Here is a 288,358-nt window from a genome sequence, read left to right on the forward strand (position 1 = left end):
CTCCATAACCCCCTCTACTGGTCCTATAGGGGCCATGGGAGAGTTAAAATGTGAGGAGCCACACAGCAGCCTTCCGCCTCATCTTCATCCTCTGGAGGAATCCAGCCAGGGAGCAACCCTAGTTCTCTCTTCATTCACCAGCATGTTCTACCTGTAGGGGGAAAGCTGTTACATTTTCTCCACGAGGGGTAGTTAATTACATCAGACTCTTGGGTGCTGAGCACAGTGAGAAAAGGTTATGCGCTTCTCTTTCGGGAGTTTCTTCCCCCCTTCACTCCCCACCATTTACACAGAAGATCATCTCCAGTTGCTTCAGCAGGAGGTGCATACCCTTTTGTTAAAAGGTGCAGTGGACTTGGTTCCGGAGCAGGAAAGGGGTCAGGGATGTTATTCAAGGTATTTCCCGATTCCCAAGAAGAATGGACGTTTGAGGCCTATCCTTAATGTGAGAATTTTTAATTGGTTCCTCAAGCAGGAAAAGTTCAAAATGCTGACCTTAGCACAGGTGCTTCTTGCATTGAACAAGGAAGACTGGATGGTGTTTATCGACTTACAGGATGCTTATTTTCATATCCCTATTCTGAAGTTGCACAGGAAGTCTCTCCGGTTCGTAGTAGGATCATCACACTACCAGTTTGCGGTCCTTCCTTTTGGTCTTACTTCCACACCTCGAGTCTTCACGATAGCGATGGCAGTGGTTGCCCGATCTCAGAAGGAAGGGAGTATCAGTATTCCCTTACCTGGATGATTGGCTGATCAAAGCCAGGTCCCCTGAGCTCATGCTGCACCATCTGCAAGTGACGACCCAGTTGTTGTTCAAACTAGGCCTTACGGTAAATGTGCCCAAGTCTCACCTGGAGCCCTCTCAGTGCCTCCTATTCATAGAGGCAGTACTGGACATGACATTGAATTGAGCCTACCCTTCTCCACAGAGGATTCAGGACATTCAATGATTTCAATGTTTCAAAAGGGAGCTGCTATTCCAGTCCTCAAGGTCCTATGTCTGCTCGGTCTGTTTGCTTCTTGCATTCTGTTGGTCACTCACGCACGCTGCCACATGAGGGCTCTCAAGTGGTGCCTCCGCAAGCAGTGCTTTCAAAACAAAGGGGATCTCAAAGAGTCGATAATGATCTCCAGAGACGCTGCAGTGAATTTGCAATGGTGGGCTGTGTACAGCACCCTCTCTCACGGAATGCCGTTTTGTCTTCCACCTCCGGTGACTACAGTCATAATGGAGGCTTCCACTCTGGGGGTAGGGAGCTCATCTGGGGGACCTGGAGATCAAGGGCCTTTGGTCTCCAGTAGAACAGATGTTTCACATCAGTCTGTTAGAACTGCGGGCAGTACGTCTGGCTACATAAAAAAACAGGGAGGAGTAGGGTCGTACTTTCTCTGCAGAGAGGCTCTACCGATCCGTTCCTGGGCACAGGACCATCAAATTTGCAGAAGTAGCAAATCATCTGGCCGGAGTTCTCAATGTGCACGCGGACAGTCTCAGTCGGCAGTTCTGGACGGATTATGAGTGGCGTCTCCATCTGGACGTGATTCTTCACGTCTTCCGGAAATGGGGAGCACCTCAGATAGACCTGTTTGACGCTCATGAGAACGCGGACTGCCCGTCGTTCTGCAGCCTCCAGTATCCGATGCAGGAGGAGTTGGGGGATGCATTTCAGCTGTCCTGGAGTGGTCAACTGCTTTACGCATTTCCTCTCATACCCTTGCTTCCTTGAGATCTGAGGAAGATTCACCAAGATCGGGCCCAAGTCATATTAATAGCCCCGGATTGGCCAAGAAGGGTGTAGTACACAGACCTCCTTCAACTCTCACTGTGCCCTCTGCTCCGTCTCCCTCACAGGGTAGACATCCTCTTGCAGTTGCAGGGCAGGTTGTACACCCCACAGCCTCACTTACATGCCTGGACATTGATCAGGGCAATCTGAGTTCTTTTTCTCTCCCTCCAGAAGTGGTGGATGTTATCTTATCGGTCAGGTGACACTCCACCAAGACTGTTTATGCCGGTAGATGGGCGAAATGTGTTACTTGATGAGGAGAAAGACAAACTGATCCCCTAAAGGACCATTTATCTGTTATTTTGCAGTTTGCGCTTTCCTTGGCACAAAAAGATTGCGCTGTTGCAACAGTGAAAGACTATTTATTGGTGCTGTCGGCTTTTCCTTGCCTTCCTTGTCAGTCTTCCTTATTTAAGGGTTACCTAGAAAGTTTCCTCCCACTCCGTTTGTAATGCCTCAGAGGAATTTTAATTTAGTTTTGACTTTCTTGATGGGTTCACTGTTTGAGCCTATGCATACTTGCCAATTGAGGCTTTCAGTTTTTAAGACAGTTTTTGTTACGGCCATCACATCAGCTAGGTGTGTGAGTGAGCTTCAGGCTCTAAGTGTGAAACCACCTTTCACTACTTTTCATGCTGACAAAGTGGTGCTGAGAACCAGGGCAGCTTTCATTCCTCAGGTAGTCACTTCCTTCCATCTGGGACAATCTATAACTCTCCCGTCCTTTTACCCGCCTCCTCATACATCAAAGAAGGAGGAAAGGCTGCATCGCTTGGATCCAAGAAGGCCCCTGAGCTTCTACATAGAAAGGACAAAATACTTCAGAACAGATGATCAGATCTTCATTGGATATGTGGGCAAATTGAAGGGCAAAGCTGTTCCCAAGAGGACTCTTTCAAGGTGGGTCATTTTTTGCATAATGATTTGTTATTCGCTAGCAAACAAGGTTTCCCCTGACGGCATCAAGACCTATTACACCAGGGCCAAGTCTGCCACTTTGGGTTAGGCTAGAGGTTTGCCGGTTGCTGATATTTGTAAGGCAGAAACTTTGGCTTCCCTCCACACTTTCACAAAGCATTACTGTTTAGGCTTGGAAGTTAGGAGGGATGGCCATTTTGCCCGTTCTGTTTTGCCAGACTTCTTCTGCAGGGCACCCACCTTCGAGTGCGGGACTGCTTTGGAAATCTATTCATAAGGTGATGAATCCATAGGTAGTTGTATCCATCAGAAGGACAAGTTACTTACCTTCGGTAACGCATTTTCTGTTGGATACAGTAGCTACCTGTGGATTCCTCACAGTAACACCCGCCTCCCCGTTGCCTGTCTTGTCATACCAAGAGTGCTGTTAATGTTATCGATAGTATATATATTGTAAATGTATAATTATTTTTATATAAATATTTATTTTTGTATAAAGAATTATATATATATATATATATATATATATATATATATATATATATGTTTACTGAGTTGGCATGTGTTGTGCTTGTGATGTCGGTATTCATCTGTTTTGCCTCGAAGGCACGGTAAAAATTGGTGAAACTGACGTCAGCATGCCGACGAGAACTTCTTATGGCTCTGATGACATCAGACGGAGTCGCATGCAGAGCCGTGCATTTGTGACGTCCTCGTCGACGTGGAGAGCTAGGAAAAATTTCCTGCGAGTGTTCGCGCATTTGGGAGAATTCATAAGGTGAGAAATCAAAAGGTAGCTACTGTATCCACCAGAAAAAGCAATACCCGAAGGTAAGTAACTTGTTCTTTTTGCAGAAAACCTCATATGAATGTGTGCGTTACATGTTTGCGTGACACTGCACCAACATTAGTTCCAGCCAGATGCTGTCATTCTGCATGCTTACACATTTGTGAGACACTACATTGTGAGGTTATTCTCTGGTATGGAATTTATTGGGGTGTGTTCAACACTTCACTGAGCGCTATCTGCTGTACACCTTGCTGCTGCACAACACAGCAAGGCTGCTAGTTTTGCAGCTCTGCACTTCTTAGGTGCAAGGTAAGAGTGATGATCAATTTAAAATTTGTGATGTTGCATGGCTGGCCTATCCCTTAAATGCAGTCACTGCTTCACATAACATCTCTTTAAATGTGCAATTGATAGATGTGAGACATGGCCCCATGTTGCTCAACAGGTCTGATGACATGATTGTTACTTTTTGAGGCCTACTTCTAGTAGACGAGTTGTGGGTTAGTTGATTTTTCTTGGGACTGTGACATAAACAAAAACAAATGGAAGATTAAGGCGGTCATTATGAACATGGCGGTAAAGACCGCCGACCGCCGTGGCAGCGGTGAACAGAATCCCGGCGGTGATTGGAAACCCCCCATATAATGAACAAAAAACCCAGTTGGTGGGAATCCCAGCCCGCCCCACCCCGCCACCACCAAGTAAACCTTCAACCCGCCCTCCAAATAATGATGCACAAAACACCTCAGCGGACAGTGGAGGACGGACGACAATTGGCGGCTGCGACCGCCACGGGTGGCAAGTGGGCCCAACAGCAACCAGTGCACACATTGGCTAGGCTTAGCACCCACACACCTGACACACATCCTGAACACCATAAAACACCCCCAGACACACCCCACAATCCCTTGCAAGGAAACCACTACCAGAAGACGGAGAGCACCAGAGCCAGACAGAGAACGCCAGCAGACAGAACACGCATAGCGACCCACACAGGAGCACCCGAACCCCGTACCCATTCCCAACGCCATCCACCACCCTCACCCTGTCCCCCAAAAAAATCCACGCATCACCGAAAGGGAGCTAAGGACCATGGTGGACGAGATCCTAAAAGTGGAGCCACAAATATTCGGCTCCGAGGTGCAGCACACCCCCATCGCCTGGAAATTTGAGCTGTGGCAGACCATTGTCAACAGGGTGAATGTAGTGGGACACCATCCACGCACCAGGAACAACACCTGGAAGAGATGGAACGACCTGCGGGGGAAGGTCCGGGCCATGGCATCCAGGCACCACATCGTAGTGCAGTAGACTGGGGGAGGACCGCCACCCACACCACCCGACCACACAGAAGGTACTCGCCATCCTACACCCAGAGGGACTCACTTGACTCACTGGAGGGATGGACTCGGGTAAGTCGTCTACATTTACCCCATATACACCATACCTGTAATGCATGCACCACCCCACCATACCCACACCCACCTAGACCCACACCCCACCCAGCCATTACCCACCACATCCACCACCCTGCATCCCCCACAACTCACTACCAGGCCCACATCACTCCTGCTGTGCACATCCACCCACCCCTGCACGTACCCACAATGGAATAATAACCCCCACCACAATGTAACCCCACCACTGTCACTAAGTGCAATGCCCAACTCACAAAGGCACCCTCGAAGCCCACTGAAAGGCACACCAGCACAAAATAGCACAGTTCTGTACACCTCAAACCCTCATGCCTATGTAACATACATTTCTATGTCCCCCAACAGGCACCTCCACCCATGCAACCCTAATGGAGGGGACAAGGAGTGCCACAGGACTCCAGAGAGACAGAGGCACATCACAGGACACTGGTGAAAGATACCTGGACACTGATGAGCAGGCAGGCCCCTCACACAGCACTGGATGCTCACCAAGAAGCAGCCCCACCTAGAAAAACACTGTCACCCCTCACACCCAGTTAAGAACAGCAGGCCAGGGGATGCGTACCCACACCAGTGGACCAAGGGCACAAACAGGGATGACACAGCAACAGAGGCCACAGTCTCCCACCCCCAACATGCAGGAAGACGAGGGCCCCAGTACTAGTGGAACGTCAAGACCTGCGCAGGGGACACAGGCACAGGGGGCCAGGGCAAGGTCAAGTGCCCCAGTGGGTCAGGGGGCAGGGCACCGGATAGATGCAGCAGCCCAGGACGTCATTGCAGAGGTATTGGGGGCATACCAACATACCCAAGACAGGTTGGCACAGATTGTAATCACTCTGGAGCAAAGTCAGAGGATGCTGCTGGAACAACACCAACAGGCCATGGAGCAGTGGAAAGAACACAATGCCACACTGGCCACCATTGTTCTGAGCACTGCTGCAGTTGGTCATCAAACCCCCAGACACCCACACCGGACAAGAGGCCCCCACAATAGCCCTGGACAACCAGCAACAGATGACCCAAGCAGCAGAAACTGCACAGGAAATACCCTCCCAGGAATCACAAGGCCCGACCATGCCACCCTGAGAAGCTCCACAGCAGGCGCCCAAACAGAGTCTCAGGCCAAGATATGGTGCTGGAAATCCAGCAAAGAACAAGCCCCCCTCCAACAATTGACACTGCTACCACTGCCAAGCAACCATCCCACCCATTCACCAACTGCGCTTAGTTGAGGGATCAATAAAGTAGTAAACTACAAATAGGACCCACCTATGAAAACAACCAGGGCTGCCACCAAGTCGGTTTTGAGGACACCCAACCATTACAAATTCCATCACTGTACATAGCACATTCCACTATATTCCACCAATAAACAACTTATCTCACCTGTAACACTGTCCCCTGTCTTCAATGTTGAATAAAGAGGAGCAAGGATGCAACAGGCAGGGATCAACTTTATTGTCAAATTGTGCATGGTGGTGGTAAAGTGTATTTCAAAATAGTCAAGAAGGAAAAGCATGTATTGGCTGTCTGTACCATGCTGAAGAGGTCCTTGTCTCGCATGTCATGACCAATTCCCCTTAGATGACATGGCACACTCACAGTATCATTCACTAACCACATAGACAGACTGAAGTCCCACACAGTTATTGGAAGTAGAGTTGTATCAGTTGGTTTCTGGAATTTACATCTTCCCCTTCCTCATAATCACCATCACTCTCCTCACCTCTCTGAGGTAACTGATCAGGACCTATAGCACCCTCCACCTCCAAAAGGGGGATTGAATGTCTCACTGCCACGTTGTGCAGCATGCAGCAGGCCACCACTATTCTACACACCTTATCAGGACCATAGGCCAGGGAACCCCCAGAGATATGTAGGCACCGGAATCTAGCCTTCAGGAGACATATAGTATGCTCTATCACCCTCCTAGTACGTCCATGGGCCTCATTGTATTTCCTCTCTGCATCCGTCCTGGGATTCCTCACTGGTGTCAGGAGCCAACGCAAGTTTGAAGAGCCAGAATCACCTAGAGAATGGTCAATACAGAGTCGTCATTGGAATGTCCTTAGTCAGGCAGGCTGGTTTTCTGCAATGTGTCAGTTAGTGACAGGAACACTTACCTATGATCCACCCTCTGTCCTCTTGTAGTTGTTCCATCTTTTGTGGCACATTACTGTTCCTCAACACAAATGAATCATGGACAGAACACGGAAACATGGCATTCACATGGGATATGTACTGGTCTGCAGTGCATACCAATTGGATGTTCATGGAGGGAAGTTTCTGTACACCTGTTAACTCACTCTTGGGGGGATGATGGGAATGTGGGTTCCATCTATGGCACCAATAACATGGGGATTGTTTGCAAGGGCATAGAAGTCAGACTTGATGGCAGGGAGGTCAGCACTTTGGGGGAATTGCACATAGGATTGCAGATGTTGTACAAATGTATTCAGAAATCTGGTCAGTACCTGGCTGAACATTGGCTGTGAGAAACCAGCACCCATGCCCACTGTCACTTGAAAAGAGCCTGTGGCCAGGAAATGGAGTGTGGAGAGCACCTGCACCTCAGTTGGAATGGCATGCTGATTACGATTTCCTGCAGTCAGTGCAGGATCCAGTAATGCACATAGGTCCTGAATAGTTGCACGTGTGAGTCTGTAGGTGATTATAGTCTGACACTCCACCATAGTCCCCATATCCACAAGTAGTCTGTACACAGACTTCCTCGCCACAAGGGTCGGTACCTGTGAGGGCTAAGAAAAAGGAGTCATGTGCACACATACACTGGCATATTTGCTGAAAACATTCCCTGCATTCTTCATAGTAGTGTCTGTAAAAAAACTGCAACCTGACAGATGTACATTTACATCACTACGAGGTAACGTAGTAAATCATGTGTGATTTTTTACTCTATGGATAGAGCCATAGGTGCTTCATAGTATGCCCAGCATTGTGAGTAAAAAGATTTTCAAGATGAGTAGGTGATGGCAAAATGTCTGCCCAATGTAGTTCTGCCCCTTTGTTGTGGAAGTGACCTAAGACCGCTAGCGGTTGACGTCACAGCGTACGGCGGTGTTGACCACTGTTCGCACCCTCATTGGATAACATGGATGCCAATGGGGAATCCTGGCGTATCATGATTGTTGCCAGCGGTGACGGTGCATACCGCTGTGGAACGTATGCGCGTTCGTCATCGTTTGATCACTTGACTTCCTGATCCTGTGCAGACAAGTACTCCACTGTGTACTGCTGTGGCCTACCTCTGGCTATGGATGTTCCACGTGGTGCAGGGGGAAAGGGCCCTGGCCTTCACCCAGGAAGAACTGGAGAAACTGATGGAAATGGGCCTGCCTCTGTACAGCAGACTCTACGGCCGGCCAAAGGTACAGGTGAGTCTGGGTTTGGGGGGCACTGTGTGTGTAATGGATGTAGTGGATTGCTCAGATGTGTGTCCCTGTGAGCCAGGATGGGGCTTGGTGCATGGAATGTTGCGTGCCACTGTCCAGCCTACTGTCCGTCCCATGTCTGACAATCTCCCAGCTGTTGCCATTGTGCAGGTGCCTGACCTCTATGTTTAATTTCTGTGTCTCCCTTCTAGATCAGCGCCCACCAGAAGAGGGCACATTGGCATTCCATCGCCAAGGAGGTACGGACCCTGGGGTCTACAACTGGTGGAGCACCCACTGTCGTAAGAGGTGGGAGGACCTGCGGAGCTGGGCGCGGAAGATCAGTGAGGCCCAGCTGGGGAAGTCCTCCCAACGTGGAAGGGGTGCCCGTCGGGCACTGACGCCCATCATGCGAAGGATCCTGGCGGTGGTGTACCCAGATCTGGATGGGCGCTTGAAGGCTGTACAGCAGTCACAAGGGGGAGAGAATTCACAGGCCATACTTCAGCCTGGAAGGATGAGTGTGTGTGCGATAGGGCTCATGGTGCTTAGAGCAGGGTTTTTGACTGGTGTCCAGCTACTGTCTGCTCCCCAGACGGTGTAGGGGTGTCCCTGTCAGGTTTCACCTACCTCAGCTCAAATACAATTTCAGGATAGGGGTGTGGGTCAGTACACTGCTCAGTAGTCAGGGCCATGGTCATGGGCCTAGTGCACGGTGCTGCCTGTTGTGTGTGTCTGCTGGGTAGGTGTATGTCTGGCCATTGTGTATCAGCATTCAGCTATTTACAAGTGTCTCTCCTGTTTTGTTTCCCCATCCCTGTTCTCTTGTGTTTGTCTGGTACAGCATCAACATCAGGCGAGGGAGCTGAGGCACCGCCAAGTGGGGAGGCAGGGGACCACGGATCCTCTGAGGCAGAGACTGCGGACGCCCAGGGGACCAGTGGGTGGGAGAGCGAGGGGACTTCCACGGGGGAGGCTACTACCACAGGGGGTCATGAGTCTGAAACCTCCTCCGATGGGGGTCCTCCGGCGGTGGCGGGCACTAGTGGACAAACCACGACCATGAGATCTTCCGCTACCCCCATACCATCAGCGCCCTCCTTTCTGCTCCCCACCGAGTTGCCCGTGCCTGCCCACCCCGGAAGGTGGGCATCTCCTTCGCCCCAGGCACCTCCTCCCGTGCCCCAGTCAGCCCTGCTGCCCTCACAGAGGAGGCTATTGACCTCCTGAGAACCATCTCTGTAGGGCAGACAACCATTGTCAATGCCATCCAGGGGCTAGCATCAGAGGTGCAGCAGGCTAATGCCTAACTGAATGGCATTCACGGTGCCATGTCTGGCCTACAGAGATCTTTTCAGGCTCTGGCCTCCTCTTTGATGGCAGCCAGTTTCCCTGGCCATTCCGCCCCCCTCCAACCTCCTCTACCCCTTCCAGCACCCCACTCCCTTCACCCGTCCAAGGCACACATTCCGACATGCAGTCAAGCACATCAACACAAAAGAAACACACTTCCAAACACAAGCACCACACATCCCACTGCAAGCATTCACACAGCCAACAGACACCTGCACACACAACAACGTCCACTTCCCCCAGTGTGCCTGCCTCTTCCGCCTCCCTGTTTGTCCCCTCTACATGCACACCCTCATCCACTGCACCCTCACTCACTTTTACTGCTCCTCTTCCTGCACTCACCACAATAGCAGACAGCCATACATGCACCCCATACACCACACCTGCACTCACCACCTCCACTGTAGTTGACGCATGCAGCACACTCACCCGACTTGCAGACACCCACACAACATACATCCACACTAGCTGTCTGTCTTCTCCCACTGTGTCCACCTCCCACCTCCGAAAACACTCAAACACAGCAATACATCCATCCATCAGACATCCAACACACCACAGCATACTGAGCAGTCACCGGCACCCACTACACGCACACCTACATCCCATACATCAACTCCCTCTGCCTCCACTCCCACGCCCTCATCCACGTCCACCCCAATTGCTCCCCAAAAATGTTTCCTCTCCCGTGCAGACCTATTTGAACCCACTGGTCCACCCCGTCTTGTCCCGAAATGTGCCCACCTCCTTGCCCTTTCCGCACCTTTCACATCGCAGCTCTCCCCGGTCCAGCCTTCCCATTCCTGTGCCCCTTCTCCAGTGAAGAAGAAGGCCCGCACGGAGCCTAAGGCATCCAGCTTCATCGGAACCAAAAAGCCCCCAACCCCTTCAAAGGAGAAGCCCACCCCCCTCCAACCTCCTCCTGCAAGTCTAAGTCCCACCCCGTCGTAAATCCCCCCCTACCCCGCTGCCCCAATTCGCGGAGGTGCCTGGATCCCCCTATGGTGCCCCGTTTTGTGGAGTACCCAGCATTTGTGGGAGTCAGGTGTGGCCAGTTGTGGCCAAGGACAATTGAATCTTGTTGGACTGGCCATTGGCCCTGTTTGCTTCATCTAGCTCACTGAGCGAGTTAATAAAGTTTTGATGTGGCCTGTGTTTGAGCTGCACTCAGTTCCACCCTGGTGTTTGTTTAAAATGATTTATGTGTATGGGGCTACTGTATGTCCTATGGCCACGTTGCAGTGGCCTCCGGTCGGGTACGTCCCTCTTGGTGTTGGGTGTCTGAATAGTGCTGCTGGGAATGGTTGGGGGGGGCGTTGCAGAGTGGGTGGAGTGGGTGGATATGTAAGTTTGCCCTTTCCTCCCTTGTGTGGTAGGTTGCAGTAATTACCGTCGTCTTCGTCGTGTAGATATATGACAAGGTGCCAGGCGGGCATGATCTGCAGCTCTCTGTCCATGGCTGCCGCTGCACATTTTATGGTACTCTGGTGAATGTTTCCTTCTATTTGTTTCATTTCCGCCTGGCTTTGTGTGGCGGTAGTTCCCACCCTGGAACTGGCGGCGGAATGGTGGTTCATAATTTGATGGACCGGTTGGGCCTTTCCGACGGCCTGTGGGCGGACTCTGCCATCGTCAGCGGGACTCCTTTCCTGGCGCTGGGTGGTGTGCGGGATGCAAGAGTTTCGTTTGGTTCATTATTTGGTGGTCCGAACTGCTCCTCTGTTGGTGGTTTCTACTGCCACCGCCGGCGGTGCAGAACGGACCTCCATGTTCATAATGAGGGCCAAAGACATTTATTTGCATGTCAAACCTTCCAATTATGTATGGACATGCTCCATCACAGTACATGTGCTTCAGGAGAAGAAATTGCACAATGTGTGTCTGTCGCCCATTCGCAGCCACTGTATGGTGGATTTCGCCACCATCCCCATACTCCATTGGGTCCTGTTCTTGATGGTCCCTGTCCCACAGGACATTTGCCTGGACACACAGATATTGTGAAGAATGGCACAGACAAATATTATCTTGCAGACGAGAGGGGGCGAGTAGAGCACTGTCCCCCCGACAAGCGAACAAGGACTTGATTACACCGGAAGGTCCTCTCAACAATGTTTTGTGTCTTGATCATTGCCTGATTGTAGTTTCTCTCCTGCTCAGTCTTGGGATATGGTATTGCAGCCATGTCCCATGTCTGGAGACCACATCCTTGGTCAGCTGAAAGTGAAAAAAAATTACAACGGTCTTCTTTTGATCTCAGTTACAGCCACATTCATGTGCAAGTGTGTTATGTGCACTGAAATAATCATACACAGTTCTTACAGTATTTCACAATATGTATTACTTATGCAGTTGGCCATAGGTTTACACAGGTCTCTTCAATTTTTCTGTGTAACAGTAAATGCTGAGCATGGGCTGATACATTGTACTGATCAGCATCCTGACTTTCATGGTGATTCAGTAGTTTTCTGAAAAAGCTAAGTGGAAATGTGCCTGAACGCTCTATGTTATGTGCACCCACTACATGTGTGAAGGACAGATTGGTGATCAGATATTTGGATCGTTGGTCCTCCCTAGGTAGGTAGTTACATTGCCAAAATGTATTCTACTTGCACATGCATAGGTCCATGATAAACCCCAGATGTCATTGTTGGCCTCCATGACATTGCCACAGACGTTTCATAGTCCACTTACTTGTTCATGTGATTTAGTGGCATACATGTGGTTCAGATCATGTTTCACAAGGATTATTATGTTGTTCATTGTTGATCTTAAACAATCATTTTTGGCAGAAAAGTTGTAACGGTGCACTTTGATTAACACATGTATTGCAGTGTGGGCCATCTTCATGTGAAACACACTGATGTTACATGGAGCTGGGTGCTATAAACGTAGACACATTACATTGATTGTTCACATATATCTGTATGTCTCTAACTTGTAGGGGATTGTGTACTTGATTTTTTTCATCTTTGCTATGGCAAATTAATGTTGAACTGGCAGCTTGAGGATACTGTGTGCCTTGTCCAGGTTAGTTATTAATCTATGTTGATCACTGATGTATGGTATGTTTGCCAGCATTGTGTATGACTTTGTGAGTTATACATTGCTGGATTCATATGCTTTTCATTTGGGCAAATTACAACAAAGAACAGGTGAACGATCACATTGGTTACATCCGTGGATACATCTGTCTGCCTACATGTATGAGTGTACATAGACTGTCAGTACTGCAGAGGAGACATATGTGTGTTTTGTATTGTATTAGTGTCGTTATGTTATCCAGGATTGAAATTTACATTTGTATGGGGTCTTCATTGACATGTCATGCCACACATCTGGCTTACGCATACTTCTTCCAGTGTTTCTCCTACAACTTAGGTCAACTTACAAGTAAACTGTCATGTGTAACACACTTGCTGATTTCCTTAGTACTTTTTTAAACACCACTGAGCTTGTAGACCTGTGACTGATACCAAGAGTTGGTACACTATTGAGAGGCCACTCACTTCAGACTTTTATCAGGTGTTGCATTTGTGCCCATTATTAGATTGTCTATTATGCCACACGATTCAATTGATGATTCGTTACCCAGTGCACTTGATTTGGTTCCATCCTTCCAAACAGAGTGAAATGACACATTGCAACACACTGACAATCAACCACTATTTCAATTGACAGATTAGTAAGTGCATGTCTATGTGGCACATCACTGTGTACACATTGTAGTGCATGCACAATCATCTGTCTCCTCTGCACTGCGGCTCAGAGAAAGGACAGTAGCATACAGTATTTAGGCCATACAGCACATCCTTCACCTCTCCACGTACAGTGGCATGCAGAAGGGCATATTTATGAGAGGCTTGCCCCCGTAGTGTCACTTTTCTTTGGGCTTTGGTAGTGCAAGCCTATCAACCATATCTACTACAGAGTGCAAATTGTTGCGTTGCTTTACTCTGCACCAGGGAGGTGTTCCATGGACGTTGCAGTGGGTTTTCACACGTGTCATCCATGGATTCAGACGCAGACCCAGATTTAATTTATCACATAAACCTGGGGCAGTGGCCAAAACTTCCACCTCTCTACAGCAGGTGTTCTGAGGAGAAATATTTTTTATTTTCCTTTTTTTTCATCTTTCCATGTGTGCTGCATGCTGCAGCACACATAGCTATTGGAATATGCCTCAGGGGATTGTTTTTGTGCCGAAAGGTGTCTCTTTGTGCACAAAAACAATCCTCTTGTAATGCAGGCACCCTTGCGCCATGGTGCAAGAGTGCCTCTGTTGGCACTAGGCACCCAATTGTATGCCAGCACAGGAGAAAAGGAGAGGAATTTCCTGTATTTAAGAAATAAGGTGCATTCCTGCCCTTTTACATTGGTGTAGGACAGCGCAGCAAGAAGTCTTGCTGTACTGCCCTACACCAATTCCCCATTTTTTTGGACTACTGTCTTGCCTAGCACAGACACAGACACACTTGCAAAACTGTACTTGGATGACTGCATGGCATGCAGGATTGTCTTTGTGCTGGAAGGGCACCTTCCTGCACATGATGTGCTGGTAGAGCCATGATCCTCTATGTATATTTGCCACCAGTTGCAGTACGCATAGACAGTGTTAGTTACTTGGTTGACTTCTGTTATTTTCCTTGTTACACATCACCCGAGGGACCCAACCGATTTGTCACATTCCAAAGTTTACCTACTGTGGGATACATGACATGCCTCATGAACCATGAGTTCCATGGAGACACTCCCAGAACTGCCATGGAATCCCTCTCTTGCACACAGTGGTGCTACACGTATTTTGGGCAGTGTTGCATTGCTCTGTACATTTACACCATGCAAAGGCACAGAAAGTGGCTTTGCAAGTCTTGGCCTGTGTGACTTGGGGTTTTCATTATACATGTACCATGAACCATGGTGCATGTATGACACACACCTGTCAGACATATGGCCCTGTCTTCAACATGCACACAGATAGCTAATATGTAATACATTTGTTACTGCCAGTTGATCTGTAATGTACTTCAGTTTTGCTTACCAACAAGTAGGTCATTCCCATATTGCCCATTCTGTAACCGGTCATTTATGATGGAGTGCTGGAAGATATATGCATCATGCGCACTCCGAGGGTATCTTGCCAGCACATTTGTGAAGATCCTGGATGGTTCATACTGGCCTGCACATTGATTGAGAATGTGTGCTTCTGGTTCCTACACAAATGTGATGTTGCAGCAGGGGGGAATCAGCTGCACATGTGTGGAGTCCATAGCTCTCAAGATGTGTGGAAACCCAACAATGCCATGGAATCCTTGTTTAATGACCAGCTTTTGTTGTGTAGTGAATCCTAGTTTGTTTTAATGAGAAACAGGACTTAGCTTGGCCTTCGGCTTGCAGACTCATGCCCCCGTCCCCTAGTGACTTTTACCCTATTTAGCTTGCTCTGTTTTAGCACATTTATTTAATTATATCTCTTAAGATGGCTGCCTTGTTTTTAGTTAGGCCCATATTTTAGTTTCAAGTTATCAGTGCCACCGCACTATGGCGTCAATATCAAACGACAAAGTTAAACAATCTGTAGGTGATCACATTATGTACTTTCCCTCTTCACATCTTCGAGGGAATTGTTTATATAAATTACAGTCCCAAGCATGTCTTGTTATCTATTGTTTGGGAACAGACCTCTGTCAGGGGTCCGAGCAGATCTGTATAAATTCTCCTCACTTAGACAGATAGTCAGAGGGATTCCGACCAGATGCCATGGCTGCTATCGATGTTGAATGTCGCCTTGACGCAGACCCAGTCTTCGTGTTCCTACGAAGTCTGAGCTAGAGACCTCATTCCAAAGTAACAAGGGTTAGGGGGGCTCTTCTCATGGGCCTGGCATTGGCACATTAGGTTTAACACGCCTATCTCTCTTTTAGGTTAGAGGTTAGGTTGAACTCAATAGGGTTTAAGGATATATATTACGCTTCATGTCATTTCATGTCATTGCAAGATGGTGGTGGTCTTTGTTTTAGTGACTCTTGTCTTTACCATTCTGTTTCTTGCACTGTTCATTATCCTAATCATTGCAGCCCACGCAACTTATCATAGACTGCAGTTCTGTTACAATAAAACCTATTGAAACCTTACTTCATCCCTTTCATTGCCTGTGTTTGAGATATGTTGTTAATATGAAAAAGGGGTAATCTCCGTTTAACCATGACACTCCCTGGGATGTCACACTCTTGAGTCCATGCGTAAAAGCTGCCACAAATCACCTTTTACTGTTTTGTGTTTTCGGTGAGGTGCTGCTTGTGAACCGGGAGGGTCGGGATGACAGTTGCGACCTGGCGTAGGAGGATTGGCATAGTCCCCACAAACATAAGTACTGTCATCCTTAAGCCAGCAGTCTTGCCTAGAGTAAGAGTCCAACTATGACATGGTGCCACCAACGATGGTGTTTAGGCACTAATTTACGGATACCCTGACTATCACTGTCTCACATAGAATAGGCACCCTAAGTACCGTTATATGGAGATGTCCATGGTCTTGGGGAGGATCCTTCTCAGCTTAACAGGGACCACCTAATTAGGCTGTAGGTTGTTCGAGCTCGAACTCATTAAAAGGACTTTTCTCCCTATGTGGTATTCCATCTCTTTACCGATTATACAACATGCCTAGCGCCCTAGAGATTCCTAAGAATGCTACACAAGCATTAACATTACACCTAGTAGTGCATGGCTTAACAGAAGTGGGCAGGGATGTTACATTCATAGTGGAAGCTAGAGAAGCTTACCAAGCAGAAACATTCTATTCCTGGGTACACTTTCCTAGGGAAGACACTACTACATTCACATTCCACATATATAGAATTGCAAATGTACCTATTCGGTACCAAGCATACTAGTATCATGAAATACTGCTCACTTATCAGGAGCATCAGAACTGATATGAAGGCGCCCTACCACATGTAATACAACTAGTTGGATTAGGTCCCTTAGGTAATGACGGACCAATGTGGCCTATGTTTGCCATATATAGACCTCATCCAGGTATACAAAAAATGCAGGCTGCAGACGTGTGCAACTTATACATTGAGCTAGTAACACTTTACTTACAACTTGTTCAGTTTGTGATGCAAACCATAAACACCACAAGAGCGCATCCGGCACTATCAGCACCTGCTGGATACCAATTGGCTACTGAGATGAATCCACAAACAGTACATACTATTACAGGTAAGGTTCCCACAGAATGAGAGTAAATACTGTTCTGGATAGCCCAGAAAACAAATCAGCTGTCTTTCCCCATACGGGACCACAGGAGAAACATAGACTTCTCACAATCTGCTTTCCCTTCGGGATGGTTCCCTCAGTGGATGACTGCGCCACATGGGTTACGGTCTTCGCTGTGATTTATACTACCACACATGGTACCCCGACACTTACCAATTTACTGGAAGTGTTAACCCCTTCACTGCCTGGCCTTTTCCCCTTCAGGTTCCAAGCCTATTTTGGCAATTTGGGGCAGTTCCCGCTTAGGCCCTCACAACTTTCTGTCCACATAAGCTACCCACGCCAAATTTGGGTCCTTTTTTTCCAACATCCTAGGGATTCTAGAGGTACCCAGACTTTGTGGGTTCCCTTGAAGGAGATTTTAAAAATGGGGAAAAAGAGCTGCAGAAGAAGGCTTGTGTTTTTTCCTTGAAAATGGCATCAACAAAGGATTTGCGGTGCTAAAATCATCATCTTCCCAGCTTTCAGGAACAGGCAGACTTGAATCAGAAACCCCAATTTTTCAACACAATTTTGGCATTTTACTGGGACATACCCATTTGTCGTTCAATGGGCCCTACTCCAAGAGCCATGCCTCCCAGCTGGCTCTAACTAATAACAGACGCAACCTAAAATGGGAATCTATTAGTTCTTCCCCTAAATACCTGGCACCTATTTACAACCTGCTTGCCAACCAGATGGAGTGCATGATCCGGCTAAATGAGAATGGGGAGGATGACAGAGTCTTAGCAGCCCACACTGACCTGTTCCAATCTTTAAAGCATCTCTTTACAAAAAAAATTCTTAATAATCCTAACAAAAAGCACTGCGCTCCTTGGTTTGACAGTTGTTGCAGAGAAGCACAACTGTCTCTCCTGGAAGCAATAAAAGATGGCCATGTTGGGATGTTAAGAACAGCTAGAAAAGTTTATAAGAAGGAATGTTCTAAGGCATGCAGAAGTTGGGAAGAGGCCAGATGGGTTATTATTTTGGAGACTGCTAAATCCAATGACACATCTAGGTTCTGGAAACTAATAACTGATGACTGTAGCAATTCCCCTGCCGCCCCTGGTTCTTCAATCCCCTCAGCATCATGGGTAGAGCACTTTGGGCAACTATACGAAGGGCCATCTGAAGCATCTCTGTGGGCCCCCGATGCCTCAATAAACCAAGAGACCACCCCGATCTCATTCTCTCTAACCGAAACAAGAGCAGCAATTGACTCATTGAAATGGGGAAAGGCCCCTGGCCCAGACAAGATTCCAGGTGATCTATACAAATCAAGACCAGACATATGGGCACCATATCTCAACCTTATCTGCAATGCTATTGCAGCAGGGGCCCCCGCTCCACCCACTTGGAAAGGGGCTGAAATAGTACCCATTTTCAAAAAAGGAAATCTGAGCATTCCTGCCAACTATCGTCCGATTAGTCTCCTTGATAACTCCCAGAAAATCTATGCAAAGCATCTTCTGTTCCATCTTGAGGAATGGATTATGGAGTCCGAAGCTCTTTCTGACCTACAAGCAGGATTTAGACCTGCAGTGAGTACAGTTGACCAAGCCCTAAGATTCATGTCAATAAAATGGAAGAACGTTGACCTGGGGAGGGGCAATCTTTACGTGGTCTTTATAGACCTCAGAGCCGCATTTGATTTAATCCCCAGGAACCTGCTGTGGTCAACATTATCTAACATGGGAGTGCCATCTGGTCTCCTGAAACTCATTGCTCAACTGCATGAAGATACCTTCGCTCAAATTAGATGTGGCCAGGGGGGCGAGTTGACTGACCCCGTAGCTATTAAAAAAGGAGTTAGACAGGGATGTGTTCTGGCACCCACTCTTTTTCTGCTATATATCAATAATTGCATCCACTACTTAGAGAACTGCATAAATGATTCACCTAAATTGGTTAGGAAAAAAATCCTGTGTCTGCTATATGCAGATGACACAATTTTGATATCTAAATCGCCAATGGGAATCCAAAACCTGATCAATCAATTTTGTGTTTTTTGTAGTGACTATGGTCTGGACATAAACATTAAGAAAACAAAACTCATGATATATAGTACCTCCAAGAAACGATCACGTGCTAGCATAGAAATGAACTCGATCCCATTGGAGAAAGTAGAAGAGTTCGACTACTTGGGTTTCAGACTATCGACCACAGGCAAATGGAATGCAGCCCTTGACAAAGGGGCTCTCATTATAAGCCAGAGAGGTGGGGCCCTTGTCCGTAGATCGAGAAAGGCTCCGAGCCCTCCCTTGAACATACTTGCAGAGATTTACAATGTCCAAATCAGAGCAGCGGCCCTTTATGGAGCGGAACTCTGGGGGTCCCACAAAAACCTTGATACTCTGCAAACCAAGGAAAACCATTTTCTTAGACAGATCGCCCGCCTAGGTATGGGCTCACCAATGACCCCTCTAAGGCTAGACCTAGGTTTAAACAGTATTAAAACCACAGCAGCCCTAAGGCCTCTTTCCTATTGGATTTGTTTATGGAAATCTGTTGAACTTGAACCATACAGGCTGGCCATAAGAGAGCTCATAGCCACCCCCCAAGCACTGGAGAAAATCCCATGGTTGAAGGAAATGAAATCTGCCTGGGTCAAAATAGGTTTTCCTTCCTACTGGAAATATCCGGAGCAAATCCCCGCTAATGCAAGGAAACTTGTCACAAAAAGATATTGGGAGAAAGTCAATGAAGACTCCCTGCATCATAAAGGGGCGGGCAGGCTAACAATGGAATTTCTCCTACTTAAGCACGAGCCCTGGCCTGAGAACTTCTTGAACCTTCCCATGCCTCCGTACGCCCGTGCTTTATATCTCAACTAAGATATGGTACACTGCCTATCAATGGTTTTACGGCTCACTGGTCATCTAACATCGTTTCAAATGATAGATGTACCTCTTGCCAAAATTGTAAAGAAACAATAGAGCACATACTTTTTTTTTGCCCTTTGTATAAGAGTCCTAGAGGGAGGTGGATCATTCCCCGCTGCAAAAACATGTCATTACATGATAGAGCAAACGCCACCAGAATTTGTACATACGACACATCCTCCGTGGTAGCTATTACAGTTACCAAATTTTTAGCGGAGGCCTGGTACATCCGGCGTAGGCTTATTGTTTTAAAGGGCATGTGAGTCATCCTGACATTAGTCGACAGAAGGAGTCTCAGCTGTTATTTTTTAGCAGTATCAGTAGAAATTTTTTAGCAGGAACCTGTTGCCCCTTATATGAGGATTGATGAGGGCCAGGTCTTACGGGGAAATATTTGCACTCATTGGTATGTTAGACAGAATTTTATATCCTAGTTTTTATCCTTTCTCTCTTAACATTTTAAGCCATGTCTTATTTATTGTACTTTTTATCTATAATCCAATATTTAGTCCTGTTGATTTTATCCTAATACTGTCATGATTACTACTGTTTTTATATTGTTATTTTTTTTAATTTTTTTTCTCCAACAAACACTATTTATTATGTATGATTGTTATCTTTGTTATTTTAAATGGCCTAGATCTCTAGACCGAATGAACTTAAATAAAATAAAATACTATTTTTGTGCTTTCAGCCTCCTTCCAGTAAGTGACAGAAATGGGTGTGAAATCAATGCTGGATCCCAGAAAGCTAAACATTTCTGAACAGTAGGCAAAATTCTGAATTCAGCAAGAGGTCATTTGTGTAGATCCTACAAGGTTATCCTACGGACAATAACAGCTGAAATAAAACAAATATTGAAATTTCGGTGAAAAAAACAAAAGATGTTCTCCATGTTTTACTCTGTAACTTTTTCCTGCAATGGCAGATTTTTTAAAGCCAAATACTGTTACATCTGCTGGACTCTTCTGGTTGCAGGGATATATAGTGCTTGTGGGTTCATCAAGAACCCTAGGTACCCAGAGCCAATAAATGAGCTGCACCTTGCAATGGGTTTTCATTCTATACCCGGTATACAGAAATTAATTTGCTGAAATATAGAGTGAAAAATATTTTTCAAGAAAACCTTTGTATTTCCAAAATGGGCACACAATAAGGTGTTGAGAAGCAGTGGTTATTTGCACATCTCTGAATTCCGGGGTGCCCATACTAGCATGTGAATTACAGGGCATTTCTCAAATAGAAGTCTTTTTTTGCACACTGTTTTACATTTGGAAGGAAAAAATATAGAGAAAAACAAAGGGCAATAACACTTGTTTTGCTATTCTGTGTTCCCCCAAGTCTCCCAATAAAAATGGTACCTCACTTGCATGGGTAGGCCTAGTTCTCGCAACAGGAAACGCAACATGGACACATTACATTCTGACGTGTTTTTTGCAAAGTGCCTAGCTGTAGATTTTGGCCTCTAGCGCAGCCTGCACCTTTGGAAACCTACCAAATCTGGGCATTTGTTTAAACTAGACACGTAGGGGAATCCAGGATGGGGTGACTTGTGGGGCTCTCACCAGGTTCTGTTACCCAGAATCCTTTGCAAACCTCAAAATTTGGCCAAAAAAAACACATTTTCCTCTCATTTTGGTGACAGAAAGTTCTGGAATCTGAGAGGAGCCACAAATTTCCTTCAACCCAGTTCCCCCAAGTATTCCGATAAAAATTGCACATCCCTTGTGTGGGTAGGCATAGCACCCGCGTCAGGAAATGCCCCAAAACACAATGTGGACACATCACATTTTCCCAAAGAAAACAGAGCTTTTTTTTGGAAATTGCCTAGCTGTGGATTTTGGCCTCTAGCGTAGCCGGCACCTAAGGAAACCTACCAAACCTGTGCATTTTTTAAAAGAAGACACGTATGGAAATCCAAGATGGGGTGACTTGGGGGGTTCTCACCAGGTTCTGTTACCCAGAATCCTTTGCAAACCTCAAAATCTGGTCAAGAACACTTTTTCCTCACATTTTGGTGACAGAATGTTCTGAAATCTGAGAGGAGCCACACATTTCCTCCACCCAGCATTCCCCCAGGCCTCTTGATAAAAATGGTACCTCACTTTTGTGGGTAGGCCTAGCGCCTGCGATAGGAAATGCACCAAAACACCACATGGACACATCACATTTCCCAAAAGAAAATAGAGCTGTTTTTTGGAAAGTGCCTAGCTGTGGATTTTGGCCTCTAGCTCAGCCAGCACCAAAGGAAACCTACCAAACCTGTAGATTTTTTTAAACTAGATACCTAGGGGAATCCAAGATGGGATGACCTGTGGGGCTCTCACCAGGTTCTGTTACCCAAAATCCTTTGCAAACCTCAAAATTTGGCCAAAAAACACTTTTTTTCCTTACATTTCGGTGATGGAAGGTTCTAGAAAGTGAAAGGAGCCACAAATTTCCTTCTACCTAGCGTTCTCCCAAGTCTCTTGATGAAATTGGTACCTCACTTGTGTGGGTAGGCCTAATGGCCGCGAAAGGAAATGCCCCAAAACACTATCTTGGCACATCAAAATTATCAAATACAAAACTACCTGTTTTTGCAGAGGGTGGTCCTGTGTTTTTGGTCCTGGGCTCAGCAGCCATACAGGGAAACCTACCAAACCCAGACATTTCTGGAAACTAGACACCTGAGGGAGTCCAAGGACGTGTGACTTGAGTGAATCCCCCAGTGTTTTCTTACCCAGAATCCTCAGCAAACCTCAAATTTAGCTAAAACATCAAATTTTTCCCACATTTCTGTGTGGGATCACCGCACCAGGACAAATTTCCTACCACCCAACATTCCCCTTACTCTCCCAGTAAAAATGATACCTCACTTGTGTAGGTGGGCCAAGTGCCTGTGACAGGGAAGAGCCAAAAACAAGTCGAAATTGAGGGGGAACCAAAGCTGGTCCAAAAAACCAGTTGGAAAAAGAAACATTTTTAGGCGAACAAGTGGGGCAGAATTCTTATCGGTATAGATGAGACAATGCTGGTGGTAGGAATTTTGTGGATTCCTGCAGATTCCGGAAGGTTCCATTACAAAAATAGGGAAGAAATGTGTGATTTCCAGCAAAGTTGGAGGTTTGCAGGGCATTGTGGGTAAGAAAATGGTGAGGGGTGCATGTGAAGCACACCATCATGGACTCTCTCAGATGTTTAGATTTCAGATGTGTCTAGGTCTTGTGGATTTTTCTACATGGCAGCATCCCAAAGTCCAAAAAGTGCAGACCTCCCCAATCTAGGTGGGACGGTTTTGAGAGTTAGCCAAGCTCTAATGGCCCAAATATAAAACCAAAACCCCAAATAATCAAACGTCCTCCTGCTTACCATGAGATAAGATGTTTTAGTGTGCGGTGAGAGAGCTGAAAGACTGTTACCCCCTTCAGTTGGGGTGGGGGCATAACCAGGCCCATACTGGTTGGTAGCTACCACCCCACTATTTTTTTTTTTTATTCGCTGGCATCTAGTAGACTTTCTGCCCCTCCCGGGGTGTGGGTTGGGGGTAATTGCCCTATTGACCCACTGGTGGGCAGAACAACTTTGGCCCCATTTATTTGGGCTGGGGGTATGGCCATATCCCACCCCTCTTATTTTGGAGAAAACAAATCTTCCCTGGTCTCTGGGGGGCTTTCTGCCCCCACCTGGGGCAGATGGGCCTTCTAAAAATAGGCCAATTTGCCCCCAAGGGGAGGGCAGATATGGCCAACAGTAATGTGTCCCCATGGGGAGCGACCCTTGCCCAAGTGACTGCCCCCCTAAACAAAACACACACATACACACACACCAATCCCTGGTGCCTAAGTGGTTTCTAATAGAATAAACCCCCCCCCACCCGCGGAACAACCGTTGCCTAAGGGGTCGGTCCCTTTATCAATATAAATAAAATCCCTGGTGTCTAGTGGCTTCTGTCCCCCTGGGGGCAGATCGGCCTCATTGATATCGGCTGCTCTGCCGCCAGGGGAGGCAGAAAAGGCCTAATAAACAAATTGCCCCTCCCCCCCACCGGGGAGCGACCCTTGCCTAAGAGGTCACTCCCATTATCAATATAAATAAAAATAAAAAAACTCTGGTGTCTAGTGGCTTCTGCCCCCAGGGGGCAGATTGGCCTCATTAATATAGGTTGATCTGCCCCCAGGGGAAGAAAAGGCCTAACAAAAAAATTGCCCCCTTGGGAGCGACCCTTGCCTAAAGGGTCGCTCCCCTTATCAATATTTAAAAAAACAAAAACATCCCTGGTGCCTAATGGCTTCTGCCTCTCCTGGGGGCAGATTGGCCTTATTAACATAGGCCGGTCTTCCCCCAGGGGGGCAGAAATGGCCTTAAATAAAATGCTCCACTTATGACAATTTAAAAAAAAAAAATCCCTGGTGTCTAGTGGCTTCCTGCAGCACAATCGCTATGTGATCGTGCTGCAGGAGTACATAGAGAGACATAGAAAGCCTTTCCTTCCCTTTTCATGCCTCTCTGCCCCCCCCTGCCCCCTGTACTGAGGAGAAACTAATCAGTTTCTCCTCAGTCGCACTGGAAAGCACTGCTTCCAGTGTGATGGGAGTTGACCTCTGATGAGGTCAGCGCACGTTGGCACGCTGACATCATCAGACGTCACTGGTGGGGCCGGGGGGGTGTTGGGGTGGAAGGGGAAGCGATTCCCCTTCCAAACCTGACCTTGGCCCTCAGGGGAGCGCTTCCCCCATGGGCCAGTCCCAGGACGTAATGGTTACGTCTGTGGTGCCTGAGCGCCGTAACCACAGACGTAACCATTCCGTCCTTGGCAGGGAAGGGGTTAAAACAAATACACAATGAGCATGGGCTGCTCCAGCCCTAGATTTGGGGATGAAACTAATGCATAACTTCGATGCTGTCTCCTCAATCATACTCAGTAACATTAAAGGGGAAGCAGTGGCACTGGCTATACGCCAATGCCTCTGAGAGACTCCACATTTGGACCGGGAGAAAGAGCTACCGAAAATAATTTCTGACACCTATACTAGTATAGGACGGGATAATTTGGGAGCCAAGCCAAAGAAGCTTGAACTACAGAGTACCACCCCTAAGGAAGGTACTAAACAAGCACAGGAGAGTTCTAGGAAGCACTGGGATAAGCAAAAACAATTTAAAGATAGACAAAATCAGAGAGCTGATTCTCCACACCCGGAGAACTCCGACAGGAGATATATTCTCAGAAACAGAGCAAATATAAAAGGTCCTGACAGATATATTGATTCACGTCACTCTCATTCCTTTCAGGGTGCACCGGATAGACATAGCGAGAGAGGGGGCCATCCTGTTCGATGTCCTGAATATGTGAAACAGAAGAAAGACTCACCACAGTCTTCAGACAATAAAGAAAATAAGTCCCCACATCAAAAGCCACAGTTTAAAAAGAAAAAGTTGGCACCACTGTCAATTAAAAATGCCAGTACACTTGAGAACATTTCTGAAGAACAAGATGTGGGCAGTGACACTGTTAGACAGCACAGCGGAGGTCACAATATGTTGCCAGAGTGTGAAAGATAATCTGGATGGGACAGCAACTAGCGATTTCATTGCAGTTGAGACTGCGGACGGCCGCGTTCTCCCTCCCAACAGGGTTTCTGATTTAAATATCCAAAGTGAGGGAGACGTGGAGCTCACCATTGGTGTGGTATTTTGGGATGAACTCAGTTGTGATATCCTGTTAGCCAAAAGGAACTGTCCTCCCGAGCACGTCCGTAAGCTCCCATATAAGGAAAATGTCATTTTGCCATCTTTCTCTGATCTTGTTCCAGAAGCGGTAAAACAAGCCTGCACTGTCAGTTGGGCTTTAGCGCAGGCACCTGCGTTATACCGCAATCATGTAGGTTGGGACAAGGACTCACCTTGCCATGTAATACCTATAAGGTCTACACCGCAGCCTCAGCCACAATATCCTATTAAACATGAAGCAAAAGCTACAGTGAGGGAGATCCTCACTCAGCTCGAGTACCAGGGAGTAATTGAGCCCTGTGTCTCTGCAATGAATAACCCATTATTCCCTGTTGCAAAGCCAGAACATTCCTATAGAAGAATCTCAGATTACAGACACCTAAACAGTCATACACCTACATACGCTATACAAAATTCTCATACCACAGCACTAATTAACAACATAGTGCGTAAAAAATACAAAACAACATTGGATATTTCCAATGGGTTTTTCTGCCAGAACTTATCACATGAAAGTTGGGAGCTGAGTGCCTTCTCATTTGGCTCACAAAAACACTCCTGCCATTTGCCCAAGGCTACAAAAACAGCCCAGGGCTGTTCTCAGCCTGTGTAACATCAATATTGCATTATATTTATCCTGAGGCATTGTCTTATGTGTATGATATCTATCTCACAGATGACCTTACCATTCATCTTGTTAGGGTCGATCGGATAGTTTTAGGATTCGCAGCCCTCGGCTACAAATTTAATTTTAGGAAAACTAAAATAGCCTTTCTCAACGTATTGTTCCTGGGATATGAGCTATCAAACGAGGGGAAGAGCCTGGTCCTGCACTTTCTAGAAAAATGTGCTCAACTACACCCACTCTCAAGTAACTATAGTCTTTACTTGGTTTCTTTAATTTTGGCAGAACATACATTTCTGACTATGCACAACGTATCAAGCCACTTTATGACTTAATATGCCCCGATTTATCTAGCAGACACTGGACTGTTGAACACACACGCATCCTTAGGGAATTGCAACAGGACAAGCTAGAAGCGAAACACTTACACACATGTGACAACAAGAGAAATCTGGTCATCAGAATAATTGCTGGTGCCATTGGGTTCACTTATGTTACCTTTAATGAGGGTGACACAGTTCCCATAGCATATAAATTACATATATACTCCAATGCAGAACAACGTTTTACACCCACAGATTTTTTTTAACTGCAGTTCAGATGGCTGTCATTAAGGAGAAACCACTTGCCCAAGGGAAATGCATCATTGTCGTTACCTCGGTGCCACTCTTAGAGGCCGTCACCAAAGCAAGCGTTCCTAACGCTAAGGCATTACATCCACGTTGGATTCAGTGAGCAACCTCCCTGACTGCCACCGATGTTGATTATATCTTTGATCCAAAACTTCAGACACAATAATTTCTCCATTACGAACAGGAGAACCCCGCTCCTCTAGATATTTTGCCACTTGACAGATACCGTACTGTCATTTACATGGATGGTTCAGCGCAGCCAGCTATAGGCACCAAACATCAATACTCAGACACTTGCCCAGCCGTGAACGGAGTGATGAAGGATGGAGTTTTCCACCCTCACAATATCTACACGCAGTCCTTAGGGGACTATACAGCTCAACTGACTGAACTTAAAGCCCTTATTTTAGCGCTAGAACACAGAGAGCCAGGATTACTGACTTTGTCTGTGACTCATACTACTGCGTCCAGTCCTACAATGATTATCTTAATCATTGGAAGCTGTGTGCGTTTAGAGACTCCAAAGGGAACACCATAAAACACAGAACACTGTGGGTGAGTGTGGCTGATCTGAAGGATAAGCTACCTTGTGTTCATGTAGCACATGCATTGGGCCGCCAATGTGTAGGAGTACACATTTGTGGTAATACTTTGGCTGATAAAGCAGCCAAAGCTGCAGAAGCTACAACTTCTGTGGTTGCAGTGACTCGTTCTCAGACAAGGTTGGATAATGAAATACTGACTGCCGTGAAAGTCTCAGCTGAAGGCAAGTCTCTCCCAAAAGCATATCCTACAAAATACTCTTACCAGATCAGTGCACAGAATGTTGCCTGTGCAACACTTCCCGGGGTTGGAGATCGAGCAATCCCCAACAGAGACCAGAGATTAGGTCTAATAAAAGCAGAGCATGAGGGTTTCGCTTCTGCTCATGCTGGTATTTCGGCCACAGTAAACCCTTTTACAGAAACGCTTCTGATGGCCAGGTCTATACAAACAGACAAAACAGTACATCCTTTGTTGTGACATGTGCCAGCAAATTAAGGGTTCTAACATCAAACACCCACTGCAGACATCCCGCTTAGGATCCAGCAGGCCACTACAATGTGTGTACCTGGACCATTGCGGTCCGCTCCAACCAGATGGTGCGTACAAATACATCTTAGTCGCTGTAGATGTAGGAGGCTGGCCTGGCTTGTAGTGGGTACCTTGGGTACTTACACCTTATGCCAGGTCAATTATCTCTTATTAGTGAAATGTAGTAGTGTTCTAGCAGCTTAGGCTGATAGAAGTAGCTATAGCAGAGCACCTTAGGCTGAACTAGGAGACATCCAAATCTCATGCAATACCACTTATAGTTACACAGTACTTATACACAAGTAAAGACAATACTCAATGTTACCGAAAATAAAGGTATTTATTTTGGTGACACAGTACAAAAAATACCTTAGAGACTATATTCCTTCTGGAGGTAAGTATTATACACAATATATACACTAGACACCAAAATTAGAAAGGTAAATAGTCATAGAACAGTAGGAAATCCGATAGAATGCAATGGGAGAAAATAGGTTTAGAAGCAACACAAACCATATACTAAAAAAGTGGAATGTGAATCACGAATCCCCTTCTAGACAAGTGTAGTGTGTGCAGAATCGCTGAGAGAGTAAGAATACAGTAAAGGTAAGTAAATTAACACACTCCAGAGTCCAGAAAAGTAGGAGTAAAGTACTGCAAGCTTCCTCAGGACACTCTACACCTTGCTTTTGGGATTTTGCAGCAGCCAACCATGTCTGCAAAGAAAAACTGCTGGAGTATTGGACCTGAAGATCTGCAAAGGAAGGGGACCTAGTCCAGAAGTCAAAAGAAGTTCCAGGAAGGACAGGAGCCCCTGCCAACCCAAAAGAGGGTGCAAAAGAAGAGTCCACGATTAGTCGAAGACTGCAGAAATGCACCCTAGAAAGATGCCAGAGGGTTCCTGTGTAATGAAAAAAAGATGTCCCACAGCGTGAAGATCGTTGTAGATGAGATTTTGTGTTGGAAGATGCCTACAAGCCTTGGCTACGACAAAAGTGCATTTTTCATCAAAATGGTGCTGGATGGACCCAGGGGGGACCTGGGGGCCTCAACTCTGTGTGAGGAGGAAGAGGGGGCTCTCAGCTCTTTAGAGAGCCCTCAGGATGCAAGCCAGCATCCCCAGAAGCCTCAGGATCCGGTTCAAATGAGGTATAAAATGCGGTTGATGCAGCACAACAAAAGAAGGTCCCACGCCGCCAGAGAACACCTCAGAGTGAGCATTTCATGGAGGAGTGCTGGTGACCTGGGCCAGGCTGTGCATGAAGGAACTTTGCAAAGAGTGCACTGTGGGGAGCCCAAAACGTTATACAGATACATTTGCTTATTTTTCTGGGCACAACACAAACATCCAGAGTCATATTATTTTCAATTATCTCCTTCAAGAATTAGGAAAATATTTGCTAACTGATACAAAACTGATTTATTCAGATTCCTTTGTTTCCTGTCTTGCAGTTGAAGGTTACCAATACTGGAAGAACACTATTGACTTAAAGAGTGTATAGGGAACAAAAGATTGGGAAATACAGGGTAGGGAAGCTTTATTTAGAGCGTGCATGATTCCTGTGCAAATGATATATTTTTTAAAACAATTCAACAGACATCATGTCTGGGGTTAGCAATCCCCACTCCGGCAAAGTTTAATAATTGGTAATCCTTCCTGAATATCACCGGGGAAGAACTAGATGCAATGGTTCAGGTTGGTACCTATAATTCTTCACTTTCCAGTCCTGGAAGGTGGTTAATTTGTCCAATAGACACCAATGGATGTCAGACACATTTTGTGAATTCCTCAGGGGGTTTCTATATTAGCCAGCCTGACCCTCACTTTGTATCAGGTCAACATACAGGTATAGTTACAACATACAGTGTGGGTAAACTGTGCCAACAATGGATACAGTCAAACACATTGGCCGCAGTAAAGGAACATCTTAACACTCTTTCTGAAGATGTAGACTTGCAGGACTTTTTGCTAGGTCCTAGAAAGCCACGCTCTAAGAGATTCATAAATGCTATGTGTAATGAGATCTGGAAGCTTTCCCCGATAGAAGCTGCTGCGCGTTTAAGGCAAATAGATAAGGAAAACTTAGAAAAAGGCTTTAGCTGTAGTCCATAACGGCATGACCACCTTGTCCAACAGGATTTATTCCCTGACAAATATAGTGTCATCTGCGATAGATATCATTTAGACAGATGTGTCCGTTTTACATCATGGGCAAAGTCAGCTGTGTTTCATCATGCAGTTAGGTTGGACGTTACAGACTTTGAAAAATGGCGAGTTCCATGAAAGTACATTAACGGTAGTGAATTGTTCACTGCTTTTAATTTATCCAGGGAACAACAGTCGATGGCTAAAAGGGAAGCTAGTTTCACCATGCTTCACATAGAAAAGTTAAGAAAGTTGCCCTTCACAGTCACAGAGAGTCCTTCAACAGTGTGGCTCCTACATGGCATTATTAATTCTGCCCATTTCCACTTTTCATTCTTCAAAATGCTTGAAACATCTTGCCGTGGGCAGGTACGAGCGACTAGGCGATAGCTATATTAAAGAAGAGTGGGAGTTGCCCTTTCAATACAAATGTCTGAACGACGAAACAGAGGTCTTTCTTAGTGGAAGCGAATGCAAGACTACTGTTAGTCATTCAATGATCTGCAAGCAGGTGTCACTTCACGGCCTTTGCAATGTGGGGGTCATGAGCTTGGCCTGTTTTCTCAGGGTACTCCCGTCCCTTTGAATCAATGTACTTTCAAATGGAAGTTATATGGTACTGAGCGACCTAAGCTGTTGCAGTATTCGACCAGGAATTGCCTACGCAATTTCAGTCTCTCTGGTCATTACGTGTTGTGGACATGTTTTATTCCCCTCCACACGAGAGATAAAAGTATCAGAAACGTGGCCTCACATTGATACTGCCTATGTAAATTATGACAAGCTGAGCAGACTAAAGGGGCTACTGTTTCAAAAACAAGTCGCATTGATATCAGCTAGAGAGACGTATGCTCTTCAGATTGCAAGATCATCAGCCGAGATACAATCCCTATTAAATACCAACTTCCCCAAGCACTTTGGAGAGCTGGTATCCAGAATTTTCAACACCTCGAACACTACTGGGATTATCCACTTCTTTAAGGCTGTTGGGTCTGGATTTGTGTCCTTCTTCCAGACTGTCTTCGGAGTCCTTCCATCGGCCACCCTTGCACTCTTTTCAAGTGTGTTTGGTGGCTTTCCTATAATTTTGGCATTGCCAGGCGGAATTCTGCTATTTCTTCTGATCCACAGTAGTTGTGTCTTTCCAGCTATGTGAAGCAATGGAGTCACTGCCACCAGCTCAACTGTGCTGTGAACGCATGGTTCAGGTCTTTAATGCTCTGTTGGTGGAGGAATTGGAGCGTGATTGGTCATTCTCATTCCGACCACTCCTATGGTGTGTACAACCAGTCTTTCGCGGCATATGGTGCCTCTTCAAACACTTGCCTACAGTGGACCAAGCACTGCTGATGTACCCAATGAGGTTTCATTCACGCTCATGCCCCTTTAGACTAAGACCGATCTGTGAGGCCACTTATGAGCCGCCCTTGGTGAATGATTTGGCTCTGTAGGTGGACCCGCACAAGAATCTACTACGCACTTCTGCTCCGTAGATCCGTCTGCCCACCCTGTGATCGATCTTACGATGTGGCCTCTTTCCTGAGGTCCTTTCCATTTGATGGCTTTGAAGATGCTCTTAAAGATCATGACTATTGTTAGAAAAATTTGATGGTTGGCTTATAATACCAAATTCAAAGTGTGCATTTATTGCACTTACCTTGGCCTGCTGTGCTTGTCATGGTCGACATTATATCTCTTTGTATGTTTTTTAGTGAATTGGTTTTTAACATGTTTTTAATGTGATTGTTCACTTAGTTTTTATGCTTTTAGCTTTTAGTCCAGAGCACTTTTTAGCATTTGGGTTTATTCACCTTTGGTGGCGTCACTCCTATGGCATCATACTTGTTACGGCAATGGGGAGGGCGTAGTGAATCCTAGTTTGTTTTAATGGGAAACAGGAGTTAGCTTAGCATTCAACTTGCAGACTCGTGCCCCCGTCACTTAGTGACGTTTACCCTAATTAGCTTGCTCTTTTTTAGCACATTTATTTAATTATATCTTTTAAGATGGCTGCCTTGTTTTTAGTTAGGCCCATGTTTTAGTTTCATGTTATCAGTGCCACCGCGCTAAGGCGGCAACATCAACCAACAAAAATAACCAAACTGTGCCTGTTCACATTAGCTACTTTCCCTCTTCATGTTTGCGAGGGAATTGTTTATATAAATTACCGCCCCAAGCATGTCTTGTTATCTATTGTTTGGGAACAGACCTACATCAGGAGTCCAAGCAGATCTGTATAAATACTCCTCACTTAGACAGATAGTCAGAGGGATTTCAAACAGATGCCATTGCTGCTATTGATGCTGCACATTGCCTTGACGCTGACCCAGTCTTCGTGTTCCTACAGAGTCTGAGCTAGAGCCCTAATTTCAAGGTAACGAGGGATGGGGTGCTCTTCTCATTGACATGCAAATGGCAGATTAGGTTTAACACGCCTAGCTCTCTTTTAGATTAGAGGTTAGAATCACCTCATTAGGGTATTAGGACATATATTACACTTCATGTAATTTCATGTCATTGCAAGATGGTGGGGGTCTTTGTGTTAATGACTCTTGTCTTTACCATTCCGTTTCTTGCTCTGTTCATTATCCTAATCATTGCAGCCCGTGCAACTTATCGTAGACTGCAGTTCTGTTAAAATAAAACCTATTGAAACCTAACTGCATCTCTTTCATTGCCTGTGTTTGATTGAGACATGTTCTTAATGTGAGAAAGGGGTAATCTATGTTTCACCATGACACTCCCTGAGATGTCACACTCTTGAGTCCATGCGTAAAGGCTGCCACAAATCACCTTTTACTGTTTTGTGTTTTTGGTGAGGTGTTGCTTGTGAGCCGGGAGGGCTGGGATGACAGTGGCGACTTGTTGTAGGATTGGCATAGTCACCTACAAACATAAGTACTGTCATCCTTAAACCAGCAGTCTTGCGTAGAACAAGAGTCCAACTACGACAGTTGCTGTGTCTTGGGGAACAGGAGGCACTGGGGTATGAGGCTGATAATTGCATCCAGGACAGAGGGGAGGATTGCAGAGAAAGAAGGCTTGGATATTCCTGTTCTTTTAAATGTTCTTTATTGTGGTTACAAGTATACAAAGGATACTAAGACTGAGCATCAAAAATAGTGGAAGAACAGTAAAAATACTCCAGCAATAAGACCATAACAACTTACCCAACAACCTTCCTCCCCTTGCTCTTGTGTAGGACACCTCAGATAATAGAATAAACATTAATTCAAGAAGATGTTTTAACTACTGGCATTCAATCATCATGCCCTATCTGTCAGACATGTTCACATTTATTAGGTTCCATAAGGTGAGTTCTCACAGGAGACTCATATAAATTAGCTATTATGGTAGCCCATGCTCTCATGTCATCTTCTAGCTTATCATCATTTCGAGCATGCTTCATGCAAGATACTGATTGAAGTTCCGGATTTCCGGAGTGAATTTTGGCTATTATTGCTTCATGGACATCTAATTTGTAACAACAGTGATTTGAAATGCACACTACGAAAAGTGTGGACTGATTTCATTATATGCTTATATCAAGACGTGTGCCTTTAGTAATTATGCTTTTTGCAGACTTCCACGGATGCCCACTCAGAAACCTGTCACTCTGGCTGTTGTGGCATGGAATGAACCAGTTGCCACCTGGAGGACTACCATGAGCTTGAACTGCAGAGGGATGTTGGTGGCCCAGTCAGTTGTTGGCTGCAGCCTTGGCGCAATCTGGTTCAGCAGGTTTATATAGGACTCCCTCCTGAGTCTCTAATAGAAAGTAACCTCATCCTCCCTTAGGTCAATAGGGGAAATCCTCTGGTGGCAGATCTGCTCCCTTCTCCTGTACTGCCTTGTGTGGTGGTTGTTGTGGTCTCCTTGCTACCCTGAGCTGAAGAATTAGCAACTCCATGGTGCAGTTGAGCTTGCCAAGATGCTTTGTCTGTACCGGAGCCACTGCATCATTTCTTATTCCAGAGTTGCCGATTCACAGAACTTTTGACACATTTCATGATCGGCACACCGCTTGCAGATGATGCGTCATACTTTCCAAAACTGGTAAATATCACTGCATCAGTTTTATGTTAGAATTTATGAGAGAACACCTACCTTGCATATTTTAAAATCTGCGTGGCTCATCCAGTTCTAGCACAGGTATTTTCCGACACAGGCCTAAGAAAAGAGACGCATTGGCCAAAATGTGTTATCTTGTAAATATGGAGTAGTCATTGCATCTCTGGAGCTTCAAAAATAAAGAAGCAACAGCCGTGCAAGCCCCTTGTAAATATGTCCCTAGGTTTCTGGTTCACAGAGATAAGCAGCCTCTCCAAGAAGGAACCACAATCCTAATCAGGTAAAGTCACAAATACTCACAAGGTTAATCTGTGCTCACCCTCGGGTAACTTGGCACAGAGCAGTCAGGCTTAACTTAAGTGGTAACTTGGTCAGTATTTGTGCAACACTTCAAGCAGTAAAACAGTGAAAACACCACACAGAAAGATACCACACCTGGTTAGAGAAATATAGCTTAATTTAATAAATAAAACAAAACCAAAAGGATTAAAATCCAATAAGTAGAACTTGAGATCTGAATTTTTAAAGAATAAAGGTAAAATAGCCCAAAGAAGCAATAAGCGCTTACATGGGAGATCTGGACCGAACCGGAACAGAGTCAAGAGTTCAGGCTGACTACAATGGAGCGTGGGCCTGCTGCAGGAACCCAGTGTGGCACGCTGAAGAAAAGTACCTAAATCCTGTTTGCGTCGATGGAGATGTGGGGAGCAAAGGTGTTGATCACGCAGCAGAGGCGATGCATTGATATTTTCCCCACACGATTGAGGAGATGCACAATTTTCCCCATGCAGCAGCAGTGAAGCAGCAATAATGGTTGAGCTGTGGTTCCAAAGGCGAAGCACCAGACTCGATCCCTGCAGCAGAGGTGATGTGTCGATTTTCTCCACACAGCACTGACCATGAGGTTGCTCCAAGGTATGGCAGTTCTGCAGGCGACAGGCAGTTCAGGCCTTGCAGCAGTGGCGATGTGTCTGAGTAAATCCCTGCAGTAGGGACGATACACTGGTTCTGTCCCTCGCAACAGCGATGATATGTCTGTTCTGGCGGAGCAGCACATTATATACCCACCTCCAAGGGCCCAGGACTGGATTGGCACCAAGTGACAGGGCAAGACTCACATCTGGCAGAGTCCAGGTGCTGTAGCATGTGATTTTGAAATCTTTTGTGTCCCTGAAACTTCAGAAGTACAGGAGGCAAGCCAGCAAGCCTTTGGAGTTATTCTGGATCTGGGTTGGAGAGATGCAGGTCCACTCCTTCTCACTACCAGGCAAGGAAGGCAGTAGGTCAGCACACCAGAGCAGGAGTCATTCGGAGTCCAGCAGTGTCACAGTCCTTTCAACAGCACAGCAGTCCTTCCTTCTGGCAGAGTATCCACAGGTCCAGAAGTGTAGTAAGTTGGTGGTATCTGAGGTACAGTTCCTATACCATGGTGTGCCTTTGAAGTGGAGAAGACATCAAAGAGAGGCCTTTGAACTGCACAGAGGTCCTCCCTTTCTGCCCTGTCTCCAGACTGACTACAGGGGGGCTATGCAGCCCTTTGTATGAGGACAGGGCTCTGCCTATTCAGGTGTAAGTGTCAGCACCTCTCTCCAATCCTTCCCAGGATGACCCATCAGGCTGTGGATGTCCCATCAGTCACATCTAGCTCCCTTTGTGTGTAACTGTCTACAGGCAAAACACAAGACCAGCTGTCACCCCACCCCAGACCTGCATTGGAGCCAGGCAATAGGCACCATATGGCTAAAGTAAGGAAAATGACAACTTTCTAAAAGAGGCTTGTTCAGGACTGTAATTTGAAATCTGACTTCACCATAAGTTGTGATTTTAAATTGTGATACCAGTGACACCAAACCTGACAAATGTAGGCCTTCCTGTATTGAAAATTGACTTTGGGAGTTTTTCCCTACCAGGACATGTACAACTTAGAAGTAAATGTCCTACCTTTTCAATACATTGCACCCAGCCCTCTGGTTTCTTCAGGGCCTACGTTAGGGGTGACATATATATAAAAAGGGACATTTTGGGCCTGGAAAAAGGGTTATTTTTGCCAGGTCGACATGACGGTGTAAAACTGCACTCACAAGCTCTGCAGTGGCAGGCGTGAGACATGGTTAGAGGGCCACTCAGTGGGTGGCACAATCAGTGCTGCAGACCCACAAATAGCATTAAATGTACATACCCTGGGCACATGTCGTGCATTTTATTAGGGACTTATAGGTTAATTAAATATGACAATTAGGGTTTAGCCAATGTTACCATGATTAAGGGGTGAGAGCACAAGCACATTAGCGCTGGTTAGCAGTGGTAAAGTGCACAGAGTCCTAAAGTCAGCAAAAAAGAGGTCAGACAAGTGCAGGAGGTAGTCAAAGAGTTGGGATGACGACCACCCTAAGGTTGTAAGGTCTACCAATCATAAAAAGAAAGAGAAACTTCCACAACAAAATCCCAAAATTCAAAAAGAAAAAGATTGCGGGAATTTTGGCTAAATATGCCACACATACTGAGGACATTATTGCAGAACAGGACTTGGGCAGTGACTGCTAGACAGCACAGCAGAGGTCATGATAATTCACCAGAATCTTCAAGAGTTTCTCAATGCAAAAGCAACTAACCACTGCATAGAAATCAAAACCCCAAATCAGGGGTTAGCCATCCAGACAGACTGTATAAACTAAATATACAGATTGAGGGTGACATAATGCGAAGAATTAAAGTAATATTCCATGAAACATTAACAATGAGCTCTGACATTCTCTTGGCTGAAAAGGACTGGCAACCAGAGTTTTTTAGAACCCTCCCACAAAGTGAACACAAAGTGAAGATGTAATATTACCATCATTCTCGGTCCTTGTTCCTGAGCAAGTCAAACAAGCATACGCTGCCGAATGAGCCCTTGCGCAAGCCTCTGCACAATACCACAACCATGTGGGCTGAGATAAACATTCTCCTTATCATGTAATACCCATAAGGACCAGCCCGAAAGTGCGACCACAATACCCAATTAAACATGTAGGATAATCTCCAGTGGGAGGCATCCTCTCACAGCTTGAGTATCAAGGGATAATTGAACTCTGTGCATCTCCTATGTGAATAAACCTTTGTTCCCAGTAGCTAAGCTGGATCACTCCTATAGAAAAGTCTTAGATTAAAGATATTTAAACAGTCATCCATGCACATTCGCAATACATAGTACTAATTGCATATAAATTGCATTTAAACTCTAAGGCTGAAATGTGTTTTGAATCCATTGAAAGAAATACTGGCTGCATTTTAGATGGCTATCATAAATGAAAGACCACTGGCTCAAGGGAAACACATAATTGTCATTACTGCCGTCCCAGCCATAGAGGCTGTCACAAAGACCCACATCCAGAATGTAAAAGACACACATCCTAGATGGATACAGTGGGCCACTTCCCTGACAGCTACTCTTGCAGACTATGGTGGTCATTTTGACCCTGGCAGTCTTCCAGGGTAAATGTGGCGGTCCCACTGTGAACAGGCTGGCGGTGTAGAGCACCACATTATGAGTGTGGCGGGTTGGTCTCTGCCAACCCACCACATCGCGACTCATAACGCCATGGCGGTCTGAACTGCTGGGCCGGAGATGATTATCTCTGACCAGGTGGGCCACAGAAGACCGCCGGTGGTATAAGGGGCCGGCTTTCTGACATGGTTTCTGCAGCTGTAGCACCGCCACAAAAACCATGGCGGAAGGGCTACCGGTGACAGGGAATTCCTTGCCTGTCATTGGTAGACGGCTTCCCCCCCCCCCAGAAAGCACTAGGTTCAGGGAGAGGTCATCCGTCAGGGAACAGGATGGGGCAGTTCAACCGCCGGCAGTGCCCCACCAGGCAGGACACCACCAGGCCCAAAGTGTGGCAGAAATCCGGCAGTATCCATGATATGGCAGGCGGGAGACCGCCAGCACTGGCGGTCTCCTGGCGCCTGTGGCTTTTGCAGTCTTCAAGGAAGACCGCCAAAGTCATGAGGAGGGTCTATGTCTTAAACTCCACTTTACAAACTCAAAAATATCTCTAGTATGAACAAGAATGCCCCATGCCCATTAACACATTGCCTAGTGATCAGCATAAATATATAGTATATAATGACGGTTCAGCTCAGCTTGCCATAGGCACTAAGCACCAATACTCTGTGGCTTCCGCAGCTGTTTATGGAGTAATAAAGGATGGACTACTCCACAATCAAACCTTTATGCGGTCCTTAGGGAATTGCACTGCACAACTAGCTGAACTAAAAACTTTGATTCTGGCACTAGAACATATGGATCTAGAATTCCCCACTCTTATAGTGTGTGATTTGTAGTACTGTGACCAGTCATTTAATGAAAACTTGTAATATTGGCATATAAATCGATTCAGAGACTCAAAATGTAGTATTATAAAGCATAAAGTGCTTTGGAAAAAGGTGGCAGAACTTAAAGACAGTCTGTCACGGGCTAAAGTAATTCAAACATTGAGTCGTGATGGAATACATGTAGCAGCCAACTCTTCTGTTAAAACTGCTACAGTAACTGCGATTACTCATTCTCAGACAAGGGTAGATGAAGATATCATGTGTGTTTTTAATGCTTCTCACAACAGCACACCCTTACCTAAAGCATATCCAGCAAAATATTCCTACCACTTAAGTGCCCAAAACATTCCTTGTGCAACCATTCCAGGCATTGGTGATTGTGTGATAGCCAACCAAAACTGCAGGCTAGAATTAAAGCTGCACATGAGGGTGTAGCATCTGCCCATGCTGATGTGGAGGCCTCAGTCTCCCTGTTGCAAAAATGCTATCGGTGTCATGGTCTGTGCAAATCCTTAGTTGCGACATTTGCCAACAAATTAAAAACTCCACCATTGCTTGTCCACCGCAGACACCCAACTTAGTTTTAAACAAACCACTAAAATGTGTGTATCTAGACAATTGCAGCCCCATAAATTTGGATGGTGCATATCAATACATGCTACTTGCTGTACATTATTGCTTCAGATTCCTCTAGGTGTGGCAACCGTGCTATGCCAATGCTCGCATTCTTACTTAAGATTTTCAAGTCCTTATTGAGACATATGCAGTAGCTCCATTCCACTTGGATTAGGGCCCTGCTTCTGACTCTGTGGCTTACAGGGACACCATGAGAACCCTGGGTGTAGATGTGCATTATTCCTCTCTGTATCATCCAGAGGGAAATTCGACTGTGGAGAGAAAGAACTGAGACTTAAAGCAATCCTGAACCGCTAGAGTGTTAGGCGCAGGTCGTATTTGGATCCACCACCTGTAAGGAGTCCAGAGAGCATTAAATAATCTGCAGAGGTTATTTTTGGGTGGCCAGACCCATTTGAAAGACCTGTTCAGCACCCAGATGTATGTCCCAGCTCTTGATGTCCCAGCTTTTGACATGAATAAACATTTCTCTGTCTTACAGGAACTCTAAGACTTTGGGGATGAGCATTCCAATGTACGTTCTGCCATTGAAGGAGTGAAGGAGCAACCAGCACCGTCTGGCTTGCAGGGGCGGCTCTTCCGTTAGGGCAGAGCATGTGTGCTTGTGGTTTTGTCAATTGTAGAAGCAGGATCTGTTCTGAATTCCGTTGATACAGACAATATGGATGACATTGTGGGAGTCTCCATTAAGTTTCAAACTTGGGCCATGTTTCATCAAATTGTTTTTTATTTTTTTGTTTTTTAATTGCCATGTTTTAATGGCTTGTTTGCTTTGCTTGTTGGAGTGAACATATTATCCCTTTTTAGTTTTTAATAATGGTTTTATTAGATTAGATTTTATTAGAATCTGTTTTTTCATGGCCACGAGGAGGGTGTAGTGAGGTCTTCCTGGACCCTCTTTGGTTTTCCATTTTAGCTTCATTTTATATTTGATATTTTACACATTTTAGCTGCCATTGCTTTTAGCACTGACATTTCACACACTTAGGCTTGCACAATTTTATACCATGAATACATTGTACATATTGCTTGTTGTAGTAAGCCTGTTACTCATAATCAGTACATTCTGTCCAAGGCTGAGAACACAGTACAAGATATCCTAATGGTTGTGTTGCCCGTTCGAAGACAGCTAGTAACACCTAGACATTTCATTGCACCAGATCTGTGCCACTAACACAGTGCCACTTTGATTATATAAACAATGTGCTGGCCCAAAGAGGGGCACTCCAGCCGGTACTGTCCTGGGACAAATGCTGTGTTCAACATCCAGCTCTGCTCGCACTGATCTTCCAGCTTCCCAAAAAGATTGCCATTCACACTACAGGCGTATTCCTGACTCAGTTCTCCAGGTATGGGGGCTAAGGCACACCTCTTAGATCAGGCAAAGGCAGAAGGTACCCCCACTATGCACTCAGTATAATCTTAGGGTTATGTAGGAACCTCCAGAAATCATTTACTGTGGTTGGAGTGTTCATTCTTTTCATCATGTTCATAATGGCAGTAACTTTGCTTTGTTTCATCTGCCTATTCATTGCAGCTCACTCCATCCAAGATTACAATAGTTTCAATAAATGTATTGAAAAACTTATGTCATAACTCGCTTGTGTTTAACCTGGGCATGCATAAGTAGTACAACGAAAGGGTAAGATTTGTTTCCAAGACTTCCTTGGGAGTCAAAGTGTCATGTTTAGATTGCCATAATCACGTTCCACACTGGTAATGTTAGGGGTTTGGATGAGGCACAGTAAGCTAGCCAGGATTTGTGCAAGGACTCAGTCCCTACATTCTTAAACTCCGTCATCTTAATATGCAGTCCTATTATTTTAGTAGGAACAATATAACAATTCTACTTTGTAGGATGTTTTGACCTTTATTCCCAAAATCAGGAAATGTATTTAAAATTAGGAAAGGCGTTGGGACACTTGGACAGTTGTCCGAAAAATGGAAAAATCCCAGACATCACTTTGCCACATGTGTGCCTGGGTATCCCACTTTGGTGGGTGCCTTGTACCCTATATCAGCTACAATGAATGGTGTGGAAATTAATTCATTGTATACTATACTTAAACTCCCATATCCATGAAAGAAAACAGAGCTCCCTTTTCAACGTAGAATAGATCCATTCGCTTAAGTGAGAGACATGATAGCAGTGACATAACATACCTTAATGTTACATAACTTCCAGTGAAGTTACTTCATGTGGCGCACACTGGTTACACTAAATAGCCCTCCTACTATTTTTAGGGAGAGTGCTCCGCATGCAGGGCACAAGTCGGGGTACACTCGGGTAGACGTTTTCCACCAACAATTTCTACTAGGTAGATGCCGTCCATCCTGTCAAGAAGCTGGGCCCGCTGAACTATGCTGAACTTGCCCCAGTGTAATTTTCAGTCACCAGGAATTATTCAGCAGTGCCTACACGTTGTCTGCTTTCAATTCCCAGCAGCATTATATTTCACCTCCACCTGGGCCAAAGATAAAGGCCGAAATTAAGGGGCCTTCAAGCCTCCTTTTGTTCCAATATGATTCTGGCTGGATGTGGTCTGGAGCCTCACACTTAGATGAAAATGCATCTAAGTGAAAACAAAGGCACACAGCTAGGTATCACTTCACAGGTACTTAAGAGAACAATGCTTTGGACTTTTTTCAGTCAATTTATATAAGAGATATGCATGCACTGTAAGAATGTCAGATGTGTTGGTCTGTACCACTTTTAGACAAATAACAATTTAAATGTCACTGTTTTATTTCTTTTACAGCGCTCCTCCTCCCAATGCAGGATGTCAGAGCACTTTATGTAACATACACATTATACTTTGACAATAAGTCATGCAAGTGTGTAAATAAATGTACAAGATGTGATACATAAGACAGTGAAGGTTGTAAAGTGTAGGAGTCACATGTATCTGCTGTCACTTCCTGTGAGGCTATGTGTGATGTCACGTGCCGTGATGTCACATGCCATGATGTCCCTTGCATACTGCTTAACTTGGTTAGTTCTCTCACTTCTTTTTTTAGGACTAGTGCCCTACCCGCAGGTAAGTATTGTAGTGAATAATGTTCGGGGACATTCGGTGTCTCTGACTAACTTAAAGTAGTGGGCCATCTGGACTCAATGTGCTGTGGAAACAGTGATGCAAGCACGCACCTTATCGGCTTGGTGTTGCCAAGGTGATATAATAAAGGGGGGGTGACCCACATAATGATCAGTCCCAAAGTGTACAAGTATGTGTGGTGTCATGTAATTACACTCTTTGAGCAGCCCGTTAGCTGGGATCTAGGGCCCTTGCGCTTAGCTTCCATGCACAGCATACTGGTGATTAGGATGGAGGCCTTCACAGATGTCAGGGCTGCCGATCCATGGTCGCACACCTATCAGAACTGTTGGTTAGCCGTGGTGCAGCCCTGCCGAATGGTCAACCACACCCACTTCTCCTGGTCATCAAGGACAGCGAATGGAAAACATCCCCTGGTGGACACCTGCTCCTGAAAGTGAGAGGTAGCACGAATGCCACGAATGGGCAACCACACCCGCTTCTCCTGGTCGTCAAGGACAGCAAATGGAAAACATCCCCTGGTGGACACCTGCTCCTGAAAGTGAGAGGTAGCTCCATGTGGTGGTGGAACACCACTTAGCAGCAGCGAGCGGTACCAAACCCCTCTTCTGCCTCTAGATCACGTGGAGAAGGATTGGAGGCTTGGAGAAACAGGCCTGTTGGCGGAACTACAAGAGGGACTCTCTGTGGCCAGAAAAAGTGAGCGACACATGCAAGGTACTGGGCACATGCAGCACATGCACACAACATCAGAAGGAGAGTAGATCCCTGTAGCAGACAGGCGCTGAACATTGAGGAAACTACCCAGGGACGACAGTAAGGACACTCGATAGTCTTAAAAAAAACAAATTAAGAGAAAGACACGAAAGCAAATAATACTGAGGAAATGTAATAAGGCATAAGAAGTGCTTAAGGCATCCAAGGGGCAGGCCCGAGCCCAGTCGCGGCAGCCACACCAATGCACTCACCCATTGGTGCCCTTTAGTGAACTAGCAGTCCCAGCCACTGCTGCTCCCTGAAGGAAAGTCTTGGGGGGGCGGTTGGAAAATTGCTTCAGAGCCACAAGGGAGGACAACAGTGAGGTTAAACGGCCCCTACTACTACATTTTTGGGGAGATGAAATATACAAACTGTTTCAGCACCTCCCAGATACAGGATTTGTCAATGACTATGATGCTGCAATACTAGCCCTGAATGCACAATTTGACCCCCCAACTAAATTCCGATTTTGAATGTTTCAAACTCCACCTGGGAAGGCAGAGGGAGGGGAATCGCTGGACAGTTTTTATTTGCACCTACGGGCCCTTGGAAGCACCTGCACTAACAATGACCAACAGAAGGAGTTCCGGGCACAACTAATACAGGGGTGCAGGTCAGCAAACCTGATGAGACTCATCATAAGATAACTAGTGATAAAGCTGGAAGACCTGCTGATAGTGGGCCACACATATGATCTCTCCAGCGCCAGAGCAAAAGAGATGGAAATGGCACTCAGTGGGTCAGGGGGCGGGAGCACTCTGAAATCGTCAGTCATAAATTGGGAGGTGGTGCACACGGTCCGCAGCAGTAAATGTGGTAAATGCAGTACAAAGTTTGTGCTTACTTAGATATTAGCTGTAGATTTTCACAAGAGTTGGAACAGATAGTGCTGTACATCTCTAGACATGTGTTTCTGGATTTTATCATTTATCAGTAGAGATCAAAATGTGTCTAGTGATTTACAGAACTATCTGCACTGTGCACCTGTGTGCCAATGAGAGGTAGTGAGCCCTGAGAGGACATTGGCAGCATTGGCAGCAACCCCTGAGGAAATCTGTTTTTTATCTTGACTGATAATGGATAAAAACCAGAAACACATGTCTAGAGATGTACAGCACATCTGCACCATCTGTGGTAAAAAAAACTACAGCTAAAAGTCAAGTAAGCTCACACTTTGTACCGCATTTACCACAATGCAAAGGGAAACCTGTGCTGTGATGTTGTTCTGCTTTGCTTCAAACAGAGCGGAAACAGTGCCAAGGAATGCAGTTTTCTTGTTTTGAATAATAAATTTATTAAGGCACTTCCTAGATATCAAATAAAAGCACACGAAAATATGAAGATGAGCATTTAACTTGAATGCAGTAAAACCAGTGTAAATGCCAAAATACTCACAGCAGTTAAGCAATAACAGATGGCAACAATGAATATATGTATATGCAGTGAACAACCAAGCTAGGTAATTAAGAATAAAAATGCAACACCATGGGGGTTGACTCATCATCATCCTTGCCAACATCAAGCTGGAGAACAATGAGCGGCTGAAACAGGAGAACTCTCCCCAATTGAATCTGATCTGATTGGGCAGTGCGTCAACTCCCAAAATGAACTCCTTTTTGTCAGTGCTCAGTTCTCCCTGCTTTATATACCTTAAATGATCTCTAGAGGTACATTCTTGCAATGGACACCTCCCTTCTCTTCAAAAGCTAGGTGTACTTGGTCTAGGCCAAAAACACGCCAAAATACTGGCCGGCCCCAATGTGCATTCCCGAGACAGAACTGTACCTTTCTCTGCTGTAAACTTTCTCATCCTGGTACACTCTTATCACCTCCTCATCCCCCACGATATGTTCCCTGCTCTGATGAGAAGAGTGAAAACACATTCAGTGTGGAAAACAAGCTTGGTGTGGAAAAGACTGTGCGCCACCGATGTGACTGCACCTGAAGCTAAGCACAAAATGTAGTCGGTGGTCAAGATGGAGTCGGTGGTCAAATAAAGATAGCATTACACTCCACCCTTTCACCAGTGACTCTTGTAACATATTTGTCTAAAAGCAACCCATTTTGGTCTAAGCATTGTAATTAAGTTTAGTATGCATTGTACACAGCAACATAGCATTATGTTTAAACAAATCACCTAAAATAGTGCGTAGTTGCTCAAAATCAGTTAACCAGTTAAATAACCAAATCCCACCACTCTTTGTCTTCATCTTGCTTCACTCCCTTCACTGATTCATGTAAAGCTTCAATAGGGGACTGGAAAGAGGTGGAATGGTCTGACAGGTTGAAGCAGCACATGCCCTCAAATTCTGAGCAGCCATGGTTGTGCTTTAACAGTGAATAGTCAATGGCGGCCCTGTTTTGCGATGCAGTTTTTCTAGTATCTCGTATATCAAGCAGTAACTCAGCTAAAGCAATGGTGGTATGATTAATATGCTTGGCCACCAAACATGCTAACTTGTTAATAACTCAAGTATTATAAACAGCTAATCCTGGAACTGCTACTATAGAAATACTTAAACTCGCATATTCTGATTTAGATAATAACTGAATTTCAGAGTCACAATCTTTGCTTAGTTAAACTGTTTTCCTTATATGTCAAGTATGCCTAGAATCATGAGTCCTAACTGTTTAAAAGCACACGGTCCTCTGGTTATATTGGCAGGAAAGTCTGTAAAGGTGGTATTTTCCCAAGAGGACAACCACGCCACAGGTAGTTTAATGTGCTTACTAGAAGCAGTCACAATGTGTTGACAAGATATGCTATTATTCATGTTTTTACACATTTTATAATTTCTATGCTGACACAGTATTTGTTGTTCCCACGGGATGTCTTGAGGAGACCCGGTTGTTCCTTCAAGATGCATTTGAGCACATTTTCTGATTTTGTATGTGTTGCAAGTTAAGTTCTAGCAGACCTCACCGGTAGTAATATTGTAAGTATTCACATGTATTATGTTATCCCATTTTTCATACATTACCTCTTGCAAAACCTACAATACTCATACGGAGTAAAGTGAGTGAGTACATCAATTTCTTCTACTGCTCCATCTTTGTTGGTGGATTTAAGATTTGCAGCAAAATGCTGGTAGGAGTCGGTATGGCGCCTAAACCAGGGAGATAGCCTCAAATGTTCTTTTCATATTCGTCATGCAGAAATCCGGTCCATTGAGCACTGTGCGGGCCAAATGAATCCAAACGTTCTCATTTTGTTGCATTAATAGGGGCGGCCCCTCCATTTGAGCAGAGGAGCGTCGCCCTGCCAAACAAAATGCCCCCACTTTGTTCATTACCATTTTATTTTTCAGTGCCCCGTCCTGAATCGAGTGTCAGGACGGGGCAGGGCAATTGCTGCTGAGTGGCAGCAGGGAGCTGTGCACTTGTTTAAAGTGCGCATGTCACTTTGGCTGGCCGGCTTGCAACAGCCAGTCAGAGATGCACAGTTTAAACATTTCTAATCCAGCTGTTTTAAGACAGCTGAGTTAGCGATGGCACAGGCCTCCAGAGCTCTGGTTTGTGCTGAGAGATCCCGCTCCCACCAATCCTGATGCTGCTTTCATGCTGCTTATCAGCATGAAAGCAGCATCAGGATTGGTTAGTGGCTTTTCCTGGTCCTGTGCGTTGAAGCTTCCAGGAGCAAGACGCTACGAAGAAGACATCTCAAGGTAAGTGCCTTTTTTTCTTTTTTCTTCTTAATATTGTGTTCGCCCACCCTCTGCTCCCTCCACCCTATACATAAGACAGCCGCCGCCACTGTGTATTAAAGATATCGATCGGCACGGTCGGTCAATCACTTCAGAGCTAGGGGTTTCGGTCTCTCGCGACCCCACACAGACACGCCCAAACACCGACCATGTAGCGCACTCAGCACAAAGACACCTTGCAGTCTGATCTGTAAAAGAGACCAGTATGATCATTCTTGTAAATAACATTTACCAGCTGGTACGTGCTCCCACTTTTCCTGTCCTGGTTTCACAAGTAACAATACACTGTCCCTGCCTTTTGCTATGACTTCCGCTGGTTCAGGAGGAGGATTTGGGGATTCTTCCCACACCTTAGTACCAGGATTTTGGTCAGCTCAGCTAAAACCTCCATCCCCATGCACAGTAAGAAGGGCTGAGGCAGTCCCCTTTTTAACTATTCATCCATACATTGAAATAATGATAATCTGAGCAATTCTATCTCCAGGTTGTATAATCAAGTCAGTGTTTTCACTGTTCAACAAAATTATTTTAAGTTCTCCTTGATAGTCTGCATCGATCACTCCCCCCAGGGCCTGAATACCTTTGAGTGCCAATCTAGATCGAGGAGCAATCCATCCAAAATGCTCCTGGGGAATCTGTATTCAAACACCTGTTTCAAGAAGCATCATGTCTCGTGCTTTCAATCTGTACATTTTCAAAGCATGTAAATCAAGACCTGTAGATTCTGGTGTTGCTCGGTATGGAGCTAAAGCTCCTGGTTTCATTTCCCAATACATGATGGTGTTTGTTGCTACATGTGGTTGTATCTGTAACGCTGGGATCAACATTCATATTAAAGGGGTCTCTTCATTTGTCAAAGGTCTATTATTTAAATTCTGGAGGGCCTCATTTAGCTACTCTCTCCAGCTTCCGAAGTTTCCATCACATAATTTTCGTAATTGGGCATTTAGTAAGGTGTTCATTCGCTCAATCAGTCCTGCAGTTTGTGGATAATATGGAACGTGATAAATCCACTCAATATTGTGTTGTGAGCAATAATCTTGCACCAATTTACCTTTGAAATGTGATCCGTTATCACTCTGGACTTGGAGTGGTACTCTGTAACACAACATTAACAAGTCCAGTGTTTTTATGGTGTTGAACTGGGTAGCACATTTACATGGGAAAGCAATCAGATACCCAGAAAAAGTGTTGCCCACTGTGCAGGTGTATTTACACCTGCAACTATTCGGTAGTGGCCCAATGTAATCAATCTACCATATCTGCCCCAGCAACTTCTCTCTCCCCAACTGACCTCTGACAGTTTGTGGGACAGATCTCTATTATGTCTATTGACAAATAGGACACTGAAGAATAACAGTTTTAATCAAATTGAGGGGAATATGCATCCTTCTAATATCTGCCCACCTGTTAGTGGCCTTCTCTCCCAGGTGTCCAAATTTTTGGTGTGCCCACTTAGCCAGCCCCACCAAGTCAAAATCCTGTGTCAGCACTTCTGCCTCTGAGATTTTGGCTTTAGAGTCTGCAAGGGAATGAAACCATTGTTCTAAAGAGTTGGTAGGACAATGGGTATCTACATGAAATACAGTAACAGTACTTTGTTGTAACATTTCCTAAATTTGCTGCCACAGTTCTTTATCTCACACCTCCTTTGAATGTATTTGCCAGTTGTGTGCCTGCCAGGGGGAAGCCAGGTGGCTAACCCATTGGTGGAAGACCAAGAATCAGTATTCCCAGGCAATTCGTTTCAGTGCCTGATATACTGCATATAATTCTGCATATTGACTACTCTTCCCTTCTCCGGTAGTAGAAAGCAGCTTCTTAATTTTAGGATTATATGACACTGCCTTCCAATGTCTCTTAGCACCCACATATTTGGATGAACCATCGGTGAACTATACATGCTTCCTATCCTCAGGGGACAAGGAGTCATATGCCTCACCCTGCCTCATTGGTGACTCTTTTTTCTTGAGCACCTCTTGCCTTACTTCATCATACTGCACGTGGGCCTCTGCCACCTGTTCAGGCAGGGCCGCTGTTCCTGCTGGTCCCACTCGGGCCTTTCCTGTATGTACTACTTCTACTCAATCACACTAGCTTCCTGTGCATGTGCATTCGTTGAGTTTTAGGTGGACTCATCACCCACTACAATATTGGAATCTCAGGTTTCAGAATCACATTATGACCTAGGGTAATTTGCTTAGTATCCACTAGAGCCAGTAACACGCTAACAACTGTTTCTCAAAGGTAGTATATTGCTCTGCAGCATCTGGTAACTTTTTGGTCCAAAAGCTCAGGGCCACCCTCTTTCTACCCTGTTTTGCCACATATTCCAATTTGCATATTGCCCTTGAACGGGTACATGTAACTCAATGTCTCATTTTCGTACTGGCCATAAGTCTAATGCCTGTTAAATCACCTCCTTTGCCAACTCAAATGCACACTGCTGCTGCTCTTCCCAGTCAAACTCTTGCTTCTCTCTTGTCACTTTGTACAAAGGGATCAAAATCTGACTCAAGTGAGGGATATGCTGTCTTCAATAGCTGAAGAATCCAATGAATTGCTGAGTCTCCTTCTTATTATGGGGTGTAACAAATTCTAGTATCTTTTGTTTGACCTGTGGCAACAACTTCCTATGTCCCTGATTCCATTGAGTTGCTAGATACTTCACATTTTGAGAGGGTTCTTGCATTGTATCTGGATTGATCATCCACCCTTTGCTTTGCAAAAGTTCCACAACCCTGTCCAACTGAGTCTCCACCTGTTCTTGTGTTTCTCCCTGAATCATCACATCATCGATATAATGAGACAGCTGCGCCCCTGGAATGACAGATACTTCATACAGGTGTTCTGTCACCATCCGGTTACAGATGGTGGAGCTGTATACATACCCTATGGGGAGCCTTAACATCTTGAATTGTCTTCCACTGTGTGAAAATTTAGATTGTTCCTGATTCTCAGGGGCCAATGGTATAGGAAAGAAAGCATTGGCAATATCAATAGTTGCATACCAGGTCCCTTTATGTTGTTGTATCCTCTCAACCAAAGAGATGGTGTCAGGGACAGCAGCCATCAACTGGGGTTTATATTTGTTCCATTCGCAGTAATTGATAGTCATTCTATAACGACCAGCCATAAAGGATTCTCCCACTCAGTGGTGACTGGGGCCAACACCCCTGCCTCCATCAAATCCTGTATAGTCTTACTTATCTCCTCATGCCCTCCCGGAATTCGGTACTGTTTCAAGTGAACCACCTTGGTTGCTGGAGGCACCTTCACTGGGGGAATCTTTAGATGCCTCCACTCTTGTGACCAGCAAGGCCTGAACCTTTTGAACATTCCTCGGTTTCCAATTAATATCTAAATCAACATGGGGTCTGTTATCTTTACGAGCCCATCCTTTTACTGTAGCCTGGTCTTTTTCCTAATCTGACTTAAACCTGTCAACTTTTGCGCAGGTCAAGTATGGATATATGCTCTCATATCTACGAGGAGATTCCTCCCCTTCCCTGTTTTCAGCAGTTAACCAATCAGTGTCCAAATCTTCTTCCTCCTTTCCCAGTGCAGAAACATTATTCTCTCTTTCTTTTCCTTCCTCCTGCATTTGTGATTTGCCCTGATTCACTTGTTTGTTCTCCTACTTATTTACTTTTCTACTCCCCTTCTTTCTGTCCATCTCTCGCTTGCGGTACATCTCTCTCAGACTCTTGGTATCTATCCCATCAATCTGTTCTTTGTTGACACCATCCTCCAGTAATGCCATAAACATATCGCTCCTAGATAATCTGCTATGTGCAACCTTCCGACCTCGAGGGTCTCTCAGGTTTCATCCAGTCTCCAAACTGGACTATGCCAAATTGTTATGCTTTGCTTCAAATTGAGAGGAAGGAGTGGCAATGAATGCAGCACTTTTAATTTGAGTAATACATTTATTAAGGCACTTCCTAGATAGCGAATGAAAGTGAAAGCACATGAAAATATGAACATGTGCGTTTAACTTGAATACAGTAAAACCTGTGTAAATGCCAAAGTACTCACAGCAGTTAACGGTCACAATGAATATATGTAGTGAATATTATATATATATTATATTATATATATTATATTCACTACATATATTCATTGTGACCGTTAACTGCTGTGAGTACTTTGGCATTTACACAGGTTTTACTGTATTCAAGTTAAACGCACATGTTCATATTTTCATGTGCTTTCACTTATATGATACACACATACCCATTATATATATACACACATACCCAAGCTAGATAGTTAAGAATGAAAATACATCAACATGGGGGTAGAATCCATCATAGTCCTTGCAAAGATCAAGCTGGGGAACCCTGAGCAGCTGAGACAGGAGAACCCTCCCCAATTGGATGTGAACTCCCAAAATGAGCTCCTCTGGTCAGTGCTTAGGTCTCCCCACTTTAAATACCTTAAATGAACTCAAGATGAAGATTCTGACAATCGACCCCTCCCTTTAGTTCAAATGCTGGTGGTACTTGGTCTGTGTTGAAAGCACACAAAAGATCTGGCCAGCCTCAATGCGCATTCCCGAGACAGAGCAGTACCTTTCTCTGCTGTAAACATTCTCATCCTCATCCCTCCTCCGCATCCACCAAAATATGTTCCCTCCTCTGGAGAGAAGAGCAAAAACATGTTCAGTGTAGAAAACAAGCTGGGTGTGGAAAAAAACCAGAGCCACCCATGTGACGGCACCTGAAGCTAAACACAAAATGGAGTCAGTGGTCAAGATGGAGTCGGTGATCAAATACAGATAGCATTACAAATGTGAGGCAGTGTGCTCCCATCCCCTTTCTGTTTAAAAAAAGCCTCCTTTGAGACAACAAGCTGACAAGCTTTTGAAGATGCACCTGTGTGCCAGTGAGAGGTACTGAGACCTGAGAGGACTGTTGCAGCATTTTCAGTAACCCCTGATGAAATTTGTTTTTTGATCTCTACTGATGAAAACTAAAAGCTACTCACGTGTCTAGAGATATATAGCACTATCTGCACCAACTCTGGTGAAAAACTACAGCTAATATTCAAGTAAGCTTTCACTGTGTACTTCATTTACCACAATGCAAAGGGACGAACTGTGCTGTGATGTGAAGCAGTGTGCTCCCACCCCCATCTGTTTAAAAAGACTCCTGAAAGGATTTTGGCAGCATTTTCAGCAACCCTGATGAAATTCATTTTTTAATCTCTACTGATGAACGATAAAATTCAGAAACACGTGTCTAGAGATGTACAGCACTATCTGCACCAACTTTGGTGAAAAAACTATAGCTAATATACAAGTGAGCACAAACTTTTTGCTGCATTTACCACAATGCAAATGGGTGAACTGTGCTGTGAGCCAGTGTGCTCCCATCCCCCATATGGGTAAAGAAAGACTTGTCACAGTCTCTGTCTTCCTTCTGCTTAATGTAAAGGAGAAATTGGGGGCATAAAAGAGGCCCCTATGGTGCGTGGGGCCCCAAACGTGCACAGGCCAGAGGTGGCCCCATTAAGGACAGACCGCAAAATAAAAAGCACAAAATAACTGGTATGTTTCAGTTGTGAGTTGAGGCCTCTTTTTAATTCAGATTGGAGACTGTGAATGGGGCCCAGTGATCGGTGGGCTCACTGCTCCACATAGCAGGAAAAGATGATGAGTTGCAGATGGAAAGGACATCAGTTCTGTCTGAGGTTGCAGGTGCAGAAGGTACGGGGGTTGGAGCCTCCCTGCTTTCATTTTCATTTTAACTAAAACCTGGATAGTTTCCTCTTACTCACATAATCAACTCTTACTCAATCAGAATTGTGCTTTTCCCTCCAGTGTGAGAAAAGAGCTGCCTCTCAGAGGAGATGTGTTGGATGAAAGATGAGGTGGGAAATAGGATATAGGAAGTTTGGAAAGGGATTTTGGGAGTTATTCTGGAAGGTGCTGAAATGTGACAGGGTGTGGAAACCTGCATGTTATTTGTCTGTTTTAGGCATCTCTAAAATACCTTTAAAGTGATTTCTTTCTCTTTTTGCTGTTTTAGCTTTGCAATGAAAATATACCAGATTTAACTATTTTTCCTAACGTATTTTTTTACTAACATGGACTTAAACATATAGGCCAGGTCAGTAGAATGACCAGGTGGCAGCCCTAGCAGCACGTTCTGCTCTGAGAGCGCAGGGAGACGTGCACTGACATCCCACATTGCTCCTCTACCCTGAGCTCTTTGATGCAAAACTATCCTAGCACTGCTTCCTGCACAGAATTGTCATTCTTCACTTCTAGCTCGCCCTATCTCATTAGAAGCAATCCTAATATAAGGACGTGCACAATGCTCTCACAAGGCACCTCTTTTCTGAACTACCCCATGCAAACTATCCTACCCTGAAACCAGCACTAGGTTCTCCCAGCGCACCTCTGATTTGACCATCCCAGTGCAAAATGATCTTAACACTAAAATATCCTAAGGGCTTTGTTAACCTGCCCCATGCAAACTGATCCTAACACTGAAACTTCTTCAAGCTCTCTCAAGGTACCTCTATCCTGATCTACGCTTTGCACTCTTACCAAAGCAATTCAGAGCTATATATGCACATTTATAGTCATGTTGTAACCACAATCCAGTGTTGCAGATTTGAGCATACACTGCTGTTGTCTTACGAAAAGGTAGGCCTCAAAAGGTCTGGCTTTGCTTGTGTTCTTGTTCAAATGGGACCTGATTCGGCAGCTTTTGCTAAACGTTTCCTACTGGAGCGAAACCAAATCTGATGTGCATAAGCTTTGTCTTTGGATTGGAATGATGGGTAAAAAAGCACAAAATGATGAACTAATATGGAGCATGAGTAATTATTTGTGTCTGAGATGAATTCAAGTATTCCCACCATCACTTTTTTAAGGTCAGTACAGAATGACAATTCATGTTATAATGACATGACAGGAAAACAACTAAGTCACAAGACTTATTTGGTGTAATTATTCTTTCAATAAAAGAATTTAACTTTTTGTTTTCTGGTTCTGGACAAATACCTTTGTTTATGACTACTAAACAGAAATCTAAACGGAAACCACATATGCAAATGTTCATATATTTATATAACAGTGATGCTGGTTATTGTCACTTTTGAGGGAGGGAAGGGGCAGCATAGCTCACAAAGGACTTCTCTCGTAAGTCACGACCCTTTCACACATTCAACAATGTTGATAAATAGCACATTACATTCATCTCTAGAGATATCTGTCTTTCTCTTCCAAACTGCACATTCACACAAACACATACTGAAAAAACACTGACTTATGATTTACTCACTCATACCCAAGCAACAGAAACATTCTGGTTCTTTGCCTGAAATGGCATACAGAGGATCTTGAAGTACTTAGAACCACTCTGTCCGCCTCTCTATTGCCTCTCCCAGGCGAGGTTTTGGAAAGGGGAACCAATGTCTAGCTTTCTTCCTTCTTGGAAAGTAGTACTTTTCATGACCCTGTGCAAGTCGAATTTTGTCCTATGTATGGTACTGAGAAAATCTGGGTATCATCTCTTGACAACCTCTCTTCATTTCTAGATACCAACTATGTCATGCTATTGTTCTTTCAGATTTGTCAGCCATTTTTAAAATCGCAGATTATGTTGTGCGCATATCCAGACTGCAGGGACTAGGAATCAGGGCTGTGGTTGTGGCATTGATTATGCCAGATATTCAGAAACACTTTTAAGGCGTAGAAAGTCCTTCTTTACAATCTACTGCTTCCCAATTTCACTATAAAGACCAGTAGGGTTTTTCTCTCAGCCCTCCTCTTTATAATACTGTATGTCACACAGCTAACCTCCCTTAATCTTTCTTGTGGTTTCCCTTCTATTCCTGTGCTAAGGACACCTAGTTTATTAATCAGTTACCAACGATCAGTTCCACCTTTGCATGACCTCCAATGATACATGGATAACTAGTGACACTTTGAAGGTGAACCAGTGCTTTCAGTGGGCAGGTAGTATAATGCAATGACAATCTGCGTATGTTTCAACTGATAGAATGAGTACAAACATTTCTGTGCAGGAATGCTTTATCACTGGGAGAGTAGCAGTAGTTACAAGCACAAAGAAGGCACTCTGTATATCTCTCTCTCCAATTCAAGTTGCTGATGTTCAACACCAACCAGTGATTATTTGAGGCTGTGGTTTCTGGTGAGGGGCACCAGGACTTTTTTCTGAAGGCCAGCACTTAGTTTTCTGCCTCAAGCATTTATTGCAAGCAAAAGACACCTATGGGAAAGACAGAGGAAGAGAAAACAAAAAAGCTTCACAATGGGAGAAAGCAGAAAGCTGGAAGAGTAAGCTGAAGGGGCCAGCAGCGGCTGGTAATGGATTAAAGAGGCTCGAGATGGTCTCAGGATTAGGCTGCCTCTGTATTCCGTGCTCGCACATTTAATTGCAACAGCCGCATGTTTGAGGAGAGCTTTAGGCACCAGCACGTTTTTATTTACAAATTAAGCACTGGCATCAACAGGATTGAAGTTCTTGTCTTTGGGAAACACTACACCAGTTTGGTCATCCACTTGATGGCCTAATGATATTGGAGTCCCTTCGCCGCCTACAGCTTAACGTGGAGTCTTGATAGATAACTTGTTGCATTACAGAATTGGTTAACTATGTGGTATCCACCTATTGCTTTCCAATTATGCCTTTGTGAGTGTGAAGGTTTAAGGGCATCATGTCCTCCTGATGGATTGTGGAACCACTCCTAATCTTGTCTCCATAATTCTTTGATTGCCCAACTCTCTTTTGGCTTGAATTGCTGCACCTCCCTCTCTTCCTACCCTGCCACATTGCATTTGCTCTCAGATAAATAGCTATTCTCTATAAATCTTTGTGAATCTGTTAGCATGTCATTCAAAGCTCTAGTACTGATTTCCTGTTTAAATTACCTGTCCTATGTCCCAAAGTACACTCTTAATTCTCCATTGTTTCACTTACTTGAGGATCACATGATCTGCAGGGCCCATGATTTCTCAACCATGTATCACATCACTGAAAAAAAATTATCTTGCTCCCCAGAGTAATGTAGCCATGTTTATGAACTTTCTCAAGACAAGGATAGTTTCCATGTAATTCACCTTTTGTTCTCGCCCAGAGCTAGGACACCCTTTCTATAGCTCAAGCACTGCGGAGATTGTGGAGAACATAAACAGACTATACACAAAGATTCCCAGCTACCTGTATTTGGCCAGAGTCAAAACCCAGAATAAGGCACAAAAAGTCTTTCCAGATTGTAGAGAGGGCTACAGTGCCAAAGTAATAGCAGACATGTTCCACATGGATGCCTGTCATAGGCACAGGAGGATGGGTCACTGTCATATTTTCAGGCTAACAACTGATCATATAAACTAGTTTCACTGATATCCACTCTATAAACATTTATCGTTTGCCATTGTCCTGATATTATGACATGGATACAACCAGTGCTTAATTTGTGCTTGTTGTTTCTAGTGCTGAGCACCGGCACTTATTTTTGTGAGCCGGCGCTTATTCTTCAGCCTCAGTCATTTGCTGCGAGCAAAAGCCACGTTTGGGAAAGACGGAGAAAGAGAAAAACGAAAAAGCGGCACAATGAGGGAAAGCAGAAAACTGCAGGTGCGAGCGGAAGGGGCAGGGAGTGGCTTTAAATGGATTGAAGAGGTCCGAGATGGCTTCAGGTTTACGCTGCCGCAGTGTCCGCACATTTAATTGCAGCAGCCGCATGTTTAAGAGGAGGCCTTGGCACCCTTTTATTTACAAATTAAGCACTGTATACAACCCTTCTGCACAAATACTGGACACACCTGAGAGTGGTGAATGTTACTACTTGTTGCTTATTACACACCTACCCTTACATAATTACAGATCATTACAGGTAATTCCCAAGCATTATAAGAGTGTGCATGTGCAGTGCACAGGGTGGTGGGTGATTTGTTTATTTACATATCTACCCACTCTATGATGGTACGTGGCAGGTCAGTGGTGATGCATTTTTCAGTCCTCTGCCATGGATTGCCACGTCTCAAACTGGGCTGGGATCAGGTTGAAATCTGATTATAGGAAACAAGACTCACGTGTGTACAAAGGCTTTGCAGTGAGAAATTAATGTAGAATACTAGGTTTCTGGGTGGTGGGCGAAGTTTATGAAAACAAGACAATTACTGTCCCCTGACCTTCCCTTGCAGGGGCCTCTTGGGTTATGTTACGCCAGTGGTGAAATAGAAATTAGCATTGTTGGTTTACGTTGTTTTTTTAACCCGCTACCTCTGGGTCACTTATTAGCCGAACAGTTCTCTAATTAGCTCCTTCGTGTCGAGCGTTTTAAAGACAGATGGCGTGTACCTTCTGCAGTTCCTATCTGTAGTTATGTGTGCACTGTGCAGAAGAGTCTTGAATGGAGGGACCCCGTGTGTCAGTTGTCCCTGAGTCGGCGTGTCATTGACAGTTAGGTACGAGATTTCACTTTACTCGTTATTGCTTGACTGTCTTGTTAGCGTCAAAACCCGTCGACAAACGTGGCCATCCGCTGCCTAAGTTACAAACAAACCTTTATGACATCACGGGTGATGGTCACAATGGGCGTGGCTTAAATACCCAGCACGTCAACCTTTGGCAGAGATCCTCTCCCTCCTGCCCTCCCTTGCCCATCTGCCACACATGGCCAGGCAGCAACGCCCAGTCCGAAGGAAGGCCGCCTCTCACGACACCCAAAATGAGTTCCTCGGATAGACAGGTTTTCCCCCATGGTATCACCCTGTTACCCCGCCTTATGCGGCCCTCGGGCATTAACAACGCTGCTAGGCCGCCCGCCCCAGAGAACGGCACCCGCCTTCGGCCTGCAGAGAACGCCGCACCTTGCCCTTTGCCAACTGATACCAACACCGCTACCCCTCCTCCTTCTCCCAACGCCTCTCCCTCTGTTCCTTCCTCCAACTCCACTCCCTCTTTCCCTTCGTTTGTCCCCGACAGCACCACTCTCTCTCCTTGTTCTTGCAGGGACATCACCCATAGCCCATCTTTTGTGAAACGTTTTGAAGAAATACTTAAGAGGTTTTACGAACTGTATCCTTGGGTGAAACTCGACGACGCTACCACCTCGGATAAAGCTTCTTCCATCCGGTGCGCAAACTGTACTGTACCGACCCCCCAAGTTCCCTCCGAGCATACCAAGCCCCCGAACAATACAAACAACTCTGTGTCAGTCTCCGAGACTGCTGACACCTGCGGTGTCAGTCCAGTAGAAAGTGCTCCGACTGTGCCATCCCCGGAGAAGAAATCGGACAGTGTGCCCACCTCTTCAACATCATTAGCAGAGCCCAAAGGTTTTAGTCAACCCTTAGACAAGGATGACCCCTCTACTCTTCCCTCCAGGGAATCTGACTCCAGAACAGACATCAACCTCACCCCTGTTAAACCTGATCCGTCTCCCCTTCTGCCTGCAGTTTGTCCTCATTCAGAGCCTACTGACCTTTCGCCCACCTTTGACAAAACCACCCCATCTGTTCCTCCTTCCATCTTCTACAACCCCGCTTCCTCCCTTCCCCCTTTCATCCCTGACAACCGCACTGTCTCCCCTCTTCCTCCCATCCCTGCAAACCCACCTCCCTCACTTCGTTCGTCATTTTCAGACAATGCTATTCCCTTACTTACTTCTCGCAAGAATAACACCCGTGGTCCATCCTTTGGGGAACATCTTGAATGTTTGTTGAAGAAACTCTACCCTGTGTCTCCTCGTCCTGGGAAGAAAGACGCAGACACCACTTTTGCCCCGGGCAAAGCCAGTCCATCTCCTGTGCAGTCTGCAGCTTCATCCAGTTTAGACAGTACCACCTGTTTGCCCAAGTCTGACAACACCACCCCTTCTCTCCATGCTTCCATCCCTGGTAGCACCACTCCTCTTCGTGCTTCCATTTCCAGCAGCATCACCCCTTCTATTCGTTCTTCCATCCTTGGCAGCACCGCTCCTCTTCCTGCTTCCATTTCCAGCAGCACCACCCTTTCTCTTCGCTCTTTCCCTTCTGGCACCACTCCCTCTCTTCCTTCTTCCATCCCTAGCAGCACCCACTCTATTTGTTCTTGCAAGGACATCACCCGCGATCAATCCTTCGACAACCCCGCTTCCTCCCTTCCCTCTTTCATCCCTGACAACCACGCTGTCTCCCCTCTTCCTCCCATCCCTGCAAACCCCCCTCCCTCTCTTAGTTCGTCAATTTCCGACAACGCTATTCCCTTACTTACTCATCGCAAGAATAACACCCGTGGTCCATCATTTGCGGAACATATTGAATGTTTGTTGAAGAAGCTCTACCCTGTGTGTCCTTGTCCTGGGGAGAAAGACGCAGACACAACTTTCGCCCCGGGCAAAGCAGGTCCATCTCCCGTGCAGCCTGAAGCTTGCCTTTTAGACAGTACCACCTGTTTGCCCAAGTCTGACAACACCGCCCCTTCTCTCCATCCTTCCACCCCGTCTCCAGGGTTAACCTCTCCCAAGACTATTCCCCCGGAAGATACCAACACTTTTGGGCCTCAGTCAGACCTCCCTACCCCATCGGGAGATAATAACTCCTCGATATGCATCATCCTCCCATCTGGCAAAGCTAATCCATCTTCGGCCCCTGCCTTAGACACCAACCGTCCGCCAAATGCTTTACTGGAAACAGCCTCTAGGTCACCCCTATTTGACCTGTACCCTTACCTCGCAGTGGATCCCTCATTCTTTCCTATAGCGCCATCTGATTCAAGCTGTGCCACCAGCTCTGTCACCCGTTTAGTGGACAGCACCCCTTCTCTTCCAGCATCTCGCGATACTGATGGTACTCCTTCGGCCTCTTTGAAACCCCATATGTTGGAAAAAAGCACTTCAACATCCCTATTTGACCTGTACCCTTCCCTGGCAGTGGACCCCTCATTCTTTCCTATCGCCTCATCTGACTCAAGGGGTGCTACCTCTTCTGCCCCCCCTTTAGTGGACGGCACCCCTACTCTCCCAGAATCTTTGGATAATGACGAAGCACAATCTACCTCTTTGAAACCCCATATGTTAGAAACAGGCTCTCTTTTTCACCCATTAAAGAATATCGACTCCTCTGAATACCGTTTGAAATATCTACATCTTTGGCGCCCTTCTATTGGAAGACCAACTCCACTCCTTCACAAGTGGAGTACCTTCATCGTTATTGCCCCCGTGTCAGATACTGACCTACCTAATCTCTGGGTACCTGCCCCTTCAGTAGCAGACAGTCTTGCTTCCCCATCAGAAGATGCTTCTGTGTGCTTCTTGACAATAACAGATTCTTCTGTTCCCCCCTTACTGGATGTTACCGTCCCCGCTTCAATTGGAATTGATGGAAATCTCTTTGATCACCATCCAGGGATTTCCGATACCTTTCCCACACCTGTCGTGGATACCAATGTTTCTCCCTGTACCACCTCTTATATAGATCTTACTACACCAGCTCCAGCGGCAACAGATATTTATGTTCATTCATCGAAGATTGCCACCCTTGCGCCACTGCCATCAAGGACTACTTATCCTATAGTGGAGAGCAGTGCTTCTGCTTCTCCCCCCTCAGTGTACACTGACTTTGTTCATCCACCAGAGGCTACTACTCCCATAGTGGAGAGAGGTGCCTCCAGTTCTTGCCTTTCAGTGGACACTGACTCTGCTCGCCCACCAGAGGTTACTACTCCCATAGTGGAGAGCGGTGCCTCCTCTGAGAACTCTACAGTAAACAGTGACTGTTTTCGTCCACCAGAGGCTACTTCTCCCATAGTGGAGAGCAGTGCTTCTGCTTCTCGCCCCTCAGTGTACACTAACTTTTCTTGTCCACCAGAAGCTACTACTCCCATAGTGGAGAGCAGTGCTTCCGCTTCTCCCCCCTCAGTGTACACTGACTTTGCTCGCCCACCAGAGGCTACTTCTCCCATAGTGGAGAGCAGTGCTTCCGCTTCTCCTCCCTCAGTGTACACTAACTTTGCTCGCCCACCAGAAGCTACTACTCCCATAGTGGAGAGCGGTGCTTCCTCTTCTCCCCTTTCAGTGGACACTGACTGTACTCTTCCGTTTGGTTCCACCTTACAGGAAAGTGGCGTCTTATTGTCTCCCACAATGGATATGAACCCATCTGTTCCACCCCTAGAGAAAGTCCACTCCTGCACTGCTCCCTCCATTGAATACAAAAATATTTGCTTCCCTCTGAAGAAATACCAACATCTATGGTCGACGCTAGAGGGAATACCAACCTCCCTGCTCCCTCAAAATGCTGATATCTCTTTGCCAGGGTGTAGTGACCATTCTGCTCCACCTTTCATGAGCCCTGACCTCCCTCCTCAGCTCTTGGGTAAAAGTGATTCTCTTTTAGTTCCATCAGGGATACCTGACTACTCTTCCTCCACAACAGAAAAAGCCTACGTCTCGACATCACAGCAACATGACCTACCTGTAAAAACACACGTCTCTGACACATCTCTACTGCAAAGTAACACCCAGGATGTCTCTCCGGTAAAAAACAACTTCTCCATCGCTTCGCCAGTGAAAACTGACGTCCAGGACGTCTTTCCAGTAAATTCTGACCTCTCTGTTGCCTCTCCGATGGCAACTGACGTCCCAGTTGTCTCTCCGCAAAAAAAGAACATCCCTGTTGCCTTTGTAGAGGAATCTGACATTCAGGACATCTTTCCATTAAAAAACGACCTCTCTGTCATCACTTCAGGGGAAAATGATGTCCAGGTTGTCCGTCAAGTAAATCGCTCGGTCACATTTGACACCGATATTCTGACATTTTCCTATGAAAGGGATTCACATACTCCCTGCTCCTGTTCAGGTAACATCCAATCTGTTGTCTCTTGCGGAAATGTTTCCCCCAATGTTTCTTCCTTATGGGATGATGATGAGTCATGTAGAAGCTCCCGACGGAATTTAAACTCTTCAATATGCCCAAATTATGCTTGTACTTGTGCTGCCAGCCCCAGCGATGTTATCCCATCTGTCTTCATGCCAGGGAATACATCTCCCACTGCTTACTCTTCCAGTTGTTCCTTCTCTCATGATGTGAGTACCAATAATGTCACTTCTTTGTCTTCATCAAGGAAAATTGAGCCCCTTGCACATTCTTTACAGGATAATGATGAGAATGTTTGTTTTCGAGGGACCAGCTGTTCGGTCTGCCCCAAGAATGTTCCCCCCTCAGTTCCTTCCCTTGAAAATGACACCTGCTCTTGGTCCTCATTTAGGAAAGCTGAGCCCCTTGCTTACTCTGTAGAGGGTATAGATGAGGGTGTTTGCTTCGGGGGGACCAGCTGTTCTGTGTGCCCCAAGAATGTAGCCGCCTCAGTTTCTACCCAGAGAAAGATTGCACCCTGTTCTTTGTCCTCTTTTAGTAAAGCTGAGCCATTTGCTTATTCTTTACAGAGAAATGATGAGAATGTTTGCTTCCAGGGGACCAAATGTTCTGTCTGCCCAAATAATATTGACTGTTCAGTTTCTACCCATGGAAATAGCGATTTCTATTCTTCCTCCCTACAGAATACCGATCTCCCTATTTTTTCCTCAAGAGATGCCTCACCCTGTAGTATCTGTGACACAAACGTTGCCCCTCCTGCCTCTCCCCCAAAAAGTACTGACCCATGGGCTAACTACTTAGATGTTATGAAAAATGTGACCTCCAGTTATGGGGGTACATTGTGTCCCAAGCATGCAGCCTCGTCTGCTTCTCACTTAGGGAGCACTGATCCTTGCTCATCGTCCCTAAAGACTAGGGATTTCTCTGCTTCCTCCTCCTCCGGGGATGTCTCACGTCATTGCACCTGTAAGAGACACATTTCTCCTTCTGGTGCTTCTTCCCGAGAACAAACTGCCCTCTTTTCTTCCACTTCATTTGACAGCTGCGCCTGCATTCTACACTCCAAAAATATCAGCTCAGCGTTTTCCTCTCCAGGAAAGTCATGTCCTTCTCGGTACACCAGTACTTCTGACACCTATGCTCTCTCCACTGAGAAAACGTATAGCTCTGAATTGTGCCCCATCAGAACCTACCTTTCTTTATTCCGTAGCATGAAATATGACCCTTAGCCTTGACTTTGCCCTGCCATGTTTGCCCAAGCGTTCTCTGCCACATCATTAATACATCTGTTTAGGAATTGCTGCCTGGCCATTTTTAGTACCATCATGCCCCTATCTCATGTAGGACTTCCCTTTATCCATTCAGCTTTCAATTTTCTGTGTAGAATTCTCCCTCATACAGAGGAATGATCCTTAGTTCTTTGCCTCGCTCATGGGGCTAAGTATGCTGCTCATGGTATCTTGGAAGAAGGCGCATAACAAGGCAGAAATGGTGAGTTACCTCCCGGGTAGAGTGATGGTCGCTGCATAGAAGACCATGGGGAGGGTGGGGGTTTATGCAGAACTCATATTGCAAAGCCTTGTTTACTTTTAACTATAGAAGCAAAATATACATGAAGGTAATGGCAGGCACGCTGAGCCAACCAAGTATGTAGATTTGTCAGAGCTTCTTTATACATTATTTTGCCACAGTGCAGATCCATAAAGCGACAACCTATGAAATGCTTCCCAATTTGGTCACTATAATATATTTTTAAAAGTTGTTAGTTAAACATGTATAATTGAGGCTCAGAGGGTCCCTCGTAGCCCAGGGGTCCTGGTAACACTTAACCTGCTGCACCATTGAGAGCTACGCCTCGACAGAGAGCAGCACTTCTTCCTCTTTGACACATGAATTTCTTGAATATCTACAGTGCACCAAATGTACGTCTTTGCGTCAAAATATAGTAGCGGGTTGCCTTATTTTCTCTCTTCTCAGTTTACCCTCATCAGTCACTAGTAAGAAACTGGACATTCCACCTGTTTTTAACACTTTTCCATTTCTTGTATGCCACTGTCCATTCTGCTCAATATATCACATAATCCTAGATAGCTGCTCTGGCACCCAGGAAAATGCTTCAAAATTGAGCTTCTTTGACAGTAACGGGAATTGGGTATAGACTGGCGTTTCTTTGTCAGGGAATATCACAGGTGGGCTGGAGAAATCTATTGGAGGCTGGTTTTGAAAGCCCATGGACGCTCCTGGAGCTTCTGTCACATTCCACGGCTCCCCGAGATTAGTTGCAGCAAACACAGGAGGCTCGGAGGGAGGAGAGAGATGGAGGGAGCAAGAGATCAGAGGAGGAGGAAAGGGTGTACGGTAAGTGAGAAATGGCGCAAGTAGAGGAAGGGAGCCGGACTGGTTCAGGCAGGGCTTTAAGTGGGATGACAAAACTGGGGTGTCTCTAAAGGAGGGTGGTAAGCCTGTTCAGAGTGCGTGACCAACACAATTAGGAGAGGGGCCTAAACTACGGGTATCAAGGCAGTGTGTGTAGATTAGACAAATGTAAGGAGCCGTGAAATGTCAGGCTTACCAATTTCAAACTCCCCGGCTGTACACCACTGAGTAGATGACGAAATTAGTCTGTCCTCTCAGTATGCTCTTGGGGGCTGAGTTGGGGGCACAGTGTTCCATCTGACTTGTAGTGAATGCATAAGGAAGTTAAAATCACAGACAGCACTAGCATTTCCCACTTGGTGTCATTAGCACCCTTTCAAAAGTATGCCTGAGTTTTGTCTGTATAGACAGTATATGTTCCTATGCACCTGCACCCTCGCCTTTGTGGCATTGTTAAAAGTGAAAACAGGTGATTTTGTTTAAAGTTGTATTTCTGTATTGTGTCCAGACCTTTGCAGCAACTCAAGATGAAAACAAACAGGATAATAGGTTTCTTGCAATCTGTGTAAGCGCTCTTAGGACTAAGGAGGGAATATTGCATGTTTTGTCATTACAGCTGATGGATACAAACAACTATTAGGTTTTATGCACACAATGACTCCTTCACTGACTGTGACATTACAATAATTACAAGTCTTTTCTTGAGGAGCAATGTGCTACCACTTCATAACATGTTCCTAATTCCAGACAGCTGATAGCCCATGAAGAGCTAAAAAAACAGGGCAAGCAGATCAAGAGTTTTACAAACCGGCAGCAGGCATGCGATACCCTGACAATATTACTATAGGATTGCCGCTGTCCCTGTGTAACGTTCTAGGTTTGATCCCAGCTCAGCCTTTTGTCCTTCTGACACCCAGTGGAGTAGCAAAGGTGCTACAGCTGCTTATGCAAGCTGGGAATTATAGGTGTCCATGGGGGTAGGAGATTGGGGGGACAAAGGGGGAGTGCTTGCCAACCCCCGGGACTTAGGTACAGCCAATACAGCCGCCGTAGTGATGCCGCGGACCCTGTTAAAATGATGCCCACCTCTGAAAAAAAATCTGCGGACGCCCATAGTGGGAACGGAAGAGTAAGTGTACCCAGAGTACTGCTGAGTGACAGATTCCTTGTGTTCCACTTCCAGGCCGGAGCTGCCCCTCACTGCCCACCTTTGTGCTCCCAGAGAAGTGACAAAAGGACACCACCTCCATTCCTTTGATCTTAACACTGAGGCCTTCAGACAATGGGCCTTGTTGAATGTCTTCAACGAATCATAGTGCTGCAAAAGCACCGGCATGTGTGGTGTCCTAAGTATGTCACGGGCATAAAAACGGCCCAACAGGACCCGTTTTCATGTCCTTTTTTAGGATGAGCGCACAAACGCTCTGACGTGTTGTAATCTCTGTGGGCTTTTAACCACGCCCACTGCCATATGCCCATCATTCTCACTCTTTCATGGGCTTGCTGTTCAAAAATCCTTTGTTATCATTGGTAAATACTTTACGTTTGTCCCTCCTTGGGGCAGTTTTGTTACCGCCTTGGCCATCGACCCTGTTACATGGATAATTGCACGTTTGACTATGTTTGACTGCGCACAAACTTTTTTCCTTTTGCGTCTCTCCTTCGCGCTCACGCCCATGGTGGCTGTGGCACTTTGAATCACCTTGCTTATGTCAACTGTTTTACTTTTCATTTTCAATTTATGTGGCAAGAAAAGTCCAGTTAGGAATTTACAATGCTAAGAGCTCTAACTCAAGCAAACATGAGACCTATTGCATTGCAAATGCTTCTTTAATAACAGCCAGTGGTCATCACCGGCAGGACCCGGTCCACATAAAGCCTTGGGTTCAGGGATGGACTCTGGACTAAAAGCAGCATTGGCAAAAGGTGTTTAAACCAAGCCTGCATAGCGCCGAACCAGTGAGCATAGAGAATCCTACTGTTTCTATCCCAGCATCATGACCTTCAATTCCCCTTGTTCCCTTCCTCCACTCTTTCAATTTATCTTCAGTCTCCCCTTCTCTCCCATCTTTTCCCTCTCTCTCTCCCTCACCTCTTACCGCTGTCCCTGCTGGAATAAACTGTGGTGGGCAGGAGAGAGTGCCATAGGTGTCACTTCCACAGGCCTCCAAACACTGGGCTCCAGCCCTCAGGGAGATGGCCAGTGAGATTAATGTCCAGTCGGCCCTGGTCTGGTTTGAGCATTTTTTGCCAAGGCTGCTTTAGCCTCCCCTCCCCCAGTCCAGCCCTTCCAAACCATCAACATTCAGTCAGGAAGACCATTTGGGCTCTCTGCCCATGTCGATGGCAAGGCGTTTAGCACCTATTCACATGGCGATACTGCTTACACGAATAAAGGAGTAGTGTTGTACTCCTCGGGTCAGGCAAGGGTGTAACAGAGCTCCCCGCGCTCCCTGGGTGCAGGTTTACCCATTCAGGAGGGGAGAACCCTAGATCCTCACTGATGTGAGTGTGACTGGGGGAGGGGGTGCTTCAACATATCTCACCCTTTGTTAGGCAACAGGGGACAGACTACGTGTGCCATGACATCATAGGCATACCGTCCATAACAGAACCTAGGGCAGGACAACAACTGACGAAACTGGGGCTGGTCGAAGTCAATGACCTGTACAAATTGGAGGAGTTATATTGTTTTAACATTGCAACAATTCAAGGCCTTGGGGGCTACGCACCCCCTTGCATATAGCCTCCTTTACTGTAGACTAGCTGCTCAACGTGCATCTTTCTAGCTGCCAATCGCATCCACTCGGGCCACCAAGTTACTCAGCCCTCACCATCCTGCTGAGCCTGAGCTCTCCCAAAGCCTTAAAGGGCAGGACAGCTCAGATTCCCGTCGCTGGGACCCTCACCTAAACACTCAACTGAATGACGAATGGTGGAAATACTGCTGTATGCAGGGGGTAGATCCCATTGGTGCAGCAGGTGCAGTGGCACCGGGGCCCAGAGGCACTAGGGACCCACCGAACCCTGACTAGTGCTGTCATTTATAATTTGTAATTATTGCTGTAATTTATCATTTATAAGATACATCGTTGCGTCCTTGCACAAGGTCCCAAGACACACTAGCTACACTACTGGCTGTATGCGTGCAAAAGAAGTCTCATAGAATAGCAAACATAGACTGCTACACGATAAGCAAGGACACTGGGTTTATGCAATTCTGTGGTTGCTGCATTTTTCGTATACTTTTGGATTTGCTGCTTTTGCCACATAATCAATCCATCATCTGCTGCATAGTCTGCAGATTTGAACAAAAATGATTTTTAGCTCGAAATGATCAAAAGTAACTAAAATACAAAGACGTATTGACACCTAGTGGAAGGCACTATGCAAAGGTTGACTGGTCATCTTTCACTGTCTTGTTACTGTATTTTGATGTAAAAAAGGTGGTAATGAGGTGATCACATGTGAAAAGATTATGCAGTAATAGTATCACAAAATGTACCACATCATGCCTCATAATTTGGCTTTTCTTGCCGCACAGTTTAGTAACCCCGGCCACATAATTTAGTCCTGCTCTGCTGCATAATTCCATGGGCCATGACTATAAGCAGGGCCACTGGAATTATGCATTTTTTTGGCATAAGTATGGATTGAACACATGTGACACATTAGCCATCATCTGGTGCATAATCTACAGTTTTGATAAAAAAAAGTTTCTAACTTAAACGGATACAAAAAAAATTGCCTCGGAATGGACTGCCCTTCACATTGGTTGGCTGGTCACCTTTCTGTTGCTTATTGGTATATTTGGGAGTTAAACCAGTACTAATGAGGTGGAACTTTTACCCAGACAATGTTAAGTGTAAAAATAACAATATAATGAATTAATACAATCACAAAAAATACAGTGTTATTTCGCTTAATTTGCCTTTTTGTTGTGGCATAATTTAGTCAAACCTGCCACATGATTTGGTCCTCCCTTGCCGCATGATTTCAGTAGTCCTGACTATAAGTTCCTGCACAGGCTTTTCTACTCGCCACTGTAGCTTAAATTATTTGACTTGGTTGATATGCTTGAGGTGGCACCATCCGGAGGCAGATTTCTTACACCTGGTGTGGCAGAGTCTGTGGTTTCAGATACTGGGGTGATTGATGTATTTCACTCACTGACTGAAATGACTGTGACAGAGATAAGACCCACCTACTCAGGACATTGCAGGGAAATGGCCTTACTCTCCCTACGTCAATACGTAAATATGCAGGGATGGCGCTATTGCTAGACACTTGTAGCGACAGGATGCCTCTTACTATAAAGTATGTACGTGCAAGAAACACCTCCAGATGCCTCAAATTGTACAGGTTTACTTCATGTCTCAAACTGATGCATTCGAATTTTGTTTTGGGTAGAACTGCAATTTGTAATGTGATGAAACTGCCATATAGCCATTTAAAATGTATTCATGTCTTGATGAGATTAATGTCTGAAAAATATACCACAACCTTAAGTCGTTGGCACTCCTGATTTGCAGCTTTTCTATTCTTCTTATTTAACCGATTTGTTGTCTACTTGAGCCTCAGAATTGCAAATGTCCCTTGAATTAAGCATGCAGTACTTGCTGCACATTCTACAACTCTACCTTCCATAAATGTGCATCTTTCAGCTTTACCCACCTTCCATTATTAGATGGTCTTTGATGTGGCTTTAAGCCAGCGTCCCTAGCCCTAGTAATTATCTCACCGTATGTTCTAAAATGTTGAACTTCATATACTGGGCAATTTAAAAAAAGCGAAAGTGAGGAGGACGAAATAGAGACTAACCATAAGGACAGGTTAATCACCTTGAGTAATGTCTTTTCTAGTAGAGACTCTTATCTAACCGCAGATTCCTCACCTCAGAATATTCCCCAGGCGTCAGATTGGATCTGGAAAACTTTAAAGCAGTCACCCTGTGCCCCAGAATCTGGCGACTGCAGCTCTGCATTAATGTCGTCAAGCCGCATGTGACATGCACAGGCCTATTTAGGCGTCATCCATGCATGGTGACATCAGTTTCTTTAGTGACACTTCCGCAGACGTGGAGCCAAAATTCAATTGGTATTGGCCAGTGTGCATATCCATAGCGTGGGAAGAGTCTAGATGGCAAAACGAGTAGGAAGGGAGGGTCAGTGAGTAATATGCGGTTAGACAGAGTCGCTACCAGAAAAGGAGTTACCGAATGTCAGTTACTTGTTCTTCTGATAGAGTTAGACTCCAGATTCCTCACCTTAGAATAGATACCAGAACAGTACCTCTCTCGAGGTGGGTCTTTGAACTGGCTCAAACATAATAATTCTGCTGGACCAAACAGGCACAATGCCACTCATGCCAGACCTGGTTCTCCAATCAGTAATGCTTTGTGAACGTATGGAAGGATGACCTTGTCTAATGTGCTAATGTGCAGGGAAGGCACTCCATTTGCCAGCAGCAGCCTTTGCTCCTGTGAAATGGTCTTGCAAGCCATCGGGAGGCTGCTTCTTTGCTAAAGCATAAAAAATCATGATGCAGACACAATGGTCCACTTCTGCACTGCGCTTCCCTACCTTGCTCCAGCAAATCCACTAAAGAGCTAATTGTCCACCTGTTGTTGCCTGGTATGATCAATATAGAAGCTCAGTGCCCTCTTCTGGTCCAGGGGATGGAGATACTACTCTGCCTTAGATGGATGAGGTGAAGCTGAGAACGTAGACAGGGTGAAGGCAGGTGAAACAGCATCACCACCTTTGGTAAGAAGAAGGCATGAGTCCTGAGAACCAGCTTGTCTGAATAGGAGGTAGTATAAGGAGTGTAAATGGAGAGAGCCTGAAGCTAACTCACCCTCGAGGCTGATGTTATGGCCACCAAGAATACTATCTTAAGGGTGAGCAACCTGAGTGCACAACTATGCAAACGTTCAAATGGAGAACTAGGAAGGTCAAAAGCAAATTCAAGTCCCACTGGGGAATAACAAAAGAAGAGGGGGGAAACAAATGTTGAAGCCCTATAAGGAAATGTATCACATTTAGGGGGTCATTCTGACCCCGGCCGGCGGCGGAAGCCGCCGGCCTGGCTGGGACCGCCAGAATACCGCTGCGCGGTCAAAAGACCGCCGCGGGTATTCTGGGTTTCCCGCTGGGCTGGCGGGCGACCGCCAGAAGGCCACCCGCCAGCCCAGCGGGAAACACCCTTCCATGAGGATGCCGGCTCCGAATGGAGCCGGCGGAGTGGAAGGGGTGCGACCGGTGCAGTTGCACCTGTCGCGATTTTCAGTGTCTGCATGGCAGACACTGAAAATCTTGGTGGGGCCCTGTTGGCATCTTGGCATGGGCACTGCAGGGGCCCCCAGGGGCCCCACGACACCCCATACCGCCATCCTGTGCCTGGCGGCCAAAACCGCCAGGAACAGGATGGCGGTATGGGGGTCGGAATCCCCATGGCGGCGCAGCAAGCTGCGCCGCCATGGAGGATTCCCCAGGGCAGCGGAAAACCGGCGGTACACCGCCGGTTTTCCGTTTCTGACCGTGGCTGTACCGCCGCGGTCAGAATGCCCAAGGGAGCACCGCCAGCCTGTTGGCGGTGCTCCCGCGGTCGTTGGCCCTGGCGGATTTTACCGCGAGGGTCAGAATGACCCCCTTAGTGTTTTAAACAACAAAGGCTGGTCCAGCTACAGCAAAAAGGCCAACATAGCTGACATAACCTTTAACTGTGTCCAAAGCAAGGCCTTGCCTGGCTAAGGACAATACAAACAACAAAACCTCAAACAGCTTGGCACAATGTGGGTCAACCTGTTTGGTCGTGCACCAGGCCCCCAACTTGTCTTAACAACTGGTGTGTACAGATTTGGTAGAGTGATGCCTTGCAGTGAGAATAACAACCACAACCTTGGGAGGAAGGTCAAAAGCACTCAACTGCTGATGCTCATTTTCCAAGCATGGAGGTGGAGCGTGCACAGGCTTGGGTGGAGAACACTGCCCTGTGACAGAAGGTCTTCCCCCAGAGGCGGCCTGATCAGAGGACAGATGTTCATGCGCAGGAGTTCTAGATACAAAACTCTCCTTACCCAGTCTGAAGCCTCTAAGATGATTTGGGCCTGGTCTTTCTTGATTTTCTTTTCAGAACTCGGGCAGGAGTAGTAACAGCAGAAAGGTGTACGGGAGGCCCGAGTTCCACTGTGTGTGGAATGTATCTCTAAGTGAGACCCTCTTTGGAAAGTCCAGTTTTGAAAAAGTGCTAAAATTGCGTGTTCTCTGCTGTGTCAGACTGAGCCAGGGTTCTTCCCATTTGCAGAATAAACCCTGACCACCTTCGGGTGCTATGGCCATTCACAATCTGCTAGGCCTCAACTGCTGAGTTTTTTCTTCCTGGCTTTCAGTTATCCCACCAGATGCTGAAGGGCCACAATCCCACCCACTCTGCTTCTTGCAGTACCACATGGCAGTGGCGTTGTCTGTGAACACCTGAACTAACTTTCCTTGAATGGATGGCAGGAAGGCTTCCAATACCAAGCCGATTACTTTTAACTCCATCAGGTTGGTGTGGAGCTGAGTCTCCACTTGAGAGCAGAGGCCTCTGATCTCCACCACTCTCAGATGGCCACCGAGCAATGAAGTGATGCATTGGTCACCACTATACTCTCTGGGTGCGAAAGGGAGAATGGTCTGCTGCTGTCCAAATCGAGGGCCTATAGTCACCGTGGTAGGTCTTTTGTAGTCTCCTCCAAATTCCAGACTAGTGCAGAGAGGTAACCTTGATGTTGCTGCCCTGGAACTTAAGATCCCACTACATAACCTACATATACCATCTAGTGTGCTTGACCAGCAGGATGCTGGACTGCATCAGCCCCAGAACCTCAGAATCAACCTAACTGAGATCCAGGACAGAGGATGAAATGTTGGGATCATAGCCTGAATGTCCTGACCTTTCTGGGGAACAGGCGTGAAACCACACTGTCTAGAACGGCTCAGATGAAAGGGAGCATCTGAGAAGGGGTCGGGCAATCTGGCAATTAACCAGGGGGAGCCCTGAGCAAGGCTTAGCACAGGGAACTAAAAGGGTATCGCTCATAGCTTGTTGAAGAGCAGGATAGCCTTAGAAGCAGTTTGACCAGGTTGGAGGACATCAGACCTTCAATTCCCCTTGTTCCCTTCCTCCACTCTTTCAATTTATCTTCAGTCTCCCCTTCTCTCCCATCTTTTCCCTCTCTCTCTCCCTCACCTCTTACCGCTGTCCCTGCTGGAATAAACTGTGGTGGGCAGGAGAGAGTGCCATAGGTGTCACTTCCACAGGCCTCCAAACACTGGGCTCCAGCCCTCAGGGAGATGGCCAGTGAGATTAATGTCCAGTCGGCCCTGGTCTGGTTTGAGCATTTTTTGCCAAGGCTGCTTTAGCCTTCCCTCCCCCAGTCCAGCCCTTCCAAACCATCAACATTCAGTCAGGAAGACCATTTGGGCTCTCTGCCCATGTCGATGGCAAGGCGTTTAGCACCTATTCACATGGCGATACTGCTTACACGAATAAAGGAGTAGTGTTGTACTCCTCGGGTCAGGCAAGGGTGTAACAGAGCTCCCCGCGCTCCCTGGGTGCAGGTTTACCCATTCAGGAGGGGAGAACCCTAGATCCTCACTGATGTGAGTGTGACTGGGGGAGGGGGTGCTTCAACATATCTCACCCTTTGTTAGGCAACAGGGGACAGACTACGTGTGCCATGACATCATAGGCATACCGTCCATAACAGAACCTAGGGCAGGACAACAACTGACGAAACTGGGGCTGGTCGAAGTCAATGACCTGTACAAATTGGAGGAGTTATATTGTTTTAACATTGCAACAATTCAAGGCCTTGGGGGCTACGCACCCCCTTGCATATAGCCTCCTTTACGGTAGACTAGCTGCTCAACGTGCATCTTTCTAGCTGACAATCGCATCCACTCGGGCCACCAAGTTACTCAGAGCTCTCCCAAAGCCTTAAAGGGCAGGACAGCTCAGATTCCCGTCGCTGGGACCCTCACCTAAACACTCAACTGAATGACGAATGGTGGAAATACTGCTGTATGCAGGGGGTAGATCCCATTGGTGCAGCAGGTGCAGTGGCACCGGGGCCCAGAGGCACTAGGGACCCACCGAACCCTGACTAGTGCTGTCATTTATAATTTGTAATTATTTCTGTAATTTATCATTTATAAGATACATCGTTGCGTCCTTGCACAAGGTCCCAAGACACACTAGCTACACTACTGGCTGTATGCGTGCAAAAGAAGTCTCATAGAATAGCAAACATAGACTGCTACACGATAAGCAAGGACACTGGGTTTATGCAATTCTGTGGTTGCTGCATTTTTCGTATACTTTTGGATTTGCTGCTTTTGCCACATAATCAATCCATCATCTGCTGCATAGTCTGCAGATTTGAACAAAAATGATTTTTAGCTCGAAATGATCAAAAGTAACTAAAATACAAAGACGTATTGACACCTAGTGGAAGGCACTATGCAAAGGTTGACTGGTCATCTTTCACTGTCTTGTTACTGTATTTTGATGTAAAAAAGGTGGTAATGAGGTGATCACATGTGAAAAGATTATGCAGTAATAGTATCACAAAATGTACCACATCATGCCTCATAATTTGGCTTTTCTTGCCGCACAGTTTAGTAACCCCGGCCACATAATTTAGTCCTGCTCTGCTGCATAATTCCATGGGCCATGACTATAAGCAGGGCCACTGGAATTATGCATTTTTTTGGCATAAGTATGGATTGAACACATGTGACACATTAGCCATCATCTGGTGCATAATCTACAGTTTTGATAAAAAAAAGTTTCTAACTTAAACGGATACAAAAAAAATTGCCTCGGAATGGACTGCCCTTCACATTGGTTGGCTGGTCACCTTTCTGTTGCTTATTGGTATATTTGGGAGTTAAACCAGTACTAATGAGGTGGAACTTTTACCCAGACAATGTTAAGTGTAAAAATAACAATATAATGAATTAATACAATCACAAAAAATACAGTGTTATTTCGCTTAATTTGCCTTTTTGTTGTGGCATAATTTAGTCAAACCTGCCACATGATTTGGTCCTCCCTTGCCGCATGATTTCAGTAGTCCTGACTATAAGTTCCTGCACAGGCTTTTCTACTCGCCACTGTAGCTTAAATTATTTGACTTGGTTGATATGCTTGAGGTGGCACCATCCGGAGGCAGATTTCTTACACCTGGTGTGGCAGAGTCTGTGGTTTCAGATACTGGGGTGATTGATGTATTTCACTCACTGACTGAAATGACTGTGACAGAGATAAGACCCACCTACTCAGGACATTGCAGGGAAATGGCCTTACTCTCCCTACGTCAATACGTAAATATGCAGGGATGGCGCTATTGCTAGACACTTGTAGCGACAGGATGCCTCTTACTATAAAGTATGTACGTGCAAGAAACACCTCCAGATGCCTCAAATTGTACAGGTTTACTTCATGTCTCAAACTGATGCATTCAAATTTTGTTTTGGGTAGAACTGCAATTTGTAATGTGATGAAACTGCCATATAGCCATTTAAAATGTATTCATGTCTTGATGAGATTAATGTCTGAAAAATATACCACAACCTTAAGTCGTTGGCACTCCTGATTTGCAGCTTTTCTATTCTTCTTATTTAACCGATTTGTTGTCTACTTGAGCCTCAGAATTGCAAATGTCCCTTGAATTAAGCATGCAGTACTTGCTGCACATTCTACAACTCTACCTTCCATAAATGTGCATCTTTCAGCTTTACCCACCTTCCATTATTAGATGGTCTTTGATGTGGCTTTAAGCCAGCGTCCCTAGCCCTAGTAATTATCTCACCGTATGTTCTAAAATGTTGAACTTCATATACTGGGCAATTTAAAAAAAGCGAAAGTGAGGAGGACGAAATAGAGACTAACCATAAGGACAGGTTAATCACCTTGAGTAATGTCTTTTCTAGTAGAGACTCTTATCTAACCGCAGATTCCTCACCTCAGAATATTCCCCAGGCGTCAGATTGGATCTGGAAAACTTTAAAGCAGTCACCCTGTGCCCCAGAATCTGGCGACTGCAGCTCTGCATTAATGTCGTCAAGCCGCATGTGACATGCACAGGCCTATTTAGGCGTCATCCATGCATGGTGACATCAGTTTCTTTAGTGACACTTCCGCAGACGTGGAGCCAAAATTCAATTGGTATTGGCCAGTGTGCATATCCATAGCGTGGGAAGAGTCTAGATGGCAAAACGAGTAGGAAGGGAGGGTCAGTGAGTAATATGCGGTTAGACAGAGTCGCTACCAGAAAAGGAGTTACCGAATGTCAGTTACTTGTTCTTCTGATAGAGTTAGACTCCAGATTCCTCACCTTAGAATAGATACCAGAACAGTACCTCTCTCGAGGTGGGTCTTTGAACTGGCTCAAACATAATAATTCTGCTGGACCAAACAGGCAAAATGCCACTCATGCCAGACCTGGTTCTCCAATCAGTAATGCTTTGTGAACGTATGGAAGGATGACCTTGTCTAATGTGCTAATGTGCAGGGAAGGCACTCCATTTGCCAGCAGCAGCCTTTGCTCCTGTGAAATGGTCTTGCAAGCCATCGGGAGGCTGCTTCTTTGCTAAAGCATAAAAAATCATGATGCAGACACAATGGTCCACTTCTGCACTGCGCTTCCCTACCTTGCTCCAGCAAATCCACTAAAGAGCTAATTGTCCACCTGTTGTTGCCTGGTATGATCAATATAGAAGCTCAGTGCCCTCTTCTGGTCCAGGGGATGGAGATACTACTCTGCCTTAGATGGATGAGGTGAAGCTGAGAACGTAGACAGGGTGAAGGCAGGTGAAACAGCATCACCACCTTTGGTAAGAAGAAGGCATGAGTCCTGAGAACCAGCTTGTCTGAATAGGAGGTAGTATAAGGAGTGTAAATGGAGAGAGCCTGAAGCTAACTCACCCTCGAGGCTGATGTTATGGCCACCAAGAATACTATCTTAAGGGTGAGCAACCTGAGTGCACAACTATGCAAACGTTCAAATGGAGAACTAGGAAGGTCAAAAGCAAATTCAAGTCCCACTGGGGAATAACAAAAGAAGAGGGGGGAAACAAATGTTGAAGCCCTATAAGGAAATGTATCACATTTAGGGGGTCATTCTGACCCCGGCCGGCGGCGGAAGCCGCCGGCCTGGCTGGGACCGCCAGAATACCGCTGCGCGGTCAAAAGACCGCCGCGGGTATTCTGGGTTTCCCGCTGGGCTGGCGGGCGACCGCCAGAAGGCCACCCGCCAGCCCAGCGGGAAACACCCTTCCATGAGGATGCCGGCTCCGAATGGAGCCGGCGGAGTGGAAGGGGTGCGACCGGTGCAGTTGCACCTGTCGCGATTTTCAGTGTCTGCATGGCAGACACTGAAAATCTTGGTGGGGCCCTGTTGGCATCTTGGCATGGGCACTGCAGGGGCCCCCAGGGGCCCCACGACACCCCATACCGCCATCCTGTGCCTGGCGGCCAAAACCGCCAGGAACAGGATGGCGGTATGGGGGTCGGAATCCCCATGGCGGCGCAGCAAGCTGCGCCGCCATGGAGGATTCCCCAGGGCAGCGGAAAACCGGCGGTACACCGCCGGTTTTCCGTTTCTGACCGTGGCTGTACCGCCGCGGTCAGAATGCCCAAGGGAGCACCGCCAGCCTGTTGGCGGTGCTCCCGCGGTCGTTGGCCCTGGCGGATTTTACCGCGAGGGTCAGAATGACCCCCTTAGTGTTTTAAACAACAAAGGCTGGTCCAGCTACAGCAAAAAGGCCAACATAGCTGACATAACCTTTAACTGTGTCCAAAGCAAGGCCTTGCCTGGCTAAGGACAATACAAACAACAAAACCTCAAACAGCTTGGCACAATGTGGGTCAACCTGTTTGGTCGTGCACCAGGCCCCCAACTTGTCTTAAAAACTGGTGTGTACAGATTTGGTAGAGTGATGCCTTGCAGTGAGAATAACAACCACAACCTTGGGAGGAAGGTCAAAAGCACTCAACTGCTGATGCTCATTTTCCAAGCATGGAGGTGGAGCGTGCACAGGCTTGGGTGGAGAACACTGCCCTGTGACAGAAGGTCTTCCCCCAGAGGCGGCCTGATCAGAGGACAGATGTTCATGCGCAGGAGTTCTAGATACAAAACTCTCCTTACCCAGTCTGAAGCCTCTAAGATGATTTGGGCCTGGTCTTTCTTGATTTTCTTTTCAGAACTCGGGCAGGAGTAGTAACAGCAGAAAGGTGTACGGGAGGCCCGAGTTCCACTGTGTGTGGAATGTATCTCTAAGTGAGACCCTCTTTGGAAAGTCCAGTTTTGAAAAAGTGCTAAAATTGCGTGTTCTCTGCTGTGTCAGACTGAGCCAGGGTTCTTCCCATTTGCAGAATAAACCCTGACCACCTTCGGGTGCTATGGCCATTCACAATCTGCTAGGCCTCAACTGCTGAGTTTTTTCTTCCTGGCTTTCAGTTATCCCACCAGATGCTGAAGGGCCACAATCCCACCCACTCTGCTTCTTGCAGTACCACATGGCAGTGGCGTTGTCTGTGAACACCTGAACTAACTTTCCTTGAATGGATGGCAGGAAGGCTTCCAATACCAAGCCGATTACTTTTAACTCCATCAGGTTGGTGTGGAGCTGAGTCTCCACTTGAGAGCAGAGGCCTCTGATCTCCACCTCTCTCAGATGGCCACCGAGCAATGAAGTGATGCATTGGTCACCACTATACTCTCTGGGTGCGAAAGGGAGAATGGTCTGCTGCTGTCCAAATCGAGGGCCTATAGTCACCGTGGTAGGTCTTTTGTAGTCTCCTCCAAATTCCAGACTAGTGCAGAGAGGTAACCTTGATGTTGCTGCCCTGGAACTTAAGATCCCACTACATAACCTACATATACCATCTAGTGTGCTTGACCAGCAGGATGCTGGACTGCATCAGCCCCAGAACCTCAGAATCAACCTAACTGAGATCCAGGACAGAGGATGAAATGTTGGGATCATAGCCTGAATGTCCTGACCTTTCTGGGGAACAGGCGTGAAACCACACTGTCTAGAACGGCTCAGATGAAAGGGAGCATCTGAGAAGGGGTCGGGCAATCTGGCAATTAACCAGGGGGAGCCCTGAGCAAGGCTTAGCACAGGGAACTAAAAGGGTATCGCTCATAGCTTGTTGAAGAGCAGGATAGCCTTAGAAGCAGTTTGACCAGGTTGGAGGACATCAGACCTTCAATTCCCCTTGTTCCCTTCCTCCACTCTTTCAATTTATCTTCAGTCTCCCCTTCTCTCCCATCTTTTCCCTCTCTCTCTCCCTCACCTCTTACCACTGTCCCTGCTGGAATAAACTGTGGTGGGCAGGAGAGAGTGCCATAGGTGTCACTTCCACAGGCCTCCAAACACTGGGCTCCAGCCCTCAGGGAGATGGCCAGTGAGATTAATGTCCAGTCGGCCCTGGTCTGGTTTGAGCATTTTTTGCCAAGGCTGCTTTAGCCTCCCCTCCCCCAGTCCAGCCCTTCCAAACCATCAACATTCAGTCAGGAAGACCATTTGGGCTCTCTGCCCATGTCGATGGCAAGGCGTTTAGCACCTATTCACATGGCGATACTGCTTACACGAATAAAGGAGTAGTGTTGTACTCCTCGGGTCAGGCAAGGGTGTAACAGAGCTCCCCGCGCTCCCTGGGTGCAGGTTTACCCATTCAGGAGGGGAGAACCCTAGATCCTCACTGATGTGAGTGTGACTGGGGGAGGGGGTGCTTCAACATATCTCACCCTTTGTTAGGCAACAGGGGACAGACTACGTGTGCCATGACATCATAGGCATACCGTCCATAACAGAACCTAGGGCAGGACAACAACTGACGAAACTGGGGCTGGTCGAAGTCAATGACCTGTACAAATTGGAGGAGTTATATTGTTTTAACATTGCAACAATTCAAGGCCTTGGGGGCTACGCACCCCCTTGCATATAGCCTCCTTTACGGTAGACTAGCTGCTCAACGTGCATCTTTCTAGCTGACAATCGCATCCACTCGGGCCACCAAGTTACTCAGAGCTCTCCCAAAGCCTTAAAGGGCAGGACAGCTCAGATTCCCGTCGCTGGGACCCTCACCTAAACACTCAACTGAATGACGAATGGTGGAAATACTGCTGTATGCAGGGGGTAGATCCCATTGGTGCAGCAGGTGCAGTGGCACCGGGGCCCAGAGGCACTAGGGACCCACCGAACCCTGACTAGTGCTGTCATTTATAATTTGTAATTATTGCTGTAATTTATCATTTATAAGATACATCGTTGCGTCCTTGCACAAGGTCCCAAGACACACTAGCTACACTACTGGCTGTATGCGTGCAAAAGAAGTCTCATAGAATAGCAAACATAGACTGCTACACGATAAGCAAGGACACTGGGTTTATGCAATTCTGTGGTTGCTGCATTTTTCGTATACTTTTGGATTTGCTGCTTTTGCCACATAATCAATCCATCATCTGCTGCATAGTCTGCAGATTTGAACAAAAATGATTTTTAGCTCGAAATGATCAAAAGTAACTAAAATACAAAGACGTATTGACACCTAGTGGAAGGCACTATGCAAAGGTTGACTGGTCATCTTTCACTGTCTTGTTACTGTATTTTGATGTAAAAAAGGTGGTAATGAGGTGATCACATGTGAAAAGATTATGCAGTAATAGTATCACAAAATGTACCACATCATGCCTCATAATTTGGCTTTTCTTGCCGCACAGTTTAGTAACCCCGGCCACATAATTTAGTCCTGCTCTGCTGCATAATTCCATGGGCCATGACTATAAGCAGGGCCACTGGAATTATGCATTTTTTTGGCATAAGTATGGATTGAACACATGTGACACATTAGCCATCATCTGGTGCATAATCTACAGTTTTGATAAAAAAAAGTTTCTAACTTAAACGGATACAAAAAAAATTGCCTCGGAATGGACTGCCCTTCACATTGGTTGGCTGGTCACCTTTCTGTTGCTTATTGGTATATTTGGGAGTTAAACCAGTACTAATGAGGTGGAACTTTTACCCAGACAATGTTAAGTGTAAAAATAACAATATAATGAATTAATACAATCACAAAAAATACAGTGTTATTTCGCTTAATTTGCCTTTTTGTTGTGGCATAATTTAGTCAAACCTGCCACATGATTTGGTCCTCCCTTGCCGCATGATTTCAGTAGTCCTGACTATAAGTTCCTGCACAGGCTTTTCTACTCGCCACTGTAGCTTAAATTATTTGACTTGGTTGATATGCTTGAGGTGGCACCATCCGGAGGCAGATTTCTTACACCTGGTGTGGCAGAGTCTGTGGTTTCAGATACTGGGGTGATTGATGTATTTCACTCACTGACTGAAATGACTGTGACAGAGATAAGACCCACCTACTCAGGACATTGCAGGGAAATGGCCTTACTCTCCCTACGTCAATATGTAAATATGCAGGGATGGCGCTATTGCTAGACACTTGTAGCGACAGGATGCCTCTTACTATAAAGTATGTACGTGCAAGAAACACCTCCAGATGCCTCAAATTGTACAGGTTTACTTCATGTCTCAAACTGATGCATTCGAATTTTGTTTTGGGTAGAACTGCAATTTGTAATGTGATGAAACTGCCATATAGCCATTTAAAATGTATTCATGTCTTGATGAGATTAATGTCTGAAAAATATACCACAACCTTAAGTCGTTGGCACTCCTGATTTGCAGCTTTTCTATTCTTCTTATTTAACCGATTTGTTGTCTACTTGAGCCTCAGAATTGCAAATGTCCCTTGAATTAAGCATGCAGTACTTGCTGCACATTCTACAACTCTACCTTCCATAAATGTGCATCTTTCAGCTTTACCCACCTTCCATTATTAGATGGTCTTTGATGTGGCTTTAAGCCAGCGTCCCTAGCCCTAGTAATTATCTCACCGTATGTTCTAAAATGTTGAACTTCATATACTGGGCAATTTAAAAAAAGCGAAAGTGAGGAGGACGAAATAGAGACTAACCATAAGGACAGGTTAATCACCTTGAGTAATGTCTTTTCTAGTAGAGACTCTTATCTAACCGCAGATTCCTCACCTCAGAATATTCCCCAGGCGTCAGATTGGATCTGGAAAACTTTAAAGCAGTCACCCTGTGCCCCAGAATCTGGCGACTGCAGCTCTGCATTAATGTCGTCAAGCCGCATGTGACATGCACAGGCCTATTTAGGCGTCATCCATGCATGGTGACATCAGTTTCTTTAGTGACACTTCCGCAGACGTGGAGCCAAAATTCAATTGGTATTGGCCAGTGTGCATATCCATAGCGTGGGAAGAGTCTAGATGGCAAAACGAGTAGGAAGGGAGGGTCAGTGAGTAATATGCGGTTAGACAGAGTCGCTACCAGAAAAGGAGTTACCGAATGTCAGTTACTTGTTCTTCTGATAGAGTTAGACTCCAGATTCCTCACCTTAGAATAGATACCAGAACAGTACCTCTCTCGAGGTGGGTCTTTGAACTGGCTCAAACATAATAATTCTGCTGGACCAAACAGGCAAAATGCCACTCATGCCAGACCTGGTTCTCCAATCAGTAATGCTTTGTGAACGTATGGAAGGATGACCTTGTCTAATGTGCTAATGTGCAGGGAAGGCACTCCATTTGCCAGCAGCAGCCTTTGCTCCTGTGAAATGGTCTTGCAAGCCATCGGGAGGCTGCTTCTTTGCTAAAGCATAAAAAATCATGATGCAGACACAATGGTCCACTTCTGCACTGCGCTTCCCTACCTTGCTCCAGCAAATCCACTAAAGAGCTAATTGTCCACCTGTTGTTGCCTGGTATGATCAATATAGAAGCTCAGTGCCCTCTTCTGGTCCAGGGGATGGAGATACTACTCTGCCTTAGATGGATGAGGTGAAGCTGAGAACGTAGACAGGGTGAAGGCAGGTGAAACAGCATCACCACCTTTGGTAAGAAGAAGGCATGAGTCCTGAGAACCAGCTTGTCTGAATAGGAGGTAGTATAAGGAGTGTAAATGGAGAGAGCCTGAAGCTAACTCACCCTCGAGGCTGATGTTATGGCCACCAAGAATACTATCTTAAGGGTGAGCAACCTGAGTGCACAACTATGCAAACGTTCAAATGGAGAACTAGGAAGGTCAAAAGCAAATTCAAGTCCCACTGGGGAATAACAAAAGAAGAGGGGGGAAACAAATGTTGAAGCCCTATAAGGAAATGTATCACATTTAGGGGGTCATTCTGACCCCGGCCGGCGGCGGAAGCCGCCGGCCTGGCTGGGACCGCCAGAATACCGCTGCGCGGTCAAAAGACCGCCGCGGGTATTCTGGGTTTCCCGCTGGGCTGGCGGGCGACCGCCAGAAGGCCACCCGCCAGCCCAGCGGGAAACACCCTTCCATGAGGATGCCGGCTCCGAATGGAGCCGGCGGAGTGGAAGGGGTGCGACCGGTGCAGTTGCACCTGTCGCGATTTTCAGTGTCTGCATGGCAGACACTGAAAATCTTGGTGGGGCCCTGTTGGCATCTTGGCATGGGCACTGCAGGGGCCCCCAGGGGCCCCACGACACCCCATACCGCCATCCTGTGCCTGGCGGCCAAAACCGCCAGGAACAGGATGGCGGTATGGGGGTCGGAATCCCCATGGCGGCGCAGCAAGCTGCGCCGCCATGGAGGATTCCCCAGGGCAGCGGAAAACCGGCGGTACACCGCCGGTTTTCCGTTTCTGACCGTGGCTGTACCGCCGCGGTCAGAATGCCCAAGGGAGCACCGCCAGCCTGTTGGCGGTGCTCCCGCGGTCGTTGGCCCTGGCGGATTTTACCGCGAGGGTCAGAATGACCCCCTTAGTGTTTTAAACAACAAAGGCTGGTCCAGCTACAGCAAAAAGGCCAACATAGCTGACATAACCTTTAACTGTGTCCAAAGCAAGGCCTTGCCTGACTAAGGACAATACAAACAACAAAACCTCAAACAGCTTGGCACAATGTGGGTCAACCTGTTTGGTCGTGCACCAGGCCCCCAACTTGTCTTAACAACTGGTGTGTACAGATTTGGTAGAGTGATGCCTTGCAGTGAGAATAACAACCACAACCTTGGGAGGAAGGTCAAAAGCACTCAACTGCTGATGCTCATTTTCCAAGCATGGAGGTGGAGCGTGCACAGGCTTGGGTGGAGAACACTGCCCTGTGACAGAAGGTCTTCCCCCAGAGGCGGCCAGATCAGAGGACAGATGTTCATGCGCAGGAGTTCTAGATACAAAACTCTCCTTACCCAGTCTGAAGCCTCTAAGATGATTTGGGCCTGGTCTTTCTTGATTTTCTTTTCAGAACTCGGGCAGGAGTAGTAACAGCAGAAAGGTGTACGGGAGGCCCGAGTTCCACTGTGTGTGGAATGTATCTCTAAGTGAGACCCTCTTTGGAAAGTCCAGTTTTGAAAAAGTGCTAAAATTGCGTGTTCTCTGCTGTGTCAGACTGAGCCAGGGTTCTTCCCATTTGCAGAATAAACCCTGACCACCTTCGGGTGCTATGGCCATTCACAATCTGCTAGGCCTCAACTGCTGAGTTTTTTCTTCCTGGCTTTCAGTTATCCCACCAGATGCTGAAGGGCCACAATCCCACCCACTCTGCTTCTTGCAGTACCACATGGCAGTGGCGTTGTCTGTGAACACCTGAACTAACTTTCCTTGAATGGATGGCAGGAAGGCTTCCAATACCAAGCCGATTACTTTTAACTCCATCAGGTTGGTGTGGAGCTGAGTCTCCACTTGAGAGCAGAGGCCTCTGATCTCCACCTCTCTCAGATGGCCACCGAGCAATGAAGTGATGCATTGGTCACCACTATACTCTCTGGGTGCGAAAGGGAGAATGGTCTGCTGCTGTCCAAATCGAGGGCCTATAGTCACCGTGGTAGGTCTTTTGTAGTCTCCTCCAAATTCCAGACTAGTGCAGAGAGGTAACCTTGATGTTGCTGCCCTGGAACTTAAGATCCCACTACATAACCTACATATACCATCTAGTGTGCTTGACCAGCAGGATGCTGGACTGCATCAGCCCCAGAACCTCAGAATCAACCTAACTGAGATCCAGGACAGAGGATGAAATGTTGGGATCATAGCCTGAATGTCCTGACCTTTCTGGGGAACAGGCGTGAAACCACACTGTCTAGAACGGCTCAGATGAAAGGGAGCATCTGAGAAGGGGTCGGGCAATCTGGCAATTAACCAGGGGGAGCCCTGAGCAAGGCTTAGCACAGGGAACTAAAAGGGTATCGCTCATAGCTTGTTGAAGAGCAGGATAGCCTTAGAAGCAGTTTGACCAGGTTGGAGGACATCAGACCTTCAATTCCCCTTGTTCCCTTCCTCCACTCTTTCAATTTATCTTCAGTCTCCCCTTCTCTCCCATCTTTTCCCTCTCTCTCTCCCTCACCTCTTACCGCTGTCCCTGCTGGAATAAACTGTGGTGGGCAGGAGAGAGTGCCATAGGTGTCACTTCCACAGGCCTCCAAACACTGGGCTCCAGCCCTCAGGGAGATGGCCAGTGAGATTAATGTCCAGTCGGCCCTGGTCTGGTTTGAGCATTTTTTGCCAAGGCTGCTTTAGCCTTCCCTCCCCCAGTCCAGCCCTTCCAAACCATCAACATTCAGTCAGGAAGACCATTTGGGCTCTCTGCCCATGTCGATGGCAAGGCGTTTAGCACCTATTCACATGGCGATACTGCTTACACGAATAAAGGAGTAGTGTTGTACTCCTCGGGTCAGGCAAGGGTGTAACAGAGCTCCCCGCGCTCCCTGGGTGCAGGTTTACCCATTCAGGAGGGGAGAACCCTAGATCCTCACTGATGTGAGTGTGACTGGGGGAGGGGGTGCTTCAACATATCTCACCCTTTGTTAGGCAACAGGGGACAGACTACGTGTGCCATGACATCATAGGCATACCGTCCATAACAGAACCTAGGGCAGGACAACAACTGACGAAACTGGGGCTGGTCGAAGTCAATGACCTGTACAAATTGGAGGAGTTATATTGTTTTAACATTGCAACAATTCAAGGCCTTGGGGGCTACGCACCCCCTTGCATATAGCCTCCTTTACGGTAGACTAGCTGCTCAACGTGCATCTTTCTAGCTGACAATCGCATCCACTCGGGCCACCAAGTTACTCAGAGCTCTCCCAAAGCCTTAAAGGGCAGGACAGCTCAGATTCCCGTCGCTGGGACCCTCACCTAAACACTCAACTGAATGACGAATGGTGGAAATACTGCTGTATGCAGGGGGTAGATCCCATTGGTGCAGCAGGTGCAGTGGCACCGGGGCCCAGAGGCACTAGGGACCCACCGAACCCTGACTAGTGCTGTCATTTATAATTTGTAATTATTGCTGTAATTTATCATTTATAAGATACATCGTTGCGTCCTTACACAAGGTCCCAAGGCACACTAGCTACACTACTGGCTGTATGCGTGCAAAAGAAGTCTCATAGAATAGCAAACATAGACTGCTACACGATAAGCAAGGACACTGGGTTTATGCAATTCTGTGGTTGCTGCATTTTTCGTATACTTTTGGATTTGCTGCTTTTGCCACATAATCAATCCATCATCTGCTGCATAGTCTGCAGATTTGAACAAAAATGATTTTTAGCTCGAAATGATCAAAAGTAACTAAAATACAAAGACGTATTGACACCTAGTGGAAGGCACTATGCAAAGGTTGACTGGTCATCTTTCACTGTCTTGTTACTGTATTTTGATGTAAAAAAGGTGGTAATGAGGTGATCACATGTGAAAAGATTATGCAGTAATAGTATCACAAAATGTACCACATCATGCCTCATAATTTGGCTTTTCTTGCCGCACAGTTTAGTAACCCCGGCCACATAATTTAGTCCTGCTCTGCTGCATAATTCCATGGGCCATGACTATAAGCAGGGCCACTGGAATTATGCATTTTTTTGGCATAAGTATGGATTGAACACATGTGACACATTAGCCATCATCTGGTGCATAATCTACAGTTTTGATAAAAAAAAGTTTCTAACTTAAACGGATACAAAAAAAATTGCCTCGGAATGGACTGCCCTTCACATTGGTTGGCTGGTCACCTTTCTGTTGCTTATTGGTATATTTGGGAGTTAAACCAGTACTAATGAGGTGGAACTTTTACCCAGACAATGTTAAGTGTAAAAATAACAATATAATGAATTAATACAATCACAAAAAATACAGTGTTATTTCGCTTAATTTGCCTTTTTGTTGTGGCATAATTTAGTCAAACCTGCCACATGATTTGGTCCTCCCTTGCCGCATGATTTCAGTAGTCCTGACTATAAGTTCCTGCACAGGCTTTTCTACTCGCCACTGTAGCTTAAATTATTTGACTTGGTTGATATGCTTGAGGTGGCACCATCCGGAGGCAGATTTCTTACACCTGGTGTGGCAGAGTCTGTGGTTTCAGATACTGGGGTGATTGATGTATTTCACTCACTGACTGAAATGACTGTGACAGAGATAAGACCCACCTACTCAGGACATTGCAGGGAAATGGCCTTACTCTCCCTACGTCAATACGTAAATATGCAGGGATGGCGCTATTGCTAGACACTTGTAGCGACAGGATGCCTCTTACTATAAAGTATGTACGTGCAAGAAACACCTCCAGATGCCTCAAATTGTACAGGTTTACTTCATGTCTCAAACTGATGCATTCAAATTTTGTTTTGGGTAGAACTGCAATTTGTAATGTGATGAAACTGCCATATAGCCATTTAAAATGTATTCATGTCTTGATGAGATTAATGTCTGAAAAATATACCACAACCTTAAGTCGTTGGCACTCCTGATTTGCAGCTTTTCTATTCTTCTTATTTAACCGATTTGTTGTCTACTTGAGCCTCAGAATTGCAAATGTCCCTTGAATTAAGCATGCAGTACTTGCTGCACATTCTACAACTCTACCTTCCATAAATGTGCATCTTTCAGCTTTACCCACCTTCCATTATTAGATGGTCTTTGATGTGGCTTTAAGCCAGCGTCCCTAGCCCTAGTAATTATCTCACCGTATGTTCTAAAATGTTGAACTTCATATACTGGGCAATTTAAAAAAAGCGAAAGTGAGGAGGACGAAATAGAGACTAACCATAAGGACAGGTTAATCACCTTGAGTAATGTCTTTTCTAGTAGAGACTCTTATCTAACCGCAGATTCCTCACCTCAGAATATTCCCCAGGCGTCAGATTGGATCTGGAAAACTTTAAAGCAGTCACCCTGTGCCCCAGAATCTGGCGACTGCAGCTCTGCATTAATGTCGTCAAGCCGCATGTGACATGCACAGGCCTATTTAGGCGTCATCCATGCATGGTGACATCAGTTTCTTTAGTGACACTTCCGCAGACGTGGAGCCAAAATTCAATTGGTATTGGCCAGTGTGCATATCCATAGCGTGGGAAGAGTCTAGATGGCAAAACGAGTAGGAAGGGAGGGTCAGTGAGTAATATGCGGTTAGACAGAGTCGCTACCAGAAAAGGAGTTACCGAATGTCAGTTACTTGTTCTTCTGATAGAGTTAGACTCCAGATTCCTCACCTTAGAATAGATACCAGAACAGTACCTCTCTCGAGGTGGGTCTTTGAACTGGCTCAAACATAATAATTCTGCTGGACCAAACAGGCAAAATGCCACTCATGCCAGACCTGGTTCTCCAATCAGTAATGCTTTGTGAACGTATGGAAGGATGACCTTGTCTAATGTGCTAATGTGCAGGGAAGGCACTCCATTTGCCAGCAGCAGCCTTTGCTCCTGTGAAATGGTCTTGCAAGCCATCGGGAGGCTGCTTCTTTGCTAAAGCATAAAAAATCATGATGCAGACACAATGGTCCACTTCTGCACTGCGCTTCCCTACCTTGCTCCAGCAAATCCACTAAAGAGCTAATTGTCCACCTGTTGTTGCCTGGTATGATCAATATAGAAGCTCAGTGCCCTCTTCTGGTCCAGGGGATGGAGATACTACTCTGCCTTAGATGGATGAGGTGAAGCTGAGAACGTAGACAGGGTGAAGGCAGGTGAAACAGCATCACCACCTTTGGTAAGAAGAAGGCATGAGTCCTGAGAACCAGCTTGTCTGAATAGGAGGTAGTATAAGGAGTGTAAATGGAGAGAGCCTGAAGCTAACTCACCCTCGAGGCTGATGTTATGGCCACCAAGAATACTATCTTAAGGGTGAGCAACCTGAGTGCACAACTATGCAAACGTTCAAATGGAGAACTAGGAAGGTCAAAAGCAAATTCAAGTCCCACTGGGGAATAACAAAAGAAGAGGGGGGAAACAAATGTTGAAGCCCTATAAGGAAATGTATCACATTTAGGGGGTCATTCTGACCCCGGCCGGCGGCGGAAGCCGCCGGCCTGGCTGGGACCGCCAGAATACCGCTGCGCGGTCAAAAGACCGCCGCGGGTATTCTGGGTTTCCCGCTGGGCTGGCGGGCGACCGCCAGAAGGCCACCCGCCAGCCCAGCGGGAAACACCCTTCCATGAGGATGCCGGCTCCGAATGGAGCCGGCGGAGTGGAAGGGGTGCGACCGGTGCAGTTGCACCTGTCGCGATTTTCAGTGTCTGCATGGCAGACACTGAAAATCTTGGTGGGGCCCTGTTGGCATCTTGGCATGGGCACTGCAGGGGCCCCCAGGGGCCCCACGACACCCCATACCGCCATCCTGTGCCTGGCGGCCAAAACCGCCAGGAACAGGATGGCGGTATGGGGGTCGGAATCCCCATGGCGGCGCAGCAAGCTGCGCCGCCATGGAGGATTCCCCAGGGCAGCGGAAAACCGGCGGTACACCGCCGGTTTTCCGTTTCTGACCGTGGCTGTACCGCCGCGGTCAGAATGCCCAAGGGAGCACCGCCAGCCTGTTGGCGGTGCTCCCGCGGTCGTTGGCCCTGGCGGATTTTACCGCGAGGGTCAGAATGACCCCCTTAGTGTTTTAAACAACAAAGGCTGGTCCAGCTACAGCAAAAAGGCCAACATAGCTGACATAACCTTTAACTGTGTCCAAAGCAAGGCCTTGCCTGGCTAAGGACAATACAAACAACAAAACCTCAAACAGCTTGGCACAATGTGGGTCAACCTGTTTGGTCGTGCACCAGGCCCCCAACTTGTCTTAAAAACTGGTGTGTACAGATTTGGTAGAGTGATGCCTTGCAGTGAGAATAACAACCACAACCTTGGGAGGAAGGTCAAAAGCACTCAACTGCTGATGCTCATTTTCCAAGCATGGAGGTGGAGCGTGCACAGGCTTGGGTGGAGAACACTGCCCTGTGACAGAAGGTCTTCCCCCAGAGGCGGCCTGATCAGAGGACAGATGTTCATGCGCAGGAGTTCTAGATACAAAACTCTCCTTACCCAGTCTGAAGCCTCTAAGATGATTTGGGCCTGGTCTTTCTTGATTTTCTTTTCAGAACTCGGGCAGGAGTAGTAACAGCAGAAAGGTGTACGGGAGGCCCGAGTTCCACTGTGTGTGGAATGTATCTCTAAGTGAGACCCTCTTTGGAAAGTCCAGTTTTGAAAAAGTGCTAAAATTGCGTGTTCTCTGCTGTGTCAGACTGAGCCAGGGTTCTTCCCATTTGCAGAATAAACCCTGACCACCTTCGGGTGCTATGGCCATTCACAATCTGCTAGGCCTCAACTGCTGAGTTTTTTCTTCCTGGCTTTCAGTTATCCCACCAGATGCTGAAGGGCCACAATCCCACCCACTCTGCTTCTTGCAGTACCACATGGCAGTGGCGTTGTCTGTGAACACCTGAACTAACTTTCCTTGAATGGATGGCAGGAAGGCTTCCAATACCAAGCCGATTACTTTTAACTCCATCAGGTTGGTGTGGAGCTGAGTCTCCACTTGAGAGCAGAGGCCTCTGATCTCCACCTCTCTCAGATGGCCACCGAGCAATGAAGTGATGCATTGGTCACCACTATACTCTCTGGGTGCGAAAGGGAGAATGGTCTGCTGCTGTCCAAATCGAGGGCCTATAGTCACAGTGGTAGGTCTTTTGTAGTCTCCTCCAAATTCCAGACTAGTGCAGAGAGGTAACCTTGATGTTGCTGCCCTGGAACTTAAGATCCCACTACATAACCTACATATACCATCTAGTGTGCTTGACCAGCAGGATGCTGGACTGCATCAGCCCCAGAACCTCAGAATCAACCTAACTGAGATCCAGGACAGAGGATGAAATGTTGGGATCATAGCCTGAATGTCCTGACCTTTCTGGGGAACAGGCGTGAAACCACACTGTCTAGAACGGCTCAGATGAAAGGGAGCATCTGAGAAGGGGTCGGGCAATCTGGCAATTAACCAGGGGGAGCCCTGAGCAAGGCTTAGCACAGGGAACTAAAAGGGTATCGCTCATAGCTTGTTGAAGAGCAGGATAGCCTTAGAAGCAGTTTGACCAGGTTGGAGGACATCAGACCTTCAATTCCCCTTGTTCCCTTCCTCCACTCTTTCAATTTATCTTCAGTCTCCCCTTCTCTCCCATCTTTTCCCTCTCTCTCTCCCTCACCTCTTACCACTGTCCCTGCTGGAATAAACTGTGGTGGGCAGGAGAGAGTGCCATAGGTGTCACTTCCACAGGCCTCCAAACACTGGGCTCCAGCCCTCAGGGAGATGGCCAGTGAGATTAATGTCCAGTCGGCCCTGGTCTGGTTTGAGCATTTTTTGCCAAGGCTGCTTTAGCCTCCCCTCCCCCAGTCCAGCCCTTCCAAACCATCAACATTCAGTCAGGAAGACCATTTGGGCTCTCTGCCCATGTCGATGGCAAGGCGTTTAGCACCTATTCACATGGCGATACTGCTTACACGAATAAAGGAGTAGTGTTGTACTCCTCGGGTCAGGCAAGGGTGTAACAGAGCTCCCCGCGCTCCCTGGGTGCAGGTTTACCCATTCAGGAGGGGAGAACCCTAGATCCTCACTGATGTGAGTGTGACTGGGGGAGGGGGTGCTTCAACATATCTCACCCTTTGTTAGGCAACAGGGGACAGACTACGTGTGCCATGACATCATAGGCATACCGTCCATAACAGAACCTAGGGCAGGACAACAACTGACGAAACTGGGGCTGGTCGAAGTCAATGACCTGTACAAATTGGAGGAGTTATATTGTTTTAACATTGCAACAATTCAAGGCCTTGGGGGCTACGCACCCCCTTGCATATAGCCTCCTTTACGGTAGACTAGCTGCTCAACGTGCATCTTTCTAGCTGACAATCGCATCCACTCGGGCCACCAAGTTACTCAGAGCTCTCCCAAAGCCTTAAAGGGCAGGACAGCTCAGATTCCCGTCGCTGGGACCCTCACCTAAACACTCAACTGAATGACGAATGGTGGAAATACTGCTGTATGCAGGGGGTAGATCCCATTGGTGCAGCAGGTGCAGTGGCACCGGGGCCCAGAGGCACTAGGGACCCACCGAACCCTGACTAGTGCTGTCATTTATAATTTGTAATTATTGCTGTAATTTATCATTTATAAGATACATCGTTGCGTCCTTGCACAAGGTCCCAAGACACACTAGCTACACTACTGGCTGTATGCGTGCAAAAGAAGTCTCATAGAATAGCAAACATAGACTGCTACACGATAAGCAAGGACACTGGGTTTATGCAATTCTGTGGTTGCTGCATTTTTCGTATACTTTTGGATTTGCTGCTTTTGCCACATAATCAATCCATCATCTGCTGCATAGTCTGCAGATTTGAACAAAAATGATTTTTAGCTCGAAATGATCAAAAGTAACTAAAATACAAAGACGTATTGACACCTAGTGGAAGGCACTATGCAAAGGTTGACTGGTCATCTTTCACTGTCTTGTTACTGTATTTTGATGTAAAAAAGGTGGTAATGAGGTGATCACATGTGAAAAGATTATGCAGTAATAGTATCACAAAATGTACCACATCATGCCTCATAATTTGGCTTTTCTTGCCGCACAGTTTAGTAACCCCGGCCACATAATTTAGTCCTGCTCTGCTGCATAATTCCATGGGCCATGACTATAAGCAGGGCCACTGGAATTATGCATTTTTTTGGCATAAGTATGGATTGAACACATGTGACACATTAGCCATCATCTGGTGCATAATCTACAGTTTTGATAAAAAAAAGTTTCTAACTTAAACGGATACAAAAAAAATTGCCTCGGAATGGACTGCCCTTCACATTGGTTGGCTGGTCACCTTTCTGTTGCTTATTGGTATATTTGGGAGTTAAACCAGTACTAATGAGGTGGAACTTTTACCCAGACAATGTTAAGTGTAAAAATAACAATATAATGAATTAATACAATCACAAAAAATACAGTGTTATTTCGCTTAATTTGCCTTTTTGTTGTGGCATAATTTAGTCAAACCTGCCACATGATTTGGTCCTCCCTTGCCGCATGATTTCAGTAGTCCTGACTATAAGTTCCTGCACAGGCTTTTCTACTCGCCACTGTAGCTTAAATTATTTGACTTGGTTGATATGCTTGAGGTGGCACCATCCGGAGGCAGATTTCTTACACCTGGTGTGGCAGAGTCTGTGGTTTCAGATACTGGGGTGATTGATGTATTTCACTCACTGACTGAAATGACTGTGACAGAGATAAGACCCACCTACTCAGGACATTGCAGGGAAATGGCCTTACTCTCCCTACGTCAATACGTAAATATGCAGGGATGGCGCTATTGCTAGACACTTGTAGCGACAGGATGCCTCTTACTATAAAGTATGTACGTGCAAGAAACACCTCCAGATGCCTCAAATTGTACAGGTTTACTTCATGTCTCAAACTGATGCATTCGAATTTTGTTTTGGGTAGAACTGCAATTTGTAATGTGATGAAACTGCCATATAGCCATTTAAAATGTATTCATGTCTTGATGAGATTAATGTCTGAAAAATATACCACAACCTTAAGTCGTTGGCACTCCTGATTTGCAGCTTTTCTATTCTTCTTATTTAACCGATTTGTTGTCTACTTGAGCCTCAGAATTGCAAATGTCCCTTGAATTAAGCATGCAGTACTTGCTGCACATTCTACAACTCTACCTTCCATAAATGTGCATCTTTCAGCTTTACCCACCTTCCATTATTAGATGGTCTTTGATGTGGCTTTAAGCCAGCGTCCCTAGCCCTAGTAATTATCTCACCGTATGTTCTAAAATGTTGAACTTCATATACTGGGCAATTTAAAAAAAGCGAAAGTGAGGAGGACGAAATAGAGACTAACCATAAGGACAGGTTAATCACCTTGAGTAATGTCTTTTCTAGTAGAGACTCTTATCTAACCGCAGATTCCTCACCTCAGAATATTCCCCAGGCGTCAGATTGGATCTGGAAAACTTTAAAGCAGTCACCCTGTGCCCCAGAATCTGGCGACTGCAGCTCTGCATTAATGTCGTCAAGCCGCATGTGACATGCACAGGCCTATTTAGGCGTCATCCATGCATGGTGACATCAGTTTCTTTAGTGACACTTCCGCAGACGTGGAGCCAAAATTCAATTGGTATTGGCCAGTGTGCATATCCATAGCGTGGGAAGAGTCTAGATGGCAAAACGAGTAGGAAGGGAGGGTCAGTGAGTAATATGCGGTTAGACAGAGTCGCTACCAGAAAAGGAGTTACCGAATGTCAGTTACTTGTTCTTCTGATAGAGTTAGACTCCAGATTCCTCACCTTAGAATAGATACCAGAACAGTACCTCTCTCGAGGTGGGTCTTTGAACTGGCTCAAACATAATAATTCTGCTGGACCAAACAGGCAAAATGCCACTCATGCCAGACCTGGTTCTCCAATCAGTAATGCTTTGTGAACGTATGGAAGGATGACCTTGTCTAATGTGCTAATGTGCAGGGAAGGCACTCCATTTGCCAGCAGCAGCCTTTGCTCCTGTGAAATGGTCTTGCAAGCCATCGGGAGGCTGCTTCTTTGCTAAAGCATAAAAAATCATGATGCAGACACAATGGTCCACTTCTGCACTGCGCTTCCCTACCTTGCTCCAGCAAATCCACTAAAGAGCTAATTGTCCACCTGTTGTTGCCTGGTATGATCAATATAGAAGCTCAGTGCCCTCTTCTGGTCCAGGGGATGGAGATACTACTCTGCCTTAGATGGATGAGGTGAAGCTGAGAACGTAGACAGGGTGAAGGCAGGTGAAACAGCATCACCACCTTTGGTAAGAAGAAGGCATGAGTCCTGAGAACCAGCTTGTCTGAATAGGAGGTAGTATAAGGAGTGTAAATGGAGAGAGCCTGAAGCTAACTCACCCTCGAGGCTGATGTTATGGCCACCAAGAATACTATCTTAAGGGTGAGCAACCTGAGTGCACAACTATGCAAACGTTCAAATGGAGAACTAGGAAGGTCAAAAGCAAATTCAAGTCCCACTGGGGAATAACAAAAGAAGAGGGGGGAAACAAATGTTGAAGCCCTATAAGGAAATGTATCACATTTAGGGGGTCATTCTGACCCCGGCCGGCGGCGGAAGCCGCCGGCCTGGCTGGGACCGCCAGAATACCGCTGCGCGGTCAAAAGACCGCCGCGGGTATTCTGGGTTTCCCGCTGGGCTGGCGGGCGACCGCCAGAAGGCCACCCGCCAGCCCAGCGGGAAACACCCTTCCATGAGGATGCCGGCTCCGAATGGAGCCGGCGGAGTGGAAGGGGTGCGACCGGTGCAGTTGCACCTGTCGCGATTTTCAGTGTCTGCATGGCAGACACTGAAAATCTTGGTGGGGCCCTGTTGGCATCTTGGCATGGGCACTGCAGGGGCCCCCAGGGGCCCCACGACACCCCATACCGCCATCCTGTGCCTGGCGGCCAAAACCGCCAGGAACAGGATGGCGGTATGGGGGTCGGAATCCCCATGGCGGCGCAGCAAGCTGCGCCGCCATGGAGGATTCCCCAGGGCAGCGGAAAACCGGCGGTACACCGCCGGTTTTCCGTTTCTGACCGTGGCTGTACCGCCGCGGTCAGAATGCCCAAGGGAGCACCGCCAGCCTGTTGGCGGTGCTCCCGCGGTCGTTGGCCCTGGCGGATTTTACCGCGAGGGTCAGAATGACCCCCTTAGTGTTTTAAACAACAAAGGCTGGTCCAGCTACAGCAAAAAGGCCAACATAGCTGACATAACCTTTAACTGTGTCCAAAGCAAGGCCTTGCCTGGCTAAGGACAATACAAACAACAAAACCTCAAACAGCTTGGCACAATGTGGGTCAACCTGTTTGGTCGTGCACCAGGCCCCCAACTTGTCTTAAAAACTGGTGTGTACAGATTTGGTAGAGTGATGCCTTGCAGTGAGAATAACAACCACAACCTTGGGAGGAAGGTCAAAAGCACTCAACTGCTGATGCTCATTTTCCAAGCATGGAGGTGGAGCGTGCACAGGCTTGGGTGGAGAACACTGCCCTGTGACAGAAGGTCTTCCCCCAGAGGCGGCCTGATCAGAGGACAGATGTTCATGCGCAGGAGTTCTAGATACAAAACTCTCCTTACCCAGTCTGAAGCCTCTAAGATGATTTGGGCCTGGTCTTTCTTGATTTTCTTTTCAGAACTCGGGCAGGAGTAGTAACAGCAGAAAGGTGTACGGGAGGCCCGAGTTCCACTGTGTGTGGAATGTATCTCTAAGTGAGACCCTCTTTGGAAAGTCCAGTTTTGAAAAAGTGCTAAAATTGCGTGTTCTCTGCTGTGTCAGACTGAGCCAGGGTTCTTCCCATTTGCAGAATAAACCCTGACCACCTTCGGGTGCTATGGCCATTCACAATCTGCTAGGCCTCAACTGCTGAGTTTTTTCTTCCTGGCTTTCAGTTATCCCACCAGATGCTGAAGGGCCACAATCCCACCCACTCTGCTTCTTGCAGTACCACATGGCAGTGGCGTTGTCTGTGAACACCTGAACTAACTTTCCTTGAATGGATGGCAGGAAGGCTTCCAATACCAAGCCGATTACTTTTAACTCCATCAGGTTGGTGTGGAGCTGAGTCTCCACTTGAGAGCAGAGGCCTCTGATCTCCACCTCTCTCAGATGGCCACCGAGCAATGAAGTGATGCATTGGTCACCACTATACTCTCTGGGTGCGAAAGGGAGAATGGTCTGCTGCTGTCCAAATCGAGGGCCTATAGTCACCGTGGTAGGTCTTTTGTAGTCTCCTCCAAATTCCAGACTAGTGCAGAGAGGTAACCTTGATGTTGCTGCCCTGGAACTTAAGATCCCACTACATAACCTACATATACCATCTAGTGTGCTTGACCAGCAGGATGCTGGACTGCATCAGCCCCAGAACCTCAGAATCAACCTAACTGAGATCCAGGACAGAGGATGAAATGTTGGGATCATAGCCTGAATGTCCTGACCTTTCTGGGGAACAGGCGTGAAACCACACTGTCTAGAACGGCTCAGATGAAAGGGAGCATCTGAGAAGGGGTCGGGCAATCTGGCAATTAACCAGGGGGAGCCCTGAGCAAGGCTTAGCACAGGGAACTAAAAGGGTATCGCTCATAGCTTGTTGAAGAGCAGGATAGCCTTAGAAGCAGTTTGACCAGGTTGGAGGACATCAGACCTTCAATTCCCCTTGTTCCCTTCCTCCACTCTTTCAATTTATCTTCAGTCTCCCCTTCTCTCCCATCTTTTCCCTCTCTCTCTCCCTCACCTCTTACCGCTGTCCCTGCTGGAATAAACTGTGGTGGGCAGGAGAGAGTGCCATAGGTGTCACTTCCACAGGCCTCCAAACACTGGGCTCCAGCCCTCAGGGAGATGGCCAGTGAGATTAATGTCCAGTCGGCCCTGGTCTGGTTTGAGCATTTTTTGCCAAGGCTGCTTTAGCCTCCCCTCCCCCAGTCCAGCCCTTCCAAACCATCAACATTCAGTCAGGAAGACCATTTGGGCTCTCTGCCCATGTCGATGGCAAGGCGTTTAGCACCTATTCACATGGCGATACTGCTTACACGAATAAAGGAGTAGTGTTGTACTCCTCGGGTCAGGCAAGGGTGTAACAGAGCTCCCCGCGCTCCCTGGGTGCAGGTTTACCCATTCAGGAGGGGAGAACCCTAGATCCTCACTGATGTGAGTGTGACTGGGGGAGGGGGTGCTTCAACATATCTCACCCTTTGTTAGGCAACAGGGGACAGACTACGTGTGACATGACATCATAGGCATACCGTCCATAACAGAACCTAGGGCAGGACAACAACTGACGAAACTGGGGCTGGTCGAAGTCAATGACCTGTACAAATTGGAGGAGTTATATTGTTTTAACATTGCAACAATTCAAGGCCTTGGGGGCTACGCACCCCCTTGCATATAGCCTCCTTTACGGTAGACTAGCTGCTCAACGTGCATCTTTCTAGCTGACAATCGCATCCACTCGGGCCACCAAGTTACTCAGAGCTCTCCCAAAGCCTTAAAGGGCAGGACAGCTCAGATTCCCGTCGCTGGGACCCTCACCTAAACACTCAACTGAATGACGAATGGTGGAAATACTGCTGTATGCAGGGGGTAGATCCCATTGGTGCAGCAGGTGCAGTGGCACCGGGGCCCAGAGGCACTAGGGACCCACCGAACCCTGACTAGTGCTGTCATTTATAATTTGTAATTATTGCTGTAATTTATCATTTATAAGATACATCGTTGCGTCCTTGCACAAGGTCCCAAGACACACTAGCTACACTACTGGCTGTATGCGTGCAAAAGAAGTCTCATAGAATAGCAAACATAGACTGCTACACGATAAGCAAGGACACTGGGTTTATGCAATTCTGTGGTTGCTGCATTTTTCGTATACTTTTGGATTTGCTGCTTTTGCCACATAATCAATCCATCATCTGCTGCATAGTCTGCAGATTTGAACAAAAATGATTTTTAGCTCGAAATGATCAAAAGTAACTAAAATACAAAGACGTATTGACACCTAGTGGAAGGCACTATGCAAAGGTTGACTGGTCATCTTTCACTGTCTTGTTACTGTATTTTGATGTAAAAAAGGTGGTAATGAGGTGATCACATGTGAAAAGATTATGCAGTAATAGTATCACAAAATGTACCACATCATGCCTCATAATTTGGCTTTTCTTGCCGCACAGTTTAGTAACCCCGGCCACATAATTTAGTCCTGCTCTGCTGCATAATTCCATGGGCCATGACTATAAGCAGGGCCACTGGAATTATGCATTTTTTTGGCATAAGTATGGATTGAACACATGTGACACATTAGCCATCATCTGGTGCATAATCTACAGTTTTGATAAAAAAAAGTTTCTAACTTAAACGGATACAAAAAAAATTGCCTCGGAATGGACTGCCCTTCACATTGGTTGGCTGGTCACCTTTCTGTTGCTTATTGGTATATTTGGGAGTTAAACCAGTACTAATGAGGTGGAACTTTTACCCAGACAATGTTAAGTGTAAAAATAACAATATAATGAATTAATACAATCACAAAAAATACAGTGTTATTTCGCTTAATTTGCCTTTTTGTTGTGGCATAATTTAGTCAAACCTGCCACATGATTTGGTCCTCCCTTGCCGCATGATTTCAGTAGTCCTGACTATAAGTTCCTGCACAGGCTTTTCTACTCGCCACTGTAGCTTAAATTATTTGACTTGGTTGATATGCTTGAGGTGGCACCATCCGGAGGCAGATTTCTTACACCTGGTGTGGCAGAGTCTGTGGTTTCAGATACTGGGGTGATTGATGTATTTCACTCACTGACTGAAATGACTGTGACAGAGATAAGACCCACCTACTCAGGACATTGCAGGGAAATGGCCTTACTCTCCCTACGTCAATACGTAAATATGCAGGGATGGCGCTATTGCTAGACACTTGTAGCGACAGGATGCCTCTTACTATAAAGTATGTACGTGCAAGAAACACCTCCAGATGCCTCAAATTGTACAGGTTTACTTCATGTCTCAAACTGATGCATTCGAATTTTGTTTTGGGTAGAACTGCAATTTGTAATGTGATGAAACTGCCATATAGCCATTTAAAATGTATTCATGTCTTGATGAGATTAATGTCTGAAAAATATACCACAACCTTAAGTCGTTGGCACTCCTGATTTGCAGCTTTTCTATTCTTCTTATTTAACCGATTTGTTGTCTACTTGAGCCTCAGAATTGCAAATGTCCCTTGAATTAAGCATGCAGTACTTGCTGCACATTCTACAACTCTACCTTCCATAAATGTGCATCTTTCAGCTTTACCCACCTTCCATTATTAGATGGTCTTTGATGTGGCTTTAAGCCAGCGTCCCTAGCCCTAGTAATTATCTCACCGTATGTTCTAAAATGTTGAACTTCATATACTGGGCAATTTAAAAAAAGCGAAAGTGAGGAGGACGAAATAGAGACTAACCATAAGGACAGGTTAATCACCTTGAGTAATGTCTTTTCTAGTAGAGACTCTTATCTAACCGCAGATTCCTCACCTCAGAATATTCCCCAGGCGTCAGATTGGATCTGGAAAACTTTAAAGCAGTCACCCTGTGCCCCAGAATCTGGCGACTGCAGCTCTGCATTAATGTCGTCAAGCCGCATGTGACATGCACAGGCCTATTTAGGCGTCATCCATGCATGGTGACATCAGTTTCTTTAGTGACACTTCCGCAGACGTGGAGCCAAAATTCAATTGGTATTGGCCAGTGTGCATATCCATAGCGTGGGAAGAGTCTAGATGGCAAAACGAGTAGGAAGGGAGGGTCAGTGAGTAATATGCGGTTAGACAGAGTCGCTACCAGAAAAGGAGTTACCGAATGTCAGTTACTTGTTCTTCTGATAGAGTTAGACTCCAGATTCCTCACCTTAGAATAGATACCAGAACAGTACCTCTCTCGAGGTGGGTCTTTGAACTGGCTCAAACATAATAATTCTGCTGGACCAAACAGGCAAAATGCCACTCATGCCAGACCTGGTTCTCCAATCAGTAATGCTTTGTGAACGTATGGAAGGATGACCTTGTCTAATGTGCTAATGTGCAGGGAAGGCACTCCATTTGCCAGCAGCAGCCTTTGCTCCTGTGAAATGGTCTTGCAAGCCATCGGGAGGCTGCTTCTTTGCTAAAGCATAAAAAATCATGATGCAGACACAATGGTCCACTTCTGCACTGCGCTTCCCTACCTTGCTCCAGCAAATCCACTAAAGAGCTAATTGTCCACCTGTTGTTGCCTGGTATGATCAATATAGAAGCTCAGTGCCCTCTTCTGGTCCAGGGGATGGAGATACTACTCTGCCTTAGATGGATGAGGTGAAGCTGAGAACGTAGACAGGGTGAAGGCAGGTGAAACAGCATCACCACCTTTGGTAAGAAGAAGGCATGAGTCCTGAGAACCAGCTTGTCTGAATAGGAGGTAGTATAAGGAGTGTAAATGGAGAGAGCCTGAAGCTAACTCACCCTCGAGGCTGATGTTATGGCCACCAAGAATACTATCTTAAGGGTGAGCAACCTGAGTGCACAACTATGCAAACGTTCAAATGGAGAACTAGGAAGGTCAAAAGCAAATTCAAGTCCCACTGGGGAATAACAAAAGAAGAGGGGGGAAACAAATGTTGAAGCCCTATAAGGAAATGTATCACATTTAGGGGGTCATTCTGACCCCGGCCGGCGGCGGAAGCCGCCGGCCTGGCTGGGACCGCCAGAATACCGCTGCGCGGTCAAAAGACCGCCGCGGGTATTCTGGGTTTCCCGCTGGGCTGGCGGGCGACCGCCAGAAGGCCACCCGCCAGCCCAGCGGGAAACACCCTTCCATGAGGATGCCGGCTCCGAATGGAGCCGGCGGAGTGGAAGGGGTGCGACCGGTGCAGTTGCACCTGTCGCGATTTTCAGTGTCTGCATGGCAGACACTGAAAATCTTGGTGGGGCCCTGTTGGCATCTTGGCATGGGCACTGCAGGGGCCCCCAGGGGCCCCACGACACCCCATACCGCCATCCTGTGCCTGGCGGCCAAAACCGCCAGGAACAGGATGGCGGTCGGAATCCCCATGGCGGCGCAGCAAGCTGCGCCGCCATGGAGGATTCCCCAGGGCAGCGGAAAACCGGCGGTACACCGCCGGTTTTCCGTTTCTGACCGTGGCTGTACCGCCGCGGTCAGAATGCCCAAGGGAGCACCGCCAGCCTGTTGGCGGTGCTCCCGCGGTCGTTGGCCCTGGCGGATTTTACCGCGAGGGTCAGAATGACCCCCTTAGTGTTTTAAACAACAAAGGCTGGTCCAGCTACAGCAAAAAGGCCAACATAGCTGACATAACCTTTAACTGTGTCCAAAGCAAGGCCTTGCCTGACTAAGGACAATACAAACAACAAAACCTCAAACAGCTTGGCACAATGTGGGTCAACCTGTTTGGTCGTGCACCAGGCCCCCAACTTGTCTTAACAACTGGTGTGTACAGATTTGGTAGAGTGATGCCTTGCAGTGAGAATAACAACCACAACCTTGGGAGGAAGGTCAAAAGCACTCAACTGCTGATGCTCATTTTCCAAGCATGGAGGTGGAGCGTGCACAGGCTTGGGTGGAGAACACTGCCCTGTGACAGAAGGTCTTCCCCCAGAGGCGGCCAGATCAGAGGACAGATGTTCATGCGCAGGAGTTCTAGATACAAAACTCTCCTTACCCAGTCTGAAGCCTCTAAGATGATTTGGGCCTGGTCTTTCTTGATTTTCTTTTCAGAACTCGGGCAGGAGTAGTAACAGCAGAAAGGTGTACGGGAGGCCCGAGTTCCACTGTGTGTGGAATGTATCTCTAAGTGAGACCCTCTTTGGAAAGTCCAGTTTTGAAAAAGTGCTAAAATTGCGTGTTCTCTGCTGTGTCAGACTGAGCCAGGGTTCTTCCCATTTGCAGAATAAACCCTGACCACCTTCGGGTGCTATGGCCATTCACAATCTGCTAGGCCTCAACTGCTGAGTTTTTTCTTCCTGGCTTTCAGTTATCCCACCAGATGCTGAAGGGCCACAATCCCACCCACTCTGCTTCTTGCAGTACCACATGGCAGTGGCGTTGTCTGTGAACACCTGAACTAACTTTCCTTGAATGGATGGCAGGAAGGCTTCCAATACCAAGCCGATTACTTTTAACTCCATCAGGTTGGTGTGGAGCTGAGTCTCCACTTGAGAGCAGAGGCCTCTGATCTCCACCTCTCTCAGATGGCCACCGAGCAATGAAGTGATGCATTGGTCACCACTATACTCTCTGGGTGCGAAAGGGAGAATGGTCTGCTGCTGTCCAAATCGAGGGCCTATAGTCACCGTGGTAGGTCTTTTGTAGTCTCCTCCAAATTCCAGACTAGTGCAGAGAGGTAACCTTGATGTTGCTGCCCTGGAACTTAAGATCCCACTACATAACCTACATATACCATCTAGTGTGCTTGACCAGCAGGATGCTGGACTGCATCAGCCCCAGAACCTCAGAATCAACCTAACTGAGATCCAGGACAGAGGATGAAATGTTGGGATCATAGCCTGAATGTCCTGACCTTTCTGGGGAACAGGCGTGAAACCACACTGTCTAGAACGGCTCAGATGAAAGGGAGCATCTGAGAAGGGGTCGGGCAATCTGGCAATTAACCAGGGGGAGCCCTGAGCAAGGCTTAGCACAGGGAACTAAAAGGGTATCGCTCATAGCTTGTTGAAGAGCAGGATAGCCTTAGAAGCAGTTTGACCAGGTTGGAGGACATCAGACCTTCAATTCCCCTTGTTCCCTTCCTCCACTCTTTCAATTTATCTTCAGTCTCCCCTTCTCTCCCATCTTTTCCCTCTCTCTCTCCCTCACCTCTTACCGCTGTCCCTGCTGGAATAAACTGTGGTGGGCAGGAGAGAGTGCCATAGGTGTCACTTCCACAGGCCTCCAAACACTGGGCTCCAGCCCTCAGGGAGATGGCCAGTGAGATTAATGTCCAGTCGGCCCTGGTCTGGTTTGAGCATTTTTTGCCAAGGCTGCTTTAGCCTTCCCTCCCCCAGTCCAGCCCTTCCAAACCATCAACATTCAGTCAGGAAGACCATTTGGGCTCTCTGCCCATGTCGATGGCAAGGCGTTTAGCACCTATTCACATGGCGATACTGCTTACACGAATAAAGGAGTAGTGTTGTACTCCTCGGGTCAGGCAAGGGTGTAACAGAGCTCCCCGCGCTCCCTGGGTGCAGGTTTACCCATTCAGGAGGGGAGAACCCTAGATCCTCACTGATGTGAGTGTGACTGGGGGAGGGGGTGCTTCAACATATCTCACCCTTTGTTAGGCAACAGGGGACAGACTACGTGTGCCATGACATCATAGGCATACCGTCCATAACAGAACCTAGGGCAGGACAACAACTGACGAAACTGGGGCTGGTCGAAGTCAATGACCTGTACAAATTGGAGGAGTTATATTGTTTTAACATTGCAACAATTCAAGGCCTTGGGGGCTACGCACCCCCTTGCATATAGCCTCCTTTACGGTAGACTAGCTGCTCAACGTGCATCTTTCTAGCTGACAATCGCATCCACTCGGGCCACCAAGTTACTCAGAGCTCTCCCAAAGCCTTAAAGGGCAGGACAGCTCAGATTCCCGTCGCTGGGACCCTCACCTAAACACTCAACTGAATGACGAATGGTGGAAATACTGCTGTATGCAGGGGGTAGATCCCATTGGTGCAGCAGGTGCAGTGGCACCGGGGCCCAGAGGCACTAGGGACCCACCGAACCCTGACTAGTGCTGTCATTTATAATTTGTAATTATTGCTGTAATTTATCATTTATAAGATACATCGTTGCGTCCTTGCACAAGGTCCCAAGACACACTAGCTACACTACTGGCTGTATGCGTGCAAAAGAAGTCTCATAGAATAGCAAACATAGACTGCTACACGATAAGCAAGGACACTGGGTTTATGCAATTCTGTGGTTGCTGCATTTTTCGTATACTTTTGGATTTGCTGCTTTTGCCACATAATCAATCCATCATCTGCTGCATAGTCTGCAGATTTGAACAAAAATGATTTTTAGCTCGAAATGATCAAAAGTAACTAAAATACAAAGACGTATTGACACCTAGTGGAAGGCACTATGCAAAGGTTGACTGGTCATCTTTCACTGTCTTGTTACTGTATTTTGATGTAAAAAAGGTGGTAATGAGGTGATCACATGTGAAAAGATTATGCAGTAATAGTATCACAAAATGTACCACATCATGCCTCATAATTTGGCTTTTCTTGCCGCACAGTTTAGTAACCCCGGCCACATAATTTAGTCCTGCTCTGCTGCATAATTCCATGGGCCATGACTATAAGCAGGGCCACTGGAATTATGCATTTTTTTGGCATAAGTATGGATTGAACACATGTGACACATTAGCCATCATCTGGTGCATAATCTACAGTTTTGATAAAAAAAAGTTTCTAACTTAAACGGATACAAAAAAAATTGCCTCGGAATGGACTGCCCTTCACATTGGTTGGCTGGTCACCTTTCTGTTGCTTATTGGTATATTTGGGAGTTAAACCAGTACTAATGAGGTGGAACTTTTACCCAGACAATGTTAAGTGTAAAAATAACAATATAATGAATTAATACAATCACAAAAAATACAGTGTTATTTCGCTTAATTTGCCTTTTTGTTGTGGCATAATTTAGTCAAACCTGCCACATGATTTGGTCCTCCCTTGCCGCATGATTTCAGTAGTCCTGACTATAAGTTCCTGCACAGGCTTTTCTACTCGCCACTGTAGCTTAAATTATTTGACTTGGTTGATATGCTTGAGGTGGCACCATCCGGAGGCAGATTTCTTACACCTGGTGTGGCAGAGTCTGTGGTTTCAGATACTGGGGTGATTGATGTATTTCACTCACTGACTGAAATGACTGTGACAGAGATAAGACCCACCTACTCAGGACATTGCAGGGAAATGGCCTTACTCTCCCTACGTCAATACGTAAATATGCAGGGATGGCGCTATTGCTAGACACTTGTAGCGACAGGATGCCTCTTACTATAAAGTATGTACGTGCAAGAAACACCTCCAGATGCCTCAAATTGTACAGGTTTACTTCATGTCTCAAACTGATGCATTCAAATTTTGTTTTGGGTAGAACTGCAATTTGTAATGTGATGAAACTGCCATATAGCCATTTAAAATGTATTCATGTCTTGATGAGATTAATGTCTGAAAAATATACCACAACCTTAAGTCGTTGGCACTCCTGATTTGCAGCTTTTCTATTCTTCTTATTTAACCGATTTGTTGTCTACTTGAGCCTCAGAATTGCAAATGTCCCTTGAATTAAGCATGCAGTACTTGCTGCACATTCTACAACTCTACCTTCCATAAATGTGCATCTTTCAGCTTTACCCACCTTCCATTATTAGATGGTCTTTGATGTGGCTTTAAGCCAGCGTCCCTAGCCCTAGTAATTATCTCACCGTATGTTCTAAAATGTTGAACTTCATATACTGGGCAATTTAAAAAAAGCGAAAGTGAGGAGGACGAAATAGAGACTAACCATAAGGACAGGTTAATCACCTTGAGTAATGTCTTTTCTAGTAGAGACTCTTATCTAACCGCAGATTCCTCACCTCAGAATATTCCCCAGGCGTCAGATTGGATCTGGAAAACTTTAAAGCAGTCACCCTGTGCCCCAGAATCTGGCGACTGCAGCTCTGCATTAATGTCGTCAAGCCGCATGTGACATGCACAGGCCTATTTAGGCGTCATCCATGCATGGTGACATCAGTTTCTTTAGTGACACTTCCGCAGACGTGGAGCCAAAATTCAATTGGTATTGGCCAGTGTGCATATCCATAGCGTGGGAAGAGTCTAGATGGCAAAACGAGTAGGAAGGGAGGGTCAGTGAGTAATATGCGGTTAGACAGAGTCGCTACCAGAAAAGGAGTTACCGAATGTCAGTTACTTGTTCTTCTGATAGAGTTAGACTCCAGATTCCTCACCTTAGAATAGATACCAGAACAGTACCTCTCTCGAGGTGGGTCTTTGAACTGGCTCAAACATAATAATTCTGCTGGACCAAACAGGCAAAATGCCACTCATGCCAGACCTGGTTCTCCAATCAGTAATGCTTTGTGAACGTATGGAAGGATGACCTTGTCTAATGTGCTAATGTGCAGGGAAGGCACTCCATTTGCCAGCAGCAGCCTTTGCTCCTGTGAAATGGTCTTGCAAGCCATCGGGAGGCTGCTTCTTTGCTAAAGCATAAAAAATCATGATGCAGACACAATGGTCCACTTCTGCACTGCGCTTCCCTACCTTGCTCCAGCAAATCCACTAAAGAGCTAATTGTCCACCTGTTGTTGCCTGGTATGATCAATATAGAAGCTCAGTGCCCTCTTCTGGTCCAGGGGATGGAGATACTACTCTGCCTTAGATGGATGAGGTGAAGCTGAGAACGTAGACAGGGTGAAGGCAGGTGAAACAGCATCACCACCTTTGGTAAGAAGAAGGCATGAGTCCTGAGAACCAGCTTGTCTGAATAGGAGGTAGTATAAGGAGTGTAAATGGAGAGAGCCTGAAGCTAACTCACCCTCGAGGCTGATGTTATGGCCACCAAGAATACTATCTTAAGGGTGAGCAACCTGAGTGCACAACTATGCAAACGTTCAAATGGAGAACTAGGAAGGTCAAAAGCAAATTCAAGTCCCACTGGGGAATAACAAAAGAAGAGGGGGGAAACAAATGTTGAAGCCCTATAAGGAAATGTATCACATTTAGGGGGTCATTCTGACCCCGGCCGGCGGCGGAAGCCGCCGGCCTGGCTGGGACCGCCAGAATACCGCTGCGCGGTCAAAAGACCGCCGCGGGTATTCTGGGTTTCCCGCTGGGCTGGCGGGCGACCGCCAGAAGGCCACCCGCCAGCCCAGCGGGAAACACCCTTCCATGAGGATGCCGGCTCCGAATGGAGCCGGCGGAGTGGAAGGGGTGCGACCGGTGCAGTTGCACCTGTCGCGATTTTCAGTGTCTGCATGGCAGACACTGAAAATCTTGGTGGGGCCCTGTTGGCATCTTGGCATGGGCACTGCAGGGGCCCCCAGGGGCCCCACGACACCCCATACCGCCATCCTGTGCCTGGCGGCCAAAACCGCCAGGAACAGGATGGCGGTATGGGGGTCGGAATCCCCATGGCGGCGCAGCAAGCTGCGCCGCCATGGAGGATTCCCCAGGGCAGCGGAAAACCGGCGGTACACCGCCGGTTTTCCGTTTCTGACCGTGGCTGTACCGCCGCGGTCAGAATGCCCAAGGGAGCACCGCCAGCCTGTTGGCGGTGCTCCCGCGGTCGTTGGCCCTGGCGGATTTTACCGCGAGGGTCAGAATGACCCCCTTAGTGTTTTAAACAACAAAGGCTGGTCCAGCTACAGCAAAAAGGCCAACATAGCTGACATAACCTTTAACTGTGTCCAAAGCAAGGCCTTGCCTGGCTAAGGACAATACAAACAACAAAACCTCAAACAGCTTGGCACAATGTGGGTCAACCTGTTTGGTCGTGCACCAGGCCCCCAACTTGTCTTAAAAACTGGTGTGTACAGATTTGGTAGAGTGATGCCTTGCAGTGAGAATAACAACCACAACCTTGGGAGGAAGGTCAAAAGCACTCAACTGCTGATGCTCATTTTCCAAGCATGGAGGTGGAGCGTGCACAGGCTTGGGTGGAGAACACTGCCCTGTGACAGAAGGTCTTCCCCCAGAGGCGGCCTGATCAGAGGACAGATGTTCATGCGCAGGAGTTCTAGATACAAAACTCTCCTTACCCAGTCTGAAGCCTCTAAGATGATTTGGGCCTGGTCTTTCTTGATTTTCTTTTCAGAACTCGGGCAGGAGTAGTAACAGCAGAAAGGTGTACGGGAGGCCCGAGTTCCACTGTGTGTGGAATGTATCTCTAAGTGAGACCCTCTTTGGAAAGTCCAGTTTTGAAAAAGTGCTAAAATTGCGTGTTCTCTGCTGTGTCAGACTGAGCCAGGGTTCTTCCCATTTGCAGAATAAACCCTGACCACCTTCGGGTGCTATGGCCATTCACAATCTGCTAGGCCTCAACTGCTGAGTTTTTTCTTCCTGGCTTTCAGTTATCCCACCAGATGCTGAAGGGCCACAATCCCACCCACTCTGCTTCTTGCAGTACCACATGGCAGTGGCGTTGTCTGTGAACACCTGAACTAACTTTCCTTGAATGGATGGCAGGAAGGCTTCCAATACCAAGCCGATTACTTTTAACTCCATCAGGTTGGTGTGGAGCTGAGTCTCCACTTGAGAGCAGAGGCCTCTGATCTCCACCTCTCTCAGATGGCCACCGAGCAATGAAGTGATGCATTGGTCACCACTATACTCTCTGGGTGCGAAAGGGAGAATGGTCTGCTGCTGTCCAAATCGAGGGCCTATAGTCACCGTGGTAGGTCTTTTGTAGTCTCCTCCAAATTCCAGACTAGTGCAGAGAGGTAACCTTGATGTTGCTGCCCTGGAACTTAAGATCCCACTACATAACCTACATATACCATCTAGTGTGCTTGACCAGCAGGATGCTGGACTGCATCAGCCCCAGAACCTCAGAATCAACCTAACTGAGATCCAGGACAGAGGATGAAATGTTGGGATCATAGCCTGAATGTCCTGACCTTTCTGGGGAACAGGCGTGAAACCACACTGTCTAGAACGGCTCAGATGAAAGGGAGCATCTGAGAAGGGGTCGGGCAATCTGGCAATTAACCAGGGGGAGCCCTGAGCAAGGCTTAGCACAGGGAACTAAAAGGGTATCGCTCATAGCTTGTTGAAGAGCAGGATAGCCTTAGAAGCAGTTTGACCAGGTTGGAGGACATCAGACCTTCAATTCCCCTTGTTCCCTTCCTCCACTCTTTCAATTTATCTTCAGTCTCCCCTTCTCTCCCATCTTTTCCCTCTCTCTCTCCCTCACCTCTTACCGCTGTCCCTGCTGGAATAAACTGTGGTGGGCAGGAGAGAGTGCCATAGGTGTCACTTCCACAGGCCTCCAAACACTGGGCTCCAGCCCTCAGGGAGATGGCCAGTGAGATTAATGTCCAGTCGGCCCTGGTCTGGTTTGAGCATTTTTTGCCAAGGCTGCTTTAGCCTCCCCTCCCCCAGTCCAGCCCTTCCAAACCATCAACATTCAGTCAGGAAGACCATTTGGGCTCTCTGCCCATGTCGATGGCAAGGCGTTTAGCACCTATTCACATGGCGATACTGCTTACACGAATAAAGGAGTAGTGTTGTACTCCTCGGGTCAGGCAAGGGTGTAACAGAGCTCCCCGCGCTCCCTGGGTGCAGGTTTACCCATTCAGGAGGGGAGAACCCTAGATCCTCACTGATGTGAGTGTGACTGGGGGAGGGGGTGCTTCAACATATCTCACCCTTTGTTAGGCAACAGGGGACAGACTACGTGTGCCATGACATCATAGGCATACCGTCCATAACAGAACCTAGGGCAGGACAACAACTGACGAAACTGGGGCTGGTCGAAGTCAATGACCTGTACAAATTGGAGGAGTTATATTGTTTTAACATTGCAACAATTCAAGGCCTTGGGGGCTACGCACCCCCTTGCATATAGCCTCCTTTACGGTAGACTAGCTGCTCAACGTGCATCTTTCTAGCTGACAATCGCATCCACTCGGGCCACCAAGTTACTCAGAGCTCTCCCAAAGCCTTAAAGGGCAGGACAGCTCAGATTCCCGTCGCTGGGACCCTCACCTAAACACTCAACTGAATGACGAATGGTGGAAATACTGCTGTATGCAGGGGGTAGATCCCATTGGTGCAGCAGGTGCAGTGGCACCGGGGCCCAGAGGCACTAGGGACCCACCGAACCCTGACTAGTGCTGTCATTTATAATTTGTAATTATTGCTGTAATTTATCATTTATAAGATACATCGTTGCGTCCTTGCACAAGGTCCCAAGACACACTAGCTGCACTACTGGCTGTATGCGTGCAAAAGAAGTCTCATAGAATAGCAAACATAGACTGCTACACGATAAGCAAGGACACTGGGTTTATGCAATTCTGTGGTTGCTGCATTTTTCGTATACTTTTGGATTTGCTGCTTTTGCCACATAATCAATCCATCATCTGCTGCATAGTCTGCAGATTTGAACAAAAATGATTTTTAGCTCGAAATGATCAAAAGTAACTAAAATACAAAGACGTATTGACACCTAGTGGAAGGCACTATGCAAAGGTTGACTGGTCATCTTTCACTGTCTTGTTACTGTATTTTGATGTAAAAAAGGTGGTAATGAGGTGATCACATGTGAAAAGATTATGCAGTAATAGTATCACAAAATGTACCACATCATGCCTCATAATTTGGCTTTTCTTGCCGCACAGTTTAGTAACCCCGGCCACATAATTTAGTCCTGCTCTGCTGCATAATTCCATGGGCCATGACTATAAGCAGGGCCACTGGAATTATGCATTTTTTTGGCATAAGTATGGATTGAACACATGTGACACATTAGCCATCATCTGGTGCATAATCTACAGTTTTGATAAAAAAAAGTTTCTAACTTAAACGGATACAAAAAAAATTGCCTCGGAATGGACTGCCCTTCACATTGGTTGGCTGGTCACCTTTCTGTTGCTTATTGGTATATTTGGGAGTTAAACCAGTACTAATGAGGTGGAACTTTTACCCAGACAATGTTAAGTGTAAAAATAACAATATAATGAATTAATACAATCACAAAAAATACAGTGTTATTTCGCTTAATTTGCCTTTTTGTTGTGGCATAATTTAGTCAAACCTGCCACATGATTTGGTCCTCCCTTGCCGCATGATTTCAGTAGTCCTGACTATAAGTTCCTGCACAGGCTTTTCTACTCGCCACTGTAGCTTAAATTATTTGACTTGGTTGATATGCTTGAGGTGGCACCATCCGGAGGCAGATTTCTTACACCTGGTGTGGCAGAGTCTGTGGTTTCAGATACTGGGGTGATTGATGTATTTCACTCACTGACTGAAATGACTGTGACAGAGATAAGACCCACCTACTCAGGACATTGCAGGGAAATGGCCTTACTCTCCCTACGTCAATACGTAAATATGCAGGGATGGCGCTATTGCTAGACACTTGTAGCGACAGGATGCCTCTTACTATAAAGTATGTACGTGCAAGAAACACCTCCAGATGCCTCAAATTGTACAGGTTTACTTCATGTCTCAAACTGATGCATTCGAATTTTGTTTTGGGTAGAACTGCAATTTGTAATGTGATGAAACTGCCATATAGCCATTTAAAATGTATTCATGTCTTGATGAGATTAATGTCTGAAAAATATACCACAACCTTAAGTCGTTGGCACTCCTGATTTGCAGCTTTTCTATTCTTCTTATTTAACCGATTTGTTGTCTACTTGAGCCTCAGAATTGCAAATGTCCCTTGAATTAAGCATGCAGTACTTGCTGCACATTCTACAACTCTACCTTCCATAAATGTGCATCTTTCAGCTTTACCCACCTTCCATTATTAGATGGTCTTTGATGTGGCTTTAAGCCAGCGTCCCTAGCCTTAGTAATTATCTCACCGTATGTTCTAAAATGTTGAACTTCATATACTGGGCAATTTAAAAAAAGCGAAAGTGAGGAGGACGAAATAGAGACTAACCATAAGGACAGGTTAATCACCTTGAGTAATGTCTTTTCTAGTAGAGACTCTTATCTAACCGCAGATTCCTCACCTCAGAATATTCCCCAGGCGTCAGATTGGATCTGGAAAACTTTAAAGCAGTCACCCTGTGCCCCAGAATCTGGCGACTGCAGCTCTGCATTAATGTCGTCAAGCCGCATGTGACATGCACAGGCCTATTTAGGCGTCATCCATGCATGGTGACATCAGTTTCTTTAGTGACACTTCCGCAGACGTGGAGCCAAAATTCAATTGGTATTGGCCAGTGTGCATATCCATAGCGTGGGAAGAGTCTAGATGGCAAAACGAGTAGGAAGGGAGGGTCAGTGAGTAATATGCGGTTAGACAGAGTCGCTACCAGAAAAGGAGTTACCGAATGTCAGTTACTTGTTCTTCTGATAGAGTTAGACTCCAGATTCCTCACCTTAGAATAGATACCAGAACAGTACCTCTCTCGAGGTGGGTCTTTGAACTGGCTCAAACATAATAATTCTGCTGGACCAAACAGGCAAAATGCCACTCATGCCAGACCTGGTTCTCCAATCAGTAATGCTTTGTGAACGTATGGAAGGATGACCTTGTCTAATGTGCTAATGTGCAGGGAAGGCACTCCATTTGCCAGCAGCAGCCTTTGCTCCTGTGAAATGGTCTTGCAAGCCATCGGGAGGCTGCTTCTTTGCTAAAGCATAAAAAATCATGATGCAGACACAATGGTCCACTTCTGCACTGCGCTTCCCTACCTTGCTCCAGCAAATCCACTAAAGAGCTAATTGTCCACCTGTTGTTGCCTGGTATGATCAATATAGAAGCTCAGTGCCCTCTTCTGGTCCAGGGGATGGAGATACTACTCTGCCTTAGATGGATGAGGTGAAGCTGAGAACGTAGACAGGGTGAAGGCAGGTGAAACAGCATCACCACCTTTGGTAAGAAGAATGCATGAGTCCTGAGAACCAGCTTGTCTGAATAGGAGGTAGTATAAGGAGTGTAAATGGAGAGAGCCTGAAGCTAACTCACCCTCGAGGCTGATGTTATGGCCACCAAGAATACTATCTTAAGGGTGAGCAACCTGAGTGCACAACTATGCAAACGTTCAAATGGAGAACTAGGAAGGTCAAAAGCAAATTCAAGTCCCACTGGGGAATAACAAAAGAAGAGGGGGGAAACAAATGTTGAAGCCCTATAAGGAAATGTATCACATTTAGGGGGTCATTCTGACCCCGGCCGGCGGCGGAAGCCGCCGGCCTGGCTGGGACCGCCAGAATACCGCTGCGCGGTCAAAAGACCGCCGCGGGTATTCTGGGTTTCCCGCTGGGCTGGCGGGCGACCGCCAGAAGGCCACCCGCCAGCCCAGCGGGAAACACCCTTCCATGAGGATGCCGGCTCCGAATGGAGCCGGCGGAGTGGAAGGGGTGCGACCGGTGCAGTTGCACCTGTCGCGATTTTCAGTGTCTGCATGGCAGACACTGAAAATCTTGGTGGGGCCCTGTTGGCATCTTGGCATGGGCACTGCAGGGGCCCCCAGGGGCCCCACGACACCCCATACCGCCATCCTGTGCCTGGCGGCCAAAACCGCCAGGAACAGGATGGCGGTATGGGGGTCGGAATCCCCATGGCGGCGCAGCAAGCTGCGCCGCCATGGAGGATTCCCCAGGGCAGCGGAAAACCGGCGGTACACCGCCGGTTTTCCATTTCTGACCGTGGCTGTACCGCCGCGGTCAGAATGCCCAAGGGAGCACCGCCAGCCTGTTGGCGGTGCTCCCGCGGTCGTTGGCCCTGGCGGATTTTACCGCGAGGGTCAGAATGACCCCCTTAGTGTTTTAAACAACAAAGGCTGGTCCAGCTACAGCAAAAAGGCCAACATAGCTGACATAACCTTTAACTGTGTCCAAAGCAAGGCCTTGCCTGGCTAAGGACAATACAAACAACAAAACCTCAAACAGCTTGGCACAATGTGGGTCAACCTGTTTGGTCGTGCACCAGGCCCCCAACTTGTCTTAACAACTGGTGTGTACAGATTTGGTAGAGTGATGCCTTGCAGTGAGAATAACAACCACAACCTTGGGAGGAAGGTCAAAAGCACTCAACTGCTGATGCTCATTTTCCAAGCATGGAGGTGGAGCGTGCACAGGCTTGGGTGGAGAACACTGCCCTGTGACAGAAGGTCTTCCCCCAGAGGCGGCCTGATCAGAGGACAGATGTTCATGCGCAGGAGTTCTAGATACAAAACTCTCCTTACCCAGTCTGAAGCCTCTAAGATGATTTGGGCCTGGTCTTTCTTGATTTTCTTTTCAGAACTCGGGCAGGAGTAGTAACAGCAGAAAGGTGTACGGGAGGCCCGAGTTCCACTGTGTGTGGAATGTATCTCTAAGTGAGACCCTCTTTGGAAAGTCCAGTTTTGAAAAAGTGCTAAAATTGCGTGTTCTCTGCTGTGTCAGACTGAGCCAGGGTTCTTCCCATTTGCAGAATAAACCCTGACCACCTTCGGGTGCTATGGCCATTCACAATCTGCTAGGCCTCAACTGCTGAGTTTTTTCTTCCTGGCTTTCAGTTATCCCACCAGATGCTGAAGGGCCACAATCCCACCCACTCTGCTTCTTGCAGTACCACATGGCAGTGGCGTTGTCTGTGAACACCTGAACTAATTTTCCTTGAATGGATGGCAGGAAGGCTTCCAATACCAAGCCGATTACTTTTAACTCCATCAGGTTGGTGTGGAGCTGAGTCTCCACTTGAGAGCAGAGGCCTCTGATCTCCACCTCTCTCAGATGGCCACCGAGCAATGAAGTGATGCATTGGTCACCACTATACTCTCTGGGTGCGAAAGGGAGAATGGTCTGCTGCTGTCCAAATCGAGGGCCTATAGTCACCGTGGTAGGTCTTTTGTAGTCTCCTCCAAATTCCTGACTAGTGCAGAGAGGTAACCTTGATGTTGCTGCCCTGGAACTTAAGATCCCACTACATAACCTACATATACCATCTAGTGTGCTTGACCAGCAGGATGCTGGACTGCATCAGCCCCAGAACCTCAGAATCAACCTAACTGAGATCCAGGACAGAGGATGAAATGTTGGGATCATAGCCTGAATGTCCTGACCTTTCTGGGGAACAGGCGTGAAACCACACTGTCTAGAACGGCTCAGATGAAAGGGAGCATCTGAGAAGGGGTCGGGCAATCTGGCAATTAACCAGGGGGAGCCCTGAGCAAGGCTTAGCACAGGGAACTAAAAGGGTATCGCTCATAGCTTGTTGAAGAGCAGGATAGCCTTAGAAGCAGTTTGACCAGGTTGGAGGACATCAGACCTTCAATTCCCCTTGTTCCCTTCCTCCACTCTTTCAATTTATCTTCAGTCTCCCCTTCTCTCCCATCTTTTCCCTCTCTCTCTCCCTCACCTCTTACCGCTGTCCCTGCTGGAATAAACTGTGGTGGGCAGGAGAGAGTGCCATAGGTGTCACTTCCACAGGCCTCCAAACACTGGGCTCCAGCCCTCAGGGAGATGGCCAGTGAGATTAATGTCCAGTCGGCCCTGGTCTGGTTTGAGCATTTTTTGCCAAGGCTGCTTTAGCCTCCCCTCCCCCAGTCCAGCCCTTCCAAACCATCAACATTCAGTCAGGAAGACCATTTGGGCTCTCTGCCCATGTCGATGGCAAGGCGTTTAGCACCTATTCACATGGCGATACTGCTTACACGAATAAAGGAGTAGTGTTGTACTCCTCGGGTCAGGCAAGGGTGTAACAGAGCTCCCCGCGCTCCCTGGGTGCAGGTTTACCCATTCAGGAGGGGAGAACCCTAGATCCTCACTGATGTGAGTGTGACTGGGGGAGGGGGTGCTTCAACATATCTCACCCTTTGTTAGGCAACAGGGGACAGACTACGTGTGCCATGACATCATAGGCATACCGTCCATAACAGAACCTAGGGCAGGACAACAACTGACGAAACTGGGGCTGGTCGAAGTCAATGATCTGTACAAATTGGAGGAGTTATATTGTTTTAACATTGCAACAATTCAAGGCCTTGGGGGCTACGCACCCCCTTGCATATAGCCTCCTTTACGGTAGACTAGCTGCTCAACGTGCATCTTTCTAGCTGACAATCGCATCCACTCGGGCCACCAAGTTACTCAGCCCTCACCATCCTGCTGAGCCTGAGCTCTCCCAAAGCCTTAAAGGGCAGGACAGCTCAGATTCCCGTCGCTGGGACCCTCACCTAAACACTCAACTGAATGACGAATGGTGGAAATACTGCTGTATGCAGGGGGTAGATCCCATTGGTGCAGCAGGTGCAGTGGCACCGGGGCCCAGAGGCACTAGGGACCCACCGAACCCTGACTAGTGCTGTCATTTATAATTTGTAATTATTGCTGTAATTTATCATTTATAAGATACATCGTTGCGTCCTTGCACAAGGTCCCAAGACACACTAGCTACACTACTAGCTACACTACTGGCTGTATGCGTGCAAAAGAAGTCTCATAGAATAGCAAACATAGACTGCTACACGATAAGCAAGGACACTGGGTTTATGCAATTCTGTGGTTGCTGCATTTTTCGTATACTTTTGGATTTGCTGCTTTTGCCACATAATCAATCCATCATCTGCTGCATAGTCTGCAGATTTGAACAAAAATGATTTTTAGCTCGAAATGATCAAAAGTAACTAAAATACAAAGACGTATTGACACCTAGTGGAAGGCACTATGCAAAGGTTGACTGGTCATCTTTCACTGTCTTGTTACTGTATTTTGATGTAAAAAAGGTGGTAATGAGGTGATCACATGTGAAAAGATTATGCAGTAATAGTATCACAAAATGTACCACATCATGCCTCATAATTTGGCTTTTCTTGCCGCACAGTTTAGTAACCCCGGCCACATAATTTAGTCCTGCTCTGCTGCATAATTCCATGGGCCATGACTATAAGCAGGGCCACTGGAATTATGCATTTTTTTGGCATAAGTATGGATTGAACACATGTGACACATTAGCCATCATCTGGTGCATAATCTACAGTTTTGATAAAAAAAAGTTTCTAACTTAAACGGATACAAAAAAAATTGCCTCGGAATGGACTGCCCTTCACATTGGTTGGCTGGTCACCTTTCTGTTGCTTATTGGTATATTTGGGAGTGAAACCAGTACTAATGAGGTGGAACTTTTACCCAGACAATGTTAAGTGTAAAAATAACAATATAATGAATTAATACAATCACAAAAAATACAGTGTTATTTCGCTTAATTTGCCTTTTTGTTGTGGCATAATTTAGTCAAACCTGCCACATGATTTGGTCCTCCCTTGCCGCATGATTTCAGTAGTCCTGACTATAAGTTCCTGCACAGGCTTTTCTACTCGCCACTGTAGCTTAAATTATTTGACTTGGTTGATATGCTTGAGGTGGCACCATCCGGAGGCAGATTTCTTACACCTGGTGTGGCAGAGTCTGTGGTTTCAGATACTGGGGTGATTGATGTATTTCACTCACTGACTGAAATGACTGTGACAGAGATAAGACCCACCTACTCAGGACATTGCAGGGAAATGGCCTTACTCTCCCTACGTCAATACGTAAATATGCAGGGATGGCGCTATTGCTAGACACTTGTAGCGACAGGATGCCTCTTACTATAAAGTATGTACGTGCAAGAAACACCTCCAGATGCCTCAAATTGTACAGGTTTACTTCATGTCTCAAACTGATGCATTCGAATTTTGTTTTGGGTAGAACTGCAATTTGTAATGTGATGAAACTGCCATATAGCCATTTAAAATGTATTCATGTCTTGATGAGATTAATGTCTGAAAAATATACCACAACCTTAAGTCGTTGGCACTCCTGATTTGCAGCTTTTCTATTCTTCTTATTTAACCGATTTGTTGTCTACTTGAGCCTCAGAATTGCAAATGTCCCTTGAATTAAGCATGCAGTACTTGCTGCACATTCTACAACTCTACCTTCCATAAATGTGCATCTTTCAGCTTTACCCACCTTCCATTATTAGATGGTCTTTGATGTGGCTTTAAGCCAGCGTCCCTAGCCCTAGTAATTATCTCACCGTATGTTCTAAAATGTTGAACTTCATATACTGGGCAATTTAAAAAAAGCGAAAGTGAGGAGGACGAAATAGAGACTAACCATAAGGACAGGTTAATCACCTTGAGTAATGTTTTTTCTAGTAGAGACTCTTATCTAACCGCAGATTCCTCACCTCAGAATATTCCCCAGGCGTCAGATTGGATCTGGAAAACTTTAAAGCAGTCACCCTGTGCCCCAGAATCTGGCGACTGCAGCTCTGCATTAATGTCGTCAAGCCGCATGTGACATGCACAGGCCTATTTAGGCGTCATCCATGCATGGTGACATCAGTTTCTTTAGTGACACTTCCGCAGACGTGGAGCCAAAATTCAATTGGTATTGGCCAGTGTGCATATCCATAGCGTGGGAAGAGTCTAGATGGCAAAACGAGTAGGAAGGGAGGGTCAGTGAGTAATATGCGGTTAGACAGAGTCGCTACCAGAAAAGGAGTTACCGAATGTCAGTTACTTGTTCTTCTGATAGAGTTAGACTCCAGATTCCTCACCTTAGAATAGATACCAGAACAGTACCTCTCTCGAGGTGGGTCTTTGAACTGGCTCAAACATAATAATTCTGCTGGACCAAACAGGCAAAATGCCACTCATGCCAGACCTGGTTCTCCAATCAGTAATGCTTTGTGAACGTATGGAAGGATGACCTTGTCTAATGTGCTAATGTGCAGGGAAGGCACTCCATTTGCCAGCAGCAGCCTTTGCTCCTGTGAAATGGTCTTGCAAGCCATCGGGAGGCTGCTTCTTTGCTAAAGCATAAAAAATCATGATGCAGACACAATGGTCCACTTCTGCACTGCGCTTCCCTACCTTGCTCCAGCAAATCCACTAAAGAGCTAATTGTCCACCTGTTGTTGCCTGGTATGATCAATATAGAAGCTCAGTGCCCTCTTCTGGTCCAGGGGATGGAGATACTACTCTGCCTTAGATGGATGAGGTGAAGCTGAGAACGTAGACAGGGTGAAGGCACGTGAAACAGCATCACCACCTTTGGTAAGAAGAATGCATGAGTCCTGAGAACCAGCTTGTCTGAATAGGAGGTAGTATAAGGAGTGTAAATGGAGAGAGCCTGAAGCTAACTCACCCTCGAGGCTGATGTTATGGCCACCAAGAATACTATCTTAAGGGTGAGCAACCTGAGTGCACAACTATGCAAACGTTCAAATGGAGAACTAGGAAGGTCAAAAGCAAATTCAAGTCCCACTGGGGAATAACAAAAGAAGAGGGGGGAAACAAATGTTGAAGCCCTATAAGGAAATGTATCACATTTAGGGGGTCATTCTGACCCCGGCCGGCGGCGGAAGCCGCCGGCCTGGCTGGGATCGCCAGAATACCGCTGCGCGGTCAAAAGACCGCCGCGGGTATTCTGGGTTTCCCGCTGGGCTGGCGGGCGACCGCCAGAAGGCCACCCGCCAGCCCAGCGGGAAACACCCTTCCATGAGGATGCCGGCTCCGAATGGAGCCGGCGGAGTGGAAGGGGTGCGACCGGTGCAGTTGCACCTGTCGCGATTTTCAGTGTCTGCATGGCAGACACTGAAAATCTTGGTGGGGCCCTGTTGGCATCTTGGCATGGGCACTGCAGGGGCCCCCAGGGGCCCCACGACACCCCATACCGCCATCCTGTGCCTGGCGGCCAAAACCGCCAGGAACAGGATGGCGGTATGGGGGTCGGAATCCCCATGGCGGCGCAGCAAGCTGCGCCGCCATGGAGGATTCCCCAGGGCAGCGGAAAACCGGCGGTACACCGCCGGTTTTCCGTTTCTGACCGTGGCTGTACCGCCGCGGTCAGAATGCCCAAGGGAGCACCGCCAGCCTGTTGGCGGTGCTCCCGCGGTCGTTGGCCCTGGCGGATTTTACCGCGAGGGTCAGAATGACCCCCTTAGTGTTTTAAACAACAAAGGCTGGTCCAGCTACAGCAAAAAGGCCAACATAGCTGACATAACCTTTAACTGTGTCCAAAGCAAGGCCTTGCCTGGCTAAGGACAATACAAACAACAAAACCTCAAACAGCTTGGCACAATGTGGGTCAACCTGTTTGGTCGTGCACCAGGCCCCCAACTTGTCTTAACAACTGGTGTGTACAGATTTGGTAGAGTGATGCCTTGCAGTGAGAATAACAACCACAACCTTGGGAGGAAGGTCAAAAGCACTCAACTGCTGATGCTCATTTTCCAAGCATGGAGGTGGAGCGTGCACAGGCTTGGGTGGAGAACACTGCCCTGTGACAGAAGGTCTTCCCCCAGAGGCGGCCTGATCAGAGGACAGATGTTCATGCGCAGGAGTTCTAGATACAAAACTCTCCTTACCCAGTCTGAAGCCTCTAAGATGATTTGGGCCTGGTCTTTCTTGATTTTCTTTTCAGAACTCGGGCAGGAGTAGTAACAGCAGAAAGGTGTACGGGAGGCCCGAGTTCCACTGTGTGTGGAATGTATCTCTAAGTGAGACCCTCTTTGGAAAGTCCAGTTTTGAAAAAGTGCTAAAATTGCGTGTTCTCTGCTGTGTCAGACTGAGCCAGGGTTCTTCCCATTTGCAGAATAAACCCTGACCACCTTCGGGTGCTATGGCCATTCACAATCTGCTAGGCCTCAACTGCTGAGTTTTTTCTTCCTGGCTTTCAGTTATCCCACCAGATGCTGAAGGGCCACAATCCCACCCACTCTGCTTCTTGCAGTACCACATGGCAGTGGCGTTGTCTGTGAACACCTGAACTAATTTTCCTTGAATGGATGGCAGGAAGGCTTCCAATACCAAGCCGATTACTTTTAACTCCATCAGGTTGGTGTGGAGCTGAGTCTCCACTTGAGAGCAGAGGCCTCTGATCTCCACCTCTCTCAGATGGCCACCGAGCAATGAAGTGATGCATTGGTCACCACTATACTCTCTGGGTGCGAAAGGGAGAATGGTCTGCTGCTGTCCAAATCGAGGGCCTATAGTCACCGTGGTAGGTCTTTTGTAGTCTCCTCCAAATTCCAGACTAGTGCAGAGAGGTAACCTTGATGTTGCTGCCCTGGAACTTAAGATCCCACTACATAACCTACATATACCATCTAGTGTGCTTGACCAGCAGGATGCTGGACTGCATCAGCCCCAGAACCTCAGAATCAACCTAACTGAGATCCAGGACAGAGGATGAAATGTTGGGATCATAGCCTGAATGTCCTGACCTTTCTGGGGAACAGGCGTGAAACCACACTGTCTAGAACGGCTCAGATGAAAGGGAGCATCTGAGAAGGGGTCGGGCAATCTGGCAATTAACCAGGGGGAGCCCTGAGCAAGGCTTAGCACAGGGAACTAAAAGGGTATCGCTCATAGCTTGTTGAAGAGCAGGATAGCCTTAGAAGCAGTTTGACCAGGTTGGAGGACATCAGACCTTCAATTCCCCTTGTTCCCTTCCTCCACTCTTTCAATTTATCTTCAGTCTCCCCTTCTCTCCCATCTTTTCCCTCTCTCTCTCCCTCACCTCTTACCGCTGTCCCTGCTGGAATAAACTGTGGTGGGCAGGAGAGAGTGCCATAGGTGTCACTTCCACAGGCCTCCAAACACTGGGCTCCAGCCCTCAGGGAGATGGCCAGTGAGATTAATGTCCAGTCGGCCCTGGTCTGGTTTGAGCATTTTTTGCCAAGGCTGCTTTAGCCTCCCCTCCCCCAGTCCAGCCCTTCCAAACCATCAACATTCAGTCAGGAAGACCATTTGGGCTCTCTGCCCATGTCGATGGCAAGGCGTTTAGCACCTATTCACATGGCGATACTGCTTACACGAATAAAGGAGTAGTGTTGTACTCCTCGGGTCAGGCAAGGGTGTAACAGAGCTCCCCGCGCTCCCTGGGTGCAGGTTTACCCATTCAGGAGGGGAGAACCCTAGATCCTCACTGATGTGAGTGTGACTGGGGGAGGGGGTGCTTCAACATATCTCACCCTTTGTTAGGCAACAGGGGACAGACTACGTGTGCCATGACATCATAGGCATACCGTCCATAACAGAACCTAGGGCAGGACAACAACTGACGAAACTGGGGCTGGTCGAAGTCAATGACCTGTACAAATTGGAGGAGTTATATTGTTTTAACATTGCAACAATTCAAGGCCTTGGGGGCTACGCACCCCCTTGCATATAGCCTCCTTTACGGTAGACTAGCTGCTCAACGTGCATCTTTCTAGCTGACAATCGCATCCACTCGGGCCACCAAGTTACTCAGAGCTCTCCCAAAGCCTTAAAGGGCAGGACAGCTCAGATTCCCGTCGCTGGGACCCTCACCTAAACACTCAACTGAATGACGAATGGTGGAAATACTGCTGTATGCAGGGGGTAGATCCCATTGGTGCAGCAGGTGCAGTGGCACCGGGGCCCAGAGGCACTAGGGACCCACCGAACCCTGACTAGTGCTGTCATTTATAATTTGTAATTATTGCTGTAATTTATCATTTATAAGATACATCGTTGCGTCCTTGCACAAGGTCCCAAGACACACTAGCTACACTACTGGCTGTATGCGTGCAAAAGAAGTCTCATAGAATAGCAAACATAGACTGCTACACGATAAGCAAGGACACTGGGTTTATGCAATTCTGTGGTTGCTGCATTTTTCGTATACTTTTGGATTTGCTGCTTTTGCCACATAATCAATCCATCATCTGCTGCATAGTCTGCAGATTTGAACAAAAATGATTTTTAGCTCGAAATGATCAAAAGTAACTAAAATACAAAGACGTATTGACACCTAGTGGAAGGCACTATGCAAAGGTTGACTGGTCATCTTTCACTGTCTTGTTACTGTATTTTGATGTAAAAAAGGTGGTAATGAGGTGATCACATGTGAAAAGATTATGCAGTAATAGTATCACAAAATGTACCACATCATGCCTCATAATTTGGCTTTTCTTGCCGCACAGTTTAGTAACCCCGGCCACATAATTTAGTCCTGCTCTGCTGCATAATTCCATGGGCCATGACTATAAGCAGGGCCACTGGAATTATGCATTTTTTTGGCATAAGTATGGATTGAACACATGTGACACATTAGCCATCATCTGGTGCATAATCTACAGTTTTGATAAAAAAAAGTTTCTAACTTAAACGGATACAAAAAAAATTGCCTCGGAATGGACTGCCCTTCACATTGGTTGGCTGGTCACCTTTCTGTTGCTTATTGGTATATTTGGGAGTTAAACCAGTACTAATGAGGTGGAACTTTTACCCAGACAATGTTAAGTGTAAAAATAACAATATAATGAATTAATACAATCACAAAAAATACAGTGTTATTTCGCTTAATTTGCCTTTTTGTTGTGGCATAATTTAGTCAAACCTGCCACATGATTTGGTCCTCCCTTGCCGCATGATTTCAGTAGTCCTGACTATAAGTTCCTGCACAGGCTTTTCTACTCGCCACTGTAGCTTAAATTATTTGACTTGGTTGATATGCTTGAGGTGGCACCATCCGGAGGCAGATTTCTTACACCTGGTGTGGCAGAGTCTGTGGTTTCAGATACTGGGGTGATTGATGTATTTCACTCACTGACTGAAATGACTGTGACAGAGATAAGACCCACCTACTCAGGACATTGCAGGGAAATGGCCTTACTCTCCCTACGTCAATACGTAAATATGCAGGGATGGCGCTATTGCTAGACACTTGTAGCGACAGGATGCCTCTTACTATAAAGTATGTACGTGCAAGAAACACCTCCAGATGCCTCAAATTGTACAGGTTTACTTCATGTCTCAAACTGATGCATTCGAATTTTGTTTTGGGTAGAACTGCAATTTGTAATGTGATGAAACTGCCATATAGCCATTTAAAATGTATTCATGTCTTGATGAGATTAATGTCTGAAAAATATACCACAACCTTAAGTCGTTGGCACTCCTGATTTGCAGCTTTTCTGTTCTTCTTATTTAACCGATTTGTTGTCTACTTGAGCCTCAGAATTGCAAATGTCCCTTGAATTAAGCATGCAGTACTTGCTGCACATTCTACAACTCTACCTTCCATAAATGTGCATCTTTCAGCTTTACCCACCTTCCATTATTAGATGGTCTTTGATGTGGCTTTAAGCCAGCGTCCCTAGCCCTAGTAATTATCTCACCGTATGTTCTAAAATGTTGAACTTCATATACTGGGCAATTTAAAAAAAGCGAAAGTGAGGAGGACGAAATAGAGACTAACCATAAGGACAGGTTAATCACCTTGAGTAATGTCTTTTCTAGTAGAGACTCTTATCTAACCGCAGATTCCTCACCTCAGAATATTCCCCAGGCGTCAGATTGGATCTGGAAAACTTTAAAGCAGTCACCCTGTGCCCCAGAATCTGGCGACTGCAGCTCTGCATTAATGTCGTCAAGCCGCATGTGACATGCACAGGCCTATTTAGGCGTCATCCATGCATGGTGACATCAGTTTCTTTAGTGACACTTCCGCAGACGTGGAGCCAAAATTCAATTGGTATTGGCCAGTGTGCATATCCATAGCGTGGGAAGAGTCTAGATGGCAAAACGAGTAGGAAGGGAGGGTCAGTGAGTAATATGCGGTTAGACAGAGTCGCTACCAGAAAAGGAGTTACCGAATGTCAGTTACTTGTTCTTCTGATAGAGTTAGACTCCAGATTCCTCACCTTAGAATAGATACCAGAACAGTACCTCTCTCGAGGGTGGGTCTTTGAACTGGCTCAAACATAATAATTCTGCTGGACCAAACAGGCAAAATGCCACTCATGCCAGACCTGGTTCTCCAATCAGTAATGCTTTGTGAACGTATGGAAGGATGACCTTGTCTAATGTGCTAATGTGCAGGGAAGGCACTCCATTTGCCAGCAGCAGCCTTTGCTCCTGTGAAATGGTCTTGCAAGCCATCGGGAGGCTGCTTCTTTGCTAAAGCATAAAAAATCATGATGCAGACACAATGGTCCACTTCTGCACTGCGCTTCCCTACCTTGCTCCAGCAAATCCACTAAAGAGCTAATTGTCCACCTGGTGTTGCCTGGTATGATCAATATAGAAGCTCAGTGCCCTCTTCTGGTCCAGGGGATGGAGATACTACTCTGCCTTAGATGGATGAGGTGAAGCTGAGAACGTAGACAGGGTGAAGGCACGTGAAACAGCATCACCACCTTTGGTAAGAAGAATGCATGAGTCCTGAGAACCAGCTTGTCTGAATAGGAGGTAGTATAAGGAGTGTAAATGGAGAGAGCCTGAAGCTAACTCACCCTCGAGGCTGATGTTATGGCCACCAAGAATACTATCTTAAGGGTGAGCAACCTGAGTGCACAACTATGCAAACGTTCAAATGGAGAACTAGGAAGGTCAAAAGCAAATTCAAGTCCCACTGGGGAATAACAAAAGAAGAGGGGGGAAACAAATGTTGAAGCCCTATAAGGAAATGTATCACATTTAGGGGGTCATTCTGACCCCGGCCGGCGGCGGAAGCCGCCGGCCTGGCTGGGACCGCCAGAATACCGCTGCGCGGTCAAAAGACCGCCGCGGGTATTCTGGGTTTCCCGCTGGGCTGGCGGGCGACCGCCAGAAGGCCACCCGCCAGCCCAGCGGGAAACACCCTTCCATGAGGATGCCGGCTCCGAATGGAGCCGGCGGAGTGGAAGGGGTGCGACCGGTGCAGTTGCACCTGTCGCGATTTTCAGTGTCTGCATGGCAGACACTGAAAATCTTGGTGGGGCCCTGTTGGCATCTTGGCATGGGCACTGCAGGGGCCCCCAGGGGCCCCACGACACCCCATACCGCCATCCTGTGCCTGGCGGCCAAAACCGCCAGGAACAGGATGGCGGTATGGGGGTCGGAATCCCCATGGCGGCGCAGCAAGCTGCGCCGCCATGGAGGATTCCCCAGGGCAGCGGAAAACCGGCGGTACACCGCCGGTTTTCCATTTCTGACCGTGGCTGTACCGCCGCGGTCAGAATGCCCAAGGGAGCACCGCCAGCCTGTTGGCGGTGCTCCCGCGGTCGTTGGCCCTGGCGGATTTTACAGCGAGGGTCAGAATGACCCCCTTAGTGTTTTAAACAACAAAGGCTGGTCCAGCTACAGCAAAAAGGCCAACATAGCTGACATAACCTTTAACTGTGTCCAAAGCAAGGCCTTGCCTGGCTAAGGACAATACAAACAACAAAACCTCAAACAGCTTGGCACAATGTGGGTCAACCTGTTTGGTCGTGCACCAGGCCCCCAACTTGTCTTAACAACTGGTGTGTACAGATTTGGTAGAGTGATGCCTTGCAGTGAGAATAACAACCACAACCTTGGGAGGAAGGTCAAAAGCACTCAACTGCTGATGCTCATTTTCCAAGCATGGAGGTGGAGCGTGCACAGGCTTGGGTGGAGAACACTGCCCTGTGACAGAAGGTCTTCCCCCAGAGGCGGCCTGATCAGAGGACAGATGTTCATGCGCAGGAGTTCTAGATACAAAACTCTCCTTACCCAGTCTGAAGCCTCTAAGATGATTTGGGCCTGGTCTTTCTTGATTTTCTTTTCAGAACTCGGGCAGGAGTAGTAACAGCAGAAAGGTGTACGGGAGGCCCGAGTTCCACTGTGTGTGGAATGTATCTCTAAGTGAGACCCTCTTTGGAAAGTCCAGTTTTGAAAAAGTGCTAAAATTGCGTGTTCTCTGCTGTGTCAGACTGAGCCAGGGTTCTTCCCATTTGCAGAATAAACCCTGACCACCTTCGGGTGCTATGGCCATTCACAATCTGCTAGGCCTCAACTGCTGAGTTTTTTCTTCCTGGCTTTCAGTTATCCCACCAGATGCTGAAGGGCCACAATCCCACCCACTCTGCTTCTTGCAGTACCACATGGCAGTGGCGTTGTCTGTGAACACCTGAACTAATTTTCCTTGAATGGATGGCAGGAAGGCTTCCAATACCAAGCCGATTACTTTTAACTCCATCAGGTTGGTGTGGAGCTGAGTCTCCACTTGAGAGCAGAGGCCTCTGATCTCCACCTCTCTCAGATGGCCACCGAGCAATGAAGTGATGCATTGGTCACCACTATACTCTCTGGGTGCGAAAGGGAGAATGGTCTGCTGCTGTCCAAATCGAGGGCCTATAGTCACCGTGGTAGGTCTTTTGTAGTCTCCTCCAAATTCCAGACTAGTGCAGAGAGGTAACCTTGATGTTGCTGCCCTGGAACTTAAGATCCCACTACATAACCTACATATACCATCTAGTGTGCTTGACCAGCAGGATGCTGGACTGCATCAGCCCCAGAACCTCAGAATCAACCTAACTGAGATCCAGGACAGAGGATGAAATGTTGGGATCATAGCCTGAATGTCCTGACCTTTCTGGGGAACAGGCGTGAAACCACACTGTCTAGAACGGCTCAGATGAAAGGGAGCATCTGAGAAGGGGTCGGGCAATCTGGCAATTAACCAGGGGGAGCCCTGAGCAAGGCTTAGCACAGGGAACTAAAAGGGTATCGCTCATAGCTTGTTGAAGAGCAGGATAGCCTTAGAAGCAGTTTGACCAGGTTGGAGGACATCAGACCTTCAATTCCCACTTGTTCCCTTCCTCCACTCTTTCAATTTATCTTCAGTCTCCCCTTCTCTCCCATCTTTTCCCTCTCTCTCTCCCTCACCTCTTACCGCTGTCCCTGCTGGAATAAACTGTGGTGGGCAGGAGAGAGTGCCATAGGTGTCACTTCCACAGGCCTCCAAACACTGGGCTCCAGCCCTCAGGGAGATGGCCAGTGAGATTAATGTCCAGTCGGCCCTGGTCTGGTTTGAGCATTTTTTGCCAAGGCTGCTTTAGCCTCCCCTCCCCCAGTCCAGCCCTTCCAAACCATCAACATTCAGTCAGGAAGACCATTTGGGCTCTCTGCCCATGTCGATGGCAAGGCGTTTAGCACCTATTCACAAGGCGATACTGCTTACACGAATAAAGGAGTAGTGTTGTACTCCTCGGGTCAGGCAAGGGTGTAACAGAGCTCCCCGCGCTCCCTGGGTGCAGGTTTACCCATTCAGGAGGGGAGAACCCTAGATCCTCACTGATGTGAGTGTGACTGGGGGAGGGGGTGCTTCAACATATCTCACCCTTTGTTAGGCAACAGGGGACAGACTACGTGTGCCATGACATCATAGGCATACCGTCCATAACAGAACCTAGGGCAGGACAACAACTGACGAAACTGGGGCTGGTCGAAGTCAATGACCTGTACAAATTGGAGGAGTTATATTGTTTTAACATTGCAACAATTCAAGGCCTTGGGGGCTACGCACCCCCTTGCATATAGCCTCCTTTACGGTAGACTAGCTGCTCAACGTGCATCTTTCTAGCTGACAATCGCATCCACTCGGGCCACCAAGTTACTCAGAGCTCTCCCAAAGCCTTAAAGGGCAGGACAGCTCAGATTCCCGTCGCTGGGACCCTCACCTAAACACTCAACTGAATGACGAATGGTGGAAATACTGCTGTATGCAGGGGGTAGATCCCATTGGTGCAGCAGGTGCAGTGGCACCGGGGCCCAGAGGCACTAGGGACCCACCGAACCCTGACTAGTGCTGTCATTTATAATTTGTAATTATTGCTGTAATTTATCATTTATAAGATACATCGTTGCGTCCTTGCACAAGGTCCCAAGACACACTAGCTACACTACTGGCTGTATGCGTGCAAAAGAAGTCTCATAGAATAGCAAACATAGACTGCTACACGATAAGCAAGGACACTGGGTTTATGCAATTCTGTGGTTGCTGCATTTTTCGTATACTTTTGGATTTGCTGCTTTTGCCACATAATCAATCCATCATCTGCTGCATAGTCTGCAGATTTGAACAAAAATGATTTTTAGCTCGAAATGATCAAAAGTAACTAAAATACAAAGACGTATTGACACCTAGTGGAAGGCACTATGCAAAGGTTGACTGGTCATCTTTCACTGTCTTGTTACTGTATTTTGATGTAAAAAAGGTGGTAATGAGGTGATCACATGTGAAAAGATTATGCAGTAATAGTATCACTAAATGTACCACATCATGCCTCATAATTTGGCTTTTCTTGCCGCACAGTTTAGTAACCCCGGCCACATAATTTAGTCCTGCTCTGCTGCATAATTCCATGGGCCATGACTATAAGCAGGGCCACTGGAATTATGCATTTTTTTGGCATAAGTATGGATTGAACACATGTGACACATTAGCCATCATCTGGTGCATAATCTACAGTTTTGATAAAAAAAAGTTTCTAACTTAAACGGATACAAAAAAAATTGCCTCGGAATGGACTGCCCTTCACATTGGTTGGCTGGTCACCTTTCTGTTGCTTATTGGTATATTTGGGAGTTAAACCAGTACTAATGAGGTGGAACTTTTACCCAGACAATGTTAAGTGTAAAAATAACAATATAATGAATTAATACAATCACAAAAAATACAGTGTTATTTCGCTTAATTTGCCTTTTTGTTGTGGCATAATTTAGTCAAACCTGCCACATGATTTGGTCCTCCCTTGCCGCATGATTTCAGTAGTCCTGACTATAAGTTCCTGCACAGGCTTTTCTACTCGCCACTGTAGCTTAAATTATTTGACTTGGTTGATATGCTTGAGGTGGCACCATCCGGAGGCAGATTTCTTACACCTGGTGTGGCAGAGTCTGTGGTTTCAGATACTGGGGTGATTGATGTATTTCACTCACTGACTGAAATGACTGTGACAGAGATAAGACCCACCTACTCAGGACATTGCAGGGAAATGGCCTTACTCTCCCTACGTCAATACGTAAATATGCAGGGATGGCGCTATTGCTAGACACTTGTAGCGACAGGATGCCTCTTACTATAAAGTATGTACGTGCAAGAAACACCTCCAGATGCCTCAAATTGTACAGGTTTACTTCATGTCTCAAACTGATGCATTCGAATTTTGTTTTGGGTAGAACTGCAATTTGTAATGTGATGAAACTGCCATATAGCCATTTAAAATGTATTCATGTCTTGATGAGATTAATGTCTGAAAAATATACCACAACCTTAAGTCGTTGGCACTCCTGATTTGCAGCTTTTCTATTCTTCTTATTTAACCGATTTGTTGTCTACTTGAGCCTCAGAATTGCAAATGTCCCTTGAATTAAGCATGCAGTACTTGCTGCACATTCTACAACTCTACCTTCCATAAATGTGCATCTTTCAGCTTTACCCACCTTCCATTATTAGATGGTCTTTGATGTGGCTTTAAGCCAGCGTCCCTAGCCCTAGTAATTATCTCACCGTATGTTCTAAAATGTTGAACTTCATATACTGGGCAATTTAAAAAAAGCGAAAGTGAGGAGGACGAAATAGAGACTAACCATAAGGACAGGTTAATCACCTTGAGTAATGTCTTTTCTAGTAGAGACTCTTATCTAACCGCAGATTCCTCACCTCAGAATATTCCCCAGGCGTCAGATTGGATCTGGAAAACTTTAAAGCAGTCACCCTGTGCCCCAGAATCTGGCGACTGCAGCTCTGCATTAATGTCGTCAAGCCGCATGTGACATGCACAGGCCTATTTAGGCGTCATCCATGCATGGTGACATCAGTTTCTTTAGTGACACTTCCGCAGACGTGGAGCCAAAATTCAATTGGTATTGGCCAGTGTGCATATCCATAGCGTGGGAAGAGTCTAGATGGCAAAACGAGTAGGAAGGGAGGGTCAGTGAGTAATATGCGGTTAGACAGAGTCGCTACCAGAAAAGGAGTTACCGAATGTCAGTTACTTGTTCTTCTGATAGAGTTAGACTCCAGATTCCTCACCTTAGAATAGATACCAGAACAGTACCTCTCTCGAGGTGGGTCTTTGAACTGGCTCAAACATAATAATTCTGCTGGACCAAACAGGCAAAATGCCACTCATGCCAGACCTGGTTCTCCAATCAGTAATGCTTTGTGAACGTATGGAAGGATGACCTTGTCTAATGTGCTAATGTGCAGGGAAGGCACTCCATTTGCCAGCAGCAGCCTTTGCTCCTGTGAAATGGTCTTGCAAGCCATCGGGAGGCTGCTTCTTTGCTAAAGCATAAAAAATCATGATGCAGACACAATGGTCCACTTCTGCACTGCGCTTCCCTACCTTGCTCCAGCAAATCCACTAAAGAGCTAATTGTCCACCTGTTGTTGCCTGGTATGATCAATATAGAAGCTCAGTGCCCTCTTCTGGTCCAGGGGATGGAGATACTACTCTGCCTTAGATGGATGAGGTGAAGCTGAGAACGTAGACAGGGTGAAGGCACGTGAAACAGCATCACCACCTTTGGTAAGAAGAATGCATGAGTCCTGAGAACCAGCTTGTCTGAATAGGAGGTAGTATAAGGAGTGTAAATGGAGAGAGCCTGAAGCTAACTCACCCTCGAGGCTGATGTTATGGCCACCAAGAATACTATCTTAAGGGTGAGCAACCTGAGTGCACAACTATGCAAACGTTCAAATGGAGAACTAGGAAGGTCAAAAGCAAATTCAAGTCCCACTGGGGAATAACAAAAGAAGAGGGGGGAAACAAATGTTGAAGCCCTATAAGGAAATGTATCACATTTAGGGGGTCATTCTGACCCCGGCCGGCGGCGGAAGCCGCCGGCCTGGCTGGGACCGCCAGAATACCGCTGCGCGGTCAAAAGACCGCCGCGGGTATTCTGGGTTTCCCGCTGGGCTGGCGGGCGACCGCCAGAAGGCCACCCGCCAGCCCAGCGGGAAACACCCTTCCATGAGGATGCCGGCTCCGAATGGAGCCGGCGGAGTGGAAGGGGTGCGACCGGTGCAGTTGCACCTGTCGCGATTTTCAGTGTCTGCATGGCAGACACTGAAAATCTTGGTGGGGCCCTGTTGGCATCTTGGCATGGGCACTGCAGGGGCCCCCAGGGGCCCCACGACACCCCATACCGCCATCCTGTGCCTGGCGGCCAAAACCGCCAGGAACAGGATGGCGGTATGGGGGTCGGAATCCCCATGGCGGCGCAGCAAGCTGCGCCGCCATGGAGGATTCCCCAGGGCAGCGGAAAACCGGCGGTACACCGCCGGTTTTCCATTTCTGACCGTGGCTGTACCGCTGCGGTCAGAATGCCCAAGGGAGCACCGCCAGCCTGTTGGCGGTGCTCCCGCGGTCGTTGGCCCTGGCGGATTTTACCGCGAGGGTCAGAATGACCCCCTTAGTGTTTTAAACAACAAAGGCTGGTCCAGCTACAGCAAAAAGGCCAACATAGCTGACATAACCTTTAACTGTGTCCAAAGCAAGGCCTTGCCTGGCTAAGGACAATACAAACAACAAAACCTCAAACAGCTTGGCACAATGTGGGTCAACCTGTTTGGTCGTGCACCAGGCCCCCAACTTGTCTTAACAACTGGTGTGTACAGATTTGGTAGAGTGATGCCTTGCAGTGAGAATAACAACCACAACCTTGGGAGGAAGGTCAAAAGCACTCAACTGCTGATGCTCATTTTCCAAGCATGGAGGTGGAGCGTGCACAGGCTTGGGTGGAGAACACTGCCCTGTGACAGAAGGTCTTCCCCCAGAGGCGGCCTGATCAGAGGACAGATGTTCATGCGCAGGAGTTCTAGATACAAAACTCTCCTTACCCAGTCTGAAGCCTCTAAGATGATTTGGGCCTGGTCTTTCTTGATTTTCTTTTCAGAACTCGGGCAGGAGTAGTAACAGCAGAAAGGTGTACGGGAGGCCCGAGTTCCACTGTGTGTGGAATGTATCTCTAAGTGAGACCCTCTTTGGAAAGTCCAGTTTTGAAAAAGTGCTAAAATTGCGTGTTCTCTGCTGTGTCAGACTGAGCCAGGGTTCTTCCCATTTGCAGAATAAACCCTGACCACCTTCGGGTGCTATGGCCATTCACAATCTGCTAGGCCTCAACTGCTGAGTTTTTTCTTCCTGGCTTTCAGTTATCCCACCAGATGCTGAAGGGCCACAATCCCACCCACTCTGCTTCTTGCAGTACCACATGGCAGTGGCGTTGTCTGTGAACACCTGAACTAATTTTCCTTGAATGGATGGCAGGAAGGCTTCCAATACCAAGCCGATTACTTTTAACTCCATCAGGTTGGTGTGGAGCTGAGTCTCCACTTGAGAGCAGAGGCCTCTGATCTCCACCTCTCTCAGATGGCCACCGAGCAATGAAGTGATGCATTGGTCACCACTATACTCTCTGGGTGCGAAAGGGAGAATGGTCTGCTGCTGTCCAAATCGAGGGCCTATAGTCACCGTGGTAGGTCTTTTGTAGTCTCCTCCAAATTCCAGACTAGTGCAGAGAGGTAACCTTGATGTTGCTGCCCTGGAACTTAAGATCCCACTACATAACCTACATATACCATCTAGTGTGCTTGACCAGCAGGATGCTGGACTGCATCAGCCCCAGAACCTCAGAATCAACCTAACTGAGATCCAGGACAGAGGATGAAATGTTGGGATCATAGCCTGAATGTCCTGACCTTTCTGGGGAACAGGCGTGAAACCACACTGTCTAGAACGGCTCAGATGAAAGGGAGCATCTGAGAAGGGGTCGGGCAATCTGGCAATTAACCAGGGGGAGCCCTGAGCAAGGCTTAGCACAGGGAACTAAAAGGGTATCGCTCATAGCTTGTTGAAGAGCAGGATAGCCTTAGAAGCAGTTTGACCAGGTTGGAGGACATCAGACCTTCAATTCCCCTTGTTCCCTTCCTCCACTCTTTCAATTTATCTTCAGTCTCCCCTTCTCTCCCATCTTTTCCCTCTCTCTCTCCCTCACCTCTTACCGCTGTCCCTGCTGGAATAAACTGTGGTGGGCAGGAGAGAGTGCCATAGGTGTCACTTCCACAGGCCTCCAAACACTGGGCTCCAGCCCTCAGGGAGATGGCCAGTGAGATTAATGTCCAGTCGGCCCTGGTCTGGTTTGAGCATTTTTTGCCAAGGCTGCTTTAGCCTCCCCTCCCCCAGTCCAGCCCTTCCAAACCATCAACATTCAGTCAGGAAGACCATTTGGGCTCTCTGCCCATGTCGATGGCAAGGCGTTTAGCACCTATTCACATGGCGATACTGCTTACACGAATAAAGGAGTAGTGTTGTACTCCTCGGGTCAGGCAAGGGTGTAACAGAGCTCCCCGCGCTCCCTGGGTGCAGGTTTACCCATTCAGGAGGGGAGAACCCTAGATCCTCACTGATGTGAGTGTGACTGGGGGAGGGGGTGCTTCAACATATCTCACCCTTTGTTAGGCAACAGGGGACAGACTACGTGTGCCATGACATCATAGGCATACCGTCCATAACAGAACCTAGGGCAGGACAACAACTGACGAAACTGGGGCTGGTCGAAGTCAATGACCTGTACAAATTGGAGGAGTTATATTGTTTTAACATTGCAACAATTCAAGGCCTTGGGGGCTACGCACCCCCTTGCATATAGCCTCCTTTACGGTAGACTAGCTGCTCAACGTGCATCTTTCTAGCTGACAATCGCATCCACTCGGGCCACCAAGTTACTCAGCCCTCACCATCCTGCTGAGCCTGAGCTCTCCCAAAGCCTTAAAGGGCAGGACAGCTCAGATTCCCGTCGCTGGGACCCTCACCTAAACACTCAACTGAATGACGAATGGTGGAAATACTGCTGTATGCAGGGGGTAGATCCCATTGGTGCAGCAGGTGCAGTGGCACCGGGGCCCAGAGGCACTAGGGACCCACCGAACCCTGACTAGTGCTGTCATTTATAATTTGTAATTATTGCTGTAATTTATCATTTATAAGATACATCGTTGCGTCCTTGCACAAGGTCCCAAGACACACTAGCTACACTACTAGCTACACTACTGCCTGTATGCGTGCAAAAGAAGTCTCATAGAATAGCAAACATAGACTGCTACACGATAAGCAAGGACACTGGGTTTATGCAATTCTGTGGTTGCTGCATTTTTCGTATACTTTTGGATTTGCTGCTTTTGCCACATAATCAATCCATCATCTGCTGCATAGTCTGCAGATTTGAACAAAAATGATTTTTAGCTCGAAATGATCAAAAGTAACTAAAATACAAAGACGTATTGACACCTAGTGGAAGGCACTATGCAAAGGTTGACTGGTCATCTTTCACTGTCTTGTTACTGTATTTTGATGTAAAAAAGGTGGTAATGAGGTGATCACATGTGAAAAGATTATGCAGTAATAGTATCACAAAATGTACCACATCATGCCTCATAATTTGGCTTTTCTTGCCGCACAGTTTAGTAACCCCGGCCACATAATTTAGTCCTGCTCTGCTGCATAATTCCATGGGCCATGACTATAAGCAGGGCCACTGGAATTATGCATTTTTTTGGCATAAGTATGGATTGAACACATGTGACACATTAGCCATCATCTGGTGCATAATCTACAGTTTTGATAAAAAAAAGTTTCTAACTTAAACGGATACAAAAAAAATTGCCTTGGAATGGACTGCCCTTCACATTGGTTGGCTGGTCACCTTTCTGTTGCTTATTGGTATATTTGGGAGTTAAACCAGTACTAATGAGGTGGAACTTTTACCCAGACAATGTTAAGTGTAAAAATAACAATATAATGAATTAATACAATCACAAAAAATACAGTGTTATTTCGCTTAATTTGCCTTTTTGTTGTGGCATAATTTAGTCAAACCTGCCACATGATTTGGTCCTCCCTTGCCGCATGATTTCAGTAGTCCTGACTATAAGTTCCTGCGCAGGCTTTTCTACTCGCCACTGTAGCTTAAATTATTTGACTTGGTTGATATGCTTGAGGTGGCACCATCCGGAGGCAGATTTCTTACACCTGGTGTGGCAGAGTCTGTGGTTTCAGATACTGGGGTGATTGATGTATTTCACTCACTGACTGAAATGACTGTGACAGAGATAAGACCCACCTACTCAGGACATTGCAGGGAAATGGCCTTACTCTCCCTACGTCAATACGTAAATATGCAGGGATGGCGCTATTGCTAGACACTTGTAGCGACAGGATGCCTCTTACTATAAAGTATGTACGTGCAAGAAACACCTCCAGATGCCTCAAATTGTACAGGTTTACTTCATGTCTCAAACTGATGCATTCGAATTTTGTTTTGGGTAGAACTGCAATTTGTAATGTGATGAAACTGCCATATAGCCATTTAAAATGTATTCATGTCTTGATGAGATTAATGTCTGAAAAATATACCACAACCTTAAGTCGTTGGCACTCCTGATTTGCAGCTTTTCTATTCTTCTTATTTAACCGATTTGTTGTCTACTTGAGCCTCAGAATTGCAAATGTCCCTTGAATTAAGCATGCAGTACTTGCTGCACATTCTACAACTCTACCTTCCATAAATGTGCATCTTTCAGCTTTACCCACCTTCCATTATTAGATGGTCTTTGATGTGGCTTTAAGCCAGCGTCCCTAGCCCTAGTAATTATCTCACCGTATGTTCTAAAATGTTGAACTTCATATACTGGGCAATTTAAAAAAAGCGAAAGTGAGGAGGACGAAATAGAGACTAACCATAAGGACAGGTTAATCACCTTGAGTAATGTCTTTTCTAGTAGAGACTCTTATCTAACCGCAGATTCCTCACCTCAGAATATTCCCCAGGCGTCAGATTGGATCTGGAAAACTTTAAAGCAGTCACCCTGTGCCCCAGAATCTGGCGACTGCAGCTCTGCATTAATGTCGTCAAGCCGCATGTGACATGCACAGGCCTATTTAGGCGTCATCCATGCATGGTGACATCAGTTTCTTTAGTGACACTTCCACAGACGTGGAGCCAAAATTCAATTGGTATTGGCCAGTGTGCATATCCATAGCGTGGGAAGAGTCTAGATGGCAAAACGAGTAGGAAGGGAGGGTCAGTGAGTAATATGCGGTTAGACAGAGTCGCTACCAGAAAAGGAGTTACCGAATGTCAGTTACTTGTTCTTCTGATAGAGTTAGACTCCAGATTCCTCACCTTAGAATAGATACCAGAACAGTACCTCTCTCGAGGTGGGTCTTTGAACTGGCTCAAACATAATAATTCTGCTGGACCAAACAGGCAAAATGCCACTCATGCCAGACCTGGTTCTCCAATCAGTAATGCTTTGTGAACGTATGGAAGGATGACCTTGTCTAATGTGCTAATGTGCAGGGAAGGCACTCCATTTGCCAGCAGCAGCCTTTGCTCCTGTGAAATGGTCTTGCAAGCCATCGGGAGGCTGCTTCTTTGCTAAAGCATAAAAAATCATGATGCAGACACAATGGTCCACTTCTGCACTGCGCTTCCCTACCTTGCTCCAGCAAATCCACTAAAGAGCTAATTGTCCACCTGTTGTTGCCTGGTATGATCAATATAGAAGCTCAGTGCCCTCTTCTGGTCCAGGGGATGGAGATACTACTCTGCCTTAGATGGATGAGGTGAAGCTGAGAACGTAGACAGGGTGAAGGCACGTGAAACAGCATCACCACCTTTGGTAAGAAGAATGCATGAGTCCTGAGAACCAGCTTGTCTGAATAGGAGGTAGTATAAGGAGTGTAAATGGAGAGAGCCTGAAGCTAACTCACCCTCGAGGCTGATGTTATGGCCACCAAGAATACTATCTTAAGGGTGAGCAACCTGAGTGCACAACTATGCAAACGTTCAAATGGAGAACTAGGAAGGTCAAAAGCAAATTCAAGTCCCACTGGGGAATAACAAAAGAAGAGGGGGGAAACAAATGTTGAAGCCCTATAAGGAAATGTATCACATTTAGGGGGTCATTCTGACCCCGGCCGGCGGCGGAAGCCGCCGGCCTGGCTGGGACCGCCAGAATACCGCTGCGCGGTCAAAAGACCGCCGCGGGTATTCTGGGTTTCCCGCTGGGCTGGCGGGCGACCGCCAGAAGGCCACCCGCCAGCCCAGCGGGAAACACCCTTCCATGAGGATGCCGGCTCCGAATGGAGCCGGCGGAGTGGAAGGGGTGCGACCGGTGCAGTTGCACCTGTCGCGATTTTCAGTGTCTGCATGGCAGACACTGAAAATCTTGGTGGGGCCCTGTTGGCATCTTTGCATGGGCACTGCAGGGGCCCCCAGGGGCCCCACGACACCCCATACCGCCATCCTGTGCCTGGCGGCCAAAACCGCCAGGAACAGGATGGCGGTATGGGGGTCGGAATCCCCATGGCGGCGCAGCAAGCTGCGCCGCCATGGAGGATTCCCCAGGGCAGCGGAAAACCGGCGGTACACCGCCGGTTTTCCGTTTCTGACCGTGGCTGTACCGCCGCGGTCAGAATGCCCAAGGGAGCACCGCCAGCCTGTTGGCCCTGGCGGATTTTACCGCGAGGGTCAGAATGACCCCCTTAGTGTTTTAAACAACAAAGGCTGGTCCAGCTACAGCAAAAAGGCCAACATAGCTGACATAACCTTTAACTGTGTCCAAAGCAAGGCCTTGCCTGGCTAAGGACAATACAAACAACAAAACCTCAAACAGCTTGGCACAATGTGGGTCAACCTGTTTGGTCGTGCACCAGGCCCCCAACTTGTCTTAACAACTGGTGTGTACAGATTTGGTAGAGTGATGCCTTGCAGTGAGAATAACAACCACAACCTTGGGAGGAAGGTCAAAAGCACTCAACTGCTGATGCTCATTTTCCAAGCATGGAGGTGGAGCGTGCACAGGCTTGGGTGGAGAACACTGCCCTGTGACAGAAGGTCTTCCCCCAGAGGCGGCCTGATCAGAGGACAGATGCGCAGGAGTTCTAGATACAAAACTCTCCTTACCCAGTCTGAAGCCTCTAAGATGATTTGGGCCTGGTCTTTCTTGATTTTCTTTTCAGAACTCGGGCAGGAGTAGTAACAGCAGAAAGGTGTACGGGAGGCCCGAGTTCCACTGTGTGTGGAATGTATCTCTAAGTGAGACCCTCTTTGGAAAGTCCAGTTTTGAAAAAGTGCTAAAATTGCGTGTTCTCTGCTGTGTCAGACTGAGCCAGGGTTCTTCCCATTTGCAGAATAAACCCTGACCACCTTCGGGTGCTATGGCCATTCACAATCTGCTAGGCCTCAACTGCTGAGTTTTTTCTTCCTGGCTTTCAGTTATCCCACCAGATGCTGAAGGGCCACAATCCCACCCACTCTGCTTCTTGCAGTACCACATGGCAGTGGCGTTGTCTGTGAACACCTGAACTAACTTTCCTTGAATGGATGGCAGGAAGGCTTCCAATACCAAGCCGATTACTTTTAACTCCATCAGGTTGGTGTGGAGCTGAGTCTCCACTTGAGAGCAGAGGCCTCTGATCTCCACCTCTCTCAGATGGCCACCGAGCAATGAAGTGATGCATTGGTCACCACTATACTCTCTGGGTGCGAAAGGGAGAATGGTCTGCTGCTGTCCAAATCGAGGGCCTATAGTCACCGTGGTAGGTCTTTTGTAGTCTCCTCCAAATTCCAGACTAGTGCAGAGAGGTAACCTTGATGTTGCTGCCCTGGAACTTAAGATCCCACTACATAACCTACATATACCATCTAGTGTGCTTGACCAGCAGGATGCTGGACTGCATCAGCCCCAGAACCTCAGAATCAACCTAACTGAGATCCAGGACAGAGGATGAAATGTTGGGATCATAGCCTGAATGTCCTGACCTTTCTGGGGAACAGGCGTGAAACCACACTGTCTAGAACGGCTCAGATGAAAGGGAGCATCTGAGAAGGGGTCGGGCAATCTGGCAATTAACCAGGGGGAGCCCTGAGCAAGGCTTAGCACAGGGAACTAAAAGGGTATCGCTCATAGCTTGTTGAAGAGCAGGATAGCCTTAGAAGCAGTTTGACCAGGTTGGAGGACATCAGACAATAAATTTGTTTTGACCTCCTTACTCAGGAGCTCAAGATCCAGAATATCTGCAGCCCTGTGCACAACCATAAAAAAGGACATGTAGTACTGTGGCCAGACCTGGAGGGGAGAGTAACACACTATCCGGGGACGTATCTAGTCCAATAGCTTTTTGGAGCTCATCATACCAGTTGTCTCCCTGAGAGAACTGGTCATTGATGTGATCATAGGTGCCATCATTGGAATCTGTGCCAAACATATCATGAATGAAGCACTACCTGCTTGGGGACAAAGGAACAGTGTTAGAGTCAGGAGCTAGCACATGCCTGTTCAGCATCAGACAAAGGCATCAGTCTATCAGCAGCAGTGAAGTCGACATCAATGTTGGGGGGTCACGTCTCAGCAGGGCAAACGGCACCAGTAGCGGCATCAATGCCGGCTCAGCACAAATCCGGGAGTGTATCCAGACGGCTCAACTGGCGCCAAGCGAGGTCCTGCCAGCGGAGTCCCAATTGGATGACTGTTGGCTGCATGGAGCCCTAGAGTGCTCCAAAGTGGGTTGTGCAAACAAGTGTAACATAGCCTCCTGAAACTCACGGAGTTAAGCAGGAGTCGCCCCGGGCATGAGAAATATGGGCTGCATCTGAGGGGAGGCTCAGACCTTTGAGATTGGGTCCTGGAGTCACAATGATCATGCTGGCACATGGGACTTGGAGCCCTGCTTAGATCACTTCTTGGATTTACTGGTGGAGTGAACTAACTCCAACCCCTGCCTTTCCCTTTCCAGAGCCAAGGCCTCCCTATCTAGGGTTAGCTGTTGCTGCTGCAGCCTCAGCTTGGCTTCCTCTAGTCTCAGTTTCCTGAGCTCCCTATCTATGGAGTTATCACCTGGAGTTGAACCATGGGATCTCTCAGAAAATGAGGTGATATGGGAATGGGCAGAGGTAGATGTTTCCCTAACTTTTGAGACCCTAGTGACCTAACCTCTAGGTGTGAAGGAAGCCTACCTGAGTGACTACCCCTCCCACTGCCAGCTACTCAAGTAGGTCTGTTAGGTGGAAGATCTTTGGAAGAGCCCTCCCCGAATCTGAAGGATGATTCCCTGACTTTAAGGAGTTAGAATCTCTCTCCCCTCCTCCTCCTGGTTATCAGTATGTTCCTGATCATCCTGGAGGAGAAGGCCCAACAGAAAATTCTTATTGGGGTTCTTCCCTACATCAAGGCTCCTTTCTGAGCAAAGCCTCACTAGTTCTTTGAAGGTCATGCCCTCATAGGAGGTACCCATGACCGCAGAGCTAGGCCCAGCAGTAGGCATGATGTAGTTACGTGGTAGTGTAGTGTAAGGAAAACCTAACCTACCTACCCTCCAGTCTCTTGGAAAGGAAAATAAGAGACTAGAACCCTGTAACTAGGTATATGTGTATAGCTTTAGGTATAGAGTATTCTTTCCTGTGAAGAGCACTGGTGACAGAGTGATAAGGCAATTGCAAGTACTTATTTCACAGCTGCACCACCAATGTAGGAAGCTGGCCTGGTTTGCATCGCTGGATTCTGCTAACAAGCCTTGGCACACGCAAACCTCGTGGCTAGCTGAAAATGGCGCTGCCCAGGACCAGGAGGGACCTGGTGGACTCAGACGGGGCTCTCAGCAACTTAGAGATCCCACAGAAGGCCAAGCAGCGCGAACAGGAGTCCCACAGCACGGGGACGCAGAAGGTGCAAAAAGAGGCCCATGCAGCACTACATAAAGGGATCCCATGCCACTGAGGAGGCTGTGCGTCACAGGAAGGAGTGCTGGGGGCCAGAGCTGCTCAGTGCATGACGAACTTCGTGGAAGGATACCAACAAGCTTTGGCAACTTCAAAACATGTGGTGCACGGGTGTACTGTCTTGCGTGGGGAGGCAAGCTCTTACCTCCACCAAAGTTGGACAGCTGGACTTAAGGACCATCAGGACCACTTCGGTCCATCACTAGTGTTGCTGGATCCACGTGCTTCTCCAGGAGAAGGGTCACAAGCCACCGGTCGTCACTGCAGAGGGGTGCCTGCGCCTGCTGAAGCATGGAAGTGACTCCTTCACTTCAAGGGAGATTCCTTTGTTCTTCTGGTGCAGGCTGAAGACAGGCAGTCCTCGGAGGATGCACAACCTGGAAACAGTTGCTGTTGTGGGCAGGAGTTGAAGATACAATGTTGCAGAAGTCGTCTTTGCTTCTTTGTTGATGTTTGTAGAAGTCCTAGAGGGTCTAGAAGCAGTTTTGGTAGAAGGTGAAGTAAAGGGTGAAGAGGATGCCTGCTGGAGTCTTGCAATCCGAATCTGAGGACCCACCCCAGAGGAAGTCCCTAAATAGCCCTGAAAGGGGGATTAGTCACCTAGCCAGGGGACCACCTATCAGGAGTCGGCTCTGACGCCACCTGCCTGACCTGGCCACTCAGATGCTTCCAGAAGCCTTTTCTTGCATTGGATTTAAGATGGCAGAATCAAGGGTGCCTCTGGAGGAGCTTTGGGTACCACCCCTCGGGTGGTGATGGACAGGGGAGTGGTTACTCCCCTTCCCATTTACAGTTTTGCGCTAGGTCAGGCACTGGGGGTCCCTGAACTGGTATAGACTGGTTTAATCACAGAGGGCACCAAATGTGACCTTCAAAGCATACCAGTGGCTTGGTGAGGCTACCCCTCCCAAGCCGTATAACATCTGTTTCCAAAAGCAGAGGGTTTTACCCCCCTCTTACAAAGGAAATCCTTTGTTCTGCATTCCTGGGCTTGAGCTGTTCAAGCAGCAATAGGGCAAAAATCTGCCTGAGGGGTGGCACCAGCTTGGGCTGCCCGGAAAACCCCAGAAGGCTGGTAGGAGCAATGCTGGAGATCGTTTAAGGAGCCCACAGTCCAGTGGCGTCCCGCAGATTTAGGAGGGAGGGGGGCGGGTGGGAAGCACACACACACACACTCATTCTTTCACACACAGACATGCACGCACATCCATTTACAACACTCATAAAATTCAAACATGCAAGCACGCACCAAACATTCATTTTAAAAGTTCACACACACTCATTCTTTCACACACACACACACGCACATCCATTAACAACACTCATAACATTCAAACATGCTCGCACGCACCAAACATTCATTTTAAAACATCACACACACTCATTCTTTCAGACATGCACGCACATCCATTAACACTCATAACATTCAAACATGCATGCACGCACCAAACATTTATTTTAAAACATCACACACACACACACACACACTTACCTTCAGCCTCGAGGTCCCAGGAGGGTTGGGACTGCTGCCTTCCCTCATTGGCTGACCTTCAGCCAATGAGGGAAGGCAGCAGTCCCAGCCTCGTCACAGAGTGGGATGGGGTCAGTGAGACTGCTGACCCCACTCTGTGACGAAGTGCACTGATTGACACTCGCCCTGGGCGCTTTAGGCCTTAAACCTGAAGCGCCTAGGTCGAAGTGAATGGGTGACGCTTTCCTCGTCACCCAGGGGAGGGCCTTGAGACTCCTTTGCTGAGCCGAGGAGGTCACGCCCATAGGAGCTGTGACCTCCTCAGCCCAGCAAAGTTCAGCTCAGGCAGCCAGGAGTCTGCGCAAATCGCGCATGTCTCACTCCTGGCTGTCTGAGCTGAAAATTAAGAGTATCTGTCAGGCTAACCTTTGTTCAGCCTGACAGACACTCTTCATGAGGGGCAAAAGGTGGGGGGCATGCCCCCTCCGCCCTAAAGGACGAGCCGCGGCTGCCACAGTGCATGGAATCATACTTCGAATACTGGCAACAGTATTGGTGTATGATTCCGACATGTTTGATACCTAGCAAGCCTAGGTTCAGAGTTACCATTATGTAGCTGGACACAGGTAGTGATCTATGTCCAGTACATGGAAAAATTGGTGTCCACGCACTCACGAAATCCAGGAAAATGGAACTGGAGTTTGTGGGGGAACCTCTGCTAGTGCAGGGGTGCCCTCTCACACAGGTACGTGCACCCTACCCTCTGGGCTAGGAGGGCCAACTATAGGGGTGACTTATATTGACCTAGTGCAGTGACCTGCGTTGAAAAGGCGCATGCATCTTTTCATGCAGGCTTCAAAGGCAGGCCTGCAGTTACATTTTACATGGGCTCCCCATGAGTGGCACAATAAATGCTGCAACCCATGGGGGTCTCTGGTATCTCAATGCCCTGGGTACCATATACTAGGGACTTACATGGGGACACCATTATGCCAAATGTGAGGTGTATGTGGTTCAAGTAACCAAGTTTAAAGGGAGAGAGCATAATCACTGGGGTCCTGGTTAGCATGATCCCAGTGAACGCAGTCGAACACACTGACAACTGGCAGAAAATGGGGGTAACCATGTCAAGAAAGAGGATACTTTTCATACACAACCTCCCTAAACGAAGGACAAAAACTCTAAACCTTGACCGGTTGAGTCTTCATTTTGTAAGTGGAAATATCTAGAGAGTCCATCTGCATTGGAGTGGTTACTGCCGGGTCTATGTTCCACTGTATAGTCCATTCCCTGTAGGGATATGGTCTGCCTTAACAGTTTGGGATTTTCACCTTTCATTTGTTCGAGCCAAAGAGGGGGCTTGTGGTCTGTCTGAACAAGGAAGTGAGTACCAAACAAGTATGACCTCAGCTTCTTCAAGGCCCAGACCACAGCAAAGGCCTCCCTTTCTATGGCTGACCAACACTTTTCCCTGTGGGTCAACCCTCATCTTATAAAAGCTACATGTTGGTCCTGGCCCTCAGTGTTAATTTGTGATAACACTGCCCCAACCCCTGCCTCAGAAGCATCTGTCCGAATGATGAACTGCTTTTAGTAGATAGGGCTTCTTAAAATAGGTGCAGAGAACATGGCCTGTTTTAGAGCTTCAAAAGGTTTTTGACAGCTAGCTGTCCAGGTTTTTGACAGCTAGCTGTCTATAAAACCTTTTTAGGCATTCTCTTTGAGGTGAGGTCATTAAGATGGGCTACAATGGAGCCATAGTTCTTAATAAACCTCCTGTAATACCCAGTGAGGCATAAAAAGGCTCTCATCTGAGTTTGAGTGGTAGGGGGAGTCCAATCCAAAATATTTTGAATTTTCCCTTGCAGTGGTTGAATCTGACCTCTACTTACCAGGTGCCCCAGATATACAACCTTCACCTGCCCTATCTGGCTCTCAGAGGCCTTGATAGTGAGGCCTTCTTTCTGCAGAGCCTCCAAAACATTCCACAGATGGACCAGGTAATCCTCCCAGGTGGAGCTAAAGACAGCTATATCATAGAGATAAGCTGCATTTTAGAAATGGGGTTTCTGGTTGGCTGGGGTATGCACCTAAGCCAGGCAGAACCCACCCACTCTAGTCAGAGCAAGGGAGTTACACGTCCAAGATAACCCCTGCTCACCTCCTTGGTAGCTTGGCACGAGCAGTCAGGCCTAACCTGGAGGCAATGTGTAAAGCGTTTGCACATCACACGTGATGTAAGATGTACAGCACAAAGTAGACACAACACTGAACTATGTAAAAATATACTGTATTGAACAAAACATAATTAGACCAAACATTACACATCAGTAATACCCTGCTACCTTAGCAGTTGTCAGAACGTTAAACAAGTTATTAATACTCTGCAAGAATAAGCAGTTGTCACATTAGAACAGGTAAGTACTCAGGATTCTACAACATAAGCAGTAGTCAGGAATCCCAATAAATAAATGCACTTGTCATAAATACCGCATACATGCCCATAAAGGAACAATATTACATGTGGCAAGTCATGAAAAATATATATATCCTTAGGAAAATAACCCTGGAGCATACCACCTTCCCAGTGTCCCCAAAAAATACCTGATTCTTGTAGAACAAGGCACTCCTAGTGCCTGGATGATCGATATAGCGGCCCCCGGCTCTCTTATAGGCTCAGCTGGGGCCGCGCTTGGCTCCTATGGGAGAGGGGCAGTCAGCACCCTCTCTGATTTCCTTCCCACGATCTCTGGGCCCCCCTCCCCCAGGCCTCCACTGGCCCTACCTCTAAGTGGGCCACCAAAAATGCCCAAAGGTAAATTACTGGGGCGATCGTGCCCCTAAGGCAGTGGCCGGAGGGAAAGGAACTCCCTTTCCGCTCCCTATGCCCTGCGTCTAGTAGACAGCCCCCGCGTCCTCTGGCGGCTGTCAAATCAAAGGTAAGTTGGAGCAGGGGCCTCAGATGAAGCTTTCCTCCTGCTCTGGAGGGAGGCCGCACCCGATACAGTGCACGAGCCGCTCATGAAGAGGAGGCACCAAGGACGGTGCTTAGTTGGTGCCCTGGGGGCGTGTCTGAAAGAGTGCTTCGCCACAGGGGCATGATTGGAGCGTGCTCGCTCCTCTCTTCCTGCTTTTGGTGCCCCAGGGGCACTGGATAGAGCGCAACGCACTCCGACCATAAAAAAATACACTTGGGCTGCGGCAGTGATTCTGCAGCACGTGGGCTGTGGCGGTGATTCCTCCCGCGACGCACTTCCAAGCGCAAATTGAGGGAATCCCTAGGAGAGCACTCACGAGGCGCTAGGGCAGTCCAGGAGGTGCTCCATTCAGCCCTACAGCGGCCCAACGAGAGATGAAGCACCCCTCGTGCAGAAGATGATTGCAGGGGTCAGGGGCCACAGCACCCTGCCCCTTGGGACAAGCGTGAAAAAGGAGCACTGGGCTGGCGGGCCCAGCTACAGGCCAGCACAAGGGTTGCAGATGGTGGCAGTTCCTCCTATTGACCAGGCAGGTCACAGGTCAGCAGAGCAGCAGCAGTCCAAGGTGGGTCCTAGTGAGTCCTTTCAGCAGTGTCCAATGTCCAGTTTCAGGTAAGTCTCTTCAAGATTCGAGAATGTCCAAATTGTGGGGAAAATTCCCCTGTACTTATACTCAGTTTGCAGTGTCTCTTACAATGAGGAGGAGAGGGGGTTCCAACCAGTTACAACTGGTTCTGGGAGTGCCCCTTTCTCTCTTCCAGCACAGGCTCCAAACATCAGTGAAGGGTAAACGACCCTATTGTGCAAGACCAGGGCACAGCCTTTACAAATACAGGTGTGCCCCGCCTCTCCATTCTCTCAGCCCAGGAAGACCATTCAATATGTAGATCACCTCTGTGACACCTCCACCTCCCTGTGTACAGGCTGTCTGAAAAGTAGGCCCAATGCCTCAACTGTCAGTCTGCCCAGACGTGGATTGGAGTCAAGCTGCAAAAACACCAGAGTCATAAGCACGGAGAAATGCTCACTTCTAGAAGTGTCATTTCTGTAATAGTAATAAAAAATACACCGACACAAGTAAACAGTATTCCTTATCACCATTACAACCACACCAAACATGCCTACGCTACCCCTCATAAATCAGACAATACCCCTTACACATAAGACAGGGCATTTCTAATGCAATCCTATGAGAGGACAGCACTCACCGCAGTGAGACACCAAGTTAGGCTGTTTGTCACTACTAGGACAGGCCACGCAACCTGGCATACGTCATGCCTTCTACATACATGGCACCCTGCCCATAGTTCTAGCTACGGCATAACTTAGGGGTGACTAACATGTAGTAAAAGGGGAGTTCTGGCCCTGGCAAGTAATGTTAGATGCCAGGCCCCTGTGGCAGGCCTGAGATAGGTTTGAAAGGCTACTTCAGTGGGTGGCGCAAGCAGCGCTGCAGGCCCACTAGTAGCATTTAATTTACAGGCCCTGGGTATAGGGATACCAATTTACAAGGTACTTATAAGTAAATTAAATATTCCAATTAGGTATAAGCCAATCATACCAATTTACAAGAGAGAGCACATGCACTTTAGCACTGGTTAGCAGTGAAAAAGTGCTCAGAGTCATAACGTCAGCCAACAAAGTTGAGATAAATAAGGAGACAAAAGGCAAAAATTCTGGGGAATGACCCTGTAAAACGGCCAGGTTCAACACTGCACTGTAGGCTCCCAATCCCTGGAGGACTGTATTCACCAGCCTCTGAAATGTGGCAGGTGCATTTTTCAAACCAAAGAGCATCACATTAAAGTGATAGTGCCCTCCAATGGTTGAAAATGCTGTCTTGGGGTAAGCATCATTTGATAATTTGATCTGTCAGTATTCAGCAGTCAAATCAAATGTGCTCAGATAATTGGCAGATGCCAGTGTATCTATTAGCTCATCTGCCTTAGGCATAGAATTAGCACATGTCTTTATGACAGTGTTAAAACCTCTATAGTCAACATAAACCTCATTTCTCTCCTGCCATTCTGGGAGTGCGGTTTTGGGACCAGGACCACTAGGCTAGCCCAGGAGCTGTCTGAGTGCTCAATTACTCGCAGGTCTATCATATTTTGCATTTCTTCTTTGATGCCGTCTCTAACATGGTCAGGTTGCCCCAAAACTTTACTTTTTATGGTAAAACTGTCCACTGTATCATTGATGTGTTTACACCATGTGGTTTGTCTAGGTGTTAGAGAGAACAGTTCTCAGCAAGGCAGTCATCAAGGGCTACCCCATCAATTGAGCCATCAGCTGCAGTGTGGGAGAAGAGGTCAGAGAGAGGGTCACTCTCTTTCTCCTATCCCTCATCAGTGACCATGAGCAGGGTGATATCAGGCCTGTCATAGAAGGGCTTCAGGCGGTTCACATGTAACACCATGAGGGGGCTTCTAAGAGTACCGAGGTCTACCAAGTAGGTGACCTCAGCCTTTTCAATTACCTTGTGGGGACCACTCCACATGTCCTGGAGTGCCCTAGGAGCCATAGGCTTCAGGTCCCACACCTTCTGCCCTGGCTGCTAAACAGCCAGTACAGCTTTCTAGTCATGCCACTGCTTCTGCAGTTCCTGGCTGGCCTAAAGGTTTTTAGTTGCCTTTTTTTTCATGTACTCAGCCATCCTAGATCTGAGGCCAAGTACATAGTCTACTATGCCTTGTTTAGCGGGGTTGAGAGGTTGCTCACAGCCCTTTCTCACAGGACCAATATGACCCATAACAGGGTGCCCATAGAGAAGTTCAAATGGGCTATAGCCACTTCCTTCTGAGGGACCTCCCTGTAGGCAAAAAGGAGGCATGGCAGTAGGACGTCCCATCTCTTCTTGAGTTTTTCAGAGAGTCCCATGATCATACCTTTGAGAGTTTTGCTAAATCTCTCTACCAAACTATTTGTTTGGGGATAGTAAGTGGTGGTGAAGTTATAAGTTACCCCACACTCCTTCCACATGGCTTTGAGATATGCAGACATGAAGTTGGTACCTCTGTCTGACACCACCTCTTTAGGAAAGCCCACTCTTGGGAAAATTCCCAGGAGGGCTTTGGCCAGTGCAGGAGCTGTAGTGGTCCTTAGAGGAATAGCTTCTGGGTACCTGGTAGCATGGTCTACCACCACCACCAGAATAAATCTGTTCCCAGAGGCTGTGGGTGGGTCGAGGGGGCCAATAATATCCACACCAACCCTCTCAAAGGGAACCCCATCCACTGGAAGTGGAATTAAAGGGGCTTTTAAGATGCCACCTGTCTTTCCACTTGCTTGACAACTGATACAAGAGCTACAAAAATCCTTAGTGTCTTCTGACAGGTGGGACCAGTGAAAGTGACGTACAAGTTTGTCCCAAGTCTTAATTATCCCCCAGTGACATGCCAGGGGAATAGCATGTGCCAGGGTCAACAAAAATTATTTGTATTACAGAGGGACTACCAATCTCCTAGTGGCACCAGGCTTGGGGTCCCTTGGCTCTGAATACAAGAGGTTGTCTTCACAGTACACTTTGTGGGTGCCACTGACACCCCCTGCCTCCTGACTGACATCTTGGTGCCTCATGTCCTCCAGTGTGGCACAAGATCTTTTGTGCCATACTGAATTCCTCCCTAGCAGGCCCCCCTGCACCCAAGAGCTCAGCTGTGCCAAACTGGAGCTCCTCTGGTGTAGGTTCTGCCAAGGGAGTAGATTCCTCCTTAGAGGGGGGATTCTCACTGGAGGTTGGGGTAGGGTGCCCTTCCTACCCTTAGGTTTTAGAAGCTCTTGGGCCACTGTTTCCAGGCTCCAAGTTTCCTTGATCTTTTTGCCTTTTGGCCTGTGCTCTAGTGATGCCCTGGGATGCCCAGCATTGCTGCATGGGCCTGTAACTCCACTTCAGCCCAAGCTGAAGTCTCCAAGTCATTCACTAGTAGACACTCTACAGGTAGGTCTGTGGACACAACAACTTTCTTAGGACCAGTAACCCCACCCCACCCAGCTGAAATCAACAATTGTCATGGGGTGTGTAGGAAGTTGGCTCTGTATGTGCTATTTCAAAGTAAGGAATAGCATGCACAGAGTCCAAGGGTTCCCCTTAGAGGTAAAATAGTGGTAAAAATAGATAATACTAATGCTCTATTTTGTGGTAGTGTGGTCGAGCAGTAGGCTTATCCAAGGAGTAGTGTTAAGCATTTGTTGTACCTACACATAGACAATAAATGAGGTACACACACTCAGAGACAAATCCAGCCAATAGGTTTTTATATAGAAAAATATCTTTTCTTAGTTTATTTTAAGAACCACAGGTTCAAATTCTACATGTAATATCTCATTCGAAAGGTATTGCAGGTAAGTACTTTAGGAACTTCAAATCATCAAAATTGCATGTATACTTTTCAAGTTATTGACAAATAGCTGTTTTAAAAGTGGACACAGTGCAATTTTCACAGTTCCTAGGGGAGGTAAGTTTTGCTTAGTTTTACCAGGTAAGTAAGACACTTACAGGGTTCAGTTCTTGGTCCAAGGTAGCCCACCGTTGGGGGTTCAGAGCAACCCCAAAGTCACCACACCAGCAGCTCAGGGCCGGTCAGGTGCAGAGTTCAAAGTGGTGCCCAAAACACATAGGCTAGAATGGAGAGAAGGGGGTGCCCCGGTTCCGGTCTGCTTGCAGGTAAGTACCCGCGTCTTCGGAGGGCAGACCAGGGGGGTTTTGTAGGGCACCGGGGGGGACACAAGTCCACACAGAAATTTCACCCTCAGCGGCGCGGGGCGGCCGGGTGCAGTGTAGAAACAAGCGTCGGGTTCGCAATGTTAGTCTATGAGAGATCTCGGGATCTCTTCAGCGCTGCAGGCAGGCAAGGGGGGGGTTCCTCGGGGAAACCTCCACTTGGGCAAGGGAGAGGGACTCCTGGGGGTCACTTCTCCAGTGAAAGTCCGGTCCTTCAGGTCCTGGGGGCTGCGGGTGCAGGGTCTCTCCCAGGCGTCGGGACTTTAGATTCAAAGAGTCGCGGTCAGGGGAAGCCTCGGGATTCCCTCTGCAGGCGGCGCTGTGGGGGCTCAGGGGGGACAGGTTTTGGTACTCACAGTATCAGAGTAGTCCTGGGGTCCCTCCTGAGGTGTCGGGTCTCCACCAGCCGAGTCGGGGTCGCCGGGTGCAGTGTTGCAAGTCTCACGCTTCTTGCGGGGAGCTTGCAGGGTTCTTTAAAGCTGCTGGAAACAAAGTTGCAGCCTTTCTTGGAGCAGGTCCGCTGTCCTCGGGAGTTTCTTGTCTTTTCGAAGCAGGGGCAGTCCTCAGAGGATGTCGAGGTCGCTGGTCCCTTCGGAAGGCGTCGCTGGAGCAGGATCTTTGGAAGGCAGGAGACAGGCCGGTGAGTTTCTGGAGCCAAGGCAGTTGTCGTCTTCTGGTCTTCCTCTGCAGGGGTTTTCAGCTAGGCAGTCCTTCTTCTTGTAGTTGCAGGAATCTAATTTTCTAGGGTTCAGGGTAGCCCTTAAATACTAAATTTAAGGGCGTGTTTAGGTCTGGGGGGTTAGTAGCCAATGGCTACTAGCCCTGAGGGTGGGTACACCCTCTTTGTGCCTCCTCCCAAGGGGAGGGGGTCACAATCCTAACCCTATTGGGGGAATCCTCCATCTGCAAGATGGAGGATTTCTAAAAGTTAGAGTCACTTCAGCTCAGGACACCTTAGGGGCTGTCCTGACTGGCCAGTGACTCCTCCTTGTTGCTTTCTTTGTTCCCTCCAGCCTTGCCGCCAAAAGTGGGGGCCGTGGCCGGAGGGGGCGGGCAACTCCACTAAGCTGGAGTGCCCTGCTGGGCTGTGACAAAGGGGTGAGCCTTTGAGGCTCACCGCCAGGTGTCACAGCTCCTGCCTGGGGGAGGTGTTAGCATCTCCACCCAGTGCAGGCTTTGTTACTGGCCTCAGAGTGACAAAGGCACTCTCCCCATGGGGCCAGCAACATGTCTCTAGTGTGGCAGGCTGCTGGAACTAGTCAGCCTACACAGATAGTCGGTTAAGTTTTAGGGGGCACCTCTAAGGTGCCCTCTGTGGTGTATTTTACAATAAAATGTACACTGGCATCAGTGTGCATTTATTGTGCTGAGAAGTTTGATACCAAACTTCCCAGTTTTCAGTGTAGCCATTATGGTGCTGTGGAGTTCGTGTTTGACAAACTCCCAGACCATATACTCTTATGGCTACCCTGCACTTACAATGTCTAAGGTTTTGTTTAGACACTGTAGGGGCACAGTGCTCATGCACTGGTACCCTCACCTATGGTATAGTGCACCCTGCCTTAGGGCTGTAAGGCCTGCTAGAGGGGTGTCTTACCTATACTGCATAGGCAGTGAGAGGCTGGCATGGCACCCTGAGGGGAGTGCCATGTCGACTTACTCATTTTGTTCTCACTAGCACACACAGGCTTGTAAGCAGTGTGTCTGTGCTGAGTGAGGGGTCTCTAGGGTGGCATAAGACATGCTGCAGCCCTTAGAGACCTTCCTTGGTATCAGGGCCCTTGGTACTAGAAGTACCAGTTACAAGGGACTTATCTGAATGCCAGGGTGTGCCAATTGTGGATACAATGGTACATTTTAGGTGAAGGAACACTGGTGCTGGGGCCTGGTTAGCAGGGTCCCAGCACACTTCTCAGTCAAGTCAGCATCAGTATCAGGCAAAAAGTGGGGGGTAACTGCAACAGGGAGCCATTTCTTTACACAAGCCCCCCCCAGCCCACAGGCCAGGAGACTCAGCCCAAGCTGGGAGAGTCTTCCTAGTCTGTCAGGCGAGGAAGAGTAGGAGAAATAGGCTGGTTAGTTGCAGGGCCTACTCTGCCTTACATCCTTCTGTTCAGGTCATTCCCTTTGGGGAACTGACCCACTTCCACAGTGATAGGACCTAGTCTGAATTGCCTCTTGTCTGCTTCTTCAATGTCTCCACCCATTCTTTTTATTTTGGGTTTAGAGGTATCCACCTCTGCTAATCTTATCTTAGCCAGGGTCATCCCTAGCTTACCCAAAGAGGTTACCCAGAGCTGGAGTAACCCCACCATGACCAACAGGGTCAGGGGGCCTAACTTGCTATTTGGCATGGGGTCTGTCCACCATGCCAAGGATAGTGCAGCCACAAAGGCTAACACCCAGCAGAGGCTACTGACAGCTGTCAGTGCCCAGAACCACACCTTTAGCTCTTCACCTAAAAGGGAAGGGGCTAAGTTACAGGCTTCTTTGGGTTCAGGTTGCCTGTCTGCTGTATTGGAGTGGGGGGTTACCACATCTTGTAGTAAACACCCTTCTTCCACTCTTTCTTCTGTTAGCTGAGGAGCCACCCACTCAGGTTTAACAGTTGCCTGACTAGCCAGGACTTCTTGTGGGTCAGGTTGGACTTTATCAGGGCCATTTTTGGAGTTCTCCCCTACTGGGGCAGAATCTCCTTGGCTTGCTGTAACCTTGGCTAAAGGTTGTCCACCCTTCCTACTCTGTTTTCTTTTCTTCTTCTTCTGGGGCCTGCTTGCATTTACTGCAGAGGCAGGATTTCCAGAATCCTTGGGAGAGGACTGGCACTGGACCAGTTCCTCTCTTGAGCTCTGACTAACCTCTGGGTAGTCATTTCCAAGGAGACAATCAAGGGGGAGGTCTGTACTGACTACTACCCTTCTCCAGCTAAGAGTGCCACCCACTTCTATGGGCACTAAAGCCACAGGCCTCTTAGTGACCCTGTCTAGGCTAACTCTTACCCTGGCAGTCTCACCTGGGATGTACTGGTTTGAGAGCACCAGCCTGTCATGCACAATAGTGTGACTGGCACAAGTGTCTCTCAGGGCAGTGGTTGGGATTCCATTCACCAGTAGGTGGTGGAAGTGTCTACTTCCCTCTGGAATCTCCAACTCACCTGTTGGGCCCTGTTTCCAGTTGAAGGCTATGAAGACCTCCTCATCTGAGGAGTCATCTCCCATGGCTACACTGGTTACCCCTGGAATTTTGTTCTGGGGTTTGTTTTTGGGACAAGAAGTGTCCTTGGTGTGGTGCCCATACTGTTTACAGTTGTGGCACCATGCCTTAGTGGCATCCCAGTTCTTACCCTGGTACCCACCTTTGTTTTGGGTTGTGTCTTGGGGCCCACCCACCTGTTCTGGTTTTTGGGGGCCTACAGAGGACTCTTTTTCTTTGTTTCTAGTGTCACCCACTTTCTCCTGGGGAGTTTTTGTAACCCCTTTCTTTTGGTCACCCCCAGTGGAAGTTTTGGTTACCCTAGTCTTGACCCAGTGGTCTGCCTTCTTTCCCAATTCTTGGGGAGAAATTGGACCTAGGTCTACCAGATACTGATGCAACTTTTCATTGAAGCAGTTACTTAAAATGTGTTCTTTCATAAACAAATTATAAAGCCCAACATAGTCACACACTTCATTTCCAGTTAACCAACCATCTAGTGTTTTTACTGAGTAGTCTACAAAATCAACCCAGGTCTGGCTCGAGGATTTTTGAGCCCCCCTGAATCTAATTCTATACTCCTCAGTGGAGAATCCAAAGCCCTCAATCAGGGTACCCTTCATGAGGTCATAAGATTCTGCATCTTTTCCAGAGAGTGTGAGGAGTCTATCCCTACACTTTCCAGTGAACATTTCCCAAAGGAGAGCACCCCAGTGAGATCTGTTTACTTTTCTGGTTACACAAGCCCTCTCAAAAGCTGTGAACCATTTGGTGATGTCATCACCATCTTCATATTTTGTTACAATCCCTTTGGGGATTTTTAGGATGTCAGGAGAATCTCTGACCCTATTTAAGTTGCTGCCACCATCGATGGGACCTAGGCCCATCTCTTTTCTTTCCCTTTCTATGGCTAGGAGCTGCTTTTCCAAAGCCAATCTTTTGACCATCCTGGCTAACAGGGGGTCATCTTCACTGGAGTTATCCTCAGTGATTTCAGAGGTGTTGGTCTCTCCTGTGAGGGAACCAGCATCTCTGACTATTATTTTTGGAGTCAGGGTTTGAGGGACCCTGTTCTCCCTAGATAGGACTGGTAGGGGGGAATTTTCCTCCAAGTCACTATCCTCTTCCTCTGAGTTGCCACCCTCAGAGGGGTTGGCCTTTTCAAACTCTGCCAAAAGCTCCTGGAGCTGTATTTTGGTAGGTTTGGGGCCCATTGTTATTTTCTTTATTTTACAGAGTGACCTTAGCTCCCTCATCTTAAGATGGAGGTAAGGTGTGGTGTCGAGTTCCACCACAGTCACATCTGTGCTAGACATTTTGCTTCTAAAAGTTGGAATACTTTTTAAGAATCTACAACTAGTTCTAGGTTCTAATTCAAACTTTTACAAACTTTTAAACTCTAAAAGAAATGCTAAACAGGATCTAACACAAGGCCCTAGCAGGTCTTTTAAGAATTTAGAAAACTTTTCAAATTGCAAAAATCAATTTCTAATGACAATTTTGGAATTTGTCGTGTGATCAGGTATTGGCTGAGTAGTCCAGCAAATGCAAAGTCTTGTACCCCACCGCTGATCCACCAATGTAGGAAGTTGGCTCTGTATGTGCTATTTCAAAGTAAGGAATAGCATGCACAGAGTCCAAGGGTTCCCCTTAGAGGTAAAATAGTGGTAAAAATAGATAATACTAATGCTCTATTTTGTGGTAGTGTGGTCGAGCAGTAGGCTTATCCAAGGAGTAGTGTTAAGCATTTGTTGTACCTACACATAGACAATAAATGAGGTACACACACTCAGAGACAAATCCAGCCAATAGGTTTTTATATAGAAAAATATCTTTTCTTAGTTTATTTTAAGAACCACAGGTTCAAATTCTACATGTAATATCTCATTCGAAAGGTATTGCAGGTAAGTACTTTAGGAACTTCAAATCATCAAAATTGCATGTATACTTTTCAAGTTATTGACAAATAGCTGTTTTAAAAGTGGACACTTAGTGCAATTTTCACAGTTCCTAGGGGAGGTAAGTTTTGCTTAGTTTTACCAGGTAAGTAAGACACTTACAGGGTTCAGTTCTTGGTCCAAGGTAGCCCACCGTTGGGGGTTCAGAGCAACCCCAAAGTCACCACACCAGCAGCTCAGGGCCGGTCAGGTGCAGAGTTCAAAGTGGTGCCCAAAACACATAGGCTAGAATGGAGAGAAGGGGGTGCCCCGGTTCCGGTCTGCTTGCAGGTAAGTACCCGCGTCTTCGGAGGGCAGACCAGGGGGGTTTTGTAGGGCACCGGGGGGGACACAAGTCCACACAGAAATTTCACCCTCAGCGGCGCGGGGGCGGCCGGGTGCAGTGTAGAAACAAGCGTCGGGTTCGCAATGTTAGTCTATGAGAGATCTCGGGATCTCTTCAGCGCTGCAGGCAGGCAAGGGGGGGGTTCCTCGGGGAAACCTCCACTTGGGCAAGGGAGAGGGACTCCTGGGGGTCACTTCTCCAGTGAAAGTCCGGTCCTTCAGGTCCTGGGGGCTGCGGGTGCAGGGTCTCTCCCAGGCGTCGGGACTTTAGATTCAAAGAGTCGCGGTCAGGGGAAGCCTCGGGATTCCCTCTGCAGGCGGCGCTGTGGGGGCTCAGGGGGGACAGGTTTTGGTACTCACAGTATCAGAGTAGTCCTGGGGTCCCTCCTGAGGTGTCGGGTCTCCACCAGCCGAGTCGGGGTCGCCGGGTGCAGTGTTGCAAGTCTCACGCTTCTTGCGGGGAGCTTGCAGGGTTCTTTAAAGCTGCTGGAAACAAAGTTGCAGCCTTTCTTGGAGCAGGTCCGCTGTCCTCGGGAGTTTCTTGTCTTTTCGAAGCAGGGGCAGTCCTCAGAGGATGTCGAGGTCGCTGGTCCCTTCGGAAGGCGTCGCTGGAGCAGGATCTTTGGAAGGCAGGAGACAGGCCGGTGAGTTTCTGGAGCCAAGGCAGTTGTCGTCTTCTGGTCTTCCTCTGCAGGGGTTTTCAGCTAGGCAGTCCTTCTTCTTGTAGTTGCAGGAATCTAATTTTCTAGGGTTCAGGGTAGCCCTTAAATACTAAATTTAAGGGCGTGTTTAGGTCTGGGGGGTTAGTAGCCAATGGCTACTAGCCCTGAGGGTGGGTACACCCTCTTTGTGCCTCCTCCCAAGGGGAGGGGGTCACAATCCTAACCCTATTGGGGGAATCCTCCATCTGCAAGATGGAGGATTTCTAAAAGTTAGAGTCACTTCAGCTCAGGACACCTTAGGGGCTGTCCTGACTGGCCAGTGACTCCTCCTTGTTGCTTTCTTTGTTCCCTCCAGCCTTGCCGCCAAAAGTGGGGGCCGTGGCCGGAGGGGGCGGGCAACTCCACTAAGCTGGAGTGCCCTGCTGGGCTGTGACAAAGGGGTGAGCCTTTGAGGCTCACCGCCAGGTGTCACAGCTCCTGCCTGGGGGAGGTGTTAGCATCTCCACCCAGTGCAGGCTTTGTTACTGGCCTCAGAGTGACAAAGGCACTCTCCCCATGGGGCCAGCAACATGTCTCTAGTGTGGCAGGCTGCTGGAACTAGTCAGCCTACACAGATAGTCGGTTAAGTTTTAGGGGGCACCTCTAAGGTGCCCTCTGTGGTGTATTTTACAATAAAATGTACACTGGCATCAGTGTGCATTTATTGTGCTGAGAAGTTTGATACCAAACTTCCCAGTTTTCAGTGTAGCCATTATGGTGCTGTGGAGTTCGTGTTTGACAAACTCCCAGACCATATACTCTTATGGCTACCCTGCACTTACAATGTCTAAGGTTTTGTTTAGACACTGTAGGGGCACAGTGCTCATGCACTGGTACCCTCACCTATGGTATAGTGCACCCTGCCTTAGGGCTGTAAGGCCTGCTAGAGGGGTGTCTTACCTATACTGCATAGGCAGTGAGAGGCTGGCATGGCACCCTGAGGGGAGTGCCATGTCGACTTACTCATTTTGTTCTCACTAGCACACACAGGCTTGTAAGCAGTGTGTCTGTGCTGAGTGAGGGGTCTCTAGGGTGGCATAAGACATGCTGCAGCCCTTAGAGACCTTCCTTGGTATCAGGGCCCTTGGTACTAGAAGTACCAGTTACAAGGGACTTATCTGAATGCCAGGGTGTGCCAATTGTGGATACAATGGTACATTTTAGGTGAAGGAACACTGGTGCTGGGGCCTGGTTAGCAGGGTCCCAGCACACTTCTCAGTCAAGTCAGCATCAGTATCAGGCAAAAAGTGGGGGGTAACTGCAACAGGGAGCCATTTCTTTACAGGGTGGCATACAGTGTTGTTATGAGCATCAGTCACTTGATACTGGTGACCAAGTGGGTGTTGCTCAGGGGACACCAGCTTTCCAGTCACCATAGTGACACTGGCACCTATCTCCCTGTAGGCTTCTGCCTAAACACCATTTATCAAAGGCTGCTGCCAGAGGATGCACAGCCGGGGAAATGTTGCTGAAGCTGGAAGGAGCTGTGTAAACAGTGTTACAAGCAGAGTCTTCATCATGGATGCAGATTGTCGGTTCCTGGAGGTTCCAGTCACAGTTCCAGTGGCTATAAGTCAAAGCAGATGTTGCAGGGGAGTCCTGCTGGAATCATGCAAGCGGAATCTGAGGACCCTCCCCAGAGGAAGACCGTAAATAGCCCTGAAAGGGAGATTGGTCACCTAGCCTAGCCACTTATCAGGCGGGGGCTCTGACATGACCTGCCTGACCTGGCCACTCAGATGCTCCCAGAGGCCTCTGCCCACCTTGGATTCAAGTTAGCAGATGTAGGAAAGTAGCCTCTTTCTAGGTTGGTTACACCCATTTTTGGCCTGTTTGTCAGTGTGTTTGACTGTGTCTAGTGGGATCCTGCTAATCAGGACCCCAGTATTTATGGTCTCTCCCTTAAATTATGGTTGTCTCATATTGGTATCCCAGTATATCACCCACAATTGGCATACTGGTGCCCCCTTATAAGTCCCTATATGGTACTAATTGTGCTTTAGCCCCAGTATCAAAATCTTCTTATACACCATCAGTAATTGATTGACTATATAATGACCCACATTTAACAGTGCCCCTGGAGATTAGACAGGGAGTACTCGACAAGGATACACATTGCTGGGAGTCATAGTGCCCTGAGTCTTTGGTAAAAATCGACTCACCCGATTTAATGGGAGTACAACTCACTTTTGATCAAGATTTTATGATTGTTTTAATGTTTATGCTCGATCTGTCCTATGAGGAATAGAGTCTCAGACTTTAGTGCAGTTGTCTGGATTCCTGGATACCTTACACCCTCTGACAAACTTAGTGGTAGCTGGAGATATGAACTGCACTTTTGAACCTTCCTGCTTAAACAGTGGCTTAATGGATGAAGAAGACAAACTTTGGGGTATTCCACAATTAATGAATAAACAACTGTGTACTCGTTCTTGTGTTGCCTCCCAGTTGATACCTATATGTCTTAAATATGGTCTCCTTCTGATCTGGGGATTTCACCGGCCTTTAAACGTGTTTTGTCCACCAGTGTAATCGATTATATCTTAGTGGATGTCAGGCTAAGGCCTCTCCTAAAAGATATCAAAGGTGGACCCACGTTATGAGAGTGATCATAATCCCTTGCTTATTATTATTTATAATGATATATTCAGGAGATCACAGAATGGTTACCGTACTGTGGTTCCAAAACCACTGCTGGATAATAGTTCTCTTTGGGTCTGTTGGCCCAAAGTGCTGTCCAATCCCTCCTTGATAAAAGGGGTTTAACAGCTGTTTGTTGATGTTATGGCAGTATATGAGAAGTATGAAATTAACGATATCCCTATTCTTAGCATTCCCGGAGATTCATTGAAGAAACTTCAGACTTTTTTATAGAAGTCTAGTATCAAATATCCTGATTTTAATTCTAAAACCAATGTGTGGTTCAATAAGGATTGCTCAGAGGCACAATTAGCACTAGAAACAGCTATTGTGACACGTTGTCAGGGGGCAAACCAATCAGCTAGATACACCTATAACAAGACCGTAATGCAAGCCAAGAAAAGCTGGGAAGATTCAGTTTGGCGTAATCTGCTTAGTGCAATTAAAACCAATGACAACATGACTTTTTGGAATTTACTGTATAATAGACAAAGAGGGGGCAAGAGCACCACGAGTAACTATATTCAACCTGAGAGGTGGGTGAGTTATTTCTCTAAACTTTATGCCCTACCTAGTAATTTCCAAATTCATGAACGCTCTTCACCGATGATGGCTAGAATGTATTTTTCTCTGGATAATCCAGGTTCAGAATGTTTTACATATAAAGATCCAATTATTTTTACCATGGATGAAACTATAGCAGCAATCAACTCACTAAAGTCTGCCAAAGCGCGAGGACTGTATAAGATTCAAGGGGAATTTATATAAATCTGAACCAATAGTATGGTCGTGGTATATAAGTACGATTTCAAATTAAATTGCAGCAGGGGACCCAATTCTGAATACATGGAAAGGGGCCAAAATAATTCTGATCCATAAAAAGGGCAATGTGAGCTCTCCAGCAAATTACAGACCTATTAGCCTTATTGATAACCTTCAAAATTGTTTTGCCAAACAGCTTTTAGGAAGGCTATTAAGTTGGATTCAAGACCATCAGGTGCTTTCTCCACAACAGGCGGGTTTTAGCCCCAAAACCAGTACGATAGATCAGGTTTTTAGGTTGATGCTCTTATATTAGAAATATACAGTTATTGCTAAGCAAAACTTATATGTTATTTTTGTGGACCTTCGATCCGCTTTTGACATGGTCCCTAGAGAAAAATTATGGGAAGTGTTACATAGGATGGGTATTCCTAATAGTATAACTCTCCTATTACAGCAGTTACACTAGAACACATATGCCCAGGTGAGATGAGACAATCTGGGAGAACTAACAGATCACATCCCTATTCAGAGGTCAAGGATGTGTTCTGGCTCCAACCCTATTTACCTTGTTTATAAATGAGGTGGGGCACGTTTTGTCTTCTTGTCAGAATGATGCCCCCTCTCTAAATGTGCAGACAATTCCTATTTTGCTGTTTGCTGATGACTCCTTACTTATTTCTAAGACCCCTATGGGTCTTCAAGTTCTTGTTTTATAGGTTTAAATTATATTGTGCAGATTTTGGCCTGGAATTGAATGTTAATAAAACTAAATTAATGGTGTTTAGTCCAGGACAAACTACAAAATGCACTATTATTTTAGATGGGATCCCTCTAAGTAAGGTTAATTCAATAGATTATCTGAGGGTGAGGATTTCAAATATTCTACAATGGGAGGATCAGATCATCAAAAGTGCAGCACTTCTTCAGCATAGGGCGGGCGCTGTCCTGCCTTTCTATAAAAGTTCTGAAACAAAAAAAGTATTTCCGGCCATTAAGATCTATTTGGCCAAGGCGCAGGGTGTGGCCGTCTATGGTGATGAGGTGTGGGGGTTTTACAATGGCAGTGAAATATCTGTGGGCAAAAATAATTTCACCAGGGCCTTACTTGCGTGCCCGCGCTGTACACCCTTGATCCCGTTTTTTTTGGATCTCGGGTTCAATCGTGTTGCTGATTTGATAGCCCTGAGACACCTGCTTTTCTGGGTAAGGATTTGGACTACTCCTGAGCTTACTGTATACAGGGACTCCCTTCTTTATCTTTTGAGAAGACCTAAGGTTGTATCAACATCATGGTTCAGGCATGTGTCGAAATGGTTTCATATTTTGGGGCTTGGATCCTATTGGGAAAATCCACAGAATCTAGGGAGAAACCACAAATCCATTCTGAAAGCGGCCTATTGGTCTTATGTAAAAAAACAAATCTCTCTCCTGTACATCCCGCAGTCGGTTGACTGATCAATTTCTTGCCTTTCAGTGGTATCCCCAATTCGAACCGTATGTAGATCTCATACCTAATACATTGGGGAAGAGTTTGTATGCTCGTTTCCGTTTTGGATGCCTGCCATTGTTGTCCTTAACATGGCAGCGTCCCAAAGTCCATAAAGTGCAGCCCTCACCATTCCAAGTGGGACGATTTTGAGAGTAAGCCAATTCCATGGCCCAAATGTAAAACTAAAACCCAAAATAATCAAATGTCTTCTTGCTTGCTGTGGGGTAAGATGTTTTAGAGTGCGAGGGGAGAGCTGAAAGACTGTTACCCCCTTCAGTTGAGGTGGGGGAGTAACCAGGCCCATACTGGTTGGTAGCCACCCCCCCAATATTTTTAGTTTTTTTTTAATTCCCTGGCATCTAGTAGACTTTCTGCCCCCCCCTGGGTGTGGATCAGGGGTAATTGCCCCATCTGCCCACTAGTGGGCAGAACAACTTTGGCCCCATTTATTTGGGGTGGGGGTATGGCCATACCCCCACCCTCTTATTTTTGGAAAAAAAAACTTCCCTGGCCTCTGGTGGGCTTTCTGTCCCCCCTTGGGGCAGATGGCCTTACAAAAATAGACCCATCTGCCCCTAATGGGGGGCAGATATGGGCAACAGTAATGTGCCCCCATGGGGAGCGACCCTTACCCAAGGGGCTGCCTCCCTAAGGAAAACACACGCATACACGCACACCAATCCCTGGTGCCTAAGTGGTTTCTGACCCCATGGGGGCAGATTGTCCTAACAAAAATTGGCCGGTCTGCCCCCAAGAGGGGCAGAAATGGTCTAAATACAATTTGCCCCCCAGGGGAGCGACCCTTGCCTAATGGGTCGCTCCCTATCTCTAAAAAAACAAACAAACAAAAAAGAAACATAAAACAAAATGGGCCCTGGCGCCTAGAGATTTCTGCCCCCCCGGGGGTAGCTCGGCCTAATAACAATAGGCCGATCTGCCCCCGGGGGGGACAGAAATGGCCTAAAATAAATTTGTCCCCCCACCCCCCGGGGAGCGACCCTTGCCTACGCGGTCGTTCCCCTTGCGTGACATTGGTGCAAAAAAAAAGATACCCGGTGCCTAGTTGTTTCTTCCCCCCTTGGTCCCCCGGTGCCTAGTTGTTTCTGCCCCCCTTGGGGGTCAGATTGACCTAAAATCGGCCGATCTGCCCCCAAGGGGGGCAGAAATGGTCTAAATACAATTTGCCCCCCAGGGGAGTGACCCTTGCCTAATGGGTTGCTCCCCATCTCTAAAAAAACGAATAAAAAAAAAACGTACAAAGAAATTAGCCCTGGCGCCTAGAGTTTTTTGCCCCCCCCCGGGGGCAGATCGGCCTAATAACAATAGGCCGATCTGCCCCCATGGGGGGCAGAAATGGGTTAAAATAAATTTGCCCCCACGCCCCCCCAAACCCCCCCCCCAGGGAGCGACCCTTGCATACGGGGTCGCTCCCCTTGCGTGACATTGGCGCGACCTAAAATCGGCCGATCTGCCCCCAAGGGGGGCAGAAATGGTCTAAATACAATTTGCCCCCCCCCCAGGGGAGCGACACTTGCCTAATGGGTCGCTCTCCATCTCTAAAAAAACAAACCAAAAAAAAACACACAAAATTAGCCCTGGCGCCTAGAGGTTTCTGCCCCCAGAGGGGGCAGAAATGGCCTAAAATAAATTTGCCCCCCCACCCCCGGGGAGCGACCCTTGCCTACGTGGTCGCTCCCCTTGCGTGACATTGGCGCAAAAAAAAAGATCCCCGGTGTCTAGTGGTTTCTGCCCCCCTTGGGGGCAGATCGGCCTAATTAAAATAGGCTGATCTGCCCCGCAGGGGGGCAGAAATGGCCTAAAATAAATATGTCCCTCAGGGGAACGACCCTTGCCTAGGGGGTCGCACCCCTTGCGTGAAATTCACGAAGAAAAAAAAAACTCCCTGGTGTCTAGTGGTTTCTGTCCCCCTTGGGGGCAGATTGGCCTCATAAAAATAGGCCAATCTGCCCCCAAAGGGGGCAGAAATGGCCTAAATATAATTTGCCCCCTAGGGGAGTGACCCTTGCCTAAGTGGTGGCTCCCCACCTCTAAAAAAAACAAAACAAACAAACAAAAAAAGATCCCTGGTGCCTAGAGGTTTCTGCCCCCGGGGGGGAGGTGGGGGGCAGAAAAGGCCTTGAAAAAAAATGCCCCCCCTGGGAGCGACCCTTGCCCAAGGGGGCGCTCCCTCATGCAAATTTCCTTAAAAAAAGTAAATCCCTGGTGTCAAGTGGGCGTTTTAGCAGCCGGATTGCTTGCAATCCAGCTGCTAAAATGCTCAGAGAGACTTCAAAGGGAAGGTAATTAACTTCCTTCCCTTTGAAGACTCTCTGGCCTCCTCCACGTGCGCTGGAAGCTGAGCTTCCAGCGCCATGGGAGGATGCCTCTGTGATTGTCAGCGCACGATCGCGCGCTGACGTCACGGGAGGGGTGGGGGGGCCGGGGGTGGAAGGGGAAGGGCTTCCCCTTCTATCCCTGCCTTGGGGGGGTGGGGTGGAACCCCACAGAGGGAGCGCTAGCGCTCCCTCTGGGCTCTGTGCCCAGGACTTAATGGTTACGTCCTGGGCACACGAGCCATGTGCCTCAGGACGTAACCATTACGTCCTGGGCACAGAAGGGGTTAATCCATCAACCACTGCATAATCTGCAGATTCTAACAAAAAATAGTTTGCAGCTCAAATCAATCAAAAGTTACTAAAAATGTGACATGTTTACACGTAGTGGAAGGCAGTTCGTAAAGGTTAGCAGGTCATTGTTCAGTTGTTTATCTCTATATTTAGGTGTTAAACTGGTACTAATGTTATGAAATGTTTACCCAGACAGTATTACCAATTGTAAAATACAAAATAATTATTATATACTAGAAACAAAATGCCGCATAACTTGCCTTTTCTTGCTGCATAATTTGGTCAACTTTGTCTTCTAATTTGGAGCGCCCTTGCTCCTTAATTCCAGCGGCCCTGTCTATTACTCGCTGACTTTGAGCTTGCCTTTGACAGTGTACAATGGTCTGCTGCCTTTTGGCTAGGTATGTGCTTAATAAATACCATATACAAACAACTCAAATCAGGTCTTTTAAGAAAGGGGACCCAACCTTGAAGAGGATCCCTTCCTCAGAAAAATCCCGGTCACAGTATTCTGCGTCCAGCTCAACCTCCTGCAAAATCCTGATTACATGGACCGGAACAAACTCCAAGTGAGAAGTTAAATATCTCATTTTGTAGAGGTACAGAAGAAAGCTGTCTCAGATTAATGGTCTTTCATAGATTAGAGAAGAAATTCAAGATTGTTTTCAAAATATGATGGCCTTTCACATATTAGAGAAAAATTCTAGATTGTTTTCAAAACCCTGCGTCCATATGTTTTCCGATTAACTTTGCTTCTAATGAATTCAGTAAAAGGTCAAATTTTGCTGGAGGGAGTTCAATAACTGCTCTTCTAGAGAATGATTTCACCTGTTCCACTGCAGCAAAGAAGACAATGGGTGTATTTTATTCTGTGTTTGGTAAAGATTGTGTGAAATTCAGGCCAGTCCTTGGCCTTAAAAACATGAATTATTGCATTCCTCATGGACAATTCAAAATGCTGCTGGAACTTTTACCGTTCATCAATCAGGGAAATGTTCTGGCATTTTTGGATTTTTTAGATGCTTATCTCCATGTGCCAGTTCATCCCAGGTCACAGGTTTGTCTTTTAGATTTAGGACCAGGACCACCAATTTCAGATCATTCCCTTTGGCCTTTCCTCTTTACCCAGGGTATTAATTAAGGTCATTGCACCATTAGTGGGAGTCATTTATAAAAGAGGAATAAACATTTTCCCTTATGTAGATCACTGGCTCATTCTCACTCTTCTTGACCTAAGGCTGTTCTTCAAGTTCACCAAGTGTACAAAATGGTACAAGATCACAGATTTTTACTAAATCACAAAAAGTCTTGTCTGATGCCCTCACTTACACTTAATTGGGGCACACTTCAGACCGGATGGAGGACAGGTGGCCCTAACCCAGGAGAGAAGACAGAAGCTGAGCATGGAGGTTCTGGACTTACTGAAACAAAATACTCCTCCAGGAAGAAAACGGTTGAAACTACTGGGTCTCATGGCATTGACTTTCAAATTCTTACTTTGGACATGTTTGCACATGGACACCATGATAAATCATTTATTGTCAGACTGGGTCGAAAGTGCACATGAATATGAGCAGAGTGACAGTCTCCATTCAGGCTCCTGAGGCTCTAGAATGGTGTTTGTAGGCAAACATATTCAAGGTGCTTCCTTTTCAAATAGTTACCTCAAAGATTGTCAAAACAAATGCCAGCACATCCAAGTATCCATTAATGTCCACAAAACTATTGTCACATGTCTTCACAAATCAGCCGAGCTGGGTGCACCTGTGAGAGAAGCTGCTGCGGGCTGGAGGGCGTTGAACAGGCAGCACTCTCAGAGGACTCCCTGCGATGTATGCAGAGACACTGATGGCACCGGTAATCCTGCGGAACCTGCAGCGTGGCAACTCTGCCCTAAGGCGGACAAAAAGCCCTGAAGAAGTCCTTTAGGATGAAACGCGTTGGCTATGGCTATGGATTAGTTATTGTCATTGTGGATGAATAAAGAACAAAAGATTTCATAAGAACTTATTTCTGAATTATGTGATTTGTTGAGACATGTGACAATAGTTATGTGGACATTAATGGATACTTGGATGTGCCTTTCAATATTATGAGCCTTCTGGTTATTTGAGGTCTAGGGGTGTTGGCCCTCATGACTCGTGCACCAAAAGTGTCGTAAATCGAAGAAGAAGGTGCGGTATCTATTCACCTCGACCCCAATTTTTTCATCTTAAGGACTAATCAATTGTTTGTACCAGTGTCGAGATTACCCTCCTAAACTTGCTGACCAAGATGTTATTTCCAGTGCAAGTTGAGAAATGATTGGTTGGTCCAGAAATGCATATTCTCTATTTTCATCAGTATCAGTTTCAGAAGTATAGAACTGGGAGTAGAATTTTGCAGATTTTGTAATTATTCCCATGTGTCCAGTAATCAGCTTCTTCAGTGAAGTATATATTGCCAGTATGGCTGACCTGGGTTCTTGTTGCTTCAGTTACGGGACAAGGAGTCTCTCTGTCTCATCGCCTAGCTTGTAGCATCTAGATTTTATATTAAATAAGGCATTTTCTGCCTGCACGGAGAATATGATATTTAACTGTTTTTTGTGATTGAGGCGGTCAGATTTGAGTTGGTCAGCAAGTCACACTATGGGGGTCATTACAACATTGGCGGTAAAAGCCGGTTACCGCCGTGCAGAAGACCGCCAACACACCGCCGCGGAATTCCGCCACGGTCATTATGACCCAAAGCCCGGAATCCGCCAAAATCTAGACACCCACACAAGTCCGCCACACCAAAGGTCAGTGATAAACTGGTGATAACAAAACTTCCACCATCACGCCAACAGGAATACGCCCACACTATCAAGACCCACGAATCCACTCGGCGGTCTTTCAACTGTGGTATTCCATTGGCGGTACACACCCCGCGCTCAAAATACACACACATTTACAAAACACTACCACATTGGACAAATCGAAATACACACATCTGATACACATACACACACCACTCCCACACACCCAATACAATATAAAACACCCACCCACATCACCCACAAACCCCCACGACCACAATTGCGACTGAAGGCCAGAGAGAGAGACACCACCATCTACAAACTAGCATCCACAGGCACTCAACACCATCACTCACATAACATCCACGCACCTCACACAACACACCTCTAAATATCACCCCACACATCACAACACACACCACCCCACACATCACCCACACCACCCCATGGCACCGCAAAGACACCCCAGGTTCTCTGAGCAGGAGCCCAGGGTCATGGTGGAGGAAATCATCCAGGTAGAGCCACAGCTATTCGGATCACAGTTGCAGCACACCTCCATAGCTAGGAAGATGGAGCTTTGGCGAAGAATCGTGGACAGGGTCAACGCAGTGGGACAGCACCCACGAACTAGGGATGACATCAGGAAGAGGTGGAACGACCTAAGGGGGAAGGTGCATTCCGTGGTCTCAAGACACCACATTGCGGTTCAGAGGACTGGCAGCGGACCCCCACCTCCTCCCCCACAACTAACAACATGGGAGGAGCAAGTCTTGGCTATATTGCATCCTGAGGGCCTCACAGGAGTAGCTGGAGGAATGGACTCTGATGAGTCAAATCTTTACTACTTCATCCCCACCCAACCTGCATGCCATCACATACCCCCACCCTCGCCCTCACCCCCATCACTCCAACTCCTCACACATGTCCCAATATCACAAACCACACATCCCAAACCCAAGCCCTGCATGCAACTCCAAAGCATGGACACCCGTCACCAAAGCATGGCCACTGCACATACCCATACACCCCCCTAACCCATCATCACACAAGGTCCTACACAGGAATGCAAGCACTGGGGTACACGGTCACCCACCCATTGCACACCATGGCACACACAGATGCAATAATCATGCTTTTACACCCCTGCAGGACCCCTACCCAACGTCACCGGACAGGAGGGTCCAGATATGTCCACTCCACCCACAGAAGAGACCCACAGTGATGACAGCAGCTCTGTCCAACTGGATCTAGATGACCAGCCTGGCCCATCTGGGACCTCGGGACAGTCGGTTCCCCTCACAGTAGCACAAGCCACTACAGAGCTTCCCCCCTCTGGAAACACCAGCACAGCACCTGCCCAGCGGGACCATACCTCTGTCCCGAGGACACATCAAGCAGCAGTGTGTCCACCACTACAGGGAACCCAGGCTAACCCACCACCCCAACAACAACAGGGGGCAGTGGGCACATGGTTCAGGGGACAGATGCCCAGGAACACAGGGGATCTGGGAGGGCTGCCGTGCGACACTGGGAGGACAGGCCCAGGGAACCCACTCTCCACAAGGCCCTCTCCAACATCATGGGAGCCTACCACTATTCCCAGGAGACGATGGCAACGGTACTGGCCAAGTTTCAGGAGACCCAGCGGCTGCAGGAGGAACAGTATTTGGGCTTCAGGGAGGAACTAAAATCCATCAATTCCACCCTGGGCACCATTGTAGGGGTGCTGAAGGAACTCGTCAACACCAGGAGGGACACTGTGGCACAACAAGGGGCCCCTGACACTAGCCTGGATGATGAACTGCCCACCACCTCCGCTGGCACTGGTGGACAGGAGGCACCGCCACAGGACCACCACACCAGCACCCCACCCCCTGCAGAGGGAGAACCACCCCGCAAACAGTCCCTGAGATCCAGGACAAAGACAGAGAACGATGCCAAGACCCCGCCAAAAAATGAGACCACCCTGATTGTCATCCTTTTGTCCCACCTTGTCACCCTGTCCATCCTTAAACTGCCCCAGCTCTACTTCCTATGCCCCTTTGGACAATGCACCTGTGAGACTAATAGACTGGACTCTGCCATGGACATTCCTCCACCATCACCCCTCACCATTTTACTACCCCCTCCAATATTGAGCACTTAAATAAACACCCTTAAAGCACAAAACAATCAGGAGTCTGTCTGTGATTTTGAAATAGTGTATTAGCAATTAAAGTGGCAAAATGCTCTTTCAAATGTAATGTCAACATACCTATGTCACACAGCTCTAGTCCATGAGGAAACAAAGCAGATGTCACACAGTGGGACCCACATCTGTGAAATCGTAAGGGAAAGTGACAACTCAGTGACCATACACTGGGTGAAAACGACAGACAGTAGAGAGGTAGTAGATTAAAATCAGATGTAGCAGGCAGTGTTGTCTTCTTACCTGTGTCTCACTGGAAGTATTGCAGGATCACTGTGTTCCTGTTGTCGATGTCCTCTTCTTCTGCTTCCTCGTCTTCACAGTCCACAGGGTCCACAGCTGCCACAAGACCTCCATCTGGACCATTCTCCTGCAGAAAAGGCACCAGTCGTCGCAAAGCAAAGTTGTGAAGCATACAGCAGGCCACGATGATCTGGCATACCTTCTTTGGTGAGTAGAATAAGGAACCACCTGTCATATGGAGGCACCGGAACCTGGCCTTCAGGAGGCCGAAGGTCCGCTCTATAATCCTCCTAGTTCGCCCATGTGCCTCATTGTAGCATTCCTCTGCCCTTGTCCTGGGATTTCTCACTGGGGTTAGTAGCCATGACAGGTTGGGGTAACCAGAGTCACCTGAAAATGGCGGGGGACAACTGTTAGACACACACTAACTCATAGGGACATCCACAGACCCAGACAATTATTCCCACTGTATTGGGTCCATGTCCTCACCTAATAGCCACACCCCGTGCCTCTGGAGTTGCCCCATCACATAAGGGATGCTGCTATTCCGCAGGATGTAAGCGTCATGCACTGAGCCAGGGAATTTTGCATTAACATGGGAGATGTACTGGTCTGCCAAACACACCATCTGCACATTCATGGAATGGTAACTCTTCCGGTTTCTGTACACCTATTCACTCCTGCGGGGGGTACCAAGGCCACATGTGTCCCATCAATGGCACCTATGATGTTGGGGATATATCCCAGGGCATAGAAATCACCTTTCACTGTAGAGCACACTCTGGACAACACGTTGGAAAACATAGGCTGGGACATCCCTGATGCTACGCCCACTGTTGTTTGAAAAGACCTACTTGCTAGGAAATGGAATACTGACAGCACCTGCACTTGAGGGGGGATTCCTGTGGAATGGTGGATAGCTGACATTAGGGCCCTCATTACAACTTTGACGGGCGGCGGAGGCCGCCCGCCAAAGTTGCGCCGCAGGAATACCGCACCGCGGTCTGAAGACCGCGGCCGGCATTCTGAGTTTCCCGCTGGGCAGGCGGGCGGCCGCCTTAAGGCCGCCCGCCAGCCCAGCGGGAAACAACCTTCCCACGAGGACGCCGGCTCGGAATCGAGCCGGCGGAGTGGGAAGGTGCGACGGGTGCTACTGCACCCGTCGCGTATTTCACTGTCTGCTATGCAGACAGTGAAATACAAGCGGGGCCCTCTTACGGGGGCCCCTGCAGTGCCCATGCCATTGGCATGGGCACTGCAGGGGCCCCCAGGGGCCCCGCGACACCCCCTACCGCCATCCTGTTCCTGGCGGGCGAACCGCCAGGAACAGGATGGCGGTAGGGGGTGTCAGAATCCCCAAGGCGGCGCAGCATGCTGCGCCGCCTTGAAGGATTCTGACGGGCAGCGGAAAACCGGCGGGAGACCGCCGGTTTTCCTGCACTGACCGCGGCCAAAGCGCCGCGGTCAGAATGCCCTAAGGGGCACCGCCAGGCTGTCGGCGGTGCTCCCGCCAACCGCGAGCCTGGCGGTCACAGACCGCCAGGCTCGTAATGAGGGCCTAGGTCTGGCTCCAACTGGGCACAAAGTTCCTGGATTGTGGCACGATCAAGCCTTTAGGTGATGATCACATGTCGCTCCTCCATTGTCGACAGGTCCACCAGCGGTCTATACAGCGGAGGATGCCGCCATCTCCTCACATGCCCCAGTGGACGGTGCCTATGGAGGAGAACAGCGAGCAGAGAGTCAACCAACTCTGAGGTACGTAAACATAGTTTACTCTGAAAATATTAGCAATTCGAAATTTCCCTGTATGAGTGTTTAGGCAAGGCCTAGATATGTGTGACGCAGTCCAAAATAATGCCATGTGGGCCCATGAAATGGTGGCTGCCTGACCTGTAAAGTGGGACAGGGGGATATGAGGTAACTGCGCTGGCGTTGTACACCGTCGCGGTAGGCGGTCGAAGACCGCGGCGCAATCCTGCATTAGTTAACATTGGATCCTGTGGGTCCCAGGAGCCAATGACGATGTACGCGGGTGTTGACGGTACTCACCGCCGCGGATGTGACCGCAATTTTCTGTCTGTTCAATCACTTGATACCTGATCTTCGACAGGAGAGGACCTACACTGCAAGTGCTGCTGTGACCTCAGTCTGGAAGAGACAATGGCTCGTGTGTCCGGGGAAAGGGCCCCTGCCTTCAGCACAGAGGAGTTGGAGAAACTTGTGGATGGGGTCCTCCCCCAGTACAGGCTACTCTACGGTCCTCCAAACAAACAGGTAAGCACACTGTGAGCATGCTGTATGGGCAATGCCTGTGTGGAGTGGGGTGGATGAAAGATAGGGGGGGTGAGAATGAGGCATGCATGAAACGACTGTGAGTGAATGTGCGTCATGGCAAGGGTAGGGATGCAGGCCAATGACTGTGACGGTGCAGATGGTAATTACTTCTCTTTTTCCCCTGTACAATTCCTGTAGGTCAGCGCCCACCATAAGAAGGAAATTTGCCGTGACATTGCCAAGGAAGTCTGGACCCTGGGAGTCTACCACAGACGGAGCACCCACTGCTGGAAAAGATGGGAGGACATTCGCCGCTGGAGCAAGAAGACGGCGGAGGCCCAGCTGGGGATGGCCTCCCAACATCGGAGGGGTGCCCTTCGCACCATGACCCCCTGATGTTCAGGATCCTGCTGGATGGGTGCTTGAGGGCATCACAGCAGACACAGGTGGGTGAGTACACTCTCATTCTGCTGATTAAGCGTGCATTGTAGGTGTCTGGGTGGGGGAGGTGGGCTGTGGGTTCCCCTAGGCCAGGGCGCGTTTAATAGGCAAGGACCCTTCTTGAGGCAGGCCCTGTGGCACCCCACCTCACCTGTGTACAGTGCCAACTACACCTAGTCAGGCTCCTGTGACATCTGTGTGTGCAGAAATCAGGCATAGCCTTGTAACCCATGTCCCTGGGATTGAATAGTGGACTCCAAGTGCTCGGCGTAGTGCAGGGTGCTTCTGTGTCTGTCGTGTCCGCCAACTGTAGCGGTATTGCATGCACTCAACATGTCTTTCTTCTGTCTTCCCCCCTTTTTGTGGTCTCCCTGTTCTTGTGTGCATTAGCATCATCAGGCGGAGGAGCAGTGGCACCGGAGTAGGAGGGAGCTGGCCCTGAAGGGCGACACTACGGAGTTTGAATTCACCAGTGGGACGGAAGGCTCCACGGCGGGGACAGGAGCTGACACCAGCGATACGGACTCCTCCTCTGATGGGAGCTCCCTTGCAGTGGCGGGCCCATCTGTGCCCCCCACATCTACAGGTACAGCCGCCACCAGTACCACCCTCCCAGCAGCCCCTCAGCGTTTGCCCCGTGCCCGCCCACCCAGGAGGGTGGGCATCACCTTCGCCCCAGGCACCTCAGCCCCTGCCCCATTCACCCCTGCTGCCCTCAGTGAGGAGGCCATTGACCTCCTCGGGTCCCTCACTGTTGGGCAGTCAACCATTTTTAATGCCATCCAGGGTGTAGAGAGGCAGTTGCAGCAAACCAATACATACCTGGAGGGCATTCACTCTGGTCAGGCAGCCCTTCAGCGAGCTTTTCAGACTCTGGCCTCAGCACTGATGGCAGCCATTGTCCCTGTCTCTAGCCTCCCCCCTCAAACTTCCTCCACCCAGACCCACACCCCTGTACCTCAGCCTATCTCAAGCACACCATCAGACCAGCATGCACACACCTCAACACACCAGGGAAGCTCTTTCAAACATAAGCACCACACATCCCACAGGCACTCACGCAAGCATCATACATATGCAGACAGACCAACATCCACTGCCTCCACTGTGTCCCCCTCCTCCTCGTCTCCCTCCTCCCTCCCAGTTTCCACTCACACCTGCATGCACTATGTCCTCAGCCACTACGTCCATCACCAGCATACCCACCACCACACCCCCCTCACGTGCAGTCACCACCCTCACTACCATTCACACGTCCCCTGTGTCCTCTCCCAGTGTGTCTGTGAGGCCACCTCCCAGGTACACAAATGCAGCCACACACCCACCCAACAGCCATCCACTTCACAACAGCCTCCAGCCCATGCACGTTCACCCAAAGTCAGCAACGTACACCTCCTACAACCACTACCTCTTCCTCCACTCCCAAACCCCCTCCAGCTACCCGTCCCAGTGTTCCTAAGAAACTTTTCCTGGCCAACCTTGACCTCTTTCCCTCACCTCCCCTACCTCTTCAGGCTCCTAGTGCCCAACTTCCAGGTCCCAACCTAGCACCTCAGCCACAACATCGGCGGGACCAGTGGTGCCAGTAGTCACCGGATTCTGGAGTGCACCATGCAGCAGGGCAGCCAGTGTGGCAAGGAGCTAGAGCACGGACAGTCCCCCACCTGTCAAGCATAAAAAGTTGGCCAGTGCCCGGCTGGAGAGAGGAAAGAATTCAGCCACCAAAGCCGCTCCCAGGGGTACAGTTGGGAGTGTGGAGACAGCTGCGACACCATCCAAGGTGGGGAAGGGGCACAGTAAAACCGGCAAGCCTGGGAAGATCAGCACGGCGAACAAGACCGCCACCAGCCCCGCTAGCCAGGACCCCGCCGCCTGCAGCACCGCTGCCCAGGACAAGACCGCCACCAGCACCGCTGTCCAGGACCCCGCCGCCAGCAGCACTGTTGCCCAGGACAAGACCCCCACCAGCGGCAACCCTGCCCAAGACAAGACCGCCACCAGCCCCGCTGGCCAGGACCCCGCCGCCAGCAGCATCGCTGCCCAGGACAAAACCGCGCACCAGCCCTGCTGCCCAGGACCCCGCCGCCTACAGCACCGCTGCCCAGGACAAGACCGCCACCAGCAGCACCGCTGCCCAGGACAAGACTGCCACAAGCCCCGCTGCCCAGGACCCCCTGCCAGCAGTACCGCTGCCCAGGACAAGACCACCACCAGCAGCACCGCTGCCCAGGACATGACCACCAGCACCACAGCAGGACAGTGAGCGCCAATGATTACAACGCTACTGAGGCCGCCACGGGCAGGATGAAGCACTCAGGGCACCAAGCCCCTTCCAGAACCAGTGGAGAGTTACATCCACTACCTCTGTCCTTGGCAGGATGAAGCACTCTGGGCACTAAGCCCCTTCCAGAACCAGTGGAGAAAGGCATCCACTACCTCTGTCCTTGGCAAGATGAAGCACTCTGGGCACCAAACCCCCTCCAGAACCAGTGGAGAAAGGCATCCACTACCTCTGTCCTTGGCAGAATGAAGCAGTCTGGGCACCAAGCCCCCTCCAGAACCAGTGGAGACTGTTATCCACTTGAGAGACTGTGGCTTTGCACTCCCCAAGATTGAACAGTGGGCAAACCACCCACTGAAGAGACTTGAGAGACTGTGGCTTTGCACTCCCTAGGATTGAACAGTGGGCAACCCACCCACTGTAGAGACTTGAGAGACTGTGGCTTTGCACTCCCCAGGATGGAACAGTGGGCAACCCACCCACTGTAGAGACTTGAGAGACTGTGGTTTTGCACTCCCCAGGATGGGGAGCCCCCTTGTGGATCTGGCGTCGTGCACTCATCCGACTGAGGTGCCCCCCCACCCTTCCCTTCCCCCTGAGGTGCCTGTTTTATTTCTATCTGATGCCCCAGCAGTGTTCTCTCCGTCTTGTTCGGGTATTGAGTGTGGGCCTCGCCCACGCCTTTTGGGCCCAGTGGTCCACGGACTATGATGCTGGAATCCCTTGGACTTGTGTTCTTGGTGTATATAATTGTTTATAGTGTAAATGTATATATATTTAAATATTTTTGATTTATGTAATTGAATATATTACAATTATTCAACTAATTTCCTTTTGTCCTTGCATTCTTCTGGGGGGGTTGGGGGGTGTAACTGTTATGTATCATGCTGTATTTGTGTGTGTTGTAGTGGGTGAGGGTGGGGGTGGGGGTGTTGCGTATTGCGTGTGTGTGTCACTGTTTTTTCCCTCCTCTGTGTCGTAGGTGCAGTACTCACCGTGGTCTTCGCCACCGGCGTTCGTGCTCCTGGTAGAGGAGCAGGAAGATAAAGGCTGGGAGTATCTGAAGTTCCAGTTCCATGGCGTCCTGGTTCCTCGTGGGGTGTGTAGAGGTGAGCTTTTTCCCTTCCAAGTCCTGTTTCTGCCGTGTTTTTGTTCGCGGTGAAACCGCCCCGGAAAAGGTGGCTGATTGGCCTGTTGTAATTCTGTGGGCGGTACATTGTCCTCCGCCTGTCTGTTGGCGGTTACCGCCGCAGTGTTTGTTTGTACCGCCTTGGCAGTCGCAGTGTTAAAGTGGCTGTCTATGTTGGCGGTTTCCGCCACAGTCGTAATTCCATTTTTTTTACCGCCGGCCTGTTGGTGGTTTTACTTTCACTTTAACACCGACCGCCAGGGTTGTAATGACCACCTTTGTGTCTTGCAAGCTAAGTTTTTACGGTTCTAAGAACTTTTGTTGTTTAGTCAACTATTGCCTAAGGGCAACACAAACCATATACTAAGAAAGTGGAATGCGAATCATGAATTCCCCCCTAGGGAAGTGTAGTGTGTAGAGGGGCGCTAGGAGTGTAAGAAAACACCAAAGGTAAGTAAAATAATGCAAGTTTCCTCAGGACACACTACAATTCATGATAAGAGAAAGACTGCAAGCAACAAATGGTGGATTCCTGGACCTGAAGATCTGTGAAGAGAGGAGATCAAGCTAAGAAGTTGCAGAAGATTCCAGGAAGAACAGGAGCCCCTGCCAACCTAGAAGATGGTGCAAAAGAGGATTCTCCAGTTAGAAGAAGTCTGCAGGAGAGCACCAAAGATGGCTGCGGGTTCCTGCATGGTGCAGGAGATGTCCTTCGTCGAGGTGTTGGATGCAGACTGTTTGAGTCACTGGATTCATCCAACAAGCCTCAGCTCAAGCAAGGTCGTGGATTCCGGCAAAATGGCGCTGCTTGGACCCAGGAGGAACCTGGGGGGCCTCAACTCAGTCTGAGGAGGCAGAGGGGGCTCCCAACACTGGAGAGAGCCCACAGATGACCAGGCAGCACCCAAGGGAGTCCCAGGACATGGGGGCAAAGAAGATGCAAATTGTGGTTGGTGCAGCACAATAAAAGAAGGTCCCACGCCGCCGGAGAACAACTCAGCGAGTTGTACATCGCAGGATGAGTGCTGGGGACCTGGGCTACACTGTGCACAAAGGATTCTTGGAAGAAGTGCACAGAAGCCCAAGGAGCTAGAGATGACGCAGTGCACAGGGGTACTGTCGCAAACCAGGAAGGCAAGCTCTTACTTACCTCCTCCAAATTTGGATAGCTTGACCTTAGGATAGTCTGAGTCGAGTTAGTCCACCACCTGTGCTCCAGGGAGCACGCTCGTCATCAGGAGAGAAGTCCCAGAGAACCGGTCGTCATCTTGGAAGGTGCCTGCAGGAGCAGGGAAGTGAGCGTCACTTCACGGGAGATTCCTTTGGTTCTTCTGGTGCAGGGTGAAGACAGGGAGTGCTCAGAGCGTGCACACCTTGGAAACTATTTCAAATGCTGGCTGGAGATGAAGTTGCAGGACACATGAGTCAGCCTGGATACTTGGTTGCAGTTACAGTCATTCCTGGAGCAGTCTGCGGTTCAGCCGACGGTCAGAAGCCGAAGCAGAGGATGCAGAGGATTCCTGCAGGAGTCTTGCATGTGGAATCTGAAGAGAAACCCACAGGAGAGACTCTAAATAGCCCAGAGAGGAGGATTGTCTACCTACCCAGGTATGCACCTATCAGGGGGGATTTGACCCTGGACAGAGTGGGGGCGCCTTTGCTAGTGCAAGGGTGCCCTCACACTTAGTAACTTTGGACCTAGACTTCAGTAATTGAAGGTCAGAAATATAGGTGACTTATAAGTTACTTAAGTGCAGTGAAAATGGCTGTGAAATAGTGTGTGCACTATTTCACGCAGGCTGCAGTGGCAGTCCTGAAGAAAGGTTTGTCTGAGATACACATGGGTGGCAAAAGCAATGCGGCAGCCCATAAGGATCTCCTGGAACCCCGATGCCCTGGGTACCTAGGTACCATATACTGGGGACTTATAAGGGGGGTCCAGTGTGCCAATTGGAATTGGAATATGAAGACACTAAACTATAGTGATTAATTTGGAAGCAGAGAGAGGATAAGCATTTGAGTTCTGGTTAGCAGAATTTCAGTGACACAGTCAAGCACTACTGACAACGCACACATAGGCCACAAACTATGAGCACTGGGGTCCTGGCTAGCAGGGTCCCAGTGAGACAGGCAAAACACACTGACAAATAGGGTTTTCACTGTGAGCACTGGGGTCCTGGGTAGCAGGATCCTAGTGAGACAGTAAAAACACACTGACACACTCACAAACAGGCCAAAGGTGGGTGTAACCATACTAGAAAGAGCCTACTTTCTCCCAGTCACCAGCCTCAAACATACTACGGGACACAGCCTGGACCCCCATCTTTACAGCCAGTGATAAAATCAACTTCTCCCACACAACTGAGCTCACATGGACCAACCACTACCTGGTACACTTGGCCATAACCAACAGGCCGGAGCAGTCTACCTCTCTGCAGATGGGAAAAAGACACAAAGACCCAATGGAGCACCTCATTCTACTCCAGCAAACCCATCCTCGAACAAGATGCCTGCAATCTATCCGAATGGATCCTCAATGATTTCAACAAGTTGTCTCTGCAAGGAACTCCACCTCCAGAAGAAGCAGCAAGCTCGCAAGGTGGTTCACTCCCAAACTACTCATACTCAAAGAAAGCATGCAAATGGCTAGAAAGTCGGTGGTGCTGTAGCAAGGACCTCACAGGATGCACCAGATTCAAATATGCTCTGAACAAGTATTATATCCGCCTCAGAGAAGCAAAAAAGGTTGCACTACTGGGCCTCATCAAGGAAAGCACCAACCACATGAAGGAACTCTTCAAGATCTTCAAGAGTTCTCCTGCCCAGCAGCCACCGAAAACACAATCCAACCCACACAGACCCTCTGCAACTCTCTAGCCAACTAGTTCCATGACAAAATCATAGCCATCTACAGAACCTTTCACCCCCAACCCATCAGTATTGAACACCTACTGACTCTATATGATGACTCCCTCAGCCACCTGATCACCATCCGAAAGCCAAAATCCATCCAGAAGACAGCAGCCCTCATGACTTTGACTCAGCCTAAGAACCATGCCCAGATTACATATTCAACCTGGGCCAGAAGGAAATCTGCAGCATGCTCTCTCCCATCCTCAACACCTCCTTCAGGATTGCCACAATCCCCGAAGCATGGAAGCAAGCAGAGGTCAAGCCGTTCCTGAAGAAGCCCTCTGCCGACCACAGCAAACTCATAAATTACCACGCCATTTCACAGCTCCCCTTCACAGCCAAGGTCCTGGAAAAAAAACATCAACAAACACCTGTAAAGAATAAATGTACTATAATCCTCCCAATGCGGCTTCCGCTCCAACCACAGCTACGAGGTCCCTCCTCGACCACGTAGAGAAGGTGCCCTTGATACTCCTCAACCTCTCTGCCGCATTCAACACCATCTTCCACTACACCTTCTCCTCCAGACTCCACCACATCAGAATCCTAAGCAATGCACTCAAAGAGATCTATGCCTTCCTCACCGGCTGCACTAAAAGAGTCCGCCTCCTACCTTTCATCTCAAAACCTAAGAGCAATATATGCGGTGTCCCCCTTGGAATCCTTACTCACCCCCACCCTTTTCAACATTTACTTGATTCCGCTGGTCGAGATTGTTCATACCCTGTTACAGGCTACTCGTCGTTTTTTTCTTGATTTTTGCAGGTTCTACCTTGACCCAGGTAGGGGCGGCCCTTTCTGGTAGCCACAGTGCTGCCGATGGAGGAACGTCAAAAGCATTCTGTGCCTTCCAGAAGGAGTCCCAGAGGAAAAAAATCCATAAGGGAAAAACCTCTAACCAGGAACTCCCTGGAACAAAAAAGAAGCAAAAAGATAAGTCCTCCAACAGAAAAAGTAATACTGAAAGAAGCTGGAACAAGCGAGGAAAAATATAACTGGCGAAAAAAGTAGCAGGAGCGATGATCACTACCAAAGGAAGTGTTGCAGCGCAAGGAAAACAAGAATCACTCACCTTATATACCCAAGAACAAGAAATCACCAACAGGAAGTAGAAAGTCACCATATTGGATTGGGAACGAATGATAGGAACATATAGAGAAAAGACACCATGTTGAAAAAGGTTCCTAAAGCATGCAGGGAGAAAGAAGGCATGCTGGAAAGAAGAAAGAACATGGCAGCTGAAGAAGTACATAAATACAGGAGGAAAGGAAGAAAGAGAAAAGAAGGAAGGGGAAAAGGATAGGCTCACCAGTTAAAAGAGGGGTGTGGGGAAAGGTGTCCAAGGAAATAGTGAGGGCACGCAGCGCCCACAACTCGCCGAGGCCCCATGCCCAATTTGGGGCCTCGAGCAAGGAAATAGAGTACAGCAGGGGTGCGCATGCCCGGCCACCACAGATCGTGGCTGTGCCCCGAGCCGAATGCTCGGCTCGCGCCGTGGTCCGCCATGGCACAACATACCCACAGATTCAACATCATCTCATACACCGACAACATCAAACTTATACTCTCCCTCTCCAAAGACCATGCCACCCACAGAGACAACTTCAGCAATGCCATGACATGTCTCCAAATGGATGAAATCCAACTACTTGAAAATGAACACAGACAAGACAGAGGTGATAATTTTCCGAAGCAACCTCTCCCCTTGGGATGAGTCCTGGTGGCCCTCCATGCTCAGACAACCCCAGACCCTGAAAGACCACACCCACAATCTATGCATCATCGCTGGCAGCAAACTCACCTTCAAACAGCAGATAAATGCAGTTGCATCCTCCAGCTTCCACAACCTCCATGTGCTCTGGAAGATTTTCAGTTGGATCCTCATCGAAGCCAGAAAGACGGTCACCCATGTCATCATCATCACCATCACCAGACTACACTATGGAAACACTCTTCATGTCCGACTCTCCACCCAGCTCCTTTACCGCCTCCAGCCCACCTGGAACAAAGCACGAGACTCGTCCTGAACCTCCCAGACGGACCTGTATCACCCCGCTTCAGAGGTCTCCACTGGCTGCCTGTGCTTAAGAGTTGCAAATTTAAGGTTTTCACCATTGCACACAAAGCCCTCAACAACATCGGACCCAATCTCATGAACCACAGACTCTCCTTCCACCAGCCCACCAGGGGACTCCATTCAACAACTCTCACCTTTGCTTAAGTCCCAGGAGTTCAACGCAGCCGCAGCGGAGGGCGCTCCTTCTACCTTGCTGCCAAGATCTGGGATGACCTCCCCAAGTATCTGTGCACCACGCACACCCTCCTGAACTTCAGAGGAAAGCTTAAGACATGGCTCTTTGAAGGGGTAGCCAGAGCACCTTTATTCCCCATGGGATGGTAAGCCACGGTTTACAAATTTAATGATTGTTTGATTGATCTCTACCAGATCTGCCGGACATAATCAAGCCCCTCAAAACCACTTCTTATGAATATGATATCTTATCATTGTAGTTCATAGAAGCCCCCTCTGGGGATGCTCTCTTACTCCTGCTTACTCCTACTTACCAATATCAATGCTTCTCCCACTCAAGGCATCTTCCCAGAAGCTCTCAAGACTGACCAGTTCTTCCCATTCCTAAAGAAGCCTACAGTAGACCTTGATGAGCTCACCAACTACTGGCACAGCACTCATTTACCATTCATTGGCAAGATCATTGAAAAAGCAGTCTATGTTCAACCCCAAGATCACATCAGTGCTAACTATCTCTTGTGCAACTGCCAGTCTGCCTTCCGATCACACTGCAGCATGGAGACCACCACCTTATACATCGTAGGTGATGCCCGCTTGGCTAAAGACGAAGATGACACCTGCCTCTTGAATATTGCGGGAGCTCTTAACTGCTTTCGACACAGTCAACCACCTTCAAGTCATGAATTGGATTCACCGGCAATGTTCTTTACTGGTACCCCCCTACCTTTCCCACTGATATTAGTTTATTCAAATGGGTATCTCCAGATCACAGAAGATCCCTATCACATTTGGAGTTCCCAAGGGTTCCATACTATTTCCTCTCATTAACCTTTACATGGAGCCGCTTGGCGCTCTACTTACACATAACAGCATCAAGATGCGGCAATATGCCAGTGATACACAACTCTCTTCTGCTTCAGACATCCAACACCTCAAACACTCCTTGCATGTCATTGAGATCTGGATAGCCAGCGGGTGTCTGAAACTTAACCCAGCCAAGACAGAATTGCTATTATTTCCTAAGAACAACAAACAAGATACAGTGCAAAATAAACTGCCTCAATGACCTAAACCTTGACAGTTTTTGACCCCCAATTGTCACTGAATGCTAAATCACTTGGATTCACCCTAGAAACCAACCACTCTCACAAGTAACATGTTACTAAAGAAAACAAAAATTGCTTGGTACTCACTCCCTTTTTTAAAGAAAGTCAAATAATTTCTTCCAGAAAGTGACTTCAGAACTGCTATTCAAGCCCTTGTACTCAAGCACCTAGATGGTGGCAATGCCCTACTCTATGGCTTCCCGGACCCCACACTGACACCCCATAGGGACATTCTGCATGCCTCATCCAGGCCTGAAGAAGTATAATCTTATAACCCCGACCCTGATGGAACTCTATTGGCTCCCCTTCCAACTTGTACCGCCTTCAAAACTATCTGCATCATTTATGAAGTCATCACAACTGTAATCCCGCTTATCGTGCAGACAAACTCACCATCTCTGGTGGTTCTCAGCACCCCCACAGCTAGGACACCATCAGGCTGCAGACTAAGAGGTGTAAAAAGAAAAACCACAAAAGCCAGGCCTTTTCATCTACACACCTAGGATCTGAAAGAACATCCCGGTATCCATCAGGACTGCCCCAAAGCTGCTACATTTTCGAAAAGAGTTGAACACTAATCTTTTAAAGAAAACTACTTCACAATGAGTTAACCGTCCACAACTCAGTTTGCCATTCTATTACTAGGGCTCCTGGAATTCTGCAGTTCTGCAGCTGCTGCAAATAATTATGGATTTGCTGCATTTGCCCCATAATCCATCAACCATTGTATAATCTGCAGATTCTAACAAAAAATAGTTTGCAGCTCAAATCAATCAAAAGCTACTAAAAACGTGACGTGTTTACACGTAGTGGAAGGCCCTTCGCAAAGGTTAGCAGGTCATTGTTCAGTTGTTTATCTCTATATTTAGGTGTTTAACTGGTACTAATGTTATGAAATCTTTACCTAGACAGTATTACCAATTGTAAAATACAAAATAATTATTATATACTAGAAATAAAATCCCACATAACTTGCCTTTTCTTGCTGCATAATTTGGTCAACTTTGTCTTTTGATTTGGAGCTCCCTTGCTCCTTAATTCCAGCGGCCCTGTCTATTACTCGCTGACTTTGAGCTTGCCTTTGACAGTGTACAATGGTCTGCTGCCTTTTGGCTAGGTTTGTGCTTAATAAATACCATATACAAACAACTCAAATCAGGTCTTTTAAGAAAGGGGACCCGACCTGGAGAGGATCCCTTCCTCAGATAAATCCCGGTCACAATATTCTGAGTCCAGCTCAACCTCCTGCAAAATCCTGATTACATGGACAGGAACAAACTCCAAGTGGGAAGTTGAATATCTCATTTTGTAGAGGTCCAGAAGAAAGCTGTCTCAGATTAATGGTCTTTCATAGATTAGAGAAGAAATTCAAGATTGTTTTCAAAATATGATGGTCTTTCACATATTAGAGAAAAATTCTAGATTGTTTTAAAAACCCTGCCTCCACATGTTTTCCGATTAACTTTGCTTCTAATGAATTCAGTAAAAGGTCAAATTTTGCTGGAGGGAGTTCAATAACTGCTCTTCAAGAGAATTATTTCACCTGTTCCACTGCAGCAAAGAAGAAAATTAGTGTATTTTATTCTATGTTTGGTAAAGATTGTGTGAAATCCAGGCCAGTCCTTGGCCTTAAAAACATGAATTATTGCATTCCTCATGGAAAGTTCAAAATGCTGCTGGAACTTCTACCGTTCATCAATCAGGGAGATTTCCTGGCATTTTTGGATTTGTTAGATGCTTATCTCCATGTGCCAGTTCATCCCAGGTCACAGGTTTGTCTATTTTGGATTTAGGACCAGGACCACCAATTTCAGATCATTCCCTTTGGCCTTTCCTATTTACCCAGGGTATTAATTAAGGTAATTGCACCAATAGTGGGAGTCATTTATAAAAGAGGAAAAACATTTTCCCTTATGTAGATCACTGGCTCATTCTCACTCTTCTTGCCCTAAGGCTGTTCTTCAAGTTCACCAAGTGTACAAAATGGTACAAGATCACATATTTTTACTAAATCACAAAAAATCTTGTCTGATGCCCTCACTTACACTTAATTGGGCACACTTCAGACCGGATGGAGGACAGGTGTCCCTAACCCAGGCGAGAAGACAGAAGCTGAGCATGGAGGTTCTGGACTTACAGAAACAAATTACTCCTCCAGCAAGAAAATGGTTGAAACTACTGGGTCTCATGGCATTGACTTTCAAATTCTTATTATGGACATGTTTGCACATGGACACCATGATAAATCATTTATTGGCAGACTGGGTCGAAGTGCACACGATTATGAGCAGAGTGACAGTCACCATTCAGGCTCCTGATGCTCTAGAACGGTGGTTGTAGGCAAACATATTCAAGGTTCTTCCTTTTCAAATAGTTACCTCAAAGATTGTCACAACAAATGCCAGCAATCTGGGGTGGGGTGCCACTCTAGATAGTTTCTCGGTCCTTTGAAGCAGGTTAAACCAGCAGACAGCCAACTCCTCCAACTTGAGAGAGCTCATGACAGTCCATCTGATCACTAGAGAGTTTGCTATTCGGTCATTAGGTCAGCATGTACAGATCAGGGACGACAACAGCATACCATCAGGGAGGTTGCACAGTGCAGAGCATCAGCCTTCTAATGCGGGATATTTGCTCTTGGACAAAGTCCAGACTGAGATCCATAAAGGCAGTTTACCTCCCAATGAAGGAAAAATGGACAGCAGACAACTTGAACACGGGTTTTCCTCCAATGAGCTCAGTATTCTTGATGAATGATGTATCATACTAGCTGCAGAGGAGATTTGGGTGTCCAAGTATAGATCTTTTTACTTTAAGAGAGACAACCCTTCTCCATGTTTCTGCACAATTATTATCTGTCAGGAGGCATGGAGATTGGATACCTTGTCATTCAGTCAGGTCACTGAGAGGGCTAGTTTATGCATTTTCACCACCCATTCCATTGATTCCAAAAGTACTGCAGAAGATCAGAAAGGACGGTGCCCTAGTTGTACTGCTAAGAGTACGTTGAGAGAGGCGTTCTTGGTATCTTCTGTTACAACAGCTATCAATTCATCCTCAATGGGTAATCCTATTAGATCCTTACCCTTCTGTGGGTTTTTGCCTTCCCCTCAGCATGCTGGATCAAATATCTGCAGGCCTGGCTCTTGAGAGGGTGAATTTATTGTCGAAGTCAATTCCTTAGGAGTAGTAGAAAGGATTCACCCCTCAGCCATCTGTTGAAAAGTCCTATTATCTCCTTTGGAGAATGTTTGAGAAAGGGTGTTCTGATAGAGGTTTTTCTATTGATTCGGTGGATCCCATGAAAGTGATATGTTTACTAAGAGATGGATTTCTCTTGGAATTAGCTACTCCTACTCTCTTCGTCAAATAGAGGGTGGTGAGAACTTTCAGAAGTCCTCAGTTGGACCAACTGGAAGCATAGGTATCTAAACAGAGTTTTTTTGATGTATAAAGAGAGCTCCTGAGTTATTTGGCAAGAACAGAGGTTTTCAGAAAGGTGAATAACCTGTTGTGACATTTGGTAGTGTTGTGAATGGTTTGAAACTGACTATGTTTTTTATGCTAACTAAGAGCAAGGGGCAGTGAGCCATTTTGAGTGGATGGGAAACTAGTATGCCTAATGGCTTTTGCCAGGAGGTTCTCTCCACAGGAGCTCCTCAGGTACTGGCTTTTGCAAGAAAGGCTTGGACTCAGAGTAATGAAGGTTACTGGTAAGCACACCTTCTCAATTACACCACCGCAGTAGACCGCAAGTGGAGAGGTTGGAGGACAGGGAAAGAAGGAGGGGCCTCCCGGCAAGCAACAAATCTAGTCCCGACAGCTGAATAAAATGCAAGCATCTGACAGCCATGTCAAGGAGTACAACGCAGCAAGTAATAGTCAGTTTCCCGAAATAACATGCCTACTGTAGTTGACATTGCCAATGGTTATTTGAGGACATTGACTGCATTAGAATCGGCAAGGTACGCAATCTGCCAAGTCACAAGTTTAAGCAACTCAGTTTCCATCCTCTCATACTCTGTAAATAATGTTCAATTAAATTGGGTGTTAGTGACATTTTTATTTACAGCATTCGGAAAAGACAATCAATTGTATGAAGGGATATATAAATTGTAAGCCCAAATAAAGTTTTCTTAGTTTGTTTTTTCTATTGCCTACACTTGGAAGAAGAGTTGAAGTGCTACAGAAGAACATCACTCAAGGGCAATAATATACAAGCATTACTAAAGCCAATAGGTCACACCTTTCAATTTCAATTTCCTATTGGCTTTGTCACTGTTTTTAGCCATGTTGTACAACATCCACTATGATGTGCACCATGGCTATAGAAGAAAGAAAAGTCTGGCAAAGCTGGGTCGGGTGGGACAGATGTATGAGTGGGTGCGGTTGATGAGGAAAACCAACAGGAGGGAGAACAATGTGGCGCTGGAGGAGCAAAACATATGTTAAGTAAGCAACAGGCAAAGGATGGAAGAGTGAGCATAAGAGGGAGGGAAACTGGGAGAAGTACAAGGTAGACAGAGCAGCAGAGTGCAGTGATAAAAGACGTACCAAACGAAGGCAAATGAGAGTGACAGGAAAGCTAACCAATGGTAATAAATGGGCAGGCTCAAGCCCTCTGTATCATCTTGGTGGGCCTACAATATGTTATTTGCAACCAGACAGCTGGGTTATCTGGTAGGGCTGACCTAAACAAAAGTAACAAACACGACCTTAGTATTCAAAAAGCCATTTTGTGTCTGAAAGGCAGCTATCCAGTGAGGGTTAGTTAACATCAAAAAATTATTTAAATGTGTTGCAGCCAGTATAGCACGTGGATGGTGGGCAACAATGAGTCTGACTTAGTTTTGGTTCCTGCCTGTAGGTTTGTGCATGCACAGCACTTCCAAAGCAAAATTGGTTTAGCGCACTTTGTGTTTCCCCATATAGGATGCACATCCAGATTGTTTAGTTGTGTACTACATCTGATGGTTAATTAATGGATCTGAAAGCCCGAGGTTGAGTCTTTTCCCAGAGGGGCAAAGTACTTGTGTTTCCCAAGTGGTCTGTCCTTAACTAACACCACATTGGCGATGAGGATGGCCTTAAGCTCCCTACATTACATTCAACAATATCCCTGAAAGCAGCAGAGTCAGTACTGTAAGTGCACATTACGCAGTGCACACTGTGTTGTTCCACACCACATTGCCTGCTCTCTATCAGCCTCACCCCGGCGGCTACAGGGCCTGGTCACGCAGCCAGATGGGTAATGGCCTACAGACTGCACCAACTCCTCTACAACACAGCTGAATTTTTCCTGAGGTATGCATCAGCAAAAAGATGAGTACAAGTTCTGAGACAACCAGGAAAGTCCTATCAGACATTTTAATATTGGGGCGCTCCCTCAAATTTTCAGTGCCAGAACTTCACAAATGGAAGCAGGGCTTAGTGAACCCATCAAGTTGGTCCCAGTCAATGAGCTCATAAAAGCATCCAACTATCCTGAGACTACATGCAGGCAGCCCCAAAGCCACTTGTGTGGACACTCCTGAGGATCTTTTCCTTATTCCAGAGAATGCCCTACTTGAGGGAAGAAATGTGCATCACATTGCAAGGTTATGCCCTTCCTCTCATCCCTCAAGACAAACTAAAACGGAAAGTGCCAGTACTGTTGTGCCATCCTCCATGACACACCAGCTGATGACTTGGAAAGTGATGAGGAGTGTGAAGGAGAGGTACACGATGTGTATGCTGTCGAACAAGAACAGCATACAAGATGCACCCAACCCAGCTGTCGGAGTCTCATGGGAAACCAATCAGTGAGTGCTCTCATTGACACAAGAGCCTTCAATACTATGCTGAAGACAACCTTTGAATCTCTGGTGATCCACCCTCAACTGAAGCTCCCCAAGATAAAGATCAACACCCATGGTCGTCCGCAAAAGTTCTGCTCTGCTGTGTGAAAGGGAGAGGGACAGGACTCCATCCTATCTACTCAGATGTAGCTCTATTCCTCTCTTTCCTCAGTGGTGTCACATTTTAGCCTGCCGTGCGCCACGCACAGTCCTTTGCACCTTAGTGCCAGGGTGTCTGTGGGATGTCTGGTGTGTGTGCGGTACAGTGCAGCACACATGCAGCAAAGTTTGGAAAAATAACACTTTTCTCCAACTTTATGCCCGTGTCCAGGAGGCGTACATTTTTACCAGAAAGCCCTGCCTAAAAATGTAAGTAGATAGGGCTTTGTGTCAAAATCCATAGATAGTTGATTCCGGACACAGATGCACTTCTCATGGATGCCCTCATTACGCAAAGTGACACAAAACAGAGCATAGCGCTACTTTAAATTAGTTTAGGGCTACTTTCCTAGCAAAACAAGGATTGCAACTACTAGTTGCAGAGGTCTGCTAGCGAGGTGACTGGCAATCTGTGTGGCAGATATCTGGTTTGCAGGTGGCTGGCAATCTGTGTGCTCTCTTCAATGAGAAGAGCTTTGTGAATTCCTCCAGCACACACTGTTTGCTGAGCAATTCCTCCACATATTACCCTGCAACGTTTTCAGGGTGATTATTCATATGTTGTTTTTTCATGACCACCCCTCCGCATCTGCTGCAAAAAAAATCTTTTGTGTAACTCCAACAGTTGCATCTGCATGCCTGATATGCTGGCCAGGATGACCGCCAACAATGTCACTGCAATATTACTCGATTATCCAATCTTTTACTACATTTTGTAGGAAGTAAAAGAACACAGCATACATTCCTTTAAAGATCTCTAACTAGAGTCCCAGTATGAACACTTAATTCAAGCCTTAGCTTCAATGGGTAGAAATAAAATCTTTGCAGTCACAACAATGTTCACCTCCAGGAACATTACCTCTGTTAAGTTGACTAAAAGAAAAAGAGGAAAGTAAATAAAAATAACATATTGTTCATGCTTGGGACTGTAAACCTCCTCATGTCATTAAGTAGGGGTGCCAGGTGGAGCTTGTCAGATCGGCCATACACCCACCTAATTTGCTGTGCAAGCAATGTATAAGTTGAATATATCACCAATATTAGGATGACTCTAAGGCAAATACTTCTTGCAATTCTGCAAAGGTTTTAAAAGAACCTTCTGTAACTAAATGCTTGAAAAAAATCAATATCCTTTTGTTGCAATGGAAGCCAATTAATCAATTGACCTTCGATGTCCTCATTAGGCCACAAGGGACTTGCTTGTGGACATAATCATTTTGTCTTATGAACCTTTGACAACATTACCAAATTGTGATTGAACTCATAAGTACATTACTAGGTGGATGTTCTTTGCACCATTTTCCCCAGAGAAGTATTTTTAAAATACCCGAGAGCCCTTTCACCTCCCTGTAAGTCACTTTCAATCTTCACCCTACAAATGATAGACTGTTTGCTACATGAAATAGTTCTGACTTCGATTGACCTAAGCCTCTGAAGAATGTGGCTGCATATAGTTTTGACAGGTCCAGTATTGGTTTATCTCTTTGCCATTCATAATTCGTAATTTGGATGTTGATGCTTCAAAGCAAGGTGTGAGGGACACCAAGAGGTATTGTACCAAATAGTTAAACCACGGTGTGACCACCATTTTGATTTAATTCTTCTCCATTGGGAAAGCTGTAGTTTGGACCATTTTTCAAAGTCCTTCTGCATCTGATCTTAGATTCTTACGTTTTCTACAACCATATCCTGAAGGTTGCCTCGGATGAACATACCTAGATATGTCATTTTGGTTTGAACCCACTGAAATGGATATCATCTGAGAGGTTGTGCATCTTGCCTGTAGTCATAGACATTGTTTTACTGTTGGTCCAGCTCACTTTATACCATGAGAACTCAGTAATTATCACCAATAGTTTTGGTACTGAAGTACTACGTAAAGAAAGTGTCAACAGGATATGATATGGATAAAGCATTATTTTGATGTTGCCTGCCACAATGTCTATTCCTTTAATACCATTTGAGCTTCACATAATGATAAGTAAAGGTTCTAAGGTTATTAGAAGGAACAGACGAGACAGAGGACACTCCTGCTTGATGCCTCTGCATATCGTTGTCCCTGTAGACAAGAAGACATTGCTGTTCACCACTGCAGTAAGTTGTTGGTACAGCCATTTTGTCATTGTTATGAACTTTGGACCCAGGCTCTTTCTGTGCATAGTACTAAACAAGTAGCCCCACTGTAGCCTATCCAATACCCCTATGTCTTTAAGGGAGGGAGTTACCTTCTTATCAGCAAATTTTGTGTTTCTATAGTAGATGTAATAAAGTTTGCATATGATTTTTGGGTGAGCAGCCAGGTTGAACACTAATCAATTGTTTGTACCAGTGTCGAGATGACCCTCCTAAACTTGCTGACCAAGATCTTATTTCCAGTGCAAGTTGATAAATGATTGGTTGGTCCAGAAATGCATATTCTCTATTTTTATCAGTATCAGTTTCAGAAGTATAGAGCTGGGAGTAGAAGTTTGCAGATTTTGTAATTATTCCCATGTGTCCATTAATCAGCTTCTTCAGTGAAGTATATATTGCCAGTATGGCTGACCTGGCTTCTTGTTGCTTCAGTTACGGGACACATGAGCCTCTCTGCCTCATCGCCCAGCTTGTGGCATCTGGATTTTATATTAAATAAGGCCTTTTCTGCCTGCACAGAGAATATGATATTTAACTGATTTTTTTTGTGATTGAGGCGGTCAGATTTGAGTTGGTCAGCAAGTCACACTATGGTGGTCATTACAACCTTGGCGGTCTTTTTGCAAGACCGCCGAGGGACCTTCATGCTAAAGACCGCCAGTGCAGGCGGTTTTCAGCTCGGCAAATTATGACTGCTGGCAGCCCTCCGTCCTTTTCCGGACGGAGAGCCACCAGCAGCCATACTGGCAGTCAGCGGGGAAGTGGAGGTTGCTCCACCTTCACCGCCCTGTCAACAGAACACCGCCCACTGAATCACGTTCCGTGATTCTGTGTGGCAGTGTTCTGTTGACGGGGTGCTAGCGGCAGAGCAGCCCTCATCGATCCTGTCCCCTCCCTGAGGATCAATGGACCAGGTGAGTTGATCGTCCGTTAGGGGAGGTGGTGTGTTGTGTGCGTGAATGGAGGTGTTAGTATGTAGAGGGGGTGTGTGAGTGCGTGTATGCATGCGGGGGTGTGTTGTGTTTGGAAATGTGTGCGTGTCTGTCTGTATGTATGTCTGAATGGATGTGTGCGTGTATGTCTGTATGTGGGTGTGCGTGTATGACTGTGTGTGTGGCTGTTGGCATGTTTGGTGATATGTGTGCAGGTATGTGTGTTGGTGGTGTATGCATGCGTGTACGGTGTGTGTCTGGGTTGCAATGTTTGGGTATGGGTGGGGGAGACCCCTATCAGTGCCAGGGAAGGAATTCCCTGGCACTGATAGTGCTTACCGCCATGGATTTCATGGCGGTTTTCAACCCCATGAAATCCATGGCGGTCAGCCGGGTCGTGATACCGCCAGCGGTCTTGTGACGTCCGCCGGGCTGGAGACCCAAGACTCCAGCCCAGCAGTCGTCTCCACCCTGGCGGTCGGATCAGAGAAGTGGTGGATTTTACTGCCAGCCTGTTGGCGGTAAGACCGCACTTCTCCGCCAACCGCCAGGTTCGTAATGAGGGCCTGAGTGTCTTGCAAGCTAAGTTTTTATGGTTCTAAGAATTTTTGTTGTTTAGTCAACTATCAGCAGGCTAATGCAGTCTCACATCAGTTATTCCCTCATATAGGATTTTCCCACTGCCCTCGGGATCTGACCTGAGGTTTCCAAGTTATCATAGAAGTCTCAGTATTCAATAAGGTTGTCTGATAATTTCCAGTTTTCCTCAGGCTTCGACGTCTCAAGTTGTCAATTTGCTAAGTCGTATCTTTGGGAGTTATGGGCTGTAGGCCCAGATGGAAGATCACTAAAGCATGGTCTCAGATGCATCTGGCCCTGATTTCATATGAAACAATTTTTGAGAATAATCATTTCTCGTCTCAGTACCAAACAGGCAGGGCAAAAACCAATACTCCGTCAGTAAGATGTAGACGTCTACATGGCCCCACAAGAGAGTGGTCCTCCAGTAGATGTCAAAGGTGCCCTCTACCATAGTTGCTTTTGAAGTAGGGGCAGCCAGACCTGCCTAATACGGGATGAGTTGCTAGATTCCAGTCGCCTTTACAAGTGTACGGTGAAACTCTGTCAGCAATCTGCTCACACTGGGAAAATAACTGATTTTATTTTATTCAGGGCATATATCGATCCCTGTAAAAGAGAGTGCACTGTACCTTTAGTTTATAAATACGTATTATCCACCTGGAATGCTCCAGGTTTTCTCAGTTTTGTTAGAGAGATTTTTATGGACCAATATGACTACTCCACTTTTCCTACATGGTAGCTGTTGAAAGCCATATGTGGAATCCCCCTGGTCTGGAAGCCGCTATCACCTGTCCCACCAATTCTCGTTTAAGTTCGTCAGCTTTGTCCTGTGATACATAAGTCTCCTGCAGTAGGGCAATGCCTCTTTTCTTGGAAGTCAAATAATCAAACGCCTTCCATTTAATAAAATTCGTAATGACATTCACATTCAATGTCCAATGCAACAGATCCCTGATTGTACACATGGGCTCAAAAGTATGACAGATTGAAATATTAGAACATTGATCACAATGAGAAAAAAAACACCAGGACATGTCAACAGGGGCCATAATAGATAAAAAACCTCACCTTCACAGAAAGACTGTTAGGGCTGAGGCTGGATACAATAAAGTGTCTTGGTAGCCGTGAAAAGCTGTGAAACATTCAATCTTTAGAAGGGTGAGCCTGCCTCCAACTGCTCCTTAATTTCGAATCCTCCTTTAACTAATAAAAAAATAATAAATGAAGTGGGGAGGGGTCTTCAGCTGGAAATCAGTGCCTTGAGCAGCAACTATAAGGCTTTAAGTGGAGATGCTGACTTATTTCAATCCCTCGGTGGGGAGCATTTTGCAGGATCTATATTTAGCCAGTTGTCTATTCCTGGGGCTAGAGACCGATGAAATTTCATTTTCTGAGTTTGGGAGGTTTGTGGCTTGGCTGAGATTTGTGCTTCTACTTGTCTTTCTGTGATGAGCACTACTATCTGGGAACGATCCAGAGAGTCTACGTAAGATTCCAATATTTCCAGATTGTAGAATTCTCTCGTCCTATCTTAGACAGTGATGATCATGGTTGCAGTATCCAGTAATCTGTATTTTAAAACTTTTCTGATTAAGAAGTGTACACTGGGGTAAACACTTTCTCCTCACCACGCTAGTTTCAAAGGTGAAATCATCTGCAAATTAGATCTTCCTTCCTTTATACATGTACAGACCATGTTTCTTTGCAGTTTGAGGAATTTGTCTGACTTGTTGAAGTCTAAGGAGTCACATTACAATAGGCGAAATGATTGCTTGCTGGTGTAGGGGTGTTGCAAACACATGTCATTGCTCTCCCTGCATAACCACACCTCCTCAGACACTTGGCCAAACCACTGACAATCTTTTGGTGATCCCATCCGCCACGCTACAAGAAATCAAGGCGGGGTGGCTTACCAATGAATCTACAAGTAGCAGCCTGAGCACCCCTGGCGCTTTCACAAGCAGATCAGAGCCTGATCCTTTCTGGGTAACTCGGTTGGCCCCCGGGAAGAAAACATAAATAAAAACACACATAAGGGGTCAGGATAGAGGCATCCTGCCCCCATAGGACGAATAGAGCAGTCTCTGACTGGCACAGTTTTTTTTTGGGGCCGATCTGCAGATAAGCAGATCTGCTGCGGTGCTCAGTGCGACCCCTATTATAAATCTGTGATGCATCTGCAGATCTAAAACCCAATGAAAAAATAATACACCCACTGATGCATGAAACCCCTGCCGCAAACGGCAGCCAAAGGCCGTTCGCAGCGGTAGGTGTATTAACATACAGTAATTATATATTACTTTATACTTTTTTTTAAACATAGACATTCACTGGAAAAAACAAAGGTTACATGGACGCTATAGTTAGGTTCACGTTTTACTCACACAAAACCATAGAAATTCAGCAGTTATAGTTAAACTTATCTGAAGAAACAATAGCTTGTGCCAGTAAATAACTTTAGGCCACGGTTTATAGTTCTTAATAAACTGAACCAACCTGCCTGCTTAAACAACAAAGTGATTGGGAAAATATTAGTCAGTTTTAGTTCCATCCCCCGATTTTAAGAGTTAATAATTGAAGGAATGTTCTTTGGGTGCTCCCGAATTCCTGCCCAACTGCAGTACCTCTTTTCTCGTGTCTGCAATTGCCCCTATGATTGGGAAGCTTGTAAATCAATGTTTAACCCATGAAATATGCCATTGGATTCCACCCATTCATTTTTACAACACACTTTTATTAACATTTTTCTTTACATTAAATCCACATCACAATACATGGCAACTAAAGCCCTTTCCTTAGATCACTGATATTGCATCATTTAGTGAGGTAATGTGTAGAAGATCCTATAAATAGATAAAAGGCCTCCCAGAATCTCCATAACATGAGGTCTCAACTCTATATTGTCCTAGCCTTGCATTCTGTAGTTTTGCATTAATTACCCCCGTGTCCTCAGGTGTTTTGGGGAGCACCCACAGGCATTGTACATCAGCATTTCTGTGAGCCTTCAAACATCCATTCCAGTTGCTCACTGGGTGATGCTCACAACGTCTGCCTGTCTCTATTTTTTAGTGAAATCTCTTAGCCAGCACAAGCCAGAGTCTGCCAAATTATTTTTTATCTAATTCATAGTGAGGAGGTATCTTCATCCATCTTCCACAGTTACAGCATCTGATCTAGTTTAATAGGTTTGTGTAGCTTACATTGAGCTAACCAATACCTCACAAGTATTGCGATCTCCCTCCTGGCCATAAGTAGAGACTGCCATTCGTCATCTTCCATGAGGCCTAAATTGGACTCCGATGTGTAATGGATGGAACATGCGTTAGCAATTTATACTAAATGTTTGTATACATCAGAGATTATTTTTCCTCTATGATACCATGGTTAGTGTGAGCATAGCTCCCAAAGGGGTTTTTAGGTAGAAAGGTGACCTTCGGCCTCTGTTACTCAGTCTACTGTGTTCCGAAGAGCTTGTCTCAAAAAAACCTAAATCGAGGCCCACCTTACCAATTTTGGTGCCTCACAGGAAGTTTGGGTAGCCTGTAAAGTGACATCTCTGAAGGAGGGAGAATCCCCCTGTGTTCCCCATCTGTGTTCGCAGGAACCCAAAACCACCTGACATTTTGAGTGACTACCTCCCCTAATGTAGAGATTTCAAGCCTGTCCCATCCCGCGAATCTCTGCAAGGTTAAAATTTGAAAAAGTCTTGCCAATTTTGGGTTCCATTTCCTCGCAGGAAGTTTGGATAGCCTGTAAAATTACATTTGTGGAGGAGGGAGAAGCTCTCCGTGCCCTCCTCATTACCAGCAAGTCTGCAATGACTAAGATTGTGTGAACTTATCAAGCTTCTCTTGATTGAGGATATGGCCTGCCTTGTCCTTATCGATTTCTAGAGTGAAAGACCACAGGAGAAACCACTGGCCTGTAGAGAACCTATGAGAACCTTTGGAAGCCCTAACACTGTAGCTCTTGCAGGATTAATTTGGGTGTCCTCGGATGCTCTACGAACAGTGATAATCTAGAGCAGCTGAGTCACAGGGACTTTTGCTACACCTACACAGTGTGTCACCTCTCCAGGGAGCTAATCAGAGCAGAGTGCCACTTCTGCTGCACCTTAAAAGCCTGAGTCAAGTGGCCTTCTGCAGGGAAACCTCTTCTTTCTCTACCTGCAACTCCAGGGGAGGCTCAAGTGGGGCTCAACGTCGCAAAAAGAGCCACTTGGTAGAGTGTTCCTGGCACTTCCTTCTACAGTGTCCTCCTGTAATGCAGTTATTATTGGGGGAGGTGCAAAAGCTACTAGGCGGCAGGCCTGGCCTCATATTACTTCAACTGTATTTCCCTGCAGGACTTTCAGACTGTCTTGAACTCACCATTTAAGGGGCTGAAGCATCAACTCAATGCTCGACCATGGTGCAAATACTCTCCAGTGGTCACAGGGTGTGGAGTTGCAGGCTCTGGGCCGCTCTGACTCTCTCCTAATAATTGGGCCTGTGTTCCTTCACTCTATTCTCCCGCTACAGTAGACTGTTGTATTAGATCCCACAGTTGGGAGGGTATGGGCTCCATTTTCTCCCACTTGGGCAGGCTTCCTCTTACCCTGGGCCACAGGAGTAAAAGAGGTGAATGGCAGATCATGCTATGTCATTAGCTTCCAGCCTGACCGGGCCCTGCACCATCCCTGCTTTGCGGGTTGTAGACACATGGTGGGTCTCCCGTCTCCCCACTGTAAGGCCTCAATGATGTGACTCCTTTCCCTCAAATGGCAGAATGCTGCATAGACAAGAAGCAGTTCTGTGAAACTAGGAACATGAACTTCTGTTTTTGCTAATAAGCGCCTTATATTATGCTGTTTATGCAACATAAGTTTGTAGGATTGCAGCATGCCAGAATGAACATTTCCTGAATTGTGACTACCATCTTGACCATTCAGCCATGCCACCACCTGCCCACCTCCTTAAGATGCCAGATGCCCCCAATAGCCATATTGCTAATTTACCAATAACACTGAAGGCAAGAATGAATAAAGACTCATGGTTCATTAGTGTATTCAAACCTTTCTGGAAGAGAAATACAAATCTGTGCCTTCTAGTCCAGTTCCTACCCAGAAAATGAATACAAGTTGGAATACCAGACTTATGGCAATTGCATCTGAATCATGGTCCGTATAAAAGGGTCAATAGGGGGTGAAATTATTTACAATTGTGTGTGTGATATTTCATGTCAGGGAAGGAGGGTAAACTGGCCACTTGAATGTTGAATTTACTCTGTCCTCCCAGTGGATGTGGAATTGGTGTTGTCCTTTCAGTTTCCTTTTGCATGACCTGAAAATGCTGGGACAACTGCATTAGTTGGCAGCCATTGTGAACTAAGCTTGGGGTCTCCTTTGCCTAGACTTCTCCTTGAAAAGGCAATTTCTGGAGGAGATTAGAGCTGTAATCTCGGTTGACACTGTCAAGAAACAGCATCATATGTTCAGATATGCCGTGTCAAACCACTTATCATGTCAAGGCTGGACCATGTAAATGAGATCTTCCCCAGACAGGTAGCCTAAGGGGTTCATAGACTCCAGATGCTTGCATTCCTATACAGCTGTGTTGGCTTTCAGATAGAAAAAGAAAGATCACATCGCTCCAGGTCTAACCTGACGATTAGGTATCCAATTTAACTTAGTGCTGTATCTGGCCAACCATACAATGCAAGTTAAACACCCACACCAGTTAACGGTTGCCTTCTGGACACACATGCCCTGGGGCCCTTGAGAAAAATGACAGTCTCAGGCTAGTCATTATCAAAGGCAATACCATGCGCTCTGCAGGCCCATTTTGTTAGTTGCATGCATGCACGATTTAGTGGGGATTTAGGTCTGCAGTCAGGAGGAAGACAGACATGAATAGAGGGAAGAGAATGTTTGATTAAGAGCAATCCTTTTTCACCAGGTTCATATTGGGTCATACATTTTAGTACTGCCTTGGCACTCAGTGCAGGCTGCATTTTTAAGGAACTTGGATGGGTGCTGGAGGGCCTCTGGCCAGGGAGGTGGGTGTTGTGGTTGTATTATTAGTGCTGTTAATAGGCAAACATAGGCAACTGTAAGACACCTGGTACTGTGATGGTTGCATGAGTGTGGTATTGTTGTTTCTAGTGGGTTCTATGATATGGGGGTGCTGAGAAATGATTGTTGAGTTGAGGTTCTGGTTGTGTTTAGTGCGTTCTGCATTGGGTGTTGTAGGTGATTAAATATTTTGGATCTGTTTGGTGCAGTTGAAGATTTACACACTGCCATCTGAGATGCTTGGCACCATATTGGTTAAATGTGAGTGTGGAGTTGGTGCGACTAGTGCGTTGTCTTGAATTTGATATCTCCTGTGCAGATTGACATGTTGCCGTCTGTTTTTTCCTTATTCATTAGTAATTCCTCTTGTATAACCAGTATGTAGATATGAATTGCTGGGATGCAGGATTAGTAGATGTACGTTTTGTTTCTGTTTATTACTGGTTGTGCTGCATGATGAATTATGGTTATAGTGGTGCATTACTTGTGTTGTGGGTTCAAGGTGTTACAAGTGCTATAAGACCTATATTTTGCCCGCTTTACTCCATCTGATATTTACTTCCTGGTTTTCACTTTCACACCCCACCCACCTGTTCAGACAGTCTTAATAATACCTGTTCCCACTATATGCTATCAATTAACCATGTCTGACAGAGCGCTGCGAAGACCCCACCATCCCTCTGGCTTCCTGGTTTCCATTGTTTACTTACTATCCATTCAAATAGTTCAAACGCTTGCTTTGTTTATTTGTCATGCATTTTGATTGCCACAGGTTAGGGTGCATAAAAAAACTAAATGAATGCAAGGAAAAAAGAGACAATCAACTAGAAAGTACTATGGTTTCATTTGAAAGTAATTTAGTATACGGCCTATTTGAAAAGGACTTGCTTCATCATAAAGAGGAAATTATTCTTCCCCAGCTACTATGTTTTGCAAAGTCACCTTCCAGTGTTACTCTTTATGTGTATAATTAGCTGCCATTACTGCAGACAAAAATAACCTTGCTCAGACTTAATTTTTTATTTATTCCTAATAATAAATACTTTTTAGGTGGTTTTTAAATATTTTATCCCGTTCAGAATGATAGCTCTTTTTTAGGAATTTTATATATTTGATAACTTAGGCAAAGCACAGGCTTGAAATTAAGTGGATTTCATGGAAGTTAGCCTTTATTATAACTATATGTTCAGCAAAGAGGATTAATAACATTTCTGGTATGATATTTCATGTTTTTCCTAGGTAAACAGTTGTGCTTGATATGTTGTTCTTTCTGCCCTAAAGGAATCCCACTGCCCCATCCGATCCAGGCTATTAATTTTCTCACTTTCTGTTCTTAGCAAAAAAGCCTCTGCATGACAATCCTACCATTCTTTTGATGTTCAGAGGCTTGAAGATGTTAAACTAAACTAAAAACGTGAGGCCTTCAAAACCACTGTGTGTGGGAGTGTGGCCTAGCCGTCCCGCAGGATGGCAGCCAAACTGTGAGGCTCTGACCGGCGGGGCACTTCCTAGATGCTGCTATCGTGCAGATCAGCCTTCTGCCTTTTAATTCCTCTCGAGCGATGCAGAAGGAGGCTCAGGGAGGCCGCGGGCTGCGATGGAGTGCTGGCTGGGTGCCTGGGGCTGAGCTGGCCTGTGCGTCCCTCAGTGGCGGGCCCTGGTTTGGCACGTGGTGCACGTGGTGCACGCAGACCTCGGCAGCGCCTGTGGCTTCGGCGGCCAGAGGCCAGGGTGGGGTGTGGCCCCTTACTCCCTTTATTGCCTTGACCCCGCGACTGGGGGCTGGGGACCTGACAGCAGCCACTATTGCCAATTTGGCCGACACCCTGTTGTTCAGCTCCCGCGGGCCTGGTCGGCAGCTTGATCGGACCGTGAGCTCCCGCTGGAGCGTAAGCCAGTGCTGGTCTGGGGGCTAGGGCCGCCTGTTGCCCCCCATGTTGGGTTGGATCGAGGGGTGGCTGTTGGTGCATTGAGACCGTGGGGGGACGCCCCTCGAGACTCCTGGGGGGTGGACCTTCCCCCCCCTTTTTTTTTTCCTGGAGGGAGCTGGCCAGTGATTTTAGGCCTGGTCTATCTGGCTAGATGGGAGCCCTCCCACTGGGGACCAGCTTGGCCTTATCGGCAGCGGGGTCTGAGCCACGTGGCCTCCGTGGGTGGGAGTGTTGCTACTGTGGGTAACGGAGACAAATTCCTGCCTCAGCTGCCAGCTGTGCGGTGACAGACGTGGACCTGGTTCTGGTGCTTGACGCCCCCCCTCCTTCTTTGCTGTGGTTTGAGCTACAGGTGGGTGCCCGAGAGGAGCTTCTGTCCTTGGGTGGCTCTACTTCTCTGGTGATTTCTGCCGGTGCGGAGCAGTGGCGTCTCTTTGTTGCCGGCCTGGTCTGCTGTGTAGAGGATGGCGAGGTCGGACAGTGGCAGCCTAAGCTCACCTTTGATGGTGGAAAAAAGAGAAGCAGCCCTGCTGGCCGGTCGGCGGATGACCTGTCGCTTGAGGAGGAGGCTTCCGTGTCATCCGTGAAGGCTATGTTTTTAGACCTCAAGCATAGCCTGGCCAGCATTGACACCAAGCTCGACCATTTGACTGAGCAAATGGATTGTTTAAAGGAACAGGTCGATTGCCATGACGCCCGCACTGAGCAGCTGGAATCACGCACCTCAGATTTGGAGGACAATCGCCGCAGAGATGGGGAACAGTTGCGGCGCATGGAGCGCGCGTTGGAGGTTATTCTAAATAAAAATTTAGGACCTTGATGCCTGCTACCGCCGTAATAACATCTGCATTTTGGGCCTTCCAGACTCGACCGCCATGGGGCACATGAGGACTATGTTGAAACTATGCTTTCTGAGTTATTCCCTGGTGAGCTTTCCTGGGTACTGGTGGTGGAAAGAGTCCACTGATCTCTGGGGCCGCGGACTCCGCCGGGGGCCCCAGCGTGCCCTATTATTGTACATTTACTGAATTACAGACACAGGGATACCATACTTCGACTGGCCGGGGAGTGCCGACCTGTAATCTATAATAATATCGAACTGAGTATCTTCCCTGACTACACTCCTGGAGTGCAACCAGGCCGTAAGGCCTTCTTGCCGGTCAAATGCACTCTGAGCCAGACTGATGCCAAATACTCCCTCATTTACCCAGCTAAACTACGAGTCATCATAGGGGCAAGTTGCTCTTTTTCGCTGACCCGAAACTGGCTACTAAATCTGTCGCTAAGAAGGCACTGTCAGAGGGCCCACGGGCTGCTGGTGGAGAAGATGACGCCCTCAGTGACAATGTCTGAACTCCTTCCACTGTTTGGGGTCCCCGTGGCCCTGTCTGGTGACTAGTGACCTGCAAATTTGCTGTTGATTTAACTGTTGGTGCGGACTGTTCTGCTATACACCCTACATTGTGTCCCCCCTTGCCCACCCATCCCATTTGGGATGGTTTGCGGATGGCCTCGCTGACGCCCCATTGGATGAGTCCACTCAAGCTGTTCATTATCATGTTGTGGGATCTGTATTTGGGTTTGGGCTGGATTGTAGTTCTGACCTGTTTGGGGGGTCAGCGTGGGTGGGGGATTGTAATGTTTTGCACTTGGTCTACTCCCTATGCCTTTTTTCTTTCTCTCCTGCTCCTACCCCTCCATGCAGCTGATGCTTCTATTGAGATGGTATGGGGAGTTGTGTGTTTTGGTAGATTGCTCGGATGGCACAAGTGCCTGTGCGTTGCCTCACTTGGAATGTTCGTGGGCTGAATGATAGGCACAAGATAAGGTTGCTGTCTGCATATATACAGCGGAATGTGATTGACATCTGTATGTTGCAGGAGACTCACCTGTTGGAAGCCACAAAACACTGGGTTAAAGCTGGTTGGATTGATCAATGTCACGCTGCGGTGTACTCGAAATATGCGCAGGGCGTGGCGATCTTGATCCGGAAGGGGCTGCGGTAGTGAACTGAAAAGGTGCTTGTGGATCCAAAAAGCCGCTATGTTATAGTGCGTGGTGCATTATTGGATTGACCATGTAGGTTGGTGTTGATTTACGGCCTAAATACTGATGAGCCTGAGTTTTTGGGGGAAGTGTGTTGGCTGATTGGCTGCTTGGGCCCTTGCTGTGGGGGGGGACTTCAACTTGATGCTGGACTTTTTGTCGGATCGTGAAAGCCAAGCTAGACCACAGCACGTGGCAGCTGCTAGGGCCTTGTCTCTTGTGATGGCTGAGGGTGCTTTGGTGGACCTATAGAGGGCAAAACATGGAACTGCCAGGGAGGGTACCTGTGTCAATTATGTGCATGGTAGTTGGTCCCGTATAGATAGATGGCTCGGTACCAGGGACATGGAGCTCTGGACGCAGTCAATTGAGCATAGGGCCTGTACCTTATTGGATCATTCACCAGTCTTGCGGAGTTGCTTGTTCCTGGAGGCCCTGGTCTCACCTTTATGTGGAGGCAGCCTCACGGTGCGCTCAGTGATCAGATTTTTACAGACGAGATCCGTGACGCCATCATGCATTAATTCTCTGAGAATCAGGGTTCTGTGTCCTCTGCGGGCACCGTGTGGGAGGCTTTTAAAGTAGTAATTCGCAGGCTCTGCCTCTCTAAACAGCACGGTGTTCTGAAGACGCTTAGGCGGGACTTGGCAAATCTGGAGTCCTAGCTTGCTGATCTTGAAAAACGATTGGTATCTGACTGGTCTGGTGACCTTCTGGCTGAAGTGAGAGGTAAGATGACACAGTATGAGGAGGCTGCTGTTGCTAAGGTTTGTTTTCTCGGGAAGGATGCCACGGCGAGGAAATATGGTGAGGGTGAGAAGCCTGGCTGCACGCTGGCACAGTGTTCCGTAAGCCGCGGGCAAGTAATTTTATTGTTGAGCTGACTGATTCGACTGGCATACGGCATACCGACACTGAGGCGATCAGGCAAATCCTCACTGAGTTCTATTCTGACCTACATGCATAGCGTTCAGTGCTGAGTTCCGCTGCTGCCACTGATTAATTTCAGGATATCAGCCTTCTGTGGTTTGAGAATTCGCATAGGCAATATCTTGATGTTCCCTTTTCAGTGGACGAAGTGATCCTGGCTACGCGTAGTCTGCCGGGGCATAAAGCTCCTGGACTGGATGGCTTGACGCCGTCCTTCTATAAGGAATATGCAGATATATTAGCGCCGCACCTCCTGGAGGTCAATGCGGAGGCTCTTGAGAATGGTGCTTTCCAGGCCTCGTTGAGGGAGGCTCTCATTGTGACTATTTTGAAGCCCGGGAAATACCACCCGTGCTGTTGCGATTCCCATCAGCCCCTCTCATTAAAGAAATTAGGTAATAAGATTTTGGTGAAGCTTATTGTGGCCCAACTGCAGCCTCTGCTCCCTTAATTGGTGTTGCCTGATCAGTCTGGCTTTGTGCCGGGGCACTCTACTTCGTATAATCTCCGAACCTACTTTGCAATATCCAGCATGAACGATCCTGATGACCGGGCGGCGGCGGTGTTCCTTGATGCCACTAAGGCTTTTGACTCTCTTGCGTGGCTGTATAGGTTCGCCTTGTTAGCTCATGTGGGGTTGAGCCCTAGTTTTATTCAGTTGATTCGCCTCCTGTATTCACAGCCATCTGCCCGGCTGAGAGTCAATGGGACTATTTCCGACCCCTTTTCGATTGCTTGGGGCACTCGCCAGGGATGCCCACTCTCTCCACTGCTTTTTGCAGTCGCGATGGAGCCGCTCGCGGCACGGCTGTGTCAGCATCATAACCAGAGATGACTGGCATTCCGACAGCATCCAATATTGATCTCTATGTACACCGACGATGTAGCTCTATACGTTCGCGATCCACAGATGCACCTTGACGCTCTGCTAGATGAGATAGTTTGATTTGGGCAGATCTCTAGAATCACCATCAATTGGTCCAAGTTGGTGGACTACCATTGTCTGAGGTGACGGTGCAGTGCCCCTCTAGATATCCCCTCGGCTGGGCTGATGGACCCGTGCGGTACTTAGGTATCTGGTTGAGTAGGCACATTAATACGCTGTAGCCAGCAAATTATGGTAAAGCTATTGCATGGTTGGAAGATAAGGTGGAGCTGTGGCGTTCATTGCCGCTTTCGCTGATGGGTCGCATGGCGATAGCGAAGATGGTTATATTGCCCAAAGTTCTGTATTTATTTATCAATTTACCTCTTGTCCTTACAGTTAGCTTCTTGAAGCAGCTCAGATCTGCGCTTGTTGCTCTGGCCTGGGCTGGTCGTCAGCCTAGAATTTCATGGGATAAACTGACACTTCCGTTTGAACTGGGTGGGTTGGCGCCCCCAGACCTTGAACTTTATTAGCACTGTGCGCAGGCTAGGTTTGCGCATTTTTGGCTGCACCCTATATGATATCTGCCACATTTGGCAACTGAGTGCGATGCAGTGTGGCCTGACAGGCTGCTGCGTGTGCTTATTGGCCCGATCAGACCCAGACCGCAAGGGGTCTATACTGTAACTTGTATGGCGAGAACCTGGATTTCACTGTTGCGGCGTGCTGCTGTGCGAGAGCCCTTCGCGCCTTCGATGCTGGTGCGAGATGTTGCGGACATGCTGATGTCAGTGGATGCCTAGGTCTGTTAGTTTCTTCGAGAGTCCAACTTAACTTCTTTGGGATCTTGGTTTTCAGATGGGATGTTTATCTCATTGAGGGATGCGCTTGGTGATGTGCATGATACTGCATTGCACCGATTATTCTTTCTCAGAATCCGCGCCATGCTTCGTGCGCGTTAGCCCTGCTTTCCTGCAATGCCCCTGGTGTGCCGAGCGTTGGAACTTATATATCAAGCGTGATCTCTGCGCAGGCTTATCACAAGCCTTTATGTCTGCATGCAGAATGCGGTGTCTGAGACTGCGATTAAAGGTAAAGCTCACTGGGAGGCGGACTTAGGTGAAACTATTCCTGATGATGGGTGGAGGCGGTGCTGGGCGCACATGAGAGAGCTGCCCCCTAACTATAGATTGCGCCTTATTCACTTCAGTTTTTTACATCGCCTATATTATATGCCCGTAGACTGAAGTGTATGGGTATTCGAGCTGATGCGAGCTGCAAGCGGTGTCTGGGTCCTGAGACGGACTTCTTGCATCTTGCCTGGAGTTGTACGGCGCTGCGAGAGTACTGGACGGATGTGTTGCGGGCAATTGAGGAGATGACTGGGCACCTGCTGCCGCACACTCCCATGCTTGCTCTTCTGGGATATGTCGAGGGGATTCCCTTTGCGAACAGGAGGCTGTGGGCCTGTTGCTGCTGCTGGCTTTGCTCAGCGTTACGATGTGCTGGGGGCGGCGGCGAGTTGCAGGATGCTGCGTACTGTCAGGAGCAGCTGATGTTCTACTGGGACCTGATGCCTGGGGGTTCCCGTCTGAGGGATATGTGGGCCCCCCTGCAATCGTTTCTGGAGTCCCAAGCATCGAGCAACGTACGGTTGCCCAGTGCTTCCCACTGATTAGGCAATAGCTGTGCTCCCCTTATATGCCATTCAATTACTGCTTACACTCTAGTTGATGATTTGATGGCTGTGGTGTTCCTTTGTCCCCCCTTTTTTCTTTTCTGTTTATCTTTCTCTTTCTTATCGTCTTGCTCTTTGCTCTTCCTCCTTTCCTATTTTTCCTCTTCCCTTTCATATGTTTCAGGACGTTTCATTGATGCGGCTTTGATAATGCTGCGCCTTGCGTAGGCATGCCGCCTTCTCCTCGATTTATACTTGTGATGGTTTCTGAGACCACAGTTGAGCCTTGTACTCTACCATGACTATAATCTGTATCTACTGACCTCAGTGCTTTGTTCTGTTAGGGCTTTGTATCGATAAATGCAAAAATAAATACCAAAGTACAAATAAAAAAAACACTAATTGTCAAATGCTATTCGATGTACATGAACTCCTATTCCCCCAAACAAATGCGTAGGTTTCTTTATCAAAATGCTATCTGTCCACTTCCTGGTAGACCTGGAGCTCACTGCGGTAAGTAGAAGTAAAATATGCGTGCATGATAGGAGTATATGTAATTGAGCCAGCCCTGGACGCACTCACCGTTCATGTACTGGGCTGGAGTGAGGAGCCTTCATGGCCAGTGCTGTTTGGAGAGCTCAGGGGTTCTCTGCGCGTCGGGCACAGGAAGGCAAGGGTGTGTCTGTTTAGTAAATGCAACACTCGCAGAGGGCCAGATTGCATTTGTTTTTGCCCCTTTAAAAATATGTTGCTTTTATCGTATCTCTGCACAGCAGTTTAGGTTATCTCACAACAGTACTTAATTTGAGCCAGTGGTTTCCGACGTGGGGCACTGGCACATTTTTTTGAGGGCCGGCACTTATTTTTCTGCCTCAATAATTTACTTAGAGTAAAATACACATGGGAAAGATGGAGGAAGAGAAAACGAAAAGCGTCACAAAGGGAGAAAGCAGAAAGCTGCAATAGCGAGCTGAAGGGGCAGGTAGTTGCTGTAAATGGATTACAGAGTCGCAAAATGTATTTAAGATTACACTGCCTCAGTATTCTGTGCTCGCACATTTAATTGAAGCAGCCTAGTGTTTCAGAGGAGAGCTTTTGGCACCAGCACTTTTTTATTTACAGATTGCACTGCCGGACCAGCTGGTGTGGACGCTGCCTTAGCTTGCCAGTTTCCTATGCGCATTCATGGAAGGGCAAAACGCGTTTTTTAAGCAACATCATTTGGAACAAAATGAGATGGAGAGATAGATTTGGAGATTTGAAGGACTGAACTCCAGTCTATTATTGAGAAAGCGCAGGATTCTGCTCTTGCTGAGCCACAGTTAAAGCGACAGTTGGAGAATCAAAACAATAAAAAGGACACTGATCGCAGGGACAAATATGTCCAGGACAGCTACTTTTGTGTTCTCCTCAGCCATATAGATTCTGCTTAAGGAATGGAAGGACACAGACAAGCAATCTAAATCTTGCTTCTAGAACACGAGTTATGTTGTGGAAGACTTTGATTCCTCTCATCTGCGAGTTCCAAAAGTGAACACGATTTTGGCGTCCATGGGCTCTTCTTCATCCTTGGCTTCTGAAGACTCATCCAACTTTGCCTTATGTGGTGGGTAGAGACCACGCTTAGGAGGTCTTTTGCTGCATATTCACTCTGCATATGCCACTCTGGAGCTTCTTAAGGACTCCCAGTCATACTTTGATTATTTACAAATCAGAGGAGATTCCACACCAGTTCTTGTCAAACTGGAGCTGCTTGCTAAGTTTTTATGGGATGTGTGGTCTCTGGGCTGCTTCCTCCTCCACTGAGGTGGGGGTAGCTGGCAGACGATTATTGTTGATGAAACATGAAAGCCTGAACTCTCTCAAAAATCTCTGACCCACAAGCTGCCATTTATGGGACCCAAATTATTTGGTGGTGAGCTAGGCATGCTGGTTTTGAAAGCAGTGGAAGAAAGAAAGATCAATAAGCCATTTAAATTGTATTCTGGGAAAAAATATTTTCTTCTAAAACAAGCACCTCAGAGGACATAGGATAAACGTCACTTTCGCGGACAGGCCTGAGGAAAGGAGACTGCATTCACCAATAAATGCCAACCAGTCAACTCTCAAGATCAAAGTCAAGCACAAAAGTAACTACGTCAGAGTTGGGGCATGACTAGCACTTTTGTTCAACCGTGGAAAGAGTGCTCTACTGGCTCCTGGGTTGTGGATATTAAAAGACAAGTTTACTCCATCCCCTTTCTGTATTCCCCTCCTCAGATTCATTACGTACTTCCTTAGCAAAAGAAGAATTAAAAGCTCAATCAATGATCCTGAGGAGTTTAGTCACTAAGAAGGTAGCATTAAGCTTGGTGCCATATAAACAACTTGAAACAGGATTTTATTTTATTCACTTTTTTGTGCTGAAAGTAGATGGCACTTTCCGGCCTCTTATAGATATGAAGGCATTGACCAAGTAGAGCCTGGTGTTGAAGTTTCTTTTGATTTTCCTGCAAATGGTTATACCTCTATTGTCAGAATGCAAACTTCTAGCTACGCTGGACATCAGGACATGTATTTCCATGTTCCCATTCATTCGAACAGTCAGATTTTCCTCGGGTTTGCAGTAGGAGACGAACATCTTCAGTTCCAAGCTATTCCATTTGGGCTGGCAACTTCTTCCAGGCTTTTTGCAATGGTACCTGCGCCAGTTGTTGCCTACCTTCAGTTGTGTGGATTATCTGTTTTTCCATACCTTGATGATTGGCTGTTTATTGCTGCTTCTATTTCTCAGGCACAGCAGAATGTAAACAAGATAATGGAACATTTGCAGCACATATGCTTCATAATCAACCTTCAGAAATCGCACCTTGAGCCACTGCAAGTGAATACTTTTACAGGGGCCCAAATTGATATGTAAGTGGGTTGAATTTTCCTGCCTCTTTCCAGGATTGTGACACGTCAGAACTATCTTGCTTTTCTCCTATGTCAAAAGTTGGTACTAGCCAGACAATGCTTGAGGGTCCAGGTACTAACAGCAGCATTGACCACAGAGGTTCCATGGGCATGTGTCCACCTCAATTAGTGAACCATCTCCTATCACATTGGGCCCCAAGTTCCCAGAACCTTACTTATCAAGGGCCTGTTTCCCCGATCATTCGACAACAGCTACAGCAGTGGTTAATAGAGACTAACATATGAAAAGTGGTGCCCCTACACCTAACTCCCCCAAAGCATCTGCCCAAAAATGCAAGTCTATGGGGCTTTGTGCAACACTGGAAGACCTAGAGCTGAAGGGTTAGTGGTCACAAGAGGAGTGATTAAACTTGTAAAATTGGAGAGAGCTTGCAGCTCTGTGGAAGGCTCCATAAGCTGAGAGTTATTTGTTAGAAGGTTGCAATGTGTCAGTAATGACAGTCAACCAGGTAACAAAGGCCTACCTAAATGGGGGGGTATACGTGGAGGACAGGTACATCATATGAAATCTTCAGGCCACACCAGATATTTTCTTAGACAGATTTCCCTTTTATCCTTGTCAGCTCTTTACCTCTAAGGATGGTTGAGCTTCAGGGCAGATGGTCTCACACCATCCTCTATGATGTACCACCTATTCATTCAGGAGTTCAATCAGATTTGTGCATGGTTCAGAGACCCATGGCTAGATATGTTTGCGAAACAAACAACTCAATGCTGCTCTTATTTTGTCAGGAGGCATGGTGTCCAAAGGTCTGTGCAATAAACGCCCTCTCAGTCCCTTGGCCCAAGAGTCTTCTATATGCTTTCCCTCCTCTTGAAGGCGCTTCAAGAGATTCAGGAGGAGAGGTCCTCAGTAATCTTGATAGCGCCCATTTGGCCTCGTGATTCGACTCTTTTTTTAAACCATCAGAACTTAAGCTGCTTACTTCCTAGGATTTATCAGTGGTTTTGAAAGGGTCACAGATGACTCAGTTTGAACTCCTAGAAGAAGCAGACTTGACTGTCAGCTAAGTTGGCCTTCTTAACAGTAATTACCTCAGGAAGAAGGCTTGGGGAGTTGGGGGCTTTGATGATCTCTTAGCCTTATTTGAGATTCTTCCTAGACAGTGTTGTTCTTAAACTAAAACCCAAATTTACCCCCAAGGTCAACTCATATTTCCATATTAGCAGGAGATAGTGTTGCTTAGAAGGGACAAAAGATTTCAGACTGTCAAATTATCTGTTTATTTCACATGGGTTAACAAATAAGGGTAAAAAGGCCGCCTCTCAAACAATAGGTCGATGGGTTAAGTAGGCTATTATTCAGTCGTACAAGTGTATCGATGTTTCTCCTCCCACATCAGCCCAGCCCAAAGCTACTAGGGCGGTTTCTCTATTATGGACAGAGTTGGGGAACACATCTCTACAGGAACCATGTAGAGCCATGACATAATCCTTGCATTTGACATTTTGAAGATAGCACCTGACAGATTAACCAAATTGTAATTTTGCTACTACTGTGAGGATGGCAGTGCATTAACTATCATCTTAACGAGTTTAAGTTCTGCATCAGTGTTGAGTCGGTTCACAAATTTGTTTTTATGGAAGACTGGTGATATCTTTACTAAGTTACTACACGGGAGGACCTAGATGAGGGGACTAATAAACACATTAGTTACAGTAATCTTCATTACGGCAATTCCGAATCGTCCGAATCCCAGTCTATCCATCCCACCCTCCCGTATTTTTTGCACCAGTATTCAGCAGTGTAAATTATGGGGGATAGTAGAAGAGGAGGGGCATTCTTCTACCTGTGAAGGCACAGAGTTGGAGTAAAGACTACGATAAATGGGAACTATCTCATTAAAAGGTCTGTCTTGAGGAAGAAATACCACACTTGGGGCCAGATGTACAAAAAAAGCAATTTGCGACTTGCAAATTGCGAGTCCCTGCGACTCGCAATTTGCAAGTCGCAAATTGCTATGCAGTACGGTGTCTCAGACACCGACTGCAACTCGCAATGGGGTCGCAATGACCCACCTCATGAACATTCATGAGGTGGGTCGCAAATTGCGGCCCCATTGCGATATAGGCACTCGCTAACATGGAGGCCTGCTGACGTCAGCAGGCCTCCATGTTAGCGACCTGCCTTTTAAATAAAGCATTTTTTTTATTTTTAAGTGCAGCCCGTTTTCCTCACAGGAAAACGAGCTGCATTTCAAAAAAATCCGAAACCTTTAGTTTCGGATTTTTCAGGGCAGGGAGTGGTCCCTTGGACCACTCCCTGCCCTGAAAAAATAATATGGGGTCCAGTCACAAAGGGGAAGGGGTCCTATGGGGACCCCTTCCCGTTTGCGAGTGGGTTACCATCCACTTCAAGTGGATGGTAACTGCGACTCCATTTGCGACCGCGTACGCGGTCGCAAATGGAGTTGCATACCACTCCGACTCGCAAATAGGAAGGGAACACCCCTTCCTATTTGCGAGTCGCAAATGCATATTGCGAGTCGGTAACGACTCGCAATATGCATTTGTGAATTGCAAACCCACGTTTGCGAGTCGCAAACGGCGATTTTCGCCGTTTGCGACTCGCAAAAGGGTTGCTACATCTGGCTCTAAGTTAGTATTGGGACAAGGAGGGCTCTGAATTGGGGTAATCAGAATTACAAGTAACTAATGTGTTCATTTACATTTATGTAATTTGTAGCATTCCTATGTCGAGATTATACCCTAGAAAATCTTGATTACAAAACAGATTCTCAAAAAGGGCAGACAATCCATGTGAGTTTGTCCCACTAGATCCTCTAGGTTGTTTCCTACTGACTAATTGAAGACTGCCTATTACTTTAGATCATCATAAGATAATAAAACTCCCATGAACTGGAATGTAAAGATGCTAACTTTCAATTTCAGTTTTCCATCATAGCAATCTTCATTATTCATGATTGACTTTCCCACCCTCCCCTTTGTCCAAGGAATCAAAGACAAAGGGGAAATGTTGCTCCCTCTGCAATATTTTGCATAGTTGGATGGACTGATCTTAGACCTACTCTGGGCAAATAAGAGAAAATGGATGGGCCTTCTCATGCTCAAGCAGACGTGGGAACGTGGTGGGATTTAAATTCCCAATATAGAACTTTACTACTTGGCATCACACTTGCAACATGCTGTTCACTGGCTGAACAGCGAAGGTAACTGGGAAAAGGCTCGGTTAAAAGGCACCTATGTCGCATCAGTTGTGTGGATGGTGGACACGGACTGTTGCATATGTGCTGTGCCGGGCCACATATGCGAGGGACTTGCCAATCTGGGACTTACATCCATTTGCCAGAATAGCTGAGACAATGTTAGTACAAAAATGGAGGGATGGATGCAAAATTCTAGGGGACTTATTTCTGGGATGCCAGTGTATCACCCAAGATGCTGCTATTGATTCCTGTGCATTGGGTTCGGGGCAGTATCTGTAGTATGCTAAAATATTGTCAAGAGCACAAGCGATGCGGCCTTGCTTCCCGGAACAGCCGGCGGTCTCCTGCACTTTGGAAATGGGTGGGGGAATATAGTTGATATCTCATACATATATAGAGTATTAAGGACAATCTCTCCAGGATAACACCTAAGGCACAGGTAAAATGGGAGGGGTCACTAGGGGATGCATTAACTGCGCGTGACTGGGAGCGAGTACATGAGGGTGCCAAAGTGGTGTTTTGAACCCATCTAATATAACTTCACAGTGAGCATACCTGGCCCCCAACGACATTGCACCACATCTATCCCACTTGGTCAGATGGTTGTCCCCGGTGCGGCACCTCTGCATCAAATTTCACATACGGTATGCAGTGCTCGTCCTTAACACCTTTTGGGGGGAGATTGTAGGGATACTCAATAGGGGCACAAGTTGAAAGATATCCTCTATGCCAAAAACCCTTCCTCTGTGATTGGTCCCTGTGCCGAGTTGAAGAAGCATATTGTAAATTTGAATTAATGGCACCTCTGTTGGCAAAACTTCATATAGGTATGAAATGGCTCAGTGCTGGGCCACCTAAGTATGACAACTGGCTCAGAGATATGTCGTAATGGGCAAAGGCAGAAGAATTGAGGATGAAACATGTGGAGAAATGAGAAACCTGCGGATTACTTGGCCACGTGGACATAGATGTTGATGGAACAGAAGAACACATCTGATGAGCTGAATGAGACGGGGTGAGTGAGGGAGGTGAACCATGCAATGCCTGTCATCTTGTGTTACTGGGGAGGTTAGGAGGCTGGGCCTGTTCAAGCACACTGGCCTCTGGGTTGGGCAGGTGAGGTGTGGGAACAAGAACTCCCTCGGCTGCTCAGGGACTGGTCATTGAAAGATCCCTGATTAATAGAATCCACCTATCCTCATACTACTCACTGTTTACTATATGGAATAGGCATTCAGGAAAGAAGTGACATGGATATGGGAGCAGCGCAGATAGGGGGACCTTTGGGATATGTTTACAGGGATAGTGTCATGCTACTTTTTATGTCTTTATGATAATATTGGATTGCTGATATGATGTACTATCACTTGCCACTTAAAAAACCTTTTAAAAAATATATATATATAATTAAAAGTGCCCTTGGATTCCTGTGTACTTTTGACCACGGGCTAACATACTTGGATAATGAAGATACCCATTGTAGGAATTACAATTGAAGGTAACAACATTTTATTGTATTTAACATGGAAAATAGAAACTGTCTTGGCTTCCATGTGTGTAACAGGTATAAGTTCATTTTTTCATAAATATTATTTAGTTCTTAAGACAATACCAAAGGTTCTTGAAGTTGTTTCAGATTTCCATATTACTCAGTCCGTCTCTCTTCTGTTTTTCGTAGCAGTGGAATTGCACCAGCAAACATCTCAATACTCTAAATGCTTAGAGGGCTCTTGGATATTTTCTTAAGGGAATGACAATAGAATGAAGCTCAAAATAAGAAGATGCGAAGAACCGCTCCAAAATGCAAAGTGAGTCTAGACAAGTTATATCAAGGTGGATAGATTTTGATTTAAACTAATTATAATACTAACTGGCAAATTAACCATCCCACGATCCTTGCAGGACTTGTTCTTCAAGTTTATCATGTTCAGGTCTTTCTGCAATATTTGCTTACTTAAGATATCTAAATAGGTACCTGGAATGAGTTCCCATAGTTGGCATATGCTACTGTCTTGATTTTTGTGCTCCTGCTCAAGTGGTTAAAGTTGCCTTCAAAGGTCTTTTTTCATCACATATTGCCACATACTCTTTTCTTATAGTAAACGGTACAAAAAACACTCATGTTGGTAGGTGTTGCTCACTGTGGGGCATACTCACAAACTGCCTTTTGTAGTTCATTTAGTAATACTACAATATTACTACTACGAAAGTGCTACAAAATGCTATTCGCAAACTAGCTAGTCTAAATCACCATCTTCACCTCTCCTATCTTTTATATGGGAAGATCCTTACACATGTAAGTAAGTATGTGGGAGTAAATGTGGGAGTGACAAGGGGAGTGGCCGGAAAAAGGGCATACTTATGACTAATAAGAGAACGGTTTAGGGAGATGTAAGGAGAGATTTAGGAAAGGACATACACCCACCTACAACCTGACAACATTATGGGGGGTTATTATAACCCTGGTGATCGGCGATAATGTGGCGGCAGTATCGCCAATAGGCTGATGGTACTTACCACGACCTTTTGACATTGGTGGGTTGGCTGAAGCCAACCCGCCAATGTACCACTCCGACTGTCATGGCGGTAGCAGCCGCAGGGCTGGAGATAACCATCTCCAGTCTGGCGGCCGCTATTGTGCCACCTGCGAGATTATGACCCTGCCTACCACCATGGTTTTTGTGGCGTTTGTAACACCATGAAAACCATGGTGGTAGGCCCTTCCCTGTCACTGATAAGGGACCCCCACTCTCCCACATCTCCAAAGACCCCTCCACCCCCTACATCCACGCCCCCATTCACACACACACAGACACACGCAGGCATACACACACTCATTCACACATACATTCACGCATGCATACATCTAATCACACACACTTCCAAACATACACGCATTACGATTTCTAAACATACACGAACTCACACTTCCATACATTCACACACCTGCAATCATGCACACACATACATGCACACACACCCACACAAACACACACAACACCCCTCGCCCCCCTCCCCTGTTGGAGACCTGACTTACCTGGATCCAGGGAGGTATTCCGGTAGGGGACGGGATGGGGCGCTGCTACCGCCAGCAGCGCCCGCCAGCAGAACACCGCCAGGCCATATTATTTGTCATAATAAGGCTGGCAGCTGTCTACTGGTGTGGTACTGCCGGTGGAAGCAGCGCCATCTTACCGCCTTCTGCCAGTATGGCCACAGCCGGATTTCCGTTGTTCTTGTGTCGGAAATCTGGCTGTGGTCATAATATGGCATATGGCTGGTAGCCGCGGCGATGGTCTTTTGGCTGCGATCGCCGCAGCGGTAGGCGTTTTTTACAGCCAATATTATAATGAGGGCCTATGACTTTTAATTTCGTAATAACCAAGGGAGTGGCTGAACTCTGAACTGAACAGTCCTTTGGAAGCTCTACAACCAAATGTTTATGCAGTTCTAGAAACTTTAGAGACAAAAGCTGCTTCTAAAACCTTGATGACTTTAGTACCAAGCCTGCTTGGCATTGCAGAGGAAAAGTTTCTTACCTTCGCCACCATAAAAGTTACCACTCTGCGCCTACTGAAAACATATAAGGTGCCACAACAAGATCCAGACTTCCTGAAATCTGAAAGAAAGCCTGATTTAATTATAATACACTTCAGCTCCGGAAACCACAGCTCCGGCAGACTGAGAAAGTAAAGATTTGGATACTAGAGGCAGAAAAGTATGTTGGATTGCAGCTACTCATTTAAAAAAAAAATGGCAGTGCGACAGCAGTCCTCAGAAGGTTGCAGAGAGTAATATGCACGGGCATGCAATCTGTTATAGATTACCTGTCAAAACATCCTCAGCAAGACGTCACTGAAATGCCCCATGAAAATTCACGTGTTGATAACCAAATTATTCATAGCTAAGTAAACTCATGAATAGATTAAAAATATGGAGATCGGTCTTCCATAATTGCGCTGTGTATACCTTCCATTGATATTGTGTGGTTAGCTGTGTGGTATGGTTCATTCCTACACTTTTAAAAAACTTCACCCTACCATCACCTTTCACCGATAGGTTTGGGACTGGTATTTTGCCACCTTCTTGAGATACCTGCCTATCAATCCTTTTGAACATTTGTTATTTGACTGCAGTATGTTCACATTGTACGGTGAGAGGTTCTTGTCACAGATGTCACCCATATTAATTTAGGTGTATTAGTGTTCTATCTGTGTCAAATGTTGGACTTTCTCTGTGTATGAAGTGGTATTTTGTATCTTGTTTAAAAAACAAAAATGTGCTAATGAAGAAACTGTTCAACAAATTGAATGACAATGTATATCTTCAATAAAATATCTTTGGTAATTTTTCATTGCTCACTTGAATAAGTATACAGGTGAGGTCTTTTGTTTCAATTCTAGTTTTTAGTAGTCCAATCTCCCATGTTTTAAGGAACGGTCCCCTTTCCTCTTCCTGGGTTCAGGTATATCATCAATCCAGCCCTGTGAGGGCAGTGAATATTAGTGGGTAGCAGTTTGTGGCCAGCCTCATTAATAGTGATGCGTTAGGTTGAATTGCAACCCGCTACGAGTCAGTATTTTGTGAACTAAGCTATTAATATATGGGTCAGTCCGCAAAAAAGTTGAGTTTGCAAAAGTCTGTGCAAATCACAGCAACTTTTAGCTAATCTAATTTATGTACATCTGGCCCCTAGTTTAGAATACAGTCCCATTCTGTGTTTGAAATTCTCAATAAATAGGTCAAGAGAGGAAATATCTGCATCCTAGTCCTTTGTTTGATCTTGGACACAGGTACACCAGTCAAATTAGATGTCCACTATAGATCCCCAGAACATAAATTTGCACATTCCAAAAGAGTCATAAGAGTTTCAATAGGGAGCTTCTGCTACTAATAAAGTGTTCTGCCATTCAGACCAGCGTCTTCTCGCTGTCCATTTTTGCAAGTGCATAGCCATCATAGGAACTCTCTTCCGTGGAAAGGCATCATCATGTATCTGTATCTAGACGAAAGGCAGATATAGCTGATTCACCACAATGGCATTTTCTCCAAATAATTCTGATTTAGGACTCCAAATCAACTTTACAAATTCTATTTTTCAGTTTGTTCATATGCTCCGATCTTTGAAAGGAATCCTGAATACAAAAACTTTGTTTTAGAGAACAGATTGTTATCCGTGCTCAAGAAATATGACTTTTGGAAGAAAATTACCAACAATCAGACGTCATATTGTACAATGCTTCATGAATGTGTGGAGGGTTAATGGTCTCAGACAACAGGAGGTGGGAAAAAGGATTCATATGAAAGACAATTGTGCTCATTTACTGCTATAGTGATGCATGAAGGATAAGCTTCATGGATTTGATTTCAACACCCCTCAGCACATAACTTTGTGAACAATGCATCGACGGAAGGATGGAGAGCCCACATGTGTGATTTTTCAGTTCAGGTAAAGTGGTCTCCGTTAGATCAAAATAGAATGGCGGTATGCTGGAACTGAAAACTGTCCACGTAGCTCTGACATTAGCCCTTGCACTGGCCTTTTCAACAGCCATCCTTCTTCAGACAGACAATACAGTGCTGCATTTCCTCAACAGAGTGAATTAGATCACTGATCTCTGAGAAGGAACTTTAGGCATACTACCTCTCCTGGGCATTCATAATTGGAAGGTGGGCAAACTGATCAGGCACCTCTCAGAAAAACACAAGTGGGTACTAAATGACAACATTGTTTTCGATTCTTCAAAGTTTTTATCTTTGTTGCCAGAAACTTGATCCATTGAGTGTACCTTTTTAACAGAATGATCGAAGACATTAATATACACTTTCCTAAAGATTTCTCTGCTTTACAAGGTGATTGCCCTACTGAGATTCTTGATAGTTGTCTTGATGGGAGGCTTCCATGCGGATGAGACATTCTTTTCATATTTAAAATCAGAATTCTTCATCCCAGCCTGTGTCTCTGGCCAGCTTGCTTCTCAATACATCTACTAAGGCTACCTGAACTTGCCTTTTATGTTAATGAACATATTAGGAGAATTTAAAACTCTTATCACCAGGGCAGCATAAACCTCCATTTGGAAGAGATACTACATCTGGTGTCTGTAGTACATATTTATCTGGTGCCTGCAGTAACCTATTTATGCAAGAGGTGTCCAGCAAGTGGCAGTACTACCTTATTTTCTCCATTTGGCCAAAAGGAGCTACTCTACTGTCATGAGGAAAGTCCTTATTCCTGACATTTATGAGGTGGCCACTTGGACACCAGTTCAGGACTTTGCTTAACAACATTGTTTTGTTTTTGACTTTATGGTGGACAGACACAATGGTGGCCAAGCTTCCCTCCATGATCCTTTTGGGTTTAACATAATATATTATCCATTTTAGAAAGATTTGTATGAGAAATTATCACGGTGGGCAAAGAAACGTTACTTAACCTAAAGTTTGTCGTGAGCAACAGTGAAATCCCAAAATAAAGACTCCACTGCTGAGTTGTGGTTCTGCAACTTCTTTATCTGTCACCTCAGCTACAGGCTCTGCAGAGCAACTGGCAATACTGGAACCCAGAACAGAATCTTGAACACACACTAGAACTCTGCTGAAGACACCCAAGGCATGATTTCACAGCCAAGTAAAACAAGCAGAAACCATACATCTCCATCTTTTAATGATACAGTGAGAAAGCATGAGCAAACAATAATAAATGAAAAAAGTGATACCAATTGATATCAAAGAGACAGCATAAGAATAGACAACCCTCCTGTTTGAATTTGCCATAGTTAACATTTAAGCAAAGATACTTGTTTCATGTTATATGTTCATCTGTTCATGCTTAAACATTTTAATCACCCTCAAGGGCAAAGAATACTTTGATGTTCCTTTTATTTACTACAAGTAAATCATCAACGTTTTTGCCAGGTTCATATACAGCCTTGCAAACCTCATTAACTAGCTTTCATTTTAGCCATTTCCACCATCTCATTCGTAGAAATATCCCCAGTATCCCACAACACCGGCTCATCTTTCTCAGCCCTCAAAGAACGAGGAGACAGAACAGTAATAGTGTTTCTTCCTTGTAATATCTAGAATTATTTTTTTTCTGTGGTAATATGGGGAGTCATTATGTATGTCACCAACCACTTTATGAGTTTCTCTTCCTATGATCTGTCCAAGCAGTTCGACAGTTGAATGGTGTAATGTTGTTAAGGGAGACAGGGACGGTGCTTTTGTGATGCAACAACTGCCCAACCCGGGGACTTCTGAACCTGTCCCTGTCAGCAGGGCTATTTAACTTTTTTCCCTGTGACTCCAGCCAGAGGTGTTTCCACCCGAGGTCAGGAGGGCACAAGGAATTAATAGGTGCACAGAGCCTGAGAGTGGGGTAATTGCAGCTACCCGATCGCACTGACTGCACGAAACATACACAGTGTTGTTTGCCTGATTATTGGGCCGACACCCAGCGCTAGCGTGCCTGCAAACCAGAATACACAACAAATTGGTGACGAGGGTGGGCAGATCCTTGCCAGGTGCACACCCCGTCCCACACAAAGAACGACGTCCTGCCGGAAGTCCAAGCATTGCCCAGGCATGGATTCCGCCACACAGGCCAGCCCGCATGAAGCATGTCCCAGGCCACCATGCTGAGAGTCGCCCCTCTGGTTGGAGGAACTAAATAAGGGACCACCCCAGAACTACTGCTGCTGCAACTGCCCAGCTTTGCAGCCACAGACAAATAAGGAACACTGTCCTGCCACCCTAGCCCTCACCCCACCTGAGAGGGCCAAGAGAGGCTTCGCTAAGGTGTGAAGGAGAGCATCCTCATCACAGGCAACACAGCGCAGCAGCCCCACTACAGTCCTACCATATGCAGATATCCCAGGGAGCGCAGGTCAAACAAAACTGTTGCATCACCGCAGCACCTATGTACAACGCTGCTGAATAACACACGTCGCCCCTGGCTCTAGGACACTGAATCTCCGGACGCCTAGAGAAAAATAACAGTGCTCGCAGTGGGGACAAAAGCCACAACTGCACACCGCAATATGCGTAACTGTGTAAACCAGAGAAGATGGCCAACATTCCCCCGGTGGAACATTCTGTCAGAAGAATAGAAGGTGCCCCAGCTGCAGAAGCTGCTTGATGGAGGAGCAGGTAGAACTTTTAAACCTCTACTTTGACGCCATGGAAGTAGCAGTCAAGAGAAAACGTGCCATGATCCTTCAATTAGGAGGAAAGGAGTTGCATTGCGTATCCAAAACTCTACCGGAGACCTCTCCCAAAACACATGCGACCCTGATGACAGCACTCAATGGGTACTTTGCACCAATGGTTAATAAGGAGTATGAAAGTTTCATATTCCGGCGAACCAGATAGCAGGAAGCCGAATCCCTGGATGTCTTCTAAACAAGACTCGAAGAGTTAGCCAGTACATGTGAGTTTGCCGCCGAAGGAGAGGAAATTCGGGGCCAGATCATCCAAGGGTGCGTGTCCACAAAACTCCGAGAGCGCATCCTAGAAGAACCAGGAAAACCACTGGGCAGACATACTCACGCTAGGGTGAAATAAATAACTATCCAAGGCTTGAGCCTCTCATATGGAAGCAGCACTGAGCAACCCCATAAAGACAGAACCGGTCAATGCAGTTGCATCAGAGAGCCCTTTTAAGAAACCGTCAGGACAAGAAGCTAACCTCAGATTATGTGGATAATGTGGTGGCCCCACCCACCGCCCTGCTGCTTGCCCGGCGAGAGGGAAAAGATACACGGCCTGCGGAAAGAACAACCATTTCATAAAGTTCTGCTGCTTCTGCAAAAGAGGAGTCACTCCGCCAAGTGTCAACACATTAGCTGACCTTCCCAGCGACATGGACGATGACGAGAAAACAGCTGAACACATAGTCTGTGCCCTATTCATGGAGGGACAGCCATGCAAACCCAGCAACGCCTCCCTCAATGTCAGGTATGCATTGGCAATCAGCCAGTGCTAGCTACACTGGACATCGGAGCATCCATTAACCTACTGTCCAGAGAGATGTACCAACAACTACCACCGCCACCATGACTACAGGATACATAAATCAGAGTCTTTGCCTACGGACAACTCCGACCATTGGCCATCCGAGGGAAATTCCATACCATCATCTCCCACAGAAAAGAGGCTTGCAGCTCTGTGGTGTAAGTCACAGAAGAAGGCAAGGGAATGTTGCTGGGATGCAGACAGTGGAAGCCCTCAAAATAGTAACCTTTGCTTTTGGGGTACATCAGGAAGGTGCAACCCACATTGTAGATGATTTCACAGCAGTATTCAGAGGATTTGGATGTCTGAAGGGGAGAGCAGTAAACACTGCACATAGACCAGATCGTCGAGCCGGTCGCTCTAAGACACAGGAGAATCGTGTTCCACCTCAGGCCTCAAGTAGAGCAAGAGCTGGAAAAACTCGAAGCATTTGAGATCACCGAGAAGGCGTCCAGACCCACATTGTGGGTGTCCCCGATTGTAGTAGCAAGGAAGCCAAAACAACCAGGAGAAGTCCGCATCTATGTGGACATGAGACTACCCAACCTGGCAATCAAGCGAGAGCACCATCTCAACCCCACTGTGGATGATCCATTGGCCAAACTAAATGAAGTGCGTTGGTTCTCCAAGGTCGACCTCCAGTCAGGATATCACCAACTAATCCTGGCCAAGAAATTGAGATACATCACCACTTTTCCGACCCACGTGAGGCTCTGGCGATATCGCCGACTGAACTTTGGCATTTCCAGTGCTGCTGAAGTTTTCCAGAACATAATCCGAGAGATCCTCAGTGGCCTTCCCGGGTGATAAATTTCAGTGACGACAATCTACTGTATGCCAAGTCAATACCCGAACACAACAGTTGCCTCTACGGACTAATCCAGAGAATCTGAAACTCAGGATAAATGCGAGTTCCTTACTCAGAAAATCATTTTTTTTTGGCAACAACTTCTCGTCAGAGGGGATCACCCCTGATCCTGAAAAAGTTTATGCAATCAAGGAAGTCACTTCCTCCACCACTGTATCAGAAGTCCGTAGCTTCCTCAGGATGTGAAGTTCTGTGGCAGATTCCTCCCGGATCTCACCACCCTGACACAACCAGTGAGCGAGCTACTGAAATCGTCCACGCTGTGGCACTGGGGAGAAGCCCAGGAACAGGCCATTCAGGCAAACAAAGAAGCACTCTCTGCAGACACCACTCTACTCTATTACGACCCCCGGAAGGAGACCAACATTGCTGTTGATGGCGGCCCAAAAGGGTTTGGAGGAGTCACGATGTAGCGACCCCCAGGAGGAGAATATAGACCAATGGCCTATACAGGCAGTTCCCTAGCCGATACAGAGCAGTGGTACTCTCAGATAAAGAAAAAAGTCAGCGCTGTTCACTGGGGGTGCCCTTATTTTCATTTATATGTCTATGGCTGGGCCTTCGTAGTCACCACCAACCAAAAACCCGTCATTCCGCTGTTTCGAGGGACGGCGTCAAAACCACCTCCTGGAATTGAAAAGTGGAAGTTGCAGTTACAGGACTATGACAACCAAGTAGAATATCAACCTGGATCCACTAACCCTGTGGATTATCTATCCCAACATCCCCGAGCTGCCATCATGAGGTGAGGAAGAAGCCACACGAGAGACAGAAAAATATGTCCGGTACGTGGTAGACCGGTCGCAACCCCGGCGCATTTCCATGGACCAAATCATGCAAGCCACCGCCCAAGATGGGTGTCTCCAACAGGCGTTGGAAGCAGCACAGGCCAACCAGTGGCACAGTTTCAAAGGCAGATGGAGCCAGAAGAAGACCCTAGAAGCCCAAAGAGTCACGGAGAGCCTGTTTCACGTGCGTCACAAGCTAGTGGCTGATCCCAAAGGATGCCTTCTCCGAGGACACTGGCTTGTTATTCCCACCAGGGCCACGTGATTTAACTGGATCACACGGGGCCTCAAGGGACAGTAAAAACAAAGAGCCGACAGTGTACAAAGGTGTAGTTTCCTCTCATGGACATACAAGTGCAGATGGTGGTGAAATCCTGCCCCTGGTGCCAAGTCACTGGTGCCCCGCCCTCCCCAGTGCCCATCATCACTGTGGTGGGACCAAGTCAACCCTGGGTCTGCGTCAGTCTTGATTTCGGCAGCCTGCCAGACGACAGATACACAATGGTCGTCATCGGTGACTACTCCAAGTATCCAGAGGTAGAAAGGAGCACACAAGGTAATCCCCAAGCTCGAAAAGATCATGGCCACCTATTGGCTGCTCAAAGAAATACCTACTGACTTGAGGGTATTTGCAAAATGCCACCTAACAAACACTCGAGCCAGCCAACGCCGCCGAGCGCGTCCATCAAATCTCCGCGTAGGAGATCAGGTGCTCCTCAAAGACCGTCACTCAGGAAGCAAATTTCGACTGCCATCGTCGACATGAAAGGCATCAAAGTGATTGTCCAACAAGAGTCAGAGGTTGTATCCAGAAACGTGTCTCACTTCAAAAGTTCCACTCACCAGTGATCGCACTGACCGCACCAAAGACATAGAGTTGTTTGCCTCATTATTGGGCCGACGCCTAGCGCTAGCATGCGCGCAAACAAGAATACACCACAAATGGGTTCTTTGATTGTACAATTAAAATTCTCAAGTAGGCCGTTCCTTTCAGATGGTAAATAGAGCACTATTCATGAACCATCCATCCCACTTTTCAGAAACTGCTCCATGGAATAAAAGACAGCCATTGTCTGTAAGTAAGATACAAGATAACCCCTCTCTAGTGGGAGTTTTTATCTAGAAAGTCAGTAACAGTTTTGGCCTCATTAGTGGAAACCAATTAAATTTCTGGCCATCAAGAAAAAATGTGAACTAAAATTATCATGTACACAGATTATCATTCATACCTGAAAGATCTAATTATGTAAAGGGCTACGTCTTGACCTGGCCTATTACTTTTCTGCATGTCGTGGGCGATGTCTTAATTTTTCTTATCTTGTCACCCACAAAACGCTCAAGCAATCCCTGCTAACCCTCACCATCTGAGAATTCATTGCAGGCCACCAATATTCAACTTTGCGATCTACTTTTAGCTATACTAATGCCTTACATGTGTTTGGATCTCATCCTTGTCGCCAGTATGGAATCCCAAAATAAAGCCACTGCCGAGTTGGGGTTCTGCAGATCCTGTATTAAGCATCACACCCTGGCCTCTACAGAGAAACTGATAAGATTCAAACCCAGCATAGAATCTGAAACACACTTTAGAACTTTCCTGACCTACCTCATTGTAGACTAAATTAGATATGTCACCGACCAAACAGGGCATGATAGGAGACTGCCATTTCAGGAATGCAGTTTTGTTTTACACTTTGTTTCCAGTGTACGTTATTTGCTGCATTTTCTCTTTTATAGTTAAATATGGTAAAACAGTTGAGTAGCAAGCACTTTGAGACTGAATTTACTAAATAGCATTATTTTTTGGATTAAGGGCCACATGTACAAAGATCCGGTTTTGCGACTCGCAAACTGCAAGTCCTCGTGATTCGCAATTTGTGAGTCGCAAAAACAGACAGTACAACAGTGTCAATGACACTGTCTGCGATTCGCAATGGGATTGCAAATGACCTACCTCATGAATATTCATAAGGTAGGTCGCAGTTTGCAACTTCATTGGGAATGGCGGCACTCACTGGGATGGTGGCCTGCTGGGGACAGCAGACCAGCATGTCTGTGACTGCTTTTAAATAAAGCAGTTTTTTTTTTAAATGCATCCCGTTTTCCTTAAAGGAAAACGAGATGCATTAAAAAAATATATATTTTCATTTTTTCTGAGCATGCAGTGGTCCGCGGGACCACTGCCTGCTCTGAAGAAATATTGTTGCTGTCATTCACAACGGGGAAAAGGTCCCAGGGGGACCCCTTCCCGTTTGTAAATGGGTTAGCACCAGTTTCAAACTGGTGCTAACTGTGATTGTATTGTGACCGAATTCACGGTCACAAAACAATGCTACATCATGCTGCGACTCGCAATTAGGAAGGACACGCCCCTTCCTAATTGTGACTTGCAAACCTATTTTGTGATTCGGTAAATAGATTACCGAATCGCAAAATAGGGTCTGTACATACCAAAATGTTTTTTTCCTGTCGCAAACAGTCCGATTCTGCGAATAGGGCCATTTGCGACGGGAAAAATGTTACATACATGTGCCCCTAAATCTTTTCATTGATATTTAAGCAAATCATATGCTCTTACCTACATCCCAAAGCTGGCAATGGAACGTGTCAGGAGACCAAAAAAAAATTATCATTACAATATAAGTCCCACTTTCTCCACCAATCCCTCTTTTTTAATCATCCAATATCTGCAATATCATGACACATACTGCTGGAAAATATGGTTATGTAAGTTAGCCATTGGACACTATAGTATTTCAGTCAGACAGATGCTTTATTTCTCTTAATTCTCAGCCTGAGTCTGAAACAGCTGGGAGTTTTCCTTCGAGATAATTCTCAAGGCTTTTAAGTAAAGAATAGACATTGCCTGTCCAGCAGTTTTCCTTTACGTGAGATAAGAGGTATGTCTGTTTACTAGGGAAAACCATTAGTGCACATACTAGGAATCTAGGAATGGCAATATCAAAAATTTTAGGGACTACATCTCGGACCTTAGTCCAATATCTATTGAGGGTTGGGCTTTGCCATGACAGATGAGTCAAGGTGCCAGCATCTCTCCACCGTCAGCAGCATCAGCAACACTAATCCTTCTTTTGGAGTCTCAAGCAGTATATTGTCATTGAATCAAGGTGGACCGAGTTCTGTATCTGATAACAGTGAATTCACCCTGACACAAGCCCACAGAAATTTCACTTAATTGTTCCAAAGAGCTTAATACTGGTGCCATCTAAAAGGTTAAAGACTATAGAGCTACTGGTCATCCAGAGGTTGCAGACTTTTTCATCCCTTATCGGGGTAGAAGCAGGGCTATCAAGAAAAGGAGTAGAGGACAAAGAACATGTACATAGACCAGTTTGTGAAACCACCTGATCCCGTACTGTGACTATAGGCTAGTGATAGGTGGGGAGTAGGACCACAACAACCAATGCTTCCTCCCTAGCCAAGAAACTTTCCAGACTAGTGTCCTGGCAATGATATGACCTATGAAGCACCATTCTTTTTAGGATTCTGTTTTGCTGCATTCAATCATGTATCACAATTGGGCTACTTGATAATACTTTGCAATACCAGGGCGACCCAAGTACCTCTTTCATGATGTAAAGCCAGATGTCACCTAGCATCCTTCAGCTTTTTCCCTGCCCAGGTGAAGCTATCAGTTTTTTTTTTCGAGCATTGGAGCAGGCAAGTGTGATGATTCAATGCTTGAAGTAGGAAAAGGATCCCAGGGAGTGCTGTCATTTGTCAGAACAATGTATTTTTCATATTTATACTAAACGTACGCAGATTTCAAACAGATCACAATTTACTGTTACATACATTACATTGATATGGTAGATACTCAGCCACTCCAAGCCCCGCATTCCTCTTGTATATTCTCCTGGATCACAGATAAGATGCGATAAATATAGAAAGGGGTGGGGGTGTGTCTTGACCCTGTGTTTAAAATATAACTGTAGCATTAGGCTCATGGAAAGTGAGCCTTGCGCATATTCGATTGGTGGTAGAGCGGGGTCTGTCATCATTGTCTCTATCTGTTTTAAACTTGTATTATCTCATCCCATAGCCCAGCAATAGGTTTTCTGTGCAACCACCTCATTTCTTCCTAAGTGTCCTGCCTTCAACCTGCACCCCTTGCAGACCCTCTCGCCTTCCAGCACCAAGTCCAAGGGGCCCTGGTGCCTTCCATCTCATTGTGATAGCCCTTGTGACAAACAATACTGCAAAATCAGAAACTTTTGTAGCCACCTTTTATTTCTTGATTCGGGTGTGTATCCCAAGCAGGCAACCCTCTAAACTGAATTCAAATATGTATGGAGTGTGGACAGCTCCAGAGTATGTGCTAAAAAAAGGTAGCTTTGTGTCCACACCTAGAACAGCCCTACGGTGTCTCTGGGTACATCCGTCCTATCTTGTGTGGGTTTAGGTATATGAATCTGATGTATCTGAATCTGGCTTTCTGGGATACTTTTATGCGGGTACTCCGGAGCACCCTGCCACTCTTTATTGTTGAATACATGACCTACCACTCTTTTCCGTCTATCCTTCAGTGAGTGTAGAGAGGTTCCCATAATTTTAAATGTATAAAGCCAAGTGATCATCTTTCAGTCTCTACCCATTGAGTATAGTGTCTGCATCATTTGCTTACTGGGGGCTCAGTGATATCTATACTCCACTGCCACTTTATGGCTTGTAGTATCCTTCCATACAGTAAAAAAACTGTCCTCCCTGTAGGTCCCTTTTATCTACTAGTGACTGGAAGCTCATATGGGTGGCATTAAAAAAGAGGTCCCCAATCATGTAAGCCACACCGTGCTCCAGCTCTGTAAGTCTCGTGTTATATGGCCCTCTGTGAATGTGATTATTATCATAAAATTAACAAACTCTACAACACTCTCCAATAGTAGCACTATAATTTTTGGAATGTCTTTGATTATTGAAACATTATCACACACCTGTTTAGGTTCCACTGTTCTGCATCTAAGCTCAGCATCCCTGAAGTCTCATATAGTGCATAATACTTTATCAGCTTGGCCTTTAAATTCAAATCACGTAGAGCTTGAGTGTCCTTCCTGAATTCTTAGCTCCTCAGCCAGAGCCCACTCCAACACGTCACTTTCGCAATATGATACAACTAGGGTCTTAGGTTGTGCCATCTAATCGCAAAACAGTGTGAACAACACTGAGGTCTGAAGTTCAAACCAATATTCAGCATTCTTTATGTCTTAGTCTGGATATAATCTTCAGCACCATATGAGGAAACCCTAGTCACCATTTTCACCATAGGTACTATCTCACACCACTAGTGTGCTGCATCGTGCACAACTGTGTCATATAGAGGTATGCAGCCTCCATTGCTTCACACCTGTACACACATGGACATGCAGATATATCTTGTTCAGTTTTACTGTTGTAAGGTAAGTTCGGTGGAGTCATTCTTCTGCACTTGAGCACCTGCTACCTTACATTCACTATCCATCAGTGAGGTGTCCAGATCTACATCTCAGTGGTTTATCCGGTCTGTCTTGTTTTAGGGCTTTGTATAGATGCAAGACTATTTGTCGATACTGAGTCATTTCCACCAACCCTGTCAAGCTAGCAGGTGTGTGGGGCACTAGGGATCTCACACTAGCAGTTCTTTGCATGTTGCAGGAAGTGTTCTGGCCCAGCCCCATATGCCTCCTAGGCTCCCTCAAAGGTTATAAATTCCTCTCCTGGATGCAAATCCCTGTGGGTGCAATATCCTCCATCCCTCAAATTTACCACTGATATCTTTAGCAATGTTGTGGGAGGGCTGTAACCACCTATCTCCAGGACTCCAGTAAAAAGAGATCAACCTAGAATTCTTTTAACAATATCTACCCATAAGCTGCCGTTTGACATACTACTTGTAGCGCTTGTTCCAAAGCACCTTTTCCCCTCATTTGGAGCATCAGCAACAGACTTCCCCCCAGTGTTTTTCGGAGTATTATTCTCCTAATTATCGGGCTCCTCGCATCATTTTGCAGCGTGTTGTGGCTGTGTCCCACTATAATACAATTCTAAATCTAGAAATCCCAAGCGCCCTTCTAGTCTATCCATTTTTGGCATTTCCAGTCACACTCTGCTTCTTTTCTGAGCCCATTCTTGAGAAACCAGGAGGTGATCAATTCTTTAAATGTGGAAAACGGTAGAGGGAAGAATGTTTTCTGCAGAGTATATAAGCATCTTGAAATGCGTCCTCCCACGCAAAACTCTACAAAGAGCCTAAAAAGAACGTCACTGTCTTCTCTTTAGTCACCTTCAGTCCTGATGGGTCTGCAAATCTTTTCACAAAGAAAATCCTGAAGCTAGATTTTCTTTTTGAAAATAAAAAAGATGATGCCCTCCTCGCCATGGAAGTCATCTTTTACAGTGAGAGGAAACATTTTTCCTTTTTTTCTGTCCCTTATTGACAGGGTTTGCTTGGCAGTGACTGACAATAAACAAGCATTGGTAAATACAATAGGTTTTGCCTATCCAAGACCTATTAGCATTTTCAATGTTTTTTTAAAGATGTTGCACAGCAGTACATACTGCTGTACAACATGGATTAAAGTAAATAAAGCGCTATCGCATGGTCAGCGCTGCGCACGTCACAGCATTTTGTTTTTGTTTACTTTAAGCCATGCTGCACAGCTATGCGACATCTTTAAAAAAAAAACTAACAATGATAACACCAAAAAGCTCTGCGATGTGTGTGTAATAAGTAGGTGAAAAGACCAGCAGTAACTATTTAAATAATAATGTATACTTTGGAAGTGGAATCTAATTATCAGATGGTTGTCAATGCTTCTTAAATCTATAGCTGCTCATGGGGCCTGAACCAGATGGGCAGAGGCAAGTGAGCTGTGTACTAAATGAATGCTTGTATCTTTGCGTGTTGTGTGTGTTGGGTATGCTTGTGTATGAGCTGTGTGGATGATGTATTTTGTGAATCATATTTGTCTGCGATATTTCCCATTTGTATATTTGCATTTACCTGACTAGCAATTGCGTTTCAAGGGAAACTGATTCAATATAAAAAAAATCTCAGAATCGGGTCCGAAAGGTTATCTTGGACAAAGATGTGCAGGTTTTTCCAGCTCAGGAATTCACAACTTCACATATTACTTTTTAAAATCTGTAGGGGTATTTGTTCTTATCTCCGAAACTATAACACATAGATTGTGAACTCACCTTCTGTACTTTCAAAACCAATTTATGTGCACATACATGTAAAGAACGCAACTCACCTCTCTCTCTTTGCAACCAGCACCAATACATCACTCATCAATGGGCCCCTGCTTAAAGGTTAGGTTGCAACATACTGCTGCCACCATTTTAGAAGGTGGTGGAATTGGCGCCAGGGCTCTGTGATCTATTTGGACCACAATTACTGCTGAGGTACAAGATGCTGTGATCCACTTTTTAATGAATTGTTCCAGTTCATAACCCCCAACTCGCTCTGGGAACCTATAAATATAAGGTTGTTGCAGCAAGATCTCTCCTCTGCATCTTTGCGTTTCTTTTCTAGAGAGAGAGAGAGAGTTAGTTTTGACAGCGTGCAGGTCACTTTTATTTATATGTCTCATCTGTTTTGATCATATCCACCTTCTTCTTATTGGTTAAGCTTATTTCATTTACTTTCACAAAGTCCTCTCTCAAATGTGCAACTTTAATTGCAAGGATATGAATTTTATGCTCCAGTGTGTGGCAAGACCCCCCTATTGCATTTAAAATTCTGGGATTTGTCCAGTTGGGTGGCCACCACTCCACAATCTCCCATACTCTTGTCACTCCCTCGTGAGGGAGTCCCCCAGTGTACTTGTCCTAATTCATCTGTTGCGAGGATTCCGTAGGCCTGTCCTGGCCCATGGCAACAGTATTAAATTGGAGACCTCAGTGGGCTAAAGACAACCGACATTGCAGTGTTTTATCCTAGATGTAAATTACTCAAGGCAGAGCAATGCCATTAGTCTCTCCATTTCAAGATCAAGTGAAGTACCTCTGCCCATGTAGTGTGCCAGAGTCTCTATGCCAGTAAAGAATCCCTGGATCTCACACAGTGTGCAAGGGCACTCTTATTGTTCTCTTGTTGCATGAACAACATATGGAGTGGCATAAATAGGGTGGGGGTGCTGACATGCACCTCCAAAGTCGCAAACAACATGTAGGACCAGAGCATGCTTAAAAAATCAGACCGCTTCCCAGCTGATCCCCTGAGGGCTCTGAACAGCTCTCAAATAAGGAGCCAGCTCCTCCTTCTGTATTCAAAGGCCTTCTTCAGTAGTGCATCTCGTCCGACATCTCTTAACTCATGATTGCCCATGAAGGCTGCAACTGTCCCTCTCTGCAGCACCACAGCCCAATTACTTTTGTGATAGCAAGCAGCCAAAGTCCATTCCACAGCAGCCTTTCCTACTTTCAGAGAGGGAGGGGCACCTCTCACCCTTCCAGTATCATGTAGTTCCGAAAGGCTCAAGCAGATTGGGTGATATAATACCTGCTAAGGGCTCACCTCACCACCAGGTGGCCATCTCACTCTCCTCTGGTCAGGGTTCACCAAGATGCCTCCTCCAGACTCCTCCTGCTCTCACAGAGCCAGGTAATCTTTCCTCACAGCTGGAGCACAGTCGGTGACAAAGTCCTGCCGAGCGCTGTTGCATTTGCCACTCACCTAAAGTTCCCGGAGATTCCACAGGAATAATGCTGTCCCACCCACTCCTCTCCAGAACAACTTAGAATCTAAAAATTGTGAGTTCATATGTGCCTTAGAAGGGAATGGGAAGAGAGACAGATGCTTTTGAATTGGTCTTCAACAATCAAGTTTCAACTGATAAACCTTTAGACTTGTCTTGCCTCAGGCATTCTAGCCTCCATCTCAGCCGGGTGATGTGCTTTGACAGCATTGTGAATTACATTTTAGTATTATTTTGCTATACAATATGCAGTAGCCTATTCTTGGGAACACACCCTAAGTAATACAACATACAGCCACTCTTGCATCAGACTGCAGCTCCTTGATTAATGCTTGAAGGATTACTCCAATTATGGCACTTTTCCGTAAAGCCTCTTGGTCTGATTAATATCAGCAAGTTCTTTTTTCCAGTTCATAAACACCTGTCATTCTCTCTCAAGAGGCCTTTCTTTAACAAAGAATCAAGCTGCATGGCGAACCACTAAATATTTTTTAGAAAGTTTCTTGTTATTTTCAAAAACTATGCTGTCACTATATTTCACAAAAGCTTACATGATGTTTTGATTTAGAAACAATACTGCTGAGGATTAGTGCACTAACATGTTGTGGCGCATTCCAAAAGGTAGTGTATGGATTCCTATGTGCTCTTCCGTTTTTGCATTTCTGTAGTACGCCACTACAAGATCTAGCTTACTATATATAGTTTAGTTTCAGACTTGGTCCAACAGTACCAGGATTAGGAACAATTTTTTATTGTGTCATTGTTCACTGCACGATAATGTGTACAGGCCTGTAGCTTGCCATTTTTCCTCAGAACAAATAACAAATATGAGGACACAGGTGAGGTAAAATGCTGTATAAATCCAATCTCTAAGAGTTCATCCAGATATTGTTCTAAGTGTTGAATTTCTGGTTCTGTAATGGCAGGGAGAGGAGCCCAAGCAATTAAATATGTCCTACAACTAAATGCTCTGTATGGGGGGGAATTGTGTAGCCTTTTAGCACTGAACATATCTAAGAAATCTTGGTAGACCTCAGGTAAATTTCCTTTCCAGGTTCCCTACACTACAGCACACACTAGGGGGAGACTAAGTTGGGTACTTCTTGATAGCATGAGTTAAAGCAATAACAAGAGTCTGGGATGACTGCAGAGTGTCCAATCAGTTCTGGGATTATGATGTTCTAGTCACGGCATTCCTAAGTGTGATGAAAGTAGGGTATCAGTTAAGTTAGTTATTTTATTAGTTTCCTCATTTTCAGAAGCCACAACAAGTGGTATTGTTTGAAATCTAATCAATCTGGAGGATCATTCTGACCTGCCCATGTCTCTCACAGTTTCTGGCTCATCCATTGGCATCCTAGGTATTTTCAGTTGTGCAGCTAATGATGTCTAAAGAAAATCCCTGTAGCTCCTAAATCGATTAACATGCACAAAACTTTCAGCTGCTAAGTGCAGATTATAATTGGCACTGCAATAGGTAAGTGACAAGGGATTTTACAAGTGTTGTTAAAATACTGTGAGATCTTAGTTCTTCCCTTTTCTCCCAACAAACTGATCTCTTCCCTTGTTGGGCTACCTAGTTTTCGTGGTTCGAATCCTAACTTCTTGAGCAACTGCCACTCTTTTTTTTTTTTGGTTAAGTTAGATAGTCCTGAGCAAAATGCAGGTACAGATCTGGCAGGTCACCTGATATTTATGGGTTCTACATCTTGCCCTTTGTGTTCCAGTTCCTTTCTTTTCAGATTTCTTGTTTACTATTCAAGCATCACCTCAAGGCCCTTCCCCATTTCTTTCGCCTGATCAGTGCTCCTTATTGACTACTAGGGCAATACATTCTGAGCAGTCCTGTGGTAAATCAATAATATGAGACATGGAGTCCTCCAGGTCACCTCTAAATGCCTTGTAAAACAAAGATTAGTATTTACAATCATGGGAATGGACCAGTTGCTCTTGCTACCTTCAAGATAGGAAATTACAAAAGCTACCTTTGCTGCATCATTAGGAAATACATTCAGACTACACAGGAGCTAGAGTTGAAACTGACTCAAATACATTGTACTTGGAGCTGTCTCTGTAAAATCTTTCGAGGGCTGCTAGTAGGAAAGGGTATTAACAGTGGCTTTCAGTGATTGCATGCCTGAAGATGCAAGTGCTGCTTTATAACTTGATCCTCCAAACTTGTAATTGCAACATGGGGCAACTTATATTAGGAACAAGTGGTTCCCCGAATCAGGATGGTTGTAAAAAGAGAGGGGTATTCCTTAGGAATCTAGAGGTTTTAGGCTGATAGTTGCCCTAGTGTCAGCTGATAAAACTATGAACTTTGTCTAGCTTCCAACATCTTCTTTCTCAGCTGGGTGCTTTACTTTGACCTTTAACTGTAATTATAACAGACAAGAATTAACAAACACCTGACAAAATTATGAACTATTTGACACAGTCACCCATACAATGGTTTGCAGCTCCTTGATTAATGTCTCAAGGATTAATCCAGTTGTGGCACTTCTTCATAAAGTCTCTTGTGTTGATTCATATCAGCAGTTTATTTTTTGCAGTTCATAAACACTTGCTATTTTTACTCAAAAAAACTGCCTTTGCCAAATAATCAAGCGTGATGGCACACCTGTTAATGTCTTTTAGAAAAATGGTTCCTGATGTTTTTAAAAGCTACTCTGTGCTTTCAGGATGTGTCTCAAACGTTACTCTATGTTGTTTTGGCTTAGTAATAGTGTTACTCAGGAGTAGTGCCCTAACTTGTTGTAGAGCTTGCCATGTTGCACTCCCAAGGGCATTCCATGGATTCTTACTTGTTCTTTCGTTTTTGTTTTTCTTTTTTGTAGGGTTGCTGCCAATCTCAAGAATGTCTCTGCAGGTGATGTCACTGTAGCTGGAGATCCAACAGGTAAGTAGTCTTGGATTCTTTTTGTGGCTTTGTGCTTGAAGGGACTTCCACAGGTAGAGATTTTTTTTTTGTATGAGCATCCCTCACCCACCAGGGTTACCCCTTGGTGGCATGCTTCATCATTGGGTTTTCTCCCATTCTGCTACAGAACGAGGCGTGCTGCGACTGACGGACTACGTGGGAGCACTGATGGTTTCAGCAATGTGAGTGCTAAAAGGGATAGGAGTGGTGGGGTCTTAGTGAGGTAAAAATACCACCCTCTGGATGGTATAACTAATTTAATATGTTTTAAAGGTGCTTTCGGACCTCGGTGAGGTGAGAATTAGGCTGCAAGCGGGAGTGTCGCTTTGATGAATGTGGGACTATAAGCACACACCCCCCCCCCCCCGTCCCGGAGCATCTAAGAGGTGAATAGCGTAGACGCTAGAAGATTATCCAGCAGATCATCGATACCAATGGGTATTTTTTCATTTAGGTTGTATATATTAAACCACACCACAAAGCATGTAGTAATAGTGCTTTCATTAGTGGTAGGTGTACAAGGTGTGACACTAGGGAGTTCACCTTGGTCCTGATGAGTAGTCTAGGGGTAGACTCAGAAACATGTAGACCACTTAGGAGGTAAGGTACATAACATACCCCCCTCCAACACCTCTTTTTAACCATACCACCCCTATGAGACATATTAAATTAGTAATACCATCCAGAGGGCAGTATTTTTAACTCACCAAGACCCCACCACTTCTATCCCTTTTAGCATTCACATTGTTGAAACCATCAGTCCTCCCACGTATTCCGTCGGTCGGAGCACGGCTCGTTCTGTAGCAGAACGGAAGAAAACCCAATGATGAAGCATGCCACCAAGGGGTAACCCTGGTGGGTGAGGGTTTTTCATACAAAACAACCTTTTCTCTCCCTGTGGAAGTCCCTTCAGACTGGGCCTTTTTGTACAGTTGCCAAAAGTTCTAAGGAGGATAGACCCAGTCCCATCAAACCCTCCTTCTCCCCCTTTTTGTTAGCATTTGCGCTTGAAGGCACAACACTGTACTCTGCAAGGACAAAGCCAAACAAAGGCCTCTGATCAGGTGTGGTATTTATACCCACTCCCCCAAAATGACAAAGCGAGCATGTCTGCAACTGAAATCTTGCGAGACCTCGCAAGGGAACAACTGGATTGTTCTAAAAGCAAGAGAGGGTGGTGATCCTCCTTTTAAGGCTTCATTTGGAGGTGTGGGTGGAAAAACTATCAAGTGTATGATTTGGTCTGCAGTTAGCCGGCCTTAGTGTGGGAATATGTAATGGGTGGCCGGGGAGTGGCCATAAAGGAGGGCTACCAAGCAGCAGATGCAATCTGAGTGGGAAGTGGTTGCAACAGCTGCACCATTTCCTGCTGCTCACTATGTTTGCCATTTTCCTCTGGCAAAGATCTGCTGCTGCTCACATGTCCCAGTTGCTGCTTCCCATGTCATCAGCACTGTCAGAACTTATTCAGTCTTTTCTCCAATGCAGTGCAGGTTATGGGCAGCAAATGTATACATTTTTTACCTAGATTGGGTCCTGGGTTGTAAAGGATTCCGATGAGGCTCCTAGATCTCTGTGGTACAGCAGCCTGTTGTCAGACGTCTTGGCCATGCCACCCTATCATGCTCTGCCACACTCATCCCTTCCTCTGAGTGCTGTCATCATAACTGCACCTATCTACCAAGCCAGGGAAAGCCTGCTACATGCAACTACCTCAAATCCTGTTTGCCGGGCCTAAAGGGCAGGATATTATTGTTTTTTTTTTTTTTTTTTTAATTACTGCAGTAATCAATAAACCCCATATGTTATAGTCTCATCTGCCCAATGAAGAGAAGCAATTGCCTGTAATGCTAAATTTGGATTTTGTGAAGTGGTCATATTTCGCACTTGGCATTTTTGCCAGCTACTCCTAAACACAGACACCTCACCATATCCTTTCAATTCTGTCATCAGAGGGAGGGAGAGATTGAAAGGGATCAGAGACTGGATCTAACAAGTTATCATCATATGTGGTTTATTTAAATGTGTTGCTTCCAATTCATATCCTGCTAATGCCTCCACTATTGCTCAGCTTTTCTATTGTGACTTCATGGCATCTCACTCCCCGGATGCTAGAAACAGGCCACGTGATCTCAGCCATTAAATAGCACTAGTGTGTTTAACTACCCCAAATGCAGAGGTCCCTTGGACAAGGTATAAGATCAAGTAGACAAATGTGCTGAGAGCATACTAGAAAGATTTACGATTTCTGCTAATTTAGGTACAACCGCTCACCAGAATGTTTGCAGATTTTCACAACTCCATGTAATATGAAGAGAGTCAGCTCTCCCACTCAGCCTTTTGGGCATTTTGATGGCCTGTCAGGATAAATTCTATTAATCTGCAGATGGTTAGTTGTTGCTTGGCGTATGAATGACAACTTAGACACCATGTATAGTCTTTATAGGGTTTATTATGTTTATAGTTAAATATATATGGATTTAGCTTCAAAATGCCTCTAAGCTTCTTTTCTGTCTTCCTTCTCGTAGTTCCTTCCCAGCTGTGTGTCCTAATCACCCTCGGAAAGACACATGTAAGTGCTTGAAATTTCTCCTTTGTTTAGTTTATAATATGGGATAGGGTGGGGTTAGTGAAGACCCACCACCAAAACTTGTCACAGATCACCCGGTTTGTGCAACAGAGATTGCCCCATGTATCTGCCCTTTGGTGGGTGGGGAGCAATGAAAAACAACAAAATGTTGAACTCAGACATCCTGAGGTGAAATGTGAATTCCTGTAAGCTCATAACCAAAAGAGTTAAAGAAATAAACTCAAGGAGGTCACTTGCAGGATCATGAGTGACTGCATTAGGCGAAGCCACTTTTGTGTCTGTTGGGGTAGGGCCTTTAAGTACTGTTCCAAATATATTCTGTCCATGATTTACTCTTGACTGGTCTCTTGGGGTTTTAAACACTTCACAACAGTGCTTCTAATCTTAAAGTACAGGGTCCTCGAGGTATCACACGGTAGTCCTCTTTCCCTGCGAAAACAAATCCGATATGCCTCCTTGTCTAAGTCTGTCAAGAATGATGTTTTTTGATATCTTCATATATGGGTGTCACCTCTGGCATTACTGGTTTGACAGGCTGCCTGTGCCTCTCCAGTCAAGATAGGAGCTAAATAAATTGTCCATCTGTCAAACCTCAAAAGAAAGGAAACAACATACTCCCCAGGACGGAGTTTTTGTAGTGACACAGTGGGACCAAAACGCTTGGCAAGTCTGCCAAAGGCTTGCCCTGTAGTGCCTTGTGTATGGTTCTCAGCCATTTTGGGGATCTGATCTGGCTATCTCTTCATGGAGTCACAAAATAATTCATGAGCAGCTTTGGCTGATGACATCTGGCATTCTAAGGCCCATTCTAGTTTACTTTGTCCCTGGGCCAACTGCTGGATTAATGCATCCATTTCGCATCAACGAACAGTTATGCCCTCATTCTCAACCACATGTTGCTTGGCGTATGGATGACAACTAGAATACCATGCATTGTCTTCACAGGGTTTATTCTTTTTATGGATAAATATAAAAGTATTTAGTGTTCCAAAGGCCTCTAAGCTTCTTTTCTTTCTTACTTCTGATAAGTCCTTCCGAGCTGTGGGTCAAATGACATCCTCGGAAGGAAGGACACAGGTAAGAGCTTGGATTTTCTCCTCTTTTATATGTAAGGGCTAGGGTGGGGTTAGTAAAGACCCTCCAGCAAAACATGCCTAGGATCACCCAATTTGTGCAAAGGAGGTTGTCCCATTCACCCTCACTGGGGAGGGGGTGTTGTGGCAATGAAGAAAAACAAAATGTCGAACTCAAATAGATCCTCGACCTGGAGTGAAATGTGAACTCCATTAAGACTGTAACCAAAAGAATTAAAGGAATCAACCTCAGGAAGTCACTCGTATGTTAGTTATTTTGCGTTAGTATCAATATTTGGGGAACTCCCTTAAACCCTTATCGTAATCCCCAACCTGCCATTTCAGTAATACCTTGCCGTTGCCCAAATCGGAATGACAAACGTTTATGCACTTGTGTGAGCCACGATTCTCTGAGAGCCTTGCTGGATGAAGCATCTTGCCAGCTGCCCTTCAGGCATTGGTTACTGCTGTCCGGTTCAGAATCTTCTCTTGATAGAAGCTCGAGGTTCAAGCTGCTGGCGAGGGCCTCCTCCGCTTCCGTGATCTAATTTTCTCTTCTTCGGCTGCCTCCCGCAAGGCAAAATATTGAACTCAAAACGATCCTCAACCTGAAGTGAAATGTGAACTTCATTAAGACCCTAACCAAAAGAACTAAAGAAATAAAGCCCAGGAAGTCACTCGTAGGTTCATGAGTGACAATGCTTTAGTATCAAAATGTGGGAAACTCCCTTAGATCCTTATCGTAACCCCCAAGCTCTACCTGTAATACCCTCCTGCTTCCTGAATCGGAATGACAAGCGTTTCTGCAACCGTGTGAGCTACACTTCTCCGAGAGCATGGCTGGGCAAAGCATCTTGCTAATGGCCCTCCAGGAATTGGGTACTGCTCTCTGGCTCATGGTCTCCTCTTGATAGGAGAAGCTCAGGATTCTGGGTGCTGGTGAGGGCCTTCTCAACTTCTGTGATGGCTTCCACTAAGGACTCCTTACTTCCTCTCCTTTGTCTCTCTGTGGCGTCATGCATCATTTCTTGACTCCGCCTCTTGTTGTCTCTTCTCGGCCATTAGACCGCCTTCACTTCCTTTTATTCCTGATACTGCTGCCTGACCTTATTCTCCTTCTGAGTTATCTCCATTATGAAATACATGTAAGGAGAAAATGGGATGAGCAAGGAAGCAGCATTTAGAAGTGACCCGCAGCGCGGCCTATGGTGTAATTGCATGCCAGTCTTCCGCCCTATCTTCCCTCGCATCCAAAAGTTTGTAGAGGTGCGGAGGAGGTAATAAAAATCTGTGAGCTGGAACCAGGTGCTACTCAAAATTAGTTCCTGGTGCTCCAGCGTTTAGTCCCATTTTTTGGCTGTTAGCAGTGACTCCAGATCTGCATCTTATATCTACTTAACTGGAAGATCAGGCCTTTGTCTATCAGACTTCAGTGCCATGAATAGTTAGGATACAGTATGTGTAGCACAACCCAGTCCCAGTAACCTGGAAGCTGGGGGGCAGCCAGGAACCTTGGATAAATCTCCCTTGCTGTTTTGGATATTTTTGTGTATTGAGAAACTGTCCAGGGCCTAACCCAAACCAGAGTTGTGCCTCCTCAAATTAAATAAATCTGTCAGGTGCAGGTCTCCCAGCATCAGAAATCCTCCCTTCTCCCACTGTGCAATCAACATATCTCTGCTAATTTTTATTATAACCACTAGATCTGCAAGGATCTAGAAAATGGGGAGCGCTTCACAACCCTGCCAGTCTGTGTCTACCTTATATCTGCAATATGTTTATTAATGAACAGGCAGTGAGTGGGCACCTCTCCGACTCTCATTATTATACCGGGAATGGGTTCCTCTTCCCAGCAACCCTTCAGTAGCTGTTTTTCCCAATTGTCCTCATTCAAGCAACAAAAGACTGTGGGCCTGATTCTGACCCTGGCGGAGGCCGGGGGTAGCACCCCCAACAGGCTGGCGGTGCTACATGGGCAATTCTGACCACGGCGGTAAAGCCGCGGTCAGAAAAGGGCAACCGGCGGTTTCCCGCCGGTTTACCCCTGCCCAAGGGAATCCTCCATGGTGGCGCTGCTTGCAGCGCCGCCATGGGGATTCCGACCCCTTTCCCGCCAGCCTGATTCTGGCGGTTTTCACCGCCAGAACCTGGCTGGCGGGAACGGGTGTCGTGGGGCCCTTGGGGCCCCTGCAGTGCCAATGCCACTGGCATGGGCACTGCAGGGGCCCCCTAACAGGGCCCCACATAGATTTTCACTGTCTGTGTGGCAGACACTGAAAATCGCGACGGGTGCAACTGCACCCGTCTCACCCCTTCCACTCCGCCGGCTCCTTTCGGAGCCGGCATCCTCATGGAAGGGTGTTTCCCGCTGGGCGGGTGGGCGGCCTTCTGGCGGTCGCCCGCCCGCCCAGCGGGAAACTCAGAATACCCGCGGCGGTCTTTTGACCGCGCAGCGGTATTCTGGAGGTTCCAGCCAGGCCGGCGGCTTCCGCCGCCGGCCAGGGTCAGAATGACCCCCTGTGTGTTGGAGCTGAGTCACAAAGTAATTGTCAAGTTTCCACTCACCTGAAAACCTGGAGCCTGTGGGAGCAAAGAGAGTCCACCAGTTCCCCTGCCGCATGATGTTTAGCGGGTGTTGGGTGGTGATCTTCAGGGGAAGTGGGGTTTGTGCTGGAAGAGAAAAGGTGTACAGGTTAGAATCTGCGGAAAACTCAAAGTCTTCTGTGGTCTGTATGACTTTAGAGAGTATGGACTTTTGTCTGTTGACCTCCTTCATAACACACTGTTGGAGCACAAACATTAAACATTAATCATACTTACATACCTACATATGTAACATTAGTTACCTTACCAATAAATAATAAGTGGCAGTTATGTTAATATGTCTATTTGAAGCTTGGAGGCTGCACATTAAGTTCTCTTTGGATTAGTCCTTCCCTAGTTAGTCATACGGGTTACGTGGTAATACATGGAAAGAAGATAAGAGTTCTACAATGTCTGAGTTTTTGACACCCTGTGCTAAGTGATTTGGTTGACACTCACAAACACTCTTAGTCTTAAATGTATCTGCTAAATTGTCCACAAGCTGTTCACAATGTGTTTCTAAAGGTTCAGTGTACTGACATTCTTTGATGCTTGTGTGTGGTCAAAAGTGTTCCAGACGTTTCTAAGATTTTCTCTGTTTTCCAGGTTATGGACTCCAGATTGGTGCTGAGGAGACACCACCTATGCAGGCAACAGGTCCGGGTTGGAGCCAAGGAAGGAAATCTTCGGATGACCATGACTGAAGATCTTCCAACCTGGTAGGTAAGAAGTCAAGCAAAGGCAATCAGGGATCGGTGTGGTATTTACACTACTGAGATCAAAGTGGCTGCCGGATCTCGCAAGATTTGGAAATCTGGCAGAAGTTTGAGCCTAATTTAGTGTGCAATCTGGAGGCAGGGAAGGATCAGGAAGGAAGCTTTTATTTGTGAATTGCCTCAGGAAAGACTCCTGGGTAGTGGGGTGAAGGGCTGGGGCCTCAACATGGTTGTGGCAATATGCATGATGAGTGAGGAATGGACCAATGGATCAGCATGACTGTGGCAAAGGCCGTGGGAAGGACGAGGAAGTCCAGTGAAAGTGCAAAGGGTCTGTAATGACTCAAGGGGGAAATGTACCAGTGGTGCAGAGGGCACACATAGTGCGGGTTGTGACAGTGATATGGGAAATCTAGCCCACCTTCTGCTCTGTTTAATTTAAGAACAGATAATCATACTGTGCTTCTTTTGCCCGCCCAAACCAAAGAAATGAGAAGCTAATTTATTTCCCAAACTGTGGATCAGGAATTATGCATGGTGTATTCTGTAAATGATATGAGCAACGGGGACAGAGCACCATCTTCGCAAGCGCAATGTGACCTATTCTGGAGAGGGGAAAATTGTTTCAGAAGATAATGTAATTCTGAGGTCCTTGCATGACTCCAGAATTATAAGCATATTTTAAGCATATTGTTTATCCAGAGTATGAGCGAGTTGCTCTTCAAAGCAACTAAATCTGTGTGGCAGGAGGAAAGCCCCCATCTTATCCTGGTAGCCCCTGAGAACAGATGCCATCCCAAATCACTCCAATTCTGTCAACAATATCCGTAGCAAAGCATGGGACTATCTAAGTTAAACAAGCGTATCATTGGAGCACATAGATATTATGGCCCTCATTCTGACCCTGGCGGTCTTTGACCGCCAGGGCGGAGGACCGCGGGAGCACCGCCGACAAGCCGGCGGTGCTTCAATGGGGATTCCGACCGCGGCGGTAAAGCCGCGGTCGGACCGGCACCACTGGCGGGGTCCCGCCAGTGTACCGCGGCCCCATTGAATCCTCCGCGGCGGCGCAGCTTGCTGCACCGCCGCGGGGATTCTGACCCCCCCTACCGCCATCCAGATCCCGGCGGTCGGACCGCCGAGATCCGGATGGCGGTAGGGGGGGTCGCGGGGCCCCTGGGGGCCCCTGCAGTGCCCATGCCACTGGCATGGGCATTGCAGGGGCCCCCGTAAGAGGGCCCCTAAATGTATTTCACTGTCTGCTGCGCAGACAGTGAAATACGCGACGGGTGCAACTGCACCCGTCGCACAGCTTCCACTCCGCCGGCTCGATTCCGAGCCGGCTTCATCGTGGAAGCCTCTTTCCCGCTGGGCTGGCTGGCGGTCTGAAGGCGACCGCCAGCCAGCCCAGCGGGAAAGTCAGAATTACCGCCGCGGTCTTTCGACCGCGGAACGGTAACTTGACGGCGGGACTTTGGCGGTCGGCCTCCGCCGCCCGCCAAGGTCAGAATGAGGGCCTATATGTGTTTCATTCTCAGTTTTGATCCCCCTAACCCGCAGCACATCCCTAAGCCTAATCGCCAAAGGATCCAGAGCTAGGTTGAACACTAAGGCTAATATGTAACATCCCTGATGAATGCCATGTTTGATTACCCATCGTTGGATATGATGCTGCCCCATCTCACTATAGCCGTAGGCTCAGTAAATAGCAATTCCACCCAACCTCTGAATTATTGAAGCAAACCCATTCTTATGCATCACCATGGACATGTGTGACCTTCTATTAGAATCGAAAGCTTTTTCAATATCTAGTGCTATCAAGTCACCCTCTATTTCCATTGTATGGGTGGTATACAAGACACATGTGAGCTGTCTGAGGTTTATTTAATGTGCTACACCACTGAATAAACTTGTACTGGTCTTCGAGCAATAATGAGCCAATACCATGTTTGAGTCTATTTGGCAATACATTGGCTTCATCGCCACCTCAATTTCCAATTTGAAAGATCAGATTATGCAGGTCCTGCGCACCAAGTCTCTACAGAAGAAAGTCGGAGTCTAGGTAGAGCACCACGATAATCGCTGGTGTTGCATGATCTAAAAGAAATCTGTATTGATACCTGGCCATCTCTGTTTTCTCTGTTATGCCCCTTGTTACCAGTATAGGATCTATTCTGCTAGAGATCCAATGTGTTGACAAGTGGCACGAGTATTCATGTACAGTGGGGGGAGGTCATTCCAAATACATATATAGTGTACCCATCATCTCACACAAGGTTCCCGCCATATTTAGATTTGCATGGAAGCAAGTCCCGTTAAGAGTGCGGTTGTAATCACTGTCCCATATAAGCGTATGTCTAGTTATGGTGTAATTAATTCCATAATTGTTGGAAAAAAAACATGCATCATCAGTATTTGGGGCATATACATTAAAGTCACATATCTCTTACCCATCTAATAGTTCATGTAGCATTATGTAGTGTCCTGTAACGTCAGCTCTAGTACGGTGGTGGGTAAAGGGATCCCTATTGCCAACCAAATCGCCACACCCCTGGCAAAGTATAAATAGGTAGATGTGTGCATGTGAACCCTCCATATTTTTCACACCTTGTCCAACTCCATAGTTATCAAATATGTTTCCTATAAGAATGCTACGTTTACGGATTGGCGCCTAAGGTATGAGTGCATGCCGTTCTTTTTATGTGGTTATTAAGTCCCTCACATTCCATGTCACGAGTTTAAAACTACTTTTCATGACCGGTGTCCAACATGTAATGATCCAACAGGGGAGTCAAAAGAAATCCTCAGATGTCTTTTGTCATACCATCAATGGCATCTTGCAGTACATGCCAGGCCCATGAGTCAGACCTGGACTCACTCGTGTCCCATGAGAATCCATGCACACCACCTACTTCTTTCACGCACTGGATTGCTCTGGTATTGGCTGCCTCTATATACCCTAGTGATTACCTTTTTTATCTTCTCCAAGACTGCACCCTCTGCAAACATTTTCACTCATGTCTCATTGTTTTGGATGTCAATGTAATAATCTGGATCTTTAATGTTGTTTTGCCCCTCATAAAGTGTCACACATGTAATCCTGTACCTCAGATCTCTAGTCAACTGTCTTCTCAAGTTGATTCACGGTGGCTCCCAAACAAGTTAAATTGCCTGAAGTACTTTGTAATAACAACTGGAATCAGATTTGATCGGTCCCACGTCTGACTTGATTTCCTTAAGAAACTGCTACAAATGATCTTGTTGTTCCAACTCCATGGTAGTACCTGCGGATAATCAGATTACAGAGTCTCAGCGTGTCATTGTTTATCCATCTTTGCAGATTTTGAGATTAATATTTCTTTAATTGAGTGTTCCCTCCCATTCCTGCCATCACATCTACACTTTAGCAACAAGGTGAAGTTCCAGGCAGCAGTGGTTTGCATTCAGACATCTCAGATCAGCCGATATGGTTATTGAACACACCAGTGACAAAATGAAGGCTGATCATTAAATCAATACTTTCTTTAGTGCCAACTAGTGAGTGAAGCAGATAATCCACAGATCAGGTGCATTTGTGCTTGTGGATACAAATACTATATCCCCTCGAGAGACGAGGGTTCTGGGTCTTTGTAGATGGAGAGGATGTTCTGAGTTAAGAGTCTGTCTAAACCATTAATCGAAACTGCCGTTTGGCACCTTTCTTCAACTAGGTCAGCAAAGTAACCGCTTACTGGCAAGTGACTGTCAATGGATATTTCACCTTAGTTTACTCCCAGAGACAATCAGAGGTCAAACTCGCTAAATGGTAGTAGTTGCCAGGCTCTAGCTCAGAAGGAGATAACTTCTTAACATTTCAGGCTTCACTTCATCATGATGCAGTAACACTCCACAAACCAGCTACCTACCGTTCAAATCCCATCCTTACCCTTGGCTGTACACATCACTCTTCTACCTTTGGCTTGGCCATACTATATAAATACCACATACATACATACTTAGGATACCCTTGTTGAAAGTCAGTGGCACTGATTAATGTTCAGCTTTGTAGCTGTGATAGCTCTAAGGGCAATCCTAAGGGTTCAGCAGTAATTGGGCCATCCAAGTCTGAGTAAAGCCTCTGGTGCTGCAGTCATAAGACTGACTACTGCTATTTCACTGGTATGTGTATTCCCAGTATTGTACCTAAATGGATGGCTGCTAGTTACCGGTTTAATACCTCCTTGTTCCAAACATCCAACAAGCAGTCACTGAATGAATAGCAGGTAGGTGCAGTGTCGTCCAACAGAGAAACCACTCAGTCCTGTGTTCAATCTGCCATCAGGGGATCACACTGAATTTTTCCATCCGGGTCTCGGTGTCATGGTTCAAAACTTCAGGCCCTGGCATAAAATGCCTGGTTTCTCTGGCCTTTGCTGATTGAAATGGATGGTGACAGAATTATTATATCAGTGGCAATACAAACTTTGTCATGATGGATCTGGCACACTGGCAATGTATGCAGATAAGGATGAGTGAGGTTAAAGGGGAAAGTTGGTTTGGTGCTGACACTCCATTCCCTGCAGCCAACGCCAACCTAGTTGACTTTTTTCAAAACCAAAAAAGTTGCCTCTATAGGCATAGGTATTTTTTTTTTTTTTACATGCTTTTTTATATGAAAAAAATATATTTTAGCAAGTGTCCTGATCACGCATGTGCACAGAGATATTCTACTGTTTATGTATTCAAAAAGATTACTGGTGAGTAATGTTTATTTCTTTAGTATGGGTATTCCATTCCATTTTGCCTTTAAATAGTGTGTTCTGTAGTCATGCTATTTGATCCTTATGTTAAAAGAAATCTAAGATGACATTCATTCGGAAGTGTGTGGATTATGTGAGGTTATCTGCATAATTAGTAGCTGCAAATAGAATGATTGCAATATTTGAAATTACAAAAATATAAAATGTAGACATGCAAAGTTTTCTGAGGATTTTATGTCTGCTGAAGGAATAATAAGAACTTTATGAATGGTGGAATTTAGAATCGTTAGACTAAGTTTCATAAGGTTCTCTTCATTTGTAGAGAAGGTCGTATACTAATGACCTGCACATATATTAATTCCACAATCTTCGACTAACAGTATATAATCACTGCACAGCTACTTGTTCTGATATGTTGGTATTTATAATAGTCGAGTTGATGTACGTGCAGGCAACTATTAAAACCCTTTCGAATAACTGATAAGTTGTTGATTGTTTGACTTTTATTGTAGTTTTTGGACACTAAGATGATGTTTTGCTTCTTGCTTTGCCACCTAAATTCCAGAAAATATTCCCTTGTTCACTATCCATGAGAATAGGGAATACTTCCCTTGGAGGAGAGGAAGACGGCTTCTTCGCATAGTCATCTGGAAGACAAAGCTTATTTGAGGTGAGACCTGAATGTTGTTGTTGATAAAATAACTCGTTGAGTTCAACAGTCCCTGCTAAAAATCATGACATGCTGATTACAGCTTGGCCTCTTGGCATGGTTTACTCAGCCTATGAAAGTTCAATAAACTGAGCAACACTGAGGGGGTGATTCTGATTCTGGCGGGCGGCGGAGGCCGCCCACCAGAATTCCGCCCCCATTATACCGCTCCGCGGTCAGAAGACCGCGGAGGGTATTATGAGTTTTTCCCTGGGCTGGCGGGCGGTCTACAAAAGACCGCCCGCCAGCCCAGGGAAAAACTCCCTTCCCACGAGGATGCCGGCTCGTAATCGAGCCGGCGGAGTGGGAAGGTGCGACGGGTGCAGTGGCACCCGTCGCGTATTTCAGTGTCTGCAAGGCAGACACTGAAATACTTTGCGGGGCCCTCTTACGGGGGCCCCTGCCGTGCCCATGCCATTGGCATGGGCATGGCAGGGGCCCCCAGGGGCCCCGCGACCCCCCCTACCGCCATCCTGTTCATGGCGGCTTTCCCGCCATGAACAGGATGGCGGTAGGGGGGGGTCAGAATCCTCATGGCTGCGGAGCGCGCTCCGCAGCCATGGAGGATTCAAACGAGCAGCGGAAAGTCAGCGGGAGACCGCTGACTTTCCGCTTCTGACCGCGGCTGAACCGCCGCGGTCAGAATGCTCGTTGGAGCACCGCCAGCCTGTTGGCGGTGCTCCCGTGGTCGGTGGCCGGTCAGAATGACCCCCTGAGTCTGGTAATATATAGCCTTTCACACGTAACTCAAAGAGTTGAAAACAAGGGTCAGAGGAGACTGGAAGCTTTTAGTCAGGAAAGGTCTGGAGACAGGTAAAAAGGTTTGTCCCTTAATTAGAAATTATGCTCGCACCACCACCAGTCCCTCAAAGCTTTGGTAGGAGAGAGGTGAACTTTGGGTGCCCACCTCAACCATGGAGCACCACTTGGTGGCCTCGGCCTCAATTCTTGAAACTGAGTGGGACTTTCTGTGTACTTACATAATTGTCGGATTCGTTGGAGGAGAACTATAGACACAGTAATTATACAAAAAGGTGAAAAGACATAAGGCAGAAGAGCACACACTCCCAAGGCATGCAGGGGACTTTCTTTCCCAACACAAAACCCTTCGCACAAAATTAGACAGCCACACAGACTATCACACACACCCCTCCAGAAGGCTCCCACATCAAACAGACAATCAGACACCCATACATGACATCATGCTGCAGTACACATGTATATCATTGGCAGTCACCTTTCCGTAGACAGTATACAGTCACACTTCAATTGAAAAAGGTGTTTTTTGATTTGCTTGTAACTTGTGATCCCATAGACAATTTTCACAAAACCACTTAGTCAGCTGACTTTCAGCATGCCAAGTTTCGTGAAGACCCATTCACTGGGAATAAGTTAAGGGGCCTGGTGAAAAGTCCATCATTTCCCATTTTATCTCCTATATAAAATGTTGCGTAAAGATATAGCAAGAACCGCTGAATGGTTTTACACCAATCTTGGTATAAAAATACACTTTACTTAGAAAGGGTGCTTTTTGATTAGCTTTACATCTGTTCAGTAGTTTTTGAGATATACATGTGCAATAAGGTGCTGTACTAATCTTAAAGGGTTAACACTTTGTGTATCTTATCAGTTTAAAAGCCATTTGTTAATTTGCTTAAACATTTGGCATATAGCTTGAGAATTGCCTAAAATTTTGGCGAACAGTACGTTGAAATTACTACTCCTATATCTGAAATTGTTCATAATATCTATTTAGATAGAGCCAGATAAAAAGCAGGTGTGGAGCAAAAAGTGTTTGCTAAAATGTTCAGCACTGTGTGATGAATTGGCACAAAGCAGAAGCTAGAAAGTATTATTTTCTGTTGGTGTGGGAAGTTTTGTACCAGTCCATAAAGGGAGCGGTAAATAATATGTCTATTCCTTATAACTTTGGTGCTGTTTGATTGATTTTTGTGTAAAGTATGGCAAGGAGTTAGCGATTGATACCAGGGCAGGTATATTAGGTTTCATGAAGATCCAGTGGCGTAGACAACGCTAACTCCGGGGTCAAAATATTTTTGATACACTATTTGGCATCATTTGATGGAGCTGCAATAAACTTGCAATGGATGTAGCATGTTTTACCTTCTTTTACTATTTGTAAGTTTGTGCACCCCAACTTTGAAAGGTGAGGGGGTATGTCAAGTTTTTTGCCAATCTATCAATGGATGGGGCAAAGTTAAAAGGGGTGGGGTATTATTTTCAATTGCTTATAACTTTAGCATCTGCAAAAAAAATGGTAGCCATTTAGAAAATTACACCTACTGCAGGTATTTCATGTTTTGTACCTATCCAGTGAGGAGAAGTAGTAAACGTGAGGCTCAAAATGTTTTGATATTTGATTATAACTTTAGCACTATCTTTGAATCTGCACAAAATGTCCAGAGATTTTGCATGCTTAGCTGAATGTTTTCTCAATTTTATGCAAGCACTTCAAAAATAGGGGAGATTTCAAAGGGGGGGGGCGGAGGGTGAAAGAAGTGTTCATCTGATAATGCATTTAGCAGTGTCTGATGAACGTACACAAAATCTGACACACGTTTTGTGGGTTTAGCTTCTTTTTGGTTATGCAAAGCTTGGAGCAGATCCATGGAGATGTTGGGGAAGGGGCAAGATAAATGGGAGGGCAATTAGAGATTTATTCACTAATAGCTTTAGCACTGAAGCTAAATGGGTACATGGCAGGCCGTACACAGCTGGAGTTGAGTAGTCACAATGGTGTGGGGCTAGGACTTGGCCCTGCAGCCAATCTTCTCAGTACACAGCCAAAGGCCTTGTGCCTTGTGCCGCAGTCCCCACAGTGCACGACTGGTTGAAAATTAAGTAAAAAATTATTGAAATTACTGAAAGATAACAGTTAAAAAGTGAATTATGGTTCTTGCTCAAACTGTTGAAATTTGACAGTCATGGTTAGCAATGCACACAACACATGCCATAACTCAGGTCACCTGAGTGGCATGCTCAAAACACAAATTTGGCAAATGTACAGAAACAAAAGAGAGATCAAGAGAACAACATGGCAGTACCCGCCAGTGGGTGGCATTATTTATATGGTATTAAATAACTTCTTTTGGCATTCAGGAAAAAAGGCATGCATATATCAAATGTCAATAGTGCAAATGAGAATTAGCAAGCAACCCTACGCATTTCGGCATGGGATGGGTGACAATGTGAAAATGGACAATATAATGTGCTTAAGTTAATTAAAATAGAAAAAAGGGAAATGTTGCAATATACAGTGGCATGGAGCGAATAACCCAAAAATATAGCACCATCTTGGCATAGCCCATTCATTAGGATAATACCAGCGCAATAGATGAATGGGTCAGCCAATGAATTTCTGTCCAACAATGTTACTCACTAATACTCTCTTGCAATTTGTATAATTCTGTCCAAAGTTCCCACGTATGGCCACTTTCACAATACACATATGCGTTATAAAATTGGCTTTTTAGCAGGCTTATTGTCAGCAGTATTAACAAATGTATAAGGAATGTTCGTGGAGTAATCCAAATCAGGTCTATTTGCAATTCCGCCCAAGTGGGCTGTGTCAGAGAAAAAAGCATCAAAACATAAATGGACTGACCTTTAAATAACATAACCATTGCCTTCCAAAATGGAGCCTGCAGAAAGATGCAAGTACAGGAAAGAGCCATAGTCAATTTGTTTAGTAGTCAAGCCTTTCATATGTACTGGCTGTGAAAACCCTCTGCCAGATGTAACACACACCTAGGCCTGCCTCCTTTTTGTCTCTTTAGTAAGAATGGCTCCAAACCCAGTGGGAGGGATGGAAGTCATCAGAAATGGTTTAGGGGGTAGACATAGTATTGCCCGCCACTCCCAGGCTGGACCCCAGAAGTGACTCCAGGGGTAGGTTTGCTAACCTCCGGTTTGAACTACATGGACACAACAAGCTACCAGAGGCTGACATCCCTGCAGCTGTCCAACTGACTAGTTCCAGCTGACCTAGACCTGCCACTGGCCTCTGTTGGAGGAAGTTCTAACCCCCCAAGTGATGCCCCCACTTGGTGCCCCCGAGATCCTGGACTATGTGCTGCTATTAGACTGTACTTCTCCTCTCCTCAAACTGAAGTGGGATTTTTGCCAACTTTCTGCCTTGAGAACTGACGATTCGTCATTGAATCGACAGGTTGCTGGTTTCCCCCGCTGAAGGAGATCTGACTCCCAGAAAAGTGTCAATGTTTGAACGTACAGAGCTTCATCAGGACCAACACAGAGCTGCAGACAATCACCATTGAGGGCTTCCTGGGCATGGACTTTGGATTTTATCCGCTCTGAACTTTTCCATCTTCGTCAACTACCACACTGGAACCATGTTCAAAGGAAACCTGCTGTAATCGAGCCCCAATTCAGATTCAGCTTGTGCTGCTGTCAATTTGTTTCCATGAAAGTTTTAAGTCAGAAGGTAAACTTGCCTTAGCTTTTGACTTTGACCAGGTCTAGTGTGACCAAATACCCAACATGGTGTTATGTGTCTTTTGGTGCTATTTTTGGTTTAAACTTCAACCTTTACAAATGTCGATCTTTGGTTCAACTTATTGGTCTTTTGTCGTTTTGGTGTCATTTTATTTGTTAAAATCTACTCTACCTTTCTAAATTGGTTTGACATTTTTCTTGTGTTGTGTTTTCACTTTATTGCTGTTTCAGTGCTGCAGAAATATTTTACCCATTGCCTTAAGTTAAGCCTGAGAGCTTTGTAACGCCTTTTCGTTGACAACGCCATCAAAGATAACCAAAAGGCTGTTGCTCTTTCCACCATCATGAGTAACCCTGTCAACAACTGGAATGAAACGTACAATCTTGTTGGTGACAGCCCCATCGGGGAGTCCGGTGATGAAGACCTCATCCAAAATACCGTCAACGTCTGATTTTTCAACATTAGTTACCTTTTCCTCATAAACGTGATTGCGAGCCTAACAGCCAAATTCTGGAATCTGAGCTGGTGGCAGATCACAGCAACTAGGATGCCTCAGAGGTGACCTACTGTCCTGCACAGCTGAATATGAATTACTTCCCTGGGTTTGAAGAACAGGCCTCAGATGAGGAGGAAGCCTACCAGGATTAGGAATAGCAGTCACAGACCTTCATAGCTGACAACCATCCTCAATCTAATGTACCTTGTTGTTACTGTAAGGAACCAGAAGTCATGGAAGTGCTTGGTGTGTTTTGTCAGTTTTGCAGCAAATGGATACCTTTGAAAGATTGTGTCCGCAAAAAGTCTGCTGGACAACATAAGCCCACCTTTTCCTTGGCCCCAGCCATACCTATTCTAACTCCAACTCTGACAAATACAACTCCTTCCCCATCTCCCCTCCTTCACTTCCTGTCGACAGAGTTGCCAGATCTGTCACACAATCAGTTGTCACGCCAAACACCTATGGACCCGAGAGGCAATTACGAGCATTCAGATTTGGAATAAAAAAGTGAACTCAAACTTTGAGACTACAGAGGCAATGATGAATGGGACAATAATAATCATAATCAAGGATGATGACAAATCGTACATCCAATCAGAATTGCCTCCAGGTGAGACAGCCCATTTTCATGCTCTTAAAGGACGACTAAAAAGTTCAATTTCTCAAATGCTTTGGTGGAGCAACAATGCTTCTTTTATGATTTTAAGGAACAGTTATTCAAAGCCACGAGGTCCATACCATACTGGATTCTGTTAGGTCAGGAACCCTAAAATTTATCAAGATGCCGACTATGGTTCCAGCTGGAGTAACCCATTTGGAAAAGGAGTGCAGGGTCAGAGTTTCAGCCCCTGCCTGCCTTATGGGCCATCTGTAGCCCAACTTTATCAATATGTCAGTGGTCCAACGCAGATCAAACAACCCAATCGTGCCATTGTCAGCTCTTTCTGACAGACAGCTGGCGGATAGATAATTTGGGCCATTAAGTTATTTAGATGGTGGCATCATCAGTTAAAGCCGCAAATGCCTTTGGAATATTGGGCCACTATGATTCCTAGATGTGGCATGGGATTTTACCACAGATTTACCTCATCCCTGAAGACAAAAGGGAGACTGCTAAGGCAATTGTTAAGGAGGAAGCAGTAACATCTGCACCCAATATTAATGATGCAATGAATGTATCCGCTACTGACTTTGAGAAGGTAGGGATGACTCAGGTGTACAACTTTCATTCCCAAGGTCCATGCTAGGATCTTGTAAAGGCTACTTGACAAACTGACCCCCATTTGAAAAACATGTGGATGATGCCTTGCAAAACAATAAGAAAGACATGAATACAGCAAAATCCCATGGTGTTCTGCAATACAGTTGTCTCAACTCAGTCAGTTTTTGTGGCTCACAAAGATCCCAGCCTTACAGGGGAGGTTTTGAATCTGACCATAATAACTCCTACAATGAATCATATATGACTAGGGATGCACATTCAGGAGGAACCAAATATAAAGATATGGCAGAGGAGGAGCACTTCTCAACTCAAGAATGCCCGTAGCACCACCAAATAAGAGCTTGGCTGCTCACAGCAGCTTCTCCTGTCAACTCCATTTCAAGAGGTCAGTGAGAGAATTTCCCTTTTTGCCTCTACCTAGGAGTCCATAACATATGACCAATGGATGTGGTAGATTGTACGCTCAGGACAAACAAGAGTTTATACAGAAACCACCTGTCTGCCCACCCAAGAAGGAACATCATCTTTACTTGAGAGCACTATGGCCCTCATTACAACATTGGCAGTAAATCCTGCTTACCGCCGTGCAGAAGCCCGCCAACACACCGCCGCGGCTACGGAATTACACCACAGCTATTAAGACCCACAGCTCGGAATACACCAAAATCTAGACACCCACACAAGTCCGCCACACCAAAGGTCAGTGATGAACTGGCAATACCAAAACCGACACCGTCACGCCAACAGGAATATGCCCACACTATCACGACCCACGAAGCCACACGGCGGTCTTTCAACCGCGGTGTTCCATTGGGGGTACACACCGCCGCGCTCAATATACACACACATTTACAAACCACTACCACATTGGACAAATACACATACACACACCACTCCCACACACCCAATACATTATATAAAACACACACCCACCTTACCCACAAACCCTTACAACGAAAAATTTGGAAGAAGCTGAGAGACAGAAAAGCAAAGACCACACCAGCATACTGAGGCACACAACACCATCACTCATACACATCCACGCACAAAACACCACACACCCCAAAACATCACCCCACACATCACAGCACACACCACCTCACACATCACCCACACCACCCCATGGCACCGCAAAGACACTCCAGGTTTTCTGAGGAGGTGCTCAGGGTCATGATGGAGAAAATCATCCGGGTAGAGCCACAGCTATTCGGATCACAGGTGCAGCACACCTCCATAGCTAGGAAGATGGAGCTATGGCGCAGAATCGTGGACAGGTTCAACCCAGTGGGACAGCACCCAAGAACACGGGATGACATCAGGAAGAGGTGGAACGACCTACGGGGATGGTGTGTTCTGTGGTCTCAAGACACCACATTGCAGTTCAGAGGACTGGCGGCGGACCCCCACCTCCTCCCCCACAACTAATAACATGGGAGGAGCAGGTCTTGGCTATACTGCATCCTGAGTGCCTCGCAGGAGTAGCTGGAGGAATGGACTCTGATAAGTTAAATCTTTCCCAACCATATACCCCACCCTACCTGCATGCTATCACATATCCCCACCGTCACCCTCACCCCCATCACTCCAACTCCTCACATAGGTCCCACTATCACAAACCACACATCCCAACACCAAGCCCTGCATGCAAAAGTACCAGTGAGAGAAATACTCACGCAATTAGAGTACCAGGGCGTGATTGAACCCTGTATCTCGCCAATGAATAACCCTTTATTCCCCGTAGCTAAACCAGACCATTCATACAGAATAATCTTAGACTACAGACATCTAAATACTCATACACACACCTATGCTATACAAAACATAGCACTGCACTAATGAGCAACATAGTGTATAAAAAATACAAAACAACACTAGACATTTCCAATGTTTTTTTATGCCAGAATATAGCGCCTGGAAGCAGAGACTTAACAAGCTGTAGCGCACTAGGCTCTCAGAAAGAATTCTGTCGTTTACCTCAGGGTTATGAGAACACCCCAGGACTATCTGCGGCTCGTGTCACTGCCATTTTACACGAGATCAACCCTGAAGCATTGTTCTATGTAGATGATATATATCTCACAGATGATGAATTATTACAACATTTAAGACAGGGAGCCCGCATTGTTGTAGGGTTTGCCGAATTTGGCTACAAATTTAATAAAAATAAAAAAAAGCAGCCTTCCTCTGCGTCCTGTTTTTAGGATATGAGCTGTCAAATGATGGGAAGAGCCTAGTGCCACAATTCTTAGAAAAGTGCACACAGTTACAACCACCGAATCCAATTAAAAAGCTCCACTCATTATTGGGTTTCTTAAATTTTGGCAGAACCTACATTCCAGATTATGCTACGCACATAAAACCTTTATATGACCTAATACGTCCTGATTTTTCAAGTAAATTCTGGATAACTGAACATACACGCATTCTTAGAGAATTGCAGACAGACATGCTTGCAGCACAACATTTACACACAAGGGACAACAAAAAACATTTGGTCATCAGGGTAATAGCTGGGGAAGTTAAGATACCAGGCATAGGCGTACTAGACATCCCTAACAAAGATGTAAGACCACAATTGATTAAAGCAGTGCATTAGGGGGTAGCATCTGCACATGCTGGTGTGGCTACTACAATTTCAATCTTACAGGCCCGTTATTGGTGGCCAGGTCTCTATAAAGAAACTAAGCAGTATGTCCTTTGTTGTGACATCTGTCAACAAATCAAAGTTCCCACTGCCAAGCGCCCGCCGCAGACACCCCTCTTAATTTCAAACAAACCATTACAGTGTGTGTACTTGGACCACTGCGGCCCCTAACACCTGATAGTGCATACAAATATATACTAGTCGCTGTTGATTCATGCTCCAGATTTGTATGGGTATGGCCACAACGCTCGGCTGACGCTCGGACTGTTATTAAAGATTTGCGAGTCTTCATCGGTACATATGCAGTTGCGACCTTCCATTCGGACCAGGGCCCTGCTTTTGCCTCAAAGGCATTCAGGGACACCATGGCTTCATTGGGGGTCCAACTCTAGTACTCGTCTCCATTTCATCCTGAGGGACATAGTGTTGTGGAGCGATTAAACCGCAATTTAAAGCAATCCAACAGCCAGAGTCTTAGTTATGAGTCATATTTGGCTTAATCACCTGTACGGAGTCCAGAGAGCACTAAATAACCTGCCTAGAAGGTCCCTGGGGGGGTCGTACTTCATATGAGTACCTGTTCAGAACTCGAATGTGTGTTCTGGATCTTGATAGTCCTGGCGTGGAGGCAGCATAAACACCTTTTGACATAAATGAACATGTCACTGTCTTACAGGAATTGCAACAGTTCTGTGATGATAATTCTTCCAAAAGTTCCGCCTCCACAGGAATTAAGGATGGGCCAGTAACATCTACCGGCTGGATTCCCAGAGTTGGGGGATCTTGTACGGGAAAAAGTCGCTGTGAAAAAAGGAATTTGGCCCTTCTTATCGAGCACCAGTCCCTGTACTAGGGATACACGGTACCAGACTATTATTCTACCACTGTTGGCAGGTGCCAAAGAAAATCGTTTTGTGTCTATTGACAATGTCAAATTACACCATGTGGCCGATCCTGCTCAGCCGACCAAGAGGAACATCCAGTAGTTCCTGAATCCCTCCTTACTACTGGTGAAGAAGTTCCACTACAAGTTGTTTATACCAAAATCGATACCTCTCCGAGCTTGGGGAGAGTGGAAGATGATCTTGCATTAGTTCCACTAACGTCAACTAGCTTACAAACATTCAGCCAAGTCAATTCGACTACAAGGTTGTGATACCAGACATTGTATCTGATGATTGGGATGTGAAAACTGTTGATTCTATGATGACAGAATTGCAATATTATACTATCTTTACAAACAAAGATGTTTACGAATTCAAGGAAAGTTATGGTGATATGTTTTGCTATAAATATTATGGGCACCACTTCATACACAGAGCGAGGAGTCCCAAAATGGTATATAATTACACGCTATGGGAACATTGTCCAACTCCACCGCAAGGGAGTTCTAAAACATATTCTGAAAAGTTTGCATGTTTTTCTGAGCACAACCAAAAGAATGCTGAGTCATATTACTTTAAGGTACCACCTACTAAGGATATAAACATGTTACTGACTAATACGAAATTTGTATATTCTGAATCCTTTGTTTCGTGGCTATCGATAGAAGGCTATAAATATTGGTCCAAATCAATTGATCTGAAAAGTTTCCTGGGAATAAAAAAATGGCAAATTAAGGGAAAAGAAACATTGTTCAGAGCATGTCTTATTCCTGTTCAAGTGATCTTCTTAAATGAAACAGTGCAACAAACGAGTTGTTTAGGCTTAGCAGCAATCAGGGAATTAAACATGCCCAGTATACCTGCCTCTGCAAAATTTTACAAATGGCAAAAATACAAATGCAACTAAAGTTGAGCTCGATGAGTGGGTCCAGAATGGTACGTTTAATACTTCACTGACACGTCCAGGCGGGTGGTTATTGTGGCCAATAGATACAATGGGTGTCATCAACGTTTTATTAACTCCTCGGGGGGTTTTAGGACGAGTAGGCCAGACCCTCGCTATATATCTCCAGAACATGCAGATATCATTACAACATATAGTGTAGGAAAATTATGCCAACAGTGGCTAAAGTCATCCTCACTGAATGCGGTTAAAGAACACCTCAATCTCCTGTCTAACTCCACTGACTTACAAGATTTCTTGTCAGGCCCCAGAACACTGTCATAGTTTAGACTCTTGCTCTGAGCAACACTGCTGGTTTAAGGATAACAGTACTTTTGTTTGTAGGCGACTGCATCTTTCCTACAACAAGTCGCAACTGTTTCCCAACCTTACCGGCTCACTAGCAGCACCTCACCAGAAACACAATAGTAAAAGGTGAATTATGGCAGCCGTTTACACATGGACTCGAAAATAAGATATCTCAGGGAGTGTCGTGGTTAAACGGAGATTACCCTTTTCTCACAGATATATTATGTCTCATACAAACACAGGTAATGACACAGATGCAGTAAAGTTACAATAGTTTTTATTTAACATAACTGCAATTTGCGATAAGTTGCATGGGCTGCAATGATTAGGATAATGAATAAAGCAAGAAACAGTATTGTGAAGACGAGAGTAATTATTACAAAGACCCCCACCATCTTGCAATACATAGAAAAGATATATGAGATGTAATATGCCCTAATACACTAATGTGAAAAGGCCTAACCTCCTACCTAAAGGAGAGCTGGGTTTGTTAAACCTAATCTGCCAATGCCATGTCCATGAGAGGAGCCCCCAACCCTCGTTACCTTGGAATGAGGTCTCTATCTCAGACTCCACAGGGACACGAAGACTGGGTCAGCGTCAAGACGACTGCAGCATCGGTATCAGCGATGGTGGCGATGCCCTCTGGTCGGAACCCCTCTGATTATTTGTCTAAAGTGTGATGTATTTATACAGATCTACAAGGTCCCCTGACGTAGGTGTGTTCCTAAACAATAGATAACAGACATGCTTGGGACGGCAATTAATATCAACAATCCCCTGAAAGTATAGAGAGGGAAAATCCCTAAGGGTGAACACCTACTGTTTGTTTGTCTTTGGTGCTTGATCTTGACGCCTTGGCGCGGTGACACTGATTACCCATAACAAGTGGCCTAACTATAAACAAGGCAGCCATCTTAGAAGAAATAAATCATAAAATGGGCTAAGACAGAGCAAGCTAAGTAGGTTAAAAGTCACTAGGTGACGGGGGCACGAGTCTACAAGCCAGAGGCTAAGCTAACTCCTGTTATCCCATTAAAACGAACTAGGATTCACTGCACCCTCCCCATTGCCGTAACAGGTATGACGAAGGAACAGGAACCCAAATGCTAAAACTTGCTTCTGAACTAAAAGCTTAAAGAAAAAAACAAGCTAAAAAAGCTGTAGCATGTGTTAAAAAAATATGTTAAAAGAAATCTTCTAAAATACATACAGAGATGTTAATGTCAACTATGACAAGCACAGTGTGCAACAATTTCATAATTTGGAATCGGGAATGGCAATTCAATTAATCAAATTATTTGTTATATGCATGATCTTGAAGAATGTCATCGAAGTCACCAACCAAGGACCTCAAAAATGATTCAACATCGTCCGATGTTAAGTCTAGTACTGGGCGGACAAACGGATCCACAGAGCAGAAGTGAGCTGTATTTCCTGGTGTATCGTCATCCGTTGCAGTGTCCTCATCCATGGTAGATCTCAAAACGGAAGGCTCATAGGTGGCCTCGCGGAGCAACCTCAGTCTCAAGGGGCATGACCGTGTATGAACCCTCATCGGGGACATCAGCAGTTCGTGGTCCACAGGAGATGTTGGTGCAACAGCAAGACAGACCATAGGCAGATGTTCAAAGAGACACCATATGCAGCGGAAGACTGGTTGTACGCACCAGAGAAGGGGCCGTAATGACAACGACCAGTCACGCTCCAGTTCTACCAGCAAAGGTGCACCGAAGATCCGAACCATGCGCTCACGGCACAGTGGAGTTGGTGGGAGCGGCTCCACTGCTCTGTGTTGCTGGAAAGAAACAACCGCTGCGAATCAGAAGAAATAGCAGTAGTAGTCCGCCAATTAAAGCCAAAATAATCGGAAAGCCACCAAACACACTTGAAAAGAGAGAATGGATGGCTGATGGGATGACTCCCCAGACGTCTGGAAGATGGACACGAAACCAGACCCGACAGCCTTAAAGAAATGGACAATCCCAGCGGTGCTTGAAGCATTGAATATTCTGGATACCAGTTCTCCAAAGTGTTTGGGGAAATCAGTATTTAAAAGGGATTGTATCTCGGCTGATGATCTCGCAATCTGGAGAGCATACGTCTCCTTTGCGGATGTCAAGGCAACCTGTTTTTGAAACAATAGCGCCTTTACCCTACTCAGCTTGTCATAGTTCACATTAATAGTATCTATGTGGGGCCACATGTCAGATACTTTAATCTCTCGTTTGGTGGGAAACAAAACATGTCCACAACACGTAACGACCTTCGAGACCGAGATTGCATAGGCAATTCCAGGTCGCATGCCGCAACAACTTTGATCATTCAGTACAACATAACTTCCATTGGAAAGTACATGAAACACCGGATGAATCAATGGGACGGGAGTACCCTTCAGAAAACAGGGCAAATTTGCGACCCCCGCATTGCAAAGACCCTGAAGAGACACCTTTTTGCATATCATAGAATGACGAACAGCAGTCTCACATTCGCTTCTGCTAAGAAAAACCTCCCTTTCACCGTTTAGACATCTATAGTCAAAGGGCAACTCCCACTCTTCATTAATAAAGCTATCTCCTAGTTGCTCATATCGTCCCACTGCAAGATGTTTCAGGCAGCTCGAGAAACGAAAGGTCGAAATCGGTAAATTAATAATGCCGTGTAAGAGCCAGATAGTTGAAGGACTCTCTGTTACCGCGAAGGGCAACTTATCTAATTTCTCTACTTGAAGCAGGGTGAAACTAGCCTCCCTTTTAGCCATTGTCTCTTGTCCCTTGGAAAAATTAAAAGCATTGAAAAATTCATTCCCATTAATATACTTCCATGGAATGTGGCCACTTTTCAGTGTCTGTAATGTCCGACCTAGCTGCATGATGGAATGTAGCTGTGTTTGCCCATGATATAACCGGGACAAGTCTGTCTGAGTGATATCAATAGCAGACAACACTATATTTGATAGTGAATAAATCCTGTTGGACAGTGTATTCATGCCATTGTCGACAACAGCTAACTTTTTTTCCAAATTTTCCTTATCTAGTTGCCTTAAACGCGCAGCAGCCTCAATTTGGGAAAGTTTCCAAATTTCATTGTACATAGCATATAAAAACCTTTTTGAGCCCTGTCTTCTAGGACCCAGCAGAAAATCCTGCAAGTCTATATTTTCAGAAAGAGTGTTCAGGTGTTTCTTTACTGCGGCTAACGTGTTCGTTTGCACCCATTGCTGGCACATCTTGCCCACACTGTATGTTGTAACTATACCTGTATGTTGACCCGATATAAAGCGAGGGTCTGGCCTGTTAATTGAAAAACCCCCTGAAGAGTTCAAAAAACGCCTTTGACACTCATTAGTGTCTGTGGGCCATACCAACAACCCGCCAGGACTGGAAAGTGAAGAATTATAGGTACCAGCCTTAACCATTGCATCTAGCCTTTCCTCAGTGATATTAAGGAAATGTTGCCAATCTTTAAACCTTGCCGGAGTAGGGATACTGGGCGTGTTCAGATCTTAAATTTTTGCTAACCCCAGACAGGATGTCTGCTCAATAGTGTCATTTAAGAAAATCATTTGCACAGGAATCAGGCATGCTCGAAACAAAGCCTCCCTACCCTGTATTTGCCAATCTTGTGTTCCCCATACGCTTTTCAAGTCAATAGTGCTCTTCCAGTATTCGTAACCCTCAATCGAGAGCCGGGAAACAAAGGGATCTGAATAAATCAGTTTTGTATCTGTTAGCAAAATTTTCCTAGTTTGTGCCGGAGGTATTTTAAAATAATACAACTCTGCTTTTCTTGTATAATGCCCAGAAAAGTATGTAAATTTATCGCTATAATACTTTGGACTCCCCACCAGTGGTGTAGAGCAGTGTTCCCACTGTGTGTAGTTCAAGAGAGGCCTGTATCTAGTGGCACGGTATAGGTAGTGATGTCCCCAATTGTTATAGCAGAACATTTCCCCATAATTCATTGTTTAATCATATACATCATCACTTTCAAAAGCGGAATAGTCCTTCATTTCCGTTAGCATGGAATCAACTGTTTGGACATCCCAATCATCAGAGACAACATCAGGTGTAATTATGTCATTGAAATTTTAACACGTATGGTATTTGAATAATTTCTGTAGGCCCGTATATATTGAATGGAACTTTGTCCCACACAATCCCATCAGTAATTGGTATTGCTGTAATATTTACAGGGAACAAATCTCTTCGGACCTTATGTGAAGAATGATGTGGTGTTAAAACTTCATCAACAGGCTCCACTGAGGAGCGATCAGGAATATAATGACCATTTATGAGCAAAAAGTAAACAGTCACAAAACCAATCCATAAAAATAATGCAATAAATGTCAAACAGAACCACAAGTAGTTCCATGGGTAGATCAAATAGTTCTTTTTAAGCCATTGATGCAGCTTACTACGTTTTGAAATATTGTCAATTACTGTAGAGGATGAATCCGAAATAAAATCATCAATGTCAATGAAATAGCCAGAGGTAGTCTTTGCAAGCACAGGAGCCGGTGTACTCTGATCCATCGTACGTGGAGGCTCTTGGTAGACAACGTCATTAGTCGTGGAAGTGTTTGTGTAAAATACAGCCAAATCTTGAAGCGGGGTAGTCACTGAAGATGTGACTGGAACTAACAAAAGTTCATTTTCCGCCCTCCCCATGGTTGAGGAAATGTCTGGAACAGCAGTTGACATAGTTGCATAGTCTGTAGTATTGATGTTCATCCTACTATGTAGATGGATGTCCTGTTGGGTAGTGAGAGGGGATCGGGAACCACCCAAGGGACCTCCTGGTCTACTGTGAAGGATCGGCCACATGGTTTAATTTGATGTTATCAATGGAGATGAATCTGTTCGTCTTAGAACCAGACAGTGGTGGTAAGATGACAGTCCTGGTGCCTTGTATTCCCAAGACTGGTACAGTAGCTCTGTATGATGGACCGAACTCCTTCTTCACAGCGATCTTCTCACGAACCAGATCCCCAACTTTAGGAATCCAGCCAGTTGAAGTTTTCGCCAATTCCCTTATTCCTAAGGTGGCAGCACTTGCAGAAGATTTATCATCACAACATTGTTGAAGCTCCTGTAAAACAGTGAGACGTTCATTTATGTCAAATGGTGTCTCTGCTGCCACCATACCAGGTGCATCAAGATCTGGGACATACATAGGTATCCCAAAGAGAACCTCAGTCTTGGCAGATTATTCAGTGCTCTCTGGACCCCATATAGGTGGTGTAACCAACTGCGGCCTGAACCTAATACTCGAGCTGTTAAGGACTGCTTTAGATCACTATTCCGCCTCTCCACGTCCGAATTTGCCTCGGGATGGTAGGGTGAGGAGTAATGGACTTCAACACCCATCGTCCCCATGGTGTCCCTGAATGCCTTAGAGGCAAATGCAGGGCCCTGGTCCGAATGGAATGCTGCATCCGCATATGTACAGATAAAGATCAGAAAATCTTTTATAACAGTCTGGCCATCAGCCATACCCACAGGAATCTAGAACAGGAATCCACAGCCACTAAAATTTATTTGTATGCACCATCAGGCTGTAAAGGACCACAATGGTCTAGGTACACACACTGAAGTGGCTTGTCGGACACTAAGAGGGATGTCTGCGGTGGGCGTTTGATATTAGAGCCCTTAATCTGCTGGCAAATATTACAGCAAAGGACATACTGCTTTCTTTGTCTGCATAGACCAGGCCACCAGTAGTGTTGCTGTAGAATTGTTATTGTGGCCTGTATAGCAGCATGTGCAGAAGTGACACCCTCATGCGCTGCTGTATTCAGATCTAATCTCTGGTCTTCATTGGGGATCACTCAATCTCCAACCCCAGGAATCGTTGTATAAACAACATTCTGTGCACTGATATGGTAAGTATAGTTTGTAGGGTATCCTTTTGGAAGGGGCTTGCCTGCAGCTGAAGCTTTAACGGCAATCAATATTTCATTATCCAATCTCGTCCGAGAACGAGTCACTGCAGCCACAGAAGCCGTAGCTACTGATGCTTTTTGTCGCTTCATCAGCAAATGTATCACTGGCAACGTGTACTCCTACACGCTGGTGTCCTAATGTATGGACTACATGTACACACAGTAGCTTATCCTTAAGATCAGCCACACTCCCCCACAATGTTTTGTGTTTAATAATGTTCCCTTTAGAATCTCTAAACCCGTTCAGTTTCCAATGATTGAGATATTCATTGTATGACTGGACACAGTAATACGAGTCACAGACTATCAAAGTCTGGCTTCCTGTCTCAGTATGTTCGAGCGCTAGAATAAGAGCTCTAAGCTCAGCCAACTGTGCAGTGCAGTCCCCTAAGGTCTGCGTATAAGTATTGTGAGGGTGGAAAAATTCCATCTTCCATCACTCCGCTCACGGCTGCGCAAGCTGCCGAGTATTGATGTTTAGTACCTACATCCGGTTGTGCTGAACCGTCAGTGTATATTATAGTATGGTAGCTGTCTAGTGGCAAGATATTTAGAGGAGCGGGGTACTCTTGTTCATACTGGAGAAATTATTTTGTTTGAAGTCTTGGATCGAATATATAATCGACATCAGTGGCAGTCAGAGACGTTGCCCATTGAATCCAACGTGGATGTAATGCCTTAGCGTTAGGAACGCTCGCTTTAGTGACAGCCTCTAATTCCAGCACTGGGGAGACAACAATAATACGTTTCCCCTGGGCAAGTGGCCTCTCTTTTATGACGGCTATCTGAACTGCCGTCAGAATCTTTTCTGTAGGTGCAAAACGTTGTTCAGCATTTGATTATAAATGTGATTTAGGGCCAGATGTAGGTAGGTTTCATTTTGCGAGTTGCAAATTGCGAGTCCCAGCGAATTGCAATTTGCAACTCGCAAAAGGAAATGCAGAAAGGTGTCTCAGACACCTTCTGCGACTCGCTATGGGGTTGCAAAGACCCACCTCATAAATATTTATGAGGTGGGTCGCAGTTTGCGACCCCATAGCGAGTCTAGGCACTCACGTGGATGGTGGCCTGCTGGAGACAGCAGACCATCATGTTCGTGACTGCTTTTAAATAAAGCAGTTTTTTTTTTTCTTTGCAGCCCGTTTTCCTTAAAGGAAAACGAGCTGCAAATAGAAAAAATACCGAAACCTTTTTGTTTCGTTTTTTTTCAGAGTAGGCAGTGATCCACAGGACCACTGCCTGCTCTGAAAAAATATTTTTGTGAGCATTCACAAATGGGAAGGGGTCCCATGGGGACCCCTTCCCGTTTGCGAATGAGTTACCATCCACTTCAAGTGGATGGTAACTGCGAGTTGATTTGCGACCGCTTTCGCGGTCACAAATCAACTCTACATCGCGGTGCGAGTCACAAATAGGAAGGGAACACCCCTTCCTATTTGCGAGTCGGAATCACATTTTGCGAGTCGGTACCGACTCACAAAATGTGATTCTGCATCGCGGGAGGCCTTTTGTGCCTCGCAAGCAGCGTTTTTCACCGTTTGCGATGCGCAAAAGGCTACCTACATCTATGCTATCGGTATCGCGTCATCCTCATTAAAGGTGACATAAGTAAATCCTGTGGCACCAGCAATTATTCTGATGACCAAATTATTTTTATTGTCACGTGTGTGAAAGTGTTTAGCTTCTAGCATGTCCTGTTGCGTGTCCCTAAGGATGTGCATGTGTTCAGTTGTCCAGTGTCTGCTAGAAAATTTGGGCTGAACTAGGTCATACAGTGGCTTGATGCGTTCAGCATAATCTGGAATGTATGTTCTGCCAAAATTGAAGAAACCCAGTAATGACTGCAATTTCTTAAGTGTGTTCGGAGGCTGTAGTTGAGCACATTTCTCTAGAAAGTGCGGGGCCAGGCTCTTCCCTTCGCTTGATAGCTCATATCCCAGGAATAATACACTAAGAAAGGCTATCTTGCTTTTCTTAAAATTGAATTTGTAACCAAGGTCTGCAAATCCCAAAATGATCCGATCGACCCTCGCAAGATGAATGTCGAGGATGTCGTCTGTGAGATATATGTCATTCACATAGGACAATGCTTCGGAATCAATATCATGTAATCTTCCGGTTACACAGGCTGAAAACAGGCCTGGGCTATTTTTATAGCCTTGAGGTAAACAGCAAAAGCGTTCTGAGAGCCAAATGAAAATGCACTCAGGTCCCTACTTTCATGAGATAAATTCTGGCAGAAGAACCCATTAGATATGTCTAATGTTGTTTTATATTTTTTACGCACTATATTGTTTATCAGTGCTGTGCTGTGTGAATTGTTTTATAGCATACGTGCGTGTATGACTATTTAAGTGTCTATAATCAACTACTATTCTATATGAATGATCTGGCTTTGCAACGGGTAATAACAGATTATTCATTGCAGATGTACAGGGCCCAATTACTCCCTGGTGCTCAAGTTGTGATAGGATCTCCTTTACCGGAACTTTCGCTTCATGTTTAACAGGGTATTGCTGCGGTTGGGGTGTAGACCTAACGGAATAATATGACAAGGAGACTCCTTGTCCCAACCTACATGATTGCGGTATAGTGCAGGTGCCTGTGCTAAAGCCCATTCAGCAGCATAGGCTCCTTTTGCTGCTTCCGGAACGAGATCGGAGAAAGAAGGCAAAATGACATCTTCCCCATGCGGGAGCTTGCGGACGTGTTCAGGTGGCCAGTCTCTTTCGGCCAATAGGATATCACTAATAAGTTCATCCCAAAATATCACACTAATAGTGCGCTCCACGTCTCCCTCTATTTTTAAGTCATAAAACCTATTGGGGGGGGGAAGAACGCGGCCATCCGCTGTTTCAACCGCGATGTAATCGCTAGTTGCTGTCGCATCCAGATGATCTTTCAGACTCTGGCGACATATCGTGACCTCTGCCGCGCTGCCTAACAGAGTCACTGCCCACCTCTTGTTCCTCAACAGCGTTCTCAATATTACTGGCATTTTTAAATGTCAGTGCTGCCACCTTCTTCTTTGTAAACTGTGGCTTTTGCTGAGGAGTCTTTTCTTCTTTTTTAATGGTAGACTGTTGTGAGTCTTTCTTTTCTTTCACGTATTCCGGACGTCGATCTTGACGGCCCCCTCTCTCGCTATGTCTATCCGGTGCGTCCTGAAAGGAACGAGAGGGACGTGAATCAGTATATCTGTCTGGAGTTTTAATGTTCTCCCTATTTCTGAGATTATGGAGGTCATTATGACCCAGGCGGAAGGCGGAGAAGCAGCGGTAAGACCGCCAACAGGCTGGCACTCTTTTTTTTTGTATTATGACCATGGCGGTTACTGCCATGGCTATCCGCCGGTTCTCCGTTCTGCCCACCAGGGCAGAGACGGCCGCCGGGCTGGAGACCTGGGTCTCCAGCTCGACAGCCGTCACTATACCGCCCGCGGTATTTTGACCCGGCTGACCGCCATGGATTTCATGCAGTTTGAAACCGCCATGATATCCATGGCGGTAAGCACTATCAGTGCCAGGGAAGGAATTCCCTGGCACTGATAGGGGTGTCCGCCACCCCCCACCCCCACCCCGAATCCCTCCCCTACACCCCCCACCATCCCTGCCACCCCCACAAAGGTGGCAGGGCCCCCCCTCCCCACCCCGACCCCCAACATCACATAACTCACACACAACACGCATGCAGGGACCACACACACGCACACACACCGACATACATGCCAACATCCACACACACAGTCAGACACGCACACCCACATTCAAACATACACGCACACATCCATACAGATATACCCACAGACATACACGCACTCATTCCCAAACACGCAACACCCCCGCAAGCATACACGCACTCACACACCCCCTCTACATACACAGACTTACACCCCCATGCACGCACACAACACACAACACCCCCCCACCCCCTCCCCTAACGGACGATCAACTTACCTGGTCCTTCGATCCTCCGGGAGGGGACAGGAGCCATGGGGGCTGCTCCGCCGACACCACACCGCCAACAGAACACCGCCACGCTGAATCACAGGACATGATTCGGTGGGTGGTGTTATGTTGGCGTGGCGGTGGAGGTGGAGCAACCTCCACTTCCCCGCTGCCCGCCAGTATGGCTGTTGGCGGCTCTCCGTCCGAAAAAGGACGGAGAGCAGCCAACAGTCATAATACGCAGAGCGGCAAACCGCCACTACTGGCGGTCTTCCGCACGGCGGTCCCTCGGCTGTCTTGTAAAAAGACCGCTGAGGTTGTAATGACCACCTATATCTCCTTTCGGAGGTCTCCGGGTGTGGAGAATCAGCTCTCTTATTTCTTCTTTCTTTGAAATCTTTTTGTTTGTCCCAGAGCTTCTTAGAGCCCTCTTGTGCCTGCTTCGTACTCTCCTTATGGGCGGTACCTTGTAACTCCAATATTTAGGTTTGGCTCCCAAACTATCCCGTCCTATACTAGTATAGGTATCGGAAATTATTTTCGGTAGCTGTCTCTCTTGTTCCTGGTTTGGAGTTTCCCGGAGACACTGGCGAATTGCCAGTGCTACTGCTTCCCCTTTAATATTACTTAGTATAATTGAGGATTCAGCGTCAAAGTTACGCATTAATTTCATCCCCAAATCCAGGGCTGGTGCAGCCCCATGCTCATTTTGTATTTGTTTTAACACTACCGGTAAATTGGCAAGTGTCGGGGTACCATGTGTGGTAGTATATATGGCAGCGAAGACTGTACCCCATGTGGCACAGTCATCCACCGAGGGAACCATCCCAAAAGGCAAGCACATAGTGAGCAATCTATGTTTCTCCTGTGGTCCCGTATGGGGAAACGCGGCTTCCAGCTGATTCGTTTTCTGGGCAATCCAGAACGGTATTTTTCCCATTCCGTGGGCACTACCCATAATAGTATGCACTGTTTGTGGATTAATCCCAGTAGCCAATTGATAACCACCAGCTACTGGCGGTGTGGACGCGCTGGTGTTGTGTTCAATGTTCGCATTAGGAACTGTACTAATCGTCTATACAATGCCACAAATTCATTATATAAAACTCATAAATCTGCTTTCAGCATATTTTGTACGCCTGGGTGAGGTGTATATGTGGCAAACATAGGCCACGTAGGTCCATCATTACTGAAGGGACCTAACCTCAATCTTTGTAGTACATGTGGTAGGGCGCCTTCAAACCAGTTCTGATGCTCCTGGTATGTGAGCGATATTTCATGATACTGGTATGCTTGGTACCGTAAAGGTACGTTCGCAACTTCATATGTGTGAAATGTGTGCGTTCTTTCGTTAACCTCAGGAAAAGTGACCCAACAGTAAAATGTTTCTGTTTGGTATGCTTCAGTAGCTTCTATTATCAGAGTAACATCCCCGCCCTCCTCTGTAAGGCCATGGGTTAATAAATGTTGTGTCAGTGCATGTCTAACATTTTCAGGAATGTCTATGGCATCAGCCATATTTGTTTAGAGAAATGGAACACCAGATAGGGAAAGTAATTTCCTTTTATTAGTTCGAGCTCGAACAACCTACAGCTTAATCAGGTGATACCTTTTCAGCTGAGGAGGATTCTCCCAAAGACCACAACGTCTCAGTATAATGGTACTTCGGGTACCTGTTGTCTGTGAGACAGTGATAGTCAGGGTATCCGTAAATTAGTGCCTAAATACCATCGTTGGTGGCGCTATGTCGTAGTTTAGACTCTTGCTCTGATAAGACTGCTGGTTTAAGGATAACAGTACTTTTGTTTGTAGGCGACTGCGTCTTTCCTACAACAAGTCGCAACAGTTGTCCCAACCTTACCGGCTCACTAGCAGCACCTCACCAGAAACACAATAGTAAAGGTGATTTATGGCAGCCGTTTACGCATGGACTCGAAAATAAGATATCTCAGGGAGTGTCGTGGTTAAACGGAGATTACCCTTTTCTCATAGATATATTATGTCTCATACAAACACAGGCAATGACACAGATGCAGTAAAGTTACAATTGTTTTTATTTCACATAACTGCAATTTGCGATAAGTTGCATGAGCTGCAATGATTAGGATAATGAATAAAGCAAGAAACAGTATTGTGAAGACAAGAGTCATTATTACAAAGACCCCCACCATCTTGCAATACATAGAAAAGATATATGAGATGTAATATGCCCTAATACCCTAATGTGAAAAGGCCTAACCTCCTACCTAAAGGAGAGCTGGGTTTGTTAAACCTAATCTGCCAATGCCATGTCCATGAGAGGAGCCCCCAACACTCGTTACCTTGGAATGAGGTCTCTATCTCAGATTCCACAGGGACACGAAGACTGGGTCAGCGTCAGGACGACTGCAGCATCGGTATCAGCGATGGTGGGGATGCCCTCTGACGGAATCCCTCTGATTATCTGTCTAAAGTGTAATGTATTTATACAGATCTACAAGGTCCCCTGACGTAGGTGTGTTCCTAAACAATAGATAACAGACATGCTTGGGACGGCAATTAATATCAACAATCCCTCGAAAGTATAGAGAGGGAAAATCCCTAAGTGTGAACACCTACTGTTTGTTTGTCTTTGGTGCTTGATCTTGACGCCTTGGCGCGGTGACACTGGTAATGTTACCCATAACAAGTGGCCTAACTATAAACAAGGCAGCCATAAGTAGGTTAAAAGTCACTAGGTGACGGGGGCACGAGTCTACAAGCCAGAGGCTAAGCTAACTCCTGTTATCCCATTAAAACGAACTAGGATTCACTACAACACCACGTTGGAAGTGTTTCTTATATGCAGTATACAATGAAATATGGAAACTTTCCCAACAAGATACTGCTGCCCGGTTAAGGCAAATAGATCAGGAAAATCTAAAAGGGCATTAGCTGTTGTGGATAATGTGATGAATACATTGTCCAACCGGATATATACAATTAACAACATTGTCTCTTCTGCTATAGACATTATACAATCGGATATGTCTTCTTTATACCATGGATAGAGTCAGATCAGGTCCATTATGCAGTTGGGTTGGACGCTTCAAACATTGAAGGCGGGTCGCGTTCCATGGCAGCACGTCAGTGCGAGGTAGATATTTTCTTCTTTTAACCTAACGCGACAACAACAACTAATGGCTAAGAAAGAAGCGACTTATGTCATGCTTAACATTGAGAAGTTAGAAAAGTTGCCTTTTACCGTGGCTAAAATCCCATCAGCAGAGTGATTAATACACGGGGTTATTAATCTGCCTATTTCAACACTACAATTCACCTCCTGTTTGAAACACATTTTGGTAGGCAGATATGAAACGCTGGGAGATAGTTACATCCATGAGTTGTGGGAGCTTCCCTTCTCGTACAAATGCTTCAATGGCATGAAAGAAATCTTTCTTGGCGGCAGTGAATGCAAGACTTCAGTCAGTCATTCGATGATTTGTAAACAGCTGTCCTTGCATGGGGCGTGTAACGCCTCGGCTGCAAACTTGGCTTGCTATCTTGAGGGAGTTCTAGTCCCCTTGATCAGACGCACTTTCCAGGTGCTTTCAAACGGCAGCTACGTCCTTCTCAACAGTGAAGGCTGTTGTAGTATGTGAGGCGGAATAGTTTACGTTGTTTCGGTGTCTGAGGTCGTTACATGCTGCGGGAACGTACTACTTCCCCCCACTAAATTTAAGGAGGTAGCTGATATCTGGCCTTACATTGCTACTTCAAACGTGAATTATGATAAGTTAAGTAGACTCAAGGCTTTATTGTTTCAAAAGCATGTGGCACTTACATCTGCACGCGAGACCTATGCACTTCAAGTGGCAAGGCCATCAGCAGAAATACAGTCCCTGTTAAATACGAACTTTCAGAGACACTTTGGTGAACTTGTGGGACGAATATTTAACACATCCAGCACGATTGGAATAGCACATTTTTTCCAAAGCTGTTGGTTCTGGTTTTGTTCACACCTTTTCCTCCATGTTCGGTTTGATACCTTCAGCTATCCACTCAATTTTCAGTAGTATTTTTGGGGGATTTCCGATAACTTTGGCTTTATCAGTTGGCATCCTGCTGATGCTGTTGTTTATGCGCAATGGCTGTCCCGCCGCAACGAGGACAAATGACGGCGCTCCCATCAGCGCAGATGTGTTGTGAACGTATGATGCAGCATTTTGGACCAACACTCCTGGAGCATTTGGAGTGTGGCTGGTCTTTGTCATTCAGACCGGTTTTGTATTGTGTACAGCCCGTGTTCCGGTGCCTCTGGCGCCCTTTCGAACATGCCCTGGAAGTTTGTCTTTCACAGCAGCGCCCCCCAGCAATAGATGCTGATCTGTTGATTTTCTCGCTGAGGGTTCATTACCAGACATGCGCACTGAAGCTACGTTTGCTACGTGAAGCTAATTAAGAGTTACCCTTCCTGGAGGAAGTTGCTACCAACTCATCAATGGGCACCCCACGGGATGCCGCCTTGGTTTACACTGGGGCTATGGAACACACTTGCTCCTCGATCATTTTTGGCGCTGACTTTCTGGTTCTGTCACCTGCCGAAGTGGAAGATCTCTTACTTTCCACGACTCGTTCTTAATTTGGAACTTTTCTAAATTGACATTATCATTGAATTCGGTTATAAGCCACATGCTCATGTTTTAAATTGCCAAGTAGTATGCTTGGGTATCCTTTTAATTTGTCAAAATTGACTAGGGGTTTATATATATCTTAGGTTGAGAAATTTTAGTTTGGGCTTGAACCACTTTCAACCGACAAGGGGAGGGTGTTGTGTAGCCATTTTAGTTATAGCTCCATGCACGTTAGTTTCACTAGGCCGCTGTGCCCTTTGATCTAGATGTATTTTATTCAGCTTTGCATTGTTATTTTTCCAATAACCAGTTTTACGGTGTTGTTTTAATTTCCTCTATCTAACTGTTTTGCTTAGCCTAGCACTGTGTTCTCAAACAAGACATTCTTGATCACTTTGTGCTTCAGTCAAGGCTACAGTTTGTACATTGCCGGTGAACATGGTAGAAGTTTAGTCCCCAACATTCGTAGAAAATACACATAGGGACATTTTCTTAGAACATCACCTGTGTTATTATAAAAACACTTCCTAGTCCCATTACACGTCAAGAGGGAGATTCCAGCCAGGGAACCACAACTGTATGCTGATTGCTGAATGCTTCCCTGCAGAAGCAAATGCAGACTAATGCCCTTTGCTCAGGTATGAGGGTCGATGTCCTCCCAGGGGAACCTGAAAGGCAGGATTAGAGCTTAACATACTGTGCTCAAATTATGATTCAGATAGAAAATAGTCCATCGACTCTAGTGGCAATATGGTAGCGTTATTCTTATGCTTCACTCTCATTGTTACCATTTTAATATTGTCATGTTGTGTCATTCTGGTTATTGCAGCTCATGCTTTGCTATCTAAAAATGCAGGTGTTTTTATTAAAACAGTCTTTAAAACCTATACTGCTTTCATTGTCATTTATATAAGAGACCGAATTGTGAATGAGAGAACCGGATGCGACCACAGCTTCCCTTAGAAGTATGATATGTTATTCGCTCAGCTCCCCAATCATCTCTACCTTTCGGGAGAGACGAGGCACTGCTAGTTAGCCGGAGCAAAACCTGGATTTAGAGCGACAGGTGTCACCCACAGTGGGTCAGACTCAGTCTCCCACACAGTGGACGATCTTGCTGCTTTATCCAGTAGTCTCATTAGAATAATGAGAGCCTACGCGACAGTAGGAGGTGTCTGCTGTGTTTGGGTGCAGGTGCATGGGCTGGATCCTATTGTGAAGTGGATGGCTGTTGGGTACCCGAGTGCTTGCGTTTGTGTACTTTGGGAAGAGGGGGCACAGACACAGTTGGAGAGGACACAGGGGACTTGTGAATGGATGTGGGGGTGGTGACTGCCAGTGAGGCGTGTGTGCTGCTAGGTGTGCTGGTGATGGGGGTAGTGGATGAGGATGTAGTGCATGCAGGTATGAGTGTAGATGCAACTGGGAAGGAGGTGGATGAGGAGGAGGAGGGAGCGACAGCGGAGGCAGTGAATGTTGGTATGTCTGCATCTGGATGGTGTTTGTGTGAGTGTCTGTGGGATGAAGTGTGGTGCTTGTGTTTGCCATGTCCACCCTTGTGTGTTGTCCTGGGTGCATGCTCGTCTGACTGTGTGCTTGAGATAGGTTCGGGTTTAGGAGAATGGGATTGGGTAGAGGAAGTTGGTAGAGGAAGTTGGAGTGGGGAGACTAGAAACAGGGACAATGGCTGCCATCAGAGAGGAGGCCAAAGTCTGGATTGATCTCTGTTGGGCCGCCATGCCAGTGTGAATGCCCTCCAGGAATGCAATTATCTGGTGCAATTGGGCTGCCAGCCCCTGGATGGCATTCACAATGGTTGACTGCCCAATAGAGATGGATCGCAGGAGGTTAATAGCCTCCTCACTCAGGGCAGCAATGCTAACTGGGGAAGGGCCTGAGGTGCCTGGGGCGAAGGAGATGCCCACCCTCCTGGGTGAGCGGGCACGGGAAACACAACAAGGGGCTGCTGGGAGGGCGGTGCTGGTATGGGGGGTGGTGGCTGTACCTGTAGCTGGGGTGGGCACAGAGGAGTCCGCCACCACCAGGGAACTTCTATCGGAGAAGGAATCCGTGTCAGTACTGTCACCTCCTTTCTCCGCTGTGGTGCTCCCCTCGCCTTCTGTCCCAACGGTGCCCTTACTGTCGGTGGATTCGTCCTCCTGGGCCCTGTGGGATGCAGCTCCCTCCGTCGCCTGTGCCTCATATCCTCTGCCAGATGATGCTAATACACATAAGGACAGTGTGACAAAACAAAAAGGGGGGGCGAGACAAAGGATACACTTGGTCAAAGGCGCAAACAACACCAACGTTGGCATACACAACACACACACACAGGGATCAGCCCTACGTACTATGCAATGCACTACCAGTCACAATGCTAGTCACCAGCCCAGGGATAGGGACACCTAACACCACTTGCAGCATACCTGAGACCCACAGACCCGTGCCAAGTAGTGGATGCCTACTAGCTTGGTTGGAGGTATTTTACATCAGAACCCTGCCCAACATGGGACCTACGCTGCAATGTCAGGCCTGGCCTAGGGGCACCCACAGGCGCACATCCCCCACCCGGATACCACCCCACCATGCGCAAGTTGTATATCGGGGCACTGTACTTTCCCCCTTGTGGCTGCTGTGATGCACCCAAGGGCCCATCCAGCTCCGGATAGGCTACCGCCAGCCTGCGGGCCATCAGTGGGGTCAGGGTTCGATGGGCACCCCTTGCTCGTTGGGAGGCCATCCCTAGTTGGGCCTCCGCTGTCTTCGGTGCCCAGCTTTTCAGGTCCTCCCACCGTTTGCGACAGTTGGTGCTCCGCCTGCCGTAGACCCCCAGGGTCTGCACGTCCTTTGCGATGGCACGCCATATACCCTTTTTCTGATGGGCGCTGACCTGCAGGGAAATGGACACAGGGAAAGATATTAGTCCGACCATCCTGCCTGTAACACTCATGTCCCTCATGCCCCTTCCCATCCCCATTAGCACAGACATGGCCTACCATACATGCAGCACGCTGCCTAGGGCCCTTCCACCAACCCCCCGCACACGAGGCCTTCACACACAGCACTCCATGCATTTACGCCCCATGCATCATACTCACGGTGTACTCACCTGTTGGTCTGGAGGCCCATTCAGCATTCGGTACTGGGGTAGGACCCCATCCACCAGTCTCTCCAACTCCGCCAAGGTGAAGGCAGGGGCCTTTTCCCCAGTGACACGAGCCATGGTCAGTTCCAGACACAGGTCACAGCAGCACTTGCAGTTTAGGTCCTCTCCTGTTGAAGGTCAGGTAGCAAGTGAGTGAACAGATAGAAAATTGTGGTGACGTCCGCAGCGGTGCATACCGTCATCACCGGCGTACATCACCAATCGGTCACTGTAACCCATAGGGCCCAATGTTAACCAATGAGGAGTTGCACAGCGGTTTTCGACCACCACCCGCAACGCCGCACATCATCAGCGGAATTACCTCATTTACACCTGTCCCTCCAAACAGAACAGGCGGATGCCATTTCAGGGGTGGAGGGGCAGGCCATGGCTCCTAACTGCGTCACAGTACACATATGCACCATTTGGACCCCTCCAACAAATGCTGTTACAATCATGACATGCATTGAAGTGTAGTGGTTGTAAATAAGAGATTCTAACCAGCTCCTCACCATTTTGCCCCATAGATTGCAGCTACTGCGGATGAATAGGAGATGGAGACATACCCCCGTGTATAGACCCCTGGTGGACTTGGCAACAATGGAGGACAGGCACATTATCCTCACCTATAGACTGGACAGGGCCACAATCACAGAACTTGGAGCCTGACCTGATATCTGCTATCCGTCACCCCACTGGGATCCCCCCTCTTGTGCAAGTGCTATCAGTGCTCCATTTACTGGCAAATGGCTCCTTCCAAGTGACAGTGGGCTTGGCAGCAGGAATGTCTCAGCCAATGTTCTCAATAGTAGTGACCAGAGTGTTGTCTGCCCTGATCAAACACATGCGCAGCTACATCGTTTTCCCCCAGGTAGAGGATTTGGCCACAGTGAAAGCTGACTTCTATGCAATGGGACATATCCCCAACATTGTTGGGGCAATTGATGTTACACATATAGCATTTGTCCCCCCCCCCGGCAAAATGAACAGGTGTTCAGAAATCGAAAGAGCTTTCGCTCCATGAATGTGCAAATGGTGTGCTTGGCGGACCAGTACATCTCCCACGTAAATGCGAAATATCCTGGGTCTGTGCATGATGTCTTTATCCTGAGGAATAGCAGCATCCCATATGTGATGACTCAACTCCAGAGGCACAGGGTGTGGCTAATAGGTGAGCCATGGTTCCCACCCAGTGGGTGTTGGTGTATGGGTATGGTGTGGGCCCTAAGGGTTGGTGTGTGGCTAACAGTTGTCCCTCGATATTTGCAGGTGACGTTGGTTACCCCAATCTCTCACGGCTACTGACCCTTGTGAGGAATCCCAGGACAAGGGCAGAGGAACATCACAATGAGGCACATGGGCAAACAAGAAGAATTATAGAGAGGACCTTCGGCCTCCTGAAGGCCAGATTTCATTGCCTCCATCTACTCACCCAAGAAGGTGTGCCAGATCATCGTGGCATGCTGTATGTTGCACAACCTGCCTTACGTCGCCAGGTGCCTTTTCTGCAGGAGGATGAGGATGGAGATGGCCCTGTGGACCGTGAAGATGAGGAGGCAGAGGATGGGGATGAGTACAAAAGAAGTGCAATAATTTGTCAGTACTTCCCATGACACACAGGTAAGAAAGTGTAACTTCATCTTTAATTGACTTTTTTGTGTTTGACATTATCACTGGCAGGCTTTTTTTTCCCCATTTCTATTACCACTCACTGTAGCCTTTGGCATCTCTATTTGCAGATATTTGTGCCCCACTATCGTTCCTGGTGTGTAGACTGCAGCCAACTACAGGCCATTCCTGTGTTTAAAATTCTGTACAGTTGATTTTCAATGTTTAAACCTTGTTGAACTAATACATACATATAGGGTGTTTATTTAAGTGCAAGGAGGTAGAAAGGGATGGGCAATGGGCTGGGGTGATGATGGAGGAAAGTCCAGGGTATAGTTGCAGTCTATTTGTATCACAGGTGCATTGTCCAATGGGGCATAGGAAGGGCAGCAATGGCAGTTCAAGTTGGACTGGGTGACAGTGTGGGAAACAAGGATGACAATCAGGAGAGTCTTATTTCTTGGCGGGGGTCTTGCCAATAGTCTCTGGCTTCCGCCTGGATCGCAGGGAACGTTTGCGGGGTGGTTCTCCTTCTGCAAGGAGAGGGGTGCTGGTGGCCTGTTGTTCCTGTTGCGGGTCTCCTGTCCACTAGCGGCAGCTGAGGCCGAGGGCTGTTCATCGATTTGACTAGTGGCAGAGGCCCAGTGGCGTGCCACTGCCTCCCTCATTGTGTTGGCCATGTCTGCCAGCACCGTTGCATTGGAGAACAGGGTGGTGTTAATGTTCTTCAAGTCCTCCCTGATCCCCAGGTACTGTCCCTCCTGCAGCCGAATGTTCTCCTGCAACTTGTCCAGTATCTGGCCCATCATCTCCTGGGAATGGTGGCATGCTCCCAGGATCGCGGTAAGTGCCTCCTGGAGAGTCGGTTCCCTGGGCCTGTCCTCCCACTGTCGCACAGCAGACCTCCCAGCTTCCCTGTTGTCCTGTACCTCTGTCCCCTGAACCGTGTGCCCACCGCCACTGACCCCAGGTCCCTGATCGTCCTGTGTTTGTGGGGTGGCCTGGGATCAGTGGGTGCAGTGGTGCACACACTGATGATTTACGTGTCCTGGGGGCAGAGGTATGGGCCCACTGGGTGGGTGCTGTGGTGGTGTTTCCTGAGGGGGAGTGTAGCCGGACGTCCATCGACGCCGGACCAAGTACGGCCACAGGGGCCGTAAGGACATACCCCCCGGGGCACTCGAGAGAGCCCCGGAGGCGTGACATCAGACGCAGAAGGCGTCTTGTCCAGACGAGAAAAGAACGACGGACGAGACACTGAGGAGCGCAGAGAGACGAGAGAAACGCGGAGCAGAGAAGACGGAAACCAGGAGACGAGGACCGACGAAACCAAGTCCGACGTGAGAACCACAACGCGGGAGAAGGAGAGAAACCAGAGGGCGCCTCCCACCCCCACCGAAGTGAAGTCGGGAGACCGCGGAGCAGCCGGCCACGTCCCCGGAGGGGCGTGGCCCCTACAGGTACGTTCGTACCGAGACTGGGGATTCCTACCAGAGTGGTTAAGGGGAACGAGGGAACTAGGAAGGAATACGGGGAGGATAGCGGGGAGGTCCTGCAAGGAAGGGGAAACCCTATAATACAAGAACCCTATTAACAATACTCCTCCCTAACCTCACGGGGAAACCCAAGAAAGAGAGGAGAGAGAGAAAGAGAGAAAACACAACAGGAGAGAGAAACTAAACAGTTCACGGAAGGCGACGCTCACCATTGGAGTGAAAATGATCCCAGCACAACCCTCACGTGTACCTATCCTCACGTCCCCTATTAACCCTATATAGTTCTTACTTTACCTATCCACTTACCTGTTTTTCCGTTCTCCTTTTTATTTTGGGGAACCTGGGCGACATCCATACTGGAAAGACTGGACCTCTTCCAAATCAGGATCATATCCCAGTGGGACCGCGACAAGAACCCTGAAAGAGAGAACAAGGAGTTGAACGACCCTAACAGGAAGTTACCCTGTGAAAATAGAGAAAGGATAAAATTCAACCTTCATTGAGTTTAAATAAAGCACTTATCCCCTCAAACCGGCGCTTATCAAATTATTCCAATATCTCTCTCACCGGAGATAAAGAACCTACTACAGGGAGGCTCTGTGGTGGTGTGAGAGTATGCCTGGGAGATCCCTGATGTGCCAGGTTGGTCATCCAGATCCAGGTGAGCAGAGCTACTGTCATCACTGTGGGCCTGTTCTGCTCCTCCCATGTTGTTAGTTGTGGGGGAGGAGGTGAGGGTCCACCACCAGCCCTCTGTATAGCTGGTTGGTGTCTTGCTGCTGTGGAACGTACCTTTCCCTGTAGGTCATTCCACCTCTTCCTGATGTCTTCCCTTGTTCTGGGGTGCTGTCCCACGGCGTTGACCCTGTCCACAATTCTCCGCCATAGCTCCATCTTCCTAGCAATGGATGTCTTCCCCACCTGTGCTCCAAATAGCTGTGGCTCTACCTGGATGATTTACTCCACCATGACCCTCAGCTCCTCCACAGAGAATCTGGGGTGTTGTTGTGGTGCCATGGGTGTAGTATGAGTGGTGAGGATGAGGGTGTGTGGGGTGATGCGTTGGGGTGTGTGATGTAAAGTGCGTGGATGGTGTATAGCTGATGATGTTATGTGGCTCTGGTTGGGTGGGTACTCTTGCTGTCCCTCTCTGTTATCAATTCTTTCTTGTCGTAAAGGGTTGTGGGTATTGTGGATGTGTGTTTTATAGTGGTGTGGGTGTGTGGGTGTTGTGTGTGCATGTGTGTCAGGTGTGTATAGTTTGAATCGTCCAATGTGGTGCTGTTTTGTTAGTGTGTGCGTATTTTGAGCGCAGCTGTATGTACCGCCAATGGTTTACCGCCATTTAATGTCTGTCCCGGGTCATAATGCTGTGGGCGTACTTCTGTTGGCGTAACGGTGTGGGTTTTGCCACCTCCAGTTTATCTCTGACATTTGGGCTGGTGGACATGTGTGTGTGTGGCTGTATAGTGACAGATTGTATGTGTGTGTCATAATATGCTTGGCGGTTATCCGCCGTTGCGTCGTTATGTTGGCAGCAGTCGGCATGGCGGTAAGCGTGATTTACCGCCAATGTCATAATGAGGGCCTTTATGTCCATCACTTTGACGGACAAAGCATTACCATGTTTAGAGATGAAGGTACCAAAAGTGAAGGTACCAAACGTTTTCAATGGTTTTGATGGCTACCATATAATATTTTTGTTTTTCAAAACGTGCATTTGAAAAATAAAACCAAGGACCTGCACAGCCAGGGAGAATTTTTCCCTGGTGTGGGGGTCAGTATTTGTTTTCTGTTCATCACTTCCAGGTTTTCCCTGGCTGCGAAGGACAGAAAAAAGCACATCAGACCATCAGCACTAAAAATGACTGGCAATGTGATGCTCGTACTGTGACGGCTGGCTATCTGTGAGGCTGACAGATTAATCTAAGCTTTTCACCTACGGAGCCCATCAGGGCACAGGAGATGGAAAGACAATGGTCGGCCTTACTCTAAAGAGGGCAGGCGGATATAATGAAACCTGTTAGACAAACTCTAAATCATGCCATAACATATTATGGGGGTCATTCTGACCCCAACGACCACGGAAGCACCGCCAACAGGCTGGCGGTGCTTCCTGGCCAATTCTGACCGCGGCGGTAAAGCCGCGGTCAGAAAAGGGAAACCGGCGGTTTCCCGCCGGTTTTCCCCTGGCCAAATGAATCCTCCATGGTGGCGCTGCAAGCAGCGCCGCCATTGGGATTCCGACTCCCTTCCCGCCAGCCTGTTTCTGGCGGTTTTCACCGCCAGAACCAGGCTGGCGGGAACGGGTGTTGTGGGGCCCCTGGGGGCCCCTGCACTGCCCATGCCACTGGCATGGGCAGTGCAGGGGCCCCCTAACAGGGCCCCATAATGATTTGTAGTGTCTGCTGTGCAGACACTGAAAATCGCGACGGGTGCCACTGCACCCGTCGCACACCAGCAACTCCGCCGGCTCCATTCGGAGCCGGCTTCATCGTTGCTGGGTCTTTCCCGCTGGGCGGGCGGCCTTTTGGCAGTCGCCCGCCCGCCCAGCGGGAAAGTCAGAATGACCGCCGCGGTCATTTGGCCGCGGTGCGGTCTTTTGGCAGTCTCCGCCCGGCGGGCGGCGCCCGCCACCCGCCGGGGTCGGAATGACCCCCTATATGTTGTAAAGAGCTCCTGCAAACGGATGGAACTTTTTCAATCTTTTTTTACCTTAAAGATGATTCCCACAATGGAGATCTAGGATTAACTTTTCATTCTTCATCTTTTAACTGCTATGCCGTTGTGCTTGATTTCTACATCCTCACCACTTCCTAAAGTGTAAACCTACAGGGCTTGGTCTGTACTACTTTGAGCTGAGGGATACTCTGACAAATTTGTAGGCAGGCCTCTGATCTAGCACCTTAAATTGAATTCTATTACAGATCAATTAAAGGCCCTCATTGCAAGATGGGTGGAATACAGTGGAGTGTTTGCTAACCAGGGTAAATGCTATTACTCCTTTGAGAATTATTTAGCATGTGTGGTAAAAACCTGCTATTTTGAGTTTCAAGAGGCAAATGAGGCAGAAAATAAAGAATTGGTTTAAAAATACTGAATTTCACAAGCTTTGCCTTTTTTTCCAGGCTATTCCCCTTCCAGATACATTCCAGCAGGTTTAATGTACCGGAATCTACCAGGAGGGTATGAGAATTAACACACAACTCATCATTCGGATCCTCATGCAAATTCCTGTTTGCACAGGTATCAGAGATTAACCATTAATTTGTAATTACAGACAGATTGCACTAAATTCACCAGTAAAATGCCCAGCACCCTGCACTCCCCAGAAGTTACTTATAGTCACATAGGTTTAAGGAGAGGGGCACTTGTGATTGCAAGCCCTGCCCTGATGAAAAAGTTAACGTGATTGTGTTCTTTTGTAGAAGGAATCTTACTGTAGAAGCAATACCCTGTTGGTAGTTAATGAATGGAAGCCAAGACCAATAGTACCAGCCAAAATATGGGTCATTTTTTCCTGAACTGCCTTTAGCCTAACCTCCAGTGTGTGTTTTTATGCAAAGTATCTGAATAATGTGTAAAATGTGTAAAAAGAACAAAAACAATAACGGTTTTATTTTTGTGAGACATCCCCGTGTCCATGTATACTGTATCCAAATGTAGCATACTGAATGTTGACTGAATATTGGGGTTTTGTTTCTTACAGCGCACTCCCAGTGGTGAGATCAAAGGACTTAAAATTAATCCGCCTTGCTGAGACCTCAAGAGGCAAAGGGAGAAAAGTGAGAAACAACCCCACAGAAGAAAAGCATGAATGCCCTCTGTCTTTGCTATGCCTTACCCTGTACAAGAAACAAAAAAAAACATTAAACATACATGTTAGCAGCACACTGAGTCAGAACTGTGATGAGTTAAAGAAATGTACAAGTGAAGTAATACCTTTGGTTCTTTTCAGTGGGATCTTCATCAATAGTCATAAGCACTGAATATTCCCACCTATGTGCACTCTTTGCTATTTCTTTTCTGATTTACAGAAATGCTTGAGTCTGGTGAGATGTTTATAAAAGAAAAACTCAATGTAAATTAGTTACGTTAATATAGACTGTGGAGATGTATATAAATACACACAAAGTTTACAGGGGTGTTATAGTTAGGAAATAGAATTTAAAAATTCACTTAAAATTGGCCTGCGTCTTTGCAGGCAGGGAGACAGAGAAAACCTCTGCTCGCAGCAAGGGAGAGCTGTTTGACAGAGTGTTTGCTGTGAAATGGCGGCAGCTGTCAAAGCTGCAGCCAAGCCACAGCAAACAGCTATGTCCCGGCGTGGGCACTGGTGGCCCTGGAGGGTGGCTGTCCCCAGGACCATCATTGGCTCCCGCCCCCCCCAGCGAATAGCCCTGGGGAAGTGGCGGTCCCTCGGTTCGGGCGGGCAGCGCGGCCCCCCGCACTAAATTGGAAAACTGACCTGGGGAGGTGGCAAGGCCCTGGGACTGTGGGGGGGAGGGGTCTGCACGGCAACCTCTGCACTCAATTTTGAAAGAGCCAGAGGAGGTGGTGGTCCCCAGGGCTGCGGGGTGGCCAGGCAGCCCTCTGCACTCAATGTCAAAAATGCCCTGGGGGGGTGGTGGTCATGGGGGGTGTGGGGGAGGGGGGTTTCGAGTGACCTACTGCAATAATTTTGACTAAAGCCTTGGGGAGGTAAGGTTCCCCGAGGCTGCTGAGAGGCTGGGTGCCCCCCACCCCCGCATATATGAATCAATGCCCCTAGGACCTGGCCCATCCTGGCTGTATGTGAAACAAGCGCAGGACCCCACGCTTATTTTCTTTTTTGTTCTTTTTGCCAGATCCACGGGGAATCGCAGTAAAAATGAAAAACAAAAAGGCCTTTTAGCTCTGGGGGGGGGTTCCCTCTGGGACCCCAGCACCTCCCCGCACCTGAGCTAAGGGGTCAGGGTGACTCTACCCTGGCCACTAGTTTTTTTTTGCTTTTTTAGTGGGACTCAGCTGAAGCCGAGTCCCAAGATGGCTACCAACACTTCCTGGTTTGAAGTGTTGGCAGCCAGTAAGACCTGTGCATTTCCCTGCACAAGCTTGTCTTTTTTTGCAAATTCGTCGTGGCCAGAGATATGCAAATTTGTTCTCCCTTTGATATCTCCAAAACTACTGAACGCGGTTACACCAAATAAGGGAAAGCACCATCTGCAAACTGAAAGGTAGCTTTCTGCCAAATTTGGTGTAATTCCGTCCAGTGGTTTGGTCTGTGGTTGTGTCTAAAGGTCCAATGGGAATTAACGTGGGAAATGCAACTTTTTTTACCCTCCCCCTTCTCGCCCCCGCTTTACGGATCAGCCCCAAACTTTCCATGCACAACAAGAATCACTGGAGCACTTTGTTTTGGCAACTTTTACGAAGATTCGTCAAACAGCGCCAAAGATATAGGCAAGTCAAAAATGCTTTTTCTATGGAAAGGTGGTCCTAACTATGACTACCTAGTGGTGACCGCCACTAGGTAAAAAATAAAAAAATAAATATATATATATATATATATATATATATATGTGTGTGTTTCTAAAATTGCTCGGTAAGCATTTTATGTTACAAAGATATATATATATATATGTTCGATGGCATGTGTAGCTGCAGATACACATGATGTGCATTATCCTGCCATCTAGTGTTGGGCTCGGAGTGTTACAAGTTGTTTTTCTTCGAAGAAGTCTTTTCGAGTCACGAGACCGAGGGACTCCTCCCTTTCGGCTCCATTGCACATGGGCGTCGACTCCATCTTAGATTGTTTTCATTCCACCATCAGGTTCGGACGTGTTCCTCTTCGCTCTGTATTTCGAATTGGGAAAGTTAGCTAAAAATCGAAAATTTGACGGTATTGTTCGTGCTCGGTACCGGTTTAGTGTTAGGGTATCGACACCAATAGAAGAAGCTCTCCCGCGGCCCTTTCTGGGCTTCCTCTCTTCAGCATGGCCTGGTCGGCCGTCGACAAAACTAATGGACCGGACCCCCTTCCGCTTCTGTCCGAAGTGCCACTCGAAGTATCCTTATACAGACCAACACTTGGTCTGTAATCTGTGTCTATCACCAGAACACAGGGAGGATACTTGTGAGGCCTGTCGGGCGTTTCAATCTAAAAAGACCCTACGGGATCGAAGAGCCAGAAGACTACAAATGGCGTCGACACCGAGAGAACAACTCGACGTCGAAGAGGATAAAAGAATTTCCATCCAGGGGACGGACTCAGACGATTCCGAAAGTGAGCGACCCACGACGATGCAGAAAACAGTGAGTAAAACTGCCCCATCCAAGACTCACACAAAGATCGTTAAGGCCAAGGGAATGCCACCGCCAGCAGGCCATGGCTTAACCTATCGAAAAGAAGGTGACCAAACATCGGCACCGAAAAAGGCCAAAGAATTGCCGAAGACATCCGACTCCGGTTGAGATTCAGGCTCCAAACGATCTTGACACCGAGAGTTCGACTCACCCAAGGTTAGAAAAGTAACGTCGGAACCGAAAAAGACTATCGGAAGCATCGGTACCGAAAAAAGCGGCTTCAGAGCCGAAAAGAAGCTCTTACACTGAAGAGCAAGGACTTTCCAGCCAAATGCATACACACAGGTTTAAGCAGGAAATAAGTATGGGGGAACCATTCCATACCCTAAGGAGGTTGCATATCCAGAAAGAGACTGGAAAAATACAAACTCTTCCTCCAATTAAAACCAAGAGAAAGCTGGCATTTCATGAGTCAGAAATGCAGCCGAAGGCAAAGGTGGCAAGAGATAAAACCCCACCACCAAGGTTTTCGCCACAACCTTCTACACTACACTCACCACAGCTGTCCCCGGTAACAACACCTCCAATGCAGTCACCTACTCATACAGGGATGACACAGGATGATCCGGATGCATGGGACTTATATGATGCTTTAGTATCAGACAACAACCCAACAAGGCCGTCACCTCCAGAGGACAGTACTGCATATACGCAGGTACTATCAAGGGCAGCTACATTCCACAATGTAGCAATGCATTCAAAGCCAATACAGGATGATTTCCTATTCAACACCTTGGCATCCACCCACACTTCATACCAGAGTCTGCCAATGCTCCCGGGCATGCTCAAGCATGCAAAACAGGTCTTCCAAGACCCAGTTAAAGGAAGGGCTATCACTCCTAGGGTGGAGAAAAAATACAAACCTCCCCCAATGGACGCTGTGTTTATAACACAGCAACTTACACCAGACTCTGTGGTTGTAAGAGCAGCAAGAAAGAGGGCAAACTCTCAATCGTCAGGAGACGCACCACCGCCTGACAAAGAGAGTAGGAAGTTTGATGCAGCGGGCAACCATGTGGCAGCACAGGCAGCTAATCAATGGCGGATCGCAAACTCACAAGCCCTGCTGGCTCGCTACGACAGGGCACACTGGGACGAGATGCAACACATTATACAGCACTTGTCCAAAGAACACCAAAAGCGTGCCCAACAGGTTGTGGAAGAAGGACAAGCAATATCCAACAACCAAATAAGGTCCGCATTAGGCTCGCCAGACACAGCGGCACGAACAGTCAACACTGCGGTAACCATTCACAGGCATGCATGGTTACGAAGCTCTGGCTTCAAACCAGAAATCCAACAAGCTGTGTTAAACATGCCTTTTAACCAGGAACAATTGTTTGGGCCGGAAGTGGACACAGCAATTGAAAAATTAAAGAAGGACACGGACACGGCCAAAGCCATGGGCGCCCTCTACTCCCCACAGAGCATAGGCACATTTAGAAAGCCACAATTTAGAGGGGTGTTTCGAATGCAAACACCAGAGCCTTCCACCTCGCAAACAGACCTACCTATCAGGGACAATACCAGAGAGGAGGTTTTCGTGGCTCATACAGAGGTGGACAATTCCCAAGAGGAAGGGGAAAATTCCAAACACCTAAGACAAGTCAAACCAAACAGTGACTTCAATATCACAAAACCCCTACACTTAACACCAGTGGGGGGGAGACTTACCACATACTACCAAAACTGGACACACATAACTACGGACGCATGGGTCCTAGCCATTATCCAACATCGTTATTGCATAGAATTCATAAATTTCCCGCTAGATGTGCCCCCAAGGACATACAATATGTCCAAACAACACTTAGACCTATTACAACTAGAGGTCCAAGCATTATTACAAAAACAAGCAATAGACTGAGTACCCAAACATCAGAAAGGAACAGGTGTCTACTCACTATATTTCCTAATTCCAAAAAAGGACAAAACGTTAAGACCTATATTAGACCTCAGAACACTCAGGCCCTCATTCTGACCTTGGCGGGCGGCGGAGGCCGCCCGCCAAAGTCCCGCCGTCAAGTTACCGTTCCGCGGTCGAAAGACCGCGGCGGTAATTCTGACTTTCCCGCTGGGCTGGCTGGCGGTCGCCTTCAGACCGCCAGCCAGCCCAGCGGGAAAGAGGCTTCCACGATGAAGCCGGCTCGGAATCGAGCCGGCGGAGTGGAAGCTGTGCGACGGGTGCAGTTGCACCCGTCGCGTATTTCACTGTCTGCGCAGCAGACAGTGAAATACATTTAGGGGCCCTCTTACGGGGGCCCCTGCAATGCCCATGCCAGTGGCATGGGCACTGCAGGGGCCCCCAGGGGCCCCGCGACCCCCCCCTACCGCCATCCGGATCTCGGCGGTCCGACCGCCGGGATCTGGATGGCGGTAGGGGGGGTCAGAATCCCCGCGGCGGTGCAGCAAGCTGCGCCGCCGCGGAGGATTCAATGGGGCCGCGGTACACTGGCGGGACCCCGCCAGTGGTGCCGGTCCGACCGCGGCTTTACCGCCGCGGTCGGAATCCCCATTGAAGCACCGCCGGCTTGTCGGCGGTGCTCCCGCGGTCCTCCGCCCTGGCGGTCAAAGACCGCCAGGGTCAGAATGAGGGCCTGAATCTCTTCAAGTCAGAACACTTTCACATGGTAACACTTCAAGACGTGGTTCCCTTACTAAAAAAAGAGGACTACATGTCAACCTTAGATCTCTAGGATGCCTACTTTCACATACCCATACATCCTTCCCACAGAAAATACTTAAGGTTTTTAATACACGGCGTACACTATCAATTCAAAGTGTTACCGTTCGGGATAACAACTGCCCAGGGGTATTCACAAAATGCATTGCAGTAGTAGCCGCACACATAAGGAGACAGCACATGCACGTATTCCCATACCTAGACGACTGGCTAATAAAAACCAGCACTCAACAACAGTGTCTTCTTCACACACAATACATTATAGGAACTCTCCACAAACTAGGATTTTCTATAAATTACCAGAAATCGCATCTGCAGCCATCCCAAATACAACAATACTTGGGAGCTACACTCAACACACAAAAAGCGATTGCTACTCCAAGTCCACAAAGAGTACAAGCGTTCCAAAATATAACATCAAACATACAGCCAAACCAACACTACCAAGTAAGGTTTGTAATGAAACTTCTAGGCATGATGTCTTCATGCATAGCCATTGTCCCAAACGCGAGATTACACATGCGGCCTTTACAACAGTGGCTAGCAAAACAATGGACACAGGCACAGGGTCAACTCCAAGATCTAGTGTTGATAGACCGCCAGACACACTTCTCGCTTCAATGGTGGAACCCTATAAATTTAAACAAAGGGCGCCCATTCCAGGACCCAGTGCCTCAAGATGTGATCACAACAGATGCTTCCATGATGGGTTGGGGAGCACACCTCAACAATCACAGCATACAGGGACATTGGGACAATCAACAAAAACAACTCCACATAAATCATTTAGAACTGTTGGCAGTGTTTCTAGCATTAAAAGCATTTCAACCACTAATAGCCCACAAACACATTCTTGTCAAAACCGACAACATGACAACAATGTATTATCTCAACAAACAAGGAGGGACACACTCGTCACAACTGTGTCTCTTAGCATAAAAAATTTGGCATTGGGCAATTCACAATTACATTCGCCTAATAAAATAATAAGTAATGGCACACGTGTAACAATATAATACCAATGAACTAGTACATAAATGTATCAAACAACATAGTAAAACATTAATTATAATGATATCATATGTATAAAGTCCTTCCTTGCATTTCAAATAGCGTTTATTCAGAATTAATTTCAACAGTCCAAACTCAATGGTTCGTCCAGAGTTTCACAAAAACACTTGTGAATCTTCACATTCCAATGGCTTATCCAACATTCACATCTACATATCCAAAAAACCAACACCTTCAACTTGCTTGTCCGTCAACACGTGTTTCATCCGGGGAGTGCCCCTAGGATTTCTTCAGGACCTCCTTTATATTTTCAATATTGCTCGCTTCTTCATTATCTTGAAAACTCATTCTTTTTTTAAGAATTACTATATATCTATTTCAACATGATTATTTCATATATCACATATATCTTGTATCCACGACTTTGCCTCCTGTGATATCTGTGTTAAGTTATGACCTTTCGGCGAGTACGCCACCATGCCAGATTCACAAGTGTTTTTGTGAAACTCTGGACGAACCATTGAGTTTGGACTGTTAAAATTAATTTTGAATAAACGCTATTTGAAATGCAAGGAAGGACTTTATACATATGATATCATTATAATTAATGTTTTACTTTGTTGTTTGATACGTTTATATACTAGTTCATTGGTATTATATTGTTACACGTGTGCCATTACTTATTATTTTGTTGGCTAACCGTTAGGGTTATCGTATAGGGCTTTTGGGGGTTGAAACCTTAGTTTTGGGCACCGTGTGTATTTATATACACATAGTCTGAATTGGGAATAGGAGCGCCATTCACTCACTACGTCGCCCTCCTTTTCATATATTCACCTAATAGCACAATACATCCCAGGCATTCAGAACCAGTTGGCTGACAATCTCAGTCGAGATCACCAGCAAACACGCGAATGGGAAATTCATCCCCAGATCCTACAGGATTACTTCCTACGCTGGGGAATACCAAAAATAGACCTATTCGCAACAAAAGAAAACACAAAATGCCAAAACTTCACGTCCAGGTACCCACACCCTCAATCCAAGGGCAATTCGTAATGGATCAGTTGGTCAGGGATATTTGCTTACGCTTTTCCCCCTCTCCTACTCATTCCTTATCTGGTAAACAAACTAAGTCAAAACAAACTCAAACTAATTCTCATAGCACCAACCTGGG

General features: G+C 46.7%; 1 protein-coding gene across 1 annotated transcript; it reads left to right on the forward strand.

Moving 5' to 3' along the window:
• Window positions 1-57,319: 57,319 nt before the first annotated feature.
• LOC138301739 (mucin-2-like) lies at window positions 57,320-179,097 on the forward strand. The gene is made up of 2 exons (XM_069242248.1): window positions 57,320-61,373; window positions 178,868-179,097. The coding sequence occupies exons 1-2, from the start codon at window positions 57,320-57,322 to the stop codon at window positions 179,095-179,097; spliced, it is 4,284 nt and encodes a 1,427-aa protein (XP_069098349.1).
• Window positions 179,098-288,358: the final 109,261 nt, after the last annotated feature.

This window comes from Pleurodeles waltl, chromosome 6 (genome assembly GCF_031143425.1).
Source record: "Pleurodeles waltl isolate 20211129_DDA chromosome 6, aPleWal1.hap1.20221129, whole genome shotgun sequence".
In the NCBI taxonomy this organism is placed as follows: Eukaryota; Metazoa; Chordata; class Amphibia; order Caudata; family Salamandridae; genus Pleurodeles; species Pleurodeles waltl.

What these genes read in the sequence shown, in the direction of transcription:
- LOC138301739 (XM_069242248.1), top strand. Translation starts at nt 57,320, where the DNA reads ATGCGGCCCTCGGGCATTAACAACGCTGCTAGGCCGCCCGCCCCAGAG. An exon ending in TACTCCCTGCTCCTGTTCAG is followed by an intron (nt 61,374 to 178,867) that starts GTAACATCCAAT and finishes TGATTTTTGCAG; the next exon opens with GTTCTACCTTGACCCAGGTA.